At 42.8% G+C, this 256,708-nt stretch overlaps 2 protein-coding genes across 5 annotated transcripts; one reads left to right on the top strand and one right to left on the bottom strand.

The window, feature by feature from the left end:
• Nucleotides 1-13,218: 13,218 nt before the first annotated feature.
• RS1 (retinoschisin 1) lies at nt 13,219-36,500 on the top strand. The gene is made up of 6 exons (XM_004612220.2): nt 13,219-13,270; nt 21,671-21,696; nt 23,107-23,209; nt 30,468-30,609; nt 33,258-33,453; nt 36,348-36,500. The coding sequence occupies exons 1-6, from the start codon at nt 13,219-13,221 to the stop codon at nt 36,498-36,500; spliced, it is 672 nt and encodes a 223-aa protein (XP_004612277.1).
• Nucleotides 36,501-38,041: 1,541 nt separating this feature from the next.
• Nucleotides 38,042-252,591, bottom strand: CDKL5 (cyclin dependent kinase like 5). 4 transcript variants are annotated; one of them, XM_055123544.1, is made up of 19 exons: nt 252,491-252,591; nt 177,743-177,963; nt 173,645-173,679; nt 123,119-123,164; nt 111,190-111,326; nt 103,742-103,862; nt 101,871-101,930; nt 97,925-98,015; nt 94,713-94,902; nt 88,440-88,520; nt 82,704-82,855; nt 75,937-76,903; nt 72,045-72,146; nt 71,654-71,759; nt 68,138-68,261; nt 58,423-58,522; nt 54,003-54,125; nt 52,690-52,809; nt 38,042-49,281 (listed from the first exon to the last, which is right to left on the bottom strand). In XM_055123544.1, the coding sequence occupies exons 2-19, from the start codon at nt 177,804-177,806 to the stop codon at nt 48,898-48,900; spliced, it is 3,003 nt and encodes a 1,000-aa protein (XP_054979519.1). In that variant the 5' UTR covers nt 177,807-177,963; nt 252,491-252,591; the 3' UTR covers nt 38,042-48,897. The 4 variants fall into 4 exon arrangements, with proteins under 4 accessions (XP_054979519.1, XP_004612276.2, XP_054979521.1 ...); XM_004612219.2 differs by lacking the exon at nt 54,003-54,125; XM_055123546.1 differs by lacking the exons at nt 173,645-173,679; nt 177,743-177,963; nt 252,491-252,591 and adding an exon at nt 141,918-141,971.
• Between the last annotated feature and the right edge of the window lie 4,117 nt (nt 252,592-256,708).

Here is a 256,708-nt window from a genome sequence, read left to right as displayed (position 1 = left end):
GGTGGGGAGTGGGGGGTGATGGGAGGGAACCTGGGGACACTGGTGCTGGGAAATGTACACTGGTGGAGGGATGGGTGTTGGAATACTGTATGACTGAAATCTAATTATGAACGGCTTTGTAATGCTCTAAAAATAATTTTAAAAATAAACAACAAAAAAAATTAAGAAATGGCATTGGATGGAAGTCTATTTATTTCTTGGCAAGAATTGTGTCACACAGGTCCTTCTGAATTGTAAGGGAGACTGAGTGAGGTATCAGAGATTGAACCAGGATTGACTGCTTTCAAGGCAAGTGTCTTAACCCCTGTACTGTATCTCTAGCCCCTGATGTCTATTCATTAAGACAAGCATCATCAAGACTCCTGGGACAAGTGTCAGGAAGCAATATTCCAGCTGGCCTACGCAAAACTGGATGGCAGCCTTCAAGTAACTGAAGAGTCAACAAGTAGACTTAGGGCAGATGTAGCTGAGCGTTAAATGATGTCACTCTATTTCCCAGCTCTAATCCTTTGCTGTTGGCTCACTCTAGGTCATCAAGCAAATAGCACACCTCACCTGGCTTTGCGGTCCTCCATTAACTTCTCAACAACCTGCCTGTGTTTTGGTCATTTCTCACATTGGGCTTCTTCCTCCCTGAAGGGGAAGCAAGAAATGCTGCATTTCTCAGAGCGAGAGCACAGCTCTGTGACTGAGGCCCTGATCTCGGCAGCGTCCTAGTCTAAATCTAGTCCCGTGAGCCTAGATCTCTGAGGCCACAGCAGGGAGTGGGCAGATACAGTGGATCTTTGTGGCAGTCCTCTCCTGATTGTTTTTATTTTTTTCACTGAAATAAGAAAGCCAGGCCAGGGGCTGGAGCAATAGCACATAGCAATAGAAATAGCACATTTGCCTTCCATGCGGCTGACCCGGGTTCGATTCCCAGCATCCCATATGGTCCCCCGAGCACTGCCAGGAGTGATTCCTGAGTGCATGATCCAGGAGTAACCCCTGTGCATAGCCCGGTATGACCCAAAAAGCAAAAAAATAAAAAGAAAGCCAGGCCAGCAGCTGTGAGGTTGGCAAGGAGGTACAGGAAGTTAAGGGAGGAGAGACAGGAAATTAGGCTTTAGGAATAAGGATGAATGAAGGGGGAAGCAACAGGAGTCTGGGATATATTAAGGGCTTGCTTGAAGTAAGATGCCAAGAGTACTATGTGAAACTCTTATAAAGGAAAATGAGGCTATGTATCTGTACCTTTGATTTTATATTGATTTTATAACATACTCTTAGAGATGATTTTGCTTTTTGGTGGACAGTTGGGGGGGTGGGGAGGGGTCAAAACCAGATATGCTCAGGGATTACTCCTGGCTCTGCACTCAGGAATTACTCCTGGCATGCTCAGGGGTCCATATGGGATGCCAGGGATTGAGCTCAAGTCAGCTGTACTATCGCTCCGGCCCTACAGTCTTAAAGATGCCCGCCTGGTCTGTGTACTTAGGATGAACTTCCCTGTTACAAAGAAAATGCTGTGAAGATGAGATGCTATGATGGAAGCATGACCCCATTTCGAAATTGATGTACAATCATGCTGAGTTTGCACTACTATCCTCTAAATTGGCTTTTGACGCCCTTGAGCTTTTGTCTACGGTGTCAGGTGCTTTGCCTAACCTAGACCCACCGGCCTAATCAACCAGTGTAAAGAAACACCTACTTGTTCTCCTGCCATAGACTTGATCTTGGTTGCGTCATGAAATAGACTTCGGTTACCACAAAACCAATTGGCTTGGCTGTGTCTTCCTGAGGCTTATTCAGGGATGGAGGAGAGAGAGAGAGAGCTTGATTGACCCGATTGTGCTTTTGCCAACAAGTCTGAACATAAAAGAGGCAAATAAGAGATAAAAATTACCACAGACTTTGAGCTAGGTAAGAGATGTTCAGTGACTAAGAAACAGTGTAGGCGGAAGAAAAAAGCAACAAATATCCATTCCAGTAGGCTAGCTTTAAGGTTTTGAACACAGCAAGCTACAAAAGGGCAAAAGGACAGCAGGCTCTGCCGTACGAAGGTAATGGCTTTTCGCTTCTTCGTAAATACTTGAGTACGTGCTAAAAGACAGAGGACAGTCGCTTCCAAAGGAATCGGGTACCCTGGCCTTCCACGTCAGTGTCTGGGGCCCTGGTTTCTTCGGTAGTTACTCCCCATCTGTGAAGTCAAACATCAGGAAAGCCTCACTAAATCTGTGAGAAGTCAGAGGACTCACCATGTTCCAAGTGACTTGGGGGCTTTATTTACTAGCTTCGGTATTTGTCTGTTTGTCCCGTTGCTGAAGGCATATGTGGAGGCCAGACACCTCACAACAATTCCTCATAGACCTACAAGCCAAGATTAACCGCCACTATCTGAAGCAGTTCACGATGCCGTTGGTGTTGACGAGAAAGTCATCAATAGCTGTTTCTGGCAGGCACTTGGTTCCTGCTTCAGAGGATTTCATTTACAATTGATAAAAGGTTAAAAAAAAATATATCCATTTCCACCGTGGCATGCACAGAACAGAATGCGAGACACCCATGGCACTCCTAAACGGGGTGTCACGGGGCCTTCGTGGACACCAGCCTCCTGAACATCATTTCTCTGCCAACAGCTCCGGGGCCTGTCCACCAACCAGCAAGGTGCTCGCACACTTTCTCCACTGAAGAGCAGCGACAGTCATATGCCACCTCCGAGCGAGAAGTGCTTTGTAATTAGCCTGTGCCCTTGACTAATAATGGGCTCCACATGGAGGGCAGCGAGGGACTAGGACCAAACCTGGCCCCTTTGTCAGGATGAAGAAAAAGAGTTTTCCACGAAGGGCAGGCACCTGGGCTGCATGCGTCAGAGCGGCATCCTTTCTCCACAGTCTGGGTGTGAGGTGGCAGCCAAAGCTTGCCCTTGGCGAACCCTGGCCCTGCCTAGCGAAGGCACACCAAAGGCTGGGGGCGTGCAAAGGCATCCTGAGAGACCCCGATCCAACCGGTAAATGTAGCTGTTAGGCCCTGTTCTTGGCAGCCTTCTTTTGAACTGGCAGAGGTTTGGAATTAAGTGGCACATGATTGTTACTGGTCGCCCCCAGAGTCACTTGGCTCATGGGCAAGCAGGAAGCCTGGAGCATCCATGAATGCACGCTGGTGGCTGTCCACGCGTGATCAGCTTAGAGCTCACAAATGGGGATACTGAGAGCTCAAGATGAGCTCACCCCAAAATGAATCAACCACAAAAACATTTGGGTGTTTGGGTTTGGCTTGCTGTTTTGGGGTGACACCTGGCGATGCTCAGGGCTGACTCCTGGCTCTGCACTCAGAAATCTCTCCTGGCAGGTTAGGGGGACCATATGGGATGTGAGTGAACCATGCGCAAGGAGGGTGACCTTCTTCTTGTACTCTCTGGCCTCCCCGAGAAAAAGAGCCACTTTGGAAGGGGCCCCGTGACGAGTATTACACACAGCGCACCAAGGACAGAGCAAACCTGGTGGTATAAACCCAGTGCTGGTTGCTGCCTCTGACTCTAGGAAAACTTTCTTGGCAAAGTCCTGCTCCCATTTTCCCACAGGAAAGGTAGAAACAGACTCAGAGGGCAAAGTGGGGCTTTCACAAAGGGCTTTGACGCTCAGGCTGGGAGCACAGAGAGGAGCCAAGACAGAAGAAAACCAGATTTCCACCCCTCACCCCCACTAGTGTCCCTTCCACTACCCTGTTTCTTCCGGGGTCTCTCAGGAAGACGGGAGTTGGCTGAAAGGGAGTGTTTTCAGAAACGTTCTCCGTCATCCTGCCATTCTCAGGGAAGGTGCCAGGGAGAAGGGCATCCACCAACTGTCTTCACCTGCAGACTCTCCTCTTAAGCCAACTTGACATGGGTTTTGGGGTCTGAGGATGGCAGGAGCGGAGGTAACTGGGTGCACTGGAGCGGGCAAACGGCCCTGGTGAGGCAACTCCAGAACAAGATTATACAGGCACCCTTTGGGAGAGGGGGTGCCAGCGCCTCAGAAGGACCACAGTCTCCACCTGTCCCCGGCTGGAGAACTCCTGAGAACTTCTGAACAAAAACGGGCCTGGCTGTTTTCATTTTGCACCAAGCCCCTCGAATCTTGCGGTGGGTCCCTTTGCTTGGGGTATCTATCGCATGAACCCCCACCGCAGCCTGGTCTGAGAGCCGGTGGGACTCCAGAGTAGCCACAGGTGAGTCCCCAGGTGCGGGCGTGGGCAGGTCCCTCACCAGCTTAACAGCCATCAGAGGTGGCTGGGCCCAGGGCTGAGCCCAGGGACAGGGACTGGTAGGGCAGCGCCCTCTGCTCTTTGGTGCGCGCACCTGGCCTTGCAGAGGCCAAAGGGGGCGGGCAGGGAGGAAGAGCAGTCTCGGGGACCACAAACCGTGAACCCCACTCCCAGTGGAAGGGGCAGGGCCAGGCGGGGGCGGAGCTTCGGCAGAGCCGCTGCTTGTGTCCTTGAACTTGGACTCAAGTCACCACAATAGGGGCTGGAGCGCTAGTACAGTGGGCAAGGCGTTTGCCTTGCATGCGGCTGACCCGGGTTTGATCCTCGGCATCCCATATGGTCCCTCGAGCACCACCAGGGGTAACCCATATGCATCGCAAAAAAAAAAAAGAAGAAGAAGAAAAAGAAAAAAAAAAAAGAAACAATCTTTCAAGGGCCAGAACCATAGTACAGCAAACAGGGTTTTTACCTTGCACACGGCCATCCAGGGTTCAATTCCCGTCTCCCCATGCGGTCCCCTTACCGCCAAGAGTAGTTTTTGAATGCAGAGCCAGGAGTCACGCCTGAGCATCACTGGGTGTGGCCCCCCAACAAAACAAAAGACAACAACAACAAATGTTTCTTTTCTGACCCAAGCCTCTCTCACCATCAGCAGCCCAGCCTGAAGAACAATCCCCACCGGGCCTTCACCCACAAGCTGAGCCTTCCCCCACAACCCACAGGTCTCCGGAACCAGGCACTTCCAGGAAGCGAGACCACCGCCAACACCACCCCCAAACCCTCCTGCAGAGCACCACTTGGCCCCCAAGGCCTCCCGCTGAAATTTGGCAATACTGCAGTGCTTGAAGTGCAGTTGAATTATTCAAGGTTAAGTGTTATTATTGTGCCTGTATTAAAGGGTTTTCATTAAATTCTCCAGTACTGAGCAGAGGAGGGACAATCTTTTTTGTGGTAGGCAGTTGGGTTTGTTAAGAGGTGTTCGTCTGCTTCATGATGACTCTAGGGGCTGGAGCGATAGCACAGTGGGTAGGGCATTTACCTTGCATGTGGCCGACCCGGGTTCGATTCCCATATGGTCCCTGTGAAGGACTGGCCCCGGACAGACCACAGGAATCAATTTAGCTTTCTCAAGACTCTTTTTACAGGAGCCCACATTGCAGAATAACTTGTTTTTTCTGACAAAGGAATTCAGATACAGGCGCCCCGGGTCGCAAGAAGGGTGGTGGTCAGACCAGATAACCAGATGCTTCTCACAAGACCCATATCACAAGGCCCATGTCAGAAGACCCAGGTCACCAGACCCAGGTCACAAGACCCATGACTGCCCCCAAAACTGGGCATTCCTGAACATTGACGCAAATGCTGATCTCTAAAAGCATAGGCTAAGGAGTGATGTCCTTTTAAATGGATTGGTTAGGAAAGTATGTATATTATTACAAATCTATTGGCTAGGAAATGCGCGGGCTCTGCTGTAACGGCTGGGGAAGGCCTATATAAGATCTCCTTTGGGGAAGCTCGGGGTCCTGCCCAACCTGCTGAACCCGCGTGTCCGCATAGGCCGTTGAACCCTGGCTGGTCAGTCTTACAATAAACCCTGCTTGCTGTTTGCAGTCTCTGGAGTCTCTTTGTCTGTAAGGGAGATCTCGATCCACGCCCTAACAGTTCCCTGAGCACCGCCAGGAGTAATTCCTGAGTGCATGAGCCAGGAGTAACCCCTGTGCATCGCCAGGTGTGACCCAAAAAGCAAAAAAAAAAAAAAAATGACTCTAGACTGTTTGCAATAAACGTCAAGCTGTAGAGACCCAGTAAATGCTGAGTGAGTAACTCAGAGTTTTTTCTAGTTTCTTTTCTCGGTTCAGTTACCGTTTCCTTTTGTGGGAGGGAGGGGTTACCTTCTTTCTAAGGGTTCCCTTCTGCTGTGTCAAAGTGGAGCCATTGGAACCAAACTTTTTTGTTTTCTGGTAAAGCAAAGGAGTGATTAACATGAATACATAAGGAAAATGTCAGTGTTTCCGGAATCAGAAAAGAACCTACCACATCATACCAAATAACACATAGACCCCTAGACAGCTCACACTCAGGGAAAGCAGGGAGAGCGTGATGCAGACACAGCCCGTCTGTTCCCCCACGGGAGAGCTGAGGACCCCCTCCCCCTTGCCAGCTGCCTCCCGGAGCTGCGAGCTCCTTGCAAAACAAAGCTTCGCGCTATTTTCAGTTTTCACCTTTTGTCTTACAAGTGAAAACGCTCTAGGGATCTCTTTTGTCTCGCAAAAACAGGTACTAAAGTGAGTCTTTCCTGAAAGCCTAGTGGCAGAAAGGAAGCTTCGGGAATGGCCTCCAGCTTGACAAGAGGATAGGAGGAAAGGTTTGGTGCTGCCCACGGAGGGGGGGGGTCCTTGGCACCCCAGCCCCCCACCCCCAAATAAAAGCTGAATCAGGGAAGGGGAAGCTCAGTATTCTCTGCCTTTTCCTACGTTGCTTCGCTCTTACAACATCCCTGTTTGCATCCTTAGAAGCCTAACACATGATTGTCTCTCTTAAGTCACTTCATTAACCTCATTCTTTGGACCAGCTTGACCATTTCAAAATGTCCTCTTCAGCACTGTGAAGCATATTCATGTCGTGCTGTGGAAAAGAACTTCAGAGCTTATTTTTTTCTCATTTCGCACAGCAACTCCCTTTGCCCTATCAGTTTTATCATTTGTGATTGTATAATAACAGCTAATAATGGCAAGCACTCTTCTAAGTATCCTATATTTTTTTATAATAATATAATATTTACACAGCGGGTAGGGCATTTGCCTTGCACGTGGCTGACCCGGGTTCGATTCCTCTGTCCTTCAGGGAGAGCCTGGCAAGCTATCGAGAGTATATAGCCTGCACAGCAGAGCCTGGCAAGCTTCCCGTGGCGTATTCGATATGCCAAAAACAGTAACAAGTCTCACAATGGAGACGTTACTGGTGCCTGCTTGAGCAAATCGATGAACAACAGGATGACAGTGACAGTGACAGTTCAAAAAAATTAATGTATGGGCTCTCTCCCACCACATGTGTTCGGTGGCTATGAGGGGCTTCCCCACCCCGGCCTGCAGCCACCGCCAACAGACACACGAGGGAGGGAACAAGGCCAAAGGCGATGGACAAAAGAAGAAGAAAACGAGGGCCAGTCTGGTTAGTGCTCAGTTGCCATTTGTACCCATCTAGTCTTCCTCTGCCCCCTTCCAGCCTCACTCACTGCCCATATTCGTTCTCCCACAGCCTAGTTATAGAGAACAATCAGCAAAGGCAGGGCGTAGCAATTCCGCCTAATTTCGCCTAGGTTCCAGCGAAGCTCTTCTGAGACAAAGATCTCATATTGCTAGGAGATCTGCTCAAGGACGGAACTTTATCTAAAGGGCATATTTCTCTCCCTTCCTTAATCCATAAACATTAAAGTCACCTTAGATTTACTTCTTAATAATATTTCCGGTCATTTTGTATGGACGCAGTATCACTGTCATCCCGTTGTTCATCAATTTACTCGAGCGGGCATCAGTAACATCTCCATTCATCCTAGCCTTGAGATTTTAGCAGCCTCTCCTTACTTGTCTTTCCCAACAATTGGAGGCTCTTTCAGGGTCAGGGGAATGAGACCTGTTATTGTTACTGTTTTTGGCATATTGAATACACCACAGGGAGCTTGCCAGGTTCTGCAATGTGGGCAAGATACTCTCAGTAGCTTGCCGGGCTCTCCGAGAGGTATGTATGTATATATATATATATATATATATATATATATATACATATATGCATATATATATGTATATACATATATATATTTCCTCCCTATGATTTTATGGATGCAGTAAGAGATATATTAAGCTTAAAACATGGCTCTCCTGGGAACATCTTGCTATAGATCCCGTACTATAATCCTCAGGCCAGATTAGTCCTTCCTAACCTAGCAGGTTTTTTGTCCAGTCACTTCTCTTTAGATCATGACAGAATTTGTCCATGACCATGCGCTTAGCTTATTATAAGTTTTATGGCACTTGGCCTGTCCCGTTTTGATGCCAAGGTAGCTTACCGCTTGCCCTGGGTCCATCTAGTACCTCCATCGGGACCCTGCTTCTGGGGTGCTAGGAACTAAGGGCAAGTGAGGCTTAAGTCAAATAAATATGACAGATGTCCAGGAGTAAATATTAAATCCCAAGTTACAAAAGCATAGCATTAACTGTCTTCCTGTGTCTATACAAAAAGGACATTTCTCTAAAGTGAACTATGCAGGGACTGGAGCAATAGCACAGTGGCGGCCAAGCCAGGTTCAAATCCCAGCATCCCATATGGTCCCCCGTGCACTGCCAGGAGTAATTCCTGAGCACATGAGTCAGGGGTGACCCCTGTGCATCGCCAGGTGTGACCCAAAAAGCAAAAAATAATAATAATAGTAAAAAATAAAATAAAATAAAATAAAATAAACTATGCAAAGGACGTAAGGGAAAGAGAAAAGCAATGTTTCACTTACAAATACAAAATCCAGAGTCCTTAGAAGGATCTGACCTTACAAGTCACAGGGTCTGACTTGGGGATAGAGGTGACTAACAGATAAGGTAAGCGGAGCACAAAGGAGAAATTAAAGATAAACACAGGGGAATAGGAATGCCTCAAGAGCACTGTGATGGGTATAACTCAATAAACCTAAATTCCTTGGGCAAGGAATAAAGGACAAATCAACGTTATCCTACATTTATACCTGGAAGTAACTCTGTGAAGTTTGGCCTTTATGTTGCCATCTTACAGATGAGAAAATTAGGTCCAACTACTCAAAGTAACTTGCCCAAGGTCACATGATTAATGATTTGCACCAATTCTGGTTTGGAAACATAAGATCTTTGGGAATTTAAGGTAAAAGAGTTACATGAGTTACATCTGGAGGTGTTCCAAGTTTACTCTGGCTCTGTGCTCAGAGACCACTCCTGGAGATGCTCAAGAACCATATGTGGTGCTGGGAATCCAACTTGGGTCAGCTGCAGACAAATACCTTAATCCCTGCACTGTCTCTGCTGCCCTGGAAATCTAAGCTTGTAACCCTCCCTGCTATACTAAACTCCTGAGGCGGGCAGGGAGAGAGGGAAGCACCCCCATGGCAATGAGTTCTGGGGGAGCAAAAAACCCAACAGCCCAAAGGCTGCTGGGACCCATCTTGTGGACTCAGAAACTTAAGGCCTAGTAAGAACTTTAACCGTTGCCAGCACAGACCCAAAGAAGCCTAGATGCCCGCTCTAGAGAAGCTCCAGCAGGAGCAAAGGCCAGGAAAGGAATATCAAAGACCATCAGCTGCTCCCAACTCTACTCTTCCCCTTGGCAACCACCCTAGCAACAAACTCTTACCTATGTGGAAAGCCCCACATAAGGCAACATGGGACAAACCGTATAAAATCAACTTGAACAAAGGAAGTGCACACACACACAGGTGTTTCCAGCCCATGCACATGGGACCCATAAACATGTGCCACCTGCATCTTCCCTCCTGAGATGCGTACTTTTGTACTTTCATACTTAACATGTGTAGTGGGGCTCTCTCTGCCTTTGGAGAAGACCATGTTCTCTCTCGAGCATCCCCTCCCCCCTCCTCCCCTCCCCTCTCCTCTCCTCCTCCCCTCCTCCCCTCTCCTCTCCTCTCTTCTCTCCCATCCTCCCCTCCTCTCCTCTCCTCTCCTCTCCTCTCCTCTCCTCTCCTCTCCTCTCCTCTCCTCTCCTCTCCTCTCCTCTCCTCTCCTCTCCTCTCCTCTCCTCTCCTCTCCTCTCCTCTCCTCTCTTCTCCTCTCCTCTGCCCTCCCCTCTCCTCCCCTCTCCTCTCCTCTCCTCTCCTCTCCTCCCCTCTCCTCTCCTCTCCTCTCCTCTCCTCTCCTCTCCTCTCCTCTCCTCTCCTCTCCTCTCCTCTCCTCTCCTCTCCTCTCTTCTCCTCTCCTCTGCCCTCCCCTCTCCTCCCCTCTCCTCTCCTCTCCTCTCCTCCCCTCCCCTCCCCTCCCCTCTCCTCTCCTCCCCTCCCCTCTCCTCTCCTCTCCTCTCCTCCCCTCTCCTCTCCTCTCCTCTCCTCCCCTCCCCTCTCCCCTCTTCTCCTCTCCTCCCCTCTCCTCCCCTCCCCTCCCTCTCCTCTCCTCTCCTCCCCTCCCCTCTCCTCTCCTCTCCTCTCCTCCCCTCTCCTCTCCTCTCCTCTCCTCCCCTCCCCTCTCCCCTCTTCTCCTCTCCTCCCCTCTCCTCCCCTCCCCTCCCTCTCCTCTCCTCTCCTCTCCTCTCCTCTCCTCTCCTCTCCTCTCCTCTCCTCTCCTCTCCTCTCCTCTCCTCTCCTCTCCTCTCCTCTCCTCCCCTCCCTCTCCTCTCCTCCCCTCTCCTCTCCTCCCCTCCCCTCCCCTCTCCTCCCCTCCCCTCCCTCTCCTCTCCTCCCCTCCCCTCTCCTCTCTTCTCCTCTCCTCTCCTCTCCTCTCCTCTCCTCTCCTCTCCTCTCCTCTCCTCTCCTCTCCTCTCCTCTCCTCTCCTCTCCTCTCCTCTCCTCTCCTCTCCTCTCCTCCCTTCCCCCTCCTCCCTTCCCCTCCCTTCCCCTCCCGCCTCCTTCACTTTCCTTAGAATTTCTAAATAGAATCTGTTTTAGAGATAAACAAATGGGACTATATTAAACTAAGAAGCTTCTGCATCACAAAAGATATAGGGACCAAAATACAAAGAATCTACAGAATGGGAAAGAATACCCATAAGTTATTGATATCAAGGATATACAAGGCACTGGTTGGAATCTGCAAGAAGAAAACATCCAACCTCATCAAAAACTGGGGCGATGAAATGCAGAGAAACTTTCTCAAGGAAGAAATACAAATGGCAAAAATGCACATGAAAAAATGCTGTTCATCACTAATCATCAGGGATATGCAGATCAAAACAACTATAAGATACCATCTCAAACCACAGAGACTGGCCCACATCCAAAAGAACAAAAGCAACTGGTGTTGGTGTGGATATGGGGAGAAAGGGACCCTCCTACACTGCTGGTGGGAATGCCGACTGGTTCAGCCCTTTTGGAAAACAGTATGGACGCTTCTTAAAAAATTAGAAATTGAATTCCCATTTGACCCAGCAATACCACTCCTGGGAATATCTAAATGACATCTGCACTCGAATGTTCATTGCAGCATTGTTCACAACAGCCAGAATCTGGAAAAAACCTGAGTGCCCAAGAACAGATAACTGGTTAAAGAAACCCTGGTACATCTACACAATGGAATACTATGCAGCTATTAGAAAAGATGAAGTCATGACCTTTGCATATAAGTGGATCAACATGGAAAGTATCATATTAAGTGAAATGAGTCAGAAAGAGAGGGACATACATAGAAAGATTGGACTCATCTGTGGAATATAAAGTAACAGAATGGGAGACTAGCACCCGAGAATAGTAGAGATAAGTACCAGGAGGTTGACTCCACAGCTTGAAAGCCGGCCTCACATGCTGGAGGAAAAGGCAGCGCAGATAGAGAAGGGAACACCAGGTAAAGCGTAGTTTGAGGACCCGCAGGGGATGGGAGATGCGTGCTGAAAGTAGACTATAGATCAAACACTATGGCCACTCAATACCTCTATTGCAAACAGCAACACCCACAAGGAGAGAGAGAACAAAAGGGAATGACCTGCCACAGAGGTGGGGTGGGTGGGGGGGATGGAGTGGGGGAGTGGGAGGGATACTGGGATCATCGGTGGTGGAAAATGGGCACTGGTGGAGGGATGAGTAGTTGAGCATTGTATGACTGAAACACAAGCACAAAAGTTTGTAAGTCTGTAACTGTACCTCAAGGTGATTCACAAATAAATAAATAAATAAATAAATAAAATCTGTTTTCACTTCACTGCTTGTCTCCTACTGGAAATTCTTTTTCTGTAAGGGGAAGACCACTGACCTAGGTCAAGTCTAGGACTGACGTTCCACTCCTGCAAAGAGTAAGGCTCACAGCAGACTCTTGCCAGTACTAGAATTCCCCAGCTGTTCCCAGGGAGGCAGAAGTGGATGGAGAGAGAGGGGGGTATTTCCTTCTAGAGGCCACCGCCTCTTTCCTCCTCGCTTCATATGTCACCCAGGACCCACCCCCACCGGCCTCACTCATAACCTTGTGGTAGACATTGCTTCAAATGTTTCGTTGTTGGGCTGCAGAGCTAGAGCTGGTGCTTGTCTTGCACAGGGCTGACCCAGGTTCAGTCCCCAGCACCCCATATCGTCCCCCAAGCCCTGACAGAAGTGATCCCTGAACACAAAGCCAGTATTGAGCCGCTCCGAGTACTACCAGGTGTGGCCCCAAACCAAACCAAACAAAATAACAAATTTTTAATTTTTGGGCCAGAGAGATAGCTCAGGGAGCAGGAGCTCATGCTTTGCATATAGGAAGCCTGGAATTCACCCGCTTGGAGACCTGGGCACAGACCCCCCCTCCCCCGCAACAAACAAAACCAGAGACCAAGTTTTAGAATAGTGAACACTGCTAGATATTCTTGTGTTCACAGTTCCTCCCCCACCCCACTGACATTCAATATTTTCCTGAGTGAAGAGGTAAGAACACGATACCAAGTTATAAGAGGAAATTTCCTGTCATTTTCCTAGAATTTCAGAATATTTGTGCTTATTTGGCAAGACATTGTTCAAGGTCACCCATTTGAAGAAGATGGCTGGAAGGATGAAGATCTGGGTCTTCCAATTCTAGTTTCTATGACCCTCCACTGCTTCCCATCTAAAGATAGAATCAAACCAATACTTCCCTTTGCACAGTTGACTTCAGTTGACATTAGAGTCTCCTCTGAGACTTTCTTATTGAGGCAGCCAACTCTATGGGTTAACTTGGTAGGGCTCAACCAAAGCCCTAAGAACTAAATAGAATAAGGTGCTTAAAGAGGCCAGGGCTCAAGTTAAGCTTCTGTTGCTGAGAAATCTCTCCACTCTGATAAGGAAGAGCTGAGGCCAAGGACAAGGAGAGAATGCCACGCAAGATAGAAGGCCTCCTGGTTTTACTTCTCTTCGGCTATGAAGGTATGTGCCATTCAGCCTGAATATTCACCGGAAACTCGTGTTCTGATTGTGCTGATAATCTAGCTGATTGATAGAAATGTCACCTGAGTAATTAAAATACCCATTAGTAGGTACCGTCATTAGTATATGTCATTAATGAACAATTAGGTTGGTGTGGATGTGACTTCTTAGCTTGCCACAGGCTTTCTGGTTCTGTGAGGAGCTTCTAAATTAAACAATGATTTCAATGGGAGAGAGGAACTAAATGGCCTCAGCAATTGCAAAAAATGGAAAAAGCTGAAAGTTGCAGCAATAAGAAAGGGTGGTGGATCCTTGAGAATTGTTGGCATTAAAGTGAAGGAATTGGAGGATTTTGTCTTCTATCACCCAACACTATTGGGTGAAAGAGGATGCTATTTATAACTGTTGGGATAGCCCCCGTAAAGCAAGTCTCGGGCAGATTGACGAGAGGTTACCCTGGTTTAAATATGGATTAATGTAACTCGTGAGTACCTCTGTGCAAATACAAAACATGAGACAATGGAGAGTCAGAAACCCTTCACGGTTCATTCTTTTCAGTCACTTTAAAAATTTTTCAACCTGGGGTTGGAAAGAGAGTGCAGGGGATAAGACACTTACCCAGTATCCAGCTGATCCCACTTGGATGCTCAGAACTGCATATGGTCCCCTGAGCACAGCCAGGAGTACTTTACTAAGCACAGAGACGGAAGTAAGCCTGGGCGCTGCCATGTGTGTCCCCTGACCGCCCCCTAAAAAATACTTTAAAAAATTTGTGTTTCGGGGCTGGAGCGATAGCACAGCGGGTAAGGCATTTGCCTTGCACGCGGCCGACCCGGGTTCAATCCCCGGCATCCCATATGGTCCCCCAAGCACCGCCAGGAGTAACTTCTGAGTGCATGAGCCAGGAGTAACCCCTGAGCATCGCTGGGTGTGACCCAAAAAGCAAAAAAAAAAAAATTGTGTTTTCCCCAAGGACTGTCAGGGATCATCGCTCCTGAACACAAAGCCAAGAACAGCCCCTGAGCTCTGTTGGGCCCCCAAACAAACAAACAAACAAAATTCTAAAACTGGTCCTGGTAGTGAAAAAAAAATTTAAATAAGGAAAATTGAAAGGCACATTTCTAAAACGTTGTCCACTCCAGTCTTTAAATTCTCTCTCAAGCTCCTAGTAATTGTCCTTTATGAGTTTCTTAACTGTCAAGGACCCATACTCAAAATTTCTCTTTAGCTCATTCAGGACATCAGAAATTGCTTGAACATCTCTGTCGTGGACATGTCTTTCTGTTTGTTCCAGGAACCCAGTGGAACAACTGAGGCAGGAAGGAGGGAAGGCCAACAGTTCACTCTGCAGATGACCCGGTAGAAAGACGTTGTGAAACTTAAGCTGGTGGGGTCAAAACTCCTGGCTTCAATCATTTTCCTTTCTACAAAATTGTTGTAGGGGTCACACGCATGGGTGGTACAGGTAGGGGGCATGCAGTGCTAGGAATCAAACTCAGGACCTTGCATGTCCTTGAACATTTGCACAGTCTCCCTGGTCCCCTTTGACTCTCTGGGTGCAGTCCTCACTTTTGTGATTCCCTAGTGTCACGACTCTTGCTCTTTAATCACATTGTTTGGAATTGGGCAAGACCCATATGCATAGAATCCGAAGGTCCTTTTGCAAACCCCAATATGTTTCTTGTTTATTTTGGTTTTGGGTCCACAACCCGCAGTGCTCAGGGATCACTCCTGGCTCTGCACTCAGGGGTCACTCCAAGCTAGGTTCGGGGGACCATCTGAAGTAGTGGTGATTCAGCCTGGGTGATTCAGCATGCAAGACAAACACCGTACCCTCTGTCCTATTGCTCCAGCCACCCAACTTACTTCTAAGTAAGAACCACTTGCACTGTCTTCCACCTATGTGTTTGCAATTCAGAGACTAACTGTCCCAGGAACTCTTCACTTTAAGAAGCTTTGGGCAGGGCTGTGGGGTTGGGGCAGAGAGATAGTAAGGCTCTTGCACACACCTGACGGGTTCAATCTCTGGCATCCAGTATGGTCCCCCAAGCACCGCCAGGAGTTCAGAGCCAGTAGCAAGCCCTGAGGACCACTGGGTATGGCCCCCCAAAAGAAACCAAAAAAAGATGCTTTGGGTTTTTTTTCATTGTTTCCTCTTTACTCCTTGAAGCTGCCTCGGCAAGAAAGTCTAAACTGAGCCTTTCCAGATTCATACCCCTGGTTCTTAGATATCACAGGGTTCACCCCGGACCACTCTTCATGATTAGCTTTGTGATTCCTTCGCTTGAACGTGCTATGGGCTGAACACTGTGGGAAAGATTGAATGCCAGCCAGCTCCTTGCTGTCTCTGCAAGGTGGAGTCTAATGACCCTGTCCTACAGCAGCCTGAGCTCCCAATGGGAAGAAGCCCTGTAAAAACTCACAACCCATCACTAAATTAGACCCACTCTGTAGTCAAAGACACGCTGCCAGAAGGAGGGAACCCAGTGCTCCTTACAGCTTACCAATCTTTCTTTGTGCATGGCTGGCGAGCTGCAGACATTTCCAGAGTTTAGGATCTTATCTGTCCAGATGGATCGGAATGTGGTCCCGGGGAAAAGGGCTGAGCAGCTGACATTTTCTTATCCACCAATTCAGGCCCTGCCCCCTCACTTGCCATGGAATCAGGGTTGCCAGCCGGACGAGGCCAGGGTGACTGGCCACCTATGTGTGAGACAGAGGAAAAAGCCAGGACACAATTGCTACACATAATCGGCTTACAGTGCAGATGGAGAAATAAAGCTGCCAAGCCTCCTGGAAAAGATGTATTCCATTGCACAGCTGGGAAGCTGAAGACAAAGATTCTTTGTCTAATTTACTCTGTGGCTCCTTATTTGTGGGAAATCAGGTAAATGGAATGACTCCAATTCTGCACTGGCTGCAGGCTCACTTGGGAATTACAGAAAAGCACAACCTGTAACTGAGGCAGACTGCAATGAGTGTTAGGTTGGAAATTTCGGATTCAGTGCCAGTAATGATTCTAATACTGTTTGTCTTGAATTATATTGGTCTATTACTTGGTCTTAGATATTATATATGTATGTACACACAGATACACACACACACACACCCTATTATTGTATTTTAAATTCATCAGCCTTCTGCTTACAGGTGAGAATGACCTCTTTGCAGGCATGTATTCATCTGGGAGAGCAGGTTTCATTTTTATACCAGCTTTATTGAAACGTAATTTTACATACTGTTAAATCCACCCTTTTAAAGTGCTGTTCGTGGGGCCAGAGCCATAGCACAGTGGGTAGGGTGGCTGCACAGACCTGGTGGCTGATCCGGGTTCAATCTCTGGTACCCCAGATGGTCTCTGAGAGCCCACAGCAGTGATCCCTGAACTCAGTGGCAGGAATAAGCCCTGAGACCCACCTGTTGTGGCTCCCAAAACAAAAGAAAACAGAAGAATGGAGCTGGAGTGATAGCACAGCGGGTAGGGCATTTGCCTTGCACGTGGCTGATCCGGGTTCGAGTCCCAGCATCCCAGATAGTCCCCTGAGCACCGCCAGAAGTAATTCCTGAGTGCAGAGCCAGGAGAAACCCCTGTGCATCGTCAGATGTGACCCAAAAAGCAAAAAACAAAAACAAAAATACAGAAGAAGACAAAGTGTGCTATTAAGGGCTGGAGAGATAATCCAGAGGTTAAGGCATTGCACGCATTTTGATCCCTAGCACCACATATAATCCCCCAAACTCCATGAGTAGTCCCTGAGCACAGAGCCAAGAGTAGTCTCTGACACTGCCAGTTGTGACACAACACCTCTCCCCCCAAATAAAGAGAAAATAATGTGTTATTCGGTGGTTCAGGGTAGATTTATCATATCTGGAGTGGACAGCGTAATTCTAGAACATTTTTCCCATTCCAAAGGAACCCCGGAAGCACCCTCTCAGCCCCAGCCCCAGCGCCTGGCAAGCATTAATGTGTTTTCTGCTGCCACACAATTGCCTATTGTGGATGTTCCATTTCAATGGAGTCGCGCACCATATGGTCTTTTATCTTTTGCTTAGCCTATGTTTTTGAGGTTCGTCTGTGTTGAAGCATGTACAGATAATAGAATTACCCCTCCGTCTACCTCGCCTAAAATAGCAACACTTTCACTCAGAAGCAATTCCCTTCTCTCTTCTTGAAGAGGGAACCGTACCTCAGCCTGCCGGCTTTTTCCTGTGCCCTAGCCTGGCTTCTCCCATCGATTGGAAGCGTTCATGATTGGATGCTTCTCTTCATCTGTTCCGTGGGAAGGAGAAGCCCTGTATTTGGTGATTGATAGATTTGAGAACCCTGTCCGACATAGACAGAGGGACACAGATGAATCACTGTATCACTGTCATCTCATTGCTCATCAATTTGCTCGAGCGGGCACCAGTCACATCTCCATGGTGAGACTTGTTGTTACTGTTTTTGGCATATCGAATATGCCACCGGTAGCTTGCCAGGCCATGCAGGAGAGATCCTCTTGATAGCGTGTCAGGCTGGGCAAATCTGGCAATTGGCAAAGCCTCATAAAAGTACCTTAATCTTCGGGGGCTGGAGCGATAGCATAGTGAGTAGGGCCTTGCACACAGCCGACCTAGGTTTGATTCCCAGCATCCCATATGGTCCCCTGAGCACCACCAGGAGTAATTTCTGAGTGAAGAGCCAGGAATAACACCTGCTCATTGCCAGGTGTGACCCAAAAAGCCAAAAAAAAAGTGCCTTAATCTTCAATGTACTATTTTCATAACTTTTCCGTGGTTTTATATTTTCAAAATAAAAATTATGATTGTTAAACTGATTAACACAGATGAATAAAGCGAAGGAAATAGAAGTTTATTGGGGTGTGCTCCCAGACGAAACCGCGGGCACCTTTGGTGAGGCTGGGATAGAGCCGTGCCCTGGGAGAGACTAAGGGGGCTTTTAACTTGTCTTGGGGGAGGTGGGGGGTGGGAAGGGGAAAGGGAACAAAGACCAGAGGAGCTGGTGTGCTCATTCTGGCCTGTTATCTGCAGGGGATGATGTGAGGAAGCATAGAATGCAGCCTGGTGGCTTCGTGTCACCAGGTGGGGCATAAGTCCTGTCTTATGAGCTGGGTGGGGGCAGGGTGATCGTCGATTCTAGGAATGTCACTATTTCATCCGCTGGCTGCCAATCAGTCCTGAGCAAACCTTACAGTGATATCCAATGAAAGGGTGGAAATACATCATTTCCAGGTGCGTCTCAAGTGCATTGTTCTCTTGCAGCTTGCAAGCGACATTGACAGAGAGTGACGTGCCCAAATTCAGGTGGCCCGCCGGGTGGCCCTCTGAGCAAAGGGCAGCAGGAATGACAGGCCACTCCAAAGCTTGCCTGGCCACTCTGAGCCTCCCCAGCCCTGTTTCCCTTTGCTCCTTCCGTCCGTGCTCTCTCTGGGTATTAGGAAGTGTACTCAGACACATTTCGGCTGCTTTTTCTGCAATTTTAATCATTGCAGGGATGACAACAGCCGCCTTGCTGCTTCTTGGGTGACAGTTTTCCCAGTGAAAATGCTCCTTGTTCCTTGTCTCTGAACTCATTTCCATAAGGAGTCGGGGCCCCTCCCAGCTCCGTGCTGCCTATAAACAAATGCTTTCTGGGGAGAGGAGCCATGAAGAAACCATCCGACAAGCTGCCCACCAGCTGTGCCTGGCAGAGACTTGGAGACCAGGCCCCCTCCTGAGGCTGCCGGGGATCAAACCAGGGTCGTCCGCACGCAAGGCCAGTGCCCTATGCACTGTACTATCGCTCCAGCCTTGTGACCATTCTATGACTCTGAAACCAGCTGAGAGTTTGTGGGGTGTAAGACAGGAATCTAAGGGGAGACTTTTCCCCTGCTGTCTATGTTCACGCTTTGAGATTTGGACAATAAGGATGTGATGCCTTTATAATTGAAAAAGCAACAAAGCCATTTGCTGTACTGAAAATGGGAAATGTAGATTTTTTTTTAAACCGTTGATATTTTATTTTGGGGATCATACCTGGAGTGGGGCCGCTGCTGAGAGTGTTTGGGGGACCCTGCATTGCCAGGATTCCCCTGAGCCTCCAGTGTGCAAAGCACACACTCAGCCCGTTGTGCTGTCTCTCCAGCCCAGAAATGGAGCTTTCAAACAGTGCCATGTGATGCAAGCTTCCGGCTGAGGAAAATGTTCTGGACATGTGCCGTTCGGCACCGGAAGCTCTAGCCATAAGAAGTGATTAAACACTTGAAAAGAAGCTGGTGTGACTGAGAAATCGAATGTTTAATTTTTCTAATGTTAACTAATTGAAATTCAAACAGCCACTTGGAATAGTGTCTACTGCATTGAACAGATCTGAGGAGCCCTAATGATTTCAGGCAAGTGTATAACAGCCTCTTTTCCTATCAAAGGCCGTGTCCATCTCTTTATTCATACTCTGAGAGTTTACATATTAGGGGTTTTTTTTTGTTTTTGATTTGTTTTGTTTTGTTTGGGGGCCACACCCAGCGATGCTCAGGAGTTACTCCTGTCTCTGCACTCGGAAATTACTCCATTTGGATTCAGAGGACCATGTGGGATGCTGGGGATCAAACCCGGGTCCATTGCATGCAAGGCAAACTCATTTGATATAATATGGGACTGAAGCGATAGCACAGCAGTTAGGGCATTTACCTTGCACGTGGCTGACTCGGGTTCGATTCCTCTGTTCCTCTCAGAGAGCCCGGCAAGCTACTGAGAGTATCCCGCCCGCACGGCAGAGCCTGGCAAGCTCCCCATGGCGTATTCAATATGCCAAAAACAGTAACAAGTCTCACAATGGAGACATTACTGATGCCCACTCGAGCAAATCGATGAACAATGGGACGACAGTGCTATAGTGCATGAGATGGGTAAATAATATAATGTAAATATATTACAAAAGTAGTAAATACATTTACTACTCCTCAGAATTCTGTTTAGTGTGTCCTAGGTTTTTCTTTTTCAAAAATTTTATTTATTTTTAAATTGAATCACAGTGGAGACATTACTGGTGCCCGCTTGAGCAAATAGATGAACAACAGGATGACAGTGATACAGTCAGTAATACCGTACATATTTTCAGTCTTTTTCATGTTTTCATCTATTTTTGTTTATTTTATTGGTGTGGGGGGCACGTGGAAACACCTAGCAGTGCTTAAGGCATTTTTTATGGCTCTGGGCTCAGGGAGTGCTTAAGGCATTTTTTATGGCTCTGGGCTCAGGGAGGAACTCAGAAGACTTTATCGGATGCCAGGGATGGGACATGGGGTCAGCTGCGTGGAAGGCAAGCGCCTACCCACTGTACTATCTCTCCAGTCCCTTCCCTGTTTTATTTTGTTAAAAAAAAAAAAAAACAATATATTTGAACCATATACTTCGCATTGCATGGCAAAGCCTGGCAAGCTCCCTGTGGCGTATTCAATATGCCAAAAACAGTAACAATAACAGGTCTCATTCCCCTGACCTTGAAAGAGCCTCCAATCATTGGGAAAGACTAGTAAGGAGAGGCTGCGAAAATCTCAGGGCTGGGATAAATGGAGACGTTACTGGCACCCGGATGACAGTGATGAGTGATGACAGTGATACTTTGCATGTGGGAAGCCCTGGATTCAGTCCCAGGTACTGGAAAAACCAAAAACCCAAAACCAATCCATATTTGAGAACCTGCTATCTAAGCAAGGCTGTGGAACAATGTTCCTTTCCCCTATCTGAGTTCACTCTCCTTCATCATCCTTGCCTTCTCCTGCCACTGTGCTGTCCAGGGCTCCCATTTCCTCCCTGTTGAGGCACAATTAGGATATTCTGGACTAGAACTTGTAGCACTGTAGCACTGTCGTTCATCGATTTGCTCGAGCGGGCACCAGTAACGTCTCCATGGTGAGACTTGTTGTTATTGTTTTTGGCGTATCGAATACGGGTACCTTGCTAGGCTCTGCCGTGTGGGCAGGATACTCTCGGTAGCTTGCCAGGCTCTCCGAGAGGGATGGAGGAATTGAACCCAGGTCGGCCACGTGCAAGGCAAACGCCCTACCCGCTGTGCTATCGCTCCAGTCCAGAGAATATTTACAGTATAATGCTAAAAGTGTTGACATCGCTATAAGGATTATTGGTGCCTTTTCTTCCTCTTTATGGCATTAATGTATTTTCCAAAGTTCTGTAAGGGATAAAAATAATAATTCTCCTGGACCTTCTGCTTAGTTTTCCTGCCTCTAGTTTCCCAGACCCGGCGTGTGTTGTACCCAGCAGACTTACTTTGCTTGACTTCTTCCAGAAGCGGCAGGCTATTGCTCATGGGACTATTTTCACTTCACTCTGCCATGTAATGAATCATTTTGTTGAATTTCTTTCTTTTAAATCTAATTTCTCCTCTGCTGTCCTTCTACTCAGCCACACTGGGATTATCGTCCACTGAGGTATGTGAAGGTTGGCACTTACATGGATACTGTTACTCAAGGATTTTTCTGACCAAAAATAATGTTCAGGCACACCTGGACATTCATGTTCGGTGCATGTTTGCTGCCAGATCCCTGCAATGACGTGGGCAGCCCTGTAGAGCTGGTCTATGGAATGTTTGGTTTTATGTTTACACCAGACTGAAGCCTTTTAATTGTACAATAGCGTCATGCCTAAAAATAGCATGTATACTTTCAATTAAAAATACTCTATGACCGGCAGGAGATGTGGTCCAACGTTAGAGCAGTTGCCTTGCACGTGTGAGGCCCTGGGTTTGATTATGATGCCCAAAAAAACCTTTCTGATTAAGCCGTTCTAATTACTATCCAGACCTCCATTCTGTTTAATCTTTTCTTTGGAGGGAGAGTCTTGTAAACAACAAATTATCAGTGCAGTGAGAAAAAGCAAAACGCAACACAAGATCTGCTTGTCAAGGGGTCCTCACTGAGGCACAAAAATGTACCTTTCAAAGCTTTTGTTGTTGTTTTGTTTAGGTTTTTGTTTTGTTTTGTTTTGTTGGTTTGGGGCCACATCTGGTTGACTCCTGGCTCTGTGCTCAGAGCGCACTCCTGATTGTGCTCAGAGGACCATATGGGGTGCTGAGGATTGAACTGCGGTCAGCCACGTGCAAGGCAAATGCCCTACCCACTGTACTGTCGCTCAGGCCCAAAGGGCTTGTTTTTGTCTTTGTGTGTGTGTGTGTGTGTGTGTGTGTGTGTCTTTTTTGGGTCACACCCAGCAATGCTCTGGAGTTACTCCTGGATTTGCATTCAGAAATTACTCCTGACGGTGCTCGGGGGACCATATGGGATGCTGGGAATTGAACCCGGGTCGGCCGTGTGCAAGGCCCTACCTGCTGTGCTATCACTCCAGCCCCCCAAAGTGTTTGTTTTGGGATTTGTTTTTGTTTTGCTCTAAGACCCAACCCAGGGCCTTCCCCGTGCAAGGCCAGTGCTCTACTGCTGAGCGACATCCCCCACCCCCCACCCCTCCAAAAATATTCTTTTTCTGGTTATGTCAAAAGCACGTTTTACCTGTGTGTTCTGTAAGGCGGGGCTTCAATGAGAACCCAGTGAGTGGAGGTCCTTGAATTTGGGGCTTTTTGAAATCAGATGTGGGGAGCTCAATCCCAAACTGGGACCCCGCAAGCCCCTCAAAGATAATGTAGATGGGGCGAAAATTGCCTCCCACGTCGGGGTGCCTGCGGGAATTCTGGCCGGCACTGTGGGTGGCCGATGCTTCTCGTCCAGGCCGGAGTTACACTGTGCTGCTGTGTGCATGGGCAGCCTGAGGCCACAGGTCACAGGGCAGCGGGGATGCGTGGACGGGTCATCCCAGTTCCAACTCTTGAGTTTTCTGCCTCCCTGTAGGATGAGGCCGAGGATCCCTGGTACCACAAAGTGTGCAAGTGTGACTGTCACGGAGGGGCCAACACCTTGTGGTCGGCAGGTGCCACCTTAGACTGCATACCAGGTGAGTGTGCCCTGTCCTTTGCATACCAGACTTTTAGGATGTCCCGGGGCAGACCCGTGTGTCCCTATGCAAGCCCGTGCTTGGAGGGCATTGTCCGGAAACAGCTCCCAGTTCTCTTCCTGGGAGCCACGGTAAGATGGTCAAACTGTGGGCGAGGCAGGCTAGTGGCATTGCTGGAAACGAATCCGCGATGGACGCTGGAGCATTGTGAAGAGCTCAGCTACACGCTTGCCTGTCTCCTTTCTTTCTGTTTTGCTTGGGAGTTCACACCTGGCAGGGCTCAGGGCTTACTCCTAGCAGGGCTCGGGGGAACCATACAAAGTGCCGCGGATCGAACCTGGGTTGGCTGCGTGCAAGGCAAGTGCCCTACCCGCTGTACTGCCTCTCCAACCCCCTGTCTCCTTTCTCAACAACGAGGCTCCTGTTTCAGCCCTTTTCTGTGCAATGAGAACAAGAGCAGCAGGCCTGGATCTTTATTGCTTGCCCCCCCACCCCCCGCCCCCATGCAGCCCCACATCCTGCCCCATTACCTCCATCCACAGCGGGTGTGGCCGAATGAGTGGCTCCAGCCAAGAGGGCGGGTGACCCTGCAGGGCTGGGCTCCACATCCTGGCTCTGCAGCCAGGTCCTGGGGGAGTTTAGGGGAACAGCCCCTAGTGGCCAAGCTTCTGGGGTGAGACACAGTCCTTGGGGGCGTGAAGCCTCTCACATTTCCGGGACTGTTTGTCACGCAGCAGACCATCGGGCAGGGTGTTGCTCTCAGTTCTTCTATTGGCTTTTGGCGAGCTACAGCAGCCTTCAGCAAGAGCCTTGACTGCTGCGTGCCCAGCTGCTCTGAGGGCCAGAGAAGGGGACGAGGAGCTCAAGCATCCTGTGGCAGCCCCAGCAAGCTGGAGCACTGTGGCAAGGTCAGCTGCTTATCACCGACTGCCCAGCGTTCAGACATTGGGGCGGCCCGGCGTATATTCGCTCATATTCCCGCCATGCAACCCTCCCTGGGCCCCCAGAACCTGCGCTGCAGGCGCCAGTCCTTGCCACCTCTCTCTGGAGTTCTGAGTGCCGGGGCCTTGTCATTCACTTTACATAAGCACCTAATAATAGCTGTGCAAGACAGGTTTGTGTGTCTCTTTGAGCTTCTCCTCATTATTTCATTAAATTTGCATTTGAATAGCGAAGTGTGGGGAACGGGAGGGGGTGTCTACAATGGCTTCCACTGACTGTCACTGTTTTCCTATTTACTAAAGGGGTAGAAAATACTCTCAGACCAGAGTCTTCTAGAACAACAGTGGGGTCCGGGGAGTGAGGAAAGCAGGAAGCAGAGTGAGTGAGTCCCCTCTAGGGCGTGCCACTGCGCTCTGAGGCTTAGCTTCCACGGCCATTAAATACTGCTGTCTCTCCCCCCCACACCCCAGTTCCAAACTCAGCACTGAAGCAACCTTTTGGTTTATCTTTTGGCTTTGGGGGGGCCACACCCCCCAAAGGGTCACTTCTGGCTCTGCACTGTGGAATTACTCTGGCGGTGCTCAGGGGACCATATGGGATGCCGGGGCTCAAGCCCAGGTTGGCCGAGTGCGAAGCTAACACCCTACGCTGTGCTATGGCTCCGGCCCCCCTCTGTTTTAGGGTACGGCCACACCCGGTGGTGCTTGGTTGGGGTCTACTCCTGGCTCCATCCTTGGGGATCACTCCTGGGAGCGGCTCCCATAGGCAAAGCCTGTGCTCAACCCTCTGAGTCACTTCTCCAGCCGACAGTGCACTTAGCATTCAGCACCACCCTCTTTCATGGAGTGCTGGGCACTGAGAGGAGACAAAAATGAAGAGGCTGGAAATGGGGAAACAAAGGTTCCCTATTTAATGGAAACAAGTCTCCTCGCTAGAGACCCGGGACCAGACAGACAGCATCCGGTGCCAGGGAAGCTCTTTCTAAGAAGCGCTGGAAGGCGAGAGGCAGCTCAGCGGGCTGGACACGTTTTGCATGCAGGAAGCGCACGTTTGATTTCCCGCACCACAGGGCCCCGGAGCAGCCCTTGAGCATCACCAGGTGTGGCCCTGAAATAAATAAAAGAAGAAAGAGAAAAGTGATTATCTGTAGATTGGCTGTATCGACCCAATGGACTGAGAAGCTGAGAGGGGCCACAGGATCCCCCCAAGTTCTAACTCTCCTTCCTGGGCCATTACCATGAACTGAAAGTGCCGAAATCAGAAACTCCATTAGCTTCCGCGCTGTTCTTTCCTGCCCCGTTGTTTTTCTCTCCGTTTTTTTTTTTTTCTTAGCAACACTATATTTCCGGGAAGGACAGACTGCAGCGTAGTGTGGAAAGATTTGATTCCTTGGTGTTAACGGTGAATTGGGGCAGCAGGACGAGCCACCGCCTGGCAGAAGTCATTCACCCATCAGTGTCTCTGGTCTACAGCAGGGGGCCGGGGGCAGCACTGATGGCTCTGAGTGGGCTCCGGCTTCCGGGAGGACAGCCTAGAAAGCACGAAGCCGCAGGGTCACTCGCAGCCGCCTGGGCTCCCTGGCTGCTCCCAGCCAGTTTCCAGCCAGCGCAGGTGGCTGGCTGGGGGCATCACAGCCGCCCAGTCCTCGGCTGGACGCGATGAGAGATGCTCAAACGCAGGTCTGCCCTTGGCCCAGAGCCAACGCGCAGCACTGGGGAGAATCCACGGGTGCTCTGCTTCGGGACTAGATTGGATATTGGATTTTCTCTTCAAGTTTACACTTGAGTCTTCCATAAGTGTCGCTCCCTCGCCCGCGCGTGTTCTATATATTCAAGCCCGATCCAACGCGCATCAGAAAAGTCACGTGAATGGCCCCGAACACCCTCTGTGTTCCTTGACACTGACGCTCTCTATAAGCACGGCCGGCCTTCTTGTCTACAAATTGGGAAATTATATGGTGAATACAGAAGTCTAGGCTATGAAGTGAGCGGAGCCCGAATTGGCAGCAGCTCACGAGTCTGCCTTTATCCATCTAATTACCGAATCAGCCCTCCGAAGAGGCACTTGTACCGTAGAGGATGCAGGTTTTCTCTCAAGGCAGACAGGCTAAACGGCTTCCAGTGACGCTGGGGGAAGGAAACTTGGGTAACGCACATCTGTGCAAGTCTGCTGAGCCCCCCTTCACCCCCCCACCCCCGTTATTCACGCTGCTCAATTCATGTTGCTAGCTTGTACCCAATGGATGGCTTCTTTCTGACTGCGCGAAAGAGCGTTTTCAAGGCTCGCCAACTTCCACACTGCCTCAGGCTCTCTCTCTCTCTCTCTCTCTCTCTCTCTCTCTCTCTCTCTCTCTCTCTCTCTCTCTCTCTCTCTCATGTTTCTGCCATTTTCTCTGCGGCTCCTAAGAGGCTGCCCAGGATGGAGGTGTGCAGGGGAGGGGACAGCGTTTGGTCCTCCCGGTTTCCCACCTCATCCAGCCGACCCGGCCCAGCTGCGGGCTGAGCGAGCCAGAGCAGGGGGCTGACGAGGCGATCCTCACCCAGAGGGAGTGGACAGAGGATGAGGAAGGGGGGCAGGCATGTCGCAGGCAGAGGGAACGGTCCACAGGGAGGCCTGTGGGTGGCGTAGAGGAGAGAGCAAGGGAGGGGGGTCAGAAAAACACGGGGGAACGCGAGTGGAGCGCATCGCTGCGCGGCGGGGGCGTGAGGAAAGGCGTGTTTTCTCATTTTCCAACTCCAGATACAGCCCTTGGTCATGGACTGTGAGGCACCTGAAGACAGGATTCTGGAAGGTTCTTCCCACTGCAACGCCCTCCCCTACGGGTTCACAAGGGCTGCCTGGGACCGGAATGTCTGCTCAGGTCTGCTCAGGTCTAACGACTGGCTCAGGGCCTGGCCCACCTGCCCACTTGAGGCAGACACCTGGGGGTGCCTCTTTCTGCCTCTGAACCAAGCTAGGTCCTGGGAATCTCCCCTGGTTTCCTGAAGGGGATCCAGCGCTCAGAGCCTCCAACCCCTCCCCCCCTGCACCTTCCCCTGCCTCAGAGAAACCATTTTCTCACTGATTCCAGGCTCCCACCGTGTCGGTATCTCGGCAGGAGCCTCCAGCCCCTCTGCAAGCAGTAAAGCCCAGAGCCTCCATTCAGCGCCTCCTCACTGGCAGGCAGCTGACGCCTGTGAGTCCTCCGGATCCAGGAGCCCAAGAGATGAGAACAGCACGGGCTTTCCCTCTCGCGTATCGCGCGCACACACACACACACACACACACACACACGCGCGCACACACACACACACACACACACGCACACACGCACACGCACACACACGCATGCACGCACGCACGCGAGAGCACACACACACACATAGAGCCTTATTCCTTCCAGGATCCGGGAGAGCCGAGACCTTCATCAGAGAAGCGAAACTGCCGCTGAGGGCAGATGTGTGAGCAGGATGGGGACGGGACAGAATGCGAGCCAAGGGAGCCCTTGGGCTTGTTTCCCCCTAAGAAGCGTTGTCAGGAAGACAAACAGGAGCCATGGCTGGAGGGGCTCAGCGGCTAAAGTCACTGCCTTGCAAACTAGAGAGTAGGAATTTGGTGGCCAGGGAACCTCAGGCACTGAGCGCCAATTCGGCAGCCCTGGCGCCTGAGACCCTCAGCCCCACAAGCCGTTTCCCGTGTGTGTGTGTGTGTGTGTGTGTGTGTGTGTGTGTGTGTGTTGGAGGGGGGTGTCATCCACGATCATTGTTTTGCAAAACAAAGGGAATGGGAAAAAAGCATAACAGCCATGCAAAACCGAAGCGGACACTAAGTGTCTGGAATCGGGCCTCTTACACCAATATTTGCTGCTGTGGGACCAAGCACTGTGAACTACCCTCTGCGTGTGTTACTGTGCGTAAGCCACCTTCTGCAGGCAGGCCCCAAGGCTGTGTCCATTTCACAGATGATGCACGTAGCCAGAGAGACCTCAGCTCTCGCAGAGGTTCGACTCCAGGCGGCATTGGCTCTAAGCTGGAGTTCTTTTAAAATGAAACAGCGTTGGAGGTAAAGAGGTAAAGGGGGAGTGGAGAGATACTGCAGGGGCAAGGCACTTGCCTTACATGCAGCAGACCCTGGTTTGATCCCCGGCACAGCACATGATTCCCCCAGCACTTTCAGGAGAGACCCCTGAGCACAAAAGCAGGAGTACCTCCAGAACATTGCCAGGTGTGACCCCCAAATCAAAAACCAAACAAACACTTGCTTTGGTACTGGGGGTGGAACGCAGAGCCTTGCACATAGGAAGCATGTGTTGTACCAGTACACACCAGGCTGGCCCTTTTGGCTCATGCCCTGGGTGGCCACTAAAACCTCCTCTAGCTTAAGGCCATGGCCATGACCAACACAGATCAATGGCCTCACTGTCTCTGACGGCATGGCCTGAGCCCATCTGTTCGTTCCCAGATCCAGTCATCAGGTGCTGCCCCTGCTAAGACACAGTAGTTCTGAATTGGTTTTGCTGTTCTAGGTCAAAGCCACAGGTTTACTCTGTTTATTTTTGTTTGGGGGCCACACCATTTTGTGCCCAGATCCTATTCCTGGCTCATGCTCAGGAATTAGTCCCGGCGGCCTCGGGGGACCATATGGGGTGCCAGAGATAGAACCCAGGTTGGCAGCATGCAAGGCAAGCACCTCAACTTTGTACTATCTTCCTGGTCCAAAGCCACAGGATTTGGGGGTAGTGTCTCGGTTGCTAGAGGCTCCAGGGCCTGGATGGGGCTTCTGAAAATTGCAAAGTACCTGTGGGTCAGCCACATGGAACGGATCACCTGGACCATACTCCAGGGACTGAAGGGGTAGTACCGTGGCTAAGGCACTTGCCTTGTATGTGGCTGATACGAGTTTGATCCCAGCACTGCATATGGTTTCCCAAGCAGCTCCAGGAGTAATCCCTGAGCACAGACAGAGTCAGGAGTAATCCCTGAACACTTCTGGCTGTGAGAACAGGAACAAAATAAAACACATTCCAGGTGGTTGGTTGGATGAAGAGTGGGACATGGCAATCAGATGTTGGTTCCCAGCCACCAGCTGAAGCACTTGGCTTCCTGTTAAAGGTAATGAGATCCTAGTAAAATTGTTTCACTCTTCATCTCTCATGGACACACCAGAAAACTAAACTTGATTTCCTGTGCCTGCTGTTTCACAATGAGAAAAGAAGGAGCTCGTATTCACAGATGTATCCTTTGTTGCCTTTAGATATTCAGCTAGAAATCAGATTTGGTTATGTATAAGACACTCCTAAGTAGTGGCTAATTGAACTTGAAGTCTGGTTTTGCTTCAGAATGTAGACATGGAACCAGGGCGAGGAGTTGTTCAAGGTTATCAGGGCTGAGATCCCTGCGGTTCTCTTGGCCATCTCACCCCCAGGGTGCAATAGGGCTGCTGTCGCTCCAGCCTTCTCTATAGAAGGGGCAAGCAAAGCAATCAGAAATCCCCAGCTGACATCCTATTATATTTCGCTAGTTAGAAACTGTCATCTACCGTGTGATCACTCTTAATTATAAGGGGGTGAGAATTGAGTTTCAAGCTGGCCTTGGAGCTTAACAATATGAGCTTAACAATATCCCCAACAATATGAGACTTCTTTGCTGAAGAAAAAAAAAAAGGACGAATGGATACAGAATTGGCAACCTATCATTTCCAATCAGTAGCACAATACAATTCCTAATGCAGGAGGAAATACATGAGAAGCAACACGCAACTTCTAAGCACAAGTTCTAACTAATCTTATTTGTATATAAAGGTACTTTTCAGTTCTCTACATTCAACACTCACGCATCAGGTTCAACTGTCAGACTTGCCACTATGCAGTGTTTTGTCCCTAAGACTGGCATCACGTGCAGCTCCAGGATGTCAGTGGCCCTGGTGACACTGTAGCATGGCCAGATCCATGTGATGAAGGAAAAATGAGTGCAGCATTCCCGTGTGACTGTCCGCTGCCAACCTCTTGGATTTTAGGCCTTTACCTTTGTGGGAGGAGGTGGTGTGTCTTTCAATATCCCCCCCCCCTCCGTCCCCGCTTTTACTCTTGTCACAAAACCACAACCCTTAACTTCTTAACTTTTCTGAGCTTTTCTCTGTGGCACTCCTCTCCTCTTCCTCGTCACTCTCATCTCACATGAGTCATGCATAGCTCTTCTCGGGGTGAAGTCTGTGGGCAAGAAAAACCATTCCCACTTTCCAAAGTGAGACAGTTTAATTCTCTTGGAATCATCTCATGCCTGCTGACTACAGAGGTGCCATATGACTGTGTCACTGTGTATTACTTTTTTTTTTCCAGAATGTCCCTATCACACACCACTGGGTTTTGAGTCAGGAGAAGTGACATCGGACCAGATCACCTGCTCCAACCTGGGGCAGTATGTGGGCTGGTATTCCTCCTGGACCGCTAATAAGGCACGACTCAACAGTCAGGGGTTTGGGTAAGTGGGCAGCGGTTCGGGTGGTATTCCACAAATAGTGACTGAGCAGCCTTCCAGGGGCAAGGAAAGGGGCAAGATACACCAGCGAACGAGGTGGGTGAGGGCCCGACCTTTAGGAAGCACAGTGTAGAGGGCAAGATGAAGCCTAAGCACCTAGTCACAAATGATTACTTGCAGAGTGGGATAGTGCCATGCAGGAGCAGAAAAAGGAAGCCAAAGTGAAGAAAGGAAGCCCCAAAGGAAGACTTTTTTTCTTTTCTTTTCTTTTTGGGTCACACCCAGCGATGCACAGGGGTTACTCCTGGCTCATGCACTCAGGAATTACTCCTGGTGTGCTCGGGGTACCATATGGGATGCTGGGAACCGAACCTAGGTCGACCGCGTGCAAGGCAAACGCCCTACCTGCTATGCTATCACTCCAGCCCCCAAGGAAGACTTTTTAAGGGACAGATTTTGCTTTGTTGGTGTGGGGCCATAGCCAGTGGTGCTGAGGGCTTCTGGCCCTACTCAGAGGTCTCTCCTTGTGGAACTGGGAAGACCAAATGCAGGATCAGGGATCAAACTGTGCACCGTCACTTGCAAAGTGAACACATTAACCTCCATGCTATCTCTCTGGCCCATCAAGGGACTAGATTTTGAAGCCGCCAATTGCAGTTGCCTCAGGAGAGGGAGATAGGGGAGGCACAGAGAGCAGCAGGTGCAAAGGCCCTGAGTTGGGAAGATCCCACGAAGGCATCAATAGGGACCATAAAGGCCCACAAGGTTAGAGCGCAGGTAGCTGTACCTGAAGGGGTCGGCAGGAGTGGGATGGTGCCAAGCCTTCTTAGCCAAAGGAAGGACTGTGGTCCTGATGATGGGGGTCATGGGAGGACCCTGAAAGTGCATTAGGTAGAGTACAAGCTTCTGCTGCTGTGATAAAAAGCTCCCAAAGCACAAGGACTTAATATACAAATTCCGTGCTGGCTCCTCGCATCTCTGAGAAGGTGAGGACTAATTTGGTAGCTGAGTGTTATTGGGGGCCCATATGGGACTTGGGGTTTCATCCTGAACAAGAAGAGTTTATCCTGATACCCAGATGGCTACTATAGTCTACCATCAAGTCCACACTCTCTCTCGGTAGAGAAAAGAGCTCACCTTTCCCTCGAGGGTACAGGGGCAATCCTATTGGCCACTTAGACCCCACTTCTCACTGGCCGGAAGTTGGTGATATGGTCCCACCCGGCTGCACAGGAGTCTGGGAAATGGCATCGTAGCAGGATGGCCCACTGCCCAGATAAAACACAGAAGTTCTACAGCCAAAGAAAGCTGGGAAGAGGATATTGGGAGATCATTAGCAGACGCTGCTGAGGAAAAGTTGAAATTGTGGAGGATCTGAATCAGATGCATGTTTTAAGTGTAATTTCCTGACTCCTCTGGGCTAGCTGTTTTCTGGGAGACTAGTTAAAGAAGTGAGGGCATCTGTTCAGGCAAGGAGTGTGAGTGAGGAGGAGAGGTAGTACAGCAGGTACAGCGCAGGGCTTGCACACAGTAAACCCAGGGTGGATCCCTGGCTCCCCACGTGGTCACCTGAGCTCAGAACCAAGAAGAAGCCCTGAGCACTGCCGGGTGTGTCTATAAAACCAAAAAAAGGGAAAAAATGCTAGTGATGTGGGCTTGTGTGGTGGCAGTGAAATGTCAAGATTTGAGAACCACTGAGGGGTGGAGCCAATAGGTGAGTTGGGTATTTGGGGTGACAGAGGGAAGAGGCCACCCCTGGCTCTTGGATGGCTGCAGGGAACACCTGGATGGAGGTGGATGAAGACAACATCCAGAGAGATGAACACTGGAAGGGGGCATGGGAGAAGAGATAAGCAGGCGCTCACTTTGGGATGTGTTTCATTTGGGACCCTGGAAGGCTCAGTTGTTGGCTGATCAACTGATGCCCAGGATTTGGAAGTTAGGAAAGTTCTGAATCGAAAGAAAAAGTCAAGTCCCGACCACAGAGTTAGTCCAGAACTAGAAATGAACACAGACAAGGAAAGAGTGCAAAGAAGCACATGAATAGGCCACCCCCGACACTAATAAGAACATCAAAGCACACGTGATGGTTTTCTCGAGTGTGAGGGAGATGGCAGAGAACAAAGCCCCTCCTTCAAGGGGGGTTTATCCTCCAGCTGTCAGAAGCCTTTCCAAAGCCACTTGATTCAGAGTTCTCTGCAGATGATAGGCAGTCCTTTAAAGTCACACACAGCCACCCCCAGTGAAGACACAAATGTATGAGGAGCATGAATGTGAAGGCAAAAAAAAAGGCTCATGGAGAAAAACACCAGGAGACACTAATGAACAGGGAAGGGGCCGACGGGCACAGTCACCATGGGGACCCAGGCTGGGAGGAAAGTCGTGCTCGGCCACACATTGAGGGTGATTTCAGTTACACTCTGAGGCATTTCTTTCACAAATTAGTTGAATTTGGCCATCATTCCTTAGCGGGTGGAGGTCCGGCAGGAGGCCGTAAGAATAACTTGTGGAAGCCCAGATTCTAGGTGTTTCAGGGTATGGCCACACTGTCCAAACTTAGTGGGGGCGGTAAGGCACTCAGATCTCCCCCTCCCCCGAGTTTTGAAGGGGCCCCGAGAAAAGCTCCTGCGGGTTGGTGGTGTCTCTGGCAGGTGTGCGTGGCTCTCCAAATTCCAGGACAGCAACCAGTGGCTGCAGATCGACCTGAAGGAGATCAAGGTCATCTCGGGGATCCTTACCCAGGGGCGCTGTGACACCGATGAGTGGATGACCAAGTACAGTGTTCAGTACAGGAGTGATGAGAGCCTGAACTGGGTATTTTACAAGGACCAGACTGGAAACAACCGGGTAAGTGGGGCTTACCCCAAAGCCCCTTCATTGCCTCAGAGAAGGAGTGTCGTTCTCAATGATCTGGATCCTCCTGTGAGTGTAGAGTTGGCTGGCCAATGTCGTCTATCAGGACTGAGCCACGTTCACTCTCCGCTGGACACTTGGCTGCGGGGGTAATGCTCTGCTACCGAGGAGAAGTGCCTGTCTGTATCTCTACACTGGACCACTCCTTACTTCGTTTTGCTTTTTGTATTATGGGGTCCAGTCCCAGCAGGTATAAGGCCTCCCTACTTCAGGCCATGCGGTGTTAGAGAGACCACATGGAGGTGCCGAGAGGGCTCTGGGGATTGGTTTAGGGTGTGGTACCTGCCAGGCACAGGATCAAAAGTAAGCACTTTGGATGAGATCAACTGCTGGGAACCTTTGGACAGCCCAGCAAGCTAAGCACCATGCAAATGGTTAAAAGTCCCCACGCACACGCAAAGGAACTAAAATATTTGAACAGCTGTTTGTTTTGTTTTTTGCTTTTTGGGTCACACCCGGTGATGCTCAAGGGTTACTCCTAGCTCTGCACTCAGGAATTACTCCTGGCAGTGCTCAGGGGACCATATGGGATGCTGGGAATCGAACCCGGGTTGGCCGCGTGCAAGGCAAATGCCCAAATGCCCTACCCGCTGTGCTATCGCTCCACATTATACTACATACATAAAATATATCATAGTAGTTTAATTAACACTAACATAATTTCATAATGAATATAACAGATATTGTCAAAAACGTAATGTATATTTGCGATGTGCAAAAAATGCACTGGCTGTTTGGAAAATATTAATGGTCCTTTTACCTGAGAACAAAACCTTCCCCCAGCTAATTTGGACAGAAAATCCGGTTAAGTAGATATGTGTGACTGAAAATCAGAAGGCTTTGTAGTCGCTGACGCCAATTCAGACAGCAAGACATGCATGGGATGGATTTCAAGGAGTTTGAATACAATAGGAAAGATCATCTTTATACTGGGACATTATTTCATTCCGTTCTTATTATTAGGGCTTTCAAAAAGATATGAGAATTCATTTTTCAGCCCTGGCTGTTATTTCTGAAGGACTTGATGGCGCTTGCAAAGAGGCTTGTGCTCTCTGAGGCCTGTTTCTTCCTCCCTCTCCACCTTCTCTTTGGAGTAGGTTCAAGGGCAGTTCAAGGGCAAATGGCTTTCAGAAGGGGCTGTGGGTGTCGCTGCTGGGAAGAGCTTGCGGTCAGGGCAGCAGGCCGTCTTCTTGTTTTTTGATGGATGAGGTCACTGTGGCAGCTGGATTTTTTTTTTCAGCATTTTTTTAGGACATAATCTTTAAAGTGAATCGAATAATCCTGTCTCATTGAGCGCAGTCCTGTGATTCTGGAAGGTGTGCAAAGGAGGATTTCCTGGCAAAGGCAGGCAAACTTTCACAGCCACTGCATCATCTATAGCTGGAAAATAAGCAGCATAGTCCTTTAGCTCTCTACTCTGGGCACTGCCTTCCCCCCTTCCAGAATCTTCCTCCTAAAAGTGTCTGTGTCTGTTTCTTCTTTAAAACATCGGTTCCGGTCCAGAAGAACTTACACACACCCTTTAGCTTGGGCTCACCGGAGAGATGTGACTTGAGCCTGACTCTGTAACACAGACTCAATCCTCTTGAGTCAGACAGTCCGTCTCCACCTTCCTTATAAAATAGAAATGAGTCAATCAGTGGTAAGAACAGGGAGGCTTTGTCCCTAACACCATCCCCGAGCGCCTTCTGGGAGGGTGGAAATCTGCCTGTACCTTCTTCCTTTTTTTAAAAATTTTTTACTAGTGAATCACCGTGAGGTACAGTTACAGACTTACAAACTTTCGTGCTTGTGTTTCAGTCACACAGTGGTCAAGTACCCATCCGTCCCCCAGGGCTCATTTTCCACCACCAATGGTCCCAGCATCCCTCCCACTACCCCCACTCCGTCCCCTCCACCCCACCCCACCTCTGTGGCAGGGCATTCCCTTTTGCTCTCTCTGTCCTTTTGGGTGTTGTGGTTTGCAGTAGAGGTATGAAGTGGCCATCATATTCCTTCTAAGCCAGCACTCACGGACCACCTTCGCGTGTCCGAGAAAGCAAACTGCTACCTAACTTCATTTATTCATTTCTGTTTGGCAGCCACACCAACAGTGCTGGGAGGAATCCTAGGCCCGGCCCTGCATGGGAAGTCTCTCTCAGGTCGTTAGCAGAACGTGACTATCAAACTGGGTGGCAGAGACAGCTCTAAACACTCCCATACAGGGGCTGGAGTCATGGCACAGTGGGTAGGGCATTTGCCTTGCACGCGGTCAACCTGGGTTCGATTTACAGCATCCCATAGGGTCCTCCGAGCACCGCCAGGGGTAATTCTTGAGTGCATGCGCCAGGAGTAACCCAAAAAGTAAAATAAAATAAAATAAAATAATAAATAAATAAATAAATAAAAATAAACACTCCCATACAGTGACTCAGAGGTGCCCAAAGAGAGAGTGTGTAGAGGCTGGAGTGATAGCACAGCAGGTAGGGCGTTTGCCTTGCACGCGGCCGACCCGGGTTCGATTCCCAGCATCCCATATGGTCCTCTGAGCACCATCAGGGGTAATTCCTGCGTGCAGAGTCAGGAGTGACCCCTGTGCATTGCCGGGTGTGACCCAAAAAGCAAAAAATAAAATGTGTAGGTGTGGGAGACTGTGGATGAGTGTGTGTGTATGTTTGTGTGTGCGCAAGCACGCATGTTTGTGTGTATCTGTATGTCTTGGGGTGCGGGGGGGGGGTTGAAATGGTCACATTTTCCAGTTAGAAGTTGGGGCCAGCTCCAGAGAGGAATAATTCTGTCTTCTTCCTGTGCCCCACGTGCCAAGGACAGGACTTCCTCCCTCTCTCTAGGTCTTCTACGGAAACTCAGACCGAACGTCTACAGTCCAGAACCTGCTCCGGCCGCCCATCATCGCCCGCTTCATCAGGCTCATCCCGCTGGGCTGGCACGTCCGCATTGCAATCCGGATGGAGCTGCTGCAGTGTGCCAGCAAGTGTGCCTGACCCGGCCGGGCGCTCTCTCTCTCTCTCTCTCTCTCTCTCTCTCTCTCTCTCTCTCTCTCTCTCTCTCTCTCTCTCTCTCTCTCTCTCTCAGATAGTGTTTGCAATTTTAATGAAAGCAAAAGGAAAAAAAAAATGAACACATCTCCCCACTCTCAGCCAAAGAAAATAAGAACAAAGAAAATATCCCTAAAAACATCTTTCATACAAGAGCCTCCATCGCAGGGTAATTTGCTGCGCTTGGGTTTGTTTTTTCGTTTGTTGTTTTCTGGGGCTTGTGTGTGTCTCAAAGACACCATGAAAGGTTGTCAGCCCAGGGGAATACAAAGCAGCCCCGACAAAAGGAAGATTCTTTTGTTTCACCACCTTCAAAACAGGACCCGTCTCACAAAGGCTCACTTTGGAATGCACAGGGAGAGCTGGCTAGCAGCAAACTCATGACCTCTTAGGACCGCAGACCGGAGAACACCGCCAGGTGTTGGGGAGACTGGGTGCTGGCGATGGGCCGGATGGATGGCAGGCCCGTGTCCTGGTCCCCCCTGGAGGGCTGAGTGTAGGTCACCTGGGGCCACGGGCAGGCTGCATGGGCGAGTAGCAGTTTCTCCGAATGAGCAGAAGACACCAGGACTCCCTTCACCTAAGGATCCCACCTCCCAACGAGCTTGCACCTTCGGGTGGCAGCTGGCCTGACAGCTAGCAGCCCACTCTGGGCAGCTGGGCCATGAGCTGCCCTCAGGCTTGGCGGGAAGTGACCTGAGCAGGATGAGGTGACTACTCCGCTCCCCACCTTCCGCTCTGGACTCTCCCCCAGCTCCAGCCACTGAAGAGTCCGAGTGTCCACAGGAGCGGAAGGCCTGGGGTTGCGATCCACTGAGGCAGGGCGTCACCCGGGACTATCCCGGCACTGGCACGCGCAGCCTGCACTGACTTCATGTCTCGGGGTTACTGTTTCCAGATGCCAAGCCCAGTGCACTGCCATAGGGACGTCACATTCACATTGTCTGCGAAAGGGCAACCTTGGAACTTCCTATTTCTTTCTCTCTTACTATTTTTTTAAAAAAGATTATCCAATCACCTTACAAAGCTGTTCATGATTAGGTTTCAGTCACACAGGGTTCCATCACCCATCCCTCCACCAGTGCACGTTTCCCAGTGCCAGTGTCCCCAGTTTCCCTCCCATCACTACCCCCCACCCCACCAGCCTCCTCTATGGCAGGCACTTTTCTTGAACTTTCTATTTCTATCGAAGCCTGCATCTTGCTGTACACTTGAACCTGGAAAAATGCTTTTCCTTGCTCTGTTTCCTCTTTAAATTATAAATATCACTTCGGGGTAAAGACAAATCCATTTGGAGTAGAATCAGAGACCTTTCTCTGGGAAAGTCTGGCATGACACAGATTGTTAGAGAAACTGGTGCTACACTCAGAGTTCAGGACCTCTACACCTGGGACTCCGGACACTGAAGGGGGTGGTGGACAAAGAAAAGAATGAAACTAGTGTGAGGCAAGGGTTGGAGTTCTCGAAATAATTTTCCACCTTGAAAGTTTGTTTTTTAACAGGTTTATTGAGATAAAGTTCACATACCATACAAATTTTCACCCATTTCAAGTGTACAATTCAATGAATGACTTATTATATTTAGAGCTGAGCAAGCATTATATCACAATTGTGGAAAAGTTTTGTTACCCTCAAAGAAACCCCCACCTCACTCATCCACCCAGCCCTCGGCGGCCACTGGCACTCCTGTCTGTAGATTTCTATTCTAGACACGTCATATAAACGTAATAGTAAGATACATGATCTGGCTTCTTTGGCTTAGCATAGTGCTTTTGAGGTTCATCACATCATAGCATATATCAGTACTTTATCCCTTTTATCTGGTTGAATATCATTTCCACTGTACAGCTATATCACATTGCACTTATCTATTCCTCCACTGACAGATATTTGGATTGTTTCCACCTGTTTGGCTGTTATCAATGATGCCCCAGGAACAACTAGACAAGTTTTTATGTGGACATGTTTTCATTTATCTTCTATGTCCCTAGTGGTGGCACTGCTGGGTGATAAGGTAGTTATTTAGCCTTCTGAGGAACTGTCAGAATTTTCCCAAAGTTTCCCAAAGAATTTCCCACCATTTTACATCACCAGCAGCAACGTTCCAATTTCTCTACACAAATCTGTCCTTTTGATTACAACAATCCTAATATGATCGACTATTTCATTGTGGCTTTGATTTTTATTCTCCTAACGACTGATGATATCAAGCTGATTTTCCTGGGTTTTGGGGAAGATGTCATGAATGAAACCCAGAGTCTCATACATGTGAATCCTGTGCTCTACCACTGGTAGCTACCAGCTAAATCCTTGGATTTACTTTTCACATATACAAAAAACACAGCACACCTTCACTACAGAAATGTCTAGTCAGATTGTTTGTTCATTGAAAAACTGTCATTTTATCACTGAGTCGTAAGAGCTCTTACTTGTTTCCAGATACAATCTCCTTGCAGATATGTCCTCCTATTCTGAGTGTTGTATTTTGACACTCGGTGGAATCCTTTGAAAGAAATACTTCTAAATTTTGATGATGTCTATCTTATTTTTCTTTTCTTGACTTGTGCTTTTGGTGTTACATCTGAGAAACCAGAAGCCAAATCTAGATCATAAGATTTATTCCTTGGTCATATGATTTAGTTTTTGAGTTTTATAGTCAAACCTCTTACATTCAGATCTCTAATCAATTTCAATTTTTGCATTTGGTGTGAGGCAGGGGTCCAACTACATTCTTTGCATGTAAATATCCAGTTGTCACAGCACCATTTATCAAAAAGACTATTCTTTGCCCCCACTGAAGTCCTGAGCACCCTTACTAATTAATTATAAAAGTGAAGTTATATTTCTGGACTCTCAAGTCTACTCCACTGACCTGTATGCCTATACTATGACAGTACCACACTGCTTGCTACTGGTAGTTTTGCAATAAGCTTTGACACTGGAACATGTGAGTGTCTCCCAACTTCGTTCTTTAAGACTGAATTCCCATCTGAATTTTAAAATTGATGTACCGACCTCTACCAAGAAGTCAGCTGAGATTTTGCACTGGAAATTGCTTAGTATTTCAGAATAAACAATGAGTTGCTGAGATCCATAAAACGTTTATTCATGTAGTTTGTGATACTATAAAAGTGATTTATTTCTTTTACTTCATGAGAGAATCTATAAAATTTACTGAAGGGCAACTGAGGCCTAATAGAACCTTGCTAAGAAACACATGAACTAAGTTCACGGTATTCTTTATTTTGTGTGGGAAAAATTATTGCTACAATTTTTTACCTGTAGTCCCAACTGGGGTACAAATAGTAGCAATAATGTTGTAATAGCTCATATTTATTAGGAATCTATCAAGTACTTTGCAAGTTTTCATATTTATTTGATGTGACAATCAATTGAAAAGGCATATATTTAATGTAACAAAAACTCACTCTCATCTATTAACATGCGAAAGTGTGATCTATAGATGTGGCAGGGTTTTCTTGTTTGAGATGGTATGATGTGAGGTATGATACTCCCAACTCCATGCTAAGAGGGAGAGAGAAGAAGGGCTTACCCCAGACAGTGCTAAGGACCACTCTGGGATCAACCGCATGCAAGGCAAGCACTTCAACCCCTGTACTATCTCTCTAGTCCCAGATTTTAAAAAATGGTGGTCAACCAAAAGGAAATGCCCTGCCCCAGAGGCGGGGTGGGGGTGATGGCTGGGGGTGGTGGGAGGGATGCTGGGACCATTGGTAGTGGAGAATGGGCACTGGTGGAGGGATGGACACTCGACCATTGTATGACTAAAACGAAAGCATGAAAGTTTGTACGTTTTGTAACTGTACCTTACGGTAATTCACTAATAAAAAATTTTGAAAACTTTAAAAAAATGGTGGTCAAAGATATACAACATATTTCAGAAGATTTCCAAACAACTAAGTGGGATGCCATGGTTTAAATAAGTGGTATTAAATATGGCCAAGATTTAAGAAAAACAAAGGTGGATTTTGGTATTGCGGGAGGGAGGAAGTTACTTAGAGAAGCAAAGCTGTTTCTAAATAAAGGTACCGCTATGAATCCAATCTCAGCTCCCAGAAGAGCGAGCTCCTTAAGCGAGTCTTGGGTCAGATAGTGACAGAAGCTCATCCTTTTCTCTTCTTGCAGCGTGGCTGCCAGGCCTGATGACGAATTCACAGGTCAGCAGTTTACCCTGTGATCCCCAGAGTAGCACCAGCTAGGTCATTCTCAACCCTGACAACCTTACAGGGGCTGATGTGCCGATCAAACAGAATACATACATACAAAGGATTTAGTAGCCACCCAATGCACTTGCTGTAACTACAATTAAGATTCTCTGACTTTCCTTTTCAACTCTGTAGGGCTGCCAATTGGGGCATAAATAGTAGCAATAATGTTGTAGTAGCTAATATTTATTAAGAAGCTATCCAGTACTTTGCAAGTCATCACCTCGGTAAGTCACCACAGAGGTGTGTGCCATTATTTCCATATAAAAGATAAGGAAAATGAGGCATAGGCAAATGAACTGGCCTGAAGCTTCACAAGACAGAGGTGATGAGTTAGCATTCCACTCCGGCAATCTGACTAGAAATTCTCTGCTTTTAAGCCCGTTCACCAGAGTCTCTGGACCTCCAGTGATCTGCTTCAGTGAAATGTTCTATTGTCAAATCAATGGCCACCGGCCAGAGATAGGAGGGGTGGCTGTACGTGAACAGTCTCGGGTCAGCTCCTAAGGTCTACACGGAGATGACTGTTTAGGCAGAGACTGGCCTTCAGGAGGAACACACTTCAGCTTCAAATCCTAGCCTTGCCACTTCAGCTTGGGCGTTTTAACATCAAGTCCACATAGAGAAGCTTCCTTAGGGATCAAATGGGGATGCCACTTACTGTGCTGGGTTGATTTGAAAAGATAGTGTAATCATGTAAAACTCTCGGCGCTGCGCCTGGTCTTAGGAAGGGTTACGAATACCCCACAACTACGAGCTCAGGAGGCTTTGATTTAGTCTCGCCTTTTTACAAAAGAGAAAGGTGTGTAGTTCAAATCAAGGCCACACGTGTCCACGATACTTTTTGAAAAAAGTGAAGCGATATAGTTTTTCACTGAACAAAACGAACTGAGAAAGATGGTGGTGTCGGTGGGGTGGGGGTAGAAAGAATGAAGCACACGTTCAAGAGCGAACGCTAGCTTGAAGAGCCAGGCCATAAAGACACAGAGAAGCAAGCACACAGGCTTCAAGGAACAAGCCTATACTTGAGGAGAAACTTGGTAGCGGAGAAGCCGGTGACACAGTGCTCTGCGGAATACAAAGACCAGGTTTAGCTCCTACCATTTGTCTAGAAAGATAAAGTTGGAGAGCATACTTTATAACAAAATTCAAGCTATTTCTCTCCTATTTGAGCTTCCTATTCTTAAAGGCAAAAGTGAGGGCACAAAATGGGTCAGTAAACCCTGACTCTCTTCTAAGTGTTAGAGAAATACAGCTATTTCCACTCATTCACACATCATCTGTGCTGATTTGCACGACAATGGCCAACTTCCAAGGTGGCAGTGTTGAGTGGTTGCACTAGAAACCCCACAGGGCCTCAAATATTTCATAATCTTGGCCCTTTATGAAAAAAAGTCCCCCAGCTCCCCAGCTCTCGAACAGGAAGAAAGCATATTAATCCACCTTTGCTTTCTACACAGGACTGAGCCTAAGGTGGAAATCTCTGCCCATCCTCCCCAAACCATTTTAGAGGTGCAAAGGAGACACCGCTCAAGTGGAAAAGAAATCAAAGTTTGCAAAATGTCAGAAGGGGAAATAAGCTTTATAAATAGAAAAGAAAAAAACAAACATCATTAAATAACAGGATTTGCCCAGCTTTACATTGATTTTTTGTTCCTTAAACTGATTCCAACTTCAAAGGCCCATTATCTTTCATTGGAATTCCAACATGAGTTCTTTACAAAGAAGGAGCTGCTGGCTTGCTGTTCAAACAGGAGGGACCCCAGTGCTCAAGATGGGGAGGGCCTGGCAATCACATCAGTCAGTGCAAAATCTGCATTTTATTAAAGACATTTGGGAATATCCATTCAAAAATACATTGTGCTCAGTAAAAATGAACCATTTCATGCTCATAATTAAGGTTACCACAGAATAGATATTTGTATAATATTTACAGCAACAATAGAAATTTTACAGAAGTTAGAATGAAATACATGCCAGAAAAAACTTGCTAAGATGTCCCGACACATGATACAAAGTCATATAAACACTTTACAAATGGGTCATAATTAGATTGTGAAGAATTTACATATTCAACACTTTAAATTCAGTTCGGATTTAAAAATCAAAAAGGTTAATACTACTTTACACCCTTGCCACGGTAAAAAGTATGGAATCACACTTAGTATGATGGATTATAAAGTCTGTGCAAGTAAGAATTTCTACCGATTCTTTAACTACCACAAATTTGGATGTTCCATCACTCTGGCTTATCCCTATATTTTGTTTTCACACATGAGGAGGGTTCTGAAAATCACCCCACCCCGTGTCTTCCCACATGCCCCCTTCAAACTTACTAGAGATTGAAGAAGCTCGGAATAGTCTTCTATGTACAGAATAACTACCTGAATTCAAAAGGGCACAAAGCGATTCTTGGAGATAGGAACTAGGGGCAACTATTTTGTTTGGTTTCATTATTTCAGTGAATTCGAGTTTACGATGAGAATCTACTTGTTGCAGTCACAGCATTATCCCTCCAGCCTGACTCAATCAGTCACCCAGGAGGAAACACGGATCAGGAAATAGGCTGAGATGACGGGAATCTATCCTTTTACCTCTAGTGAAAATGAAGCTGATGCAAAACTTTGCTTTCCACTTTGGAAAATCGAAGCCATTGTGGAGAACTTCCAGGTTCTCCAGGGGGAAAAGTCTCCCTTTCCCCCTTGAAACTCTAAGTGTTTTTCCCCCTTAAAACTCTGGAGTTTTGACGACTCTGGCAATTAACACTATAATCCCAACAGGGACAAAAGACAAGGCATCTACCTTTGATATTCCTGGCTTTTGTCTGATTACCCTGAAGCACAGCACTAGGAGGAGCCTGAAACAAAATCAGACCAGGCTTTGGGGAACTGGAGCTCCCCAACCAAAGGAAGTCCTGAGGAATTCTTAGCAGTCTGTCAAAACAGAACGGATGGAAAAACAGATAAGGCCGCTTTCTCCCTGATACTCTGAGCAAACAAGGCAACTTCTAATCTGCGTACACTATGGAAACCGATTTTTTTTTTAATATTCCAAAGGAAGCTCAAAATAGGACCCAAAGATCAAATGGGGGTCAGAGAGCTTACTTAACCTTGTGAGTACTGAAGGGCCTTAGCAGTGAACCAGTATCATCACCGCGGTTCTGGAGGCCCTAAAAATCTGACGTGCAGACGATTACACATTTTTTTCTGGCAAAACAAAAAACAAAACCTCCCTTAGATGGGGGAGTAGACAGCTAATGGATGAAAATACAAGGCAGGTGGTGATCAGATTGAATAGCCTATAGATAATAATACACAGCAGGGTCCAGAGAGGGGCAAGGTGGAGTCAGGACCAGGCCTAACGCTAAGGAATTAACAAAGCACTACAGGAAATGAATATTCACAGAGTAACTGACTTGGCATACACGCCTAGGATCTTTTATAATACATTCAATTAAAAAAGAAGAACATCTAGGATAGGGCGCTCGGCCCAGAATTTCCTAGCCACCTTACTTTGAACACACTGTGTGTTTACAACGCTTCATTTTTCCTGCATTTACTGAAGGTTTCTAAAACAGAATTCATTTCCCAGCTGCATCAGACCTCTCGAGAGTCTAGAGCTAGCTGGCCAAGATGGGAAGGTAAGAAATGAGAACGACTTACAAATATTTGTAAGTTGGACTTTTTAAGTCTCCAAGAAACACTTTTTGTGAGGTTCCAGTCCTGGAATTAGCAAGAGGACCCTCAAAACATCTTTGCTGTTTTCTCTGCAGCCCCCTTGAAAGAAATCTTTTGGTTTGTTTTCATTGGCCTGTAAATAGCTTTTCTCTATGTACACACTTGATTGGCAACAAACCGGAAGGAAACAAGGAAATATTTCAATAATTTCGGACTTGGTTCAGTGCATCAACCCACATTCCTGGTTCACGGAAATGTGAGTGTGGATCTCAGCGCTCACGCGGAGATCAGTCTCACAAACTCTGAGAGAGAAAAACAGTGCTCTCCAGGAAACATGTACTGAGCACGAGAGGAGACGCGGATTTCGGAGTCCCAGCCATCCGCTAGGACTAAATCACAACGAGCAATTGCCCTTGCTGAAAGTTTGGTCACCACCAGGCCACGGTGGACAGGAACGGACACAGAAGCTCTAACACACTTGAAAAGCAATCCTCTGGCCTTTGAAATAAGTGGTACACTTCTGAGTCATTTTCCATACATAGCTAGAAGAAAAGAAATGGCTTTTTTCCTTAATTACTCTAAAAGCTAGTTTGAAAAGGGAAGATACTAGGACATCAACTAAGGTGCCGGGAAGGGCAGCGGGTTAGCATTGCCCAGTGGAGTCTGCTAATTTTCAGATTAGGAACATGCTAAACTGGCTAACTCTACAACCACAACATACTTCATAATATAAGACAGGACTAAAACTAACCAGGACAGCTCTGCTCGTGGAGTCGAAGCACAACTGCATACGCTGACTCTTAAAGCATGATTTCAAACAGATTTATTCAAAGCACACGGCACAAACACGCCAAGAACAGCCACAGCACGACTGCCGACAGAGAGTTTCGCTTCGAATTGGTCTGTCATATGCCAATATTTGTAAAGAGCTATTAAATGGCTCCAATTGGAAAAGAAAAGAGACATTTTCTTTCGGGAGACGCAGCTCAAAGCCATGGATGCCTTCGAGCAGCTGGCCAAAGTCATGCCAATCTGCCAGGCTGCTGCTTGATTCTAAATATAAGCCCCGGGGCTCTGTGAAAGATTTTCGAAGGATGCTGACCTAGAATTGGACTTCCAAACACCTGCAAAGCCACGCTGGTCTCTTCCCTAAGGATTCACTTTTTAGAAGGCCCAAGACAATGGACACGAAGGACAGAATTGCAGGGATTCCAGAATAGTGGTAGAAAGTTCATTCGGAGTCGCTGATGTTGAAGACTTCCTCCCTGCAGTTTCAGAGAGTGGAGAGGAGGATGCTGAGCAGGGGTCTCACCTCAGCGCCACTGACACGGGGGGGGGCAGATCCTTCTTCGCGGGTGGAGGACCGGGCCAGGGACGTTGCTTGTACATGCAGGAGCTGGAGGGGCATCTCTAGCCTCCACTTCTGACGACCAACTAGGGCTCCCGACACTGCCAAACGGCAAAATGACCAGGGCTGAGAGCCACCATGGCTGAGCCAGGGCCCCTTAGCATGGGACACGTTTGGTGCTGGGCTCTGCAGAGGGGCAGAAGGCTCAGTTCAGAACCAGTGGAGGTTAAACAATAACTCACTGGAATGTCTGAGAAGAACAGGGAAGGTGCCGGTAAAGTACGAGGAGCACAGTAGCAAACGAACCCCCGTGGAACAGGAAAGAAGCAACCCTTCCAAGAAACAAAGGAATCCCGTGCCTTTGTTGCTGTTATTCCTTAGGAAGGTAGGGAGAGTACAGGGATGTCAGAAATTTCCTTTCCTAAAGAAAATGCAAACTTTCGTGACTTCAAATTGCTTTCTTTCTAGGATAGATGACAATCTTTGGGAGATCAACAATTCATCGCCCGGAGGAAAACAACGGTTAAAAGCTAGGAGAGGGCCCGTTTGATTGGGGAGAAAGCCTTACCGATCCCCACCGAGGGCAGAAGAGAAGTGCAGGCAGAAATGCAGATTGTAATTCACTTACAGCTTGCTGAGGTCAGTGGACAAAAGCTGAGCACAGGAGGAGAGCTACCTCAAAAACACTAGTTGCGAAGATATTTTCTGGCTCAAATCTGGGAATGTACGAAAGTATGTATTGACTCTTCATCAGTTAGGTTTACTTTGCTCTAGGTAGAAGGCAATAAGTCTAGCCCTTCTTTGAAGAACCACCTCGAATAGTAAATGTTCTGCAAACATCTGAGATCCCAGTGTTCTGGCAAGGGTGAAAACGTGGGACATCAGCCTCGAGGTGGCTGACCAGCCTCAAATGCCACAGCAGGGCAATGTGACTGCGCGGGTCCTAAGCGCACAGCACAGTGAGAAGTCTTTCCAGAGGTGGGGAGGTGCAGTTTCTGGTATGCAAGGGTACAGATCCAGTATGAAAAAGGAGAGTTGCATACCCTTTGAGAGTCACTAGCATCCAGGCAAAAACTGCGAAGGGTCCAAGAACTGAGCAGCTGCCTGGGAAAAGCCAGAATTCAGAGCTACTCCAACAGTACTAAACTGGTGAAGGAAACGAGATATCAAAAGAACTGAAGAGCATGCAAACTATTGATTGAATCAAATTGTTTCCATGATAGTACCCAGTTGAGTTTCATTTTAGTGCCTATTACACTTATTAAAAGTAAATAAAAAGCACCGTAAAATGACCTCTCTATATAATCGATACACATCATTATAATAATTATATAAAATGCAATATGCACACAATTTAAGCTTCAAAGAAACTATGAGATTTTTCTTTATAATTGTTATCATCAGAGCTATAATTCTCAAAATCTCGGGGGAAGGGGGACAGTAACTCAGCACAATTCAATCACAGCTGACGTGAGTTAGGGGCTGATGCTCTCAGAATCCTGGTACAAGTAATAAATACTGAGAGGTTACAACCTCTTGGAGGAAGGGTAGGATGGGACCTTTAAAAGTATTATTGCTAAGAAACTACTTCCAAAAATCTAAAACTACTCTTGAAGGATGAGGGTGTGGTGATTTCCGTAGAGGACGGCCTAGAGACACGGGCAGGGTCACAGCCCTGGTGGCAGACGGCCTTGGTGATACGAGGGAGTGAGCTGGGGGTTGAAAGACTGTTCCGACAGTGGGGATGTGTGATGATAACCTTACTATAAATGACTAGGCCCAGGAAGAAAAATTAGTCTAGCAATTTTTTTCTGACCTCTAGAATTGCTTCAGGAACCTATTGAATATGTCAGGAAGAGTAATAACAAAACAGTATTTAGAAAGAGAAATGCCACTCCCTCCATCCCAGAAGCTCTGCTACAGTGAACAGGACTCAGGAGCTTAACTCTGGCTTGCAAGATCTGCAAACAGGTGCCTCTCACAACCTTGCAGCTAGGTATGTTCACCGGCGAATCTTTGGTCTGCGCTCCACAGATGCACGGCACGTCCTCACTACGGAGACCCAGGAGCCATCCTGGATGAATTCTCCTCCCCTCAGGTGCAAGGATCATCCCTCGACATGCCCAGGAGCCCGCTACGTGAGGGCAGAGACGATGTGGCTGGGGTTCTCACCGATCTCCCCAACTCTCTCCCCCCATGCCTTGGAGGAAGTGGCTGCATCTTGTCTGCTACCAAGGGTCACGTCTAGAGGCTACCGCTGGGGCCTGCGAGCTGAGCGAGGTCCCTGCAGTCACAGTCCCATAGAGCCACCAGGCAACTCCCTTGCTTAGAAGTGTAGCACTTACTTCATATCACAAATGTATAAAAATATGGCAGATAGTGTCATGACGATACTTTCTTTCAATGAGTATATTTATAAAACAGACAGATATTTACTATATATATTTATAGAGAGAATAAAATACTCCTGATGCAATATATAAATGGTCCTGTTTAGTTTGTACAGAAACTACTGTAGCTGTCCCACTGCTTCACAATGTCGCAAACAGCTCAAAGTAACTTTACAGTGAACATAAAAGGTATGATTAGAACAGTACAATATTAATTAGAAATCAACGTTACAAATCCTATCAAATATGGGAGTTTAGAAAACAAGTTAAGACATACAGTTGGTTCATCTGCTAACCCTTCAAAGGGATACTCTTGGATTACAATCACCACGTTTAGTTTAGGCAGAAAAAACTCTGTGGTAAGGGCATTGGTCAACGTGAAATTTCTATCCCTTGCAGTGCTAGAACACGTCCTGGCACTCCCAGCTTCCACAGCGGTGGCACCGAAACTGCCATGGAGGGGAGACACCGGCAGGACGTCTTCTTCCTCAATGGCACTCTATCCATCCCGCACAGGGACCCCTAAGGAACCCCTGTGGCTCTAAGATCCCTGACTTGCATTTGCGGAGGCGGGAGGCCCGAGGGCGCCCCACGTACAATATTGCACACACCTTCATAAAGCTGAAAATACTGGCTTACTACCCCGGCCCGCTCATTGCCCACCTGCCCACCCCCCTCCCCGGCCCTTCCCCCCGACACACATTACAAGGCTGTCTCTTTTAGATCATTCAGGTTCGGAATTCGGGATCGATTTGTTCTATTATAAGGGTGCCCATTCGGCCCACTCTTGGCACCCAGCTGTTCGGAGTAGGAAGGCCCCTCCGTGGCACCCCGGCTCACAGAGGACACATGCCAAGCAGGGTCCATCTGACCTGGCAGCTGGAGGGTGGGCCTGCCCTTGGGGGTGGGCTCCTGCCGGATGTTGCTGCTCCCAGAGGTCTGGCTCAGGGGATGGATCCGGATTTCTGAGAAGGAATTTTTGGCTTGCTGAGTGCTTAAGGGCTGGAAGCGAGGGTCGGAGGAGGCTGGGTGATTGGAGGTCGAGGAGAGATGTAATAGCTTGCGCAGCGACTTTAACGGCTGGCTCTGAAAGAAAGGACGAGAGCGCGTCAACTGTTTTGTTCCAGCATGGGCCAGAACCGCGTGCGGATCAGCAACGAGGCCAGGCAGCGGAGGGGGTTTAGTCCAGCCACCTGTTCTTTTCCAGAATGTTCTTGCACGAACATCCTAAGAATCTGGAGCAACTGTGGTGGCTGACCACAGGCCCTTCTGTCTGGCTGCACGCCCTCTTCACCCGGGACCTCATTTGACCAAGAGGCAGTGGAAGATCTCGCCTCTCCCTTTGGAAAAGACTCCCCCGAAGCTCCCTCTCATGCAACCGATTTCTGGAACAGCGGCCAGCACTAGTGGCCCAGGCCCCACCTAGCTGCAAGGGGAAACCAACCGCGTGATCCTGCGATTGGGTAGCACAAGCCCCAGCTACACACACACACACACGCCATTTTGCTCTTAGCTCCTGATTTTCCCATTCCTTTGGAGTTGTAAAATGCACTTTACTGCACACTTAACTTTTGTGGAGCAAAAGGGGTGGGGAGGTGGGAGTGGGGTTACTTTCAATTTTGGAAGAGATAAGATTTGGGCCTTAGGAGCTGGAGCGATAGCACACTGGGGAGGGCGTTTGCCTTACACGCGGCCAACATGGGTTCGATTCTCAGCATCCCATATGGTTCCCTGAGCACCGCCAGGAGTGATTCCTGAGTGCAGAGCCAGGAGGAACCCCTGAGCATCGCCAGGTGTGTGACCCAAAAAGAAAAAAAAAAAGAAACCAGAAAACTAAAACAAAACAATGCAAAGTCCAGAAAAACAAGCAAAATCCCTCCAGAGTCTGTAACATCCGTTCCCACGGGGGCTTGCATTCCTTGCCTTCACTCACAGTGGCCCCGCTAGTCTGCTGCATGGTCTGAGGGAGCCCCCACACTGTGGAAGGGGGTGTGCTTCAAGAAGGGAAGACTCTAGAAGGCAGGTGCGTCTCATTGGCCAACTACCTCAGATGAGCCCCGAGCTCCACTCTTCTACACTGGGGTGTGATGAGGCCGCCAGCAGGAGCAGCCTGAGAGAGTGTTCTGAACTCAAGGTCCTCACTGGGTCCTGGCTCGGAGGCGGCAGTTGTGAGAGAACCTCCACTCGATTGCCACTGAACCACACACTGAAAGGCTCAGTCAGGTTTCAATAAAACGACGATGACCTCAAGGAACAGCATTAAGATGTAATGAAACAGGGTGCTGAGGCCCACGGGAAACTTCCGGAGAAGTGACTCATGTAGGAATCACTTGTGGGGTGTAGCTTCCATGGACATTGCAAAGTCTTTTTTTTTTCTTTTTGGGTCACACCCGGCGATGCACAGGGGTCACTCCTGGCTCTGCACTCAGGAATTACTCCTGGCGGTGCTCAGGGGACCATATGGGATGCTGGGAATCGAACCCGGGTTGGTCTCGTGCAAGGCAAACGCCCTCCCCGCTGTGCTGTCGCTCCAGCCTCAACATTGCAAAGTCTTTTTTGAGAGAGTTTTTTAGTTCTCAGTGGTTAGTGTGCACCATGAGGGTTCAAAAGGGTGTTATTATTTGCTGATAAAATCAGTTTGATAAAACAATGAAATTCCTGGATATAGGAATATATAGTATATATTTTATATATTTATATTTTATATATATTTCAAAGCACAGACTGCATGTAAGTATCAAGCCATGCTGAGAATCTGGGCGTAGCTAGAGATGAAAGTTAGCGGAAATGATCATCTATTCAAAAGAAATGGTTGAAAAAGCCTGTGTGTGGGGGGAGCTCTAAAACCCCATGTTCTTTTTATTTTAAATTGGGACTAGAACAGTAAGCCCCCACTCAGAGTTCTGTGTTCTTAGCTCTAATACATAACCAATAGTATCGGTTCTCTAACTTCCTCTGTTGCTTACCCTATGTAAGCATGATGTACAAATGGTTGGGAAAATAGAATTGGCATTTAGGGAACTCCTGTCAGCATCTCTAACTGAACAGCCTAGAGTTAATGAGAGTGCACAGCACATCAGTGAAAAAACCCTCCTCCTAATCGCAAAAAATGTGTGGCTATCATCGGCACAAGTGAGCCCCAAAAATGCTCAAGGGGGAGTCAGACATTGAAGTACAGATTTATAATATATTGACTGGGACCACCAAACTGCTCAAATTATACTACTACACTATGGGTCACTGAAAAAACATTAAAACATTTCCATTAAGAATAGCTGTTTTAGGAGCTGGAGCAATAGTACAGCGGGTAGGGCATTTCCCTTGCACGCAGCTGACCTGGGTTCGATCCCTGGTATCCCATATGGTCCCCTAGCACTGCCAGGAGTAATTCCTGAATTCAGAGCTAGGAGTAACTCCTGAGCATGGCTGGGTGTGACCCCCCACCAAAAAATAATGAAAAAAAGAATAGCTGTTTCAGAGGTTGGGGAGATAGAACAGATAGTACAGTTGACTTAAGATGGGTCACTTAAGCCCACTTAAGTGGGCTGTACTTAACTGTATAGCCTTGCACAGTTGACTTAAGTTTGATCGCTGGCATCCCATATGGGGCCCTGAGCATCACCAGGAGTGATTCTTGAGTGTAGCCAAGGGGGGGGGGGAAATAATAGTTGTCTTAGAAGATAAATTCAGTTATACAAAAAAGTAGATTCAATTTCTGCTAAGCCCTGCCCTCCATTATGGAAGAGAAATGTGATTCCACACTGTCAAGTAAGAAGTTCCTAATGTAACTGTTTACCAGGCTTCTATCAAAGATCATCTGGATTGTAGAAGTATAAATATTCTTTCAATAAAGCTGAATTCACCTATTTTCAAGGCCCAATTTGTATGCTACCACCTCCCTCCAACTTATTTACAGGGGCCACACGTGTGGTGCTAGGACCAGGGGCGCATGTGCCATGATGGGGATGGAACTCAGGGTCTACTCCTGCTCTACTGCTTGTGCTATCACCGCAGTCCCTGTGCTAACCATCCTGAAAAAACTCTTAGCCTTCACATTACCTCTTCCCATCATCCCTCCACTTTATGCTTACTTTTTACCCATGAGTTATGGAAACTGATGAATTTTTCTCTCTCTCCCTCCTAGACTACAAAGTGTTTGGTGAGGTGGGTCCATGTCTTAATCATTTCCCCAAAACTCTTCCAAGTTCCTGGCAAGGATGGCAGCTCACTCTTTTTTCCCAGGGGATGGGCCACTGAAATGAGATTCAACGAGACTCCTAAATTGTATCTAGTTCCTGATGAGGGTATACTTGAGGGGGGGCGGGGACGCTGGGGACATCCAGGTTGGTAGGAACACTGAGAGGCTAAATCTCTCTCTCTGAAGGGATAAATCTCTCTCTCCTCTCCTCCTTCTCCCTCTCCCTTTCTCTCTCTCTCTGCGATGGCCACTGAGGAGGAGTCCGAGGGTCTGGGAAATAAGCAGGCGCCACTCACTTGGGTCTGTATATCAGAGATTTTCTCAGGACGCCACTCCTTGGGCCTGCTGCTTGGTGTGCTGGCAGAGTGAATAGCTTTTTGCAGAGTTAGAAGGTCAGGATTGTCAGTATTGGGCACCTAGAGTAGAGCACGGACAAGGGGTCAGAAAGCACACCAAGAAACTTACTTCAGCTCTATGACCACAACCAAGAGAGGGAAAACAAAAGCAAATGAAACCAAACCAAAATTCAACACCCACGCTCCCCCCCCGAAAAGACCCGATAATCAAAACGGAAAGAAACAAACTCTCCCATGTTCACAATGCAAGTGATGCTAGTTAAATTTTTTTTTGCCCTCTTAATAATTTTCCCTGCGTTAGGAAAAATTGCCAGATGTCATGCAGCTGGGACAAAACCTCATCCCTTAAAGCATTCCCATGCTGTTAGTTTCAGTTGCTGTAAGAGAGAGAGAGCAGTTAAATAAGGCTGTGCCCGGAATTGCTGTCGTATCCTCATTTCATATTGCAGTTAGGTTATGAACCAGTTCAATAAAACAAAATTTTGTTTCTACTGGGAAAATGATCCAAACACTGTATGTGGTGGTGCCAAAGAAATCTAGCAGGTTTTCAAGGGGGACCAAGAGGAAAGGACAGTTTGGATCATGTTCCCGAGACATTTCCTAATCAATGTGGCTTGAGCATTATGCGCTATGAAAAAGGCAAGAAATTTGCGCCACAAATTCCACAGATGCATTTTGATTCATTTGTTGCTTTTGGTGAACCCAGGAAACTAAAGCCAAGTACCAAGCAAAAGCCCTGGCTTTAAATTAAGTGACCGGTAAAAGCTAAAGCCAGGCAAGGAAAGAGCAAATCACCAACCAAGAGAAGCTGTTTTTTTCATGGAGCCTGTGGGCTCACACAATTTGACCAGTTCAACATGGTTTGTCAGACACAGACTGCCAACCAAGTGTTAACAAACTTTGTGGGCCAAAAGAAAAGAGATTCGTTAATTGTAAATGTTAACTGAATTCTTTACAGGAAATATGGGACTTTATGAAAGCTGTCAGCACTTGGCTAATCAAAAAGAAAAAAATCAAACTAGCCTTGCACTAGTTTGTTTAACAGAAGTCTTTTATGCATCAATCTCCTTGACTGATCCGGAAACTCCAGAATAAGAAAGAATTTACATCTTGGTGAATTTATAGAACTGGCTCAGGTACTTAACTAGCATACAGAGAATATGACCCCATGAAAAGAAAAGACATGCTGTTGTCATCAGTAAAACAAGTTTACTGGCACAGTGTTCAGGGCTACCATACGTAAAAATGGGTACCATGGGCGGAGTGACTACAGGAAGCTTTTTCAAAGAAGAGCTATGCTTTAAATGATTCTTTGAATTAAAAAGAGGAAAGAGGGATTTCTTGATGCTTGGATTCTCCCCGTTGGTGGACTCTGTCTGCAATCAATATAAGATACAAATAAACTAATTGCCAGCGAAAGGAAAAAAGAAAATTCCCTATTGAAACTGCAGATTTTAGAGGCCCTCAGTTGGTTACTGACAGTCACCAAAAGAATCGGGGCGGTGTGGGCATCAAAGCTGTGTTAGTTCTCTCCTGGTCAGAAGCTGACTATCACTGTCACTGTCACTGTCATCCTGTTGCTCATCAATTTGCTTGAGCGGGCACAAGTAACGTCTCCATTGTGAGACTTCTTGTTACTGTTTTTGGCATATCGAATACGCCACGGATAGCTCGCCAGGCTCTGCCGTGCAGGCGCGATACTCTCGGTAGCTTGCTGGGCTCTCCAAGAAGGGCGGAGGAATCGAACCCAGGTCGGCCACGTGTAAGGTGAACGCCCTACCGCTGTGCTATCGCTCCAGCCCAGTCAGAAGCTGACAACAATGAAAATTCAGAGTAAGCACCAACTTCTTGTCTGAGGAATGTGTGGTCATAATCAATGCTATGGTAACAAGGCCTGAAAACCTACACAGATTTCTTCACATGAACCTTACAAAAAATCCCAGGGGTGTTTATTAATAGAAATGCGATTGTTATAAAGAACTACTGATGAACTTCCATCTTTTCCCAGTTCCTAGAGAGGACTCCAGCAACTTGGTAAGGCCTACCACACAATATGGCTCAGAGGGAAAACATAAGATCCTGCAGAACCCTTTGCATTTCCTTAGCTCAGGAACCAGGAAACAATGCTTGGAAGGGGAAAATCACTAGTGCAAGTATATTTACCTCGAGTATAAAGAGTGGTTTATGCTAAGAGAAATAATCAGCCAGTGGAAACTCTCTGGCCCAGTGCAGAATACAAACTTTCAAAGGGAAGAAATGAAAAGTTCAACCTGTACATTAAACAGCATTACCAGTTGACTAACCAGGGTAAAATGACCGAGTTGGCAAGTCACTTTATGCTCCAAGGGCTTCTGCAATGCTCTGGCTATGGAACTGAAGCTCGATTTCCCAAGGCGGCTTCTGGATTTGCATGTGCCAAAGCATTTACCTTTATGATGCAGAATATTTCTTGGCTCCCGTTTCCCTGCTTTGGCTACCTCAACTGCCAGAGAGCTAGGATGTATATGAAAGCATCCAGATCATCTTTCATGAGTATGTGTATGAAGACACTTGAGCAAAGTCTCCAGGGTGATTCCTATTCCCGTGAGAGAAGGCTTCACAGGCCGAGGCAGACAGAGGAAAGCCCCCAGGAAGCAGGGGGTTGGAAGCTCTCCACATAAGCACTGATAGGAGTCTAGGCCTGCTTTTCTGGAGAACTATCTCTTGTTCACCTTATAGATGGTAAGAAATCAGGCAGGCTACAACTGCCTGGATAGTTTCTCTCTCAATGAAATAAAGGGGCTCAATTAGATTTAGGACACTTTAATTCTGTTTAAATGTGCATCCCAAGGAGGCAGAGTTAATATAATGTCAGACTTAGGAACTGAAGGTCTGGCAAAATAGACTGCTCGCTCTTTGGAAATGTTACTCTCAATATCAAAGTCCTTAAAATGTTTTTTCTTTTAATTAAATGCAGAGAGGTACAAACCACTTTAGGCTTGGAAGGGTTAAGGCACTGTAACCTATCTAGGGTTACTTTGGTCACTTTGCATATTAGAATAAAGCATATGAAAATCTAAACAAAACTTAGTTCAAAAGAAGAGGAGGTTTGAGCATACTAATATTTTTGAGTATAATAATATTTTTGAGTATAATAATATTTTTATTTACCTGAATTTATGTGACTTAGGATTTTGAATCTTCTTGTTGTATTGTTTGGGGATTATCCCTAGCAGTACTCATGGGCTACTCCCAGCTTGCTGCTCAGGGCTTAAACACGAAGGTGCTTATAGGGACCATGTGTACCAGGGATTAAACCTGGGCTTTCTGCATGCAAAGCATGCAACTACATCCTTGAACTTCCCCCCCCGCCCCCCGGCAATAAATAAATAAATAAATTTGAAGAAGATGCTGAACAATATAGCAGAAGTAAAACAGTAGATTCAACAGATTTAGGTAACAGTGTCTGAATGGATTTTGATTTAGTCTTGGTTTAAGACAGGCAGATATCAAAGTGGAATCTATATGCAAAAAACATGTTCAGGGCCGGAGTGATAGTATAGCAGGTAGGGCGTTTGCCTTGCATGCGGCCGACCCGGGTTCGATCCCCGGCATCCCATATGGTCCCCCAAGCACCGCCAGGAGTAATTCCTGAGTTCAGGAATCAGGAGTAACCCCTGAGCATCGCTGGGTGTGACCCAAAAAGCAAACAAACGAACAAACAAACAAAACATGTTCAATTCCTCGAATCCTGCTATGTGCTCCCAGTGCATCATCCCACAATGGCTACAGACTTGAGGTTATGAGCAAAAGCACAAACCTCAAAAAGGAAGTAACTGTAGTTAGGAGGTGATAGTCAAAGTTCAAGGTTCATGACCGAAAACTGTCCTATAGACAATGGTGACAGTTTTATTTTATTAGTACTCTGCATATCATAAGCCCTTCTACATTAAGTCAGGTTTGTTTTGTTTATCCATTATAACCAATTTAGACATCCTTCAGTGGCATTTGACTTGACATTCTAATTGAAGTAAATTTCAAATTAGAGGCATAGTCCAGGCTTGGTTTTTTTTTCTTTTTCTTTTTTCCTTTTTTAAAAATAATGATTATTTCAGGAATATTAGATAGCCATTAAAATAAAGATAAACTTATCTAGCAACATATGTAGTATGTATTTATGTGTATGAACATACATGTGACAATATAGTATTAAAAACTGGTATACAGGGGCTGGAGCGATAGCACAGCGGGTAGGGCATTTGCCTTGCACGCGGCTGACCGTGGTTCAATTCTCAGAATCCCATCTGGTCCCCCAAGCACCGCCAGGAGTAATTCCTGAGTACATGAGCCAGGAGTAACCCTTGTGCAACACTGGGTGTGACCCAAAAAAAAAAAAAGAATAACAAACCCCAAACTAGAACTAGAATACAAAATTATGTTAGGATGATTACTATTATTTAAAATAAACTAAAATCTACCATTTTCCCCACAAACCTAGCAAAGGCCAAACAACCAAATGAAAGCACACAAAAAATTCAATACTTATTGCAGTAGGCTGGCAAAATAGAAATGATGATTTTTCCTCTATTTTCCTCTAATGAGCTAATACTGTAATACACAAATATGACAAACAAGAAAGTGAAAGAATATCTAGAATATAAGAAGGTCTTGATTAATATTTCTAGACCATCTGAGTTAAAAACCCTGACTTCGGTTGTCATATATTTTGCGCCTATCATTTTTCTCATCTTTACTTACCAGTCAATCATAGTCCTAGAATCTTTACAATGGAACAGACCTCAGAAACACTGTGTCTAATCAATCTACTCATCTTACAGGTAAAAAGAAGTTCCCAACAGGACATTTTGAGTAAGCCTTTTGCCTTTTAAAATAAATGTCAATTATGTATGAAGTAAAACTAGACACAGTATCATTAAAAATGACTAACTGAACTTACCTGGTCTTTAGGGCATCGAAGGGGGAAATCAAACCTTGTGTGTATAAACTATGGATCTTACCTATGGGTGTCCCCATGCTTACTTATATCACTAATCAGCTGAGTCCTCACCAGGTTAGCTTGCTGACGTGACATGCACACTTTTAGGGAGCTAGCCTTAGGTTCAGGCAGAAAGGTCCCAGGTGAAAAGACTCATTGCATTTCACAGTTAAATCACAAGATAAACATATCACTCTACTAAAGCAAGCCATGGAATGTCAAATACTATCTCTTCTCTGTGACTATGAGGCCCAGAAATGCACTTGTCAACAGGGGAATTTGATAATGAGCCAAGGGAGAATAACAAATGATGGTTAGTTATGAATTTCAGGATTTAAATGTAAACCAAAACCATTTCCTAAGTTTTCACATATCTTTAACCCCGAGAGAGAAATAAATCCTGTAGCTTCATAGTTGTTACATGAATATAAATCCACAAGGATAAGACATTTATTTAGAGAGGCTTAAAGTATTCTCTCATCCAAATTAAATTTTTTCTATTCCTGGAGATTCTATTGAACTTAGAAAAGGCTCTGTGAGAGGAACATAGCTGTAGAGAATTTGTGGAAAAGATACAGACAGAGTATGCATTCAAGTCTCAAAAAGAGAAATAATTTACTTTGATTGTCACACAGTGTCAAATACTCACAAATATAGCCCCCTATGCCATTGTATACAGAAATTGTCCATCTACTTACTGTTTGAGATTTCTTCTTTTTCTTTTTCATTGACCTGAAAAAACCTTGCTTTTCCTTTTCCTTCAGTTGTTCAGAATGAGTAATGTTTTCAGGACTTTTCCTAAATGGAAAGACATTTTTATCATATTGATTTTTCAATCATTCTCCTGCCATTATATAACAAAGACTAAAAATGTATGACACCAGGTCCAAATAGTCAGGAAGAAAGTATCAGGCACACAGGTAAGGAGCCTCAAAAAAAACCAAAAAAGCAAAAAAAAAAAAAAAAAACCCAAAAACAAAAAAACCCAAGCCAAACCAAACGCACAGGAGGAAGTGAATCTAATCAACCATGGTTAATGATTAACCTTTGGCACAGGCTCACTGGAACTGGCAATTCTGAGCATTTATTACAAATGATCAGTAATTGTGCTGCAGGATCATTTTCATGCTGGGGAAAGCCTAAGTATTAGAGTGTGAAAGGCACATGTTTCAAGGATGCCCGGTCTATAACCTCCCAAGGGAAAGAGCAGAAACATTTCAGTATATTCATTTTTCTATTTACCTTTTAATTCAGTGTAATATTTTTGTGTGCACATGAAGGGTATACCTGGAGGTGCTGGGAACTCAAATAAAGGTAGACCTCACTCAAGGCAAATGCCTTACCTCCTGTGCTATTTCTCTGGCCCCTCTATTTACTTTTTTCTTTTCTGGTTTTGGGACTTCGCCTGACAGTACTCTGAAGACCACCTGAGATGCTGGGGTCAAACCTGAGTTGACCAGGCATGCACCCTACTCCCTCTAATATTGCTCTGGCTCCCATTTATCTTTTCTTAAAAAACTAAAAGCAAATAGGAACTTTATTTTATATGTAAATTATATATATAAATTGAGAACCAGTCTATATTTTATTTTATTATTTAAAAATATTTATTAGTGAATCACCGTGAGGTACAGTTATAGACTTACAAACTTTAGTGCTTGCATTTCAGTGCCCATCCCTCCACCAGTGCCCATTCTTTACCACCAACGGTCCCAGCATCCCTCCTACCACCCCACCCCGTCCTCCCCACCCCCACCTCACCCCGTTTCTGTGGCAGGGCATTCCCTTTTGCTCTCTCTCTCCTTTTGGGTGTTGTGGTTTGCACTAGAGGTATTAAGTGGCCATCATGTTCGGTGCATGCTGGGGGAAAAGGCAACTCAGATAGAGAAGGGACCACCAAGTAAAGGGTGCTTAGGAGGGCCATTCGGAATGGGAGATGCGGGCCGAAAGTAGACAATTTATCTTTTTAAACCCAGCTCAACAAATTATCATTAGAGTAGCTTCCCAAAGAACTGAGAAAACACTCCCACCAGTGCTGTTACAGAAACATTCTCAGTAAAAGTAAAAATCACCTGAAATGGAAAAACTACTTTATAAAAATCTTGTACTTAATAAAACAAAGTTTAAAAACAGATATCGTCAGGGGCTGGAGGGATAGCACAGCGGGTAGGGCATTTGCCTTGCATGCAGCTGACCCGGGTTCGAGTCCCAGCATCCCATCTGGTCCCCTGAGCACCGCCAGGGGTAATTCCTGAGTGCAGAGCCAGGAGTAACTCCTGTGCATCGCTGGGTGTGACCCAAAAAGAAAAAAAAGGGTCAGAACAAAATGTAGCAAGATGAATGCTTTACCACAAAGCACTCCTCTGGAAAGAAAGCTCCAAACTGAGAAAACTGGCGATCAGCTTGATTCCAGTGTCCCAGGTATTTGGGACACAAATGGGAAATATGAAAAGACAGCAAATAATCCTCCTGGGCTCCAAGGAGTTGGTTACTTGTATGTAAACAGAGGGCTGGTATGAACGAATGAACCATCTTCAAAAGACAACACAAATGCGGTTCCTCCTAACAAAGGAATATTTCATGGGCTTTGTTTTGCATTTGAATTATCTATGACTGTGGAGAACATTTCCCCTCTCCCCATGACTGGATTCCTTTTATTACCTATTCCCTAAATTTATTTCTGGTTTTAGAATACCTAACAGTGATGGAGTTACTAGAACATTGAAGAAAACAGGAGCAAAGCAGCATCCTTTATTTGATTAGATCTGTGTGAAGGTAGGAAACATCTATATCTACTAAAGATGCACATGATAGAAAACACCATGAAGCTATTTAAAATAAATCACATCTTCCAAAGAATTTTCACTAAAATGTAGAAATATTCAAAGTAAGTGGAAACAGCAGGATTCAAGCTCTCTACATAATACGAGCCCAACTATATTAAGAGAGACATATGTGGGAGCATTTATACACATTTTTTAAGGCAAGAAGAAAATAAAATAGGATCATAAACCCTATCACATTTCAAAGCAAATATGTATAATGGATAGAATCAAAAGGTGTTACAGGACTGAGGGTGTGGCGCGACAGCAGTGTGCATGGGGGGTTTCAGGAGGCTTCATTCTGACACCCTTAGAAAACAATTAAGAAAATGGTTTACAAACCACAGAAAATGTATTTAAAAAAATCCAAGAACTCAAGATCAAGTACAATAAGGGAAATATTTTTAAAAAGATAGATAGACAAAAACGAGGAAGTCAAAAGCTACAACAATTTGGGCCGAAGAGATATAAAGTGGGTAAGGTGCGTGCCTTGCAGGAGGCCAACCCGGGTTCGAGCTCGCCAGGAGTAATCCCAACAGTAAGCCCTGAGCACCACTGGGGCGTGGTCCAAAAATACACCAACTGCCCCCCTCCCCAATGATAATAACCACAAAAACAAGCTGTGATCAAAGACTCACTGCAGGTCTTTTCAGAAGCGATGGATGAAAAACTAGAACCCTAGAGAAGACAGAATGAGGAGGAAATTATCTTCCAGCCAAGGCTGAACAGAGGTCTCAGGGCCCTGATCTGGGCACAGAAAGATCTGAGAGGCCAAATCAAAACGGGAAAGAAATGACCCTTGTGCCAGATGAATGTCGGGGCGAGCGTGAGTGCTCATGCATCACAGAGGGAAGCCGGAGAGCACAAGGGTGAGGGCCACACCGTGCTGGACAGCCACACCCAGAGAGAGGGCAGGGGGATGGAAGGGACAGTCAGGGCCAGAGCCTTGGCCGGACGGAGCACAGGCCTACAGACTGTGCGCAGACTAAAAGGGGCTGAGCCACAGCTGGGAGGTCCAGTGTGCCCTGGGATGATCTCAATCTCGAATTCTGGACCCTGGATTCTGTCTGGCACAATCGATAGATGGTCCCGAGGAACCGTCCGAGTGCAGGGGAGTGGGAGATCACCTCTATCTCAGTGGCCACACAGACCATCACCTGGCATGTAATCCAAGGCTGGCAAAATAGCTGATAAATAGCAGGAGTGCGCAGGTAGGTCCTTCCTACCCAGTCAACTATATCCGAATCCCACAAACTGTCACTGTCACTGTCATCCCATTACTCACCGATTTGCTCAAGCGGGCACCAGAAACGTCTCTCATTGTGAGACTTATTGTTACTGTTTTTGGCATATCCAATACGCCACGGGTAGCTTGCCAGGCTCTGCCGTGTGGGCAAGATACTCTCGGTAGCTTGCCGGGCTCTCCGAGAGGGCAGAGGAATCAAACACAGGTCGGCCGAGTGAAGGCGAATGCCCTACCGCTGTGCTGTCGCTCTAGCCCCCCACAAACTATCCAACACAATTACTTCCATAAGGACTCGAGAGAAAAGAGAATTCCAAAGATTCATCTAGCGTTTGGGGATGCAGCTCAGTGGTAGATCCCCTGCCTTGCATAGAGGAGGCCCTGGGTTTGCTCCCTCACAATGCAAGCAAAAAAGAACAAAGGCGGGGAGAGAGAGGGAGAGAGAGGGAGAAAGGGAGAGGGGGAGAGAGAGAGTAAGAAAGGGAGAGGGGGAGAGAGAGAGAAAGAGTATGTGTGTGTGTGTGTGTGTGTGTGTGTGTGTGAGAGAGAGAGAGAGAGAGAGAGAGAGAGAGAGAGAGAGAGAGAGAGAGAGAGAGAGAGAGAACACTTGCCCTGCAAGAGGCTGACCCTAGTTCAATCCCTGGCACAACCTATGGTCTCCGGAGAATTGCCAGGAGTGATCCCTGAGCACAGAGCCAGGTGTAGGCCCTGAGCACTTCTCAATATGGCCGTCCCCCCTCCTCCCACTCTAACCCCCAAACCCAACCAAACTGACTGAACCTAAGTCAACCAACATTTCTGGATAACTCTGTATGTGCCAGGCCAAACTAAAACAGCAGTGTGGCCTCAGGCTGCTCACAGATCCAGTGGGAGACTGGCAGGGCTGAGAAAGGACAGGGCCACGTGCCAAGGTTTCAGGAAGGTCCCTCTGAGTTGAAGAGAGGAGCACGGATTCTGTGGCAGCTTCCCTGCCACCATCTCTCCCCCTGGCAGTGTGACTAGAGTGCTCAGCTGATGTTGAAATTAGAGAAAACCAGTGCAGAATTCTGTGAATTGTAGTGGCAAGCAATAATGGAAACCAATATATTCATATTTTACATGAAGAAAAAGCCTGGGATTGTGCAAGTGAGTGACAGCAATTCTTCACTTAACCACAGGGATTTCTAATTAATTTGGTTTACTGTTTAAGTGTCAATTTTTTAACCCAATTTTGACAGCAGTCTTTCTAAATGTATTTATACACTTTGTCTTTTTAAGCAAAGTAAGAAAAGCCAATTTTATAAATACACACTCTATATGCATATCTATTACAATATGTATGACACCATAAGGGCTAGGATGATTCTCCTACTGGCAGCTGAGAAAAGGCATAAATATGCTGCACTCACAGCTATTGTTCGGGATCTATCTCCCTCTGCACCTGGGACCATGGCCCTCCCCACAACCTCAATGCCAACTGCTAGAACTGTGCATGGAAGAAACATAAACATGTTCAGAGGGAAGGTAGAGTTTTTAAAGATAAATGTGGCTGCAGTAATATTTTTGGCTCATCCTTCCCGTTTCTAACTGAATTCTGGATAGCCTTGGTGGCCAGGATGATCACTCCGCATCTTCTGCTACATTACTATCACTTTAAGACAGGCCATAGTAGAGTTTGATAGTTCCATTATAAAAAACATGTAGGCCGTGCAAATATTCGCTTCCAAAAATAGATTTATAGGGCTACTATCCAGGAGAAAAGAGACTGTCCTCAGGTAATTGAAACTTGAGAATAACAACTCACTGTTATTATAGTCTTTGCCTTGCCTCGTTGTTGCTGGGGTTCTTTCTTTGTTTTTTTGGTGGTGGCAAGGTGTGGGGGAAGGTGGTGGGAGATGACATGCCCAGCTGTGCTGAGGGCTTTTTTCTGGCTCTGAGCTCTGGGATCATTCCTGGCAGTGCTCAGAGGACCAAATGTAGTGCCAGGGATCAACCCCCAGCTTGGCTGTACGAAAGGCAAGCACCTGCCCACTATACTATCTCTTTGGCCCAACACCAAGTCTTTTATGTTTTCACAACAGCTACTCGAAGTGTGCATTTCTCTCACATATACAACTAGGTAAATATATCAGAGATTTTTTTTTATCTATCAGAGATCTTATTGAAGAAGAAAATTATGGTGCGTCCAGTTTAGTGAATGACCTCAACTAAGAGGTGATGCCTGAAGGAGCAGCACAGCGGTGGCATAGAGGTAGCAGGCAGAGACTTACCCCATCTATCACAGTCATTCCGGAAGTCTCAACTACAGCTTCAGAGAAAGGACAACGCCACAGAAAACTTGACTAATGTCCAATGTCCCCACTGGACTTATAATTCATTTTAAAAATACTGCTTTAAGATTTCTACACATACGGCCTCCTGACCTCATATCTCTTCATTCTCAGCTATGGAAAACAAATTATCAAATGCTTTCTTTTCAGCAGGTTGACTTTAGGGGGGAGAAACTCCAAATCAATAATAGTGAATTTTTTTTGAAATATTGAATGTAATCAAAGTAAAGTGAAAGTAAAGTGAAATTTACCAGTTACACAAGCGGGGTGGGGGGCTGGGGAGATGGGGGGGAGGTATACCGTGATTCTTGGTGGTGGAATATGTGCATTGGTGAAGGAATGGGTGTTTGAGCATTGTATAACTGAGACTTAAACCTGAAAGCTTTGTAACTTTCCACATGGTGATTCAATAAAAGAATAAAAAAATAATAATTAAAAAAAAAGATTTCTACACATACCTAGGCCTAAACACACGCTTCTCAAACGCACAGCAAAAGACAGGAAGAGTTAATTGCTAATATTACCTATCCAACATTTGGATTTGATTTTGGTTTGACCTACATATATACATATGACTACATTAATTTGTAACTGATGCTTTTATACTCTCCATAAGGGGTGAAGGGTGTCTGTGTGCTAAAAGGGGGTGGGCCCAGACTGTGCTCAGAGCTTAGGCTGGGATCAAACCTGGGTTAGCAGAATGTGAGGCAAACACCTTACCTGCTGGACTCTCTCTCTGGCCCCTAAGTATCCACTGTTCATAATGTCGGTGACCAGGAGGAAAACCAGTTCCTTTTTTTTTTTTTTGCTTTTTGGGTCACACCCAGCGATGCTCAGGGGTTACTCCTGGCTTTGCACTCAGAAATTACTCCTGGCAGTGCTTGGGGGACCATATGGGATGCCGGGGATCGAACCCGGGTCGGCCGCATGCAAGGCAAACGCCCTACCCACTGTGCTATCGCTCCGGCCCCCAAACCAGTTCCTTTTGTGCTTCTATATTCTCACAATTTAGACATGATTCTCAGCACTCATCAAATTCACACCCAGAAGCTGCCATGCTGGCTACCTACATGAAGTCGTACCTAGGCTCGCATTAGGGAAGAGGAGATTTGACTACATAATAGGAATCATCGAACAGCCTCATACAGAAAGAAGTACCAAAGGTTATCAGCAGAACAGGGGGAGGTCATATGGATGTTAGAGGCCTTCTGACATTAAAAAATTCTGACTTTAACATCCATGCTGCTGACATTAACAGGTCCCAATTGTGCTAAGCACTGCTCCATGTGTTTCCGTTGTGTGTTTCCTCATATAATGATCTCATTAATCCTCTGAAAGAGGTGCGATTCTTCACTCTACTTTACATACCAGGAAACTAAGGGGCAGAGAAGTTAAAGTCACGGGGCCAGAGGTTAACATTCACCAAGATAGCCTATATCCACACTCTATGCTCTTAGTCACAAATGTCAAATCTCTCATTTTACACGTAAGCCAGTAGATGAAAGGATATTTGTAAAAATGTATCTATAGCTTAAAAAGTACTTTATTATTGTTCTTGCATTACAGTGAAGTACTTTTTTATTCACTTGATAGGGAACCTAATAGAGTTCTTTTTTCATTTTTTTAAAATTAAAGAACTGAGGGCTGGGGCGATAGTACAGCAAGTAGGGCATTTTCCTTGCATGCGGCCAACCCAGGTTCAACTCCCAGCATCCCATATGGTCCCCTGAGCAACCCTTGTGCATCACCGAGTTTGACTCAAAAAGAAAAAAAAATGAACTGATTTACAAAGTTATTGATAGCTGCATTTTAGGCATGTAATATTTCAACAGAAATCCCACCAGTGTCAACTTCCCTCCGCCATGCTCTCATATTTCCCTCCCAGCCCAGTCCCCGCCCCATCCACGCCTGTCAACTTGTCAGGCACATTACAGCATTCCAGTGGCTGCAGCTTAGATGTCATGTTTTCAGTACTGTTGAGTCTGCGCTTTGGTTATACAGCTATATCATTCACCCGTATCACCGGCATAGCTGACGCCCTCATGCCTGCTCATCCATTACTTCCCATTCTGGAGAACCCAGGAGAGTTCTATAAAATCCACAGTCGTTCTGGGCAATTGAGAATAAAAGTCTACAGTATTATTGAAAGAGCATTTTTTGTATTTCCATCTTTCCACCTCCGGTGAGCGTCAGCTGATACGGAAGTGAAAAGTGTGAGGCGGAACACAGGTAGGTCAAGGCCCCGGCTTCTGCCTCCCTGTTAGTGGAGGTCGGGAACATAGCAAGTTCCGTACTAAGCAGCAGCTTCCTCTTCTGCAGAATGGAAGTCACCCCTACTTCAAAGGCTGACTGAGAGAATGGGGTGAGACCATCTCCCCCTCCCACCCCCCAGAATACTAAGCAAAGTTTCTGCTAAAAGAATAGCAACAGGGGCTGGAGCGATAGCACAGCGGGTAGGGCGTTTGCCTTGCATGCGGCTGACCCGGGTTCGAGTCCCAGCATCCCATCTGGTCCCCTGAGCACCGCCAGGAGTAATTCCTGATTGCAGAGCCAGGAGTAACCCCTGTGCATCGCCAGGTGTGACCCAAAAAGCAAAAAAAAAAAAAAAAGATTAGGAACAAAAGGAACCGTGAAAACATCAATCGTAAAAAATACAAACGCACGGGTGGAAGGGTGATGTGTGTGTGTTGTTTGTGGGCTCTCGGGGCAGTGCTCTCTCTCTCTCTCTCTCACTCTCTCCGCTCGAGTTCGGTGTTCTCGAGCCGCTGTGTATGGACCGGATCGGGATGGCTCTTCTTTGTGGTCTGCTTCTATGTGTGCCGCTCTGATCTCTTCTGTCTGTCTCTCTGTCTCTGTCTCTGTCTCTGTAGTCTCTTCCAATCTCTCTCTCTGGAGCCCTTTTCGCTCTCACTTCTGACTCTGTCTTTTACTTCTGACTCTGACCCTTACTTCTGACTCTGACCACTACTTCTGACTCTGATGACTCCCTGATTCTCTTTCGCTCTGCTTCTGTGTCTTATCCCCCTACTTCTCTTATAGTCTTAGTTTATATATCAGTCACATAGGGCGGTGACACAAAGGTGGGTTGAACATTAACAAATCAACAAAGAGGGGTAAAACCACTCCTCCTGGAGATTAACAAAATCTCACCTAAGGAGATTACTCCAGATTACTAGGAGATCCGCTTAAGGGTGGGATCCCATTCAGGGTGTGTCGATTTCTTCTCTCCTCAGCTAGCAATTCACTTAAATAGTTGTAGTAAATTTACTTCTAATATTTCTAGCAATGTCATTCTTTATGAGCACAGTAAGAGATACATCAAACTTAAAGTTTGGTTCTTCTTGAGGACATTCACTATATATTCCAGACCACAGTTCTCAGACCAGGTTAGTCTTCATAACCCCAGCAGGGTCCTTGTCTCGTCGTTAGTTTTGGATCATGACAGCATTTGATTATGACCATGTTCTCAACTTATAGTTGAGTATTGTGATGCTTTGGCCTGGCCCATTTCGATGCCAGGGTAGCTCACAGCTTGCCCTGGGTCCATTCTGTTCCTCCTCAGGACCCTGCTTTTGGGGTGCTAGGAACTAAGGGCAACTAAGTTGAGAAAGCAGGTGCTCAGGAGTAAATATTATTGGAGTCAATCAGCTTCTAAGTTACAAAGCATAATATTAACTGTCTTCCTGTGTCCATACAGAAAGGACATTGCTTTAAGGTAAACTAAGTTCCCTGCAGCAAGGCTGAGAGGACAAACCCAGGGTTATCCTACAATCAATGTTGTCCAGAAAGATGCAGTAGAAGACTCAGGAGGTACTGACACAGGGGGGAGAGGTTTCTGCCATTTTACACAATATGTAACATAAATACTGAACTTGAAAGAAACCATTGGAAATAGTGACAAATCACAGATTCCTCACCAAACAATCTCTCAAGAAAGAAAGGCCTAGCAGGAGAAAGAAAAATAACAAGTCTATCCAGTCTTTGAGTCTCAAACCTACCATCACTCAGAGGAAAAGTAAAAATGAATCTGAGTACTCACCATGGATCAAATGCTGGTTGTCTTTTTGAGTGGTTAGCTCCAGAGCTGGTTTCTGATGGTAGGGAAGAAACTCTAGTTGACACATTATTTTCATGGAAGGAATTATCTGGTCGTGGAGATGGCACTGGGTGAAGAACAATTAAGTCACTGATATATTTCTCTGGCCAAGGCAGTTCCTAAATTATTCTATTATTTTTTAAAATGTTTTTTTGTGCCACACCTGGCAGTGCTCAGGGGTTACTCCTGGCTCTGCACTAATGAATTACTTCTAGCCAGCTTAGGGGACTATATGAAGTACCGGGGATCAAACCTGGGTGGACCATGTGCAAGGCAAAACCCTACATGCTGTATTATTGTTCTGGTCCCCCGATATTATTCTATTACTTCTTACCTCACACAAATAAGCAGGTAAGTCCAAATACTAACCTACCCTTCTTAATGATTTTTGAGTTTTCTGAGGGTGGTGGCGTTGCAGGGAACATCCTCCTACCTTACTTATGACATCAACTTCCGAGGGTTAGCTCACATCAGGCAATGTGTATTGAAACATGGCCAGGCCAGTGTAGGATTTTTTTTTTTCTCTTTGGGTCACACTTGGCGATGCACAGAGGTTATTCCTAGCTCTGTACTCAGGAATCACCCCTGGCGATGCTCAGGGGACCATATGGGATGCTGGGAATCAAACCCGGGTCAGCCGTGTGCAAAGCAAACGCCCTACCCGCTGTGCTATTGCTCCAGCCCAGTGTAGGATATTTAAAGGTATGAATATAACAGGGGCTGGAACAATAGCTCAGTGGGTAGGGTATATGATCTACATGCAGCTTACTCAGGTTCAGTCCCCTGCACCCCACCAGGTCCCCAAAGTTCCCTCAGGAGTGATCCCTGAGCACACAGCCAAGAATAAGGCCTGAATCACCATCAGGTGTGCCCCTCCCCCTAAAAAAGGATTAAATCTTAACTAGCTCTCATCACCTATACTGTGTTGACATTCTTGGAAACTGAGGCCCTCTTCTATCATAGATCCATCTGTGTAGTATCTATGTACTCTAGTCTACAGTCATCCTGTGCAACATGCATGCTGGAATAGACGCATTACAGTTTAAGACCTCACAGGTGAAAGCAGTGTCAATTTTAGGATCTTTTAAACTAAATCCAAAAAATTGCACTTATTTGCACACACAGGCACACAAATGCTACTTTCCCTCTAAATTCTGAATCTAAGAATGAACAGAAAGAGAAACCACAATGTATCTCAGTAGACAATTTCCAGTTTGAAGTAAAGGGTTTCAATTTTTTCTTTTTTTTGTCTCTAAGCTTGGTCCAAAAAATAAAAAAAACAAACTATACTGCAAATTTCCTCACAAAAGGAACATGTACAATGCTGCATATCAAGATAAAAAAACACCATTTCACTGGAGTACTGATCAATAGCACTGAAAATGGAAATATTCTGGAAATATTTGTCACTTAAGTAACACCACTAAATTGTCATCCAGTTCAACTGAATAGCATCACAGATATGACAGTATTTGAAGTGATGCTCTAGACATTTCTGTGAGTTAAATTGTTTCTTTCTGTATCTGGACTTTCTGTTTTATTCGCCAAAGTCTGAAGTGGATTATGGGGAAGACGATGAGGGTCTCCGATGATATGAAGCAATTTCATTCACTTGTTATGAAAAGAAAAATTTTCAGGGTTCAACAAATTAATTGATTTAAAGCACCATTAACATTTCATATCTTTCTTTCTTTTTCTTTTTTTTTTTTTGCTTTTTGGGTCACACCTGGCGATGCACAGGGGTTACTCCTGGCTCTGCACTCAGGAATTACCCCTGGCGGTGCTCAGGGGACATATGGGATGCTGGGAATCGAACCCGGGTTGGCCGCGTGCAAGGCAAACACCCTACCCGCTGTGCTATCGCTCCAGCCCCAACATTTCATATCATTAAAGTCAATTCTCTAGCTATCAGTACAAAGAGCATGTATATGGCCCATTCTGGAGGTAAAACAGCAATAAACTAAAAAGGCTTTTTGCTTGTGTATTCTACCATATTTGTTCTAATTAATTTTAATGTGAATTAAAATTTTGGCTCAGTAAGTATCTAAAATCATCACGGCACCAAAAAAAGGCATGGATTCAAAGGCACACTAAATACATTCTATTACTTTCAAAGGCAGCATTGCAAGTCAACAGAATGACCTGGTCAGTCCATGTGCTGTTATTCCAAAGCAATACTAATAGGGCACCACTTTAGCCGAGGCTCCGAATACAAATGGCCAGTTTTCCATGTTCTCTAGTCCCCCCAGTTCTTGACTTCTCTTCCTTCTTTCTTCCCAAGTCAACAGAAAGAGTGGAAAGCACGCAACATGGGCACAGGCAGCTGGAGAAGGTCATGGAAGCCCTTGAAGGCTTCAGGAAGTGGAGCCTCTTGGTGGCAGGCCCCGGCCTGACCGTGGTGGGGTTGCCCTCAGTCCCCTGGAGACGAGGGTGCCCTGGGGATCCCACACTGCTACCACACAGCACTTCTCAACTCTGCCCTTGCCAATGTCTCATACATCCACACAGGCCCTGGAGCCCCTTTCAAAGGCTGTGCAGGTACAGCTGGAATTCTTGCACTTGGTCTAGCAGTATTTATGCAAGCGCCTGCCGGTGCGGGCTGGAGAGGAACCGGTGAGGAGCACTCCAAGCCTGAGGGCTTCAATGTCGTGAGAAGAGTGACAAAGACTAGGCCGTGGCGCCTGCGAGGCCGAGGTGAGGAGCCAGGCAGGGGCACGGGTTACCACAGCAGGTCTTGAAAAGGGCGGGAACGCGCTATGGGAGGGGGCGGTGGTTCTGGCCAGAGGACAAGGACGCTCGCACGGCGCCAGGAGGCTCAGCCCGAGAAGCGGGGAGGAAAGGAAATAGCCGGAGCCACGGTGAGGGCCAGGGCTGGGAGAGTCTGTGGTGAGTTCCATCTCGGGCTATTTCAATTTTGCCCCGACGCCACTGGAAAGCCACCAGAGGCCTGCTGGCAAGGCGTAGGTTCCCTGCTCTCACGTCCTTCCCTGCAGCATGCGCTCCCTTCCACTGCTCTAGATAATCAGCCCATCTCCTGGTTAGAATTCTACCTCCTTGTTAGAATGAGAGCTCCGTGAGGCCGGAACCTTCTGGCTGTCTTGTTCTGAGCTTCAAGCAGTGCCAGGAACACAGCTGACAGTGACAAATACTTGATGACTTAAGTGAAACGCTCAGAACACCACTTCAGAACTACTACTCCAAGGGCTGTTCTGATGGCAACCTGGGACACAGGGAGACAGAGTGGAAGGCTCCTCAGAAAAGCCCGAGGCAGAAGCCAGGAGGGTTTGAGCGAGACAGCAGGACCCGGGGTGGGGAGGAATGCTGCGTGGCAACAGTACCATGATGTTGGCTGGAAACAGGGCAGGGAAGCACAGTGGAGGGTGCGGGCCGCGGGCATCATGCTGGCAACAGCAGAGGCACTCTGGGTCCTGCAAATTCCAGGGGAGGCGCCGGGCTTACCTCGGTAGAAACTGCCAACTCGTCTTGGAACAGGATCATTGTACAGGTGTCTATTTTCCTTGGAGATAGTGCCGTCATCAGAGTGGGGGTCATGATACACGCCACCCTGAACAGGAAACAGGTTCGTCAGGAGTAAGCATGTTGCCAGTGAGCTTAGAACAGAATCCTACTGATCTATAATCTACGAGCATTATGTAATGAGCAAACTCAAAGTCATGGCCCGAGGAGTATTACTTTTTTTTTTTATAAGTCAGTTCCAATGACTGGAATCAGCACGAATCATAGACTATTAATTCATAAAGTATGAATCAATTTTGATAGGGTGATGCTGAGTGACCCACTGTTACAGCTAAAGTCTAGAGTAAAGGGCAGCCCTACGGAGCATTCAGACCTCAGACTTCTGCCGTGAGTGGAAAGAGGAGGCGCCTTCTCTTGAAGACTCTTTCCCAGAAGATCGAGACACAGTCATCTCTGGAGGAATCTGTTCTCCGGGCTGGAAGGCAAATTTTAAAAGACTTAGAAGAAAGCTCTGTTCCTAGGAATGAATATCACCTAAGTCACTTTGGGCTTCGATGGGCATAACTGGCACCTTCCCTAGCCCAAATTAAAAACTGTTAGGTAGCCAAAAGAAAAAGTTAGGTAACTAGAGCACAAATTGTCCCGTTAAAGAGTGAATCATTTGATGAATGTAAAATAAGTCAAACAAATGTTACACAGATGGAAAGTGAAATTCTCATTAAAGTTAAAGTGAACAGGGAATAAATTATTCTGAAAATAGCTCAATTAATTATTAAGAACAAAGAAATTTATCTTCCTAATATGTAGTCAGGTTTCTGAGCCAGTCTAATTAGAGATTTTACTAGGTAATCCAAAAATTTCTCTAGCAGATTTTAGGCTGAGTTTCCCAAACCAAAAAGAACCGAGCCCATTCAAAGTCTTTTTGCATGAAGGATTCATGTGTATGAAAATTAAGCTGAAAACAAATGTTCCTTGAAATATATCGATACACAGAAAAAGTGCTCTCCATAATGAGCGCTTTAAGATTTCCCCTAACTCCTACCGTCTTTGTAGCTCTCTGCTTAACCTTCTCTAGGATAACTGCATTGAGATTTTCCCATCTTTTCTTCATCCCAATCACGACAGAGCTCACCTCTAGGTATCTTGCTACCTATTTCTCTCAAGGAAGTGAGGTGCATACTAAGAGCAGCCTTGGCCCTCAAGGTTGCTCCTCGAGACTTGGGAAGGTAGCATTTTCTATCCTTGGGGAAAAACGTTGAGAATAAAATGTCCAAGTGATTACGAGGAGTCAACTGTATTTCCTATCCGTGTAATGCACACAGATAGAGCACTCTTCTGGAGCCTTAAGGGATATTCCAAAGCATCTTATTTAAAATGTAAAACACAACTGTCTTCTCTCCCTCACTCCCCAGATACTCTATAAATGGACTATGGGTAGGAAACCATCCAACAGAACCAACCCATCTTTTTTCTACATGGTGGCAAATCTCTTTCTGAAGTTTATCCCTTGTATTATGTATGAAGGCCTGCAGGAAAGAATTTTAGATAAGGATTTACCTCTAACCTAAGTTCTTAAGGTGCGGTGCCAGCTCAGTCCCTTTGCTCTTGCAGGGGATCCCCAAAACTTAGCGCCGCGATTTCTACGTGGCTTTATGTAGAAATCTTTACGCAAGCCACCTGCCATTCTGAGCCTTTAACTCGTAATGTCTTACAGCTTGGCACCGAACCTCCCGAACCAGACTTAACATTCAGTAACGCTAGGATCTGTGCTTGGCCCAAACAATGCATTATACTCAGCTTATTTCCAGCGCGTTCACTAAGGCTCTTTTCGGGAACTCTTTGAGTCAATCCATTTGTCCTCTGTCCAAGTGTTTTGTTTCTCTCACTCTCTGTGTATGCGCTGCTCAATGCTACCATTCCCTCCCCCCTCCCCCCCCCCCGTTCTGACTTCCTTCCAACGCCAATGGGCAGCTGCCAGGCTCCAGCGAGCTTTCTAGGCTCTGGAAGTTGCCTCCTCACCACAGGACTCCTCTGGGCTCTGCGTCTAATCGTGGCCTTTGCCAGTGTGCTCGGCCGCTCCTTGTCTCGCCTGGGCTCCAGGCCATCTTTCCACCCCGGGGGAAACGCGTGCCTGGGAGCCCGGGGTCACTTCAACCTCCACAAGTCAGCGAGACATGGTGCAGAGAGCACTGGCCAAGGGGTCAGAGCCCTGCCCTGTGGGTCCAGCTCCACCTTCCATGCCTGGGCAGTCCACCGCTTTTTAGAGCCTCGGACGGTCACGGGTGAGATGAAGGGGCTAAGTGGAGGTGACGTCCAAGTCTTCTCTCCCTCTCCTGGAGAAGAAACCCTGACGTCGCCGTCCCCCTTTTGCCTCCGGTCCATCCTCCAACTCCCCAGGCCTGTTGGCCCTGCTTCCAGGACTCTCTGGAAACCTGCTCCTGTTTCCCTGCGGCCACTGACTCAGCCCAGGACACGTGGCCCTAACCCCGCACACGGGTGGAAACGCCCAAGCGCGCAGTGTAGTCATCCCTTCCAGTGCCCCCCTGGGCCTCCCTTCCAGTCTTCGCCACTTCCTTTCCTGGTTAAGACCCAATCGCCCCACACATCTCTGCTCAGCTGCCACCTCCTCTGGAAGGGGGTGTGGGGGGAGGGGCTCGCCTGAGCCCTGCCTAGACGGTCACACCCGTCCACCCCCAGCACACAGCTCGCAGTACCAGAACGGCCTATTTCTTGGAATTGTGCACGCACCCCAGTTCCTGCCCACACACTGCACGGGTACAGGGACTGCATCTTCTTCATCTTCCTAATCAGAGCCCATCAGAGCGCCTCGCTCAGGGACTACCCAAACGCGTCTTCGTTCTTTAGTCATCCAGAACCTGGCTCTACCCCTGCGCTCAGAGCTAGGCGTCTGCTTGCCCCCAGAGCCATTTCTGCCTGTTCCCTTCACAGTGATCTCTCCCTGTTCCCAACTCCTATTTATAGCCATGCCATACTAATTTGGTCCTTAATTATTTCATTGTTATGTATAATTTAATCTTCCCGAGAGGAGAGAAGTTTCAAAAGGGCAAGAACCCATGAGTCTCAGACTCTTTTGAGTGCTTGAAAAAAAAAAAAACAACAACCCGGCAGAGCGAAGGTGTTTAATGCCTATAGAACAGAGCCCATGTCAGTGTCACAGCGGCAGCCGTGACAACTAAGAATGGTTTGATGCTCTGTGCCAGGCAGCGAGCTCTATACATAGCCTCTAACATCGCCGTCGCCTTCTGATGAAGAGTCCTAGGCACAGAGCAACGACGTCACTTCCCCAACCTGGCATCGTGGAAGTGTACGCAGAAGTGAGAAACAGCCCCAGACTGCCGGTGCCCCAACGGCAGCCCTCTCTGGTACTCCCGGCTCACACCCACCCTCTGGCCCCCAATCCCTCCCCTACACCCAGCTTGCTAAGCCTATTATATATTCCAGCCATATTTTCTGGCATTCTGACACATGCTGACAAATTTATTTTATATCCCCTAGAAGAGGAGGCCTTTCCCAATGTGAAACCCTTTCCTTTTCTTTTGGATACTGGCTTTGCTCCACTTTCGTTTCTTTGATATGTTTCATCTATCAGGAACATAGTATTTTTAAAAACACGCTCTAGTGCAAGAGTGCTGCTCCGTTTTAAATAGGTGTCAGTTCTAGAGTCTGATCAATAAAAAGGAGCAAGTTTAATGCTAAAAGCTCTGCCCTGAGATTTTAAAAAACAATCCAAAAGCCTGGAAATTAACGTTTGTCCTGGCCTGAAGTTAAATTTACCCATAACTCTAGATAAATGCACAACTTTTAAATCCAGTTAAGATATTGACGAAGGTATTAGCAAAAAGCTTGATTTCAGTACATGTGGCTCGGGAAGATTAGAGAAAATCCCCATGAATTCATGCTGAGTGGTGAGCAAATTAAAAAAAAAATGACCCATAGAGCTGATGAATTCTATCACAAATCAAAATACGAATCCCCCGAGCGAACCATGACAGAAAGGGACACTTCTAAAAGGAAGCAGGTGTCTAAAAAACATGGGTTTTTTTGTTTGTTTGTTTGTTTGTTTTTGGAGTTCACTTGAGGATTCACCAATCGGCTTCCACAAATGAAAGAAATGTTTCTCTGGCTACCAGTCCTGCCGGTCTGGCGGCCGTAAATGGGCCCTCCAGCTGCAGAGGGCCTGAGGCCCGCCCCCCACCTTCCCACCAGGGGCCGCGAGTGGGTCTGCTGGTGGCACCCCACCGTACCTGAGGTGACAGGAGCTGCAGGCTGTTGGCTCGGGCCGCCATCCCCTGCCCTACACTCAAGCTTCCATCCAAGCCTTTGGCTCTCACTTTGTCCCGGGTCACGTACATGGAATGTCTGTGCGGCCGCTGCTGGGAGGAAAAGGGGCTGGTGTAGCCCAGCCCGTAGGAGAAGGACTCGTGCGGGGCCGACAGCGAGTGCGAGTGGCTCCCGTCCAGGTGCTCGGGCAGCTTCAGCTCCTCCATGGTCTTGGAGTGGCGGGTGGCGGTCCGGCGGGAGTCGAGAGTGCCTTCGCTGCGGTTGGTTCTCCCCGACGGGCTGAGCAAAGTCCGAGTGTCGCCGTGCCGCGCGGCCGGGGGGCTGGTGGGCGAGTTCAAGTCCAGGCAGCTGGAGGGGAAGTACCGGCTGGCGTTGGGCTCGGCGATCTGGGCCCTGGCTTCAGAGAGGTTGCTCACGGACTTGGAGTCGCTGAGCGCCCCGTGGCTCTTGGCCTTGGTCCTGTAGGAGGGGCTCCGCGAGGACTGGGGAATGGTGTCGATGTAGCTGTGGCGGCCCTGCTTCTCGCCGGGCTGCAGCGTCCCGGCCTTGCTCTGCGAGCTCTCCATGAACGAGTGGCGGTTCTGCTGCGCACGGCTGCTGGACTTGAGGTACTTGGTGCCCGGGCCTTCCGCGGCCTTCGGCTCGAGGTTGAAGTCGAACTCGGTCTTCGCCTTGGCCTCTTTGGGGCTGAGCAGGTGCGGGATGTTGTTGTTGGTGAGGTCTTTGCCGCCGGAGCCCGGCTGGCTGCTGGCCTGGTAGGTTTTCGTGTGCATGGGGCTGAGCGTGGCGGCCGCCAGGTTGCCGTTGAGGAAGCTCTCGTTGGCGGGGAGCCCCTCCTCGGCCCGGGGCAGACCCACGCTCAGGTTCTGGATGTCCTTGCTGTTGGATCTGTGGTGGGACTGCAACGCTGCACCTTTGCCGCCTTGGTTTCTGGGGGGGGGGGGAAACAGAGCGAAACCCAAAGGGCCTGCGTCAGTGACCCTTCACAGCAGATGGACAAAAGGCAGAGAACACATACCTGACATAGCTCAAAGGCGAAAACCATGAACTCTCAAACATGTACTGACAAGTAACAAGTAATCCACACTAAGAAGTAAGTTCCTGGGAGCAAGTCACTGCGGCAGAGCTCCGGTCTCGGGGAAGTTATTCTGGCACCCTTAAACACTCACTAATTTGCTGCCAACACAGTTCCAAACTGAGAAGCTGGGAAAAAAATGTGCTTGTGCTATGCCGGTGCCCACATGAGTATTTGTTATAGAAAGCCTGCTATGAAGACAGCTGTGCTCGAGACAAACACACAAACCCTTTTGTCTGCTAGACTATCAGCAGGGCACATTCATGCTTCACGGCCACTGTGTTCCTTGAACTTCAGTTTTATTTACAAAACGCACAGTCTGCCTCAGAAACACTCACGGCACTGACACCAGTGATTCTTTCGTCTTCAACTGGTATAGCCCAAGAAAGAGAATTCCGATAATGTACTCAATGACAGAAAATCATGCCCTGAAAAGAAACAAGAAGTTCCTGGTGAGGTGTGGCGGCAAACACCAGGAATGATGCGTGTGTTGGAGAGAAGAGGCGAGGCTTGCAGCACTCTTCAGACGCCGCCTTGTGTAGGAGACAGGAGCGCGGCTCTAAGCGGGTAGGGATAGGAAGGAGTCAACTCTCCCCATAAGATACCATCTGGGTCCAGAGTGATGGGAGCTGGGAGGGTGACTGCCCATAGGTGGCCCACCTGGGCTCAATGCCTGGTACCTGCAGACGGTCCACCAAGCCCGCCAGGAGGAAACCCTGGGAGCAGAGCTGGGAAGAAGCCCTGAGCACCGCGGGGTGTGGCCCCCAAACAAACAAAAAAGACATAATCTCTTTTTTTCATTTCATACTTCATTACTCCGAAGTCTCAGATGTCTGAGGCCTTCTGTAGGGTCTAAAGCTTCACTTCCTACTCAGTCTAAAAGACAAGATATAAATCTAGAGGAAAATCTGGTCCCCGGTGCGAGGACAGTGAAGTGTGTCCTAGTGTAACTATTTAAAGGACCAAATCACAGCCTGAGATGGGTTAGCAGACTTTGAAATGAAAGATAATTTGCACAGTTCCCTTCTTACTACTGTGCATTGAGAAGCTCTGCTATAGCTAAAGATGATTTGGTTTGAGAGAGCTTTGTTCCCATCACTTCAACTGGAAGACAAATCTTATTTTGCTCTGTAGGGTAGTAATCTTGTGAAGCGGTACCTTCCATGTTTCCTACAAGAATCTACATGCACAGGCATGAATTGGAAGGGCACCTTCCCCTCCTCCTACCCCTCAGAGTGTTAAAAAGTATTTGCTATCCAGCACGGCCGCAACGCTGTAGAAGCTACCTCTCTGGTACACTCACTATCTCTCAGTTGTGTCAGAGGGACTGGAGTATTAAATAAAGTCACTCGAATATGAGCTAACTAAATGGGACATCACAAAGGAATCACAAAACAAGTTTCACTTTCTAGTAAATGTTGTCAACAGGGTTTATCACAGGGTCAATAAAAGTCAGTCCCGTGGCTGGAGTGATAGTGCCTCGGGTAGAGCGTTAGCCTTGCATGCCACTGACCTGGGTTCAATCCCCAGCATCCCGTACAGTCTCCTGAGCACCACCAGGAATAATTTCTAAGTGCAGAGCCAGGCGTGACCCCCGAGCATGGCCAGTTATGGCCCCAAAGGCCCCAAATAAAAAAAATAAAAGTCCTGTAGCTTAGTTGGTTGCTCATTTCTAAGTCACTAACTTAACTTTCCTAGCAGCTTTTCAAAAACCCGAAGGAAGCAAGGCCATTGTCTCGCCCATAAGCAGACTGGACTAAGTTCTCTGCTCACTTGCCATTTGCCCAGCCCACAGTCCACTATCCACCACCTCTCTGCCCACCTCGGCCTTCCAGAGCATGGCACTGCTGACACCAGGCTCCTCGGCGCCTTGACTTGTCTAACTCTCTCTGGACCTGGCAGTCGGCAGGGCTGGGGCTATCTGCCCTGACCCTTCCCAGTTCGGCTGACTCAGGAATCAGTGCCCGCTCTCACGAGATCAGGGCCCTCTGCAGTGGTACCTCCTGCCTGGCTCCTATGAACTTTCGAAAGCCTTGTTTCCTCCCCTTTCTCCCGGCAGACTGGAGAGTTACTCAGAGATGACACTCACAAAATACTGGGGAATGTTCCGAGCTCATGAGGACCAGAAAGGGACAAGGAACAATGAAGAGGATTACTGAATTTAAACTCTAAGAAACAGGGGCTGGAATGATAGCACAGTGGGTAGGGCATTTGTCTTGCACACGAACGACCCGGGTTCGATTCCCAGCATCCCATATGGTCCCCCGAGCACCGCCGGGAATAATTTCTGAATGCAGAGCACAACCCAAAAGCAAAAAAGGAAAAAAAAACCCTCTTAGAAACACTACTCCCCAGGTGGGGCACAACCCGCACTTAGGAAGAACCTTCATCGCAAGGTGAGATGCAATTTCTAAGGTGAAAAGGGAGATTACCAAGTTAAGATGGAAACAGACATCTGACAGAGCATTAGGTTTCCCATGAGCGTACAAAGAGCCTAAGCTACTATTTGGAAGTTTCTCCTGGCGTTCAAATGCAGGCACTGAGCTCTGAACACAATTCCTATGTAGAAAGGGCATCATATTATCTTCAAATTGTAGCTCTGCCAAAGCACAATAAAAGGGGAAAAAGGTGACTTCAAAAATTCTACAGACCTCTTTGATACACAGCCACAAGGAATCTGGCTTAACAGCCAGCTACTTAAAGGATTTCATATCTAAACCCTTCCTAAATGGTTGCACGACAGATACATGATTTAGGTAAAATGACGTTTTAAAGCTAACACGAGAAATGCACAGAGACTCATTTATGGGGAAGGTTGGCAAAGCAGGCTTAGCGAGGTGCCACTGTGGGCAGGTCAGGGACTCTCCTGCCATGTCCAAGGTGAGCAGAACCTTAAAAGAGTCTGAAGGGGACACAGGCACGGGTTAGGTCACGGAAGAGCCCACGCCTCGTCTCTTGATATGTGAACCTGGATGACTGCAGACTAGCTGTGTTGAGCATGAATTTGCACATGGGTATGCCTCACACATGGCTGTGTCTCGCTGGCATATGTATAACTGGCAGTCAACATGATATGGTACACGGAGAACTCTCCATGGTTCTGGGAAGACCCGAGGGAGCCCCTGTGTGTACCGAGAAGGGCTTCTATGTAAGAGGCTTCAAGCATAAGTAGTAGGGAGATGATGTTTCCAGCTATGTATTAACTCATCTACAGATGACGCCTAGAGATGCCAGGTAGGATATTTTTCTTTCACATACCCAATATGGTATCACCAGTTGAGAATGAATTCTTCCAGAATTTCTTTTAACTTGTAATGCTTATATTCTTGTCTGCATCAAAAGTGTATTCGACTTCTAAAAAAACGTATCTTGGGTCAGTATGAAGCCCTGGGTCTGATCCTCGGCACTCCACAAATAAACAACAAACCAAACCCTTTATCACAACAGACACCCTCCTTGAGGATTCCCAAGCAGAGGCCTCATCCCTCCTGGGGATTCTCCCGCTGGTCAGTCAGCAGAAGGTTGATATATAGGAATTCTCTGATGGTACCGCACCCACCAAAACTTTACCCTCAGTCTCCTGAACTGTGTATTACTGGGATCCTTTTTCTTTGGAAACATAAACTAGGAGTCAAGTGACAATTAAGGCAGAATGAAGAGAAAAAAAGCTTCAGAACTTGAACTGACCCCAGAGAAGAGAGACATATTATGAATTTCCTAAATGCAAAGGAGCAACTGAGTGATGAATACTATTCCCTGACTCAGTGCACCAAAAGCTCATGGAAATAGACAACAAAGTGAACACAATCTTGGCCAAAACAAATCTGAATGTGCTGCATGGTCTCCTGGAGATGGGAAGAGAGGGGAGATAGGAATGATTTATGTGAGGTGCAATAAGTATATACATCAAAAACATAAACAGTAACAATACTCTAACCATGTTATCTTAAGCGTAATAATAATGAAAGCATAAATTAAAAACGAAAGGAGATTCAAAACGGAGAACATGAAAAGCAAAAACAAACCAAGAATGATTTATGAGATTTGAAGAACACAATAACCCAAACCACCCATTTTAAGAAGAGCGAATAGCTGTAAAACGATGCAATCATACCATAGCAGTTAAGTTGAGAAAATATGGGATAAATGGCTATTACCTACTTGTGGATACTCAGCGATCTAAAAAGCCTTAGGTCTTAAGCTTTCAAAATTTCAACTGGTTAAGAACAATTGTTCAATGTGGAGAGAAAGCTAGAGTGGAAATGTGAGAAAACATGTTTTAAAGGCGTTCTACTACGAATCACTGTTTTCCATTTCTTTTTATAGTAGATCAGAGTAAGTATTCCTTATCTCCCATAATCTTCGCCAGAGGTTTCCAAACTTATTTTGCCTATGGCCCCTTCTCAAGACACAAAAGTTACTCTAGCCGCACCGGGTGTGATCCCTGAGCACAGTTAAGAAGAAGCCCTGAGCCTGGTGTGCCTCCCCCTCCCCCCTCCCATATTACTCAGTAGCCCTCTGCAAATCTACCTTCTTTTAATGAATAAATCGCACCTGCCTGAGGCTCCTACTGCCCCTCCCCTGGGTTCAGGGCCCTCAAGCCCAGCATGTTGGGAGAAGACAGACACCAGGATGCTGCGCTCCTGTACACACAGCCAAAGCAATTGAGGAACGTCACTTCTGTGTGGGCTAATTCTTTGTGGGCCAAATAAGAGTTTTTAAAAGCCCTTTGTTGAAAATTATACTGTATTTGTATGATCATTGTTATCATATATGGTTTTAAGGTCAAATCTGACTGTGTTTAGGGCTTATTTGTGACTCTGCACTCAGGGATCACTCCTAGCGGGCCCTTTTGGGACCACATGTGGTACCAGAAACTGGAGCTGGGCCAGCTGCATGCAAGGCAAGTATCTTAATCAATGTACTGTCCCTCTGGTTCTGAAAACGAAACTTCAAAGTACCAATTTTAATCACTATCTACCAACCTTATTTTGCCATTTCCATTTACTTACTCCTTGGGGTAGAGGGGCCTGGAGAGAGAACAGGAGCCACTCCTGGCAGTGCCAGGGAGCTGTATGAGGTGCCAGGGATTAAACTGTGTCAGCTGCATGCAAGGCAGGTGGCTCATTTCCTGTACAATCCCTCCAGCCCCATTTATTCTTTTCAAAAATAATTTCTCAACTCCATAGAAAGGTAAGGACAACGAAAAACCTTCAAGACCTATCTATAGAACAAATCTACTTGGGTTAGTTGCAAAAGTTGTCCTACGTGGCTTCCCGCCCACCTGTGTTTGGTACCCCTTTCTCCCTTATAAATCCCCTTGTTCTCACCTGTTCTCATCCAGGGATCGCCCCGGGGGCCCCTTGACACAGAATCTTCTAGCTCATAAGACTAGAAATCTCCTAACTTGCTAACTCATGCCACCTTTCCCAGAGAATGCATAGGTTTCCATAATATACTTATTAAAGATAACGTCTTTAAGACCCACACAACTCTTAATTGTAGTTCTGAATCACGTAATAAGTATAAGGAAGATATTTTTGAATAAAGAGGGCTTTCCTTCTTTTCTCTAATTGCATCATTTAAGCAGCCACCTCCTCCACCTACTTATCAGACCGACGCTGCATCTGTACTTCCTTAAAAGGGAGCATTTACCTATTAGACAGCGTGCTGCTTTCCACGTGGTAAGGCTTTCTTTTGGCTGACCTTGAAGGAGAACGATCCAAAAGTCTCTGGGTTTGAAATGTTGGATGATTCAAACACTGTTCTGTCAAGTATCTGTCAGATGGGTCCAACTTCAGTAAATTCTTAGAAAATAAAATTTAGAAAAAACATTACAAAGTCAAATGCAAATCCTAATGAAAACCTTTTTTTCTTTTCTTAATGCATGCTCATTGCAGAATATCTAAGAAACATAGTAGAGTGCAACCCCCCTCCCCCTTTAACCCTAATCTCAACATTGTTGTCATGTGGGGATACGCCCTACCAGATAGACCCTTTTGGCATGTACAAAATCTGGCCTACATTCTCCACCTGTTTTATACCCTGCACTCCCCATTTACTAATCAAAAGCCTTCCTTATGACACAATTTAGACACTTGATATACACTTTGGAATACGTATACACTCACATTTTTCATCTTCTGCTTGTCCTTGGGAGGCGGTCCGTGCTACCAGCTTCCCACCCGCCCTCTCACAGATACCCTGTACCTATCTCCGCCTGCTCCTTTTGTAGCCAAATGGCAGCAGACACACACTTGTCTAAACTCAGCTTTCTTTCCCCTGGGCCTGAGACCCCAAGAGATGATTCTAGATCAGCAGAATTTCAACCCTATGGATGTGACCTAGGCTGTCCTCAAAAATAAACATCGAGGTTGATCTCTGTCCTTGATTATTATGAGAAGTGCTAAAACAATTGAGTTTCCAACATGACTTTTAATCTCTATACAAAAGACTGAGGTACGGCAATACCATGACTTGTTTAAACAGTATCGTATAGTTGGACATTAGATGGTCGCTTCATTTCACTATTATATATAATTCATCCTGTGACATTAGCATCTACGAACACTCACAATCCCTATCATAGGCTTACTATGGACAGAACTTAATAGGTAAATCAGCTTTTAAAGATTATTGTCTCAAATGATACTACTTAGCAACTGGGGAGTCTACTAATTTTCATGCATTTTCAACTCCAAAAATCATTATCATTGTAAATTAGGTATTTCTAAAATGGCATCCTATGGCTATTTTAATTCACATCATTAATTTTTCATGATCTTGAATGTTTTTTCTATGTTTAGTGGTTATTTTTATTTCTCCTTTCCATTTTTTAATATCGCTCTAATAAAGTGTCCTTTATTTATAAAGGTACTGATCTTATTTAATATTTTTGATTTTTAAAGTAACTAAAACATTTTCTTCTAAAATGATCTTATTTTACTAGTCACTAGACAATGTTTTAACAGATCATTATAAAAACTAATATTTATTGAAAAATTAGAAACAAAACATATAAAAACACAAATTAACACCACTCAAGAGAGCTCACTGAAATTTGTTTTTAAAAATAAGCATTCTCGGGGCTGGAGCAATAGTACAGCGGGTAGGGCGTTTGCCTGGCACACGGCCAACCTGGGTTCGATTCCCAGCATTCCATATGGTCGCCCGCGCACCGCAAGGAGTAATTCCTGAGTGTATGAGCCAGGAGTAACCCCTGTGCATCGCTGGGTGTGACCCCAAAAGAAAAAAAATAAAACAGAAAAAGCATTCTCCCTCAAAGACCAGAAGAAATGTGAAATTTCAGCCTTCCCTGCCGTCTCAGGCTCACGTCCACTGCTTTTGCACACAGTTATACCTGTCATCCTGTACTACAACACTAAGAGTTGCAGTTGTAATTAACTTAGCAATTTATTAAAGTAAATTAGTAAGAGCTGTACTAAGAGTTGCAGTACATTTCTTCGCAATGAACCACAGAGGATTTGAATTCTGATCCTGTCTGTCACAAACAAATATTTAATTTGGGCCTAAAGATTCCAGTAACCCAACTCCCATTGACATGCAAATGAATTAACACAGCTGACTCAGGCCCGACTCTGAAATGATCTCCATTCTTTATCAGAGAATAAAATCTGTAGAAGGATGTAAATGCTCTTGCTCTCAATGACAGTTAAAACAGTGAATATCAAAATGGATCCAATTGGATGATATTCATTTTTTGAAAAAGGGAAAATCTGGCCCCTGAGTGCTCTTTTAAATTAGAAGTACTTCTCACCTTTCAGACACCAAATAGTAGCAAGTGCAAAGTGCTATTTTAACTTATGGTTTCATCAATAGAAATTACCGCACACAGACATAAAGAATTATTTCATATTTATAAGTACAGCTGTTAAATTTTAAATTACTTGAAAGGATGAAGTCATTCTGTGGAAAGCATAACACTTACCTAGAAAACAATTTACTATTTTTGGGCAAAATAACATTCCTTTCCTTAAAACCTAATTGAGCCCACATAGTTATATTTACTTTAACTAATTTTTCGTTTAGGCTTTGGGGTTAAACTGGAATCATGGTGAGGGATCAATCCTGGGAGTGTTTGGGGAACCACTTGCTGTGTTGGGGACCAAACTGGGGTCAGCTGAGCACAAGGCAAACGCCTTACCCCTGCACTATCTCTTTGACCCCTGTCAGAAAATTTGAAGTTATTAGAGGTTTATATCAATTATGGTGACCCCACTAAAATGGCTGAAATCTGAAACAGATTCAGGGTAAGATGGACCTTTGATACTTACATACGGACAAAATGATCAAACCTGCTTTAGGGAATGTCAGAGAGAATGTATTTTTCAGGCAAGGGTAAAATGGTGCTGTTCTTCAAATTCATTTTCAAAGCTAACAGACAAAAGAAAGACTTCTATTTCTCTCACAGGCTGTGGTAACAAGGCAATACTAATCTTTGGAAACCGAAGTCAAGAGAAGGAAAGGCTAGGGTATAAAGCCTTAAAGGGGTCATGAAGAGGCTTTTAGGGTGCTCATTTTTTTTGTATCTCTATCTAGGTGTCCCTCTCGGAGAGCCCTGCAAGCTACCGAGAGTATCCTGACCGCACGGCAGAGCCTGGCAAGCTCCCCGTGGTGTATTCGATATGCCAAAAACAGTAACAAGTCTCACAATGGAGTCGTTACTGGTGCCCGAGAGCAAATCTATGAATAAGGGGAGGACAATGCTACAGTGCTATAGTGCTATCTAGGTGGGGTTACATGGGTATGTTTACATAATTAATTTAACTGATCTGAAAATTTAAAAATTGTGCACATCTTGAATATCCATTCTTGAAATGTTTGCATATTTTCTTTGAAGTATTTATTTAACCAATACTATTATTTTATATACTTTAATAAAAATTATTGTTTAATATTGAATTTTGGGAGTAAAAATACATTAGGTTAACTTTCAAACTAGTAAAAATGTAGGATAGCACTGTATAGCACTGTCGTCCCATTGTTCATCGATTTGCTTGAGCGGGCACCAGTAACAATTCAACTGTGAGACTTGTTATTGTTTTTGGCATATTGAATACTCCACGGGTAGCTTGCCAGGCTCCGCTGTGTGGGCAGGATACTCTCGGTAGCTTGCTGGGCTCTCCGAGAGGGACAGAGGCATCAAACTTGGGTCGGCCGCGTGCAAGGCCGCGTGCAAGGCCCTACCTGCTGTGATATCGCTCTAGCCCTAAAAATGTAGTATGACTCAAGTTATCTTTGTATTTCTATCTGTGCTGACTTTTACCAAGCAATACACTGGCACTTGGCAATATTTGGCAATATTTAAACAGAATGTTCAGGTGCCGGAGCAACAGCACAGTGGGGAGGGCATTTGCCTTGCACGTGGCTGACCTAGGTTTGATCCGCAGCATCCCATATGGTCCCCCGAGCACCACCAGGAGAAATTCCTGAGTCCAGAGCCAGGAGTAAACCCTGAGCATCACCGGATGTGACCCAAAAAGCAAAATAACCCACCATCATCAACAACAAAAAGTTCAGTTATTTTTATTTTTAAGTTTATTTTTGTTTTGGGGCCATATGCAACAGTGCTCACTCAAAGTCTCAGGGTTCACTCCCGGGTTTGTGCTCAGCATTTCACTCCCGGTGAGCTCAGGGAATTATATGAGGTGCTGGGGAGAACCTGGGTTAGCTGTGTGCAAGGCAAGCATTATCATGTTTGTCTGTAAGCTAGGCAGTTTTTCTACTTTATTCTATTTATATTTTAAAACTTACCAGTTAATTAAGGCCCTTATAAATATTGATGGTGTGAAAGAACATATTGACAAAACTCAACTGATGTAAGTGATAATTTATGCTTAATTAACCTGAAAGATCTTTAAGGGTCTTTTTTTTTTTTTTTTTGGTAAACAGCATCTATCAATTTGTGTTTAGGAGAATATTAGTCATATGGAGTTTTAGTAAAAATCAAAATGCATTCAGTAATTAAATTTGGGCAACACTGGTTGAGGCAGAAATGCTTCTTTATAGTGAGACCTGGGAAAGTCTTATAGGTTAATAAATATTGTGTATCTCTAAGAAAGGTTATACAGTGCGGGGCCTTCCCCACAGGCCCACCTTCACCCTGCCCACTCATCTATTTACACAGTGTTCTTCAGAACACAAATTGACATCGTTGAAAAGCACAGCAAAGTTCTGAGAGCGCCGCTTAGCAATTTCCAGCTGTGCTAAGCACAACTTTAAAGGCTCTATGCCCAGCATAACCTGTGATTCTGATGGGTGACTGAACGCGTATAAAATAAAATTGATCCATTAACAAGTGTTTTTAAAGGTCTACTATCAACTTGCTCGGCCCTGCTTGGCTGCAGTGAAAGTGGAGAAATATGGAAAAATAGTCTCACTCAAGAGGTAGGCTGACTGTGTCTACTAGGAAAGAAAAATGACAATTAAAAAATGGTGCAAACACTTTTAGCAGTTCTGAGCCTGAAGCTCTTCTGGATGGGGATACTAACGCGCGGAGAAACGGGCGGACCCAATAGTAGCAGCGACTCTGCTATGCCAAAGAAACAGGAAAAAATAAAAATAGTCTGTCTAGGAGAAAAGAGGCCGAGTTAGAAAAAGAACAGAATTAGGTTCACTGATAAAACCACCCCATGGGAGGTCTTAAACATCACGCAAAAAACTGTGCCAGAATCTCCTTCAACATCCAGTTTAAAGTTCAAAACAAAAGGAAAGCTTTTAATAAGGCCACGCCCAGCAGGGCTGAGGTTGGGGCACATGTGCCACGGGGGACTGAATTCAGTGCCACTTCAGCCATGTTCCTGGGTACAGACAATAGCGAACAATGAGAAGCCCTTGGCCTTGCATTACAAAACTCAAGAGTACCAAGCTGGTGCCAAGAGTGGTGATAGGGGAACACTGACATGGAATTAGAGGTCACATAGTGGCAAGGGTGAAGTGTCCTGAGTATACGCTGATGGTGTTGGAGCGCGGTAACTGTGTACAGCAATACCATAAATGTTAACACTGTTCTATCATGTTGCCTATACTAGAAATAATAAAAGAATTGCTTTAAAACCTCATGCCTCAGTAGCTCTTGAGAGCTAATTTTTTTTACTATATAGTTTAGATTGCTGTTATTATGTCTATTTTAGGAATGCAATTTAAGCACTTAAGGTCCTGATTAGATGGACTATTACAATAACAATCCTGCTGCACTTTTAAATAAGTGACAAGCCTTTTAATATAACATGACCGCCCAGAATTCATCATTATAACCTATTAACATTAAACATTTATTCATAAAAATTAAAAACAGGCTTTGGTCACAGGTAGACACAAGAGAATCCATAAAACAAGACATTTTACACAGGAAACATCGACATGTCCCACCTTCATTAGGTCAAGTAAAACGCTATTTAAAATGCCAAGGTATCGTCTCTCCAGTGACTGAGGATGGTTCACAGCTGGAAACTGGAAGAACATGAAAGACACATTAGCACCAGGGAAAGGTGTGTGTATGGCACACTGCGACTATAGGAGAAGGTAGCAAGTGAGGAGAGTGATTCCTAGAGCTAATCAAAGTCAAACGTACTTCATATGTTCATTAGTCTTAGTGTATATGAGGTAGGATTAATAGGACTGGGTGTTAAATAACAGGAAAACGCATGAGTGAAATTGGACATGAAGAACAAATCAAAATATAAAGATGTGGAACTGTACCCATATGATACTGTGCATACATAGACAGCTCAGTTTATATACTTTGTGTCTAGAGACAATTCTCCATTACTGAGTTATGGGGGCACTAGCAGATATGATGAGTCAGAGTTCTAATGCCTTTTCCACAACAATGCATAATTTATTCCTGAAATAAGAGAAAGTGAGAGAATAAAAATGCAGTGAAAGACCACGATCGAATAGCCATAGGGGTAGAAATAATGAATCCCGAAACCTGTTCTATAATTGTTTGGAATATACTTTAAAAGTCTGCTTTCAACTCCTTCCTTTGTGTAAACTGGAATAGAAGGCAACCACAGGCTCCTACATTAACCAGAGCACTTTTAAAATAAAATGAGGGGAAGGGGTCAAGTTTAGATGCTCTAAACTTGTCCTTCCTTCTGCCAACTAACATTTAATCAAGAAGATGGTGAAATATTACAGCCAGTGCAAAGTACTCCACCACTACCACCCATCTCCCCACACCCCACAAAGGAGGGCTAGTTTGCTTTTAACACTATTCCCTTGATACCAAGGCATTGCTACTGAAATTCTAAAACAGGTAGAAGGAGAACTCTGTAGGAAAATTCTAACAAGGTATTTAAGGAGTGATTATGACATCATCCCAACCCTGAGCAACCCACAGTCTGGCTGGAAAGCAATTGGGAGTCATAAATTCAATTCAATTTGAAGCACAAAAGAGAAGAAATACCAAGGCTGGTTTTGCAGTTGGAGAAGAAAGAAGTTACCAATAATATCTGAACTGAATTTTGAAAGACAAGAAAACTAGGACAGCACCTTCTAAGGAGAGGAAGTAGAAGGGATACCAAGAACTTAACACAAAAATACAGGCAATAGCCTGAAACTCATCTGTGAGGGAAGTGGTGCTCTGCAAAACGTTTTAGCGAGCATTCTTATCTTAGAGATGAGGAAGGTAAGCATCAGAGAGCTCAAATAACTAGTTCAAAGCAAGTCACACAATCTAAAGAAGCAGCAAAACTAGTATTTGCAACCTAGTTTGATGCAACCCCGAACTTTTGAAAACCTAAGAACCACTCCTAACGGGTGGTTACCTTGGATGCTGTTGGAGCTTAGTGACCAAAATATAATGCCCAAGAAAGACACCAATCTTGCTATGAATAAAAACTCTAAAGCCACATACAAGGTGAGGCAATGGAGTGAGCTTGGGGTCTGGGGAACTTAATCAAAGGGACAATAGCAGACATCTTCCTAAACCTGGGGTGGAACTGAAAACACAAGTCCATGAATCTAACAGAACATCTGATTATCTAAGTACAGTCACACGCACAACAAAACACATAGTAGTAAAATTATCAAGAGTACTAGGCGGAGAAAAAATGTTAAAGGAGGAGAGAGAACAGGTAATGGATGTATAAAGGTATTCCAGACTACTGTCAGACTTCTCAGCAGATTCTTTATAGGCCAGGATAGAGTAGAATGACAAATTCAAAATACTCAAAAACACAAAGTATCAGTCAACAGTAATATAACCTGCAAACCTCTCTGAGTATTTCCCCAACAAAAGCTGACAAAGTTTACCACCACTACACTTCTATTACAAGAAGTATCGATGCCAGAGTGATGGTAAAATGTGGTAGGGCCTTTGCCTTGCACATGGTCAACCAAGGTTCGATAGCTGGCATCTGTGTATTCCTCTGAGCATCGCCAGGAGTAATTCCTGAGTGCAGAGCCAGGATCCCTGAGCAACACCGGATGTGGCTGAAGAAATGACAACAACAAAAGAATCAAAACAAAACAAATGCTAAAAGAAAAGAAAGTCAAGTCTTCCATCTAAACTGGAAAAACAAAAAGTTCACAAAACACTAAACAAGGTAACAAATAAATGAAACCAGAAAACAAACAAAAGACAAAATTGCAATAGCAGAAAGAAAATCAGAAACAAAAGATAAGTTACAACAGATACTACCAAAATATAAATGATTCTAGGATAGTAATAGAAATACATGGCAACAAAGTGAACAACCTAGAAATTTACAAATTCTTAAGACACATACAACATTCCATAACAGAATCAGAAAGCATTACAAAATATGAACAGATCTATCATGATTAAGAAAACTGAATGTTATCAAAAGCCTCCCAAGAAACAAAGGTCAAGTACCAGATGGCTTCTCTTGTGAATATTACAAAACTTTCAAAACTATCCTTTTCAAAGTCCCATGAAAAGTACTGAAAAGGGAAAACTTCCAAATACATTTATTTTAGAAAGACAGTATCACCCCAACTGAAAACAGACAAGATCATATTCCTACACACACACACACACACACACACCCCTATAATTACAAAAATCTTCAACAAAATACCAGCAAACTGAATCCAACAAAACATTAAAATTTAACAAAACAATCAAGTAGGATTTATTCCAGGGATTCAAGAATGGTGAGATCCAGCCATTTTGGTTCAACATAGGTAAATCAAACAAACATTATACACCATCACCAGTGAACGGACAAAAACCAGATGTACGTCCAAATACGTACAGAAAAAAACATTTGACAAAATTCAACATTCTTTTATGTTACAAACCTCAATAAAATGGGTAGAGAAGGAACATACCTCAACATGATAAAACATAATGGCAAACCCAACTTAAAGTCATATTCAAAGTAGAAAAATTGAAAGCTTTTCCTCTAAATTCAGGAAGAAGACAAGATGTACAATAGTGACGGAAGTCCTGGCCAAGCTACTAGACAAAAACGGGAGATAAAAGGGATCTAACTTCAAAAGACATTGCAAATGATGAAGTTATCATCATTCTCATTCGCCAAGGACATAACATGCACAGAAAATCTCAAATGGTCCAGTAAAAGCTATTATAAATAATAAAACAGTAGAACAACAGGCTAGAAAATTAATATACAAAAACCTGTTGCACTGCTAAATTCAAACAAAAATCTATCAGGAAGAGAAATCAGAAAACAAATCCTATTTACAATCACATGAAAAAGCATAAAATATCTTAGAATAAATTTAACCAGAGAGGGAAAGGCCTGTATATTGAAAATCAAAAAACATTGTTGAAAGAAATAGAGGGAAAAAAAAGGAAAGATATTCTGTGCATATGGATCGGAAGAATTTACAATGTTAAAAGGTGATATTACTTAAAGCAATAAACATATTTACTGTAATCCCTATCAAAATCCCAAAGTATTCATCACAGAAACAGAACAACAAGAACAAAGCCATGAAACTTATTTGGAACTACAAAATATCCTGAACAACAAAATCAATCTTGAGTAAGAAAGAAAAAACCCGCAGATGTTGTTTGAAGCTCCTGAACTTCAAACAATATTATCAAGTGATAATGATCAAAATAGCATGATACTGAAGATCAGAGGAACAGCACTGAGAGCTCAGAAATAAAAGAGCACATATAGAGACAAGCAATCTATGACAAGAAATGAAATACATACAATGGAGCAAAAAAGTCTGTCAATAAATGGTGTTGACAAAAGAAGATATCCAGAAGCAAAAGAATGAAACTAGGCCACTATAAAATGCTATATATAAAAATAATACAAAATGGGATTTATATGCAAAACCCAAAAGACAAAAAAGGGCACAAAAGAAGACAAATGGAAGTATAGCAAACTAAAGAATCTTCTGAACAGCAAAAAAAATACCAAAAATAAAAACTATCACCAAAACAAAAAAAAAATGCTACTGAAAGAAGATATTTGCATATTACACACGTGACAATGGGTTAATAGCTAATATATACAAAGAACTTATAAAATTCAACAACAAAAATAGCAAATAATCCAACTGAAAATGAACAGGAGGTCGGAAGATCTGAATAGACAGTTCTCCAAAGGAGACATCAAAACAATGAGACATCACTTCATGTTGGTGATACTATCCAAAAGACAAGAAACAAGTTGAGACCAGAGAGATGGCTCGATGGGCTGAGTGCATGAAGTTGACCCAGAGGGTTCAGTCCCTAGTACCACATGGTTCCCCATGTACTGCCAGAGTGACCACCAAGAAGAGAACTTGGAGTACCCACTGAGCACTACTGGGTGAGCCTCAAAAGCCAAATAAACAAGTGTTGTGGGGATATAAATTGGTAGAACAATAGAAAAGCAATATGGAGGTTCCTCAAAAAGTTAAAACTAGAAATGCCTTTAATCGAACTTAACTCACTGTATTTAATAAAAAAATATTGAAACACTAATTTCAAAGGACATATGTAGTCCCATGTTCACCACAGCATTATTTACAATACCTAAGAGTTGGAAACAACTAAAGTACCATTGATAGATGACTGAACAAAGGTGAGGTTTATGTAAAATACACGATGGTGTTTGATCATTTTGAGATTGTAACCCAAACATGAAAGCTTGTAACTCTCTCACGGTGATTCAATAAAATTTTAAAAATTATTAAAAATACATGATGGAACACTATTTGGATAAAACCTACAATTTGCAGCAACACAGAAAAACCTAGAGAGCATTATGCTTAGTAAAATATGCCAGAGAAAGACAAACACTGTATGATTTCACTCATACATGGAGTACATAAAAGCCAAACAGATGAACTAAATAAAACTTAATTTTTAGACTATATGATCAAATTAGTGGTAATGAAAAGAGAAAGCAGGGTAGATATAAGAAATGAAATAGTCAAATCAAAGGAGTTAATTGGCAAAGGACAGAAACAGACTCAGTGATGAACTTAATACAGAGGTTGATACACACCTGCGAGAAATAATGCAATTAACTCCCATAAAACATTGTTAATTTTAAATTTTTCATTTTGCTTTTGGGCTACACAAGGCAGTACGCAGGGCTCTCTCCTGGTTCTGAGCTCAGGGATCACTCCTGGCAGGGTTTTGGGGGATAGTACAGGGTGCAGGAGATCGATCCTCGGTCAGCAACTCAGGCAAGGCAAGGGCCCTGCCCATTGCACTATTTAATGCACTGGCACCGCCAAAAATATTTTTTTGAAAAATTAAAATTAATTGAGTTCTAGTAAGCCAAAGGGAACAATAAAGTGCTTTGCAGGGGGTAGATTTGAGACTTCTGCATTAAGACAAAGAAAGTTACGACGAAAGTGGTGATGAGCATATTTGACAGTTCCTACAATGGCCACCAATTAGCATGTTATCCCAAACATGGCAGATGGTGTAGTCGAGGGGGCTGGGGGAAGCAGCTTCTGAAGCAGACAAGGGAGAGAAGCAACAACAACGTGTAACTGGCCACTCTAGGAGGATGTCTCTGTAGTTGGCAGTTCCTTATTTGGGGAAAGTTTTACTTTAAGACTCATTTTAGCATATTTTCAGCAAATACATTTTATACAAAATTAGTAAGTGTAGGAAAGACTGCCCAAAAGAACATGCTAGATTAATTAATCTTCCCCCCCCAACTTCTTGTCAACAGACAAGAAGTACCTGGCTAAACCAACACCTACAGATCTGCAGAATGTAGTATTCAGTCTTTCTCAAATCCCTAAAAATATATTTGTTCAAATAAGCAACAGCCATTCATACATATTTATGTATTGGGGGATGCATACTGTTTTGGATAAAGGAACATTCAAAGATAACCAAAATTCAAAATGCAGTAATATATATATATATAGACACACACATATATGTATATATACATGTATGTGTATATATATATATATATATATATATATATGCCAGAAAAGATTTCAAAAAGTTGGAACTTAGAAATTAGGGAAAACATTTGCAACTCCTACTTGCAAATTCAGATCAGTTTGAAAACTTCATAAATATTGTATAAGATTCAAGGATACTCCAATAGGAATTAAAGTCATTGTATTGGGAAAGGGAATTGCATTTAATGGATCGCTTAGCATTCTATTCTGCAATAAAAAATGATTTCAATACTGCTATATTGATCCCATATTGAGTTGTCTAGCAAAGCCTCTTACCCGGAGCCCATGGAATCGAGGATTACTATAAAAGAGTTTCATCTGCTCAGATGGAAGTGGTCCTAGCACCTTCTGAATAGTAAAAAGTTGGTCAATTTCGCTTTCTCCAGGAAACAAAGGCTGTCCATCGCTAAGCTCCCCAAGAATACAGCCCACCGACCACATATCTACAGACTTCCCATAGGGAGCTCTGAAAAGGAAAAGGAGAGATTATTTTGGCAATGTAAGAAATACATTGTAATAACGTCTAAATTATTTTGAACAGATTCATGATTTAAAGCATACTGTATAAGAAATCAAAAAGTGCTAGGTGAGGCAAAATGAAAAAGAATTGTGGCTAAGTAAAAATTCAGAACATAAGTGAATAAACCTATGCTAATGAAGTCATTGGTTTAATTACATATTTGGTAGTATATACTATGTTGGAATTTATTCATATTCAGGTATATTTTGAACATGAATGCCTTTAAGAATCCTAAACCAGCACACACATCTAATGAACTAACATCTCACTTGGGGAATGAAATATTTCCGAGAAATAAGTCTTCCAGATAATTATCCTTTAGCTCCTAATGTCAAAAAGTTGTATCTTATCCACTATTAGAATTCAGTATATTAAAATGCACTACTGACTTCTGTTTCCTCTTAACAAAACTGAGTATTATTTAACTCATGACACATACACATTGCATATAGATGCAATTTCTAATAGCTAAAATCATGTCAAATTCTTATTTACTTGAATATTTTGTATCCTACGTGTATGGGCTTGTAAAAGAGTTATTTCCCTTAAAGTATTTATTCTGCTTACTTAAGCATCTATATCTCTCTTCTGACTTTACTACTGGTCTCTGAAAGCATTACTATTATAAATGTCTATACATGAAGATTTAGGTATTTATAAAACAGTCTTATATCCCAGTCTCAATTTACATGTCAACTCATTTATGGAAGATTAAGAAACAGTAGTCTCTTAAGTTTTGAATAGTAATAATTTAGGCTTTAAGAAGATAAAGCCAAAATGAAGTATCTGGGATAAAAATGGAATGGAACCCTAGAATGTCATTATGATACACTTGTGAAACAAATCACTGCAACAATAAATCATTTTTTATTTATCTCATTTCCTTTCCAAGAGACTCTAAGGACCATCAGGAAATTCCATGTTGATTTTTGGAGCAGAATGTTGGGAAAGCGAGGATACTGATCTTCAATAGCCATATGAGGGAGAGAAAACTTGTGCTAGATGTCAAGAAACCCATAGAAAACTCTACATTCTGTTTTCTTCTGTCAACTGACTTGAATAATTCATGCAGCTGGAACTATTTTGAATGTCAAGGACAAAGTTTTCAGAATGGACAAAAATGTAAACTCTTAGTGTTAATCAACTAACTTATTTCAGTGGGATTTTTACACAAATATGGATCTTCGATTATACTTGACATCCTTTAATTAGAAATATTCCATTTGGATCAAATTGTTTGGAGTCTCTACTTTTTGTAGCCCCCACACATCTTTAAACATGATCTCAGTTTTCTCATAGGCATTATTAGGTGAAACTTCCCAAGAAGGTCATCAAGAGAATGAACTGTCCCTTCCACAATAGGGTTCTAAGAAAGATCTCCCTTATATGCATTTCTTTGACAAATACTATTCAGTAGATTAAAATCCCCATCCCTCCCAAGAGAAAATGGTCAAAGTATCCCAGTGAGTCTGGTCAGAGGTATGAGGTATGCAGAAAAAATGCAGACGAATAAAAATCAATCCTAAATTCATTAAAAGACCAGCATAGAAATTCTAAAATCCATCCACACAAAGAGAATTAATATGATCTGACTAACAGCATTTGTTTTCCAGGAAAAAGCAAGCTTTTAAGTAAAAAAAATTAACAACAGACACTAATAATTCTTATAGGTTTTAGGTCAGCAGTGAATCAAGAACTACCGCATGATGGTTGGTAGACACTAGGAAGCAAATTAACATCAAAATAAACCATTGGTGAGTAACTTAAACATAAACTCATCATGACCTAAGAAGAAATAGTTATTTCTGTTCTATCAAACATATTTTAAAAAATTAAACTCTCCATGAACCCGAGATGTCTATACATCTATGTACAAAGGGAATGAAACCTACCATTTATGCCCTAATCTACTCTATCTAATTTTACTTGCGGAGGCTATTCCTGGTACATTGCTTGGCTCCTGGAAGTGCTCATGGGACCATGAAAGGCCAGGGATCAAATCCGAGTCTCCTACATGCAAATCATATTCACTAGTCCTTTGAGCTATCTTGCCACCCCTCCTTCTCCATTCTCATGTGATCATAAAGGAAGAAATATCATCTAGGGAATGGGTAGGACAGGCAGGGAATTAATGAAATTAAGTAATGAAAATCAGGATATTAGATTCCTCTTAGGCTCTAAAGAAGAACATATTAAAAAGAACTTTATTGAGAAGATCAGTCTATGGTGACAACAAATGAAAGAGCTTTGAAAGTAGAAGGGTGCAAGTGGAGGTGTTGGTGAGAAAATCATCAATACAATGCTCCTTTGGATAGCCATTTTTCATCAAACAGGATTAACTTTATTCTGAGGAAAAATGGCAACTGACTCAATATTTATACCACGTATTTAATACAATGACTAGACAAAAGAAAAACTCAAGGATTTGCTGAATGAATACAAGAATAATTGAATAAACTTAACAAATAAAGCAGCATATCACAGTATTTCTCCATCCTTTGAATTGAGGTTTGGCCATAAAACATACGTTCGTCAATGATGTAAAAGTCACGCAAACAGAAGCTTAAAAAAACACCTTGACTTTGGGGCTTGCTTTCTTGCTGTTGGGAATCGTCTTCCGTGATGAGAATAAACTTGAGACTAGCCTACTGGAGATGAACTGGAAGATGAGTCCCTATGGAACAGAAGATGGGCAGCTAAGGTCCCCAAACCCACCACACACCAGATAACCTGCTGACTGTGGCTGCGTGAGCCACTCCGATCAAGAGCAGCAGAAGAGTCACCCGAGGTACTCAAACTGCTGGCACCAGAGTCAAGAATGAGTAAGAATGTTGTCTTATCTGTGCCACTGCTTTAGGGCTTGTTATACTGTAAGTAGCTAAATATGAATTAACAAAATTTTAACTGCTAACAATTTCAGATCAGCAAGAACAAGTAGAATGTCACTCTATTTCAGAATATAACTTACCCAAGTAAGAGCTCTGGGGACCGATACCACCTGGTGGCTACATATTCTGTGTAATTAGCATTATTGCCTTCGGAGAGATTGCGTGCAAACCCTGAAAGACAGCAAAACCAAGCCCATTTGTGCAATGTGGAAAAAGAAATATTTTATGTTGGCAAAATATTACAGAGCTAGTAGTATTTCTATTTATTTATTTATTTATTTATTTATTTATTTATTTATTTATTTATTTATTTTGGGGGTCACACTTGACTGTGCTCAGGCTTACTCTTGGCTCTATACTCAGGGATCACTCCCTGACAGTACTCTGGAGACCCATCTGTGTGCCAGGGATCAAACCTGGGTTGGCCGCATGCAAGGCAGGTGCCCTACCCACTGTACTATATTTTAAAGGAGCATCTGAAGAACATGCTGATACTGAATGGGTTGTTTTAAAATAAATGATATCATTTGTACTCAGAAAAGTTAGTTTGTTGTTCATGTCAATTAAGACAAATGATGTATTATCTAAAACCAAATCTTTCCCATAAGCTAAAAGAAATTCATACTCTTTTATGAATTTATTTATTTCAAAACTCATCCCATACTTGTGAGCATTTAGAGCATACTTATACATATCTATTGTTCCTGTCCATTTCTAGACATTATGTAAATGACTAATGGCTGTAAGTAATGAAATCAAAGCAGCCTAAAAGTATTTTATCACTTAAGTGAATAAGAAGTTTATTAGGGTTATCTTACTTAACAGACTTTATCACTACTTCCCTTAAAATCCTTTCAAGAGGTCTGGGACTACAATATAAACTAGCAGTTAAGCTAATTACCCATCTCACTCACCAAATGCAGTGACAAGTTCATTGTGAACATTTACAGAGAACCAAAATGTTAAAATTAGGGGTAAATTTAAGATATGTGTCAGTTCTGAACAGTGAAATAGTGTTTCTTTACATGAAACACTGAAAAAATAAAATAACTACAGCAAAATAAAACCCCCTAAATGCAATTAATCAACATTTCTTTGTGAGATACATTTTGGAGAAAAGCTTGTTTGCTTTAATGGAGTTCTTCAGGCGAGACAATGGAGCTCCACGCTCTGCGAGGAAACACAAGTCCTCACTCAGCTGCACAGGGCACGGCGTCAACGTGGTGCTGCCATACAGAGCTTCCGAAGCATTAAAATGATCTTTTCTCTTTCCCTGTTATTAAACATTCCACAGGCATCTCTATTGTAACTTGCTTTACAAATTAATTTTGGAGATTAAGTAAATCTCTAAGCCATGGAACTATAGATACACAGTAAAGGGTACAGGAGAAGCACAAAGTCTCAGTATTCACGGTGATTCAATTAAAAAAAAAAAGGAGTCTCAGTATTTGTGGTAATCATAATTATGGATAGGAAGTCAGAAACAGACATCATTTCTGAAAATAATAATGCTAAGAAAACACTAAAAAAGGCCAAGATCAAAATTATTCTTGTGTGGGGGGATAATTCTGGAAGGCAGAAACATGTGGTAACAGACTGAACCCAGGGCATCACACTTGTCAAGCATGTTTTCTATCTTAGTGCCACATACTCAGTCTAATCAAAATGATTATTTTTGTTTTGGAGTCATACCTGGCAATGCCCAGGGGTCACTCCTGGCTCTTCACTCAGGGATTACTCGTGGCGGTGCTTGGGGGACCATAATGGATGCCAGGGAATTTGCCACATGCAAAGTAAGTGCCCTACCCACTATACTCTCTCTCTCTCTCTCTCTCTCTCTCTCTCTCTCTCTCTCTCTCTCTCTCTCTCTCTCTCCCTCTCTACCCTCCAATCAAAATCTTTTAAACACACCCTTCAAGTAGTTCCTTTTGATTCTATGTGGTACATCTTAAGATGTTTAGGATATAGAAAAACACTTCTTTACAATGTTCCTTATCATGAAATATAAACAAAATCAAATCTTATAAAACATTTTCCCCCAAGGAAGCAAGTTCATGATAGTATTAAAATTCTTTGAAAATACTGTGTAAATCATTGCTATCTGGACTAAAATTCATCATACTACAAAGTGAATTCTTAGAATGTTTCCATTTCTTCTATGATTCATCTCTTAAGGATTGATTTAACTTTTACTTATGATAAGAAGGATACATTTTGATTTAAACATCAAGATTTAGATACCAAGATTGCATCTGTGATTATATTTGACTATATAAGAAATGACACTTAAAAAGCCAGCTATTTTTCAGCTAAGAATCAAGCAAAAGTATAATTTTAAAAAGTGACCTAAGATCTAAACACCCTAATTCATAACATGGAACTCTTCTGAATTATTTTAATAAAATTATTTTTTAACCTTTAGCATAGAGCTTTATATATGGGAAACAGAGAGCCCAGCAAGCTACCGAGGGTATCGAGCCTACTCGGCAGAGCCTGGCAAGCTACCCGTGCGTATTGGATATGCCAAAAACAGTAACAATAGGTCTCTCAATGAGAGACGTTACTGGTGCCCGCTCGAACAAATCGATGAGCAACAGGATGACAGTGACAGTGACAGTCTAATTTTCTACTTGAAGAGTACAACTCCAACACTTCCCTTAATCAGGGGCTGGAGCAACAGTATAGTGCTCCAGGCACTTGCTTGCCTTCCACACAGCAGCTGACAGGGTTCAATTCTCGGTACCCCACGTGGTCCCCCAAATCCACCAGGAGTGGTCCCTGAGCACAGAGGCAGAAGTAGGCACTGAGCACTCGGTGTGACATCCCCCCCCAAAAAACTTTCTATACATTCAACTAGAAGCTGAAATATTATACATCAATAATTAATGACTAATCTCATTCACGTGAATACTTAAAGTGAATAAATAAAATTGTTCTACAAATTCCTGGGCTAGAGTAACAGTTCAGTGCGTAGGGTGTTTGCCTTACACACAGCTGACCTGGGTTTAATCCCCAGCACCCCATATGGTCCCCCAAGCTGTCTAGGTGTCATTCCTGAGCCAGGAGTAAGCCCTGAGCACTGCCAGGTATGGCCAAAAATCAACCAAAATTAAAAAAAAACTTTTGACTTTATAGAGAACTATAATACGAATACAATACATTTGCATTTTCACATAGGCACATGATTGTGCCTAAACATTTAAGAGGTTTTTATGCCATGTGACCCCAAAAGTCACAGTGCTATTTCCTAGAAAATTCTTTTGCTGGGGTCATTAAGTGCTGGACTTATAAATATGTGCATATTTACATATCTACTCTATGAATTAGTTCTTATTTAAAACAATGCCCCCAGTTCTGTTTCCAGCACCACATGGTCTCCCAAGCACACCTGGGAACAACTCCTCGAGCACAGAGCCAGGGGCACTCCTCAAGCACTGCCATATGTCACCCCACCCCCCAATAAAAACACAAATACTATATGATAATTTTTTTAATTAGTAGGCACTACTGTGGAAAGTAAAAAGCACTCTTTCGTTAATGAATTTTCCAGTATATGACCAAGCAGAATGCTCCCAGATAACTCAAATCGAAACATAGAAAATATTGTCACTCTGTCTATAAAAGCTACTAATTAGACTAATTCTGTACTTCAAAAACTCTCATTTTTGAAGAGAAAGTAAACACATTTCACTTTCAATGCTTCCTAAAACTGAAAAGTAATGTAATTTAGTTTTTGCATTCAAATCAGCAAAAATTTCTACCCATCTTTCAACACCATTGTAGTATCCCATCATTTAAGAAAAAAAAAAGTAGCATCAGGTTTGCCTGATTTTGTGTACCTAATCTTTTTTTTAAAAAATGTATACATTTATTTATAATTTGGTCACCATGATTTACAAAGTTGTTCATAACATAATTATTTCAGGCATACAAGGTTGCAACACCAATCACCAGTGTCCCCAGGGTCTGTGCCATCCCCCAGTTTGCCCCCTCGGCAGGCATATAACAAATTTCTTTTTAACTTACCAAAATCACATAATTTCAAAACATCATTGTGGCTGATTAAAAGGTTTTCCGGCTTTATATCTAGAGGATCAAGATTCAAAAATAAGTATCAATGTTCATTCCATATACTACTGGCTCACGCTGTTAGATCATTATAATGATACCTCATTTGAAATCTTCAGCATAATTTAGGAACATATTTTATAATCATATATTGAAGTTTCTATTAATTTCTTTTTGCGAAACAAGCAGACTGCCATTTCAAAACTGGCTGCTGCTCAAATCTTAGAAGATTAATTAGATTTCTAAAAGGAATTCAAGAATTATTGAACCTGACATAGTTTCAAAAAATTATTTCACAAAATACTAAAAAATATGAATTCTTGGAGATAAAATATAAAAATATTCACATTCACAAGATACCTTGAAAGTACATATGAAAGTTAAGTAAGCTAGGATTAGAATTACTTTGGGAAAATACATATAAGATAAATTTTCTGTTAAGATTTTCTGTATCACGTCTATATTTATATGGTTTCTTTAGCTTTCCAGTGTGAGTCACAATTATAAGTGTATAATGTTGAACCTATACTAGATGAGTCAACATAAAATTTCTCAGGTTTTCCATGTTTCTTGTGAAGATGAAGTAGGAGTTGAGAAAAAGAATTAAACAGAAAATGCAGCTTAATTCCCCAATGGGAGGTAACTCACGGTTCTATTTTTAAAGTACTTATCAGCTATATCATATGGCAGGTGAGTGAATTATGTTGATTTCAGTATCCAGTATCATGGTTTATACTGCTAATTTACAACCATTTTATACCCTTAACAAAATAATAGTATCACTAAGAAATTTCACCCAAATCAGTCCGTCCCTTGTTAACATCCTTAAACTGTACTGTTACTAAAACCTTTAGCAATACACTAGATACTCAGTTGACATGGTGATCAATCCATAACACTAAGAACACCAGAAATATAAACTGCCTCTTTCTAGAAATAATAGGATCTGGCATTCCTCATACAATCTTTAAGCTATTTTTAAAGTGAGACTATTCTTAGAGGGATATTCTTGTGTGCTAGAATAACTACATTAAAATGTGTTCATTTATCTGGTAATTCAAAGAAGTGGATATTGAAATATTTCCTGATAAACATTCCTTTAGCTTCATTATTTTATCAATTTATGTTCCATTACTATAAAACTCTGGAATGCAAGAGAGATTACCAGGAGAAGATAAATGGCATAATGTCAAAGATGAGTACCCAGCAAGTCATTTCCCTTTCATTGCTATAAACCATCTTTATTTTAAAGGATAAAACAAAACAGTTCATGGAAGAATAATCGTGGCTTTTATGCAAGACTAATCATGCCTGCAACCTGCAAACAATGGACATATTGCATTTATAGGTAAGGAAAAGCAGAAGGTGACGGTGCATACCAGGGATGGTGGTTGTCGGTGGGGGTCAGAAACTTAAGGACCACCTCTAACACCTGATTCTAGGGTTTTCTTACATTAGCTGGCTTACCAGCATGACACAAACCGGCAACGGAGGTGGTACCACTGTATTATTTTTCCTCAAGTAAACCTCAAAGTAAACATCTGAGGGCTTTCTCTTTGTTTTTGTTTTGTTTTCAATCTCACTGTGTGTTCTATATTTAGGAGAGGATGTGGTTATACAAACATAGAGGATGTATATCATACTCAAACTTGCAGTCCATACTTTTGGTGATATAAAAGGAAACTTGGAGGGTGAATAATGTCTTATAGCCTATACTTCTGAATTGGCAGTGCCTATGGAATATTCTTCACACTGTAATGATGAAATATTTTATTGTTAATTTTACTTGATGTTTGAATATTTTCCACTTGAAAAACCCCTATACTCACCTCTATGCACAATATCATTCTTATGGCACCAATGAATAGCTTTGATTAGCTGATAGATATAACTTTTAACTTTATCGGGTGGAACACCATTTGGCATTTCTTCCAGCAATTCAAGCATATTCTAAAAATTAAATAAGGAGCCATTAATTTCCAGAATTAAGTAGGTCCATAAATCATAACAATTTTATAAAGCAACTTGGATAACTGACTGAATACACAGTATGCATTTTTATTGTTCTGCTTTAAAACCTTTTTCATGCAGAAGTGTATATTATATTAAAGCAAGGTCCACTGTGAAGAGAAATTCCATATTTATTATTCCCTAATGCTATCCCAAATAATAACACTACGCACTTTTCACTCTCTCTAAAACCTTTCAGTCATCATTTTAGGGTAATTTTAAGGGAAAAGTAACATAAAATAGAGATAAGAAACTATAATGTATTATCTCTAATATATAAGGTAGAAAATAGAGTCATTTTAGCATAGTGTACTGCATATCTTTAATAAAACCTGGCAATAAATTCAAACTTTAAAAATATCTCTGGAAGACTTGGAAAATAGTCTCTAAACTACACAATACAAAAATTAAAACAGGATGAAAAATACTACTGAATATTCAAAATGCTATATCTATAAGTTTTTTAATAGTATAAGTTAGATTAAGAAGATATTAATTGCTTCCATGGGCAAAAATGTAAAATAAGTAAAGTCACTAATCTATTTTTAATTTAGTATGAATAAAACTAGAGAATTTATAAATACATAAGCTTCTTGCTTTGCCACACACAGACCTTGCCACTGAGGAGATGGTAATTTGTGGAAGAGAGACATATGATTTTCAAATTATACCAGGGAGAAATATAAAGTACCAATATTTTAGGGCCATTATCTATTTAGCATCCTCATTAGTAATATTTTTTGCCCATTTTCCTATTTCTACATTTATATTTATAAATTAGGAATATGTATCTCAGTCAATCTGCATGTTATGTATGAAGATATCATTTCCTTTGGTATAAATAGAAAACTAATGGAATTATAAATTTTTTAAAATTAACAGACCCCAAACTAAACAATATTCAATATCCTAGTTTGGAATCAGAGAGCATTTTAAAAGTGATGCAAATATTTTCACAGAGTAGAACCTTCATTTAACCAGTCTCCACTGATTTTCCAGATCAACCAAACATTTTCCACTCCATCTATAAAGCACAATGACTAAGACACAATTAGAGCTTATTGTTCCTAGATGACCACATAGGACAGCATTTTTTTAATGTTTGATCTGTGCACCTCTGGGGCAGGGAGGTTTCTTACACCTTGCAGAGGACCCTGGGCTGGAGCGATAGGCAGCGGGTAGGGCGTTCACCTTGCATGTGGCCGACCTGGGTTTGATTCCTCCGACTTTCTCAGAGAACCCGGCAAGCTACCGAGAGTATCTCGCCCCCAGGGCAGAGCCTGGCAAGCTACCCTTGGCGTATTCAATATGCCAAAAACAGTAACAACAAGTCTCACAATGGAGATGTTACTGGTGCCCGCTCAAGCAAATCGATGAGCAATGGGATGACAGTGATGCAGTGCAGAGGACCCATAAAGTAAAAAATACATTGGTAATCAGCTGTTTGCCTTTTAAACTAAGTTCATATTTATACTGATAGCACAGAGCAGAAACAAATAAATACTATTTCACCATGAATCAGCACATTGTATTCATCAATGTGAAAAAATGTAAAAGGTAAAACTCTTAGTTTTAAAAAAGTTAAGTTTTAAAGACATCTTTGAAGTTTCAATTCTTGATTATAAGCTTTTCTAAGAATCCAAATGATAAAAAGAGGAATATACATACAGCACTTTTGCCACATAATCAAGTTTGATGGTTTCCTTGAGGAAAAACACTTGGCAAATCCATTGAGTTGCAAGCTAAACTAGCCTCTTTGGAAGAGGAATACCAGTTTTTCTTTTAAAAGAATGACACAGGCCGATCCAGCCAAAACAGGACGTGAGCGCGCTTGCGGGAGTCCCCAGGGGGCGGGGGCGGCGACCCCCGCCCACCGCAGTTAGATACTTAAACCCACCTCCCCCACGTGTGCTTCCTTTTGGACCCGGCTGTGGAAGGAGCATGATGGAGGGGCCCGAGGGAGCGCCCTCGGACTCCAAGCAGCCCACTGAACTAATCCCGGCATGGGACCAGAGACCCCACGGCGTGCTGAAGCTGTGGGACCCGGGCATCCCCCAATTCTTTTAACCTGTCTCTCTCTCAACTCCTCCCTCCTGAGCACAGCGCAGGGGCCGCGGTTTTCCTGAGCGCAAAACGGAGACGCCGAGCCTCTCTCTAGGTTTCTCCATCTTATGAGCACCATAAAAGGGTAAAAGTTTGTAGTGATGTTATTTCTGGTTGTACTTTCCCTGGACTTTATACAGAAACCCAAAACTGCGCGGCCGCGGTAGCGGCCGCGCGACTTAATGTCATCTTAGTATGAGCAATATGTAATGGTTCCTTTCTAATGGGGCGGACTTTTGTGGGAGATCCTAATAGTAAGTCTGTTGCTGAAATATTGAAGGCAATCAAAGTGGTAGCCATCTCACTAGACTGAACTAAGCTATATCCCCACGCCGGCTGAGAAGAAATTTTCTTCTTTCTCGGGAAGAAACGCGGTGTGTCATCAACTACAGTGTGATGTCCATTAAGCAAACAGACCTGGTGGCGTGGGAATGGGATATAAGGGGAAAAATTATGTACAAGGAACAGCGGGACGCTGGTGGAATCTCGAGCCGGAGCCGACACCAGCGCAAGACCTTCGGTTCCAGAGACTGCTTGCAGATACTCTACAAGTCTATCAACTAAGCCAGAGCCCCACGCCTGCTGATGACGGGAAATAACCATCCTTTTCGGTTTTTTTTTTCCCTTGTCAGGCAGCGTGGCGATTACTAAAACAGGCGTGAACTCGGTGGCGCGGGGCAAGGGGGAAAAAGAAAAACTATGTAACAAACAGCGGGACTTAATATCTCTATATTCTTAGCAATGGAGAACTATCAAATGCCTCCTTGGCAATAGGACTGCTTTTCTTTTTTGGGGGAAACCCCAACAACGGTAGTGAGTTGTGTGTTGAAACATGGAATGTAATCGAAATAAGGCGTAAACGAAGTGAAACATATCATGTGCAAGGGTTGGGACTGGGGAGGTGGGAGGGGGCGGCAGGTATACTGGGGGGGTTGGTGATGGAAGATGGGCACTGGTGAAGTGAAGGGTGTTTGAGAACTGTATAACCGACATAATCCTGAGAACTATGTAACCCTCCACATGGTGATTCAATAAAATTTAAAAAAAAAAAAAAAAAGAATGACACAGGGGGCTGGAGTGACAGCACAGCAGGTAGGGTGCTTGCTTTGCATGTGGCTGACCCGGGTTCGATTCTCAGCATCCCATATGGTCCCCTGAGCACCACCAGGAGTAATTCCTGAGTGCATGAGCCAGGAGTAACTCCTGTGCATTGCTGGGTATGACCACCCCCCCAAAATGACACAGGTTTGTCTATGCAAACATATAATGAGTTTATTAATAAGTATCTTAATATTGACCAGTCTAATCTGGTAAACACTAAAAGCTACATCAATAAAAAGTTTAAGTATTCCTCCCAAATTTTAAGAATATAAAGTAGTTCAAGAACAAAAGGTTAGAAAACTGATATTCAACTATGAGCTTACAAATTTGCTCCTGCAGTCAAGTTGTATGCATATAGGGGCTGAGAAGACTGTACAATCGTACAGCGGGTAGGGTTCTTGCCTTGCATGTGGCTGACCAGGGTTTGGTCTCTAGCAACCCATATAATCCCCCAACATTGTCAGGAATGATCCCTGAGTAATAAGCCAGGAATAAGTCCTAATCACTGCTGGGTGTAGCCCCCTCTCTCTCAAAAAAGTTATCTGTATATAAATGTTCACTTTAATAATCATATAAATGCACGCATTCTATACTTATTTATAACAGATACTACATGTTTTAATTTAATTAAATATCATGTAAACCAATGGAAGCATTGGTGTTCATAAGAAAACAAAACGTAACACATTGGAAATTAAGGAAACCACTAAACACGCTGCTCTTTAATCAAGTGTGAGTGAAACTACTGTAACACACTGGCAAAGGACTAGCAGTGGTTGTGAAAAGGATTCTTGAAAATGTTTCTGTAATGGTTTTAGGTTCTGCTTTATTTCATGATGTCACAATACATTGGTTTAGTGTTTTTCAATCTTCTCCTGACTCTGACCTCTTTCCAACTTTCTTTTTCCTTCTATTGGTTGGTAAACTAGTCTCATGCCATGGTGCCCATTTACATGATTTTCACCTGTGGCTGCCTTGAATTCCCTGGGAGCTCACAGAAGACCTTATGGCCCCGACTGAGTAACGCTGATATAGTTAATGCAGTTTGGGTGTGATGTACAAGGAAATACTCTCAGAAATCCAGTCGAAAGGTCCCTATTCAAAAGATCATAATCTTACCTCTAATAGGAAATGGATATATTGATATATCAAGAGTCAAAACAAATTTTCAAATTACATATTTTTATGACCACACACTATAATTGCCTTTGTAAATTAACAAATGGATAGGAGACTCCCAAATGCACAGGAGAAAAATAAGAGGGCCTTGTGATGTAAAAATAAAATTGTTATCTCTCATTTCATATCGAACTCTAAATTTCTTTGTGTGGAGAAGAATGTTTCCCAATATTCATCCTCTTATACTCCCCTGGAATAAAAATTTGAAAGTGAACTATGAGTACCCCAAAAGAAGAGCTCATTTCCCTTCTGCCTTGCAACAGTGTGGCCATGTAACCAAGGTCCGTATGACCCTTGATCTCAGGATAAGGGTCATACCTCAGAGGTGGTGAAGAAAAAGACAAGCCAGGCTGCCCACTACTCTGAAGCTAAGTTGATCTACCAGCTCGTGAGAGAGAAAGAAACTTCTATTTTGTTTTAGGAATTGTAATCCTGCATCTTTTAACAATCGTCTAGCACATAAGGGCATTTTTCTTCTTGGCCTCTCGATAGTCACTGTCAATAGTTTGGTATTGTCACTAATGAGAGGATGTGATTGTCATCTTCTACTGATAAATCAAAGAATCAAGGCGCGAATCCCAGGTCTGGTTTTAAGAATAATGGCATTTGGGTATCAGCTATGCCACTTACCAGCAGCAATAACTCAGACCCTCCAAGCCGTCCATTTGCTCATTCTAAGTTGCTATATTAATTGTGAACAATCACCATGAGTACAACAAAAAAAAAAGACACAAACCAAAATAAATCTGTTGGGATTTTATTATTTGGCAGTGAAAACTTCAAACCGCATGATTATTTTTGGTAAGTGAAAACTAATTTAAAGAATATATGATTTGGCAACAATGTATTTAAAAAAAACTTTTAAAAGAATACGAAATTCAGTTTTATTTTGGTGGAGAAAGTCCCTTAGAGAATGTCTAAATTAACAGACAACAATAGACCTTAAAAGGTTTGAGGAAAATAGTGGTTTAAAATGACAGAGAGGGGCTGGAGCGATAGCACAGCAGGTAGGGCGTTTGCCTTGCACTCGGCCAACCCGTGTTCGATTCCCAGCACTGCCAGGAGTAATTCCTGAGTGTAGAGCTGGGAATAACCCCTGTGCATCGCTGGTGTGACCCAGAAAAAAAAAGGGCTAAATAAATAAATAAATAAACAAATAAATAAACAATATGACAGAGAGGGGCTAGAACAATAGCACAGCAGGTAGGGTGTTTGCCTTGCATGCAGCCGACCCGGGTTCGATTCCCAACATTCCATATGGTCCCCTGAGCACCGCCAGGAATAATTCCTGAGTGCAGAGCCAGGAGTAACCCCTGTGCATCGCCGGGTGTGAGCCAAAAAGAAAAAAAAAGACAGAGAGCCTTGTACTATTTTTCAAGCTTTGCTTGTTATGAATAAACTACATAATTAGTTAATTAGAAAAATAATTTGTAGGGGCCAAGTTAATTCAAAAGCCCATTACTGGTCAGTGATCTTGGCAACACTCCTTTGTTTTTGTCACGATAATGGTGCCTGTGGTGACACTGTCATTTCTAACATAGAAAACACTTGGGAATTGATCTTTCCTGTCTTAATTTTAGATAATACTCGGGAAATCAGTACAAGCTGCCTATCTGTTAACTGAGGAAACCCTAGAAGACACATCTCGTTCCCATTTATTCAAAATATTGAAGTTCTAGATGGCAATAGGTGAGCTGCTCCTCGGGAAAGTCACTAGCATATACTATTGATTATTGTAACAAACATTTGCCCTTGGCTCACATCATTAAAACTATCACAAAGCAGCTGACATTTTGAACAGGTGGCAATTTTTTTTAATAATACAAATGCAAGGGCGCAAGCAACCTGAACAATGCTGCTTTCCTTCTTCACTCCAATGCCTCTCAATCCTGCTCTTGAGGTCACATCTACCTCTTTTCTCTAAAGGCAAAGCACTGACCATTCACAAGAGGCTGCTTCAAGAGCCCACTCACTCACTCCCGACATCATCTCATTAAAATCAAGGTCTCACATTTGGTGGTTTCTTCCACACACCTCAGTCACGCTGCCCTATCACTACTGATTTAATTGTCTCTCTCAAAGGCCTTCTTTAATCTTTAATTAAAATAAGTCAAGTCCAAAAAGTTCTTGTTAGATATAGAGTCTAAGACTTAAGAAGCCAAATCAATAGTTCATTATTTAAACTTAATATTATCTCTGTTGACTGGAGCGATAGCACGGTGGGTAAGGTGTTTGCCTTACACTCGGCCAACCCGGGTTTGATTCCTCCGTCCCTCTCAGAGAGCTCGGCAAGCTACCGAGAGTATCCCGCCCGCACGGCAGAGCCTGGCAAGCTCCGCATGGCATATTCGGTATGCCAAAAGCAGTAACAACAAGTCTCACAATGGAGACATTATTGGTGCCCCCATGAGCAAATTGATGAACAATGGGATGACAGTGCTACAGTGCAATATTATCTCTGTACAAATTATACATTCACTGTCACTGTCATCCCGCTGCTCATCGATTTGCTCGAGCGGGCACCAGTAACGTCTCCTTTGCTATTTTTTTGAGACTTCTTGTTACTGTTTTTGGCATATTGATACACCATGGGTAGCTTGCCAGGCTCTGCCATGGGGGTGAGATACTTTCAGTACTGGCCGGGCTCTCCGTGAGGGGCAGAGGAATTGAACCCGGGTGAGCCGCATGCAAGGCAAACACTGTGCTACATATGAAAATATATTTCAGGTCTCTGGATTGCCAACAATACTTTCATTTTTCAAAGTGCTCTGAGTAAGCGTATATTGATATGGCAGACTCTCATGAACAGTGCTTCTCTGAATAATCTCAGAAACTTCCCTTGAAAGAATCAGGCAAAGCCCCATAGGATCAATTAGTTACTTACTTTCTCAACATATTCAAACACCAAGTACAGTTTCCCCCTCCTTCGGAAGGCTTCCTTCAGCTCCACTATGTTTTCCTGTTTGAGAGTACGAAGCATTTTAAGCTCTCGTAAAGTCGTCTCTTTGACTTCTTCATTTTCTGAAATGAAACAATGAACAGGGTAAAAAAATCTAACCTTTAAAGCATGCCAAGAGCACGAAAATACCCAAATCACTTTCCATGTTGAGTACTTCCACATACAAAGTCCAGGGAGAGAATAGGACTCACATTTTGTGTTCAAAGGATCAAGAATAAAAACACTCAAGTGTAGGTTACAGTTATGTTCTCAAGGATAAAAAAAGAACCCCAATACTGAATTAAACAATGTCTGCTGAGGACTATTGCTTTTCTTTTTTTGGTAGAACATCACTTCACGTGGCAATTTCCAAAATCTTTTGACACTAAGAGAGGCTTCTTACTGCTTCATGAGCGGAGGGGAGAAGGCAGATGGAATAGAGAAGGGACCACTAAGAAAATGATGGCTGGAGGAACCAGTTGGGATGGGAGATGCATGCCGAAAGGTAGATAATGGACCAAACATGATGACCTCTCAGTGTCTGTGATGCAAGCTATAATGACCAAAAGTAGAGAGAGAGTATTTGGAATATTGTCTGCCTTAGAGGCAGGGGGACAGTGGGAAAGGGGGGGGGTATACCAGGGATATTGGTGGTGGGGAATGTGCACTGGTGGAGGGATGGGTGTTTGATCATTGTGAGATTGTAACCCAAACATGAAAGCTTGTAACTATCTCACGGTGATTCAATAAAATTTTAAAAATTAAAAAAAGAGAGGCTTCTTAAGTGAGGACTTACTATACTCCTTATTGTAATGTATATGTCAAATACAGTCTTCTAGATAGGACATACACATCCGCCGTCATTTTTCTCTCACACTACACACTAGATCAGCCGTATCAGTCTGTTGAGCTGTGCAGCAACCATAGCAGTTCATATTTTTAAGTTTAGCCTAGAGTTTTGGCTGAGAAGAGCATTTTATTCCTCGATTTACATGTGAGTTGCCTCAGTGAGGAGAGGTCGTGCACCAGGCATCCATGATGCAGCTCATGGCCGAGTTGCAGGGATCCTGGGAGCGTCCAATCTCTCTGAACAGCAGCTGCTGGAGGCGCCTGCTGGTCCCCTGAGGCATGTCCATCTGTCTGTCACAGACGGTAGAGCTGTACTAGGATGCAGCCCTTATGCTGAAGCAATATACCCTTCCATGTTATCAACTTCCTTTACAGTAACCTCTACAGACAGGGAGGAAAGCGAAAAGTCACACTAACTCTCATGGAGTCCCTGGCAGGAAGAGAGCAAGGCCAACTTTCATTGTAAAGGAGTTTTTGTGCCGGCCCTGAGAGACGGTAAAGAGGTTAAAGCTCTTGCCTCGCATTGACCGACCCTCATTTGATCCCCAGCATCACATATAGTTCCCTGACCACCACCACCAGGAATGATCGGGGAGAGTAAACCCTGAGCACTGCTAGGTGTGGCTCCTCCCCCACAAAATGAGTTTTTGTGATAACTGTAAACATAGTTGGGAAATCTATTACGTTTACATATGGACATACGATGATATAGGCTCACAGTTCTTTATGTGCAATCCTAAAGTCCAATCACAGGTCCTTTACCCTAAGTTTATGGAAAAACTTGAACTGCCACGAAATCATCTGGAGTCTTTGTCCTACTTTGCATGAATACTCAAAGTGGGCTTGAGCAACAGGACCGGACTGCAGGTGCTACAGCAACAAGCCACACCCGGACTCTATGTTCCAGGCCAGGGCATCTACATCACGGTTGACTAAAGGTTAATATCTTAGCCTAACAGCCAAAGTGTATGACCTTAGTGTTCAAGCCATCTACCAAAGGAAAGGCCTGAATACAGCCCCATGTCTAACTGCAGTGTCAGAAATATTGCTCACATTGTTTTTGTTTAGGGGCCATGCCCAAAAACAAATGTACAGAGAGTATAGGGGTATAGGGGTTCAGGTGCTTGCCTTACATATGACTGACCCTGGTGTGAATCCCTGGGACCACATGCACCACATGGGTCACTCCTGAGCTCCACTAGGTGTGGCCCAAACCCCTTTGTCCCCCACCAAAGGAAAAAAAAAAGAACAACATCCCAAACCAAAATCAAACCAGGGACTCAACATTCCTTCGTGAATGGTTATACAAGTATAATCTTCTGTCTTCCTTGCTTCAGCAATAAAACTATTGGAGGAAGCGGAAACAAGATTAGGAAAGAACAAAAAGAGACCTGGTGCTTGGAAGACAAGCACAGCAAAAGGCAAAGGTCAGCAAGGGCATAAGCAATGCACCAGGCCAGCCCACATCAGGGGACCGAGAGCATGCAGCAGTGGGAAGTGCCCAGAGGAAGGTGTGTCATGTGATCAAAGCACTTCCGGAACTGGCTTAGCTGACTGCGAAGGGAAAGAGGGCCCTGCATCCCGTAAGAGACAGCTGAGCCAGAGAAGTGCTGCAACCCTTAAATTCTAGGGAATCTTCAAAGCCTTTAGAAGGCTAAACGGCTTCTCCACTGTCCCGTCTGAGTTCCTCTCCAGACTGGGGTTATGGCAGTAAAAGTCACCTGCAAGACAAAGCATGTCATGCAGATCTCAAGAAGAAACAAGTGATTTTTTTTCCACAGTGGAGTAATTCAATAAGAGATAAAGTGCATGTTCATGACTTCTCCCTGTCTTTTCTGTCTGCATCTCAGGCCCCTCTCCTGCCCTTCCTTCCCATTAGTCTCTCGGTTCGCCCGAATAGCTCCAAGCTTGATTTGTCAACCTTAAGACCTTGGTACGTGCTCCCTCCTACCTAGACTCCCCACTCTGCAGCCCACACTCTGTAGGACTGGCTCGTGGAGGTCAGAGTTTAAATTGCATCCTCAGGAGCCCTCTCCAAGCCACTCTCCTCACACCTTCCAAGGATCGGAACTTGCCCCCCCCCCAGCAGGACTGATGAATCTGCTCGCCTGATTGACATCTGTGTGATGTCATGCTAATCCGAGAGCTCCAGGGAGACAAGTCCAAGTTCCATTCAACAACACATACCCAGCCACCTCGGCAGACAGTAGCACAGAGGGACACTCTGAATGGCATTAGAAAGAAATGTTTCCTCCGTTCCCCTAAAGATATGGGGAGCAGCAACCAACAGCAAACAGCAGGCACTCTGTGCTCTCCATTCTGAACACAGTGCTTTCCATCTTCTATAAAAGTGCAGCTTTTCAGGCAGTAAGCAAAGTGCATGTATTTTCTTCCTATTCACCCCTGCCCCTGGCTATCTTCTACAATGAGTGATTTATGAATAATCAAGGCCCCAGCACTGAGAGCAGTAAGGATCAGGAACATATATCTCCTTCATCATTGACACCACCTCTAGGCTCTGCTGGGGCTGAGTACAAATAAAGGTGGCAGCAACAGGAATGGATTTTGAAGGCCTTATGCTAAGTGAAATAAGCAAGAGAGAGAAAGACAAATGCTATAGGATCGCATGTTAAAACAAGGCTCAGATTGTGGTAAGCATAAGCAGAGGTGGGGCACAGGGCATTGGAGGAAGACGGCTACAAGGTACAAATTTCAAGTTTAAAAAGAAATAAATACTCAAGATATAACATACAACATAATGGCTACAGTTTGATATGTTTGAAAGTTGGTAATAAAGTACATCCTAATGAGTTCGTTCTTATCACAAGGGAATAAAACGTTTGCTTTTTGATAACCTTTCAGTATCTGTATTGCAAACCATAATGCCCAACAGGAGTGAGAGAGACAGAAAGAGAGAGACAAGGAGATAGAGACAGAGACAGAGAGACAGAAAGAGAGAGAGAGAGAGAGAGAGAGAGAGAAAGAGAAGAAAAGTGCCTTCCACTGACGTGGGGGTAGGGCTTGGTGGGAGGGAAGCTAGGGTCATTGGTGGTGGGCAACGTACACTGGGGAACGGATAGATGTTGGAACATCATATAATTGAAACCTAATCGTGAACAACCTTGTAACTGTGAATCTCACTGTGATTCAATATAAATAAATAAATAAAATTTAAAAGTTGCTTTTCTTATACTTATATGATAACTGAAGCGAGCACAACTCAGCATGGTAATCATTTAACAATATATGCAAGTCAAACTGTACAAATGCTGAACACCATAAGCTTAGACAGTAATATAGGCCAACCTGATCTCAATAAAATGGCAAAAATAAATGTTGCCAATAAAAAAGCCAAAGAGTGCAGTATTTTCTAATCAAATGCCTGGTGAACTGTTGACACTAAAAAAGCCCCAACTAAACAAAAGGAGCTTTATATTATTAGCAGCTTGTGACAGCTTCCCTTTGTTAGCAGAGAAAGTCGCTTCAGGAAGGCCAAACAGAAAGGCTTCAATAAAGGAACACTGGAGTACCATTCAAGAGACCTAGATTTGGAGTCCTTTGAACCAACAAACACCGCTGACATATGACTTGACAAGTCACTTAAGTTTTTAATCCAAAAAAACCCCTATATAAACAGACACATCTCCCTGCCCCCATACGCCCTAAAAAACCCCCAAGGCCTTTGCCAACCTAATTATCTATGTCATTTATGACTCACCAGTAATTCACAGATGATAAGCCTGAACTTCATTTAAGTTTTGGTACTCCATTAAAGATTCAAATCTATATGCATTCAAATCTAGACTGACCACTTTTGTTAAGAATGGGTGTTGACAAACCCCCATGTAAAAAAAGTATGAAATACACTACACACACACACACACACACACACACACACACACGCTCACACACAAGTTTACAGGACTGCCTAACATAGAGCATCACCACCACCCCATTTGAGCAAACTGTTTTAAGGAACTTCGGGCAGGCATACATTGAGGAAAGTACCAGGACTGCAACAAATGGAAACAGGTGGGAGATGGATTAATAATTCCCTAAGGCACAGCCGAATGCACACTCTTCGCTAGTCGGGAGATCCTACCATGTTTGTTTCTCTGAGCATTTTCCAGACCCCTGGCCACTCTGTGCTTAAAAAAAAATTGAATCACTGGGAGATACAGTTACAAAGCTTTCATGATTGAGTTTCAGTCATATAATGATGGAACACCCATCCCTCCACCAGTGTACATTTTCCCCCACCGATGTCCCCAGTATCCCTCCTGTCACCTCCCCTGCAACTCTGTACTGTTTGAAGGGAGTTGTGGCACCAAATAATCAGATGATGGCAAAGGAACGCACATGATTATATCTGCAACTTTCTTCAGAGCTTCAGAGGTTCAGAAGGTAGGAACACTCTTCAGTGAGGCAGTTGTTTGTTTTTGGTTTTGTTTTTTTTTTTTTTTGGTTTTTGCTTTTCAGGTCACACCCGGAGATGCACAGGGGTTACTCCTGGCTCACACACTCAGGAATTACTCCTGGCGGTGCTGGGGACCATATGGGATGATGGGAATTGAACCCGGGTTGGCCGTGCAACGCAAATGCCCTAACTGCTGTGCTACCACTCTAGCCCCTGAGACAGTTTTTAAAGACAACTGCACAGCCCACTAAAATGGGCATGAAAACCCCGTGATTCTTTGTTTAGGCTAGCTCTTCCTGTTATACAAACCGAGACAGGAACAATAACGTTCTCAGGGTGACTAAAGAGTGTTTACTCCCACAAAGTCAACACAGCAGTGTGGTATGAAGCCATTGGGGAGAGTGAGCTGGAACACCCAGGTTCAGCGCCAGATTCCATGACTGCCTAGCTGAGCAACAGAACAGTAGAGCAGGAGCCGAAGGAAAACTCAGTGAAGATCCTTACGGCAGCGTCTTGGTTCAGTGAACCACAAAATAGCTATGGAGCGTTTGGCCTTGGGTTTATTAGTCCTAGTTATACTTCCCAGAATGGATGATACCACCCTGCAGGGGCCCCAGAACCACGAGAGGGGTGGTAGTACTCCAATGGGCTGGACTGGGGGACACGCAACTTTCTATTGTTTTGTTTAAAGAAGAGAGATTTCCAGTGGGGTCCTCAGTGATATTTTTTTTTCTGAAAACAGGACAAAGGGCCAATTATCCTTGGGAACGTCTGTCCCAGATGATCTGAAAGGCCCTCCCATTGTAACTTGTGACATGCATGATGATCGACTGGTGATCAGTCACTACTGAGGATTTTAAGCTCCATAGCAGTATACTCTGATAAAGTTACATAAATCTTACAGAGGAATGATAATAGGCTAGATAAAGGATATTAAATTAAAAAAATACAAAAAGAAAACCAGTAAGGCAAGCTGAAAATCAAGAAAGGCTATTCACTAAAGTAAAAGAAAACCATTTTTTAAGATCACAGGAGCAAAAGAATTGCAAAGATAACTGATGAAAAGAGTAAAATCTAAAGAACAGAAAACTCCATTCTAACGCTATTTTAAAGAACTGTGGGCTAGGAAAAGAAATCCAGAAATAGCTGTAACCTACTTTATGAAATCACATATTCTTATATAGTCAAGAGCCCCTCCCTACCCCCATGGGCCTTTTTTAAAAAACAGGCATCCTGAGTGAGGGGAGGCCAATTTCTCCTTGTATCGAACCCCAGTGGAAGTGCTATATTTGAATCTGGTTGCTATGACTGAGGAATAAAAAAAATCAACAGGGCACAATTAGCCTGGTTTTGGTCATGCTGCTGTCATGTACCCCCTCCCAAATGATGCAAACCCTTAAATGATCAGAGATCAAGGTCAATTAAAAGCACAATAAATTTATGAAATGTACTAAATCACGAGAGATTTACATGATCTTCGAGGATGTTCACACCATCGTAGAAGTTCTGAAGTCTGAGAAAGATCTGTTTTGGATTTTAAAAGGATGTGCTTAAATTATGAATAGCCAGATTGTTCAACTCCAGTTAACTGAATTAATTCAACCAAGAGATGAAATATTTGTTTCAAAATCACTCTTAAAGAGAACGGAATTTAGGAGACTACCAACTTTTGTTTAGTACCAATATACAAATTAAGACATCATATCAGGTTAGAACTCAGTAGTGTCTGGATAAAAATAAGAATAAAATTAGAGGTAAGAATGATCAAGTAAATATATTCTCCTGATGAAGAAGAATAAGTATGTCCATTCCCCAAAAAACTATCTATCTAGTTACAGAAACCCAAGCGCAGTAGAATATGAAATGCAAGCTGAGAATTATAACATAACTCCTTGAGTCAGCTCCTTGCCACGTTCTGAAGCCCAAAGATTACTAGGGAATGTGCCTCCCTCCGCCTCATTTATTTATTCAGGAAAAGATGGAAAAGTACAAAGAAGAAAAGATGTTGGCCTATCAAAAGATCCAAATGTATGTTAAAATAAACTCTGGGCCATAGGACATCTTAAAGTTTGAATAAGTGTTATTTTTCACTTGCTGTTCGAAAGTTCTTGAGTCAAAATCAGTGCTCCTAGTTTGTTTAAGCAATTGAGGATGGTAGACATGTTTGTATGTATGAAGATCCAACAGTGACAGATTATCATCAAATCTCTTTCCACAAGATTGGATTTATAACAGGGTAGGAGAAGTTAGCCAAACTGATAATTATGCATAATCTGAGAGTCACTTTTAACTAAGTGATCTCCAGTATCTTTTGAGTCTGTGATCATGTTCCTCTTATCAGAAAATCTAAATACTACATACAATTAATTCAATAGAGATTTCTGGTTGGTTCGGTGTTTCTTAATTAATGGTTCTCTGTAGGAACTTACATTATCAGGTAAAATAATACTATTATTCAGGTTAGTATGAGAAATTCATTATCTGGGGTCAGAGAGGTAGCAGAGGGTCAGATGTAGCATGTAGGTAGCTACATGCCTAGCATGCAGCTGACATAAGTTCAATCCATGGCACCACATGGTTCCCTACGTGTCACTGGGGTGCAGACTTGGAGGCCCCCAAGAACCTCTGAGGTAGCCTGGGTAATCCCTGGTACCACAGGGCCAAGCAGCATCACATCCTCGGGCCCTCGCACTGAACTACTGACCTGGCTGGCTGAAAGTTGGCAGGAGAGGCCCCTGGGTCTGCACAGCACCACTGAGGAAACCCTTGCAAAATACTCATTATTCAAGACTCCAGGTTTATGGCGATGTGTGAAGAAGCACATGCCCTCCAAACGAGAAAACATTAACTAGTGAAGTGATCTTACATTAAAATGTCAACACTCCAGTAAATATTTCTCTCTTTGAACAGGAATTTTTGCCACTACCCAAGTGTATAAAAATATTTCAGGAAGAAAACAGAGCCAACGGCTGAGAAATAAGCTGGAAGAGGGGCTGGTGAGTGAGTCCGAGGGTAAGGTGCTCGCCTTGCACACAGCCGACGCAGATTCAATCCTTGGCACTGATGTGGTTCCCCGAGCACAGCCAGGAGGGGTCCCCAAGAAAAGAGTCAGGAGTAAACCCAAGCACCACTGGGTGTGGCTCAAAATGGAAAGAAAAGGAATGATCTGACAGAGTTCTATCAACTACCTGAACAATTTTTAAAACCGACAAGGATAAAGAAAGAAATACAGAACAAACACAAAAAAAAAAAGAGAAAAAGGAAGAAGTTCTATGTGCAGATTTGATTTAATTTCACTTTTTAAGTACCCGGCAGTGCTCAGGGTTTCCTGACAGCTTGGGATCAGGGACTGTGACTGCTAATGCCTGTAGTGCTCCCGGGACGATGCGCAATGCTGGGGATCAGACCTGGATCCGACAACTAGGCAGGTCACCTGCCTATTACACTATCTCTCGGGCCCCTACTTGCATTTTTAATGACCTTCTTTTCACTGTGAAAGTCATTCATTGACATTGTTACAATTTTACTGTAAAAATTGTTGCCCCCCCCAAAAGATAATACTCGATTCCTTCTAAGAAATAGCACAGAGCTATTTGCTGCTATCATAACAAACTGTGTTAAATATAAGATAAACTTACTTTTATTTTCTCAACTTAAAGTCATAACCTTCTATTTACTATAAAACCTTGGTTCTCATTTCAAAATATGACCTATTATCCTGGGATAATATAAAGACATTTTGAGTTCAACAGCAATCAGTCATAAAAGGTAGTTTTAAACAACATGCAAATTTGTGGATACTTATAAATTTAGTAAGAAAGCAGAAAATTATCATGCTTTAAATCTAACTGGCAATATTCACATAAAATATCCCTTGAAATAATTATTAAGATGATGCTTGATTAGCTTAAGCATGGATCAGGTCAAGTTCAGAGTCGAGTTTAAAATTGCTCTTACAGGAGGGTTACTTCACTATCTTCACAAAAAATTTCAAATACTGGATTTAGAGAAACCACAAGCATAGTATCATGAGAGTTTTCATTGTAAACAATAAAAGGGACAAATGAGAGCAATATGGAAACCTAAGCAATAGGTTTGCTTAGTAATAGCACAAAACTAGTTTGCTATTATAATTGACCTGATAGAAATAGAATATGAGAAGTTAAGTCAGAATTAAGTGATTCGTAGAAGGTTTGAAGGCAGAACATCTTCCGCACTCAACTGGGTCCTCTTTCCTCTGAAAGTGTTTTCACTCCACATGTTCTCTTTCTATTAGGCAAAACCGCACTCTGACATGAGTATAGAGTGAAGAGTGAAAGGAGTATGAAACCCACTAAGGAGAACTAGAAAGAATTGAAAGTGCCTAGAATAGGACTGGAACGACAAAGTTATGAGTAATTGGATGTCTTCAAACTATTATCAAGGCAATGCTTGGGAAGTCCAACCAGAAGTGGATATAGGGATTCCAGTGTCCGTCTGCATAAAAGATGGGGGAAATGGTCGCATTCTCTGAGTTATGCTAACGGATGAAGGTCTGGCAAAGATGACAGGAGAGTGCATCACTCTTGTCAGTTCAGTAAAATAAGGGCAGAGCAAATGATTCCCATAAAGACTAAACTATTTAGGTACTCCCAAAATGTCATAGCTAGAAACAATCTCTAGCCTCAGTATTATGCAAATTCATTCCAGAACCACTGCCTTCTATTTTACTGCTATTTACAGATTTTAGTTCTACAAATAGGTCATAAACTCCTTGAAAGTATCCATACCTGATTTACCTTCACAGCTCTTATAGCACCCGGCTCATTGCTCAATGACTCTCAGCAGAAACACTACTGACTGCCATCTTGAAGTCTTAATGACACAGATACAAACGTACTATTTTACTCAAAGTGGCAAGAGTTGGTATGCATAGAAGACTGAAGAATATGGGACTTAACTTATTTTTTTTAAGTAATGGCAAATATGACCTAGATTGCACTACATTTCAAAAATTTGGTGACAATTATTTTTGGTGGTAAGTGATGCTTGAAGAAGTGCCTATAAGATGAATGCACAGCCAGGAGTCTTTACATAAATGTGAAGGTTATGCTTTGATCCACAGTTAACAGTCACCCTTTTTAGTAGATCACCATGTGTCTCGGCCACCTGTGGTTGGCCCAAGGCCACTGCTCAAAGAGCTCATTCCCAGTGGTCTCATCGTGGGTTGGCCTGGGGATACTGCTTCCCATAGAGGGTCTTTTTTTCGCCTTTTAAGAATAAGCCAGGGCTTTTTTTAATTGCCTTTCCTTTAAGGCTGCTAAGCCAATGCTTGGTGAAGTTCCCCCACTGAAGTGTAGGTGCTCTACATAACCAGCACATCAGTGCTGGATCACATCAAATACTACTGATTCTACCTCTGAACTCTGCTAGCAAGCCCCTTTTGTTACTTAATGCTTGCTGAATCTCTGAGGTCAGGATGACGACATTATCCATAAATACAGAGGCAGGTATCTTACAGTATTTAATAGAAATGTGTGCTGATGAGGCAGGTCTTGACATCTGTTTTCATACTTCTACTTATAGATGAAGGTTGATGCCTCTTAATCCTGAAACAGTTTTTCAAATGGCAGGCTGTGACTCATTAGTAGTGACATCAATGTATTTGATGCCACAATTATTTATGTGCATTTATATAAGACGAACAGAAAATAGAGAAGCACACATTAGTAAAATGAGTTTGTTGACACTTTCGATTCAGTTAAATATAGAACACTGTGTGGATACGGAATTAGACATCAAAATATTTCCACTTGGATCTCCATCAAAAGAGTTGGGAAAATGTTGCCTAGCATTCCTTAAAGGTCGCCTAATTCTCTGCTAACAGTTTTTCTACTTGACTATCTTTGGGTTACCAATTGTCTAGATTCAAAAGCTAAGAAATCGAAATACTTTATTTTAAACTTCCTTGCCTGGCATGCGGGTAATTTTAATGTTCCATTGGAACATGTGAGCAAGGCCTCCAAGAGTGCTATCACTTCTTGAAAAGCTTAAATTCTCCCAATGAGATTTTCTAAACATAAGATCACTGCCTCAATGCTGTCAACAAACCACTTACTTTTGCATTTCTAGCTCTGATTAGGAACCAGAAATTATACTAACCAATAACACTTTCACATAGCACTTGCTATTTGCTATTTGTGTGAACCTACAAAAGTATTCAATTCCAGCTCTCTCTCTCTCCCTCTCTCTCTCTTTCTCTCTTTGTGTTTCTCTTTCCCTTTCCCTCCCTCCCTCCCTTCCCACCTACACAAAGTATTTTCACTTAGTATTTTCTTAAAATCAGTTTTCTTATTTTAATAATATTTAGGAACCATGTGGAGAGCATGTCTCCTATTTTGCAAGATTTTCAACACTGACTATTTTCAAAGAAAAGATGCACTTTTTTTAATATCATGAGATTTTTAAAAACATACAGAAGCCACCAAATGGTTTAAAGCAAAGCATAATAAACCATATTCATTTTCTGAGAATATTACTTTAAAATCACAGGAAGGAGAATCTAATAAACTCAATACCATCTCTTCCACATTCCCTTCACAAAAACTAAAGAAAGAAATAAAAACGTACCTTCACTGTCCTTGAATTTCTTGATGGCCACAATTTCATGTGTTTCCTGCAGGAGAAAAAAAAAACAGAAAAAAAGCTTAAGAAAAGTCAGTCTTCAATTTTTTTTCAAGCTGCAAATGCCAGTGGTCTGGGGTTATATTCCGGAAGAGAGGAACAAGAGCCTGAAGAGTAAAACACAGGTCCTCCTCCTCCCCAGGTCCTCATTTCTTGGCTCCAAAATTCTCTTTATTACTATTCTGCAGACATTGTCGGGAAAGCCAAAGAAAAAGGGGCAGATGACTTGGGACATAGAGCACAAATGGTGATAGAACAGACGTGCCAATATTTGAGCCTACACAAAAGTGCCAGGGTGAATGGTGAGAGGTCAACAGCTCTCTGCACTTCCCTGGGAACCCTGGAACCGACTGAAAAGGGTTCCTGAGAAGAGGCTTCTATAATACTTGGCAGTTACTGGGAGCAGAATGCCTATTCCAAGTCACATCTCTTCACTTCCCTGCTCCCAACAAAGCTATAGCTGTGCACCAGTTCTTCTCCACATAGATAGTCATCTCATAGTCAAAGTGGGGTAAACATTTGTCACCCAATTCCAGTCACCACCTTCCCCCTGCCCTTATTTAGTGCTCATCAACTCAGAGAAGTACTTTGTGAGCAGAATTCTACTTTAACACATGATCTTTTTTGTAGAAATAGAGGAAAACAAGGTCTAGAAAGGAAATTGAAATACCAAGAACAAAGAACCACTAGGCAAGATAATTTGAATCTAAGTCTTGTGCACAATTTTTTTTTCACATTTTGGTAAAAGAATATAAATTCTGGGGCTGGAGAGATAGCAAAGGGGGTAGGGCATTTGCCTTGCACAACCCGGGTTCAATTCCCAAAATCCCATAGGGTCCCCCGAGCAGTGCCAGGAGTAATTCCTGAGTGCAGAATCAAGAGTAACCCCTGTTCATTGCCAGGTGTGACCCAAAAAGAAAAAAAATATATAGATTCTTCAAAGTCAACATGTTATAAAGATATTCTGAAATGGTAATGAAAAACAACCAAAGATCTTCTGCCTGGATGAGGCCTATTGTTTATTCTAAGTGGGAAAAGTCTGGAGGAGAAAATCTTTTCATAAAACATAAACTATGCCTGTGGCTAGAGATGCAGCCAGTGGGATGGCACATACATGACTGGCATGTTGGAGAGACCCTGTGTAAACTCCCAGCACCTTAAATAAACAACAACAAAAAAAGTTTCGTGCCTGCATCAGAATAAAAACTTTTTAAAAATGGGACACAATTTCATAAAAAGTGCAATCATCAATTCATTGAAATGAACATTCTTTTCAAAAGCAAAAGCTCACAAGAGAGTTGATCAGGAAATGTTACCCTATACTCTATACTGAAAAAGTCACACATCTTTTAAAACTGTATTCTGTAAAAACTTGGTGTGACTTTTAATTTCTTTTTATTTTTAAATTTTTACTTATTTATTTTTGGTTTAAAAAAATAAGTAAGTTTTGGCAGAGAGTCTCTTGCCCGCACGCCTGGCTGTCTTCCCCGGGGCCCCTCTAAGGGGATGGGCTCCAGCTTCCCTCCCTGCCCCAAGCAAAGCTCCCGGCAGCCGAAGACCACCGGAACCTAGCCACAGCCATGCTCAAGGTCCCTCTCTACACGTTCGGACAGGCCTCACACATGAAGGGACTGGCAGAGGAACCCAGGTGTGTGTAATCCCATCAACGGCCAACATCCAAAGACTTAAAAGCAAGCTCCCAGAAGCGATATTTTATAACCTACTTTTCCCTCTGGGAGAAATTCACAAGCTACTGAGAGCTTCCTGCCCACATGGGACGGCCTGGCAAGCTGCCCATGGTGTATCCATATTCCAGAGCCAGTAACCAGCTGAATGTCATTCCCCTGACCCTGAAGCCTTTGGAGGCTTCTAAATTCTCAGGGATAGGACGAATGTAGAGGTTACTGAGACCGCTCGAGCCACTAGACGATCAACGGGATTTCGTGATCGTAATTTTTGGTTTGGGGGCCACACCTGGTGATGCTCTGGGGTTACTCCTGGCTCTGCACTCAGGAATCATTCCTGGCAGTGGGATGCTGGAGATCGAAACCAGGTCAGCCACACGCAAAGCAAGTGCTTCCCCACTATACTCTCTCCAGCCCCTTAGTGTTGGATATTAACCCAAAGTGTTTTAGGCTTCATCAGTGAATTGCCCCTTTTCCTCCTCCCAGAGAAGCTTACCATGCTCTTGCTCACATCCCTAATTTAGTTAAAGTTTATCTTTAACCTTTCCTTTGTGTTTTACTTCTCATTGTGTCAGTTTCCCAAGTCAGTCTTTATGACTTATAAGCCAAAACTTTCTGGTAAATCTATGCTTTGTATTGGAAGTGTTGTGTATTTGTACCAGCTTTTCTATTTCCCTATACCCTTTTTATAGTCTACTACAGAGCAAAGACCATTAATGCTATGCTCCTAATATTTGGGAGTTGATTGACTCTGAAATGTATCTACTCCTGGGCATCTGTCATAATTACTTGATTCAGGCTTCAGCTGCTATAGTTCCTAACACCCCCAAAAAGGGACGTTCCGCTGTGGAACTGGGATGGACCCCGGGGCAAGTGGCAAAGCTACCCCAGCATCGAAATGGGACAGTCTAGAAAGCATAAATGCTTGGTCTTGATGCAAGCTGTTATGACTTAGAGATAGGACCCCCATGGGGAAGGACAAGCTGAATTGGCCTGAGATTAGTCTGGGCTTTATAGTAAAAGCCTTGCTTGCTCTCAGAGCCCAGAGAACTAAGTGTTGGAATCTTTGTCTCTTACTTATGTTTATCCAAACAACTGCAAGTATTGATAACATATACAATTAGAGGGAAAGATAAAAGCAATATAGATGTCCCTGGGAGACAGAGTGTCTCCTTGAGTTAATCTCCCCAAGAAAACTTCCTATGTTTTATCTATGCAAATCATCAATCACACCTATATCCTTATCTCAATCTGCCTCAGATGTATGCTAGCAGCTCTGCATTAAAAGACCATTTTCACCATCAGGCTATGGTCCCTGGCTCTGTCTTTCTGCTAGGGAGGCGTGGAGGTGGCTCTGGCCACATCTTCAAGCAGCATCCCACCCTCCCACCCCTAATTATTTTGTGAACTCACACCTTGGTGTGACTTTTTAAAACATTTTGCTTAGCTCAATCTTGTTCAATAACATGACTACAAATGTAAATGTGTAAGTAGCACATTTATATCTTCTTAAAGAAATTCATTAGGTTTCCCTCTCCCTGCTATCGCATTAACAAAATTTACAATAGAAAACAGTTGCCCAAAAGCGAGTTAGACATAACTAGATGTTGATTCCTTTACTTATCTCTTTTACTAATAGAATGCAAATTCTCTACTCAATACAAACATAAACATACACACTTATATTCAAAAAGGTTTGTACATTTACTAAAAACACAAAGCCAAATAAATCTTTCTTTATAAAATCAATTGAATGCTGGGAAAATGCAATTAAAGAGTAAAATTTCTTGAAATACTGTAACATTTCACCTCTATTCAAAATGTTTATAAAAAATAACACAAACTCATTATAGAAAATATGAAAGAATATAAAGGACATAAAAAGACTAATTATAAAATGAATATAAAGAATAAAACTATTTACACTTGCAAACATTTTGGTATATTTTCTTCCAATAAATTTTTCTCACTGAAAGAGTGAGTGTACATCATGTGCGGGTTGCTTTACTTAATTTTATGTGGGAAACATTTTGACCTATCATTAAATAATTCTCAAAACCATCTTTTTGAATGGACCAAACCATTAGTTAACTAGTCTACTGGTACTGCAACATTTATGCATCTTGATATTTTAATGATTTGAGTTCTTGAGTCTTCATCCACTAGTAAATTTTTTTAATATGCAGCATTGCATTTACAGTCTAAACTGTAACAAAATCCGTACACCAACATACTTTTTAAGGAAGTGAAGGCGCTTAAGTTAAATCTGCTGGTTTCTAATCCACATAAGGCTGCAAATGGCTAGTTTTTAGTGTTGTCAACAGGTCAATTTAGTTTTTATTTCAATGTAAATAACTTCCTTTCTGCCTACATGCAGTAAACACTTTATCTTGGAATAAAATGTGTGTGTGTGTTCTGAATGACCCGGAAATGAAATTAAAAGGAATTCTAGCAACCTTAAAGACAGTTTCTTTCTACTTTTTTCTCCCAATTATTTTCCACTAGAAACCTTGTAGCTTTTAAATTGGTGCTTTCATAATTGCTTTATGTATTTTGTTCACAACTGCAACACAAACACCTAGATTACTAGACCCACAGTAGATGTTCAATACATACTTAATGGATATTATACAAGTGAATTATTCAGAACTGCAGTAATCAATTATGTTCCTGACTGCCTTCATTAAAGGTGTCTCTATCTTATCTCAGCCCGCTTCTGCGCTGTTTGCATGTTTCAGCTTGTTCCTGCTCCGAGGTCACATTCTCCCGGCTCCAGCAGACTAAGCAGATGTCTTCATTTCACTTGCATTTTTCACTGCAAATGCCATTTTCAGAACTCAATTTTGCTTCTGAACCGTCAAAGCAATGTTCCTGTGTCTTTATCACATGACTTTCCCTAAGCTTGTTCCACTCTTTTTAAAAAGTTCATCCTTGCTAAGAGAGCAAGAGTCTCCAGGTGTTGCATCTGTCGGTCAAAAGTGTCGATCTGTTTTTCAGCCACTGGAACATCAATGACAGACTGAAGACCCCTACCCTGATTTCATTTTTTTTTTGCTTTTTGGGTCACACCCAGTGATGCAGAGGGGTCACTCCTGGCTCTGCACTCAGGAATTACCCCTGGCGGTACCCAGGGGACCATATGGGATGCTGGGAATCGAACCCGGGTCGGCCGCGTGCAAGGCAAGCGCCCTACCCGCTGTGCTATCACTCCAGCCCCCCTACCCTGATTTCAAAACCTAGGTTCCAAGCAAACATTCTTGTCCTGGGCTGGCTGGATCACTTGGGCAGGGTTACTGGAATACGCTGTCCGCTGCTCTGGAGCCAACACCTCCTGACTCTGTGTCTCTTGTCACCAGGTACAGGCCCTAGAAGGCAATGGACAAGCCACTCCAATTGTGTCTGTGGGGCGCTCAGTCCCCGATACAGAGCTGGTGGTGTGAGTGCTGACGTGAGCGAGTGGGAGACAGAGCACTCCGGATTCCAAGGGTCAGAGGGCGTTTCCCACCACAAGAATGATGACCACTTCCAGCACCAGCAGGCACATGGTACCACATATGGTCCCCCAAGCACCAAGAATGACCTCTGACCATAGAGCCAGGAGAAAGCTCTGAGTCCAGCGGTATGGCCCCCAAACAAAAACAAACAACAAAAAAAGTAAATTTAACAACATGATATTCAAGGCTGTGTTTTTTTTTAACCTATTTCTGCTGATTCTGCCAATGATCTCTGGTGTTTACAAAACTATTGTAAAATTTTAATTTTAAATATCTTCACAGGAAAGGTATGACGATAATTGAGTGTACTCTCTCCACCCTGAGAGGTGACACATAATTTTTTTTAAGTGTAAGCAAAAAAAAAAAATCAAATGGGTCTTTAATACAATATATTCACAAAAGCATGCCTTTGCCCACAATGTCTGCAATAGGATGTCACCAACTGTTGTTAGCATGGCAGGTGATAATTCGCCACTTATTTCTCTGTCTTTGTGTAGATACTGAACAAGTTAAAAGTTGACACTGTAAACAAACTAAGGGTATGATAAAATGCTTAAGCAATTAATTAATGACTGTTCTATCCCTCAGTCCTATCTTTACCTCAAAACTTGAACGATTTTACTTTAGAATGTAAAAGAGTAGACGTTCCTGATTTGTACTGCTATCTCCACAAATAAACTAGCTCTATCAAGTCATTTAATATTTCCCCAGAATAAATTTCATCAGCTGGAAAAAAATTAGATAAGAAGTTAAGTAAATTTTATTAGTAAATAGGAAAATATATAGGGGTGGGGGTATATTTTTTTCAGTGTCCTAAAGATCTCTATCTTATTACAAATCACATCTCAATAACTAAAACAATCGTTTTTTTTTTTAGGAGGAGCACTGAGCCACACCCCGCGGTGCTCACGGGCTACTCCTAACTCTGTACTCAGGGATCACTCCTGGTGCTGAGCGAGTGACCATATGTGGGATGAAACTGTGGTTAGCCGTGTGCAAAGCGAGTGCCTTAACCCTTGTATTAGACATCTCACTAAATTTATTTAATCACTAAACAACCTTATTGGATATAGAAATTTATAACCAAAACTAATTCCTGTTACTACTAATTGTCTAAAGCTCCTGAATGATTGGTTTATTCCCAGAATTAACTTTCCCCGAAGATTTGAACAAAGCTATTAAATTGGTACTAATAATCATAAAATGGACCAAGCCACCTTAAATGTAGTTAAATAACCTGGCTTAATGCTCTGGAAGAATGAGCCCTCTAAACTATTCATGCACTATATAAGGAAGTAGCAAAAATAGCTGTTTGAAGTGTTGTGCTTTGTAATTTGAAAAAGCCATCCAACATGCATCATGAAACAGGGGAAAATGTTGATTTTAGTTCACTAGTCATGGATTAAACTGTTCCAAAGGTTATACTCTGCAATTCACTCCCTAATTACTCTCTGAGGAAGCCCTTCCCTGGGAGAAATTCTTTAATATCGTCATACAAATAGCAGGGAATTCAACTTGACAACTAAAGTATTTAAAAATAGTTCAACCTGCATTTTATATGCAAATATCCCAAGTGTCTTCAAAGTGCTTTCTCACACTGACACCACTTTCAGCAGGAGCAAAATGCTACAAGCCTGAAAATCATAACCTTTGTAAGCCAATAACAGCACTTGAAAAATTAAGCTTTATTTTCAATAATTGTTTTTAAGTAGTTTTGTACAAGGCCCATCAACAGTGTTTTCCATATAGTATTCTCATTTAATCTAATCAACATGCTGAGGCAAATCTTCATCATCTTGCTCATCTTACAGAGGCAGATATTTAGCTTTAGAGAGTATTCTATTATTTGTCTTAAGATCTTGCAATTAAGAAGTAATAGAGCTACACATTTAAACCTAGGAACATTATTCTGGAGGTTATTTCTCATCCATGGCCATGCTATGCTGTCTTTGTAATAAATGCTGTTGGTAGAAAAATACATTCTAAAACACACATATCCACAACACCCTTCTGGGGGTGGGAGTGGAGGGGTAACCATTTCTCTGTCTCAGAAATTTTCTAATAGTTCTCTACTAATATCTGTTATGATGTTTATACCTAGAAACGCACACAATTTCTCATTATTCCATCTTTATTTTTATTTTGACTTCTATTTCACAGAAACCTCCTAAAATTATCTAGAATATAATTATTTACATTATCAGGTCCAGAGCAATAGTACGGCAGGTAGGGTGCTTGCCTTGCATGTAGCATACGCAGGTCCAATCCTCAGCACCCCAAATAGTCCCTCAAGCCTTCCAGGAGTGATCCCGGAACACAGAGCAAGGAGTAAGCCCTGAGCACCAGGTGTGGATCAAAACAAAACAAAACTACATTATTTTCACATTATGAGCAAAATCTAAAACAGAAGTAAACCCATACACAGGGTTCATCCAAATAACAGGTGGATACAATGGAGCTGAAATACATTTCCCAGTACCAGAGACATACAAAACACCATCCATGATAACGACCTAGAATTTTTTTCCAAGAAATTGCTTAAGGATCTTTTACTGGACTTATTACTTGCAAATTGCCATAGCCTGCCACTAGTAAAAGATAAATTAACTACTAAATGTGAGTCTTGTAACCAAGTCAGGAAGAAAACTATCGAAAGCCAGGAAAGGGAGCATTGCTGTCATTTCCGTCCACAAGCCCCTGCTTTATTTGAGGTTTCATGTGATAATTCAGGGGTGACATGAGTGTCCATGTATGCATGATGCATCTTCTATATACAGAAGTTTCCATCCTGGTACGTAATCATCCATGGCAGTAAGTAAAAACTGATTACATAAACTGGAAAGTACAAATATATGATGGCATAGGAGTTCTGCTTAGATTGATGGTAAAAATGCAGCCGTTGATAAATGTTGGCGTTTTGCTTCAGATTCCTCTTTCCCTCCCTCCAAAGTGTAAAATGTCATAAACATACCATCATTCATTCCCATTCCTTCTCTCCCCAGAGGCTACTCCTATCTGGAGGTTGGTACGCACTATTCCTGTGCACATTTTTATTACTAAGCAATTAATTTCAGAGGAAGGCAGAGGCAATACAGCACATTTTATTACTTGTACTACCACCAACCTGAGATGCTACATACTAGTGTAGATGAAGAATAAAAAAGAAATGAAATGCCTGATAAATTTCACTATTGCTTTGTATGTTAAAATCAAGCCACTGTCGTGTCATTATATGCATCTTGCAAAAGCTTTCTGGGGCTCATAGTATCTCCCTCCCCCAAGATTTAAATGCATAAATCTCACTCAGTGGTCCTCAACAGGGAATGGCTATGCCAGGGGGTGGAAAAAGTGGGGGGCATCTAGAAACGTCTAGCAAACACTGTCTAGACAACTTCTGGTTGTCACATGGAGTGCGGTAACACACACCGTGCTGAAGGAGGCCAGGGGTGTTGTTGATAAGCTACCCAGGCCAGCAGAGAAGTACCCAGTCTAATGTCAAAAGTGCTATGAGCAAGAAGCCCTGTTCCAGGTTTTTTTGTTTCGTTTCTGTTTTACCCTGATTTGTGGTACACCACTCTAAATACACCCCCTTAAGGAGAGAGATGGACCACTGGCTGAAATCAGAAGAAGCTAATAAAAAGACAATCAACTGAACAGAAATACTAATTAAAAATGAGATGATTAAAAGACAAACTCCCTCAAAAATATCTAACTGAGAGACAGCACTAAAATGTCTACATTCGCCTTTTTATAAAACAATTGCTTTTATAAATCCTCCTGTAATATAAGTCCATTAAAATATTACATAGTGAGTTATACCAAAGCTATGAAGAAACATATGACTGTCTTTACTAAACAGGCAGGGATGTTTTTATTCAAGGGAAAAACAATTTAGCAGGGTCATACAAAGCATGCACCAATAGCGAGCAATGCTCTTACAAAGGTTCACATTACAGGGATAATGTCACCGCAAATACTGGTGGAAACTCTAAGCTGTTCATAATTTGTATGCAAAGGGTATTTCAAGAAAATGCTTACATTTCAAAAGCATTATGAGGAAAACTCAATAAATTTATTTCATGCTCAGCCTCTAAAAAGAGGTCAGCCTTAGGAAAATATTAATACATTACCAAGAACAGGAGACAGCGGACAGTCAAGGAAAAAGGACAGGGTAGGATCTAACAAAGGAATACGGAAAACAACTACCTTCAAATCAAGTTAATAATAAATTCTGATGGAACGGAATCTATTTTCTCATTTATTCCCATTAAAAAATAAAACGCCTTTTACCACTTTTGGTCTAGAGCAGGCCTTCATAAATCACTGGAGCAGCTCCCGGTCTGGATGGGTCCTTCATAAATCATTAGCGGAGTAAAACAAGGGTAGATGAGTATTAAATATTTAGATCACATACCTACCCATCTTCACCCTTGCCACCCAGCATACGAATCTGGTCCTGTCTCCTGTCCTTATATCCCAGTGAATGCTGACTGGAAATTTAGGCGCACTCTGGACATCTCCCGGATGGTACCTCAAATCCACCCTGCATCTATTCTTCCACATAAAATAAGAGAAAGTAAGAATTATGCTCCCTTATTGTCACCCTCATTCTATTGTGACAAAAAGATCATGGCATGTAAGTTTATATATGAAAACAGAGACATCTAATGAGTAGTAACTAATAACTGTGCTGTGTGAGATACCCCGAGTAATGTAAACTAGCCAATAACAGCATATCCAGCCATTTTGCATTAGCTGTACTTTGGGAGAAAGGGAGTGGAGGGGAGGGCCAAGCTTGGACCACGTGGAACAGAAAATCAAAGGCAGAGACTTACTTGAAAATGAAAATCACTTTCTTTTTTCAATGTTTGAAATTTTATTTAAACATGCTGGTTTACAAAGTTGTTATGATAATAATACAGTTGTTTCAGGTCTTCAGTGTTCCAATACTAATCCCATCACCAGTGTGACCTTCCTTCACCAATGCTCCCACTTTTCCATCCAACCCCCACGCCTGCCTCCTTAGTAGGGACAAAGTATTTTACTTTCTATTGCTTGTTGACAACGAAACGGCAAATGGAATTAGCAAAATATAGTTCAGCAAAAGAAAATTTGTGAAAACTGTTCTATCTCGAAATGATGTTACTAAAGTCACTGTCTGAGAATTTACTGGCCTCTTTGGTGCTAGTTAGGCCTTCTATGCTACTGTTTTTGCTCTCTGAGCTTAGTGGGGTTCTACTCAACTTTCCCATCTAATTTGCTGTGCTCTTACGAGCTGTTGGTACTGTGAAATTTGGAGATGTCATACAGCTGGAGCTGTGGGACAATTCAGTGGCTCCAGTCTCTTTGAGATTGTAAGTCACGTTCTTAAGAAAGCCACTGAACTTCCTGAAGCAGGTTTTCCTTGAACCCTTTTTTTGTTTGAACATTAAAAGTCAATATATCCAGTATGCTATGAAACTTGGACCCACCTGGATAGCTGACATTTGTGAGTCACAAACACAAGAATAAAAAACGTTTGTCGAGGACTATTTAGTTGATAAATGCAAACAAACCTACAGACCCAGAATTCCTTTGTAAATACTTTGGGAGGGGAAGGGATGTGCCCACCCAGTGGTGCGTGGAGGATGACCAAGATTGAACCTCAGGCTCCTGCATGCAAAGCATACGCTCAAGTCCTTTCATCTGTGCCCCAGGTCCCTGCAAATACTATTAACATGACCTGTCAGTTTATTGCTATCAACCTATATATTTCAAAGGATGTAACGGTGATGAACTAAAGAAACTAGTCCACACAGAACAACATATTTAAAGTGGTATAACTTAAATATATTAATATTGAAGTACAGGAAGTAGCTCTTTTATATCCATGCTTAATTTTCTGTAATTTCAGCCACTCTCAGTAAACTGCAGTCCAAAAGTGCTAGGTACCAAAAGGTATCTTGTGGAGCGAGACTCCACATTATACAACTCAAATTACAGTATGTTGCTATAATTTATTTTATTATTATTTTTGCACATCTTACTGTGCCCAACACTACAACAAGTGTGTATATTATACATAGGACCAAAAAAAAAGTTTTCTAAAGAAGGTTATGTACTATGTGAGGTTTCAGGCAACTACTGGGATTTTGGAACATATTCCCCATGGATAGAGTGTCTGCTGTGTGTATATTCGTGTATATAAATTTGATTTCAAGAAATCAAATTTAAAATGAGCCTCCTCAAAATAATTCACATACTAGAAATTGCCTACCCCAGTAGTTCATGGCTGGTGCCTGTCCACCAGTGTATAAAGGTTAAAGAATGCTGGTCTATCCTACGTTAATATTACTGATTAGATAAGATTAAAAAATAATTTTTTTGCTTTTTTGGGCCACACCCAGTGATGGCTCTGCAGTCAGGAAATACTCCTGGCAGTGCGCAGGGGACCATATGGGATGCTGGGAATCGAACCCAGGTCAGCCGCATGCAAGGCAAACGCCCTACCCACTGTGCTACCGCTCCAGCCCCAAGATAAAAAATTTTAAATAAAATGTTAGCTATTAAGAAAAAAACTAGGCACCCAAGAACAATTTTCACTAGCCTATTTGGCAGAGCAAACAGCAACTCTTTTCAATAAAAAGTGAGACACCTGAGCTTCTTAAATGATTTTGATTCATAGATTATACAAAAGACACATTTGCTTTTCACATAACCCACATGGTTCAGACATTGTATGCAAATACTTTCAAGCTATCTCATTGGCAATACATGCAGACTCTGCTGTCTCAGCAAATGAATGGAAATTTCCCATGGCAAAGAGGCCTGCCAGACAGCATGGCAGCCAGGAATAGGAACCATTATGTATTATGCAGTTTCTTACAATTTTGTTTCATTTCCCTGTTATCTTATAACAATGAGTAAGTAATTAGAAAATAAAGATTCTACTTTAACTGATCAAGAACCTGAAACAAAGGTAGCATTAATTGCACATGCCAAATGCAGACAATCTACCACTTCAATCAGACAGTCATTGAACTTAAGCAGTGCTCACTAGTGAACAAAGAGTACCAAATTTACATTTGAATGCTGGAAATCCATCCTCAAAGACTAAACCTAAGATGTGCCTAGACAACTGAGCTTTTTAATTTTCTATAACTGATTAAGCATTGCTTTCCTATCTCCTTCCTTGACTGTAATTTGTATTCTATGGTAGTTCAGTTCCTTCTGTTTTACAGTCTCAGGTAAACATTTAGTTTTTCTGATTTTCTCCTTGCTTCTTAGCAATATGGCAATTGAGGGATCTGCATAAAAATGGAGGTATAGAATTTCACTGTGGTAAGATAAAAATTCTTATAGAACAAGAACAACCAGAGCTGTTGCAGATGTGGGGAGAAAGGGAGTCTCATTCATTGTTGGTGGGAATGCTTGTTAGTGGGAATGCCAACTGGTCCAGACTCTTTGGAAAACAAAATGGGCATTCCTTAAAAAAACTAGAAATTGAGCTTCTATATGACCCTGCAATACCACTTCTGGGAATATATCCCGAGGGTGGAAAAAAGTACAGTAGAAATGGCATCTGCACCCGTATGTTCATTGCAGCACTGTTCATAATAGCCAGAATCTGGAAACTACCCAAATGCCGAGACAGATGACTGATTAAAGACACTATGGCACATCTACAAAATGGAATACTATGCAGCTGTTAGGAAAGATCAAGTCATGAAATTTGCTTCTAAGTGGATGGTCATGGAGAGTATCATGCTAAGTGAAATGAGTCAGAAAGAAAGGGATAGACATAGAATTACTGCACTCATTTGTGGAATATAAAATATCATAAGACAAGGATAGTAGAGACAGGGCCAGGAAGATTGATTGCTCCACAGTTAGAAGCCTGCCCTATGAGCAGGGAGAGAAGGCAGCTGGGATAGAGAAGGGATCATTAAGTCAGTGATGGAGGGATCGCTCGGGATGGGAGATGTGTGCTGAAAGTAGATAAAGGACCAAGCATGATGGCCTGTCGGTATCTGTATTGCAAACCGTAATGCCCCAAAGTAGAGAGAGGAAGAAGGAAATTGTCTACTGTAGAGGTAGGGGATGGAGTCAGATGCGGGGAAAGGGATACTGGAGACAATAGTGGTGGAAAATGTACACTGGTGGAAGGATGGGTGTTCAGTATGACTGAAACTCAAACATGAAAGCTTTGTAAATGTAGCTCACAGTGATTCAATAAAAAAATAATTACCATAGATCCAGATGTTGAACCTTCATGGGGACATATTCTCAGTTCTATACTTCCGATAAATAGTCTACAAAGTCTGGTCTGGTAGAATGTGGATGCTTCTCAACTTTAACTGGTACTGAAGAGACAGATATTCCATATGATGTTGAGATTCCATAACATCACATCTGAGATCTGGTCACGAACCATAATGTTGATAGGCACATGCCCTTCAAACTAACTATTTGGGTATGCGGCAAATTCGGAATTTCTTAGAAGCTACACAGATGCTTAAGGAGGTCCAGGAATCCTCTCTCCACCTAACCATATCATGATGTATTTTATAAGACACTCTTCCACTGGGAAGGGGCAACCTTGTAAGGTAAGGTGTATGCTTTTAGTTATAAGGTATATAACATAGACTTTTTAGCTATATTCACATTTAACTTTGCCCTCAATATAATGGTTCCCAAAGCCAGTATTTTTAGTATCCTGAGTTTGTGGTGTTAAAACGGGAGAGAGAAGGTAAAGACATCCCTGCCCTAACTCCATCTCCATCTCTGCCCACAATCGACTAGTACCTGGAAGTGTCATCTTTAATTTTTCAGGTAATTATAAGGCATTACCCTACAAAGAGGCATTTGCCCCATTTTGGTGGGGTGGTGGCGGGGGAGGACTTCCCAAGTGGTGTACAGGAACTCTGGAGTCCTTACTGATGATTGCTCAGTGAACCAACAGTTCAGTGCCAAGTCCCGCAAATGCAATGCTGCTCAGGCTCTGTTGGGCAGGAGATACTCTGGTTACCCCCGGGGTGCAGGGGGTTTCCTAGGCCTCGCCCAAAAGAGCTCAGGGATCTGTAAAACTGCACCAAGTGGTGTGGCCATGTGATGCTGGAAACTGAACCTAGGTTGGGTACGTGCTAGCCATGGGCTTTAACCACTTACTGCCCTCTCCCTACTCCCTTATTTGGAGCCACGGTGAGAAAATAAAGGTCAGGAGAAAGAAACCAAATTATTGACCAAGATACATTAAACAGGTACTCCAGAAATACTGAGTCAGGGAAGTAAGGTTCAGAAACACCCATCTGGATGGTCTGGCCACTTCCTCTGACACCATCCTCTAATCATAAGAACCATAGATGTCATATGAATGAACTGGTTGGAATTAGAAAAGATTAAAGACAGCAGACAACTTGCCCACAATCTGACCTTTTACTGCATTTGAATATAACTGCAATAAAATAACAATAACCCTCTTCTCCATTACCCATAACAGTTCAAAATTTACCTTACATGTCATAAAAAGAGGGGGTAGGGCGTCAATGTCAAGAAATCTCTACCCAACAACCCAACTTATCCTAGAAAAGCCCTCCCGGCTTCCTTAAGAGTATCCAGTTCATGCTTAGAAGAGCCCTTTAAAATTCCGAGACATTCCCACCAGCAGTAAAGGAGAATCCGTTTCTCCCCACATCCACGCCAACACCAGTTGCTTTTGTTTTTTGGGATGTGGGCCAGTCTCTGTGGTGTGAGATGATATCTCATTGTTGTTTAGATCTGCATCTCCCTGATGATTAGTGATGTCAAGCATTTTCTCATGTGCCTCTCAGCCATTCTACTGGTTCAGCCCTTTTGGAAAACAATATGGACAATTCTCAAAAAATTAGAAATTGAGCTTCCATTTGACCCAGCAATACCACTCCTGGGAATATATCCCGGAGAGGCAAAAAGGTATAGTAGAAATGACATCTGCATTTCTATGTTCATTGCAGCACTGTTTACAATAGCCACAATCTGGAAAAAAACAGAGTGCCCCAAAACAGATGACTGGTTAAAGAAACTTTGGTACATCTACACAATGGAATACTATGCAGCTGTTAGAAAAGATGAAGTCATGAAATTAGCTTCTAAGTGGATCAACATGGAAAGTATCATGTCGAGTGAAATGAGTCAGAAAGAAAGAGACAGACATAGAAAGATTGCACTCATATGTGGAATATAAAGTAGCAGAGAGGTACGAGCTTGCAATGATGCAACTTCTGGCAGAAATTTCTCTGGACTTAGTTACTAAAATACTAAAATACAGAAATCTAAAACTGCGCAGCTGCTAATGTGGCCGCTCAACCTCATATCTCTTCATTCTCAGCAATGGAAAACAAATTATCAAATGCTTCCTTTTCAGCAGGTCCGACTTTGGGGGAAGAAACTCCAAACAATAAGAGTGAGTTTTTTGTTGAAATATTGAATGTAATCAAAGTAAAGTGAAAGTAAAGTGAAATTTATCAGCTACACAGGCGGGGTGGGGGGCTGGGAGGGTGGGGGGTGCGGATGAGATATACTGTGATTCTTGGTGGTGGAATACGTGCACTGATGAAGGGATGGGTGTTCGAGCATTGTATAACTGAAACTTAAACATGAAAGCTTTGTAACTTTCCACATGGTGATTCAAAATAAATAAATAAATAAATAAACATTTCTAACTGAAAAAAAATTCCCAGCTCTTACAAAAGCTGTGTTTGCCCATGCTGTCTCCCTTAGAAAACTTTCTTTTACCGTATGTCTTCTTTAATTCTTTTCTGCAATAATTGCAAAGACCTGAGCCCCAGGAGAGGTTGGAACTGACTTTCTTTTACTAAAAAGAGCATAAACTCACGCCAGCCTGAGGATAACAGCTCCTGGCAATCTGGGTGGCAGGAGTTAATCCCCATATCATATGGATCAAGTGACTCCCAGGGGTCACTTGATGGCTGCCTCAGTGAATCTGCAGGGCCTTGGCATCCACGCCTTAGGGAAGCGCATGTAGACTTGACTTTACCAATGGAGCGATAGCACAGTGGGTAGGGCGTTTGCCTTGCATGTGGCAGACCCGGGTTTTATTCCATGGTCCCTCTCGGAGAGCCCGGCAAGCTACCGAGAGTATCCCGCCCGCACAACGGGATAGTCTTCACCAGTCAATATTATCTCTGTAAGTATATAGATTGCATATAATGATAGAAGAAAAATCAAGAAAGTTTTAAAAATTGTGAACTAAGAATCAACAAAATGGAGTCCAAACGGAAAGAAAAAGATATTGCTCTGTTCAAGTTGTGAAGGCAACTTACTACAGACTCAATGGCCGGTTTTTCAAGTTATATAGATGCCATCCAAGTAAGTATACTTAAGTTTAAGTCATGTATGTATGAGTAAACAATGTACAGAAAACTAACAATAGCAGAGTTGCTATAGAAACAAGTTATTCACTGTTTCCTTAGAGCCCTACCAAAATAAGTCATTCCTTCAAAACTGGTAATAAAATCAGTGCTCCAGAATGTCTGACTCAAGGGCTGGAGAACAGGCTGGGGCGCATGCTTTACATGCAAGAGGACTGAGTATGATCCCCAAAATCACATATGCACCCCCCATCACCTCCCTGAACACTGAACCAGGAGCTTTCCCTAAGCACTGTCATGTGTGGCCCAAAAACAGAAACAAAAAAGGAATAACTGACTCTACTTTGCTTTTATTCATCAATAAACTGATGAATTTTGCAGGCATGTATACAAAACAAAAGTTCTTGGGGGCCAGGGCAGTGATACCGTGAGAAGAGAGCTTACTTTGTATGAGGCTGACTGCTAGGGTTTGATCCCCGGCATCCCATATGGTTTTCCAAGTTCCACGAGGAGTAACCCCTGAGCACAGAGCCAGGAGTAAGCCCTAAGCACCTCCAGGTGTGGTACAAAAACAAAAACAAAACAAAACAAAAATTCTAATTGGCAGCTACATTATAATATATAAATATTGAAGCAACATGCTGTGCCTAGAGCAATAAAGTTACACAATCGTACACATCAAATTTAATTAAAAAAATAAGATCAAAAATCCGTTTTTATTTTCTTTGGATCATTTGTTGTGTCCACACTTCAAATCAAGCTCTTACCCCAAGTGCACCTGGAGTCTGTGATCTGCCGCTCTGCTACACTCCCCAGTCAGGACCCCAATGAAGACCCACAAGCCAGGCGCCTCTTTTGACTCCATGCCCCCAAGACTGGGTAAGAAGAAGAGTTGGCCAGTTCTGCTTCTCTAGGCACCTCCCAGGACAGTATCTCTGATGACCAAGAGATGAGGTAAAAAGGGCACCAGAGATGCCATATAGAAGTGAGATACATAAGTTATTCTATGTTCCACTACATTATTCTAAGTATAACTCTCAGAGAAAAGATTGACATGTCATCGTATTAAAAGGACCAACCACTGAACCTTGAAGTGAATGATTTGCGTTTTGGACATTTTTATTCTGTGATATTATGTGAACTTCTCAAGGGCAGAAACCACATTATGTTCACCCTTTATCCCAAACATACAACGGGACTCAAGATAGCAGGTGCTTTCACAAATGTCTGCATTATGAAATAATTGTAAGTTTTAAAGCTCACTCCTGTGGTTTCTCTTAAGTTGAAACTAACAAAGAGTCTTTATAAGAACAAAAAGGAATAAAATCAAATGGCATGTGAAAAATCAATAATTTTGAAAAATAGTAACTGCTATATGTAAATAAAATCGTGGCTAAGCACTTGTGAAATTTAAGAAAAAACACAAATTAGTGAATGACTTTAGGATAAATTATACATTACTCTAACAAACAATGAAGAAAATTTATATTCGGCATTGTGTTTATAAGGAATGGAACAAACTGTTAAGATTATAATACCAAGTACACAGACTGTATTAAAATGAAAATTGATTCCACATTTTAAGTGAATGAAAAAAAATGAAATATTTTCACTGAAAAAGGAAGGTCAAGGACAGTTTAATCTTTTTGTATGAAAGAAGACAGCAATATCACAATGCCTGACAGTAAGTCCCTAAATTTGAATTTAAATCAAATGGCATGGATAGTATTTCTCTAATTGACTTATGGATCATGTCCTAGTTATTCTACTACATGCATTTGAACAAAATGGCAACTAAAGTAGCAGGAAATGTCATATATATAAATAAATACGATATATGACTATAACTTTTCAAATATGGTTAATAAGGCCAAGACTCACAATGGCAGTGGTGCTGAACTTCCCCTCTAAGAGACTAAACTCAAGGAGGTTGGTTGTCCCTCCAGGATTGGAAGGCCGGAGGGACTGCAGGTTTTGCACGAGGCAGACAGTACCCCAGGTGGTACTGTGCTAGAAGAGACTTGTATGACTGCTAAGCCCGCAGCCTGGAGAGCTGTGGTCTGCTCTTTCTCCAGAGAAACACTGCCACCGAGATGCTTGGGCCAAAGGCTAAGTGGTAACTCAAATAATAAACAACGGTAACCATAGTAACAACAAGGTTAAGCAGGCGAGGCCCTCATCCAACCCTCTGATTACCTCACAAACCCGTTCTGATTACCTCATGAAGAGCCTCTTCCTAGCCAATGGGAAGCCGGGGCTCTCCAATACAGCCGCAGGCCAAGTGGTGTGGAGCTAGAATTAGCCTAATTTCGAAAATAAAAAATTATGAGTGTCATCTACCCAAGTGTCATGGGGACAGTTAAAGATCCATCTCACGGGCCTTTTTAACTCGAGAAAACGGAGGTCTCTGAAGGCAAATATTGTGTCTTAGTCCTCCCTGTGCATAATCCTGGGGCTCAGGCACTGGCCGGCTCGACAGCAAACTAGAAGAAATGGATGCTGCTACCACATAAAGCAGATGCGTGTGTATAATACAGAAACACGAATGCACATTCCTATGAAGTTCTAACAATGTCATACATAAAACCATGATCAGGCTAGTGACGAGGGGAGAAAGGGGGAGTCGGATGCTGGGCTTTGGGGACTTAGGAACACCACAGAAATGCGCCCCTCGCCTTCCTGGGCTTCTCCCATAGGGCTGCGGAAGCCTCCAACCTGGAGCCAACGACAAGCGGGGGGGGGGGGGGGCGCGAAAAAGCCTGCTGTCACAGAGTCCACTTGTCTTTCTTTCCCCTTTCCCTTTCCCTCCCCTCTCTCTTCCCCTCCTTCTCCTCCCTCCCCTCCCCTCCTTCCTCCCCCGCCCCTGGCCACACCAGCAGTGCTCCAATGCTCAGGGCTTCCTCCTGGCTCTGTACACAGGGCACCATATAGGAAGCCGTTGTCGGAGCCCAGCTGTGCAGTGTGCCAGGCACGCACCCTCCCCACTGGACTAGCCCCCTGGACCCTGACTGGGTTTCTTACACTGGGGGCTGAGACCCCATATGGAGTCATGGAGCTGTTTTGAAACTTTGTTTTAAAATAAACAACTGTGTGTTTTTCTTTCAAATCCGTACAGGTTTGATTTGGATAGCTAACTTGACATACCTATCCTCCACTGTGCAAAACTATTTCTCAGGCAAAAGGGGTTTGCAAGTGGAAAACAGTTTAAGAAGCCCTGGGCCTGGGAAATATCAATGGCCCACGCGCGCGCGCGCGCACACACACACGGCAGATAAAACCAGTCCCACCTAGACCTGTCCGATGACTGAGGGGCTGCCCCTGGCGGCCAAGCAGGCGCACAGGCGCGTCCCCCACCGTGTCCAGCAGAGCCATCAGCAGGGGCTTTCTTCCCAGCAGCGGACAGTGGCTCTCTGCTCCCTGCCAGGGCGTGCCCGCAGGACCCAGAGGGACACTGAGCCGGAGCCCGTCAGTGAGCTGGGCAGGCGCCCGGAGTCCAGGTGAGGAGCTGTCCGTGCACCCCCACCGCCCACACGCGAGGAGAAGGCTGCGCGAAGAGCGACCCAGAAAAACCCAGGAGCACAGACGAAAAATAGCTCCAACCACCACAACAAAAGGAGCTGCCTCTCTCAAGCTCCACAGATGCGAGGAGGAAGACGGAACAGTTTTGCAGTGACCGCTCTCCTCGAAACGGAACAGTGCACGGCAGCTGTGGAGAGCCGGACCCGCGGCGGCCAGGGTGTGTCGGTGGAGGAGCTCACCTGGGGAGCAGGAACAAAGCACGCCTGACCCTCCTGGCCAGGTGGTCAGCTGAAGCCTCGGGGGGCGTCAAGCTCCCACCCGCACCAGCAGAACAGCCCCCCGATCCAGGGTGTCTGTGGAAGGGAAATGAGGAAAATGAAATTCCCTTCCCATCTGGCATCCACCGGTCCCTTGCCAGAGCTGTGTCAAAGGGAGCTATATTGAACAGACGGCTAAATAAGGTTCGTCTAATGACAGGATAGCCAAAATGTCCAGGTTGCGACAGAAATGGCTCATCATACCAAGACCCAAGAGAGCCTCAGAGAGAATGAGAAGGGACCTGGGAGATGCTAACAGAGATTATGGAGATGTCAGGGTTATCTGCCAAGAGTGTCAGAGTAGCCATGATACAAATAGCTCAATAAACAGTTCATTATAAATACACTCAAAACAAATGAAAAACAAATAGGAATGCTCAGCAAAAAAATAGAAGATGTTTTAAAACCTTTTGACATGAAAAAATTAGCTGACATTAAAACTAGATTCAAGTGAATAGAAAGAATAGAATCAGTGAACTTAGAACTGAAATTATCCAGGGACTGGAGAGATTGTACAGCGAAGAGCTATATGTCTTGTACTCGGCCAACCCCAGTTCGATACCTGGCATCCCTATGGTCCCCCAAGTCAACGAGGAGTGATCCCTAAGCACAGAGCTAGAAATCATCCCTGAGCACAGTGGGGTGTGTCACACACACACACACACACACACAATTACCTAATCTTAACAGAGAGAAGAAAAATGAGAGAATGGACAGAGGTGCAGGGATATGTGGAAATCCAACATAATACGTAACGCTTATGCTATTGGGCTTCCAGAAAAGGCAATCAGACCAGGACTGGAGAAAGCATTTAAAAAATAAACAAAGAAAAAATACAATGGCTGAAAAAGTCCAAATTTAGCAAAACCAATGGATTCAAAAGGTTAAGCACTGAACAAACACCACACAAGATAAATCCAAAGAAATCCAAGTCAACCTTCTAGAAGCTCAAAATCCAAGCACCTCAACTAAAGGAAAAAAAAAAGAATTTGAATGTCAGCTCATTCTCATTAGAAATCAAAGAACTCACAGCGGGTAGGGCATTTGCCTTGCACGCAGTCGACCCAGGTTCGATTCCCAGCATTCCATATGGTCCCCTGAGCACCGCCAGGAGTAATTCCCGAGTGCAGAGCCAGGAGTGACCCCTGTGCATCACCGGGTGTGACCCAAAAAAAAAACGCAAAAAAAAAAGAAAACAAGAAATCAAAGAACAAAAGGAAATAGCACACTAACTTTTCAAGTGCTAAAAGAATAAACTACTACTCATAATTCTCTAACTGGCAAAAATATTCTTCAGAAATGATGGAGAAGGTCTAGGAGATAATGCAAGTGGCAAATCACTTGCCGGGCATGTCTGAAGCGTGAGTTCAAGCCCTAATACTGCAGAGCTCCCTACCAGCACCGCCAGGTGTAGTCCCAGTGGCCCCCAGCTCCCCTGAGCCAAAGCAAAACACCACACACACCCTCAGGTCCGTACCGGCACACACTCTCACCCCCAGCACCACCAAGTGTGACTCCTAGCTAAAACTGTAGCACTGTCGTCCCACTGTTCATCGATTTGTTGGAGCGGGCACCAGTAATGTCTCCATTGTGAGACTTGTTGTTACTCTTTATGGCATATCAAATACGTCACGGGGAGCTTGCCAAGGTCTGCCATGTGGGCGGGACACTCTCGGTAGCTTGCCAGGCTCTCCAAGAGGGGCGAAGGAATCGAAACCCGGTCAGCCGTGTGCAAGGCAAACATCCTACCCACTGTGCTATCGCTCCAGTCCTAGCTAAAACATGATGGAAAAATTAAGACTTTCTCCATAAAAGAAAACTAAGAGAACGTTTTGCTAGCAAACTTACCCTTAAGAATGAATAGGGGCTGGAATGATAGAGCAGGGGGTAGGGCACTTGCCTTGAACACTGCCAACCTAAGTTTGATCTCCAGCACCCCAATGTGGTCCCTGAGCCCGCAAGGAATAATGCCTGAGCACAGAGCCAGGAGTAAGCCCTGAACATCACTGGAGGTGATCCAAAAACAAAAACAAATGCAAACAAAGAGTGACTAAACTGGGGCTAGGGAGGTAAAACACGGATGAAGCCCTTGCATTCCACTGATCCCAGTTCAATACCAGGCACCGTCAGGAGTGACCTCTGAACACAGAGCTATGAACAGCCCCTCAGAACAGGCAGATATGGTCCCCAAGGCCCTCCCCCACAGAGAATGATTAAACTGGACCAGGGACATGACTTCAAGGGCTGAGTGCATGCTTACATGCATCAGCCTGATTTGATGTCTCCCCTCCCCCAACTACATGGTCCTCTACTGGAAGTGACCCCTAAACACCAACCAATTCAGGAGCAGCCCCCAAACTAAAAGAAGATTAGAATGGGTTGCAAAACTAAAGTGGGGGTGGAGGACAGATAAGACTCTCCTTAGTCTCATGAATTTCATACACCATATTTGATACTTAAAGCAAAACTTTTAACACCATCTAATGTGGTCCTCAATGTCTGTAGAGGGAGTATTTAAGACGCATACACTCAAAAGGTGAGGACCAGGGGTTTTGTTGCTCAAGCGGTAGAGAACATGCCTTCCATGTCTGAGGCCCTTAGTTCAAACCCCAGCACTCCAGGGGCCAGGGAGCAGTGACGGGTGTGACTCTGGTGAGCACCCCACCCCACCCCCAAACACCTCCAGGAATGTATATTTGGTCCCTCAGCACAACCGAGAGTGACAGCCACAACAGCAAAATAAATGAGTAAATGAAACAAAACAGAAAATTCATTGAAACAAAAAGTTGGTTCCTCAGAAAGATTAAACTGATAAAGTACAAGACTGAATAAAAAGAGAAAAGACAAGAAAACGAAGTGGAAGATCCCCATAAACAAGTAACCATGGGGGCTGGAGCAATAGCAGAGCAGGTAGGGTGTTTGCCTTGCACTCAGCCAACCCGGGTTTGAATCCCAGCATCCCATATGGTCCCCTGAGCACCACTAAGGGTAATTCCTGAGTGCAGGGCCAGGAGTAACCCCTGAGCATCGCTGGGTGTGACGCATAAAGCAAAAAAAGAATAGAGCAGTGGCTTAGGAAGCCTGCTTCATGGGTGAATCACGAATTCAAATCCTTAGCATCACCATGTGCCAAGTGTGACCTGGCAGCCCCAATGTTTGAGCCTGGCAGCTCTGCCATCTGTGATCTCTGTCTTTACCAGTGACTTCTAGCCACACCTCAGCCAGGTAGGTGTGAGTGCCACAAAAAGGGCTGTGACCCACAGTGAGTACTGCAACTAAAAAGATGTGTGTGCCATGCAGGAAGTGTGACTTTTGTCAAGCACTACAACTAAGCATGTGCAAGCACAACAGGCCTGTGTGTACAACTCTGACATTGTAACATCGTCAACCACAACAATGAAGGAAAGTATATAAAAGAAAATAATTGTTTTGCATAAAACACTTAAAGAAAATGAAATAAGCTACTTAATATTTGGGTAATTATCAGATAAACTGGATTTGTGGTTTTACAAATTTCCAATTTTTTTTTCAGAATTATAGGGTTCACTAGAGGATTCCATCGAGCATTTAAAGAACTTGACAAAGACGTGCACTGGAAGCAACATATGACGGTGGTGGAGGGTATTCTGGGCACTTTGGCAGTCGGGAGACACAGTAACTGCATATCAAGACCATAAACACTGACACCCTACAGTAAACACTAGCTACAAGAAAAAATAAAAACAAATTAACAATCTTATACAAGCCCTTCTAGGAATTAGGAGTAATTACTATCTGATTCATTTTGAGACAACTAATATGTTAACAGTAAAACCTGACTATAGGGCTAGCGAAATAGCTCAAAGGGCTGGAGTGCATGCTTTGTACACGGAAACCCAAGGTCAATCCCCAGTACAGTACATTCCCCAAGTACTGCACCACAAGAGCAGTCCAGAGCACAGCCAGTAGACTCCCCCAATCCAAAAACAAAAACAAGCAAACACAAAGACCCATGAAACTATCATACCAACATCACTCATGAACTCAGGCACAAAAAGCCTCAACAAAATAGTAACAAATGAAAACCCGGGTATAGAAAAAGAGTTACATACACCACTGTTGAACTTTTTCCAGACAGTGTATATGCATAATGTAGATGTATAAATAGAACCATATACCAACTTGGATTTATTCAAATATGCAAGACTGATTCAACATTCAAATCCCACATCAGTCAGAGAAAGAAAGTCAGTCATATAATATCTACTGACCCCATCAAGAACCTGATAAACTAGCAAACCAGGAATGAAAGGAAAGTTCTTCAACTTGATAAATAATATCCACAAAACTAAGATCAGAAATAAGAAGATCCATTTGCATCACTGCTAGTTGACATGGCATTGAAAGTTCTAATCAGAGTAACAAGCCAAGAAAACAAAATAAAAACCACCCAAGTTACACATGGAGAAATAAAACTTATACTGTCATATTTGCAGATGAAATTATTGGTTATGAAGAAATCTCAACGGGTTTATTGAAAAATGATAACTAGTGAGTTTAGCCTCAGTAAAGATTGTAGGAAGATGTTATTTCTATATGCTAACAAAACTGTGAACACAGAAATTAAAAGCAAAATTCCATTATAATTGCTCCAAAGAAATTATACAGTCACAAATAAACCTAATAAAATATACATTAGAATCTGCATTCTGAAAATACAATGCTGATGAAATTAATTCAAAGTCTAAGTAAATCAAGAAATACAGCCTACTCACGTGTTAAGAACCCCAAAAGATGGCCCCCACACCGAATACTGCACCATATAGGTCTAATGAAATTCCTAAAAACATAAAAATACTCCAAGTGTCTCATAAATATGGCTGAGCTTATTCTAAAACTGAAACGGAAAGGTACATGACCTAGAATAGCTCAAAAAATTTTGGAAACTAGCAGAATAAAGTGGGGGAAGTCATTATATCTGATGCTCAGGTTTCATACAGAGCTACATAAACGGCAGTGATATAAATGGCTACATTAAGACACTGAAATATTGGCAAAAGAACACACCGATCAATGTGTCAGAATGAAGGACCCCCAAAAGAGAGCCACACAAATATGGCCAAGTAATTTTTTGCCTGCAAAAGCAAATCAATGAAAAAAGAACAGATTTTGCAACAAAGCTAGAGCAAGTGAACATGCACTGCGGTAAGGCTGGGGAACTAAGGCACAGGGCTAGTACGTATAGGGATTCAGGTGCTTGCCTGGAATGTGGCAGGCCTTGCTTTGATTCCTCAGCATCACTGGGTAGAAGCCTAGAAGCCCAGAGCACCACCAGGTGTGGCCCTGGAGGCTTCCAGAACCATTGGGGTGGCCCAAGTATCCCCAGCACCTCACAGCTCAAGTAGCACCACATTCTTGTGCCCTTGCATGATGTGGCCAATGTGCCAATGTGGCCTCCGGCCCTACTGGGAACCACTTGTGAGCTCTCCCTCACCCCTACCACACTCCGCCCCTGGAAAGTATGTATTGGATCATTCCACTGAAATTGCGTTCTTAAAATGACAAAATTGTAAGAGATGAACAAACTAGTAGTTTTCAGTGGTTAGGAGAGGAAAAAGGACGAATATGGTTCTAGCTTCTCAACCAAAGCACAAAAGATTTGTTATCGTAAAATTGTTCGGCTGGAGAGATAGTACAGGGAATTAAAGCATTTGCCTTGTATGCAGCAAACCCCAATTTGAATCTCCCGGTACCACATATTGTCTTCCAAACACCTCCAGAAGTAATCCCCGAGCCTCAATTCTATCCTATCCTCAATCTTGGGCAGAACAGTATAGGACAGAAGGTCCTTGACTTGCATGCAGTTATGTAGCTGACCCCAGTTCTATCCTTCTAAGGTCCCTCAAGCATCATCAGGGATCACTCTTGAGCACAGAGCACCGAGCTCCTGAGCACTACTGGGTGTGGACTAAACAACCCCCCACCCCAATTGTTCTATATTTTACTTTGGTGATGACACCATACACAGAAGACAATGTCAAAGTGAGTTTTCTGGTTATGGTGTTCTACTATAATAATGCATGATGGGACCAATGGGAAAAATTAAAAGATAATCAGGATCCATCAATTACATCTCACAGATGCAAGTAAAGTTAAACTTACCTCAAGTGAAACATTTATTACTTTTATTTTGGGGGGAGGCACACCAGGCATTGCTCAGGCCTTACTCCTGGCTCTATGCTTAAGGGTCACTCCTGGCAGTGCTCGGGGGAAATATACAGTGCTGGAGAACAAAGTGAAGTCAGCCACATGCAAGGCAAGCACCTGAACCCCTGTACTATCTCTTCTTCCCACACTTTTTTTTTCTTTGGGAGAGGGGCCTTGGGGCCATACCTGGCAGTACTCAGGGTTTACGCATTGGTGCTCAGGGTCCAGATATGAAGCTAAGGATTGAAACTGAGCCAGACTCGGGCCAGGCAAGCATTTTACCTCCAGTAATCTCTCTAGCCCTCAAGAGAAACATCTGTTTATTTGTGGGGCCACACCCAGCAATGCTCGGGGTTTACACCTGGCTCTAAACTCAAGAATTACTCCTGATGATGGCTGAAGAGCAGGGAAGTACACAGTGTAATTGTATTGGCTCACACCACAAAATTTATGAGAAAAGCTTAATTTGAACAGTTATATATGAATTATTTTAAAAATCTATGTTCATTAGTTTATGTTGCATCTGTTTGTACCAATATGTGGGAAATATCTATCACTCTTTGATATATATAAAACTATTCCAGGAAATAGAAGAACTGAGATACTTGTTAGTATATCAAATAGTTTATTCAAAGACCATGCATCTTAAATTAAAAATATCTCAGTTAGGGGCTGGAGTGATAGCACAGCAGGTAGGGCATTTGCCTTGCACATGGCCAACCTGGGTTTGAGTCCCAGCATCCCATATGGTCCCCTGAGCACTGCCAGGGGTAATTCCTGAGTGCAGAGCCAGGAGTGACCCCTGTGCATCGCCGGGTGTGACCCAAAAAACAAAAAAAAATTCTCAGTTAATTCCCTTATGCATTCTAAATAAAAGTATCACTGTATCACTGTCATCCCGTTGCTCATCGAATTGCTTGAGCAGGCACCAGTAACGTCTCCATGGTGAGACTTGTTACTGTTTTTTGCATATCAAATACTCCACGGGTAGCTTGCCAGGCTCTGCCATGCGGGCAATATACTCTCGGTAGCTTGCCAGGCTCTCCAAAGATGTAAGTTAATTCCCTTTCTCTACTCTCTTACCCCACACAGCATAAAAGAACTCTGATAGTCGAAGGCCTTTGTCATGCCCAAACATGAGCTTGTGCTTGCTCAGTACTACCTTCACCTGGTACTTCGCCTTCCTACTCTTTACCATCTATTCTGAACTGCAGTGCCTTCAAGCATGTCTAGGCTGCTACAGGCACAGCTGTGGCTGGCATGGCTGCTACTGGCATGACGCTGGCTCCATGGAATAGATGCTGGTCTACAATAATTAGTTCCTAATGGCTCGATTTTTAAAATTCTGTTTATTGTCAGAGAAATCAAAAATTGGTGCATATAAGTAGGAGGCTATGCTTCCTGCCTGACCCATTGGATCTTATTATTTACTGTGAGTAGAACAACTCTACTCATCCCCTTCATTACTGCAGCCAGAAGAACTCTTTGTGAGTCCTTGGAGGTCAATGAGTGCAGAGAGGATGAGCTGGTGATCTACTGGCAGTGTTCTGCTCACTAGATGCACGGAGGTCAAATCTGCTCTCCCGGCCCCGCATTTGGTCCTTATAATTCTTGAATGAGATACAGAAGAGCCCTATGATGCTCAAAGCAAGAGACACCAAAGACACTACCAGCATGAAGAGGATGAAGATGCTTTCCTCTGTGGGATAAGAGAGGAAGCACTCAACCTCCTGGAGCAGGGGGGTTGTATACAAATGTAAACTGCACTCAGGCTGAATCCATACATTTGCCACAGGATCAGCAAGAAGACAACCTCGATGAGAGACTTAGAGAAGATACTGATGGCGTAGACTCACAGTAAGTCCCTCCATTTTCACCACACCTAAACTTTTTGACTATTTCTTAACTGCTATTTTCTGCAAACCAGTCTTCGTGCCAACAGCATTGTTTTGGGCAGCTATGTGTTCTTTCTCTTCTTATTTCGAGACACTAGGTACACGAGTGTGGGCACAGACCTGAGTCCAACCTGTAAGACCCAGAAGCGCATGTGCAAGATGGGGACGGCCTTATCATAGCAGACATTTTCACAACCAGCTATTGAGTGTTACAACGAAAGCAAACTGCTCATCATCCCAGGCTGACTCAATAGCTGCAGAAAATGAAAAGAAGTGAGATCCACACCTTCCCTCCAGTCATGGAGTAAGTTTAAACCTGGTTGCGGAGTTGTTTTAAGGCACTCCAATCACCCATGTTGCCTGTCTGCCATTCTTTCACTTAAAGGAAGTGAAGCAACTGTCCTTGTTGGAGGATGAAGTAAAATGAAAATGTAAGTTCAAGCTCTCAAAACCATCCACAGTTTAACAATCCATGACTGTTTGCCACTTTCCTCACTCCTTCTGCCAATGACTGATAACTGATACAAGCTTATGTGGGAAATTCTCGAATAAGGGTGGATCTATATCAATAATAGGGCGAGTTATATAAATGGGGGTATAAACAGGCACATCTATAACTTTCTTCAATACTAGAATAAAGCACTCTCCAAAGATAAGAACTCAAACACAAACACTGACATAAAGATTCACATGCCTTTGTGGACTATATCATCATCTGAAATATTAGGGCCATTGTCTCCCAAGTAGATAATGATATTCATTTGAGAATTATTTGGCATCTACTAGGTGTCAGGTACTATGTACTGGGCACTGGCTCCTACTGGTGAGTAAAATACAATTCTTTAACTTGGGGAACTCATATGCAACTGGAGGAATTAGATTAGCAAAAGCATAGTAATTTTTTTTTTCTTTTTTGGGTCACACCTGGCGATGCTCAGGGGTTACTCCTGGCTCTGCACTCAGGAATTATTCCTGGCAGTGCTCAGGGGACCATATGCTGGGAATCAAACCCGAGTAGGCTGCGTGCAAGGAAAATGCCCTACACACTGTGCTATCTCTCCAACCCCAAGCATAGTATTTTTTAAGTATAGTATTTTATTAATTTTAATTCAATTGACTATCGCACTGTTGTCCCGTTGTCCATCGATTTGCTCAAGCGGGCACCAGTAACATCTCCATTGTGAAACTTGTTGTTACTGTTTTTGGCATATCAAATAGGCCACAGGTAGCTTGCCAGACTCTGCTGTGTGGGCAGGATACTCTCGGTAGCTTGCCAGGCTCTCCAAGAGGGACGAAGGAATCAAACCCTCGTCGGCCGCATGCAAGGCAAACGCCCTATGGGCTGTGCTATCACTATGAGATAACCAATTATTTTACTTACTATTCAGAAAGCAACAAAGGCATTCAATAAGTTTTGCTCCAGTTTCAGAAAGTGGGGTGGAGGAAGAACGTTTCTCTTAGAATTAATGAAAAGGGCTAAATGAAGAGGTGACTATACAATAGCATATTGGAAACATCCCCAGGCTGAAACAAACGCATAAGCTTTTATCATCCCCATGATAAACAAGAGGGCACACAGTGTTGGGGAACAGTTTTTCCCCAAGGTTCCCAGACACACTGCACTGCAGTTAGGTGACAATTCTTGGGGGGAGGAGAGGTGCTGGATGAGACTCAATGCCGGAAAATGCACCCAGACACTCCCTGTTGGTTCACTCTGCAGGGACAGGTCTTATCTGCTATGCGGGGACAGATCGTATCTGCTCTGGCACCGGTTGCCAGGCTCCACATCTCCCCCTTTTTATTTAAATTCAAAGCCTACGTCATGGAGATGAAGGGAGGCAGTGTGTTCCCTGATGGCAGGCAGAGACCGTACTCTGTGACTAGTGCTAGGAGCGACTAGAGAAGACCAGGGTGAGAAAGTGAGATTCTAGCCACAAAGGAGATTACTAAACACAGTTCCAGAACAGTGGAAGAAACGGTGGGAGAATTAGGAAGGAGACAAAACACCACGGGAGGATGTGCAGAACAATATCTTCAGCTGTATTATTAGCACATGGAAACTGCTTTTGTTAAGACAAATTACTGGTGCACTGTGTTCAGTCCTCTAGGTTTCTTTTGTGATACTGCTATAGCTAGAGTAGTTTGCTTGCTAAGAGAGAGCCAGCGAGCTGTGACGATGACAGAAAGTCAAAAGATGCACAGAATCACAGGGCCAGCCCCAAGGCTCTGGAGAGGGAAAGCCATACTCAGTTATGTGTTCTAGTCCTCAACCAGGTGGTGGGCAAAGGGGCATTCTGCCATCACTATCAGCCTGAGATGCAAACAGAGCTGCTATTCTTTCCTCATCTGGGAATCAGAAGTCAGATCCCTGCCAACAGGGGACCCAATTTAAACTTGTATTTACTGAATGTGGAGCATTATCTTCAGTTGTATTATTAGCACATAGAAACTGCTTTTGTTAAGACAAATTACTGATGTACTGTGTTCATTCCTCTAGGTTGCTTCTAGGATACTGTTATATCTAGAGTAGTTTGTTAATTTGTTATTTACTTTCAGGAGGAGTTACACTAATAACAGCTACAATCTGTTGAGGGTGGGTGGAACCAAATACTGAAGACCTGTTATTTCTCTCCATTTCCTCTGGACTGCCCCATAATTCTATACAAAATGTCTCTTAGCAGAAGCCTATGGAAAGGTTTCTACCTCTAACTCAGAGCATGCTAGACACATGGGTCTTAACTTGAAAACAGACTGTAGCTAATTATTATGTGACCAAAAACTTTGTTTTCCACCAAAGTCTTTTAATATAGCAACTCATTTAAAAACAAAACAAAAACCCAGGGACCAGGGACCAGAGACAGTGGGCAGGGTAGTTGCCTTGCAGGCAACTGGCCCAGGTTTAGTCCCTGGCACCATTCGTGTCCCTGTCCCTTAGTCTAAAGAGCGATCCTTGAGTACAGAGTCAGGATTAAGCCCTGAGCACTGCTAGGTGTGGCCCCCCAAACAAAAAAAATTATTTGGCATATTAAAATGGTGTTCACAATATTTAATATTTTTATTCCTCCCCCCTCAAAATAAAAATCTCTAATTCCTCATTTTAAACAATCAGGGAAATTGAAAGTGAAAAGTATTTCTTAAAATAAACATGGCACGAATGTACTAAACAATCTTTGATACCATGCAGGTCATTTGTTTCATGGTTTAGAGGCTGTTACTTGTAGGATAACATTGGTTTGTGCTTGTCCTCTGCTGCAAGCTTAGGTTTATTGGGTTATACCATTACCATGGGCTGGAGCGATAGCACAGCGGTTGGGCCTCTGCCTTTCACCCGTGTTCGATTCCTCCGCCCCTCTCGGAGAGCCCGGCAAGCTACCGGGAGTATGGAGCCCGCACAGCAGAGCCTGGCAAGCTACCTGTGCGTATTGGATATGCCAAAAACAGTAACAATAAGTCTCTCAATGAGAGACGTTACTGGTGCCCGCTTGAACAAAAATCGATGAGCAACGGGATGACAGTGACAGTGACAATTACAATGTTCCCAAAGCATTCCCATTTCCTCAGTATTCATCTTGAACTTCTCCTTTGTGTTCTACTTCCCTTGTCTGACACTTATTTCCCCTAAGCAGTACCTGTGACTTGTACATTTAAATTCCTTAGAGATCTTTGGACTTATATTTGCAAGTGAAATATTGCTTTTCTCTTTTCCTTATGTCTTTTGCATAGTTTACTTTAGAGCAATGTCCTTTTTGTATAGACACTGGAAGATAGTTAATGCTATGTTTTTGTAACTTGGGAGTTAACTGACTCCAGATAATATCTACTCCAGAGCATGTCATATTTACTAAACTTAAGCCTCGGTTGCCCTTAGTTCCTAGCGCCCCAGAAGCAGGGTCCCGACGAAAGGACTGGATGGGCCCAGGGCAAGCTATACACTACCCTGGCATCGAAACGGGACAGGCCACGTGCCATAAAACTTCTAAATTAAGAGCATGGTCGTTGACAAATTCTGTCATGACCCAAGGAGAAGTGACCGAACAAGGACCCTGCAGGGATTAGGAAGGACTAATCTGGTCTGAGGACTCTGGACTGGGATCTATAGCTAGATGTCCCCAGAAGAGCCATCCTGTAAGCTTAATATATCTCTTACTGTGTCCATACAAAATGACTAGAAAGACGATTGTTTATGGACTAAGGAAAGGAGAAGTAAATCCTTAGATAAAAACAGGCTCTTGAGCGGATGTCCTAGCAGGTGATCTCTGTCTTATCTCAGAAGAGCTCCCCCCACCCCAGGAAGGGCTTTCATAGGCTGACTGTGCTATCTCACTCAAGTGTAGCTACTACCCGGATGCTTGGAGGTGGGTGCTAGGCTGGGGCTGAGAGACCGGGCGCGGGGAGAGTAGCTTGAGGGACAGGAGACGGGAATGAGGGGCAGTGGGAGACGCAAATGGGGTGCGCAGTGAGACTGGAACAGCCACACCAGAAGAATGGAAAAAAAGGCAGGATGGAGACGGGAATAAACAGCAAGTGATCACCAACCAGCCTGGTGGCCCAGTTCCCTCCTTCATGTGTCTGTTGGCAGTGGTCTCGGACGGGGTGGGGAAGCAGCTCATGGCCACTGAACTAACGTGGCATAAGAGAGAGACCGTAGCACACATTTATTTTGTGAATACAGTTACTCACAGCGGATTCGGTTAGAAAAATAAAACTTTAGAAAGGAACAGGGTTGGGCTGGGGATGTGGCTCAGTGGTAAGCATGCACCGTGTAAGCCCTGAGTTCTATTCTGGACAGCACTGAGAGAGAGAGAGAGAGAGAGAGAGAAGGAAAAAACAAGAAGCAATGCTAACACGATTGAAATACTTTAACTGTGCAAAGTTGGGTACGAATGCTATCCCAGGATAAAAATGGCATTCTTCCAAAATGTTATTTTTAAGCATATGAATCAAATTATAAGACAAATACAAGCAGCGCTTTTTCACTGTCTTGAACAATACATTTCAACCAAATTGTCCTCTATCATACAGATTCGGAAAGTAATCCTATTACGTGAAACTCACCAAGACCTATAGTTTATAATTAATACATTCTTCAAGGTTAATTGAAAATAAACCACTGGAAGCATAAGGGTTAGACATTCATTCCCAAGATCATTTTTAAAGAAACCAGATAATTTTTAAAAGAGTGCTATAGGGAGAAAAATCAGAAACTGCAACTAATTTGGTACAAATTTAACAATCTCCTAGAATGACATGAAGTTATGTTTTAATATTTTTTCTGAAAAAAAGTTCTTAGTAAGCACTTTGAAAATATACAGATCTGAGATTCAAAAGGATGAAAATAACCAAGAATGAGTCACCCTAGCTAAGAAAATGGTTCATTAGAAAGTTAACAGTCTCTTACTGAATATTATTTTTAAATTAGAGAAAGTATTACTTATTTTAAAATATAAATTTAGGACTTCAGGTTTTAGGCTCAACATGTTAGGTGCTTGGTTATCATCATTCCTATCCATATGAAAAGAAAAAAAATCTTGGACAAACTCAAAATCAAGTTTTCATGGGCTTCTCAGAAAACAAAGAATTCAGAAAGCTGAACTTCTGAAATCTCTGGAGAGACAAGCAAACACAGACAATCACATCCAAGATCAGCCCACCTGGAGCGGAACGTGCTGGAGCAACACTCCAGTAGGAAAATAGAAATGGTAATATTGACCAAGACTTGCGGGGAAGCACTCAAAGCTGGCAGGGTCCCTCTGAAGGGACCCCTCACTGACGCCTGCATCCAACAACTCACCGGCGTCTGACTGAGAAGACACAGATCCCGTCCCATTTGGACAAATAAAAAGGGGAAAGAAACAATTCTGAAATATTCCCAAGGTGTAAATCTGATTTTTTTTTAATTTTCTTTGGGGTAGGAGGAAAAGGAAAGTAGCCATTGTGGGATGCACACTGCAGGGGAAAGGCTGTTAGTTTGGAATAAGCCCCAAAGCGCTCTGTAACAAAGACCAAAGCTATAGAATAACGGAAGAAACTAACCCACAGTAGACTCCCGAGTCTGCTGCTCCACCCAAGAGGCAGGGGTAGCAGATGGGGGAGGCAAAGGAATATTTCGGGTTTTTTTTTAATTTTTTAATTTTTTTGTAGTGAGTCACAGTGAGGGTACAGTTACAGATTCACACCTTTTCGTGCTTGTGTTTCCCTCATGCAATGTTCAAGAGCCCATCCCTCCACCAGTGTCCATTCTCCACCACCAATGAACCCAGTATCCCTCCCACCCCCCGATCCCATCCCCCACCCCACCCCGCCTCTGTGGCAGGGCATTCCAATTTGTTCTCTCTCTCTCTCCTAGCAAAGGAATATTTCTGAAAGTTGCAGCCCAAGTCTCAAGTGAAGCAACAGCTGAGATTTAGCAAATTATAGAACACCCAGCCCACCACCATATCACCAGGGTTCTGGTGTAGCACCAAAGAAAGCAGAAGATGAAAGATAAGAACTGAGAAAGACAACGGGGGAGAAAGATAAACAGAAGAAATAAAGTACTAGAGAAAACTGAGGCCTCTGGCTACTATACCTACAAATATTAGACAAGATCCAGCTCATACCCAAATTAACATAAAATCTACATCCAAGGCCTATTTGTTCCTATCATCAAGTACATATTCTCTGTATTAAAAAAATTTGAAAGTATGGAAAATAGCAAGATACAGTCTGAAGAGAAAAAGCAAACATTAGGGCCAAACTCAACCACAGTATAGATTTGGTGATTATTAGGTAAGAAATTTTAAAAAAAATAGAATTAAATTAATTAAATTAAAATTTAAGTTTAATTTAATAATTAAGAATTATTACTATATTAATTCTATATTATATAGAATTATTACCATATTAAATGGACTGGAGCCATAGCACAGCGGGTAGGACGTTTGCCTTGCATGTGGCCGACCCGGGTTCAATTCCTCCATCCCTCTCGGAGAGCCAAGCAAGCTACCGAGAGTATCCTGCCTGCATGGCAGAGCCTGGCAAGATACCTGTGGCATATTCCATATGCCAAAAGCAGTAACAATAAGTCTCACAATGGAGACGTTACTAGTGCTCACTCGAGCAAATCGATGAAAAATGGGACAACAGTGCTACTATATTAAGCACTCTAATAGAAAAAAGTTGACAACATGCAACAATCGATGAATAACATAAGCATACATAGCTCTAAAGAAGAATAAAAGAACATGACAGAAACCAAAACCACTATAACAAAACTTAGTATTGCCTTTAATGATCTCATTGGTAGAATGTCCACAGCCAAGGAAAAGATTGGTGAAATGAAAGATATGACAAAAAGCCTGTCAGAAAAAACCCTTTTGGCACTGGTTGAATTCTACAAGAAGAAAACATCCAACCCCATCAGAAAATGGGGTGATGAAATGAACAGAAACTTTCTCAAAGAAGAAATCCGAATTACTAAAGGGCACATGAGAAAATGTTCTTCATCACTAATCATCAGGGAGATGCAGATCAAAACAGCAATGAGATATTATCTCACACCACAGAAACTGGCCCACATCCAAAAGAACTAAAGCAACCAGTGTTGGCGTGGATGTGGGGAGAAAGAGACTCTCCTTCATTACTAGTGGGAATGCCCACTGGTTCAGCCCTTTTGCTTTGGCTGATTCTGAAAAATTTAGAAATTGAGCTCCATTTGACCCAGCAATACCACTCCTGGGAATATATCCCGGAGAGGCAAAAAAGTATAGTCGAAATGACATCTGCACTTGTATGTTCATTGCAGCACTGTTTACAATAGCCAAAATCTGGAAAAACCCGAGTGCCCAAGAACAGATGACTGGTTAAAGAAATTTCAGTACATCTACACTATGGAATATTATGCAGCTGTTAGAAAAGATGATGTCACGAAATTTGCATATAAGTGGATCAACATGGAAAGAATTATGTTAAGTGAAATGAGTCAGAAAGAGAGGGACAGACATAGAAAGATCGCACTCATCTGTGGAACATAAAGTAACAAAATGGGAGACTAACCCAAGAGTAGTAGAGATAAGGACCAGGAGGTCTGCTCTACAGCTTGGAAACCAGCCTCACATACTGGGGGAAAAGGCAGCTCAGATAGAGAAGGGAACACCAAGTAAAGGATGTTGGGAGGACCTGTTCAAGTTGAAAGCTGCGTGCCAAAAGTAGACTATAGACCAAACATGATGGCCACTCAATACCTCTATTTCAAACCATAACACCCAAAAGGAGAGAGAACAAAAGGGAATGCCCCACTGCTGAGGCTGGGTGGGGTGGTGAGGGATGGGGTGGGGGTGGTAGGAGGGATACTGGGAATATTGGTGGAGGAGAATGGGCACTGGTGGAGGGATAGGTAAACGATCATTGTATGACTGAAATGCAAACATAAAAGTTCATAAGTTTGTAACTTTACCTCACGGTGATTCACTAATAAATAAAATAAATAAAAGATAAAAATTTTAAAAAGCCCTTTTGAAAAAAGCTTAACAAAATATTAAAGAACTATGGAACAAATACAAAAGGTGTAACTGAAATATCTAAAAGAGAAAGCACTTTGTTAAGTATGTACAGTTGTTAAAACCAAAAATGCATTTAAAATCACCTATGTCAGCTATAAATTATAGCTTAGTCTAACTTACCTTAAACATGCTCAGAAGACTGACATTAGCCTATAGTTGAGCAAAATCAACTAACACAAAGCCACTTTTAAAGTAAGGTTTAATGAGAGTGAAAACCAGTGTGTTCAGTATGGGCCACAACTGGCTAGCCCAGGAAAAGATCAAATTCAAAATCCAAACTATCATTTCCACTGAATACACAATGCTTTCATCCCATTAAATCAAAACCTTAAACAACACGTAAATACACACGGCAAACTCTGTGACAACTGAAAATCTTTGCTGAAAGAGCTATTACGAACATGCTGAAATGAAACAATCCTATAAAACCAGATAAAATCAGGTGAGGCAGAAAAAGAGAACTATTTTGGTTATTAAAGTATAATAGAGAAGTTACAAACATGTCTCACATTGGTCAAACGATATTTAAAAATCTCGGGGCCGGAGCGATAGTACAGCAGGTAGGGCATTTGCCTTGCACATGGCAGACCTGGGTTCAACCCCCGACATTCCATATGGTCTCCCAAGCACCGCCAGGAATAATTTCTGAGTACAGAACCAGGAATAACCCCTGAGCATTGCTGGGTGTGGCCCAAAAAGCTAATATATATATATATATAGCTTTTGATATATTACATAAAATATATTATATGTATTATATATATATATATATTTTTAATTGTGAATGGCATAAATACACCATTTGAGAGTGTCAGGTGGCCAGAGAGATGGATCAACAGGCCGAGTGCATGCTTTGCATGCAGGGGGACCACGTTCCATCCCGGCACCACACAGTCCCCTGAGCACCACAAGGAATGACCCCTGAACATAGAGCTGGAAGTATCCCCTGAGCACTGTTGCATATGACCCAAACCTACGCGACACTCCCACCTTAGGAAAAAGAAAAAAAGATTTTTCAGACTGGACTTTAAAAACTCATTTCAGGGGCCGGAGCAATAGCACAGCGGGGAGGGCGTTTGTCTTTCATGCAGCCGACCCAAGTTCAATCGACCCAAGTTCAATCAACCCAAGTTCAATCAACCCAAGTTCAATTCTACCCCCCTCCCCACCCAGCATCTCATATGGTCCCCTGAGTAATTACCGCCAGGAGTAATTCCTGACTGCAGAGCCAGGAGTAACCCCTGAGCATTGCTGGGTGTGACCCAAAAAAGAGGAAAAAAATACTCTCATTTCAAATATAAAAATACAAACAAATGAAAGCCAAAGGAACAGAATAAGACAGAGCATGTTAAAATTAACCAAAGCAAAGCTGGTGTCACTGTATCAATTCCAAAGTAGACTTCAGAACAAGGAATTTCATCAGGAATAATTAGGGGCATTCCAAAACTATGCTCTCCAAGAAGACAGAGATGCACTTAATATTACTCTCACTGTCACTGTCATCCTGTTGCTCATCAATTTGTTCAAGCAAGCACCAGTAACGTCTCTCATTGAGAGACTTATTGTTACTGCTTTTGGCATATCCAATACGCACGGGTAGCTTGCCAGGCTCTGCCGCAGGGGCTCGATACTCTTGGTAGCTTGCCGGGCTCTCCGAGAGGTGCGGAGGAATCGAACTCAGGTCAGCCATGTGAAAAGCGAATGCCCAACCGCTGTGCTATTGCTCCAGCCTGCCCTTAATATGTATGTATAAAATAAGAGAATATCAAAATTCATGAGGCAAATACCAAGAGACCTGCTAAGAGAAAAAGACAAATCCACTATTATAGTTGGGCACTTCAACATTTCTCCTTTCATTAAATGACAGTTCCAGCATGAAAAACAATGAGTAAGAATATAGGTAAATTGAACAAAACACCAATCAGCTGGCTCTACTTGATATTTATAAAATGTGTCATCTAACAAGAGCAGAATACATACTCTTCTCAAGCTCGGATGAAATGTACATGAAGATAGATCAAATTCTGGGTCATGAAATTCAACACATTTTGAAGACCCAAAATCTTATAAGAAATACTTTGACACTCTGGAATTAAACTAGAAATCAGTAAGAAAAAAGATTACTGGACAATCTAAAAAGTATTTTAGAGAGCAAATAGCATACTTCTAAATAACAATAGGTCAAAGAAGAAAGCTTAAAAGAAATATAAATATACTTTTATAAGTGAAAATACAAATTAGAGGCTATGGGTATAGCTCAAGTGACAGAACACATGTCTTACATGTGTGAGGTTCTAGCCCTGGTTTGATCCCAGGCACCACATGTTCCCCCCCACCACCTCCAACACCACTGGGTACAGCACTGGTAGCCCTAGAACACTGCCGGGCACAACCCTTGGTGGACCCCCTCCATATCAGCACCAGGCCAAGTACCATCTGGAGTGGCCTCATGGCTCCAAGCACTGCCAAGAGTGTCCCCCCTTCAAGAAAAAAATAAAATACAAAATTAAATTGGCATGATGCAGTAAAAGCCGTGATTATAGTGAAGTTCATAGCATTTAGTACATACATTAGAAAATAAACCTAATATCAGTAGCCTAAAATTCTACCTCGGGAGGGTCTAAGAGATAATGGGGGTGAGGTGGGATTTGAACTTCCTTTTCCTGTGGTCAAACCCCTTTGTGTTCCCAGCACTGCATATGGTCTTTCGAGCATCACCAGGATCACTCCTAACTACAGAGCCAGGAGTAGCCCCTGAAGATGACCAGGTGTGGCCCACCACCCCCTGAAACAAGATTCCATTTTAAGAAAGAAGACAAAGAAAGCCATCTTAAACCTAAAGCAAAGTGAAAGAAAGAATAATAGGGATTACAGCAGCTACCAATAAAAGTAAAAACAAGAACTCAATGGTGAAATATAAATGAAAAAAAAGCTGGTTCTTTCAAAAAAAATTGATAATTCATCAATCGCTATCCAAGCTAACAAGATTAAAAAATAAAATAAGAAGACGGGGCTGGAGCGATAGCACCAGTGGGGAAGGCATTTGCCTTGCATGCAGCCAACCGGTTTCTATTCCCAGCATCCCATATGGTCCCCTGAGCACCACCAGGAGTAATTCCTGAGTGCAAAGCCAGGAGAAACCCCTGTGCATAGCTAGGTGTGACCTAAAAACCAAAAAGAAAACAAAAAAAATAAGAAGCCACAAAGTATTAGTATCAGTAATAAAAGAAGTCATCACTATTTTTTTTGCTTTTTGGGGTCACAGCCAGCATGCACAGGGGTTACTCCTGGCTCTACACTCAGGAATTACCCCTTGCGGTGCTCAGGGGACCATATGGGGTGCTGGGAATCGAACCCGGGTCGGCCGCGTGCAAGGCAAACGCCCTACCCGCTGTGCTATCGCTCCACCCCCCAGAAGGCATCACTATTATCCACAAAGACATTGAAAGGATAATAAAATAATTTTATGAACAAAGTTTTGTACTTGCAAATTTGAGAAAGGAACCAATTACTTGAAAGATATAAACCAGAGAAACTTTACATAAGGAATGACAGACAATCTGAATAATAACCTATGGAAGAGAGAATCTACTCGCAATAATAATGAACTCACAAAAAAGAAAGTCCCTTACACATATGATTTTTCACTGACGAACTATAATAGTTATCTGCATTCTTTCCCAACAAACAAAAGCAGCCATATACTCCCTGACTTAGTGTATGAGACCAGTATTACCCTACTATACAAAAAATCAGATCAAGGTATTAAAAGGCAGGCTACAGACAAATACCTCTTATGAAATATAAAGAAATCCTCAACAAATCTTATTAAATCAAATCCATGAATAAACACAAAGAATTATATACCATGACCAAGTGGGATTTATCTCAGGTATACAAAGTTGGTTCAATATCCTAAAATCAATTCCTATAATTTACTACCTTCAAGAGGCTAATGTAGAAATACCATAAACCCCATCACTTATGCAAGCATCTGAAAAAATCAAACACCCAGTCATAATAAAAACTCACCAATTTAGGAATAGAGAAAACTTCCTCAACTTGATAAAGATCATCTGAAAAAACCTTCCAGCTAGCATACTTCATCATGAGGAACTGCACAGCTTCCTGCAAGCTCAGACACAAAACAGGATGTCCTATCTCACCACCTGTATTCAACATTGTACTGGAAGTCATAACTATTGCAGTAAAAAAAGAGAGAGAGAAGTGTTCAAAGCATATAGATCGGGGGTCAGGGAGATAGTTTGAAGGGCTGACGTTCATGCATGTACAGGATGCTGGTTCAATCTTCAATACCACGAGGCCCCTGAAGCACTGCTGGGTAAACTGCTCTGGTGGTCCTCAGTACTGTTGGGGAAGTTGAGCAAAACAAAACAAAACTAAAAAGTATACATATTAGGAACGAAGAAATAAAACAGCTCTGCTTATAGAATATATGATTAAAAGACTTGGCAAGGGGCTAAAGAGATAGTATAGCAGGTAGGGCACTTGCTTTACATGCAGCCTACCCATGTTCCATCCCCAGTACCACATACAGTCACCAAGCCCCGCCATGAGTGATTTCCCGAGAGCACAGCCAGGAATAAGTCTTGAGCACCTACCAGGGTGAGACCAAAAATCAAACAAACAACAAGAACAACAACAACAACAAAATCAAGAAACAAACACTCTTGACAAATCTCTAAAAACAAAACCTTCTTATAAGAAAGAATAAATGTTTTAGCAAAGTTTGGATACTTTGCTTCCTATCTTCTACCAACAAAGAACTGGAATTTAGAATTAGAAAAATATTACCATTGATATTATCACCAAAAAGAGAAAAGCACTTCGGTATAAATCTAACAAAATGTGTGCAATGGTATACCAAAAACTTATATAACTAGATCAAAAGAAATCAAAGATCTAAGTAAATGAAGAGATTGTTGGTGTTAATGAAATATAAAACTTGATATTGTCATGATGTTAATTCTTCTCATCTGATCTACAAATGAAATCTCAATGCCAGCAAGCTATTTTGCAGAGACTAACAAACTGAATTTAAAGATACCATGAAAAGGCAAAAGATCTGAAACAGTGGACACAATACTGAATATCAACAAAGTTATAACACTGAGACTACTTGACTTCTTTATAAGAAGTGAGACTGGGGAAGAATAGAGACACAGGTCAATGGAACAGAATAGAAAGTCTGAAAGAGGACCGGAGCAATAGTACCGTGGGTAGGGCATTTGCCTTGCACACAGCCAACCAGAGTTCAATCCCTGGCATATGGTCCCCAAGCACCGCCAGGAGTAATTCCTGAGTGCAGAGCCAGGAGTAAACCCTGAGCATCACCAGTTGTGACCAAAAAAAGAAAAAAAAAAGTCTGAAAAAAGGTCCAACAAAAACAGAGCTGATCTTTGACAAAGAAGCAGAGTCAACCCAAAGAAGAAAGATGTCCTTTCAACAAATAGAGCTGGATGTCATATGTAAAGAGACAAAGTTTAGACAAAAATCTTACAATTTTCATAAAAATTAATTCAAAGTATGGCATACAATTAAATGCAAAATTGTAAAACTTCTAGAAGATAATCCAGAAAATCTAACTGATCTTGAATTTGGAGATAAGTTTTTAGATGCTATACCAAAAGCATCATCCACAGGGAAAAAAAAGATAAGATAGACTTCATTAAAGTTAAAAACTACTGTGCTCAAGACACTATTAACAATGAAGACATGCCACAGACTAGGAGAAAGTATGTGCAAAACACGTCTGCAGAGTGAAATCACTGGTGGCAAACAGGCAAATCTACAACTCTATCCCTCCACAGAAACAACCAACCAGGCAAAACCTGTCCGAATAAACTTCCAGAACTCCACAACTAGTCAAAACCCTCACATGTGAGGAAAAGGCTTGATTAAGAACAGGTCTCACATGTGAGGAAAAGGCCTGATTAAGAACAGGTACTTTTTGATATGAGAATCACGTACATTTTCAACTGCCCATTTACATTACCCCATACCATAGATCCATTCAGGATAAAGAAACTAGAAACAGAAGCCAATGTCCTCAGCCACCTAAGGTTATTTATGGAAAGCCCACAGGCAACCTCATGCATATTCAATGACAAACGACCAAAAGGTCTTTCCCCACAAAACCAGGAACAAGATAAAGATACCCAAGTATAAAATCAAATTTAATGCCAGAGTTGAAAACTTATTTATGTAAATGAGAATTGGCATTATATTATATTAAATGACTTTACTTTATTTACATAGGTTAAAGTCATATAGAAATTAATCACCACAAATTGACCTTCATTGCTTATTTTCTGATAATTCCATTTGCCATTCCTTTAAATTTTGTTGGAACAAGCAATATTAAATAAATTTGTTATACGCCGGCCAAGGGGGCCGGGTGGGCGGTGGGAGGGAAGCTGGGAACATTGGTGGAGGGAAGGGGAAGGGGACAGTGGTGGTGAGTTGGTGTTGGAACTCTGTATGCCTGAAACAACTCAATTATGAACCACTTTGCAAAGCACATGTCTTAAAAAAAATAAGTTTCAAGAAAAAAACAACCGTTTTTACACAGGATTTATATCCCTTAAATACATTCATGAGAGACTGATGGAAATTACTCATCTTAATAAGGTAGAAAAAGTGTTCTCATCTTTGAGCCAATTAAGTGTGTACAATTAGCAGAAAAGGGAACTTTAAAGTCCATCTAGCACCCCAGCCAACTCATTCCTAGACGAAGGGTGGCAGTGAGTAGGAGGGAAAATCTGATCATCTAGATCTGAGTCACCAGCAGGAAGGATGAAAAAGGTAAAAGTTGGGGCTGGAGCGATAGCACAGCGGGTAGGGCGTTTGCCTTGCACGCGGCCGACCCGGGTTCGAATCCCAGCATCCCATATGGTCCCCTGAGCACCGCCAGGGGTGATTCCTGAGTGCATGAGCCAGGAGTGACCCCTGTGCATCGCCGGGTGTGACCCAAAAAGCAAAAAAAAAGAAAAAGGTAAAAGTCTTCTGTGCTGATACTGCACACAGTGCCAGTGGTGGGGAATTCTATAATGGTCATTGCCTTATCCCATAAGCTAAGAAACAACAAAACAAATCCAGATTAGGATGATGAGGATTAAAGGTAAGAAGTAGACCTGAAAAAAAACAAAATTACTGGGACAAAAGAGGTAGCTCTGAGAGAGAGAGAGAGAGAGAGAGAGAGAGAGAGAGAGAGAGAGAGAGAGAGAGAGAGAGAGAGAGAGAGAGAGAGAGAGAGAGAAGAAAAGTGCTTGCCATAGAGTGGGGTGGGGGGAAACTGGGTACACTGTTGCTGGGATATATACACCAATGAAGGGATGGGTGTTGTAACATGATATTCCTGAATCCAATCATGAACAACTTAGTAACTGCATCACACTGTGATTCGATTTAAAACAAATAAATATTTTTTTAAAAAAAGATGTAGTTCTAAAGCAGTAGAGCCAAATGTCTGGTGTAGGCTTGATCCCTCGCACCAAGTGAGCCTCAATACACCCCAACACTGATGGGTGTGGCCCTGGACACCCCCCTCACCCAAGCACCAAACATTCAGGCCTGTACCACTAGACCAAGCACGGCTGACAGGGGCCTCCTGTACCCGCGCAGCCCCTTTAAAAAAGCCCTAAATTCTTCTCGCTCTGAAAAGAAATCAGACTCACCTGGAAACTGACATTTGAACCATTATTTTTTTAAATTGATAATAAGACAACAGAAACATGGGTAGTTTTCCTATCTCAGTAGACTAGCAGAATATGAAGTATGAAATATTTATAACACGAATGGTACAATTTTGGTTAGACTTTTAACTGCACTGAGAGTGTTCTACAGTTAACTGGATAGACAACAAAATAATGACTCAAGAGTAATGTTTTTTTTAAAAAAAGAGTAATGGTTCTCTAAGTGCCCTATAAGAGGAGAGAGTATCATTCCCCCTCCCATTAACGTTCTGTTCTCTTCATTCTTGACCTGAAGTCCATGTTGACATCACTTTAATCTTCGTAACTGCAGTAAATTAATGTCATCTTGAAAAAGCCATCACTTAAAAAGTAATTATGGCCAGAGAAAGAGTACAGCAGTGGAGAAGCCACTTGCCTTTCACCTGCAGCTGACCTGGGTATATCCACAGCACCCGAGCCCCGCCAGGAACAGTCCCTAAGTACGGAGCCAGGAGAGATCCCTGGTACTGCTAAGCTCCACCGAAAAAAAAAACCAACATCACCAGTTTCTATATAATTGTCTTCAAAAACTAGAAATTCTGCATAGAAAAAGCAGGAACCCATGTCTTGTTTTTAATTTTAAAAGGCAGAAAGGAAAGACAAGGCAAATAATATAACTAATGGGTATAATGTTGGAATTATGTCCGTGAGAAATCATTATCAACAGTATTGTAAACAAAAAAATAAAATAAGATAAACCTTAAAACAGTAATAGTGGAACTAATCTATATATTCAGTTTCTTATTGTTGGTTGGCTCATCATAAGTTTTGCAGGAAAAAAAATCTAAAGCTAAATATTAGACAAAACCATTGTTCTATCTAATATGGAAAAACCTGAAACAATCAGTTTGTTTTATTTTAGTAGACAATAACTGTGGTTTTAGATGGCAGGCAATAAATAATCTGTTAAATTGGTGATGCTTCATTGACTTTTCCTCAAGTATCTTCTTAAATAAGGTTTGTTTTCTGAAAATACCCGAAGCCTGAATCTTCTTTTTGTGGAAAAAATAACCCAATTTCACTGATTCAAAAGATTCAAAATACTTGGTAATAAAGACATAATATAAAAGATAAATTATGAATATTAAATAACAGAGAATGCTATTTAAAAGGTAGAGACAGATATTTCTCCCAGTTAATATTTAATCAAATCTACTCTTCTTACTACTCCTGACCATAATTCCTCAAAGGAGACCAAACAAAAACACAGCACCATCCAGATTTTTTTTCTACTTTCTCCTTTACGTCTTATTTTCTTTGTGGTACACCCTGTAGTGCTCAGGGCTTACTCTTGGCTCTGCACTCAGGGATCACTCATGGCAGCTAGGGGACCCTATGGGTGCCATGGCTCAAACCTGAGTAGGCCACATGTGAAGCAAGAACCCGATCCTCTATATTATCTCCCTATCCCTCTCCTTTACCTCTTACAAGTTAGCGTTCACTGTATTATTTTACTTAAAGAGATCATAATTTTTTCACCAAAATGGATTTTTTCACCCTCTATCCTTCTCATCATGGATCTCTATACGCATTTTCTTTTTTTTTTTTTTTTTTGGTTTTTTTGGGTCACACCCGGTGATGCACAGGGGTAATTCCTGATTCCTGGCTCATGCACTCAGGAATTACTCCTGGCGGTGCTCAGAGGACCGTATGGGATGCTGGGAATCGAACCCAGGTCGGCCGCATGCAAGGCAAACGCCCTTCCCGCTGTGCTATTGGTCCAGCCCCTCTATACGGATTTTCTTATCTCTCGATTCTTATCTCATCACTTTATACCACTGGTGAATACCAATTTTTCAAAACTCTTTCTTCCTTATCTTCAAAAGTTCTACCTTCCTCTGTTTTTAGTTTGACCATTGAAATATATCTTTCTTTCTGTTCTGCACTCTCTCTTAGAAGGTAGAGAGCATTTCATAATTCTCTTATTCATGTTAGCTATTTTCCAGAACCCCATGGTCCCTCAAGCACTGCCAGGAGTGATCCCTGAGTGCAGAGCCAGGAGGAATGGCCGGGAATGAGCATCACCGGGAATGGCCCCCAAACAGAAATAAAAACAAACAATCCAAAAAATAAGCTAAAAGAAAAACTTCTCATAAGTCAATCCCTGTCACAGGAAAATAACCATGTCAGTACTTCACTGTCCTGTGCTCAATTAGCATTGCTTTCCAACCTCTGTCAGGAGACACGACCTCTTCTGCTTCACGTCTTACTGCAGCTCCCTACTTCGATTCCATTCCATTTCCCCCTACTTTGCTGTGAGGAGGACCTCTTTGGGCCTCTGCAAAGAGGAGTCGGCTATAAAATATGCCTCCCCTCTCACGGGCACTTCAAAGCAGACATGCAAAGAAAATCAGAAACGCTTACCAACAGGGGAAAGGTTCAAATCAGAAATCCCTTCAAGCAAGACTAGTCACCAGAAGCCATAAATAGCCTCACATCTTTACTAAGTATTTTCATATATACATCAATGTGTATATTTAACAATTTGCAGAAGCTACAGTTTCCTTTAATCGGGCAGCATTTATTTCAGCAAAGAAGTACAGTCTTTGATCTATAATAGCATAACATCATATTGTTTTCACCAAAGAAGATATACCTCTTTATAAACATGACTTCAAATTTCTTATAATGGTGCACAGATTAAAACATGAATTTCTTCCATATGTGTTCAAATACAGAGTAGGCTAAGAATTAGTTAATTACATATGTGCGTGTGTATTTACAGCCAACTTTCTCAAAAAAAAGCAAACTTATGCTTAAGTGATCACACAGAGCTCTGCATAATCACAAAGTACTAATTTGTTGATTTTTATAAACATTTCTTCAATTTTTGAAGGTACACAAAATATACAGGCATGATTACTTTACATATAATGGGTAGAACAGGGAGGAATATTTCTATTTATATTATAACATGCAATTTCATAGCAATACATCTATTTGATCCTAAAAGATAAATTATACAAGAAGCATCAAATACTCTATTTTTTGAATAGGATAAATTTTGAAGGTCTGATTATAGCCGAGAAAGGATATAGTACAAGAAATCTAATGACTAAACAGCTGCAGATTCTAAAACGAGTTTTATATTGCTCTGAGTTAGGCACTAATTTAAGTTTTAAATTCTGATTCAGTGACATCTTTTTAGTTGCATGAAAGGAAAAAGCAACAGAGCAACAATACTTAGAGAGCTAATCTATAAGCCCCTTATTTAGTCCAGAGCAATAAAAAGAAATATTTTTTTAGATGCAATCTCATTTGTGGCAACTTTACTGGCTAATTTTAAATATCTATTCTTCTATCTCTTCAGACATACTATAAGCCATGCAAGGGCAAAAACAAACAATCAAACAAACAAATTGTGCTTTATCCCTGAAAGTCAAAGCAGCTTATCCAGAGTCACTAGGAATCAGACTTCACATTTACGGTTGATTTCTCAAGAGCAGATGCTTGTTCTCATCCACTTTCTCTCTGCGCCCACCTTCTCACATGAAAAGTGCATTGAGAGAGCCATGGATGGGCAACAAGCATATTCTAACAAACCAGGAAACCAGTCATATGGAACGATAAAAAGAATGTACTTAATTAATAACCTTTATTTTTATATAAAAGGCAGGAGCATCCAGATAATGTCAAAAGAAAGGATAAGGGAATGGGTCATGAATAAGTGTGATAAAGACTGAAAAATCACAAATTTCCATTACCTATCAGAAATCCTTAGATTTTAAATCACAGATTAAGAAGTGAAGCTTCCATTTGCTATGTTGTAAACAGAATTATAATAAAAATGTCAGTATTCTCATGAAGAGTCAGATTTAATTTGGAATCCAACAACCTATTTGTTCTGTGTTGTATCTATGCAGGAATTCTAATATTTTAAAGATTGAGATTAATATTAACTTATAGCAAGTCATTAAAACCAGAGCATTTCATTAAAGAATTTTCCTTTACTAAAATTCAAACTTTGAAAATATTTCTTAAAAAATGGTCAATGTATTACATTTATATTATTTGAAATTTGATAAATATCCAGAATCAAGAACCAATAGTACTCAAACTTTTCACTTGCTTTGTTTTGCTTTGTTTTTGGACCACATCTGGTGATGCTCAGGAATCACTCCTGGCGGTGCTCAGAGGACCCTATGAGATGCCAGGGACCAAACCCAGGTTGGCTGCGTGCCAAACAAGCGCCCTACCTACTGTGCAAGCGCCCTGGCCCCAAATACTCAAACTATTTTTAAAGATTTATTGGCAAAGGTCTTTGAATATCTATTACCAATGCAAATTAATTTAAATGCCCAATTTAAAGAAAAATAGAAAATCAATTAATAAAATCTATGATCCAAATCAGCCCAAAAATTAACTATTGTGAAGGCGTAAATCTAAAATAGTTATAGTTCTAATCCCAGCATCTCATATGGTCCCCTGAGCACCTCCAGGGGTAATTCCTGAGTGCAGAGCCAGGAGTAACCCCTGTGCATCGTCAGGTGTGACCCAAAAAGAAAAAAAAAGGGGGGGGCTGGAGCAATAGCACAGCGGGTGGGGCGTTTGCCTTGCACGCGGCCAACCCGGGTTCTAATCCCAGCATCCCATATGGTCCCCTGAGCACCGCCAGGGGTAATTCCTGAGTGCAGAGCCAGGAGTAACCCCTGTGAATCGCCAGGTGTGACCCAAAAAGCAAAATAAATAAATAAATAAAATAAAATAAAATAAAATAGCTATAGTTCTATCTTGTACAACAGGAAAAGAAATCAAACATAAAAATATTTTTAAGGTCATATAGTCATACATATTTACATACATATGGCTTAAAAGTGTGTAAGCTCACCTCAAAATTTCTAGATCACTATAAAATACCACACAAAATTAAAAATATGTCTTAATAGATTACATGCAAAACAATATGAAGACAGATATTAGTACTCTAGGGACATCAGAATAGAAAAACATTTAACCAAATGTTTGAAATCATCACAGGTTCAATACTAGTCATTTTAAATTTAAGACTCTAAGCAAAACACACTTTCCACTTAGCAACAGCTATATAAATCTGAAAAGACTTCCCAAATAATCAATTGGAAATTATTATCATTGTGAAGTAATCCATAATATTTGTTCCAATCCCCAAAATGACTGTTCAGAAGAGATCAATTCTAGCCAGTAATCATCCTCATATACTATCATCCCAAGCCCTATTTTATCTCAAACTCTCATTCGCTTTCCTTCCAAATCTGGATTGATATTCATCGAGTATTCTGCTCACTATTGGATCACCTTGAAAAATACTGACTAAATGAAATTCCACCTACCTTATAAGTACTTGTACATGAATTAAATCTTGAATTCTTCTTTCTCTCTTCGCCCTAGGCAGCTTTGTGCCTGTCTATAGGTTGGTTGCAACACTCGCATGTGACTGCAAATACCTAATCTACCCAATCACGATAAGGCCTCTTTTCTCTGGGCTCACATACCTCTACCTCATTAGTATCAACATCATAGCCAGACACCCAGACAGTTTTAATTATATGCCAGATGTACTAAAGATTACATTCATTTCAAAACAGTTAAACATTTACAGATATTGTCATTTAAAAAAAAACATGTCCTGGGCCGGGGATGTGGCTCAAGCAGCAGAGCATATGCTATGCACGTGGAAGGCCACAGTCTGGCTCCCCGGCTCAGCAGGGCCACGCACTGCCAGGTGTGGCCCCTGCAATAAAAACCATGGGCTTACCTTGTGTCTGCATTTAAGTACAACTCCATAGGCTCCTATAAGCAAAAAGAAGCAACCAATTAAAAGCATGTATACAAATTACAGGCCCTAGAAAAGTCAAAGTTCTAATATATTTATACTGATTATATATGGACTGGAGCAGGTACGGCGTTTGCCTTGCATGTGGCCAACCCGGGTTCGATTCCTCCGTCCCTCTCGGAGAGCCTGGCAAGCTACCGAGAGTATCCCACCCGCACGCCAGAGCCTGACAAGCTACCTGTGGCGTATTTGATATGCCAAAAACAGTAACACCAAGTCTCACCATGGAGACGTTACTGGTGCCCGCTCGAGCAAAGCGATGAACAACGGGATGACAGTGCTACAGTATTATAAGTATATGCTATAATAACAATTTCTAAAATGACAATGTAATGAGTCGCATACAAATTAAAAATATAAAGTATATTTTATATTTCATACAGTCACATAAAAATGTTTTATAAACAAAGTGTTAGCAACCCAATCCCCAACAGGTACTTACATTTTTTTTAAATATTTGCGGGGAAGAGGCATACCTGGACGTGATCAGGTCTTACTCCTGGCTCTCGGGGAGCACTCCTGCAGGGGCTCGGGGGACCAAGGATCAAACCCAAGTCCGCTGTGTGCAAGGCAAGTGCCCTAAGTGCTGTATTATCGCCCTGCGGCCCCCACACCCCAACCCAGACACACAAGTATTTTTAAGAGTGACATTTTAAAGAAAATTACACAGGAAATTTTATAATGTAAGCTTTAAAATTTCTGTCAATGAAATTTTGACATAAGATATTTAAAAGTAATTGAAAATTAACTCAAAAAGATTCAAGGGAATTTAAGCTCAAGCACAGAGCCTACCAACCAGTCTCTGTCCTAGGAGATGTTTACCCTTCTAGGACATGGGAATGTCTTTCCTAACTGGAAAAATTGTGGAAATTCCAGCACTCCAATTATTGGGTTTTCTGGTTTGTGTGTGGGGGGGTGGGGTGCTCTGCAGGGGAGGCTGTTTCTGAGTGGGGGTGGGGCCTTAGTTTGTTTTCTGGTGTTTTTTTTTTCCTGTGCAGGCATGGGGTGGGGGTTTAGTTTTTTTTGTTTTTTAACTTTTAGGCCACACCTGGCAGTGCCTGGGGAACCATGTGCCGGAAACTGAACTGGGGCTGGCCACATATAAGACAAACACCTGAACCCTGCACTCTCTCTTCAGCTCAGCACTCCAATCTAGTAGGAGACAGAAACCCTTTTTGACCTAAAAACTCAATCCATGAGCACAGGTCACAGCAATCCCAGGATCTCTGGCCATTTACAGCTAAGCACTCCCGTGCACTTTGGTATATTTCAAGAGATTAATCATTAAGACCTCATGGGTTACTTATTCCACTATTTAGCAAATAAACTACTTCTTTGGAGGCAGTACAGAGTTGACAGAAAGGTAACCAGTAAACCAATGCAAAAGTTCTACTGCGAAAATTCTCATTACAAGAACCGAAATGTTATGCACAGCAAAAGGTGTGTAGACATATCAAGAATACTTATCATAAGAGAAAAGCTTCATTATTCCTTTTGGGCTTCACCTTGGCAGTGCTTGGGGGAGCAATTGGTGCTGGCAACTGAACTGGGGTTGGCCATATGACAAAGGGATTCCAGGGAAATGGAATTGGGAACCATGTCTCCAATCACTTCCGGGAAACCAGAATAAGTCTCCCACACTTTGGTGGAGACAGATGAATCACAGAATGGAGCCAGCCATTACACCAGCCAAATTAATTCCACAATCATCAGGCAGTTAATCAACCGACCCTCACTAACTGTACACATCCATTTTTGTTTCTGTCTTTGTTCTTTCACCCCCCCCCCGACCCCACTCATTTCTCTTTGTTTCTTAATGGGGGTCTATCTATGTGACAAGAAGGTAGAGTTAGTTTGACAGGTTTAATTTGCTCAGTGCATACATCTGTTCCTTAGCCAAAAAGCATCTAAAGTTGTGATTACAACTGAAGCTGACATGTTCTGACTTCAAGATGAGTCTGGTCACTTGACTCGATCTGAGCTGATCCCGAGGAGAAGACAGAGCAGGTAGGGCATTGGCCTTGCACACGCTCACATGGCTTGATCCCCAACAACCCAGATAGTCCCCTAAGCTCGCCAGGCGTGATCCATGAGTGCAAATCCAGGAGTAAGCCCTGAGCACTGACAGTGGCCCAAATAAAGGGCAAAACAAACCAAAAAAATCTAGAACATGTTTGGTCTCCACGTGGGTAAATTTTTCAAGTTTCTTTTGAAATTCTGAATACATTTGAAATATCTGAGATATAAAATTTTCTAAGTTGATTTAAAAGATAAAAATGCTAAGGAAACAAAATTATAATCACTTGTTCCCTGTTAACAGAATCATTTATCAAAATCTCCAAAAAGCTTTCCTTAAGAGAAAAAATAAGAGAGAAAAATAAGGAAGACTTATGAGAAATGAATTAATCATATTTTGTCAATGACATCATTAATTGTAAGCATTATTTTGTGTACTACTAGAAAAGAAAAAATATTGTCAATTAAACCATGACATGCTGCTACAGATTATTACACACATTCTGATTTTGGCAATATTAAACTATGACCAAATGTGAGTCTCAGAGCTTACAAAATGTGGTTTGTCATCTCTCAAAGACAAATAGAAGCTAATAATTTACCACATTTTAAATAAAACATAGCTTACATCAATTTTGCTATTCAAAACAACCCTATCTGAGGCCAGGAAGATAGTTCACATATTTAGCTCTAGTGCTTAGCCTGTATGAGGTCCTGAATCCAGTCCCCTGCACTACATGATCCCCTAAACTCCAACAGGTATCACTGTGGTCCCAAGTAATGAGGAAGCACAACCGCCCTAGCACCAAACTGCCAGGCAGAGCAATGCAATGGACAAGCCTGGACAAGCCCCCAGCCCCAGCTCTGCTGGTTATGGCCCCTAAAAATAATAATCATTCATAACAAAACAAGCCCAGTTGGTGGAGGGGGTTCTGGCAAATATATACATATAAATCTAATATAAAAATAAAATGAAAGAGTACAGAGGGTAGGGTGCTTGCCTTGCACACAGCCAACCTGGGTTTGATTCCAGCACTATCAGGAGTGATCCCTGAGACACAGAGCCAAGAGTAAGTCCTGAGCACTGCCAGCAGTGACCCCCAAAATAAAAATAAGATGTAACAAAAAGTAGCACACTAACAAAAAGAATAAAATGAAGATAACCTTAGAGAAATCTCCAATTTAGGGGCCATAGAAACAGTAGAGTGGATGGAGCACTTGCCTTGCATGCAGCCAATTCAGGTTCAATTCTCAGCATATTTGGTCCCCCAAGCCCCAGCTGGAGTTATGCCTGAGCATGGAGCCAGGAATAAGCCCTGAAGACCATGGGTGTGGCCCAAAAACAAAAAATGAGAGGAGACAAAAAGAGGGAAGAGGAGGGGAGGGGGAAGGGAGCAGAGGGGAAGGAAGGAAGGAAGGAAGGAAGGAAGGAAGGAAGGAAGGAAGGAAGGAAGGAAGGAAGGAAGGAAGGAAGGAAGGAAGGAAGGAAGGAAGGAAGGGAGGGAGGAAGGAAGGAGGGAGGGAGGGAGGGAGGGAGGGAGGGAGGGAGGGAGGGAGGAGGGAGGGGAGGGAGGGGGGAGGGGAGGGAGGGGGAAGGGAGGAAGGGAGGGAGGGTAGGTCAGTCCAATTTACTAAACTTTAAAGGGTGAGGGGGTATTTGGGTGACACCTGGCAGTGCTCAAGGTTTACTCCTCGCTTTGCTCTCAGGGCCCACTCCTGGTGGTACTCAGGGGACCGTATGTGGAGCCAGGGATCAGCCACATACAATGTAAGCACCTTTATCCCTGTTCTATCTCTCAAGCCCTGAAAGGGTTATAAAAGGTTATTAACTTCCAACTGAAGAGTAATAGTCAAATAGTTTACAGTGGGTTTTTTTCATATTTATTCTTATGCACATATTTGAATTGATAATTAAGTTAAATTTATAGGCTCTAAATTAGGAAGATTTTTTATGGTTGATATAACTAATATATAGCTAAAAAATATAAGAAATGGTCAACTTACCTTCACCTACAACCCCAAGGATCTCAAATTTATTCATCACATTACCAATGTTAGGAATCTTCATGAAGACAAACTCCTCTTCAGATGCAAGCCACAGAACATGGCATCCAAAAGAACTGGGCTATTTGTACAGTAAGTAAAATAAAGTCTTGAAAGGAGAAATTCTCACAGATTGGCAGGAGAATCACATATTTGTTTTAATGTGGCGTATAAATGATTCCCTGAAAGAAGGAACACAAAAAACATAAGTTTTATATATCACAGTACTATAATAACATACTACCTTTTATAGTTATTGTAAAGCCATGTTAATGCTTCATATAATTTTAAAAAGTAGTAATAATGATAGGTGGGAAGAACCCAAAATGGAATACAAATGAACAAATGTACTTAACTTCATGGGAAATTAATAACACAACCACACTGAAGAGGGATGGGGGGAAATAACGATTACTAGGTAACTCTGAAAACGGTATTTTAACTACACTCTCTCTTGAAGCTAAAGACATGAAGAAATATATGCAAATATTGTACTCTATTTTGACAAAGGGCAGAATCTCACATGGCAGAGCCTGGCAAGCTACCCATGGTGTATTCAATATGCTAAAAACAGTAACAATAATGGGCCTCATTACGCTGATCCTGAACGAGACAGGGGCGAATGGAGACGTTACTGGCACCGGCTCCAGCAAATAGATGAACAACGGGATTTTGACAAAGAAATTTTAAATGCCATGTATCTTCTAAGATTGTTCAAATAAATATATTGTGGAGCAGGAGAGATACAAGAACCAATATACGGGTTTCTTATTGTCATAAAAGTTACAATCATGAAAGGCGAAAGGCTTATAATAGAAGCAAAGTATATAAACTGAGTTCTTACTATAGAGATATGCAGAAATAGATACTTATACAAATATACACATGTAGAAATACAAGAAATGGCACTCAAACAGCCATGAGCTACAAAAAAAAAGGAACTAGGGGCTGATTTCCTAGCTATGCCAAGGAAACATATAATATGATCTTAGAATATAATTTTGTGGTACCAGCAAGTAAGGAAATATAATGTATCAGTCCTCACTGAAAAAATAACTGGAGAAGGAAAGCATCTTTCTTGAAGTACAATTTCAAATAATAAATGGGATAATTGAATTAGGAGAAAAAAATCACCATTTGGTAACACCCCCCCAAGACTAATTTCAGGCAGGTATATCAATATATATACTAAAATCATCGATACAAAGTTTAATGGCACTACAGTAGCACTGGGAGTAACCCCCATGCGCCTCACCTTTAGGGTGTGGCTCCAAAAGAAAATCAAACCAAAAGATTCAAAAAAGGAACACCAAAGAACTGGGGTATCAAGTTTGCAACTCAGAGGAAGAAAAAGAAAAAGAGGAAGTAACCAGGGTAAAATATTAACACATGTGAAATCTGTATTGAGGGTCTATAGAACAGTAATTTCTTTATGTTATCTTCACCATTGTGCCCTGAAACTGGAATTATTTCAAAGAAAGGTCTTTGCTTCGGAAGATGGATCCTTTTCTAAGAATTACTTATTTGTTGTCTGTTTGGGGGCTATCGCAGGAAGTATTCCCCCAACTGACTGTTAGGGGTCCCACCCAGAGGTGCTCCGGGACCGCACTTAGCGTTAAGCTCCTTCTGGAAAGCCCGTGCCCAGCCTTTCTCCGGTCCCCAACCCCAACTTCCAGAACAACAGCTGTAGCGAAGCAAAGGACTGGGTTTAAATGAAGAAATAATTAAAAACCAGGAAAACAGACTTCTTTGCTGCCTAGGAAATTCAAACATTTTCTTTTCATGATAAGTACTGGCACCAAGAAGTATCCTTCCTTGTACTGATGGTAAGAATGTGAACTGGTATAAGCTTTCTGAATAGCAGTACAAGTCCAGAATTAATGCTTTTACAAAGCTCATATCCTGAAGAAGAAAGTATCTGACAAAAATCAGAGAAATAATACGAGGGTGAAAGTGCTTGCCTAGCATGCCATTGTAAGCACATCCCTGGTCTGAATCCTGTTCTACATAAGGCTCCGGAGGACTACTGGGGAGAAAGCAGCCCTCAAAAAGTGAAACTTCAGACTCTGCCCCTTTAAAAGTGAAGCATATGGGGCCAGAGAGATAGCAGTGAAAAAAGAAGAAAAGAAAAAGAAAGAAAAAAAAAACAAAAACACACACAAGAGATAGCAGTGAAAGACTTAACAGTGGGTTTGTCTTGCACTTGCCCACCCTGGATTCAATCCCCAGCACACCACATGGTCCCATGAGCCCTGCTAAGAGTGATGTCTGAGAACCAAGCCAGGTGTAAGAACTGGGCACGGTTGAGAGTGGCCCAAAAACAAAAAGGTTTCTTCAGATTTTCAGATACTGACTCATGTCACACGGTTGGAGGGTAGGAGGGAGAGGGGTCACTCAGACAAGCCTCTCTGAAAGGTTGACATTTGAGATGAAATAGCAATAATGAGAACGCATGCATACAAATAGCTAAAGTTAATCACATTCCAGGTAATAAAATGCTCAGAGTACTTCTGAGAATGAATCAGTCTCAATGGCTGATTTGGAAGAACATCCAGGAAACACTTAAATACTCCATCTCTGCCAATAACATTATGGCTCGATTCAAAGGAAACAATATAAAAATTAAACCGTTCTCATTAAAATGACCTACACCCCCAAAGTTTGTTATAAGTATACATAAAGAACATTTGGCCCCATTTATTTTCTGTGGAAATCAAAATTGAGTAATGCACACTGAGAATCAGAATTTAAACGTATGAATAAATACATAACATTGGTGTCAAGAATGGTCTTTTAACTAGGAGTATTCATACTGAATGGAAAAGATATGCTAAATTGAATTTAACTATCATTTTACATGAATAACACTGATTGAGTCCTTTAAAAGCCTACCAACGCAGACATCTTTCAAATAACCAAATAACTTAGAAGACATGTCCCTTCTGAACAAACTTAAATGCTGAAGGGAATACCTTTTTATTAAAAAAAAATCCTAACATCCCCCAAAAGACTTAACAAAATTATAATCGCCTGACAAAAGAATAGAAACCACAGAGAAATTTCAAAAGATGCAAAATTGAGTTCTCAGACACTTAAAGAGACTGAAAAATTGGGAGGAAAACTGGCTTTTTCTAGAAACCCTTACAAATCCAGACACCAAAAAAGTCAAAGGTAGGAAGTTTGATAATCCATCACCTATAGTCATCATCTAGATTATCCATCACAATTACTCATAACTACAGCAATCATTCCTAGAATAATGGAAATGGTAATAAATCAGTCCTTGAACAGACTTGACTTATAGGTTTCTGTCACCTGCATGATATACGTGGATTGAGGTAGACTCACATTCAAATTGGTAGTATCACCAGTTGTCAGGCTGTACCCAGGGGGGTAGGGTGAGAGAGGAGATGATATCACTGTGCAAGAAGATAAACTCTACCTATTCCCCCCAATACATCTAAAGATAATTTCTCATTTGCATAATTAGAGAGAGCCAGATACACAAGGTAATAAGACATCTTGAGCAAGAAGCAACAGAAACTGAAGCAGAAAACGACCCAGAAAGACTTGCAATATTAAAATGATCAGGAATGGCCTAAAAAACATCTATAGTTGAAGAAAAACTTAAGAGTTGAATATTTTCCCAGAACTTAAAAGTACAAAAGGTGAGAGGTGACTCTGAAAAATTAGAATTCTAGAACTGAGAGACAGAACAGCAACAAGGGGCGATAACAACAAATGAACGATTTAAAGATAAAATGTCAGGACAGAACAATTTGAACATATTTTTAAAGGTTGACTATATAAACCAGCAAAGAACTGCAAAACACCTTTTTATATTCCAAGGAGAACACAAAGAACATTTACAAAGATTGATAATGTACTAGGTCATAACACATTCACAACAAATTACAAGAAGAATTGAAGTTTGGGGATGTTTTCTACCCACAAGTAAGCAAGAAATAAATAAATAAATAAATAAATAAATAAATAAATAAATAAATAAATAAATAAATAAATAAAAGACGCAATTAGGGGCTCGAGAGATAGTACAAGCAGGTAAGGCCTCGCACATGGTTGATCTGGGTTTGATTCCCAGCACTCCATATTGTACCGAGGACAGGACAGAGCCAGGAGTAAATCCCAAGAACCACTTAGTATGGCAAAAAAAAAGCAGTGACTGTAAAATATTTATATGTTTGGAAATTAAATACATTAAATCTTCCCAAAGAGAACAAGGAAATATTTCATGTGAAAACTAGGATATTAATTATCTCTAAGAAGGAGATAAGATTGAGAAGAGAAGAGCTGGAGAGCCCTTCTCTCTCATCTGACCTGGGTTCGATCCCCGGCACTCCACCTGGTACCCAAGCACTGCCAGGAGTGATCCCTGAGTGCAGAACCAGGAGTAACCCCTGAGCGCTGCTAAGTGTAGCCAAAAAAAAAAAAAAGATTGAGACGAAATAGATAGAACGGCTTTCTAAGAACACTGGCAATGTTCAATTTCTTGGTGGAGTAATAGCTAACAGTCATTCAGTGGAACATATATTTATGTTTTATGTATTTCTATGTTGCTACAGTTTATGATAAAATAACTCTTCTGATAATAGCATCACATTATAAATAGTTCTTTGGGCACTTATAGGGAAGGAGGTGATTTTTATCAAACATAAAACATGTCAACATTATATTAACCAAAAGGTTCAGTTGAATTCTCTCCCTGACAAAAACTCCCGGTGATGGGTAATCCAGATGATGGCCACATTCTAAAATACACCAGCTGAGAAGCTATTGAGGAAATTGGGCAAATTTGGCCTTGATGAAAGATGATTGATGTCCAAATGTCTGAAGACTCCTTGAGAAAAAGAGGTGATTTGAGTTCTTTCAGGGAGAAGAAGCAAGATCAGTGGTGGAAGTGAAAAGAGCTTCCAGCCGGGTAGAGACTGGACACTGATGATCTCTAAAGCTGTCAGAGACCTGCAGTGAGCAAGCCCACTGAGACGCTTCCAACAGCGCAGTGAACAACAGACTTGGTCCTGCTTTCATGGAGCTACATGGGGGAGACGGACATTAATCATTCCAACTCCTTACAAGTATTACGAAGGAGTCTTATGAGAACAAATATGGCCACTGAGAAGAGCCCTATAGAGAGAACGGTCTGGGCAAGGTCCAAGGAGATAAGATTTGAGTGAAAACTGTTTAATATAAGGAAGCAAGCTACAGAAAGAGAGATGTGAGAAGAGCAGTTGAAGCTCTACACAGAGTCCTACAGAGCTTGAGAAACCCAAGGGACAGAGCAGGCCTGTAATCTGACACACGGTAGACAAGGAGACCAGCAGGGGGCAGGAAGACGTTGCTCAAGTTTGGCCATGGTAGGAAAGAGTCTTGTATTAAACTGAGATGTCCTTTAAGGTCCCTTGGAACAAAAAGATTCTAAGAACCTCTCAAAAATTATATGTGTTATTACTAATAACCATTAACTTTGTACACAAATAACAGAACACATTTTAAAGTGAATTTGTCTTGAATTAAGAAATATACCTAGAAATATGCAGTTTTGTCTCTGCAGTTGCAAGTAAGCAGGTACCTACAAGAACTGACAAGAAACAAACATAAGGCTTATAATTTATTTCATGTATTATTAGTATTGAATTCAAGAGCTGCCTGGGCTTTGAATGTTTCCTTTGTTGCTGAAATTACAATCTTCATCTCAACAGGTCTATTCTTCTTCCCAAAGAGTACAAAACCAGTTGAATCATGAGTTTTGTTTCTGTTTCTGGCATTGTTTTTATACATATAAATGAGAGACCCGTTTTGTCACTGAAAATTGCATAGGAATGAATTTGGAACATGACAAAATTTCCGCTAGAAGAGAATTCAAATGATTTGAAAGCATCTTAAAACTTGTGATCCATGTACAGAAAGAAACAATTTTTGAAGAAAGTACAGCCTAGTGAAAAAAAACACCCTAATTACTCTCTTGCAAAGAATTTTTTATATTAAGCACAAGTGGGAAGATAATGCACTCTTACTTATTTTTTTCCTTAAGAAGATGTGTCCATCTGACCCACAATTAATCAAATCTTCATTTTGCTTTATTCCTTCAAAAGTGGAGTGTAATTTGATTTAGTAGCCCATCATCTATAATTTAGTTCCCATTATTAAGTCAAAGAACTTGACTACCATGGGTCACATACAGTTTAATGGCACATAAATTTCAAATTATCAAACATGCAGCTTGTCTCCCTGCCCTTTACCTTTAGAATTCTTCCACAAAGCAGGAAACCTAGTACTAACTCAATGAATCTCCTACTCAGCTGCTTGATAGATCTCCCAGTACTGTCAACTCTATTGAAACCCCAGCCCGTTAGAGAACCCGAGTGTCTACATATTAAGACTGAAAAAGAGAGTTAAAATGGGAATAGAGAAATCCATGGTTCATGTTAATATTGTATTAGTCCGTGGTCAAACAGTTTTTAGTCACATGCATGAAAACATAAGTATCTTCTTTATCATGATTTCAACAGGATAATTTATTCTAATCTCTAAATTTTAGGGAGCCAGAGAGATAGTACAGTGGGTAAATCATTTGCCTTGAATGTAGCTGATCTCAGTTCAATCCCCAAGAAATAAACCAAAACAAACACCCCCATTTTTTTTAAGTAACTGAAATTATATTAAACTTAACAAAAGTTGGGGACTATAGATTTTGCTGGACTGATGTGGGTCGGAAATGTCTAAGTTCTTACCCTCTATTCCAATGTTTCTGAAGCCTGTCTGACCATGACTCCAACCCTGCCCTTTCTAAGACCCTCCTGTCCTACTGTTTACTCTCCTAGTAATGTGCCATGGTCCTTCTTTCATTCAATTTTCATCTGTGGCTCCCTTGGAATATCCTAGCGACCCACAAGGGTCAGGTGGCCTTCGGTTGAGAACTGCTGCTCTACTCCAAAAATTTTTTCCATCAGATGCGAAAGGATACAGGGAATTTAAGTCCAAGACTACTGAAGAACACTTAAAGCTCAAATGAATTAAAGGCTATTGACCTTGACACATTTTATCTTGAAGACTGTAGAGATGAGACTCCTAGACCTGAGCTCGGGAAAATCACTGGGGAAGCTGATCACATAGATAGGCCAAAAGCAAACGTGTTTTTTTTCCCAGAAAGGATAAAACAATTCCATAAACTCTATGCCTGAGACCTTACAATTAAGCAACCATTCAATATGTCTTGGATACTAATTGTCTGTTGGACAGGCATTGTGATCCACATTGACATATAAGTAATTAAAGCAAACCTTTTGTCTCATTGACTACTTCTCAAAAATCATGCCATAAGTACAGTATTATAAAGTGCTATGGAAAAAAGATATATCGTGCTACAAAAACTTGCAATAGGAGTTTTCCATCTCATCAGGAAAAGCAATGCATGAACTTAGGTGGCTCTGTGGTGCAATGGATAGCGCACTGGACTTTGAGAACAATCCATGAACTGAGATCTGTTGTACAAATTTAAGTATCAGCTAACAGAGGAGGAATACTGCAAAAGAGAACTAATTGTACATCCCAAGTCTGGAGGGAACATGGCAGATGAGTGATTAATAAATTAGTACAAAACAATGCTGAAGAAATAATAAGTCGGGACATTTAAAGTAGTTTGTCTTGGGACTGGAGCGATAGCAAAGGGGGTAGGAAGTTTGCCTTGCATGCGGCTGGCCCAGGTTCGATCCCCAGCATCCCAGATGGTCGCCCAAGCACCACCAGGAGTAATTTCTGAGTGCAGAGCCAGAAGTATGTCCTAAGCATCGCTGGGTACAACCCAAAAGCCTAAATAAGCAAATAAATAAATAACCAAGTTGTTTATCATGGGGCCAGAGTGACAACATAGTGAGCAGGGGATTTGCCTTGCACACAGCTGGCATGGGTTCAATCCCCAACAGCCCATATGGCCCTCTGAGCATCTCCAGCAGTGATCCCTGAGTGCACAGCCAGGAGTAAGCCCTGAGCACCACTGGGTGTGGCCCAAGACCCAAGTAAATAAAATAGTTTTATGTTCATCATGGGACTTAAGAGATCTGAATAAGAATTAGAGAAGTAGGTTCAGGAGAGACTGACAATCACATGATTTGCATCTTTAAAAGATATCATAAAAACTATAGAGTGGAGAACAGCTCACTGCCCAGAACAGAAGACATTGGTTTGGAAGTATAACTAGAAAGCCACGGCAGCCATTCAGGTGAAGGATAAAAGCAGAAGAGACGAAATTGATAAAACATATATTAGGGTATATTCAGACGGCAAATCAAAACCACTGGAAATGGATTTATAAAGGGAAAAAAGAACAGAGGGTTTGTGGCTTGGATTAAGAGTTTGTGGCTTGGGATATGGATGTTATTTTGGGCGGTTTGGTTTAGTTTGAGGGCCACACCAGGTGATGCTCAGGGTTTACTCCTGCTCTGTGCTCAGGAATCACTCCTGTAATGCTCAGTGGACCATTTGGGGAGTTTTATAAATTATTTTTATTAAATCACCAAGAGCTACAGTTCTAAAACTTTCATGTTTGAGTTTCAGTCATACAATGATCAAACACCCATCCCTCCACCAGTGTACATTTTCCACTACTAGTGTCCCTAGTATCCCTCCCCCACTCCCACCCACCCCTCCCCCTGCCTCTACGGCAGATAATTTCCCTCTTACTCTCTCCTTACTTATGGGTATTTTAATTTGCAATACAGATGAGAGGCTATCATGTTTTATCCTTTATCTACTTTCAGTACACATTCCCATCCTGAGCAATCCTTCCAACCATCATTGACTTAGTGATCTCTTCTCTATCCCAGATGCCTTCTCTCCCAGCTCATAAGGCAGGCTTCCAACCATGGAGTAATCTTCCTGGCCCTCGTCTCTACTGTCCTGGGGTGTTAGTCTCATATTATTATATCTTATATGTGGACCATTTTTATGCCAGTTATCAAACCAAGATGAGCTGTGTGCAAAGCAAGTACCTTATCCCCTGTACTATCTCTCCAGACCTTTCTTTGTTTCTTGATGTGAGGAAGACTATATGAGGAGGAAGGAATTTAAGTAGCTGATATTTGGGGGCACTATTCTGAAAGGAGTTGTCTTTTTAATTTTTTTTCTTCCAGTTCATTATTTGCATATAGAAATACACAGACTTTTGCGTGTTGGTTTTCTAGCCTAATACTTATACTTTGCTGTATTGCTTTTAAGAGTTTTTTGAGGCATCTTTAAGGCTTTATATGAATATATATCATATCATCTGCAAACAGTGATAGTTTAACTCCTTTTCCAATTTGAAGCCTTTTTTTCCATGTCTGATTGCTATGGAAAAGACTTCCAAAGACATCACTATTCTGAATAAGAGATGTGACAGTGAACATCCTTGCCTAATGCCTGATCTCATGGAAAAGACTTTCAGTTTTTCATCATTAAGCATAATACTGGTTATGAATTTGTCATAGATGGCCAATACTACTTGAGGTGTGCTCCTTCTATATTTATACCTATTTGTGAGTTTTTATCATGAATGGTTGTTGAGTCTTGTCAAAAGTCTTCATTGCATAAATTGATATATGATCTTTACCCTTGTTGATATGATATGCTACACTGATTTGAGTAGATTGAACCATCTTTGCATCCATGAAATGAAGCTCACTTGATCCTTTTGATATATTGTCAGATTTGTTTCATTAGGATTTTGTTGAGGATCTTTGTATCAAAATTCATTGGGAATATCAGCCTGTAATTTTCTTATTTAGTAATAGCTTTGTCTGCTTTTGGTCTTAAAGTAATAGGGGCCTCACAGAAGATTTTAGGATGAATTCCTGTTTCTTTGGTATTTTGGAAGAGCTGAAGGCACAATAGCACACAACCACATCTGACTCCCTTTAACATAGAAATGGCACAAACAACAACACTGAAAACATGAGATTTAAGCTGTGATCACTGGAACTTTGTAATGCACCTGTCAAGTTAACTGGCAGAGGACGGGGTTAGGGGTAGGGATGGAATATGGGTGCACTGGTAGAGTGAAGTTGACATCAGTTGTGGGATTGGAGCTAAAATAGTATATACCTAAAACTCAACTATCAATAAGTTTTTAAATTACAGTTTTTGTGGCTGGAGTGATAGCACAGCGAGTAGGGCGTTTGCCTTGCACATGGCCGACCCGAGTTCGATTCCCAGAATCTCTTATGTCCCCCAAGCACCGCCAGAAGTAATTCCTGAGTGAAAACCCAGGAGTAACCCCTGTGCATCGCTGGGTGTGAACCAAAAACAAACAAACAAACAAATAAATAAATAAGTAAATAAATAACACTTCTTTAATTAAATTTGAGAAATAATTTTAAGTTAAAAAAGAAATGGTGCAGCTCTAAAACTCAACCTCATCAAAAATTATTCCAGGTCTATTGCTCCAGATCTACATCTCAAAATTTCTTAGTACTGTAAGCTCAGTAAGATCACAACAGATCTGCTGGGTAAGTTGCATAGAAGACCACTAAGTTCAACGAGCCAAAACAGTAACACAGAAGGCTCAACTAGCACTAACCAACACAGAAGATCCTCATGACTTTAGTAACATCACTGTGAGATATAAAACTGTAGCACTATAGCATTGTCATCGTGTTGTTCATTGATTTGCTCGAGCAGGCACCAGTAACGTCTCCATTGTGAGACTTGTTGTTACTGTTTTTGGCATATCGAATACGCCACGGGGAGCTTGCCAGGCTTTGCCATGCAGGCGGGATACTATTGGTAGTTTGCCGGGTTCTCCAAGAGGGACAGAGGAATCGAACCCGGGTCGGCCTCGTGCAAGGCAAATGCCCTACCCGCTGTACTACCTATCTATCTAGCATAGCGGGTAGGGTGTTTGCCTTGCACGCGGCCGACCTGGGCTCGATTCCCAGCATCCCATATGGTCCGCTGAGCATCGCCAGGAGTGATTCCTGAGTGCAAAGCCAGGAGTAACCCCTGAGCATCGCCAGGAGTGACCCAAAAAGAAAAAAAAAACCTGACATACCAACTGTATAAATAAATGTATACTCAGAAAACACATTCATACAGAATAAGCATATATTATTCACTACAATTTGATCATAAAAGCAAAAGAATAGTAAAAACCTAAATATGAATCAAAAGGCAATTAAATTGTGGTCCTCCAGTTATTTTAAGCCACAGATGGAAGTGAAACATGCATATACACAATTTTAAGAATCTGAATTTTCTCATTGATTTATTTTCCAATAAATCAAACTCATGCCTAAAATTGTATCCTAATGATATACCACTTATACTTGTTTTGTACACTATAGTTCTGCATAAGATTTTTAAAGGAAAGTTTATTGCTATTATTTGAAAACTTAATTCAAATCACAAAAGTATTGCAAAGTTTAAAACTCCACGGTACAATGTACTGATCCTGACAACACTGGTATAATTTTCAAACTCCCAATGATCTGAAATTTCATAGAGGCTCAACAATGATAATGCTGTCACAATCTTTTTCCAGCTATTTTTATTGTGGTACCACAGTTTACAACAGTTTCTTTATTATTGTTCTGTACTTGCAAAGCCATTGCACCACCTCCACCACCAGAAAACCCTCCTTCATTGTCCCAAGTTCCCTTCTTTCAAACCCCACCACCCTTCGCAGCCTCACTTCACTGTCCTGTTGGCAATATGGTAGAGTTCATCTATTCCCTTAATGCTGTAACAAACTGATCTTTTTTATCATATTTCCAGATTCCTAGTCCTCAAAGCTATAGACTGGGGATTGCATCAAAGATTTGTAAACCTGAGTTTCTCTCTTCAAGTCAATGCATCAAGATATATTATAGAGGGGCTGGAGCAATAGCACAGAGGGTAGGGTGTTTGCCTTGCACGTGACCGACCCAGGTTCGATTCCCAGCATCCCATACGGTCCCCTGAGTACCGCCAGGGGTAATTCCTGAGTGCATGAGCCAGGAGTGACCCCTATGAGTCGCCGGGTGTGACCCAAAAAGAAAAAAAAGTTATATTATAGATCTTGATAACTTTCATTTCCTCAGTTAAAGAATAAGGCTCCTCTATTGAATGATCTCTATGGTTGCCCTATAGTTTTCAAATCTCACAACTTAATTCTACACACAAAGGATCTCTGAGATTGAAAATGAGCATTAAACTCCTCAGTTAACAAGTGTACATTCGAAAGTGACCAATGTATAACATATATCTCGCATCCTTTCTCTTTTCATTATGGTTTCAAGTCATTTACCCAAGATAGGTTTCAAGAGCAACTGAATAAAATCATCTTAGTACAAGGGAAGGAATGATAACCTTCTAACATATTTCAGTAAAAAACTTGTAAGACCAAAATAAGTGGAGTACTGCTGGCCAAACATCTGGTGATTAAACTATTCCTAGGAGGGTCACTTATGTTAAAGGGAATAAATAGTAATAATGACTGGATAGCAGCAACTTTACAAAGCATGAAAAGGAAGTCTGGGACATTTTCCAAATGGGTTGGGAGGGAGTTATTTTTATTTATGAAGATATTTTTGTCCTTTTTAAAAAATATAGAAGAAACTGAAGAAAATCAAGTTAAAGATGATGCACTTTCACCTCTGCTTGTCCTACTACCTTTAGAAGAGTAATAAGCAAGATTACTTTGACCAAATAGAAAAATACACAAACAATTTCATCAAGGTCATTTTTATTTTGTTTTTTGGCTCACACCCAGTAGTGCTCAGGGAATACTCCTGGCTCTACGCTCAGGGATCACTCCTGGTGCGGCTTGGGGAACCATATGTAGTGCCAGGAACTGAACCGGGTCAACTGCATGCCAGACAAGTGCCCTGCCTGCTGTACTCTCTCTCCAGCCCCTCTCACCAAAGTCATTAATTGATGAAAGAATTCAATTTAAATTTTAAGTGTAAAATGAATAATAAGATGATTAATGTGTTAAGACATGAGTCTTCCCCTCAAGCAAATTAAAAGAAAACCGCCAAAGATAAAGTCAAGGCAAGTCAAGGGAACTTCAGAGTTCTTCTACCACTTGAACATTCAGTTGTGTGATCTCTTGCAGCTTTGGTTTGTTTCTGTTCGTAAACTGCAGGTAGGAGCTCCTGAGAGCAAACGCACAGCAGCTCTTTCCCAACACTAATTATCTGATACCCTTTGGGTGTCCTATAATTTATCCTAATACTAACAACCCAGAATTAGCATCAGCTCTCGCAGGTTTATGGGCTCAGAACCCAAAGACTGCCCTCACTCAGAAGCTAGTCCAAAGCAGGTTCCTAAGTCCCTGCACTGCTGTCTGAAGAGGCTATAAAAATGATGAGGCTCCTACGCCTTCCTCAGGTTTCATAATTCCCTGGAATGACTCAGAGCTAAGAAAAAAAATTGTTGAATTTGCATGGCAAGTAAACTGCTAGTTTATTTTATCAAGGATACAATTCAGGAACAGCTGGTGAAGGAAAAGATTCGCAGGGCAAGGCATGTGGGCTGGGGAGGGCATCTGGAGAGCTGTCCGGTCCGCTTAAGGCAGGTACACCACCTGCGCAAGCATCTCCCAGCACGCATTCAGAATACGCTCTTCAAACCAGGTCTTGTCCCCCAAATCTTGCCCTGCGGAGATCTCTGTGGCGGTTTCACTATGCAGGCATGATTGCTGAAATCTCTGGCTACGAGCAATGGAAATCAGTCTCCAGAACTCACCCCTCCCTGGAGGTGGGAGAGGAGAAATGGGCTGAACGTTCTAACCCTCGAACCATGGCTTGGTCCTTCTGCTGACCTCGAAGTTATCCAAAAGACAGTGGAGAGTCAGGTGACATTCGTGGGTAAAGATCAAAATATTACATGGACAAAATAGGAAAAGGTACTCATGGCATTCGAGGCAAAGTTAATACAAAAACACAGTCTCCCATCCCACCCCCCATTACCCCCCCCCCACACACACACAAAGGAAACCCCAAACAAACAATGAATGTTTGTAGAACGAAAGTCCCTTAGCTTAGCTTATCAAAAATCCAGGGCGCAGGTTCAGACATTTGAAACGGGGCAGAGACTAAATCCTAAGAGCCTTGTTTCCCCTGCCAGTGACGCTCCCCCTGCATCTGAAGAAAGGGTTCAACTGCTTACAAGTCTGAAGGCTAGTACCAGCGACCACCAGCAATCCACAAGGTTTTTAGAGCCAATTTATGAGGACAAAAGCCAACCTGGACACAGGAAAAAAGAGTCAGGACAGAGACACTAATCGGAAAGCCACTGATTTGCAGAGGTCAGTCACAAAATAACGAGCATGGCAACTAAAGCAGTGAGAGAGGAAATGGAGAAAGTCAGATGTTTGAGGCCTTTAGGGAGGGTACACAAAAGATAGTCAATGACGATTTAAAATGGTTGATGGATGAAAAATGAAGAAGTTTGGATGATTACAAAATTTCTGTCGTGACTACTGGGTGTATCAGGGACCTGCTAATAGAAATTAGGAATAAAAGGAATATATGGGAAACCATATTACATAATTTATAATTCTTAGCTGTTGTTTAGTTGCATATTATGGGAAGTTTTCTGCTGCACAATGAGTAGATATAAGAAATAGCTGGATGAGTATGAAATTGAAATTCAGGTCAAAAGTTACAAACCATAACTGTTAGGAATATTAGAAGCTCGTATTTAACTTACTTAATTTCCAAATTAAAGCAACTTATCAAGAATATAATTTACTCTAAGGGTAACAAAATTGCCAGTCACATATTCTCAGGCTCTATGATGAAGTCACTTTTCAGCTATTATAATCACATCTTCAGGAGGCCGACCCGAGTTCTATTCCTCCATCCCTCTCGGAGAGCCCAGCAAGCTACTGAGAGTATCCCACCCACACAGCAGAGCCTGGCAAGCTACATGTGGCATATTCGATATGCCAAAAACAGTAACAACAAGCTCACAATGGAGACGTTTTTCCCACTAGTTATTGGTGCCTGCTCGAGCAAATCGATGAACAACGGGACAACAGTGCTACAGTGCACATCTTCATAAAATCTTGGGAAAAGATGCCATGGAAAGAGGTGAATTTGTATAATGAAAGAATTTTGATCTACCCAAAGTCAGAAACTTTTGAACCAGAGGTTCTTAAGCAATTTGAAATAAAAGCTTAGTAAGTTCACTTTTTAATTCCATGTAAATTTTATTGTGAAGTACATATTAAAAATGTATGTCAGGGGCTGGAGCAATAGCACAGCGGGTATGGCATTTGCCTTGCACGTGGCCGACCTGGGTTCGAATCCCAGCATCCCATATGGTCACCTGAGCACCGCCAGGAGTAATTCCTGAGTGCAGAGCCAGGAGTAACCCCTGTGCATCGCTGGATGTGACCCAAAAAGAAAAAAAATGTATGTCATTATTATAAAAGCATCTAAATTCTCATACCAAACTAATCAAATATTACAATGCAGACGTTACTGATGCCCCCTCGAGCAAATAGATGAACAATGGGACAACAGTGTTACAGTGCATTAAAATGTTTATAAAATAATAAGTAAATGGCGTTTTTAAGTAAAGAACCCTGATAATTCATAATCCACACAGGGATCCACTGAACTTCTAAAGAAAGAAACAAATTTAAAAATACGGAACCATTACTGCCAGGGCGATGCCTCAGTAGTAGAGCACTTTGCCTAAGGCATGTGAAGCCCTGGGTTCAATCCCAAGCACCAAAAAAACCTTAAAAATGAACAAAACACATAACCATTGCTTATGTGAAGAGCCCATGCCTTATGGTTTCTGGGGTGGGAAGGATTCTAGACTCAATGGAGGAATGACAGTAGAACTCTAGTAGAAATTGTGGTATCGAAATATTGTATGCCTGAAACAGTATTCACTGCTATCTTTACTATCAAATTATATTCCTAATATTCCTGTAAATCATGGGGCCTAAATATAATTAGAAACAAGTCAATTTTTTTAAATTTAAAAGATAAAAAAAAACCTGAGTGCCCTAGAACAGATGACTGGCTGAAGAAACTTTGGTACATCTATACAATGGAATACTATGCAGCTGTTAGAAAAAATGAGGTCATGAAGTTTGCATATAAGTGAATCAGCATGGAAAGTATCATGCTAAGTGAAATGAGTCAGAAAGAGAGAGACAGACATAGAAAGATTGTGCTCATCTGTGGAATATAGAATAATAGAATAGGAGACTAACACCCAAGAATAGTAGAAATAAGTTCCAGGAGGCTGTCTCCATGGCTTGGAGGCTGGTCTCTCATTCTGGGCAACTCAGAGAAGGGAACACCAAGTAAAATGTGGTCGGAGGTCATGTGGGGGAAGGGTGACTCGTGCCGAATGTAGACTAGAGACTGAACACAATGGCCACTCAACACCTTTATTGCAAACCACAACACCTAATCAGAGAGAGAGAGAACAAAAGGGAATACCCTGCCATAGTGGCAGTGTGGGGTGGGGGAAGACGGGACTGGGGAGGGTGGGAGGGATCCTGGATTTACTGGTGGTGGAGAATGGGCACTGGTGAAGGGATGGGTTCTCAAACTTTGTATGGGGGAAACATGAGCACAAAAATGTATAAATCTGTAACTGTACCCTCACAGTGATTCACTAATAAAAAAATTTTAAAAATTAAAAAAATAAAAGATAAATAATAGCAGCTAGGAAAGTTTGTTGGCATAAAGTCATCCTCTACCTGGACCCTTCTTTCTATTCTTCTGAGAACATTGAAATATCCAAGTTAAATTTTGCTAACCATGTGCAATGAACAAATCACTTAACCTTTTTAAATAATTTAACTCTCTTCTCACTCACTAATAAGGAACAATGCTACTGACTTAAAGGCTAGTGTTGAGTATTTGTGGTTAAAGTTTTTGATGCCTATTTGCCTCATGATAGATCATTACTATTGAATGATAACAATAAATGATGGAAACAAGACCAATAACTCTAAAACATGAGATTTATAATCTCAATTATATGCCTGAATTTAAAGAAGTTTCCAAGAGGAAAAATAGCCATGAAATGTCATCGGAATTTTTAAGAACAATATTTTTATAAAGTACTTAAACATTTTTAAGGCAAATAATATCTTAGTCTTGCCAGTTCTGATGACAATTACTTGAAAAACAGTTGTTCTAATTTGATATAATTGGAAAGATCATTGAAAAATTTTCCAATCATCCTAAACAATTTAGAATTATGCTAAATTCATAACTTTTGCATATGAACACTGACAATAAATTATACCCACATAAGTAAAATACCAACAACTAACCTGTAGAGTCAAACATCTGTTTGCCGAGACAAAACAAGAATTGACAAATCAAAGTATACAGATATCAGGCAGAATAGCTGAGGAATATGAATAATTCATTTGGAAGAAAAGCAAATGTGTTTTAATTATATGTAGCACTCATGGATTTCATTAAGAAAATAAAAAAATAAAAGGTATAGTTAGAGGACTACAAATAGAAGTAGTCCGAAGCTACAGAAAATAAAATAAGGTTTCATTTCCCAAAGATACACAGAAACAAGGCAAGTTAGAGCTTCAATTTAATGTGCTGTCAATTACTATCAAAAGATAAAAAGGAAAACATACCGAAAGCAATGACATTTAAAATAAGTGAAATCCCTTACCTAAAACTGTTTCCATTAAGTGACATTTTCTTCCAACAAAACTAAACCAAACCAGAGGAGCACTTGTGAAGCAGCAGGTAAGGAGCTTCGAATGGACCTTCCTCCCAGCAAAACAATCTCTTTATCTATTTTTACTATGGTTTATGTAAGCTATTTACAATCACATTTAAGTATACGGTATTGGGGGGCAGTTACTGTGGCGGACCACCACCAAGGTGCCGTGACGCCCGCGCTACTATCCTATGTTCACTCTATTTCAGTCCCCATTCCCGCTTACCTCCACCTACTGCTTGGGAGTGGGTTATGTAACCCAAGGCCAAGGGTTTGTTTTGTCTCTCTATATGCCACAGATGAGTAAAATTATCTGGTATTTGTCCTTCTCCCTCTGGCTTATTTCATCCCGCAAAACAACCTTAACTGGTGAAAATTATATAAAAAAATGTGTCTCAAAATCGCCTAAAGGACAAACAGTAAGTGCAGAAACATCAATTTAAGAAAATCTACCCAATCTCAGCATAAACAGCAAATCTGTAGCATTTGAGCTAGCATACACTTCTTTTCACTACCCCCCTAATTAGGCTCTACTCTGAGGGGGTGTAGCTGTGCATAGGAGAATTAGAATAGTTGTACCATAATCACACTAAATAGACATTATGAGAAAAAAAATAGCAAAAACTATGGAAATCTGAATAGAGTACTTCAACAACACTAACGGTAATGAATAATTATCAATCAATAATTACTATTTATGAGAGGGACATTTTATAGCGATAAAAGGGTTAAGTCATCAAGAATATATAAAAACCATAAATACACAGAAAGCACCAAATGACATAAAAATGGAACCAAAGAATTGAGAAATTTGAATGAGTACCAGCAATTGTAGACCATAAAGGAGTGCAGAAAAATACCCAAGTAACCTGACATTTACTCATGCTTCAATGCTCAATGCTGATTTCAAACTCTATCAGATAACTTTTTTTTTCTTTTTAGGTCACACCCAGCGATGCTCAGGGGTTACTCCTGGCTTTGCACTCAGGAATTACTCATGGCGGTGCTTGGGGGACCATATGGGATGCCGGGGATCGAACCCGGGTCGGCCGCGTGCAAGGCAAACGCCCTACCCGCTGTGCTATCGCTCCGGCCCCCACATAACTTTTTTTGTCTTGAGTTATATATGTTACTAAAGAAGAGTAATCTTGCTATCGCTGCTTCTTTTTATGTTTTGTTTGCTCCTGGCTCTGCACTCAGGGATCACTCCTAAAGGTGCTCACGGACCACATGCAAAGTCAGGAATCAATGTGAATCAACTGCATGCAAGCTTTGTCCATTATACTCTCTCCAGCCCTGTCTTGCTTCTCTCATACTGTACGAGCAAAATCTAAAGTGCAGTTCTGGGGATTGAACCTAGACAAGAGCCTCACTCCCTATACTCTTCTCTCTCTCTCTCCCCTCCCTCCCTCCTTCTTCATCGCCTTCTCTCCTCTCCTCCTACCCTCCCTTCCTCCCTCCCTTCCTCTCTTCTTCTTCCTCCTCTCTCTCTCTCTCTCCTCCCACATATAAAGTAGTTTTTCAATTGGGAAATTGAAAATTGGGAATAATTTTAAAGATCAGTGTTTAGATGGTCCAAGAAAAGCAGATCAAGTTTGGATTGGAGCACTTACTTTTTTTAAAAATTGTATTAATACTAAATATTTCAAAGGCTTAAATGTATTACAGATGATTTGGAAGAGGGAAATGTGGGGATGCTATTTTTCCAATTGCCATTTTCTTAAAGTGTTGTTTTAAAATTATAAGGTTTAGGGGACTGATCCCTGCCAGGAGTGATCCCTGAGCATATAACCAGGCCAAGCCCTGAACACAGCTAGGTGTGGCCAAAACTCCCTCCCCCAAATTGCTGAAGGTTTCTAAGCGCAGTGACACCACTACAATTATAAATCGGGAAGCACTGTTGCAAGGGATTGAAAGGGGGAGGTTCGATGAGGTAGAAATTTGGACACTGGAAAAACAATAAAGATATTATTGCAAAGGGCCCTGTGAGAGATGATAGGAACCTTAATTACGGTAGTGGCAGCAGAAACAGAAATGGGATAGCTGTCAGGAAAATAATTAACATATACCATACCCTTGCAATGCCTATTACCAAATTAGACCATGAGGTAAATAATCACCATATGAAATAGTTATAAAAATGGGCAATCTAGATTGACGCTATAGCTTACTGTTCATTCATATACTTTCCCTGCCCTTACCCCCATCCCCACTTAAAGTATACCATAGTTCTTAAGCTTTAGTAAAATTAGTGCCAGGGAATGAATTATAAATTAGATTTTCACCATCTATCAGAAGTGGAACATCTGACTTCTGACTTGGAATTTTCTGGAACAGTATTGAAAAGATAAGCTACCAAAACTGAATGGCATTAACTGTGAGGGGGCTGAGGGGAAAAGAATTTTTAAAAACATTAAGATTTTTGCCTAAAGCCATTATCTTTTATAGATTATTTTATTTTCCTTGTTTGAGGTAACATCAAGTAGTAACAGGGACCTGCACATTCTCATAGGGTCCTTAAAAGCATTAAAAGTTTTCGGGGCAGGAGCGATAACATAGCGGGGAGGGTGTTTGCCTTGCACTCGGCTGCTGACCCGGGTTCGATTCCCAGCATCCCAAATGGCCCCCCGAGCACCGCCAGGAGTAATTCCTGAGTGCATCGCCGGGTGTGACCCAAAAAGAAAAAAAAAAGTGTTACTTTGTCAAGTAGATGCCTCACAAATTCTAGTAGTCTTCAATTAAATGCATAGCATAACTAGTTTTATTATTTTCCTTTTTTCATGAGAACAAAAATGTATCTGACCTACTCAGTTTGGATTTGCATGCAAAGAAATATTTTAATAATCAAAACTAGCAAAATATTGCCTCTGCCTCCTAATAAGCATACCCAGTCCCAGTCAATAGGTGACCCACACCCACAAAGAAAATTCCAAAAACTACTCCAAAATTCAGAGAAAATAAATAGTATGGAAGGATACTCTGTCACTTTCTCCCAACTCATCATATGAGAAATTATATTTTTCAAACCACACATTGTATGTTATAATTCAGGGATCTATGTGGAATCTGCACATTCTGAGCAATGTTATCATTTTATTTGAAAAATTACCTAGTCTACACCAGAGCTTCCCAGAATTCCCTTCTCTGTAAGGTACACAGGGTCAGAGAAGGCTAAACCCTTGGAAGGTCTCCATGGTGAGACGCACTGAGGATGAACACAGAGGTGTGTAGCAGGTTTCATGTCCTGACTCCTCTTGTCCCCTCTGTGACCAGCTCACCTGATCAACAGCGGCCAAGACCCACCAACAAATGCTTGGCTGTGGGTAATGAGCCCCCAGAGACAGTAACTACAAAGAGGCAACTGCCTCTCCTACCATCACGTCGCATTCCCATTTTAATGACTGTACCCGCTTGGCTTCAGATTTTTTTTCCCAGTAAGATTTGATGGATGCACCTATGTTGCAGAGGATCTAATTAGTCACTATTTTTCTGATCCTCCCCTTCCTGACTCTTACACCTCCCAGCTCCTCCTCCAATTGTGTACTGTCTGATTACTATAATAAGCCCCTTATCCCCTAGGAGTCACAGTGATTGTTTCTCAGACTAAGTGGTAATACTCGGTGACGTTATATACTGACTATATATACCACCCAATATACAGTAAATTCCGAAATTTGTAACCTAGCAATATTTACAGAAAGCATGTAACTGCTGAAAGCTTTTTACTTTTATACTTTTATTACTGAGGTGAATTTTTCCTGAGACAACTAGATTTACTTTGTGTATAAGTGAGAAAATATTTGCGACGATTTATTAAGTGATTCCCTTCAAGAACTGCACCAACACTTTTATCTGAAATTATTTTCTTATATATAGCACAAAAATAAATATTATATAATCCAAGTCATAGTATTGTTTAAGCTGCATTAGTAAGAATGATAGGCAAAATTTTCAGTTTTTAAAACCTCTGTTTTATTAAATATGGAGACCGGCTAAGAGAAAAGACAAATGGTCTCAAAATTAGATTTTAAGAATTTTCTCTGAGAGAGAACAAAAGGGAAGACCCTGCCATAGTGGCAGTGTGGGGTGGGGGGGAGACAGGACTGCGGAGGGTGGGAGGGATGTTGGGTTTACTGGTGGTGGAGAATGGGCACTGGTGAAGGGATGGGTTATCGAACTTTGTATGGGGGAAACATGAGCACAAAAATGTATAAATCTGTAACTGTACCCTCACGTTGACTCTCTAATTAAAAATAAACAAATAAGATAAAAAAAGAATTTTCTCTGAAATAGGCCCTTTAATTCTAATTATAAAAGTGCGAAATTTTAGTCTTTAAAAACATCTTACTACAAAAAAAAACAAATACATATTATAAAAGAAACAAATATATATTGTTCATTCAAGCCCTAAACTAAACCAGTTAGTCTAATTCAAATATATAAATGTGTTGTGTGTTTGTGTGTTACATATATATGTATGTGTGTGTATATATATACATATATATATGTGCTAACTTTTCTAAATATTCTCCAGGTTATACTTGAAACTTAATAACTCAAACAGTCTAACTTACATTTTCATACAGCTTTAACAAATTGTCAACTATTTCTTTCATGACTGTTTTTAAGATACCCTGTAGTTAGCCAGCCATATTCAAGGACATAGAGGCAACTTACAATTACAGACCATTCTGCCATAAGCAGAACCATAATTAAACACCAGACTCGGGTCCTAATATCTAAAGCACTACTTGCAACTGAGACTTTATAATATATGATAACCCAGTCCTATAAATAGCTAGACTATTATGGAGGAAGAGGGGTGGATTCAGAGATATTCATGAAAATAAACGAGCCCTTATTTTGCAAAAGTGATCATCTCATAATTTGTTTAAAGATTCTCAAGGAGTCTTTAAAATTACTCCATTGGGAGGGTGGGGGGGAATCTGAAATAGATTATTTGACGAGAGTGTTCCTCCATTCAAAAATAAAACATGTAACACTATATGTAACTGGAAAAGCTAGTATGTGTGCTTGCTGAAGACCCATCTACACACAAATTGATAGTTTTAAGTGGAATTGCTTCAGCCTCATACACAAATTCACCACTCAATAAAGGTACAGATAACAAAATAACTCACTAAAACACCACTGGGGTTGCTGGAGAGATAGTACAGGTGGTAAGGTGTCTGCCTTGCATGCATCCAACCCTGGTTAGATCCTTGGCACTGCATGTGGTCCCTCAAGCACTGTAAAGATCACTCCTGAGCACAGAGTTAGGAATGCATGCCACCAGGTGTGATCCAAAGAGCCAAAAAATAATCATAAAACATCACTGGGAAGAAAAGTAAAATTATGCTCTATGACTTCACACAGAATCCTAAAATGTTTACTATTTTCTTTGCTTTTGGGGTTCGGTTTGGTTTGGGGGCCACCCAGCAATGCTCAAGGGTTATTCCTGGCTCTGCACTCAGGAACTACTTAGCAGTGCTTGGGGGACCATATGGGCTGCCAGGAATGAACCCAGGCCGACTGTATGCAAAGCCAGTGCACCACCCACCAAACTACCTCTCCGGCCCCTAAAACATTCACTGTTAGGATAAATTTCACTTAGAATGTGAATACTTTTTTAAAAGGAAAGAGAAATTTTGAATTAGTTAACCAAAGGTCACACATTTTTAATCATAAATCAGCCTGACATCTCATCCATCTGTTATTTATAATTATAACTATATTCTTTTTTAAATTAGAAAAATGCAAATTGAACTCTAATATATCATGCTTCAAATTTAGAATAAAATTTTCCTCTAAAGTTGTTCTTTTGAAGTGTTTGATCCAGAAGAATAAAATTATTTAATTTTCTAAGTTAAAAATACTGATTTTTCTAACGAATATACATGAGTTACTTCTTACAATAGTTTCTAAACGTTTTATAATCACAAACGACATTAACTGAATGCCTATCATGTGTACGGAAAGGACTGTCTAGACAAAAAAGGTGGGAAGGAAAATTATTTTCTTTTCCCCTTTGATAGGGGAATAGTTTTCAGTTTTGTATTTATGCTGGGACTTAAACCCAGGGCCTCACACATAGAAAAATTGTGCTGTACCATAAAACCACATCCCTGGCCCAGGAAAATGATTTTCATTGCACAACACCAGTTAGAGTTCATGTGTCTGTTTGTCAGAATTCCTAAAATATTCAATAGAGCCCTGCTCATTACAGCTGCCCTTGCCTGCCCCATCTCTACAGCTCCCTTATGTCACTGCTGAAATTCCACAAGCAGAATGGCACAGAATGCACCACAGAGATGGCCACACAGAGGGCTCTGCTTCCCGTTATAATCACCTTTATGAGACTGGTCAGCATCTGTTGCATCCTTTGGCGTGACTCTTCCAGTTCACAGGAGCACACATGTCATTGCCAGAGGACAAGCCGCAACAAGACTCCTGATTTCTCAGCTGCAACCAACCAAGTTGCCAGTTGACTTGGAATTTTCCTCTGTGAAACACTACCTGTCACTTGTCTACTCTGACACTCATATGCTACTTCTCTGCCCACACATTTTCAAGAGCCCCAACAGCATTACCAGAGCAAGACAAAGACAAAGACAAAGACCTGTGCAAAGTGGAGGGTTCGTTGAAATATCTCTGGTAGAGGCGGCTCAGAAAGCTGCTTAAGAAAAATGAGTATCTCAGATGCCTTGTGGCTTCATTTGTGACTCCACTCCTAAGAGGAATTCTTTCAATTACTGATAAGTTCTTGGGCCAGAGAGATAGCTCAGAGGGCTGGCGTTGCATGCGAGAGGTCCAGGTTCAATCCTGGTTACCACGTGGCCCCCAAGCACTGTCAGGTGTGGCCCAAAATACACCCCTCCCCCAAATTATTGATAAATCCCACATATGTCCTTGAGACACACATTAAGAGTTCTCACCATCAATATTAGCTTTCAGGTAAGAGAGAAAGCTCAATGGGCTAGAGCACATGTTTTGCATGTGGGAGGCCTAGGTTCAACCCCCATCACCACTCGATCTCCTGAGCATCACCAGGAGTGACCTATAAACAACAGAATCAGGAGTGACCCCCTCCAAAATGATTTTGAAACATATAAAGAGTTCCTAATATTTCCTTACATAACCTTTAGGAAGACTCATATTGTCTCAAATAATATCAAACCCAGGGCTGGAGTGATAGTATAGTATACTATCTAGACTTTACTGCATATAGCTGACCTGGTTTTGATTCCCAGAACCCAGTAAGGTCCCCCGAACCTGCCAAGAATGATCCCTAAGCACAGAGCCAGGAGTCATCCCTGAGCACTGCCTTTGTGTGGCACAATAAACAAAGATAACACACTCAGAGATATAGGTTGAAATGCAAAAAAAAAAAAAAACTCACCAGTTAGAATGGGATCTAGCTCTAATTTTTCATTTAGGAAGAATTCCTGCTTCCAATAATGCTGAGTAATTCAGTCAAACTCCACTATGAATGAGTAGAAAGCTGAACAAAATCATGAGCACTGGGAATGAAGGGAAATTCAATCATATTCATAGACAGAACATATAGGAAACCCAAAATAATCTGCCAATAAACAATCAGGAAAAATGAGTGATACCTAACTGAGGGATACAAAGTCAGTGTTTTTTTTTAATGTAGCAAATATTTTTACTATTCAGAAAAAAAGTTTAAAATGAATATTATACTGTGTCAAAACATGTTGAGGACATGTACGTACATATATACATATGTATATAAACATTGCTTTGTGTAACAAAGTATTTTTTTTTAAAAAAACTATAGTTAGCAATAAAGCTTAAAAATGGATTTTAACATCAATAAAAATTGCATCAAAACCATGAAGTTACTAGAAATAAAAAGTAGAAAATCAGGGCTAAAGAGATAGTACCGCACGTAGGGTGCTTGCCTTACATAGTTGGCCTGGGTTCAATCCCTGGCACCACATGCGGTCCCCCCAGGCCCTACCAGGAGTTATTCCAAAGTGTAGAGCTAGGAGTAAGCCCTGAGCACAGCCAGCTGTGGCCCTCCACCAATAAAAAAAAACAAAAAAGAAAACCTCTCTCTATAATAAACTAGGAAAAACAGTCACTGTCACTATCATCCCATTGCTCATCGATTTGCTCGAGCGGGCACCAGTAACGTCTCTCATTGTGAGACTTATTGTTACTGTTTTTGGCATAGCCAATACACATGGGTAGCTTGCCAGGCTCTGCCGAGCGGGCGGAATACTCTCGGTAGCTTGCCGGGCTCTCCGAGAGGGGTGGAGGAATCAAACATGGGTTGGCCGCGTGCAAGGCGAATGCCCTACCGTTGTGCTATCGTTCCAGCCCAAGGAAAAACAGTATTTATAAAAATTAGAGACCTAATATGTGAAAGAATATTCCATGTTCTGGATTTTTTTTCAGTTAGGGGTAGAGACTGCATCCCACAGTGCTCAAGGGCCTATTTTCTGGCTCTGTGCTCAGAAGTCAGTCCTGGGAGTGCTCAAGGGACACTATACAGTGCAGGGAACTGAACCAGCATCTGCAATATTACAAGGCAAGCACCTTAACCTCTGTATTTTCTCTCTGGCTCTAATCCACATTCTTAATACTTAATATTGTAAAGATGTTGATCTTGAGACCTAACAAAAGTCAAATCAGACTTGACACTCTTTTGATGAAAATTTACAGAAGAATTCAAAAATATAGAGAGAAATGCAAACAGCCAAGATAAACCAGACACCATTGAAGAACAAAAGACTTTCTTCTATGTATCAGGACCCAGTATAACAATCAGCAAATCAGACAAAGAGGTGAAAGGGAGAACAAACAGCAGAAAAATAGATTATACATGCAGCAGGGCTGGAGCAATAGCACAGCAGGTAGGCATTTGCCTTGCATGCTGCCGACCCCGGTTCTATTCCTCCGTCCCTCTCAGAGAGCCCAGCAAGCCACCAAGAGTATCCCGCCCACATGGCAGAGCCTGGTAAGCTACCCATGGCATATTTGATATGCTAAAAATAGTAACAATAAGTCTCACAGTGGAGACATTACTGGTGCCTGCTCGAGCAAATCGATGAGCAATGGGATGACAGTGATGACAGTGACAGTGATACATGCAGCAGAGGCTTATTGAACGACAAAGTTGGCACTGGAGACTACTGAGGAACGTTCCACCTTTTTACAGTAAATTGTGCTATTATTTGAATATGGAGAAGGAAAAGCAAAATCAAACTCATCCTCTCACACAATACATAAACATTATTTCAGGTGAACTTTGTATAACAACTAACATGGCTCTGGTATGTAGGACCAGGTCTATGTCGCCAAACCGCATGGGGACACTGGAGCTGGGCAGCTCCAGCCCGCCCCTAACCCCAGAAGTCATGCTGTCCACCCGCCCCGGGTGCCATCTTGCCGCGCTCAGCAGTGAAGAATCCTGGCCAGCGGGCACCACACACCGGAGACCCCAGACCCCAAACCAAGCCGATAACACCGGGGTGCCCCAGATGGAGAAGGTGCAGTCTCCCCGCCTTTCTCCAGATGGAATCCCGGCAACACTGAGCTTCTACTAATACGGCTCCGGTACGTGGGGACCAGGACTATTTCTGCAAACTTCGAGGCCGCACAACCTTTCCTGATATACAAAAAAAAAAAAAAAAAAACACTCAGGAACGGCTCCTCTGGCCCTGAGCGGCCACAATCCCAGAGGCACACAAACCAGTCTCGGAACGCAGGGGCTGCTGGCAGATATACTACTAGACTGTCCACTAAGCTACGGCCCCGTGCTGCCCCGGGAGGGGAAGGGTTTGTGTCCCTCAGCCTTTTCCCCTTTGCGGCAGCACGGCGACTACCACCTTTCAGAGCCAAGGGGACAGAGAGGTAGGAGCTTGCAGCGATGGGGCGCGCGGGGAATCTTGCGATGGGTGGGGCAGAACCAGACCTGCTCCCCACCCAAATGAGACCCTAAGCGGCCACCCACAAACGGCTCCTCCGCTCCTAACAGCCATGATCCCAGAGGCACACAAACCAGTCTCAGAACGCAGCAGCTGCTGGCAGAAATACCTCTGGTTTTGTTTTGTTTTGTTTTGCTTTGCTTTGCTTTGCTTTTTGGGTCACACCCGATGATGCACAGCAGTCACTCCTGGCTCTGCACTCAGGAATTATCCCTGGCGGTGCTCAGGGGACCATATGGGATGCTGGGGATCGAACCTGGGTCGGCCGCGCGTGCATTTCCCAACACCAGTGCTTCCCTCCCACAACCTCCCTACCATCCCCCAACCTTGTCTGCCTCTATGGCAGGAACACTCTCTCTCTCTCTCTCTCTCTCTCTCTCTCTCTCTCTCTCTCTCTCTCTCTCTCTCTCTCTCTCTCTCCTTTTGTGCATTATGGTTTGCAATACTGGTGCTAAGAGGTCATTGGGCTCGTTCAGGGCATTCAGTATTTTTATCAGGAAGGCACAGCTAAAGTAGCTTTTTTTCAACTGGGTGGCAGCTTTGGGGTGTGGACATGACTGCCAGGGCTACCAGAAGTACAGGGAGGTGGGAAAAGGTGGTCCATCCTTGACCCCCAAGAAAGCCTGGAAATTTCAGTCACAAAATCCGCATATCTGAATTTTCAGCAGATTAATATCTTGGTGAGGTCCACCACAAGAGGGTGGAGTCCAGCCAGGGGCATGACAGAGACTTTGTATTGTGGGAGCAAGCAGCTGCCAGGCTGTTTGCATGGGCACCAGGCTAACCTGCCCCGCTCCGAACTATTCCATTCTGTTCAGCCTTGCACAGGTCTGAGATTAACTGTGGCTTCTAATCGCTTTCAAAATTTATTTATGGGTCTCTGAAGTGAGGCCAGTAGAAAAGCTTACATGGTGGCACTGGAGTTTGGTTCGTGGGGTGACTGCCAGTGTTTCCAGGAGTATAGGAAAGTGGGGGAAGATGGCCTATCCCAACTCCAAGAAAGCCTGGAGATTTCAGTCACAAAACCCGCATACCCGAACTTTTAGCAGATTAATATTTCAGTGAGGTCCATCCCAAGATGGTGGAGTCCAGTGGGGCCATGTCAGCAATTTCGGATTGACTCCACCAGTGTTTAAACAGCAACGCATGGTAATAATAAAAATCAGACAAGATATTAATCAAATTTTTATTGATTTTCAATTCTCAAACCTACATACAGTATTCTAGCAAGAGTCTTAAATGCAGATTTCTGAGACAGACTCCCCAGTTTCTGGTATAGTCTGGTGTGGGGCAGCTTGACTCCATCAAGCAAGTTCTTACCCTTGGCACACACAAGCACTGAAACTGGCGTCTTTTCAAGACTGATTTCAATGCCTCTCCATGAAGCTGTCCCTTCCCCTCCCTGTCCCCAAAATAGGACCTGCTATCAAGATGCAGAGCACTTTATTTGTAATTCTAGCAACGATATACCTGATTTTCTATCACTATATGTGTCTCCTATATCCTTTAGACAAGGGTTGTAAGACCAAGAGACTCATTTGATTGGTCTTTAGACATGGAGAAGATGTCCAGGACAGCATCTCACAAATACCAAAAACTCAGCTTGACGCTGGCTGAAATAAACTCGTAGCATTTCTACAGAGTACTGTTCTTTATTCTACTACACACTTTACACAGTATGCCCTCAAACAGTAGCTAATGATATCAACGACCAAGTACACTTGTTCCTACAAGAGAAAGGCAATGGGAACCTGGCACTCAAAACAATCAGTTTACAAAGGCAGGAGCCAGTTTCTTCAAAGACCCACTGTCATGGAAGGCCATCCACGCTGACATCAGAGGGAGGGACGGAATGCTCAGTTTGTGTGCTTTTTTTTTTAAGGCCATTCCAATGATGAGAAACCTTTATTACTTGCAAATTTATCTGTAAGTGACCCCAAGGGTCTGTGGCATGCAGTGATTAATGACAGAACTCACACAGATTCAGGGAAATAAATACTCTGTAAAAATGCACAGATGACAACATTAATCTTTTGTGGTCTCGAAAAGAAAGCAACATAAATTGGCACCACCACTTTAGAAAGCTATTTCATGTTATGCACAAACACTATGGCCTAGCAATTTCTCTCCTATGTATGCACCCAAAAGAAATGAAAGCATCTGCCTACCAAAAGACATGCGCAAGGTATTTTTATTTATGTTAGCCAGAAACAAGAAACAGTTTACATCCACTTAGAAGAGAATGGATAAATTGTGGTTTACCTTGAAATAAAATGAAAAACTGGAAAGGATTCAGGAGACTTTTGTTCCAATCACAGCAAACCACACTCACTGAATTAGAAACAAATACATGGCAGTAAACAGTTCACACAAATATTTCCATCACAAGTAATTATATCTTCTCTGAGAACTTACATCTAGTACCGGAGTATCAAATTTGGAAACTTGGAAAATTTCACTAAGATGCACTCCACCAAACCACAGCTTTCTAACTTAATGGGTCATTTGCTAAATTCCACTTTGCTAAATGAGAATAACCTAAGTAAAAGTTTTTATATCTTCAGTGAGATAAAAAATTTTTAAAGTCCTCTCTGGTTCCACTGAAAATTAAAAGTAGAACTACAAGATGATGCGGCACCCCCACTTCTGGGTACATCTCCATAGGAAATGAAAACACGGAGCTGAAGAGACAGCAAACCCCACATTTACTGCAGCATTATTTACACGGAAACAACCTCAGTGTCTACCGGTGGATGAATGAAAAAAGGGGATAAATGTGTAGAAAAGGAAAAAAGATAAAAATAACAATGGCATGAAGGTGAAGGAAAGTGAAGGAAATTCCCCCACTTGTAACATTAACGAACATGGAGGGCAATATGCTATGGTAAGACAAATCCAAGAAAAACAAATAGTGGATGGTATCACTTATATGTAGAATCAGGAAAAGAAGTCAAACTCATAAACAGAGAGGAAAGTGGTGGTTGCCAGGGTTCGAGAAGACAGAGCATAGGATAGAGGAATTGCAAGACTTTGGTCAAAGAGTACAAACCATAACTTCTAAGATGAGTATATTCTTTGTATCTAATGTACAGCATGGTGACTCTAATTAATACCATACTATGTACTTGAAACTTGCTTTCAGAGTAGCACTCCAAAGAGTTATCACTACCTGGGCATGGAGAGTATTATGCTAAGTGAAATGAGTCAGAAGAGAGGGACAGACATAGAAGGATTGCACTCATTTGTGGAATATAAGATAACATAATATGAAACTGCCATCCAAGGACAGTAGACACGAGGCCCAGGAGGACTGCCCCTAGGTGGAAGCCTGTATCATGAGCTGAGGGAGAAGGCAGCAAGAATAGAGAAGAGATCACTAAGTCAATGATGATTGGAGGATTCATTCGGGATGGGAGATGTGTGCTGAAAGTAAATAAAGGACCAAACGTGATAGCCTCTCAGTATCTGTATTGCAAACCATAATGCCCAAAAGTAGAGAGAGAGTATGGGAGAAATTGTCTGCCATGGCGGCAGGTTGAAAAGGGGCACGGGGGTATATTGGGTACACTGGTGGTGGACAATGTGCACTGGTGGAAGGATGGGTGTTTAGTCATTGTATGATTGAACAATAGCACAGCAGGTAGGGCATTTGCCTTGCAAGGAGAAGACCCGGGTAGGACATTTGCCTTGCACGCAGCAGACCCAGGTTTGATTCCTCCGTCTCTCTTAGAGAGCCCGGCAAGCTACCGAGAGTATCCCGCCTGCACAGCAGAGCCTGGCAAGCTACCCGTGGCGTATTCAATATGCCAAAAACAGTAACAACAAGTCTCAGTGGAGACATTACTGGTGCCCGCTCGAGCAAATTGACAAGCAACAGGACGACAGTGCTACAGTGATGATTGAAACTCAAACATGAAAGCTTGTAACTATCTCATGGTGAATCAATTAAAAAAATTTTTAAGGAGTTATTACTACCAGGCAAGGGAGACAGCTCAAAGGGCTGCAGTGATACTTCGCATGCAAAGCAATCACTAACACCACAGAGTCCCCCAGCACTTCAACACAGCTGGATACGGCCCCAAAACACACAAGCAAAACCTCTCACCACCCCTACCCCCAAATGATAGCTAAGTTAGATAGTTGTTGTGTTAACTGCACACCTTAAGATAAATGTGTCAATATAGCTGGGGGAGGAAACAAAGGCGACAAGATGACTTTTTGAGTTTTTGCAATCCTTTTTTATTTGGGGGTACCCTTCCCGGCAGTGCTATGGTACCATGCCGTGCCAAGGATTGGGCCCTGGGCTTTCACAGGAAAGCATGCACTTCAGCCCTCTGAGCCATCTCCATGAGCCCCGCTCTTTGGTTTTCCACTAAAGCTCTCTTCAGTGAAGAACACAGGAAGACGGGGAGATAGCTAAAAGCACTGGAGCACACGAGCTGCTCCTGGCTGGGGCTCTGGGTTCAATGCCTCATTACACGCTCCCTCAACCACTGCCAGAAGTGAGCGCTGAACGCCAAGCTAGGAGCAAGGCCTGAGTACTGCTGGGTACGGCACAAAAGCCAATCAATCAATCAATAAATAGAAGAATAGGGGCGGGGCTCCAGTGGGGAGAGCCCTAGTGACCCCTGATCACAGGGAGTGACCCCAGCCCAAGAGCCCTTTCCTCAGCCTTTTATCCAAAACTTGAAGGCTCAATTTTTCACTATCTACTGCCGACTGTCCCAAGCCCGGGATGGGGGGAGGGGGAACACATAAGTTCCCAGGCCTATCTGAAGAACAAAATAAATATAACAGTAACGCCAGGACATAACTGATTTATAATTTCCCATTTTTCTAGGCACAAGTGTGGAAGCACATTCAACACCAGCACAACCCACCGGAACATTTGGCAACCATGGGGCATTCGATAGCTCTTCTGCCTCATATAGCGGCCCCCAGTAAACTTATTAGGTACTTGGATGGTGCCTAGTGCAACTGAAGAACTAAATGTTTTCATTTAATTTTAATTAACAAGCTTAAATGTAATCAATTTAATGTCAATTAATCTATTTTATACTTAAGTAGCCACATGTGTCTAGAAACTACCCTACTTGACAGTGCAATTCTACATATACTTCTATCTGAATACTAAGTATTGGTATATATACCAGAGTTCCCAATTATAAGGTTTTACTCCTAGTGGTATCAGCATTAAAAAGCTTTTGGAGGGAGGATTAAAAATACACACACACACATATACACACACACAAAAAAAAAAACAGGAAATAGGGCCAGAATGATAGTACAGTGGGAAGGGAACTTGAACTTGCCTTACATGTGGCTGACCCAGTTCAATTCCTCAGCATCCCATATTGTCCCTCAAGCAACATCAGGAGTGAATCTGAGCACAGAACCAGTAGTAAGCTCTCAGCACTGCTGGATGTGGCCAAATTTTTTTTTTAAAAAAACCCTAATAAATAACCACCAACAACAAAACCACACTAAACATACAAGGCAAGTTTAGACTGATCTAGATTTCAGAAATGCCAAAACCTGGGGAGGAAGATGCACTTTAGGATGGAGGAGATGAGTAACTGTTTTCTAGCCCTCTTCCTTGGGAAGCGAGCAGCCCGCAGGAAAGGGCTCAACCTTTCCCACAGGCTCTGGATCTATGACCACACCAAGCAGAAAAGTGTACAATAAACAATGCTCAACAAAGTGCCAAAAGAACTCAATCATATTCTCTGACTTTCCCACCACCCCTCCCCACTGGCTTCAACGGCACTAGGATTTTAAGAGCAAAGGATAGAGCGGTAATATTTCTAGTCCCCGTACCTATTCTTAAGTTCTTTCAACTTAAGAATTAGAGCCACCGCTATAAGGAGAAAATCAGCTTTCCTTTCAGAGTCCGTGGTCAAGGCCAGCCCAAATTAAAGCCAAACTACACAGAGAGCTTCAATCAGCTGCCTCCCCCACCCTGTCCGATAAAGCAGCATCCAACTTAGTAACCTTCGCAACAGGCAGGTTGATTGCCATAGAAAATCAGCACGTTAAACTAACAGTTTGTTGGAGGTTAATGGTTTGGGGACCACAACCAGCAGTGTTCAAGGTCTGTGCTCAAGGATCACTACTGGTGGCATTCAGGGAAGCAGATGGGGTACTGGGGATCAAACCAGGGTCAGATACGTGGGCGGAAAACACCCTTGCACTGAACTATCTCTTCAGCCCCTAAATTTACAAAGTATTTGTTAATATGGTAATTTTCTAATACGTCTGTGCAAAGGGATTCAATATATGTGTGTAACAATTACAAGATCTAGGGCAAAAATTCTCTTTTTAGGACATAAAGTCTTTCGTCGAGATGATGTTGGTTTAGTAGTATGGGTTTACACTTCTTCAAAACACATTATGTTAGATTTATAATGGTAGGAACAGAAAAAAAAAACCTTCTAAGTGCCTGAAGGGGTACACTGATTAAGTGCCATGAATATGTAGAAAGAAAGGCCAATTCACAGGAACTCAGGACTAGAGTTAAAACAATATGCATGACAGGAAGGGCAAAGAGAGAAAAAAACGCCAAAGGCAGATGGTTAAAGAAAAACAAGAATTCGCCTAAGAAGAGGCTAGAAATGGGACTGGCAAGAGGAAGGGAGTGACGAAGAGAAGAGAATATGAAGAAGATTCAGACTATCAAATTCCAGAAAGCAGCAAATATGCTCATAGAGTGGTTACAGCTCACAGTACCTACTCTCACAACTGCCCAGATCCCTCCAGGTTCTAATCAATCTCACCTCCCCACAAACTACTATCGTACTATTAAGTACAGGTCCGAGGGCTAGAGAGATAGTATAGCGGGTAGGGCGCTTGCCTTGCACACAGCTGACGTGGGTCTGATCCCATTTGGTCCCCCAATTCCTCCAGGAGTGATCACTGATTGCAGAATCAGAAGTAAGCCCTGAAGAGTGCTGGGTGTGGCCCAAAACCAAGACCAAAAATAATATACAGGGCCAGATACCTAGTACAGAGATTAAGGCACTTGCCTTACATACATGCGGAAAACCCCAGTTTGATCCTGGGCAATGCATCATATTGTCTCCGAAGCATTACCAGGAGTAATCCCTGAGCAGGAAGTCAGGAGTAAGCCCTGCGCAGGAAGTCAGGAGTAAGCCCTGAGCACTGCTATGTGGCCCCAAATCAAACTAGATGCACTCAACTTAGACCTTTTTTTAAAATATGCTGGGAGGGGGACTTTGAATATTTTGCAAGTCTAAAAATATTTCAAATATTCCTCAGTATATTAAAAGTAGACCTACAATACAATCTATTAACTCTACTCCTAGGTATCTGTTCATAGAACAGTGCTCAGGTCCAGAAAAGTAACACAATGGTAGTCATTATAAGCATGAGGAAGTGAGTTCAATCCACCCTCCAGTTGTAACAGAATACTGTATGACCAGTATTCTGTTACAGTTATTACAGCAACAATCAAAACAACAGCTAAGGGGAGGAAATGAAGAAAAAGAAAAGAAACAGGTTCATAGCCGAGAACAGTATGAAAATCTACAACCCTGGGGGCTGGGGTTACAGCACAGCAGGTAGGATGTTTGCCTTGCACGCAGCTGACCTGGGTTTGATTCCCAGCATCCCATAGGGTCCCCGGAGCACCGCCAGGAGTAATTGCTGAGTGCACGAGCCAGGAGTAACCCCTGTGCAACGCCAGGTGTGATGCAAAAAAAAAAAAAAAACCTACAACCCTGTTCTAGATAGATTAATTTGCTTAATTAATGCCCTATTTTCACGAAATCAAAATTGTACTAGCTGGGAAGGAGAGATGGTACAGAAGGTAAAGAACTTACCGGTTTGATCCCCAGCACTGCATACGGCCTTCAAGCAGAGCCAGGAGTGATCCCTGAGCACAGAGCCAAAGGCAAGCCCTAAGCACAGCTGCCTGTGTCCAAAAAATCTATTTTCTAATTGCACTTGCCTTGTATATGTAAAAAGGGAAAAAGACAGGAAGACAAAAAGGAAGGAAAGACTGGGAAAGACTGGACCTACTGCATAAATGAATAAATTATGAGTATAGATCATACCAATAAAGTGATACTTAATTTCAGTCCACTGATTCAGAAAAAAGGCTTCGACCCTACAACAAAACACTATTTTTATTTGGTTGGTTCTGCTTTGGGGGCCACACACAGCAGTGTTCACAGCTTCCTCCTGGTTCTGCACTCAGGGATCACTCCTGGTAGTACTCAAGGGACCATATGCGATGCTGGGGATCCAAACCATGTCAGCTAGATTGCAAGGCAAGCGCGCTACCCACTATACTATCACTCTTGCCCCAAAACACATTTACTTGTTTTGTTTTTAATGCATCTATTTGCATAGTCTTAGTGAATTACTTAGGGCTCTACCAGTTTTCAAAATTGTTTCCAATTATTGACTCCAATACATCATAAGGGAACTCTCCCCAGAAACACTATGCTAGCACGAACTCCTACGAGTCTCCACATAAAATCCACAGCTTTGGAACGCCCCCAGGGCTAAACTACCTCTTCAAAACCCCCTCAACTGTGCTTGACTGCTGCTATAGCTTTTAAGTTCAAATCATTTTTGAAAAACAAATTCATTATGAGTAATGAAAACTTTATTAATATTTTCCTTTTGATCTTAATGCGCAAAAAGTAAAGTAAAATGACCTCAATAACTCAATAGCGCTTACAAAGATAAAATGCAGAAGAAAAAGGTTGTCCAACAGGATCTGTGAAACTTAAAGGTAAGTAGTTAAAGGCAAGGTAGTATTTCTACCTAGGTCAGTAAATACCTTAAGATCATGCCTATGAACAAAACCTATGAACAACTGATCACAAATACTCAAGAGCACTTTGAGCTATGTAGCCAATCTACTAATTTTTCTCTGTTTCCATATTCTCTCTACACCGGTCTTCCCTTGGTTCCAATCAATAAAGCATCTGTAACCATTTCCCGTTTGGCACTGCCCAAAATGAATGGTTTTTTTTTCCTCAAAGAAATGCTCAAACATTTCAATATATGGACAATATAGATGTTCAGCAAATGTATACCAGTTTTGTTAAGAGTTAAACACTAGAGGGGCCAAAGAGACAATCCAACAGGCTGAGTGTGGGCTTTGCTTGCCAGAAGCCTGGATTTAATCAATCCCCAACATCCCATGGTCCCCTGAATGCCACTGACAGCACCCCTCGGCACAGACAGGAACAGCCCCCAGCACTGCTGGGTGTGACCCAAAAAACCAAATTTTTTAAAAAGAGGAGTCAAACATTTCAAGACCTTAATACACCAAGACAACAGGAAAAATAAAAAAAATTCAGATTAGCAATTACTAACTACCCAACACAAATCACGATGACTATAAATGTTCAGAAAGAGAGAGAGAGAGAGAGAGAGAGAGAGAGAGAGAGAGAGAGCACAATTTAGATAGGGAAGGCTATGTTTTGCACAGGAGAGAAGATCTAAAGTCGGCCTGAAAAGGCAGGTGCAGTTACAGTTGTGTGAGCCAAAATAGGAGGGCACAAACCTGCAAAATTTGTTTTAAAATATGTGAGAACTATTACGAAGATAATGATATTTTATCATTTACAAATGCCTTCCTGTTCATCATCTCACTGATCAGATTTCACAACAACCCAGTGAATTAACAATTCACTGTTAATACAAAGTAGGCTATCTGATCACATTCTAAAAGAAATAAAAAGGTAGAGATAGTTAGAATTCAAATTTTTTTTAATTGATTTGGTTTTGTTAGTTTGGGGACCTCCGCCCCTCTCAGAGAGCCCGGCAAGCTACCGAGAGTATCTAGCCCGCACGACAGAGCCTGGCAGGCTACCTGTGGCATATTCTATATCCCAAAAACAGTAACAACAAGTCTCACAATGGAGACGTTACTGGTGCCCACTTGAGCAAATCGATGAGCAACAGGATGACAGTGACAGTGAGTTTGGGGACCACACGTGGCTTCCCTGGACCACACGTGGGGGACCAGCTGGCTTCCCTTCCCTTCCCTACAACAGTTACAAATCATTACAATAGTTTTTTGGTTTTGGTTTTTCTTTTTTTTGTCTCTGAGGCTATACCCAGTGGTGCTCAGGGCTTACTCTTGGCTTTGCACTCAGGAATCGCTCTTGGCAGTGCTTGGGGGGCAAGGGGGTGGGGAATTGAACTTAGGTCTGCTGTTTGCAAATTCCCTACCTGATATACTATTATTCTAACCTGTAGAATCCAAACATTTTTAAATGCAAAAATAAGAAAATTAAAATATACAAGTTTTTAAAGGGAGTTTTTCATTTTGTTTTATATTTTGCTTTTCCTCACTAGGGATCTGAAACCACAGATGGCCTCAGTGCATGCAGCCACACAAGGCTTTGAATTCACAGCACAGTGAGCCATCTCCCAGGTCCCCAGGGGTCTTTTCTTACACTGACATTACAATGAAAAAACATGAATTAGAATACTGCCAAACAAGACTCAAGGGAAACAGTACATTCATCATTCATAAAAATTTATAAAAGAACATAGTTAACTTGGAGGATTCTGTATGCAGAGTGAAGATGCGCTAACAGAGCCCCACCAATACTTTCTGAGGTCTTAGAATTTTTAATAAGTACCTGTATTTAATCTTCCAAGCCAACTAGTTACAAAAAGCTATATAGAGAAAATTGAGATGCTAATAACTAATTACATCAAAGTTTATGTATTTGCTAATTTACCCATTTAAAAGTTTTCCCTTGCAGAACATTTGCAAACACATTTCACAAGGACATTACTGTGATCTCAACATACACACACATATTCTCTCTCTCTATTTGTATATATGTATATACATACATAGGTAAACTGATAAACCCATATGCATATATTTAAATCATATATATGGCTTTATATATTAGTATCTCTGAAAGCAGATATAAAAATAATCTCATGGATTATTACAGGAGATTAAAAAATTATTACAGATTATTACAAAATTTTCTTGGTGAAGAAAATCCAGCAATATATCAAAACAATCATACATCATGACCCTCCAGGAATGCAAGGATGGTTCAATATATGCAAATCAAAGCAATCCATCAAAACAACAAAGTAAAAGATAAAAATTACATGATCATGGGCCAGGGATATGGCTCAGCTGTACAGCATGTACCACTAATGTGTGAGGTTCTGGTTCAATCCTTGGCACAACAGAAAAATAAATTACAGGATGGATCATATGAATAGAAACTTATCATGTGATAAGATGGCACCCACTTATGATAAAAATTAAAATGTGAAAACAGAGTAAATACAGCTCCACATAATTAAGGCCATGTATATCAAATCCACATTGTCATATTCAATTATAAAAACTAAAAGATTTTACCAAGATCTTTGTTACTAGCAAAGTAAGAATATCCAATCTTAAGCCTGCATGACAGTACAATGATAGTACTTGTTATAGTACTTGTACTATAGAACTTGTGATAGTACTTGTGATAGTACTTGTCTTTGGACTTATCCCCAGCACCACATACGGTTTCCTAAGCACTGCCAAGAGTGATTCCTGAACACAGAGTCAAGAATAAGCCCTGAGCACTACTGGGACACCTCCCCAAAATATATCCAATAGCACCACTCCTGTTTAACAAAATTTTATAAGTCCCAGATAAAGAAACTGGGCAAAAAAAATACAAAAGGAATTCAAATTAGAAAAGAAAAAGTCACTACATGACATGCCAACATATATAGAAAACCCTAAAATCTCCACCAAAATACTACTAGAAATTGTAAGTGAATATAGAGACAGGATACAAAAAAAATCAGTACACAAAATCCTACTGCATTTCTGTGTACATTGATTTAGACAAAAGAGAAACTCAGAAAAAATCCCATTTACATTGCATAAAAAATAAATAAATAAATAAATAAAACACTTAAGAGTATACTTCACAAAGGAGATAAAAGACCTACACAGGGTTGGGGCCAGTTGGGGGAATAGTTCAAAGAGCTAAAGGGAATGCCTTGGATGTGCAGATCCATGGGTCTCTGAACACTGCTGGAAGTACACACCCCTGGCCCTCACATAAAAGATCTATACAAGGCAAACTAAGACATTGTTAATTTTGTTTGATTTGGTTTTGGTACTTGAACCACACTCAGAGGTACAGAAGGCTTCGTCCTAGCAGGGCTCAGGGGACCATATGCAGTGCCAAGAATCAAACCCAGTTTGGCCACATGCAAAGTCAAAGGCACAAAATCAAAAAGAAAAACAGATGGGACCTGATCACACAAAAGCGACAGATAATAAGAAGCGACACTGCAACAGAAACCAGCACAAAAATAATAATAATAATTATTATTATTATTATTAATCAATCAAAAACTTGGGAGAAGATTTGCATATCACACATCTGAAGGACTTTTTATATACAAAATGTAAAAGACTTCACATAACTTTTTTTTTAAAAAAAGGGGGTAGGTATCTTGTCCAAAATGAGCAAAAAACAATTCCACAAAGACAAATAGCTGACATGAAAAAAGATCATGTCAAAAAAGCTCAACATCACTTACCATTAGGAAAGTGGGATGTGACATTAGACCTTGAGTGGCCTGTATCAGAATGAATGGAAAAAGCAAGTACTGGCAAAGTGAGGAGGAAAATGGGCTGAGAACAGCAGGTAGGGTGCTTGCACATGACAGATCCCCGGCATCCCATATGCCCCCACGACCTCCACCCCAGTATCACCAGGAGTGATTCCTGAGTGCAGAGCCAGGAGTAATGCCTGAACATTGCCAGGTGTGACCCAGAAATTTTTTTTGAAAGCTGAGGAGAAAAAGGAACACTGTATATAGTTAGGAATGCAAATTGGTATGGCCTCTACGGCAAACATGGAGAGTCCTGTGATTTTTTTTATTGTTTTGCTTTTAAGATGGGAGGGGTAAAGGGAAGCATGGAGGGGGTGGCGACTGCTTAGTGCTTAATCCTGGCTCTGTGCCCAGGGGTCTCTCCTGAAGGTACTGGGAAACTATATGCAGTGCCGGGATTCGATTAGGGTTGGCAGCATGCAAGGGGAGTGCTTCACCTCCGATACTAACCCTCTGGGCCCAGGTTCCTTAAAAATTAAACACGAAGGGAGACGGAAAGATTGCTCAAAGGGCTAGAGTGCATGCTTTGCAAGTGGAGACACAGGTTCAATCCCCAGCACCACATAGTACCTCTGAGCACCTCCTTAAGTGAACCCTGAGTAGTGAGACAGCAGTAGTACCCAAGAATTTTGGAGGTAGCCTCCCAAAAAATAATTTTAAATGGAGAGGCTGTGGAGATAGCAAAATGGGCTGGTGCACAGCATTGTATGCATGAGTCCCAGTCTCAACCCAGCACGACATGGCTCCCCGAGTACCACTGGGAGCGACCCCTGAGCGGTGGCACTTACCCCAGAGTAGTAACCCCTGAACACCACTGGGCATAGGAGGTACTAAACTAAACATGGAAACACCATAAAAATCCCGCAATACCGACTTTCAGACAGCTATGCAAAGGACAGGAAAGCACTGAAGCTCAAGGCAGCTTTATTCACAGTAGCCCAAACTTGCCAGAACCAACCTAAATGACAAAAGATTACTGCATTCAAAAAGTTGTGATATATCACTGTATCACTGTCATCCCGTTGCTCATCAATTTATTTTGAGTGGGTGCCAGTAAAGTCTCCATTCATCCTAGCCCCATCCCTTTTATTATCTCTCTTTGTTCCCCCTCCATTTTTTCTTACACAAGCCACTCCCAGTGTTGGGGGTTGGGGCTGGTGCTTGGGCCTGAGCTGCTGGGGGGGGATATTTGGAACTGGGAAGCTTAGCAGCTTGCATTTGATTGGCATATACTCTTCCACTTGAGCTATATGCCCCCCCCCCTGGCCCAAATCTGTTGGTATTTAAGCTTACTTCATTTGAGCACAGAATACATGTCATGTTTCATCTGCTAATCTTTATGAGAATGATTATTAGCTCTACTTTATAGCTAGGAACCCCGATGGGTAAGCTGTACTATTTCTGAGTGAAATAAAAGTAGCCTCCCTTGGAAGGTAGAAGAATGCTGTCCCTTGTTTGTTTACAATGACAGGGATCAAACCCAGGTCTCATATATGCAAGACAAGTGCTTTACTGCTGAGTTACATCCTAACACTACCCATTTTCTCTCTCTCTCTTCTTCCTCCCTTCCCCCCTTTCTTCCTTTCTTTTTGTTTTTTGGACCACACCCAGCGAAGCTCAGGGGGTTACTCTTGATGGTGCTTAGGGGATCATATGGCATGCCGCGATCGAACCCAGGTTGGCAGCGTGCAAGGCAGATGCCCTACCCGCTGTACTATTGCTCCAGTCCTTCCATTGTATTTCTTGCCTCAGTAGATGCTGAGTAAATATTTGTCAGTTGAGTAAGATGTTTAGTAAGTTGTATGTTAAAGTCTTTCTGAATCACATCTCTACTTTTACTGTTTTCCTTTCCCCTTTGTATGTTGTGGTGTTTACTTGGTTAAAATAAGCTTGAAAATTCAGTGGATTTTAGAGAAGACATTGAACATGGGAAACCATACTCTATTGTCTGTATTATGATGAAAACAGGCTTTGAAAAGAAAAGGTTTTTGTGTGAATATTGATTGTTTTTGCCAATTATTGCCCTGGTGCTGATTCTTCGCAAGTCTGCCTCCTTAACAGCAGGCTGATGCGAGGGCGCCCAAGTTTGAGGCTGGGGGAAATTGCTCAATTTGTTTTACTCTAAGGAAGAGTAACAAACAAGAGTTTGTTGTTTATAATTAGGGTTTGCGTTCAATTTCTAGAAAGTAGGAGATAAAAGCCATTACAAATTTTATTGATAGACAATATCATAAAATGTGGGGAGTATAACTTCATGCTTCTTAGTGGTAAAGCCTCTCTGGACTCACCACCAAAGTCCCCATTCATCACACTATCACAAAGGACCCTCTAGGGCTTCAGTGATGGTGTAGTGGGGAAAGTACTTGCCTTGTACCTGGCCAATCTGGGTTCAATCCCCGGCATCTCATATGTTCCCCTGAGCACTGCCAGGAGTAATTCCTGAGTGCAGAGCCAGGTATATCCCCTGAGCATGCATTATCTGGTATGCCCCTCTCCCAAACAAACAAACAAACAAAAAAACAAAAAAAGTGACCCCCTTACCCCATTTCTCACCCCACCTTCCCCTTTCTCTCTGGCAACCTACCACCAGAGTTATTTTTGTCATGTTTGTCAGTCTATTTGATTTGCTCTTTATAGTTTATGTGTGAATGAAATCATTTAATAATTATTTATTTCCAGACTTATTTCACTTAGCATAATCACCTCACGTTCCATCCATGCTGTTCCAAAAGGCATGATTTCATATGTTTTAGTAGCCAAGTAGTATTTCATTGGGAGTATATACCAAGGGACCCAGCCCCGGCAGCTGACCTCCACTACCCAACCGCCGCCATGCTCCAGGCCGCTTTCCACACACTCGGGCTGAGCCTCATGCATGAGCAAAGTCCCACGGAACCCAGGTAATGCGGAACTTGGTAATCTTGGACTCTGGGCTCAAAGGGACCTGGGAGCAGAGATCCTCTGTCTGCTTACCCCAGTCTCCAGAGACCCGGAGGTCACACCAATAAGCCACCTCTTTCCAGTGCCAGATAATCTCCTCATATACCACCCTCCAGAACTCACGGCTGCTTCTCCCTGAGCATAAAATGAGGCCCCCATAACCATGCCACTGGCTGTGTTCAGGGCTAACTCCTGATAGGGCTCAGAAGACCATATAGGGTACTAGGGGTCAAACCAAGATTGGCCACGTGAAAGGCCCTACATGATTTACTATCAGCTCCATCACTTACTGTAGTTATTTTAAAAATCTAGAGAAGTTTATATAAAAAGAACTAATGTTTATTGCTGCTCTATTATGTACCAATTAAGTACTTCACCTATGTCATTTCATTTTCATAGTCATCTTAGAAAGTAAGATCTCCAAGCCTGCTTGGATTTGGACTGGGCCTCCTCCACCCAGATCCCCAGTTTTCTAGTAGCTTGGCAGTTACACCTACAAACTGCCCCCCGTAGCATGCAATCTCATCAACAGCCAAGATCCAGAGACTGTAAAACAAACTCCTGGAAGAGAGCAAGGCAGAATCTCCTGCCCCCATGCCAGGCTGTCTTCACCAGGGCACCTCAGAGGGGGACGGGTTGAGTTTCTCTCCCTAAGCCAAGCAGAGCCCTGGCAGCCAAAAACTTCCAGAACCCAACCACAGTCATGCTCAAGGCTACTCCCCACATGCTCGGACGATCCTCACCCATGAAGGAACCAACAGAGGAAACCAGGAATGCGGGACCCGTGGCTGAGATCTCCAAGTCTGCTCAGATTGGGACTGGGCCTCCTCCACCCAGATCCCCAGTTTTCCAGTAGCTAGGTGGTCACACCTACAAACTGACCCAGCACCATGTAATCTCATCAATGGCCAAGATCCAGAGACTATAAAACAAAGCTCCCGGAAGAGAGTGATGTAGAATCTTGCACTGCAGAGCCTGGCAAGCTACCCATGGTGTATTCTATATGCCAAACACAGTAACAATAATGGGCCTCATGCTCCTGACCCTGAACACAACAGGGAAGAATGGAGACGTTACTGGTGCCCGCTCGAGCAAATCGATGAGCAATAGGATGACAGTGATACAGTGATATGGTTCCATGAAACCCTTCACCGCTACTCAAAACCAGATCTAAGCTCAACTATCCCTAAGTAGGTTATACTTGTATATATGAGACTGCACATTATAAAGCATCTAGTATTACCACTTAAATTAAATTGGACCTATCTCAACTTATTCTGTTATTGGTTTTTCCCTATTTGGATGAGCAACGGGGCGACAGTGATACTGTGATATAGTAATCTTAGAAAGTAGATATGAATAATCATGAAAGCAGGAATGGACTTTTAGTTTCCAAGCGTCATATCAAAATAAATCTGAACTAAATAGTGAACAAGAGACCCTATATTTGGCAGCATTTGTTTATTTCATATTAAAAGGAAAGAATCAAGTGAACCCTACAAAGGGTATTTTTTAAACTTTTATTAACATGAAAAGAAAATGTACCCAAAAGTACAAATGGCACAAAATACGAATGGCACATAAATTTCATAAATGTTGTTTTACTAGTAATTTTTAAATTCCAACAACAACAAAATGAGAAACCATTTGGCCAGGCTGACCCCAGTGATAACAAGCTTTTTCGTTGGTAATTTGGTTTTGGGGGTTGTTTTGAGGGGGGGCTTCGGGAGTCTGGGGCCACACCCATTGGTGCTAAGGGCTCTGTACTCAGTAATCACTGCTGGCAGGTGTAGGGGATCAAACCAGGTTCAGACATGTGCAAGGCAAACACCCTTCCCACCTGACGACTGCTTAGGCACCATGACAGGTTTTAACAGCAGACTTTCTCTAAGTGGATCAGCAGTTTTCTCAACACCCTTCACAGGTACAGCTCACTCCCACTGGTGTCATCATCACTTGAGATTCTCAAGAGGCACTTAAGTCTGGTATCCTTAGGAAATAATCAAAGATATACATGTGAATTCACTTTGAAAGACTCTTGGGGGGGCTGGAGAGATAGTACACATGCTTACCTTGCACGTGGCCAACCGGGATAGATCGCCGGCACCCCATATGGCCCCCCAAGTGTGCTAGGAACGAGTCCTGGTGCATAGCTGGGAGTAACCCCACAGCACCACCAGATGCCCCAAAATGAACTAAATAAATAAATAAATTTTTTTAAAAGACTCTTTGTTTTGAGGTCACACCGGGTAGTGCTCACGAGTTACTCACGGCTCAGGGAATCAGACAGTGCTGGGGATCAAATCTTGGCCTTCAGTATGCACTCACTGAACTATTTCTATGACCCCGTTAAAAGACATACAAGGGGCTCGGACAGACAATACAGGCACAAGTTGGAATCCCCAGCACTGCACATGGTCCACTGGAACCACCAGGGGTCACTCCTGAGCACAATCAGGTGTTGCCATATAAACTGCACCCCGGCTCCCCACCACCACAAATAAAAGACATTCTTTGCAAGATTTCTACAATGGAGAAGGAGAAACCACATGAAGCACTGTGTAAAAGGCACTACGGTTTGCTTTAAAATGGTTGGACAAAAACGTGCAATCCTTGCCACTGACATAAGCTAAAGAAATATAAAATGATTCCAGAGCAAACCTGGGACTGTAGGAGGCTCTCGCAGTAGACTGGCAAGCAAATGTAAAGAGTTATAAAAGGTTGGTTGTGATGGAATGGATGGCAAAACACAATCGAGTTCAGCATCATGTATGCAAATAAAACAAACCCCCCCTCCCCCAAGATACGTTTTTCCGAAAGCATATTGGAAAGATTTAAAAATGACAAGCAGTGAAAACCAATGCCTTAATAGTCAACCACATAACCGAGGAGCTGGGAAATACCTTTCTAGTGCCCGTTCCCTACCCTCTTTCAGCAGAACTAGTGCCAGCATTCACCAGTCGTGGCTCTCGAAAATAATACAGACAGGGAAAACTCAATGCTGAGGCCAGAAAAGTGGGGGAAAGGTGCCAATTAACTGTAGCTTCCAAGAGGAATGGGGAGTCGCACCACCCACGCACTCTACAGAGAAACAGTGCATTCCAGACAGAGATAGCTGGAGCAAAGACATCAGTCTAGAACCATTTTATGAGCAACTCTAAATGCCAGAGCATAGTGTCTGAGGCCGACAAGTGAAGCTAGAGAGGTAGGTAAGCAAACGACAGTCCAAGGAGAACCTGACTTCCATATACGGGAATTTCTCCTTCTCTGTCCTCCTGCCAGCAAGAAAGCACCATTGCAGGCTTTCAGGCGGATGAGTAATATGCTCAAACTCACATTTATATCACACTAGCAACTGAAGTTAATATATCTGAGTTGATGGGGGCTGGAGTGATAGCACAGCGGGTAGGGCATTTGCCTTGCAAGCGGCCGACCCGGGTTCGATTCCCAGCATCCCATATGGTCCCCCAGCACCGCCAGGGGTAATTCCTGAGTGCAAAGCCAGGAGTGACCCCTGTGCATCGCTGGGTATGACCCAAAAAGCAAATAAATAAATAAATAAAATTAAAAATGCATATATATATATACATATATATATGTATATATATATGAGTTGAACAAAACCCAGTATCTACTTTAGGAGCCTGGGTGACAGGAGCACTAGCAGAGAACTTTTCTTTTCAATTAAGGAGGAAAAAAAATGTTCAAGGAACAGATGCTCTGCTTAATATTAGACATGATTTGTAAGGTACCTATGGAATATTCTGGTGTCAATTTCCAGCACATTGTTAAGGCTGAAGTTTATAGGCCAAAGAGAATGTAGAAATTTCGAAAAGCACCAGCATTTGAGTAAAGCTGAAAGTAGGGATGTGAACGAGACAACGAGCATGATAATGCTTGGCCAATTAGTCAAACACAGGTGAGCACAGTGTGCACAAAGAGTAAGTGGGGACCAGAGACATAGTGCAATGGGTCCAGGGCACTTGTCTTGCACACAACCAACCCAGGTTCAACCCCCAACACCATCTATGATCCTCCAAGTCCCACCAAGAGTGATCCCTGAGCATAAAGCCTAGAGTAAGCCCTGAGCACTGTCACGTGTGGCCCCATCCCCGCACCAAAAATAAAGAATAAGTGGATAGCTACCTGTCCACTCCACTATGCAAGGAAACAGTAAGAACGGACTTGGAGAACAAAGGCACGAAGAGAACATAATGTTGCAAGGAAACCATGATTAACCATGTCAGGTACAACAGAAACATCAAGTAAATTAGTACTAAATGAACCCACTTGATGCAGCACAAGTGGCCACAGGCAAGCACAGAAAAACAGTAGCAACCAGAGAGGAAGAGCTGACGTTTGAGAAGTGAATGAGAGATGGATCAATTATATACTCCCTCAAAAGCTTAGATGAGAAGAGAGAAAAGTCGGGTTGGTAGGAAAGGAGGGGGTGAGTGGGTCAGGGAAGGTGGTCTAGGACAAGAGGACAAGATCCTTTGGGTAAAGAACAGGCAAGGGAGAACAACGGAGTCAAAAGTGACTCTAAAGATCCAGCAATGCTACTCAAAATTTCAAACTAGGCAATTCTTTGCTGTGAAGACTGTGCTGTGCTCTATGGGAAAGTTAGCATCATCCTTGGACTCTCTCCACCAGGCTCCAAAGGCACACACGCACCACCACTACAACCACCCCAACTGCAACAACCAAAAAGGCCTCCAGAGCCAGTAAGAGTAAAACCCTGGCTTCATCCATGGCGGCACGTGCCCTCCAACACCACTGGGTGTGGGTCTTTTTCTTTTAGTGGTAAAATTTGAAATTCACTAGGATTCAATTTAAAAAGATTTTTAAGTGGTTAAAAAAAAAGTCTCCAAGCATTGCCAAATGTTCTCAAATGGGCAAAAATTGTGCACAGAGTACTCTTATGCAAACATACATGCAATGCACGCACACACACACAAATACACAAACAGGACAAACAATGGCACATGTGCCTGAGTGGCAGCAATGGGCTGAGGGCACCCTTGACTAGCATTCAGCAGCAGCAGAAGCATCTCAGCCTCTGTGATCAGAGGAAAAGGCAGCGGGCTGAGAGCAAATGATAACTTTATAGAAGGAGCCACGAGCTGTAGAGAATCAGCACAAAGCCCTCAATATTCTCCACGGGCTCCACAAGATTACATCCTGAATATTGGCAGTGATGATCTCATGCAGATTTGAGAAGAGTGGCTAGGTTTTTCAACAATTATCAAGGATGGATAGCTGATAGGTGATCCCAAAAGAGAAAACCAAGTGAGGCTGAAAAACCACCATGCTCCCCTTCTCTCACTGAGAATGCTAAATGCACCCCCCACACAGATTACAGTTCCAAAGGGCTCACAAGTCTATACGAATTTGAGTTACATCAAGGAAAACTATTGATTCCTGCAAAACCAACCATTACTTTAATAACCTAGTTTCTGTCTGCTAATGTGAATTGCATTCTATACAATATCTAAATGTAATCCTGGCAATCTGGTCAAGATAGAGATACCTCTGGTTCCAACCACTTCCTGGTTAACTGGATGGACTACTGCCAACACTTAGGAAGACTAGGAGTGCCTGCAATGGAACTTATTAATGGAAGTCATCACAGTACCAAGGCTGCTCTCTCCTGCCTTCCAAAGCAACTCACTGCAACCATTTTTACACACACAGACCAGCACCTGTCCTGCATCCTGATCCGGAGACCGGCAATGGATGGGCACTGGTATATAGACCAGGAGTTGGAAGCCACTGCTCTAAACCAAGGGTTTATATTTGATAAAGGGTTTAGATTTGAATCATAATTCAAATGATTATGGAACTAGGAAACCAAAATGGCTACCTTACTTAGGTGTACGTGCAGGAAAAGAAGCTGGAAATAAGCCACTAGCAAAAAGGCAGAAGATCCAAGGGTGAATTTGGGTGAATAAGGATAAAATGAAAAGCTACACATAGCAGTCCAGGACTGTAAGCATAAGGAGTTACAAATCAAAAGAGAAAATCCAAGTCTTAATTCCACCACTGATATGGAGTCCAAATTCACACCACACTGGACATCGAAGACCCATGTAAAAATAGGTCAAAAACTCTCCAGAGGGGTTGGAGTGATAGCACAGCGGGTAGGGCGTTTGCCTTGCATGCAGCCGACCCGGGTTCGATTCCCAGCATCCCATATGGTCCCTCAAGCACCACCAGGAGTAATTCCTGAGTGCATGAACCAGGAATAACCCCTGTGCATCGCCGGGTGTGACCCCAAAAGCAAAAAACTCTCCAGAGACAAATGCAAAATCATCCCAAGGAGAATCCCACAAGATGGCAGAACAATTTCCAAAACAACAAATACCACAATTACACAAATACCAAATCAAAAGTTACAAGGAGAGAGGGAAGATAAATAGGAAACTTTACTCAAGAACTACAAATAAGGTCCAAAGGAACAGTGCAGTGGCACAGAATGGCTGTCATGCAAAGATATGGCGCCAAGTTCAATTTCTCTGTATTGGAGCAAAGATAAAAGAGAGTAAGTTGCTTGCCTTGCATGTGGCCGACTTGGGTTTGATCCCTACCAACTCATATGGTCTCCCAAACCTAAAGGACTGATCCCTAAGCACAGAGCCAGGACTAAACCCTGTGGCACCACCACCAAGTGTGGCTCCAAAACATATATATATATATATATGTATATATATACATATATATACATATACAAAATATATATTTTTAAATAAAGATAATGGCTAAGATGACTGAAGGTGCCATAAGTCCTAAATATGCCTTTAAGATGATGGAGTATACCAAATAAAAATAAGATACACTGAAATAAATTCAGATCAAGGATATAACTCAGTGGTAGAATAAACAAAGTATTTGCAGGTATAAAGCCTGATAAATTCCCTACCAAAGCCAAAATAATAAATAAATCCACATCTAGAGAAGTCACAGAGAAAATTAGATCAAAAACAAGGAAAAGATAGCCCAAGAGAGAAGATAGTTATCTATCTACAAAGAAATTACATCAAAATTGACTAAAGACTTCTCATTAACAAGATCTGTCAAAACACAAGAGAATAATAACACTGTCAAAGTGTTGAGGGAAACTTATTTTCTGGGTAAAATTCTATACCCAGCTCAACAATCAATCAGGAAAACAGTGAAGTAAAACCATTTTAAGAAACAAGATCAAGATAACTAATCTGCTTTTATTGAAATAGTTAGTTAAGAAATTCTCTATAGGCCTGGGGATGTGGTTCAATGGCAGAGAGCTTACCTTACAGACATGACAGGAGTTCAATCTTCACATCATATGCAGTGTGCAACCCAAAGACACTGGCACTGCCTTTGTTATCCTAGATGGCATAACAAAGTAATCTCGTGCAACACACTAGTAACGGGAATCACAAGTACTAATGTACTAACTAGTAATAGGAATGACAGAAAGAGGAAGAGGGAAAGGTACAAGGACTCTCTGATCCACCACAAACAGGTATGTGTGAGCATAACAAGTAAGAATGCAATCCCCAGCCAAGTGTTACAACCAAGATGTGCACAAATACCACAATTAAAGTATGCAAACCCCACCCCCCAGCCTGGCAAGCACTGCAACCAAGTGTACAATCCACAGTGAACATTGAAGTCAAAATGTTTACAAGCTCAACTAAAGAGTACAACCCCTGGTGTTTATCATATCTAAGTGCATAAACATCCACCAAGTGTGTGCAACCTGTAGTCATCACAACAAAAGGAAAGGAAATAGATTTTTTTTTATTAAAAATAAGCAAAACTGATCAGCAAGGACCCTGCTCCCTTCATCAGATGTGTGAACCGCCCTGGCCGGTGAGCCATCCCCCGAGCCTATACCTCAGCCTGGCACCCCAAGGCAAACTCCTCCCAGCATCTCATGGGACCTGAACCCTGCTCCCAGTCACCGCACATTCAGCACTGTCCCAACTTCCTTCATCAGCGCCAACCCTGCTCCCTCCATCAGGTGTGTGAACCCTCTGGACCTCTAGCACTGACCCCCATCCGCTCATCCAGAATACCTTTTAAACCCCTAAGCACAAAACCGAGTGGATGCTCTAAAAGAATTTATTTTCTCTGCACCCCACATTTGAGGTACTAGTTAACCCAGGCCTCACACACACCTATTGATAAGCCATGGCAACGCACAAAAATAGCCCAATTGCAGGGGCCATAACATACAAGAGGAGAAAAAACTCCAAAAACACAAATGTTACTATGGTAAAACAATGCAGAAACTCACAAGCCTAATAATTGAAGTTGCTAGTCCAGATGAATCAAAGAGTAACAATGAACTCCATAATCTCTCAGATAAGGAATTTAAAATAAAGCTTTGAAGGATGTATAAGGAGCTCAAACAAGCAATGGAATCGATTGCTGATAATATACAAGAGGACATGAAGGCGGAGGTGAGGAACATTTGAAAAAAAATACAAGCAGAAATGACAGACCTGGGAGAATTCTCCGGGCCCCATACTGAGCCAATATCACTGGGTGCCCCAGATGGAGCAGGTGCAGTCTCCCCGTCTTCTCCAGAAGGAATCCTAGTGACCATGAGCTTCTACAAGCATGGCTCCAGTATGTGGGTATCAGGACTATTCCTCCGAACTGCATGGTGGCACTGGAACCGGGCAGTTCCATCCCAGCCTCCAGTCCGCCCATGAAGCCAGAAATCATGCCCTCAACCCACCCCTGGTGCCATCTTGCCCTGCACCCAGCAATTAAGAGTCCCGGCGGGCACCACAACACCAGAGAATTCTCCCCATACCAAGCCGATATCACCGGGATGCCCCAGATGGAGCAGGTGCAGTCTCCCCACCTTCTCCAGAAGGAATCCCAGTGGCCATGAGCTTCTACAAACATGGCTCTGGTATGTGGGTATCAGGACTACTCCTTTGAAGCAAGCAGCCGAACCTTTTCTGATATGCAAAGTGAGAAATGGAAAATAAATGATCTAGCGTCTGTCCCTGGAAGGCAGGCTTGAATGGTGGTGGGAATATCCGAGCAAAATATAATGCCCAAAACTAGAGAGAGAGTATCGAACACAGAGGCAGGGTAAGAACTGGGATGGAAGTGGAGGGGATAATGGTAGAAAAATTGATGGTAGAAAAATTGCACTGGTGGAGGGATGGGTGATTGATCATTGTATATCTGAATGTCAAACATGAAAACTTTGTAACTGTATCTCGTGGTGGCTCAATAAAAAAAATTTTTTTAAAAAAGAAAAAAATCACAGACTTAAAAAACTTGGTAGGTAAAATGAAAAGCTCAGTGGAAGGCCTCAGCAACAGATTAACAGCTGCTCAGGACAGAATCAGTGAGCTCCAAGATGAGGTGCAGAGAATCTCCAGACAACAGCAGAAAATGGAAAAGAGCCTCAAAATAAACTAACAGATGTCAAGAGAAAATCGAATGAAGCCAAGAGGAATAACATAAGAATCACTGGAGTCCCAGAGGGACAAGAAGAAAACCCCAACGAAGAAGAAACTGTCAAGGACATCCTTGCTAAGACGTTCCCAGAGCTGAAGAGCACATGAGATCAGATTCAGGAGGCTCGAAGGGTACCAGCTAAGAGAAAAACAAATAAAAATACTCCAAGACACATTCTGATCAGAATGACGAAAACCATAGACAAAGATAAAATTATGAAATTGCTTATAAAGGCACATCCTTAAGATTCACAGCAGACCTATCCGATGAAATGCTAAGGGCCTGAAGACAGTGGTGGGATATAGGGAACAAACTCAATGAAATAAACACCTCACCTAGAATACCTTACCCAGCTAGACTCTCATATCAGAAGGAACAACACACAGCTTCACAGACAAACAATTCAGGAACTTCATCGTCTCAAAACCATGGTCACAAGAGCAACTAAACGAGCTATTTTAAGACAAGACAAGCCTTCCAAATACACCAAACTTTGGCAGAAAGATGGGACATACCCATAACAATAATCTCTCTCAACGTCAATGGGCTAAATGTACCAATTAAAAGACACAGAGTGACAGGATGGATCTAAAAATTGAACCCAACGTTCTGCTGCCTGAAAGAAACACATCTGAACAGGCAGAGCAAACCTAGATTCAAACTGAAAGGATGGAAAACAATCCTACAAGCAAACAACTCCCTCAAAAAAGTGGGAGTGGCCATACTAATATCAGACCACATAGACTTCAGACTGTTACAAAAGTTACAAAAGACAGTGATGGTCTTTTCTTAATGATCAAAGGAAGAACTCACACTCCTAAATGTATATGCACCTAATGAGGAACCAGCAAAATACTTAAAATGACTGCAAATAGACATGAAAAAAGACATTGATAGCAACACAATAATAGCTGGAGATTTCAACACCGCTTTGTCACTTCTCAATAGATCAGCAAGACTCAAGCTCAGCAAGGATACACTTTATCTGAGGGAAGAAATGGAAGACAGGGGTCTAGCAGATATATGTATATAGAACATTTCATCCCAAAAAGCTGAATACACATTCTTCTCAAGTGCACATGGGACATTCTCCAAGATAGAACACACACTGGGCCACAAAACATACCTCCATAAAATTAAGAGGACAGAAACTGTATAGAAGTAAATCACACCCAGAACAGAAATTCAAACCAAACACCTGGAAATTAAACAGCTCACTACTGAATAATGAGTGGCTTAGGAAGGAAATCAAAAGATTCCTGGAAATGAACGAGAATGAAGACACAAGTTACCAGAACTTATGGGACACAGCAAAAGCAGCGTTAAGAGGAAAGTTTATAGCTCTACAAGCATTTCTCAGGAAGGAAGAGCTAGCCTGCAGAATTAACTCAACCTCACAACTTACTATCTTGAAGAATGACCAACAAAAGGAGCCCAAACCAGACAGGAGGAAAGAAATAATAAAACTTAGAGCAGAAATTAATGACATGGAAACCCAAAAAACAGTCCAAAAGATCAGTGAAACCAAGAGCTGGTTTTTTGGGAAAATAAACAAGATCAATAAACCACTAGTAAGACTTACAAGGAATGAGAAAGAAAGACCCCTAATAAACAGAATCAGAAACAAAAAGGGAGACATCACAACAGAACCCACAGAAATTCAAAGGATAATCAGAGATTACTTTGAAAAGCTTTATGCTACGAAAGTAGACAACCTCAAAGACATGGATAAATTCCTGGACTCCTATAATCTCCCAAAGCTGACCCAAGAAGACTTGGAATACCTAAACATACTTATCACTCTCAAGGAAATTGAAATAGTAATCAAAAGTCTCCTGAAAAACAAAAGCCCTGGCCCTGACGGATTCACTACTGGATTCTTCCAAACCTTCAAAGAGGATCTACTCTAAATCCTGTTCAAGCTTTTCCAAGAAACTGATAAACAGAAACACTTCCAAACGGTTTCTATGAGGCAAATATCACCATCATACCAAAAGCAGACAGAGACATCACAAAAAGAGAATTACAGGCCAATATCCCTAATGAATACAGATGAAACGATCCTCCACAAATTCCTAGCAAATAGAATCCAATGACTCATCAAAAAGATTATACACCATGATCAAGTAGGACTCATCCCATGGGTGCAAGGATGGTTTAACATTCACAAGTCAATCAACATAATATATCATATCAATAAAAGGACAGATAAAAACCATATGATCACACCAAAAGTCCATGGCCTTCCTATACAGAAATAATAAAAAAGAAGAGATATTAAAAAATCAATCCCGTTCACAATAGTGCCTCAGAAAATTAAGTACCTTGGAATCAGCTTAACTAAAGAGGTGAAGGACCTATACAAAGAAAACTACAGGGGCTAGAGCAATAACACAGCAGGTAGGGCGTTTGCCTTGCACGCAGCCAACCCGGGTACCCTGAGCACCGCCAGGAGTAATTCCTGAGTGCAGAGCCAGGAGTATCCCCTGTGCATTCCGGGGTATGACCCAAAAAGCAAAAAAGAAAAAAAAGAAAAGAAAAGAAAAAAGAAAACTTCAAAACACTACAAAAGAGAATACTAAGAAATGAAGACACATCCCCTGCTCATGGATTAGGAGGATTTACATTGTCAAAATGGTAATACTCCCCAAAGCATTGTACAGATTCAATGCAGTATCTATAAGAATACCCACGACATTTTTCAAAGAAACAGACAAAACAGTCCTGAAATTCATATGGAGTAATAAACTCCCACGAATAGCCAAAGCAATCCTTGGCAAAAAGAAGATGGGTGGCATCTCACCTTCCCCAATCTCAAACTGCACTACAAAGCGGTAGTAATTAAAAGAGCATAGTTTCACTCAGGGCACCTCAAAGGGGGGAGGGTGAGACCCCTCCCCACACCAAGGGACCCAGCCCAGCAGCTGAAAACCTCCAGAACTCTAGCACCGCCATGCTAACAGCCACTCCCCACACGCTCGGGTCGATCCTCACCCACAAGTAAACCTACTCCTGGAACGCACTGCCACGACTACTTCAAAACACACACCTTACCCATACTCCAAGATTATGGCACCACATTTGATAGGGTCCAAAGGAGGAGGCAACCAATCTTAGAGGGAAAAATATACATGTTTTAACAGATACATATATAAAAAGTACACAAGACTCAACCTTTAACAATATGTTAGTGATCTCTTATAGACGGGCTTAATGGCCCCTGGGTGAAATACAACAATCTTCACACTCTTTCCTCTAAGGATACTTTTTTATAGCATTTTCAGCAGTTTTTCATTACAAACAATACAAAATATATTATTTCGGTTCTGCTTTGGGGCAAGGGATTGGGAATCAGAATGAAAACACCCGAAATATGGTGGTGGGAAGGTGGAATGGTGGTGGGATTGGTGTTTAAATATTAAATGAAATCAAATATTGTGAACTACTTTATAAAATTTTAAAAATTAAATAATTTTTTAAAAAACAGCATGGTATCGGAATAGAAACAGACCCACAGACCAATGAAACAGAGCTGAATATTCTGACACAGCCTCTCAAGTATACGATCACTTAATCTTTGTTAAAGGAGAAAGATATGAAGTGGAGCAAGGAAAGCCTCTTCAACAGGTAGTGCTGAGAAAACTGAACAGCTACACGCAAAAGAATGAACTCAGATCTCTGTCTAATGCCAAGCACAAAAGTCAGATCAAAATGGGTTAAAGACCTCAATATCAGACCCGAATCCAGAAGGTACATGTAGGAAAATGTAGGCAGAACCCTTCATGATAATTAAGCTAAAGGCATCTTCAAGGATGACCAAGCAAGTGGAAACAAATATAAACAAACGGAACTACATTAAACTAAGAAGCTTCTGCACCTCAAAAGAAACAATGACTAAAATACAAAAAAAAGCCCACAGAATGGGAAAAATATTTACCCAATACCCATCACATAAGGGTAAAATCCAGGATATATGAGACACTGGTAGAACTTTACAAGAAAAAAAAAACATCTAACCCCATCAAAAAATGGGGAGAAGAAATGAACAGACACTTTCTCAAAAAAGAAATATAAATGGCCAAAAGGCACATGAAAAAATGCTCTACATTGCTAATCATCAGGGAGATGCAAATCAAAACAACAATGAGGTATCTTATACCACAGAAACTGGAACATATCAATAAGAACAAGAACAACCAGTGCTGGCGCAGATGTGGGGAGAAAGGGACTCTCATTCGTTGTTGGTGGGAATGCCGACTGGACCAGCCTCTTCGGAAAACAATATGGACATTCCTCCAAAAACTAGAAATTAAACTTCCATATGACCCAGCAATACCACTCCTGGGAATATATCCCAGATATGAAAAGAAAACACAGTAGAAATGACATCTGTATTTGTATGTTTATTGCAGCACTGTTCACAATAGCCAGAAACTGGGAAAAAAAACAAGTGCCCAAAAACGGATGACTGGTTAAAGAAATTCTCGTATATCTATACAATGGAATACTATGCAGCTGTTAGAAGAGATGAAATCAAGAAATTCACATATAAGTGGGTGGACATGAAGAGTACCATGCTAAGTGAAATGAGTCAGAAAGAGAGGGACAGCTATAGAATGACTGCACCCATTTGTGGAATATAAAGTAGCATAATATGAGACTAACACTTAAGGACAGTAGAGATAAGGGTCAGGAGGATGATGCCATGGATGGGAAGCCGGCCCCACATGCTGGGGGAAAAGGCAGTTGGGACGGAGAAGGGACCCACAAGTGAATGATGATTGGAAGGCTTGCCCGGGATGGGAGATGTGTGCTGAAAGTGGACCAAGGACCAAGCACGATGACGTCCTAATATCTGTACTGCAAATCATAATACCCAAAAGTATAGAGTAAGAAGGATTGTCCGTGCCACAGAGGCAGGGAGTGGGGTGGGGTGGGGGTGGCGAGTGGGACACTGGGAACTACGGTGGTGGGAAATGTGCACTGGCGGAGGGATGGGTGCTTAAGCACTGTGTGAGTGAAACGTCATCATGCAAATGTGTAACTGTATCTCATGGTGATCCAATAAAACTTCTTTTGAAAATAGGCAAAGCTGGGGCTGGAGTGCTAACAGAGGGTCAGCCTGGGCCCGATCCCTGGCACCCTACATGGCTCCCCAAGTGCCATCAGAGATGATCCCTGAGAGAACAGCCAGAAGTAAGCCCTGAGCACTGCCAGGTGTGGCCCCAAAACAAACAGGGAAAAAAGGCAAAACTGAAACATAAATAACATGGTAGAGGGGGTGAGGATAAAAGGGAAACCACTGTAAAATCTACCTAATTGGGGAGTATAAGAAACAATAATGGAACTTTCGTTTAATTAAACGAGGTTAAAATGGCAAGGGTAACCAAATGCACTTCTTCCCCCTGAAATAAGAAAACTGGCAGGAACATAATCGCACTCCCCTCCCTTCAATGAAAAAGAGCTGAACTTACTTCAGTCTTGTGACTGTTTAAACTCACAGGGCAACTACTTGGCTCAAAATCTTAGGAGAGACAGGGCGTGAGAGGAGTAGACTGCAACTGAACAACAATAAGAGTTCAACTCAAATCATTAAGTTGAATTGACAAAATTGACAAAAGAATGATGAAGCTTGCTGAGCCAGATGGTGTGAAGCCGCTAGAGGTCACAGAAACTAGAGAGATCCCAACCTTCCCGACATTCCTCCATCAACTGCACCAGGCACGGAGAGGAAAGAGCTCTCAGGAGTGTTCACTGTGGTGTAGACATGAGGGGAGGAAGCTGCAGCTGTGCCTTGGGAGGAAGAAACAACCGGGAAGGCCTCTGTCGCTATCTGCCTTATGGAAGACAAGCTTTTCAACTGTAAGAGAAATAACTTCAAGCACTTCTACCTTTCCCTTGGTGGAAACTCACTGCAGCTGGGAAAAGGAGTGCGCACCCTTCTGAAAGAAGAGCAGGTTTCCACTCTATATGCACCACAACAACTAAGGGAGGGGCAAGACCTTGGACTTGGATGCAGGCCTCCACCCGGTTTAATCAGTACAAATGTTCACAGACCACCACCACCAAGCCAACAAACCTCCAGTTACAAATTAACAACAGAATACGAATGCAGGGAAGGAGACCCTCTCTAAGGCACAACTCACAAGGAAGACCTGAAACTCAAAATCATAAAACACGCCTCCACAAATTATCTCTAGGAGGATGTGATGCACTAAGAATAACCATAGCAATAAGCAATCTCGAAGCAGTCCAATTCCTGAGTCAATTAGCTCTGCTCGCTACACTAAAAGCCTAGCAAAAGGGAAGACGGACCCACTCACAGGCATAAAATGTATGTCTCTACTATTCTACAAAACAAGTCAGGTTTGCAACAAGGGCAAAGGGAAAAAAAAGCACTCCAAAAAACTGAAATATCAGAGGACACATAATCAGATGTTGGAAATATTGTAAATAAAACCCGAAAATATCCTAAATAAAACCTATGAATTATATGGTGCAGGCTCTAACCCAAAAGGTGAAAATCAAATAAAGCCAATGGGGCATTCAACAAAAAGATGTAATCTATAAGAAAGAATAAAATGATAGTGTTAAAAAAAAGGTTGAGTGATAAAAAGAGCGAAAGTGTTAAGAGAAATAAAGAGTACCGTAACAGGCTCATCAGTAGAATCAAGGGGGCCAATAAAAGAATTAGCGAACTTGAAATATGTCAAACAAAATTACCTCCAACCGAAACACTAAAAGAAAATAGAATCTTAAAAGAAGCACACAAGAACTGAGCCAATCTGAAAGGCTCTAGATATAAACACAGTAATAACTGGAATCACAGAAAGAGGACAGGTAATGGCACAAAGAAATCTTTTTAGATATAATGATGGAAAATATTTTAAAATTAATCTAAGTCATCTAACCACAAATCCCAGGTAATAACACCAAAAAAATTACTGCCACTCAGCACCAATACTAAATTCCATACTAAATACTAAGGGCAATGCTAAATTCCATAATTTCTTCCATTTCCACTCCTTAAAAACCAAATACTTGGCGGGGATGGAGCAATAGCACAGCAGGTAGGGCGTTTGCCTTGCACGCGGCCGACCCAGGTTCGATTCCCAGCATCCCATATGGTCCCCTGAGCACCGCCAGGAGTAATTCCTGAGTGCAGAGCCAGAAGTAACCCCAGTGCATTACCAGGTGTGACCCAAAAAGAAAAAAAAATACTTGGGGCCAGAGCAATAATACAGTGGGTAAGTGGCCTTGCACACGGATGACCCGGATTTTATCCCCAGCATCCCATGTAGTCCCCTGGGCATTGGCAGGACTAGTTCCTGAGTGCAGAGCCAGGAGTAACCCCTGAGCATCGCTGGCTGTGACCCAAAACTCAATTAAAAAATAAAAACCAAACACTTCCGTCAACATGATCCCCAGGTCATCAATTCAACTACATTTGATGGTCACCCCACAACATACAAGTCGAGCTCTGTAAGTGATCTAGACCGTAACTCTGTGATCTAGCTATAAGAGAGTCTGAAAGTATGAGTTTTCTGAGGAAAGTGGGAAAATATTAAGAGAAGCAATCAAAATGTTGAAAAAGTATTCAAAAGTCTACTACAGAGTGTTAAAATTTTTTTGATCTTCCACATAACTAACAACTAACTGTATGACGCACTGTTTGGTGAAATCACTGCATCCCAGAGGGCCTTTCTGTAAGGCAAGTATTTTACCACAATGTGGTAACATATTTCAAATCAGCTCCCCAATTGGAAGGACATAAGCAGTCATCTGGAAGGGTAGAAAGCCACATGATAAACAAATATTTTCATAGGATGTCAGTTTTGCCCTGTGTTAAATAATGTACAACGCAAATGAACATATGCACACGAGTCTATTATGTGCTAGAGCTCGGCATTTCAATGAATTCATGTGATAGATCATAAAAAAAATCTCATCACTCTTACAGAAGAACAACTTTGTTCCTCTCGTCTACCATACTATAAACATTGGCAGAAAATTTTTAGCAATCCCACAGGGAGTTATTAGCACCTATAGTCATACACCTGTGTGGATCCAATTATGACAATTATGGCAGAGACTGGTGACTAGATATGTGATGAGCAGAGTAGGAGATGCACTAGATAAGTACATGATAGAGAATTCTCCACTGAAAAAGGAAGCAGGCACTAGCATAAGGGGACAGGGAGACAGGGTGAGGAAGGGCAGAAGAGTTTGCAGGAAAAGGGCACCATTCCTAAGAAATGTCTATTGGTGGGGAAGGCGTTTGCCTTGCGTGCACCCGAGCTGGGTTCAATCTCCAGCATCCCATAAGATCCCCCAAGCACCTCCAGGAGTGATTCCTGAGTGTAGAGTCAAGAGTAACCCCTGAGCACTGCCAAGGGTGAGTCCCCCCTCCAAAAAATGTCTGTGTACCAGGTAATACACTCAGGTTACCAAAGTCAATATTTCATGTCTCTAGGAAGCTTACAGTAGAAAACTTAAGACATGTACTTATCCACTTTTCAAAAATCCCACTCCAATTTAGACTCCACATTTTAGTATTTCCTTTATAGACTCGCAGGTCAAAATGAAAATGGGCAGGAAGACAAAAAAAAAAGAAGACATAAAGAAAAAAATTAAGAGTGTGGGGGCCACAGGAGTAAGCCCTGAGCACCACTGGGTATGTCCATAAAACCAAAAAAAAGTGGGGTGCAGTTGGGTTCAATCCCCGTCAGTGAATATGGTTCCCCAGCCACTGCCAGGTTAACTCCTGAGCACAGAGCCAGGAACAGTCCCTAAGCACCATCGGGTATGGCCCCACTCCCACCCCAAAATAAAAAACTGTGGGTGGAGGCATTCCTGCTGTGAAAGCATGTAAAAGAAATCCATGGTATTTCTTCCTTTTCTCCCAGTTTCAAATGCTAGGTCTTTGATTTATGTCTGGATAAGCTGTCTGCCCAAAAAACCCTTTCCTCAACCTGCCATCCCAGACCTCCTTTATGACTCTTCACAAACACTCAATCATTGCCTTTCCCTTAAGTCTGTCTTAAGTGCACCTCTTCTGGCCTTGAGTGCCAGCACCCAGGATTTCCATCTGAAAGTGCAGATCATCCAATACATTAGTCACTGCTTCCTGCCTCTTCTGCTGGATTACGAACCCCATAAGGGCAAAGCACCACAACTCGGCTTTGTATCTCCATCCACTTATCCTTTTAGTTGCCTGAACAACAGTGACACTGAGATATTGAAGGTTGCCCTAGCAAAAGGTCAGTCAAAAAAAAAAACCAAACAAATATGCCCTTCCTTTCCAACTCTGTGGAGAAAAAGACTCAAAAACACAACATAAGTCAAGGACAGTCACTCTGAGTGATGAAGACAGCACTAGAACAAAACTTAACAAACTCTGAAATCTGAAAGCAGGTAACTCTTGTATAATAAATGCCCTGAGCTAGATAGAAGTGAAAACAGAAATGAAACAAGCCACTCAAACACTTTAAGTTACCTGCATTGAAGAAGAAAGATTAAAGCAATAAAGAAAGAATATAGAATAGATGCAGTTATAGAATGGTTCAAGTCAGCTGAATAATTCAGAGTCAAAGTTAGAGACTACATCAAATGGGGAAATTTCAGAAACAAGGGATATAACTCGGTGATAGAATGCAGCTTTTGCATACTTGAGGCCTTGGGTTTCGTTCCCAGCAACAGTTTCCAAAAAATCAAAATATAGATTTCAAAGGAATATTTTCAGTAGGGAGATAACACTGTGGTTATTTTTCTATACATAGAAATAGATATATAGATATATATCTATATATATACACAAACAAAGTGTACAAAGTGGGCAACAGCATTCTATACAAGCAAAAACTAAGCTTTACACCAGGAAAGATTTGAACAAATGCTCAGCCAAACATTACTATGGCAAGCAAAAAAAAAGAATGCCTGGAGATTTTTTAAAAACATAAGCATGTAGGGATACTTACTGGGGATGCAGAAAGGAAACAGTCAGGATATATAAAGGCTTTATAGCACTTTTACATAGATAAGCTCACTTGAACATAAAAAGCCTGACAGAGAGCAGTTTAGTATAAAGGATGATAAGGTCACAGAATGTGAACCAAATTTGAAATAGTTCTTGCTATTATACTAGCAAATGTACTCTTGCTAAAGATAGTGCTCCTGTGGGCCGAAGAAATAGTACATAGGTTAAGACATTTCCTCTGCATGCAAGCAACCCTGGTTCCATCTGTGGCATTGCATATGAACTCCTGAGCACAGAAGCAGGAGTAAGCCCCAAGCACCACCAGCTGTGGCCCCCAAACTCTCCCCGCACAAAATTAAGATGGAGCTCCCAAACCAGAGCAACCCAAGTTCTCTGATAAGCATCACAGGAACTGGGGACGTGGGTCAGCTGCTGGAACTGAGCTCAATCCCCAGAATGGCCCAACCTGGCCACCAGAGCACATCCTTGTGTGGCACCGGGGCACAGACCACAGGGTAGAGCTCCCACAACAACGAGAACGTATGAAAACACCGTGGGTGCTCAAATGAGATTTCACAAAATAGAAATGCTGGAAAACATTAAATTGGACCTAAGACACTGCATTAGGCACTTCATAATTGATAATTATTTCATTAAGATATTAAATACCTAAAACAGACTAAAGGGGGGGCCAGCAAGGAGTTTTAAATGGGGGGGGCGGTTGGGGAGCGGGAGAACCAGCAAGGAGTTTTAAGTTTAAATATGAAAAAGAGCTACATTGTTAGAACAAAAAATTTTAATTCAGTTATAAATAGAAATGACATTCCTATATAAGGTTAACAGGGTGGTGAAGGAGAAACGACTTTAAAAACAATGGAAAAAGTATCACACATGACAAGCAATCCATCAAAACAGCTGATGCAAATTTTTTTTTTCTCTTTGGGTCACACCCAGAGATGCACAGGGGTTACTCCTGGCTTTGCACTCAGGAATTACTCCTGGCAGTGCTCAGGGGACCATATGGGGATGCTGGGAATCGAACCCAGGTCGGCCACTTGCAAGGCAAATGCCCTACCCGCTGTACTATTGCTCCAGCCCCTGATGCAAATTTTTTAATAAGGGTCAGAGAGAGGGTTGAATTGGCTGGAATACATGAAGCACAGGGTCAGCTGATCCCCAGCACCAAATGGCACCCCCACCCCCCAGTACCAGTGGGAGTGACATCCAAGGACAGACCCAGGAGCAGGCCCCCAAATGCGCAACAAAAACAAAACAAAATTTTAATGAGATGAAAGAAGAATAGTGTGCTTTTACAGGGACTGTGACCTTTCTGGTAAATTATCAAGGTTCCACAGAGCTAAAACTCTTTGTTTTCTGTAGCATTTCAGTTCATGTCACACCTCTGCTAAAAACCTTCAATAGCTTCCCAGGAGACTGAGGACAAGTTCAAAAACCCAGCAGCTGGCCTACTAAAGCCTTTTCAAGACAACAGCACCACCCCCCACTCCCCATTTCTTTCTGCTCCATCACCTGCTTCTCTTTCCAACCACACTGGATTTCTTTCATTTCTTTAAAAGGATTCTTTCAAAACGCCTCTGTGTGTGTGTGTGTGTTTGTGTGTCTGTATATGTGTGTGTATATCTCTAGCATCTTCTACTGAGAAGTTAGTTCACCAACCAGAATATGGATACAACCAACGTTACTTCCTTTGTGCATGCGTGTGAGTGCACACATGTACACGCCACGCACTACATCATCCCCACCTTGATTTTCAAGGCTATGCTGTCTGTCCCTTTCATTTAGAACCCAACCCAGAGGTGGGAGAGGTAAGGTGCTTGCCTCACACTCACCGTACTTGGGTTCAATCCCAGGTCCCCCCATATGGTTCCCTGAGCACTGCCAACTGAGTACCAAGCCAGGAATAAGCCCCCAAAACAGCCAGGTGAGGCCCCAAAAGCAAAACAAAACAAAACAAGCCCTTCAAGAACCCCCTCCAGTTTCTATCAGCCTGATATACAGCAGCTAGTAACTATTTGCTAAATAAAGAATGAATCCTTCGGAGGTGGAACAGATTATTTTAGAAAAACTTAATTGCTAAAGTATGAAACACCAAACTGCACATTAACTTTTGTCTATCTCAAGTAATTTCAATTAACAAACCTTTCTGTTGGCATTACTAATATTAAATTTAAGTGGTAATATTACCAATAATAATTATAACCAATTAAAGTAAATTAAAATACAAGAGACTGAAAAATCAAGGTGGGATGTAGATAAATTCTAGGATATATAGGTTTTGTAACCTCTGAAGGAACCTAGTAACAGGAAACTAGTTTCAACTCTTGGCCAATTCTATCTGGAAAACTGGACAAGGTCAAGTAGTAAGATTCTCTTCAACTATTTTTTTCACCATTTTTTCTCTGCCATATCTTCTTCACATATATGTAGGCATAATCTGACTGCAGTATACTTTTATACTTGCAAGAACCTAATCTTTAAACATAATACAGATCTAAAAACTGAGATCTATGAAGCCAGAGCAACAGTACAGGTAGGGTATTTCACTTACATGCAGCCAACCCAGTTCGACCCCTGGCATCCCATATGGTCCCCTAAGCACCACCAGGAGTGATTCCTGAGGGCAGAGCCAGGAGTAACCCCTGAGCATCACCAGGTGTGGCCCAAAATAAAAGCAAAAAAACTTGAGATCCATCATTTCAATTTACAAAAAAAATTAAAACAATAAAAAACAAATTAATAACGTATTTAATAGAGTTGGAAAGATAGTACAGAGGGTGCTTATCTTGCTTGCATCAGTCCAAGTTTGATCCCCAGAATCCCATATGGTCCCCTAAGCCCACCAGGAGTGATCCCTGAGTGCAGAGCCAGGACTAAGCCCTGAGCACTGCTGGGCGTGGCCCAATAGAAAGGAAGGGAGGGACAAAGGGAGGAGGGAGAGAAAAAAATAATGTATAAAATCTAACCATATATTTTACCTTCCAGAAACCAAAGTTACTACTTTCAAAATCATTGTTTTTCATCTAAGTCAAAACAGTCACACTGCAGAAAGCACTTACATTCTACTCTTTGATATTACATGTTTCTCATACAAAGACTACAAATTCAGAACAGTATCATATTCATAGCCATTAACGGTTGAAAAAATCTATTTTGAGCCAGTTATGATTGAATTTACAGTAAACTATTATTATCAGAGCAGAGTTCCAGCTAATCTGTTATTAAAAATCCAGGCACAACCTAGCACACAAGGAGTTATTGATTTACCAGCCTGGTACTTATAAGGGTGACTTTTCACAGATAAATGTTCATCTATGGGCAATGGAAAATAGACACAGTTTCCAGAACACTTCACTTGCAACCAAACCACTGTGTTCCTGTTATATGTACACAAAAATTAGCCTTTCTGAACTACTGTACCAAGTTCCATCTATTCACACATATAAACTGAGCAAAGGCAAGTAAGCGCCTGTGAACTTAGTGGAGACCAACCGATTCTGAACAACTCATTCCCAAGTTAGTTTTACCTCCCACCTCCCCCAGGTAACTACAATTTAAAAATGCAGACAGGGAAAAAGCGGCAATAGTGCCTTGCAGGTTAAGCTGTTTCTAAATCCCCTAATAATCCGGTCTGAATCAACATAGAAAGTAGACAATGTGTTTGAATACCTAAATTTAATGAAGCTTGCTCTATGGCATGCACAGTAGGCATGAATCTCAGAAGGGAGATTAAAACTCAAACAATAAAATATGCCATGCTTTTGATTTAAAACTCAAGAAAACCAATTATTTTTGCCCACAGTCTTAAATTGTAGTTTTTTTTCTTGCCCAATAATTTTATCACTCTAACCTGAATCCCTTCTTTTCTGCTTTTTCAACATTTCACTAAGAACATCCTATTCATTTGCTGGTTTAAAACAGATCAAGACGCAGGGTGGGAACAACAGTATAGCAGGTATGGCACATGTTTTGCATACCACTGACCTAAGTTTGATCCCAGCATCCCATATGGTCCCATACACCAGGAGTGACTCCTGGGTGCAGAGTCAGGAGTAACCCCTGAGTCGGCAGGTGTACCCCGCAAAACTAAATAAAAATAAAACAGGTCAAAAACAAAGTCAAACCAAAATCACAAAGGCAAAGTAATCGGTACAGTTACAGTACTGTCCTTTATACTATGCTATTATTACCTTTCGAAAAAAGCTTTGGAAAATACAAAAATGCTAAGAAATTGGAACATGCATAAGGTATTTTTAAAAGGCATATATTTTAAGATCTACATGATTTCATTTTTGTTCAGTGTCTGAAGAAAAAGAGATTCAGGGGGAGGCAAAAAAGATAAAAAAAAATTCATGCTAGCAAGAAGGATCTTTTCGGGTGATGGAATGTTCCAAAATTGGACTGTAGTGTTGGTTATGTAACTGCATAAAATTTACCCCCGAATCATTGAATGGCACAATTAAAATAGGTGGATTTTATCATATGTAAAGTACACCTCAATAAAGCTGCTTAAAATGCATATTGAGGGCTAGAGAGGCAGTACAGGAAATAAGGCACATGTAAGTAGCAGATCCGAGTTTGAGCCCTGAACACTACTAGTTGTCACACCTGAGCAGAAAGCCCACGTGCCAGCTGTGGCCCCAACCCACACATAGCTTCTTCTCTACCCCTCCGCCCCCCAAAAAATTTAAAAACCTGGTAAACATATCTATAAGAACTTGTTTTCTGTATAGTCCCCATCTATGTAGAACAACTGTCCTGCTATGACCAAAATTATTTCCGGCCTGATGTTCTAGAACATTCATCACTTCTTTCTAACTTTGTAGTCAGTGACAAAAGTGACTCTCATCAATGACAGAGTAAGATGTTAAGTTCTTTGCCTCCCTAACATGAACCTCTCCGTGTTCCTTTGGACTGAGCTACTGCTCAGCTTCTTACGAGGAGCCTCGTTTGAAAACCCACACCCAAAGCAGAGCGCCAGCTCCATGGGCTGGCGCGCAGGCTTGGCACGAAGGAGGCCTAAGTTCGATCCCTGGTACTGCATGGTCTCTGAGCACTGCCGGGGCAACCGCCAAACACAGAGCTGAGAGTAGACCCAGAGCATCACCAGATACACAGAAATAAAAATAACATTTTTTAAAAATGAAAGGGTACATGCACAGAAGACAGCTGAGTGGTAGAGTGTCTGCTTTTCCACGGATGGGGCTGCAATTTCCATTCCCCCCACCATCCGATATGTGATTTCCCCAACCCCACAACAAAAATGTGGGGGTTTCTAAGCACACCGCCACCAAGTGTGTGTATAGGCACAACCACCAAGCACAGAAGTATCATGGCCAAGTGTATGCAGCCCCCGGTCATCGCAACACCAACAAAGGGAAGGAAAAGGTAAAACACGCCCGGACACAGACACAATCACAAGAGGTCATAAGTAGCAAAAAAACTTTACTTTCAAATAGAAAATTCTTTGTCAGCTTTCAGCTTCTAAGAACCAACAGCAACATATCACTGTAGACGTCACCTGCAGGTTTTTTTTTCACTGAGGTCATAACAATTACCCATCTGCAATGGGTACCATTTCCCCTCAAGAGTGCATCTAAACGACAAAATTGAATTCAAGGAGCATCATCATAGCCTTTATTAGTGTAGCAAATTTAATCAAAGTCAAAAGTTATAATGGAACATGTAGAAACATGAAATACCAGTGGTTAATTAGAAATAGCTACCTCATGTTGGGTGTAAGTCATTATGTAGCATTGTAGCACTGCTGTCCCGTTGTTCATCGATTTGCTCGAGTGGGCACCAGGAACGTCTCCACTGTGAGACTTGTTACTGTTTTTGGCATATGGAATATGCCATGGGTAGCCTGCCAGGCTCTCTCTCCCGTGTGCACGGGATACTCTCAGTAGCTTGCTGGGCTCTCCGAGAGGGTCAGAGGAATCGAACCTCATTCTGTGTTCAGGGGTCACTCATACAGGTACTGAGGACCTTATGTGGTTCTGGGGATTGAACTTTGTCAGCTGTATGCAAGGCAAGTGCTTACTTTCAGTACTATCTCTTCAACTCCCAAGTTATTTTTTAAGTGCATTTTTTAACAGAAAAATTGTGCTTGAAGTGTACAGGACCTCCAAAATATACCTTTCACCAAAACTAGTTCTCCCTTTGTCATTTCAGTTACAATTAGTGATTAAAATACTCACTTATTTTGGGGGTCACACCTAAAATTGCTTGGCATCCATTCTCAGCTTGGTGTTAGGCTATCAAGTACCATATTAGTGGTACTTGAAGGTCCAAATGGGGGTGGGGTTTGAATTCAGACCTCCCACGTGCAAGATATGCACACCAGCTCTTTGCGCCACCTTCCCAAATCCAATATTGACATTATTCTAAATTAAAAATCTTAGTTTCCACTTGAGTTGACTCTGGGTATTCTGTGCACTGTGGTTTAGACCAATAGGTTTTGACAACTATCATACAGACTAATTTCCGTGTCCTGACAGTGCTTCCCTTGTGTTTCTATGACTAGGCTATACTCAGCGGTTGTCCAGTATATTTTGTTTACTAATCCTTTGTCAGGTAACATGTTTTATAAGGTTTTTCTCCCTGTTTGGAACTTACCTTTTCCTTTTGACTAAATGATCCTTCACTTAACTTATTGCAAATGAGCCAAGGTAATCTATTTTCACAGAATCAGAGCCACGAATTGGTTGGTTTTCGAAGTTTAGATATATAAAAATCATTCATTAACTTTAATGTCATGGGTTTTTTTGTTTTTACTTTTTGGGTCACACCTGGCAATGCACAGGGGTTACTCCTGGCTTCGCACTCAGGAATTACTCCTGGCGGTGCTCAGAGGACCATATGGGATGCTGGGAATCGAACCCAGGTCAGCCACATGAAAGGCAAACGCCCTACCCACTGTGCTATTGCTCCAGCCCCTTTAATGTCATGTTTTAAAGCATAGTTTTTGTACCTTGCTCTGGAAAGTTTTGCCTCAAAGCCCCTTCTTTCCATGGGCCAAATAGGATAACACATTCGCCTGAGTTTTGCACTTTCGTTTGCGGAGTGGGGAGGAGGAGACAATTACACGGAATCTTTCTGTCCCTCCCTCCTTCTCCCCCTCCCAGGAGTGACCCCCTAGTGTGCTCAGAGGAATAAAAAATGGCTTTAGGGATTTGATCCAGAATTCTGCAGGATACAAGACAAATAATTATGTACAACCTTCATCTATGAAGAAACAGAAATGATGACCAGAGTAAGAAAAGTCTGCACTCCAATTGTCCTATCCAGTTGTGCTTAAAGACCTGAGTGTCAGGAGTGGATGTCAGGAGGCCTCGCCAGTGTAACCCATGAGTTCCAGGAGGCATATTTCTAACACTAATGCCACTCAGAAGTGAGGGACAAACAGGAACTCGAAAGATATTTGGGGAATCAGGTTCCTAAAGAGAAGCAGAAAGTATGTTTTGAAGAGCACAGGTTCAAGTCAGACCGGTTTGGATGCAAGTTTGCCTCTGTGGCTAACTAGCTAGGTAATCTCAGCCAATTATTTTCTCTCACTGAGCTTATTTGGTCAACTGTAAATGGAGAGAGAAAAAAAACACCTCCCTCACAGAGATGTGGTGAGAACATATGTATACACATATGCCCATGCATGTAAATTATTTAACATGGTATCTGGGACTCGATACGTCTCAATACATGGACTATTAGCATTTATTTTTACAAAGTGCCAGACTGCCCCCCAAAAGTGATCACACCCAAAACCTGACCCTAATAAGAACTATCTCAGACACAAATGTGTCCCAAGTAGAGTTTCGCTTAATTCGAAGTCCACTGTCAACACAATTTCAAAGACCTGAACGGGCAAAGTCCTTCTAACCAAATAAATATTGTTCTGCTAATTCCCAAATCTGAATTGCTGACATATTAGCAGGCTCTGCAACAGAAGGTCCTTGCTCTTGGCTTTCATACCCATCAACAGAACTGCACCCACGTTTACCTCTCAGTATTAACAAGTATACAAACTTGAATGAGAAATGAGGCCAGATCTTTGAATAATACAGCCAATCATGAGCTGCTGTATTTTTTTAAATTCTAGAACACACACCATTCTGGAGTAGCCAGCACCCCAGCTTGGAGGCATAATTTCTCTTTCTTTGCTTTATGGGACTCTCATATATTTTCCAGATAAAACTATTTACTTCACTAAATAAAACATTCATCCCAAGCACTAAAATAATGCATCACCAACAAAATATTTCTAAAATTTAATTAAAGATTACAAATTAGTGGGCGAGAGAGGTAGTTTAGGGGTTAAGGTGCTTGCTTTCTCATAGCTGACTTTGGTTTGAGATCCTCAACACCACCACATAATGGTCCCAAGTGATCCCTGAGCACAGGATAAGGAGTAAGACCGAAGTACTACTGGGCGTAGTCCCAACACACACACATACATACATACACACACAAAATAAAAATAAATTGGAAAAGCCTCCAAAAGCAGAAAGTTTAAATGTGGTGTTTTAATTGCATTCTTTTCACAAATTGAAATATGCAACCCACGAGACACCATCACAGGTGGTAAAAAACCTTTAAGACTATCTCCTCCTCTAACAAAAAGAAACAACAGAAGGGGCTGGAGCGATAGCACAGCAGGTAGGGCATTTGCCTTGCATGCCGCCAACCCGGGTTCGAATCCCAGCATCCCATTTGGTCCCCTGAGCACTGCCAGGGGTAATTTCTGAGTGAAGAGCAAGAGCCAGGAGTAACCACTGTGCATCATCGGGTGTGACCCAAAAAGCAAAAAAAAAAAAAAAAAGAACAGAAAACATACCTGATGTTGGAAAACATCTAAAACTTCTAAAATTATTAAATTCTGAACCTCATAAGCATATTATGAGAATATATGAATACACATACCTTCATGTGAACAAGTTATCTGCCATTTTTGACTTTTAAAGACACTTGTTACTTCAAATTTTGCTATTCTTATACCAAAATTAAGGACTATATAATGGGGTTCCCTTACATTTTTTATCTATGTGTGCTAATTCCTTTCTCTTCAGTGTCTTCTGTTATTATTTGGTATCTATTTATTGCAGAAAAAGTTAGATCTCCACACAAACTGCCCCAAAATAAGCACTATTCGAGCATAACTTCTAATTCCTAGAAAAATTCAAAGAGATAACCACCCAGTTTTCACAGTGGAAAAAGAAAAAGATGTCTGACACATGGAAAGGGCTTATGTTCTCTGCTCACTTTTTTATAAATTTCCTATAGCCAAATCCTCAGATGTAGCTGAACTTTCTACAGCAAAGTAAATTGAAACGTAAATCATAATAAAAGGTTAAGTTTCTGCAACAGAAGCCACTGTCATCTCCAACAATGCAACTATTGTTCAAAGAGTCAAACAGATTCTTGGATGCACAGTGGTGAGGCAAGGATGATGGCAGGGGCGGGGGGGGGGGGGTGCTGAAGAGAGGTAAGAGTACTTAAAGGAATTTATCCACCTTTGTACTTCAGTTTATAATGTAATAATACTACACTTTCAATGTAGAAATACCATGTCAAATCTGGTTCTCATTAAATGAGACAGCCTTAGCCCCATGGAACATATGTAGAAAAGAATACATCTGATTCACAATCAGTCAACCTTCCATTACTCATCTATGCTATATGACCCTGCAATTTCCCCTCAATGGGAGTCTTTTCTTTTAAAACCCCAGGGAATACTGTAGATGCCACACTCCAATTTAAATGACTCCAAGAAAATCACAGTGAAAATAATGGCTGATTTCATCCAGGGAACATGTATTAGTAAAAATGAAAAACCTGATAAAGAGGGGGAAAATCCCTACTATATGTCCCTCAGTCATGAATAAATCACAAATCTGGGGAGAAGGGAGAAAAGGAATCCTTTCAGGAAAGAAACCAACCAATCAAAAACACCTACTTCCAATTATTTCTTAATATGTCATGTGATTTTTTTCCTCTAAGCTTAGGAAATAAAATCAGAATACTCGATTGCTTTTTCACATATAGACATTTGTCAAATTAACCGCTGGATTATGTTAAAATGGTCAGCCAACTCAAAGGGATTTGGCATCCTCTCCAATGGAGGACATCCCCCCCCACCCTAACTCCCCTGAAACGGCCGACTATTTAACAATCTTGGAATAATTAACTTTATTCAGCATGCTTCGTTTGGAGTTCTATTATTTCATACAGCCAAACTAAAACATTTTTCCTAATTAGGTTTCCTTGTACTTGTGAAATGCTCAGTATACACTGTGCTGGCAGCTTTAGTTCTACAGCTTCTCCCCTGGCTCCTCCCCCCTCCACCCGAGGGGTGGGGGGGGAAGATTTCCTTCCCAAATGTTCTCTTCTCTGCATTTGTCAACAGAAACACCCACTGGTGGTGTCAAACTGGTAATACTGCTGCAGGCTTCCTTACTCCTGTTCCAGTGTCAACGCCAAAAATGCTCAAACATAAAATAGTACTTTTAATAAAGAAATCAAAATAAAGAAATCATAAAGGTACTCAAGTATCGTGTCTTTTAAAAGAAATCTATTTCTTTTAAAAATCTATTATTAATGAACCCTAATTGGATTGTTAAATACAAGATTACATGAGACAACCCCCCCCCACCCCGCAATCAGCACTAGACATACAGGGGCAAGGAAACATAGATTCTTAACATTTGACAAAGAAAACATGTTTAAATGCTCAAAGGACCACGAAGGAAATTTACATGTAAATGTCATTCGTGTATAATGCCGAAGAGCCTCCGTATAGATGTCTTTTCTGTAACCCCACAGCAAGAAAGGAACGAGCTGGAAACGTTCCAGATGTTACCTAAAACAAGAATCCTATTCTATACATATTTATGTCTCCTGTTTCAGTCGAACGCTCTCGGGCAAATTAATTTGTGTAATCTTTTACATTAACTCCAAAACCATTAACGCGCAAACAACCCCAATTCCGATGCACGGAGAGAAATTGTTCGGTGTCTGCAATACTTTCCAAAATCAGCTTAAATTCCAGCCAATTAAAAGCGATCGTGTGAAAGAGAACGCTGATCTGCAACTACTTTAATATCCCGGGATCCGTCTAATCTCACACCGGAGATCCTAAGGTCAGGCTTTTCTTCCTCGGGCATCTGTGCGCTAACAGTCAAGTCAAGCGGAAAAATAACCCCCTCAAGGAAGATCTGCCTTTGCCCTGAAATTGGTCCGGGTTCTTCTGGATCCCCCAGCGCGGGCTCCAAACGCGCGGAGGCGAACAGGACCTCCGCGTTGGGGAAGACGGTGTCAACCCCCAGGATTTCGTTTCTGTAAGGGTGCAAAGGTACGAAGGTCTGGGAAGGAGCCGATCTCACCTTCTCCCCGCTGAGCCAGCCGTGAAGTTTCACGGCAGCGCCCGAAACTTGTTCCGGGGAGACTGGAGGGGCCCGGGGCAGGCGCCGGGTCGCGCGCCCACCCCCGCGGGCAGCCAAGGTCAGCAGGGCCGGCGCGGCGGCTGGCCGTCCCCGGCGGGTCCCGGGCTCCCCGGCTCCCTCGGAAGTCGGGCGCGGGGCTCGGGCGCGGGGCTCGGGCGCGGCGGCGGCGGCGGGCAGGGGCTTCCCTCACCGCAAGCCCCCGGGAGCTCGCGCCGCGGGGCGACGGGGCGGGGACGCTGCAGACCCGCCGCCGGGGGAACCTCGCGGGCTGGCCTCGATCCGCCGCCCCTCCTCGCCCCCTCCCGACTGCCGACACCCCCAAAGGCAACCCCAGCCTCTCTCCGGGGAAATCTTGCCAAAGGCGCCGCGGGTCGCCCAAGAGCTCCTGGCGGACCGGAGCGCCCTCGCCGCTTCGCCCGGTTCCGGGGAACCGGCGCCGCCGCCCCTTCTCGCGTCTGCCCGGGGGGACCGGGTGGGTCGCCCCGAAGCGGAGACGCACCGAAAGAAAGGCTGCAAGGCGACGGGACACACGGGAGGGCAGCGATGCGCGGAGGGAGGGTGGCGGCGGACTACTCACCGCGCCGAGTTGCCCACCTCCGGCCGGGGACGGCGCCGCTCCAGAAGCCCCAGTCGCCGCCGTACCTTCCCGGGCGGCAGCGACAACTAATCGAAACCCCCGACCCCGCCCTCTCACTAAGGCGAACGCGCAGCCTAATTTGCTAACTGCCCCGCCCCGGCCGGCCAGCGCGGGCCAATAAAGAAGCTCCTCAAAACTCGCCAGGTCCCGCCTCCGCCCCGCCCACTTCCAGCAGGAGCCAATGCCGAGAGAGCGCTCGTCCTCGGACTCGGGCTCGCGCGCTCCTCCCGCGCCGCTGCTCCTCGCGTCCCCGAGGCCGAATACCGCTGATTCCTTGTATAAGCTCCCCTGCGCGCGCCCGCGAGCGCCGCGCCTCCTCACTCTCCAGGTTTGGTTGCCCCGCCAGGCCCCGGCAACCTGGGCTGGGCGTCTAAGGAGAGGCGGGGCCCGGGACTCGAGCTGTCGCCGGGAAGGAGGGGGACGCGTGTTGGGAGTGAGATCGTGACTGGGAAAGGGGCGGCTGCGAGGATGGGGGGGTGGCGAGGAGGCACGGGGATCCGCCTGTCACTGCGGATAAAAAGGGGGAATCCTGCCTGCGGCACAGCTACCCTGGTCTCTCTCGGGAGGGACACGTGTGGGGTGGGAAGTAGGGAAGGGAGGGGCCGCGGAAGTGGGAGAGAGCGCATTGGGGCTGGAACCGGAGCACTACTCGAAGTAGAGGCTGGACAACGGTTTATCTCTCGTTAATAAAAATAGTAGGAATAGTAATAATAGCGTCCAAGTCCGTTGCCGCTGCTTCCCAACTGTTGGGACTGTGCGTGCACGACGTACATTCATTCTCAAGACTGCGGTCCCTAGGGTGAATTCGGACCAAAGAACTACTAGCTTGAGGATTCCTGACACAGCAGCTGGATGCATGCAAACGGGCTGCTTGATGTATGCAAGCGGCAGCAGCAACCCACAGCTCCGCTCCGGTCCAATGCTCCCCAGCTGGCATGAAAGCAATGAAGTCATCGCCCAACCAGTGGAAATGTAAAGATCTTAATACCCACCACGGATCAGGTTTTCAAGGAGATTGAAGAGGGGTGATGAAAGAAAAGGAGAACCATTACCAACACTACTTTTGGAAAATTAGGAAAGATATTTTTGAAAGACATTGTGAGCATATCCATATAAACCTGCATGAAAATTTCCACTTGAAAATGCAAAGGAAAATAGGGTGCTTCTTTTCTTTCTTTCCTTCCTTTTATTTGGAAAAGCACAGAAAATAGACAGCGTATGAGGTCATAACAGCTACCAAATTAGAAATATGCAGTACTGTAATGGGAAATGGATATCTTGGATAAAATCCATTCCATCTATCCCTGCCTTGAATCTGGTGACAATATGTAGCAATATGCTGGTTTTGGCCACTTGGTGCCAAGCCAACAGGGTTTTCTTTTTTTCTAACGTGGTGAATATTTGACAAGGAAACGGAGGTGCCCACTCTTCAGCTTTTCAGGAAACGTATTAGAAAATCGCACAGAGAGGAACAGTGAAATTAGCAGTGAGGGAAAATGGAGTCAGAGGCAACAGCAGAAAGCTTTGCAGTCTCCTGCCTCCCTCCTTCAGATGCAAAGTAACAGTGCTGTGACTTCAAGCTTCTCCCACATGGAGTCAGAATTCCTGGAGCAATCACTTCATTTTTAGTTCTGTGTCTTTGTCCCAGGAATTGCAGCAGCATTTACCTTTGGATGAAATGAAGAACAGTTTATCTCTGTTGATTCAGAACAAATAGGGAAAAACCAATAACAGAATAAGTTGAGATAGGTCCAATTATTTAACTAGTAATACTTGATGCTTTATAACATGCTGTTTCATATATAGAAATATAACCTACTTAGGGATAGTTGAGCTTAGATCTGGTTTTGAGTAGCAGTGAAGGGTTTCATGGAACCATATCACTGTATCACTGTCATCTCATTGCTCATCGATTTGCTCAAGTGGGCACCAGTAATGTCTCCATTCGTCCCTGTCACGTTCAGGGTCAGGAACATGAGACCCATTATTGTTACTGTGTTTGGCATATAGAATATGCCACGGATAGCTTGCCAGGCTCTGCCATGCAAGATTCTGCATCACTCTCTTCCGAGATCTTTGTTTTAATAGTCTCTGGATCTTGGCCGTTGATGAGATTACATGGTGCCGGGGGCAGTTTGTGGGTGTGACTGCCAAGCTACTGGAAAACTGGGGATCCGGGTAGAGGAGGCCCAGTCCTTATCTGAGCAGGCTTGGAGATCTCAGCCACAGGTCCATCATACCTGGGTTCCTCTGTTGGTTCCTTCATGGGTGAGGCTCATCTGAGCGTGTGGATAGTTGCCTTGAGCATGATTGTTGCTCGGTTCTGGGGGTTTTCGGCTGCCGGAGCTCTGCTTGGGGTGGGGAGGGAAACTCAACCCACCCCCCTCCGGAGTGCCCTGGTGAAGACAGCCTGGCGCAGGGGCAGGACCATATACAGTTCATTAATTGCAATGTTAATCAAAGCTTATATACTTCCTAAGAGTTTAAAATGTACTATGCTTCCATTTAACTGAGCTCGTCTTATGTACAAAGAGCACTAACACTGCTAAAATAATGCCTATTTGCCACTTTTCTTGCATACATTTACAATTGCCAGATAGAAGTAAGAAGGGCCATTCCAGCTAAATAACAAATGAGTACTTTTAAAGTACAAGTAGGCTTTGTGTTGCTGTTTTGTTTGGTTTGATTTGTTTGGGGGCCATACCTGAGGGGCTCAGGGCTTATTCCTGGTTCTGTGCTCAGGGTTTAGTCCTGGTGGTGCTGGGGGGGACCATAACCAGAGTCGGGCACAAGCAAGAAAGAGCTCTCACCCCTATACTGTCCAAGTATAAATTTTTAATCTTCAATTTAGGTGGGACAAGGGGAGAGGGTCAAATAACTTTTCTAATGATTCTCAAAAAAATTTTTCCAAAATGTCCCTCAGCCCAGAACTGAACTGGAATCTGGGAGAAAAACATAAGAATCAGATCAGGGGCTAGAGCAATAGTACATAGGTAGGGTGCTTGCCTTACACGAAGCCAACCCAGGTGGATCCCCAGCACTATACATGGTCCCCTGAGCCTGCCAGGAGTGAGAAAACCCTGAGCACCTGCCCGGTATGCCCCCCAAAAAAAGCAGAGTCAGATCAATGACTAAAGTTCACTGTAAAAAATAAGTGATCAGGGGGCTGGAGCCATAGCACAGCGAGGAGTGTGTTTGCCTTGCACACGGCTAACCCGGGTTCGATTCCCAGCATCCCATATGGTCCCCAGAGCATCGCCAAGAGTAACTCCTGAGTGCATGAGCCAGGAGTAACCCCTGAGCATCGCTGGGTGTGACCCAAAAAGCAAAAACAGAAAATAAGTGATCATACTTACACTGAAATACAATTTGCTGTTTTTCTAAAATTCACATTTAACTGGGCATCCTCTATATGTGCTAAACCTGGCATCCCTGCTAATATGTGGGGCTCAGGATTCTAAGCAAGAGTCTATTAGGCCCCCATTTAGCACAAGCAACTCTTTCAGAGCCTCCTCAGCATCTATTTGGTCTGTTCTCTTGCTAATAAAACCCCAGCTGTGCTCAAGTGTTCTCCTCATCTACATTTCTGAGGTGGTGGATGCTGATTAGTCCATCAATGTGCGACCCAATTAAAGGAAAAAACCTAATATTCAACTATTAGAAGGAGAGGGGTTCTCCCAGTCTGTCCTGCAGGAGGAATGAGGAAGCAAGTACACTGGTTACCACTGGCAGCCATTTTGTGACTAGGAGGAAAAGCCAGCCTTAGATTCAAGCCTACTCACCAAATAAGGCAGAGTCTGAAAATAGAAAGAACTGAGTCGCTTAATTTAACAAACTGCCTTTTCCATGCGTTTAAGACAGTTAGAGTTTTTATTAGACGCCTCAGAAGCATTCTGTTACAATTGTCAGAGCCCATGAGTGCTACTCATCACTTTATAATAAATAAACAAGTGTCATCAAGATGTAAGATGTCTTTATCCAGGATGGATGTGGGACAAGACTGCAAGATTAAATAAGCCTTCTAATCATTGTTGAAGAGCATTTATGAAATGCCCGTTTGGGTCTACCCCTCTTAATGTAATCAAGATCTCGGTAAAAAGCTTAAGAATCAAATAAATGTGTAAATGTGTAGTGTTTGGAGGAAGAGATGAGCATTAG

Source organism: Sorex araneus, chromosome X, assembly GCF_027595985.1.
Source record: "Sorex araneus isolate mSorAra2 chromosome X, mSorAra2.pri, whole genome shotgun sequence".
NCBI classification, from domain to species: Eukaryota; Metazoa; Chordata; class Mammalia; order Eulipotyphla; family Soricidae; genus Sorex; species Sorex araneus.
Note: the sequence above shows the minus strand (reverse complement) of the source record. Positions and strands in the feature narration are given on the sequence as shown.

What these genes read in the sequence shown, in the direction of transcription:
- RS1 (XM_004612220.2), top strand. Translation starts at nt 13,219, where the DNA reads ATGCCACGCAAGATAGAAGGCCTCCTGGTTTTACTTCTCTTCGGCTAT. An exon ending in ACTTCTCTTCGGCTATGAAG is followed by an intron (nt 13,271 to 21,670) that starts GTATGTGCCATT and finishes CCTTCTACTCAG; the next exon opens with CCACACTGGGATTATCGTCC. An exon ending in TGGGATTATCGTCCACTGAG is followed by an intron (nt 21,697 to 23,106) that starts GTATGTGAAGGT and finishes GCCTCCCTGTAG; the next exon opens with GATGAGGCCGAGGATCCCTG.
- CDKL5 (XM_055123544.1), bottom strand. Translation starts at nt 177,806, where the DNA reads ATGAAGATTCCTAACATTGGTAATGTGATGAATAAATTTGAGATCCTT. An exon ending in GAAATTCAAGGACAGTGAAG is followed by an intron (nt 111,327 to 123,118) that starts GTACGTTTTTAT and finishes GTTTCATTTCAG; the next exon opens with AAAATGAAGAAGTCAAAGAG. An exon ending in AGCAGCACGCTGTCTAATAG is followed by an intron (nt 76,904 to 82,703) that starts GTAAATGCTCCC and finishes CCCCCCCCCCAG; the next exon opens with AAACCAAGGCGGCAAAGGTG.